Source organism: Haliotis rubra, unplaced genomic scaffold (assembly GCF_003918875.1).
Source record: "Haliotis rubra isolate DU_JTF1 unplaced genomic scaffold, ASM391887v1 Scf435, whole genome shotgun sequence".
NCBI lineage: Eukaryota > Metazoa > Mollusca > Gastropoda > Lepetellida > Haliotidae > Haliotis > Haliotis rubra.
Genome location: NW_025767119.1, coordinates 578828 through 867185, shown reverse-complemented (window position 1 = coordinate 867185; position 288358 = coordinate 578828). Strand labels below are relative to the sequence as shown.

Here is a 288358-nt window from a genome sequence, read left to right as displayed (position 1 = left end):
GTCCGTGTGTATATTGTATTGTTTCGTAACGAAATCACATTTTAGAGATAGATCCTTGTTTTCGATTCTGTTTCTGTGATATTCCAGTTGTATTTATTGTCTTTGGTCGACAGGTTTTTACAATTCAACTTTATTTACCATGATTTAGTAACTTGTTTTAGTCGCCATGTGGATGAAATACTGCCGATGTGACTATACAATTTTACCTCATTCACCCACCCACCCACACTCACTCACTAAAGAGCTACTGGCATCGGCAGCCCATGGTAATTTTAGTGATGTGATGGTGGTCGTCGAAATGCCTGTCCATTTTGAGATATTTAATGAAAATAGATACATCATTTTAATATTAATGATCAATTATAATCACACATTTTTCTGTGTCATGGTAGAATTACTGTTATTGTTATTGAGGAGACAGCCATATTGAGTGAGTGAGTATGGTTTGACGCCGCTTTTAGCAATATTCCAGCTACGTCACGGCGGGGTCACCAGAAATGGGCTTCACACATCGAACCCATATTATGCTTATGATCATCTACGTACATTATGTATATATATATATATATTCCTGTGAACTATAATACCTATCCATCATTGTACAAATGTCTGTATGTCTTTGATGTCTGTAGACAATTCCACTGTGCTAGGAAATCTAACTTTGCATCTATTTTACGCGAATAAGCTACGAACAAGCCATTTGTTGGCTGTATGAAATAACTGTACTACGGGCCGATGGCCTGGTTATCTCCCATTTGACAGACACCCAATTGACAGACACTGAACTAGAAGGTTAATGAGGGTAACACCTACGGGTATAATGGAACAGTCCACTGTCTAGTGAGTAGAGCAGGTGAGCCTGAAACAGGTTCGTTACTGAGAAGTTTGATTGTAGGTAAATAGGAATTTGTTGTGTTTAAATGATAAATGATTTCTCTTCTCAAAATTGTTTTTACCTTCAATTACTATCGAATATAAAACCAGGTTTGTCACTGAGAGGTTTGATTGTGTTTATTGTTAAACTGAAATGCTTGTGATAAACTGTTTTCATATTGCAGCAATACAAATTCAAATTACTGTCTTTTCGTCCATCTTTCAAAATAAATAATATAGCTTCAGTTTTAATACAAGACAAATCTTATGGATAACTACTTCTTGATTTTTGTTATCCATAAGATTTCAATCTTCATTCTACCAACTTCTAAATGCCTTTGAAGAATTTAGCTTCAGTTTGTTCCTGTGTTTTTATTGGACTATTCCATAATAATGTGTAGGTAACAGGTAGTAGATAATCTGTTCACTGAACCGTAAATGTTGTTGTTTTAAGGTGTCTGCGAACTGGCTGTCTGCGTAATGGGAGGACACCGATGGCCTACATACTCCAGAATAAAGAGAGAAAGGACAAACACATGCTTCAATCAGTTCATACCGTACCTGTTTTGTAGCCTCTCTGGTTGTTGCTACACATAATGTTAGCCAGTGATGGGCCAGGCAGGCCCTGTGTTGTCACACTGGGTTTTGATGGGCCTGGCAGGCGCTGTGTTGTCACATGGGGTTTTCATGGTCGGGGCAGGCTCTGTGTTGTCACATGGGGTTTTGATGGGCCTGGCAGGCGCTGTGTTGTCACATGGGGTTTTGATGGTCGGGGCAGGTGCTGTGTTGTCACATGGGGTTTTGATGGGCCTGGCAAGGCGCTGTGTTGTCACATGGGGTTTTGATGGTCGGGGCAGGCGCTGTGTTGTCACATGGGGTTTTGAAGGGCGGGGCAGGCGCTGTGTTGTCACATGGGGTTTTGAAGGGCGGGGCAGGCGTTGTGTTGTCACATGGGGTTTTAATGGCCGGGGCAGGCGCTGTGTTGTCACATGGCGTTTTGGGCACATGGGCGGCGCATAACCTTTAGTTGCAGGGGTCACTGTGGGTTTCCTCCATGGTTTTGTTTGTGTGATTCTGGTTGCGACGGTTTCCGTGGGTTTTACTAATTTTGACGATTTCGCAGATGTTGTGAATGACGCAGTTGATGATGGTGTCGATGATGTATCTGCTGCTGATGTATCTCGTGTTATTGGTGATGTTAGTGGTGTTGGTGATGTTGTCGCTGATGTTGTGAATGACGCAGTTGATGATGCTGTAGATGATGTATCTGCTGATGATGTATCTCGTGTTATTGGTGATGTTGTCGCTGATGTTGAAGTGGTTTCAACTTCCTCAGTAGTGTCCCGGAATAATGTAGGTATAGCAGGAATAGCCTGCAGAAGGTTATCATATATGTTTGACAAATACAAAAAATGTGAAACTAATGTCTAGATTCAGGTTGTGCTTGTTTGTTGCTTCACACCGTACTCAACAATATTTCAGGTACATGTGGCGTTCGATTACAAATCGTATCTAAGCCAGGCACTCCATACTCCAGCGACTGACATCATGAGCATTGATCTACACATTTGAGATATGCCCCGACATGTCAGCGAACCTGACTCAATGGTAAGTGACGTCACAATGGACTGCAAACATTTCGGTGCAATTATACCATCCGATTGACGGCGACGTAATGGTAATCAATGACATCACAAACGCTTTCAAGTCAATTTCACTGACGCGACGTTCTGATCTTAGCCTGGTGTCCCCCGCCGTGATGTTGCTGGGATATTGCTAAAAGCGGCGTAAAGCCAAACTAATTCAGTCAGTCAGTCTGATCTTATCATAGCCATATCTCCCGTTGAAGTCTGCTTTGATAGCTCGTGTTGATAGCTCACCAGGTACAGCAAACTGTAGAACCCTCTTCTTTTGACCACTGTAGCAGGAGCTGATGTCCCAGTCGAGGAGGTTGGGCCTGTAGTTGAAGATGTTGTACGTGTAGGTGGTGTTGGACTGAAACCACAAGAGTGACTGAGTGAGTTTACTTTACGCCGCTTTTCATCAATATAACGGCAGGGAACACAATAAATTGGGTATCGAACCTGGCGTGACGAACGCTTTAACCACTAGGCTACACCACCGCCCCGATACCACAAGACTTTTTCAGTCTGAGTAGGATGGTAGACCTCCACAGCAGCTTCTAAGTTGTAAGGGGAGAGATAATTGGTTCAGTTAACTGGTGGTGAGAATGTACCAGTGGCTGGACATTACTGATACAATATCAATGCCCGCAAGCAGGCAAGCAAGCGAGCGAGGGGACCTAGTTCGTACGATGTTTCGCCTGGCCTGAAACTTGCAAACAACATCCTTCTTCGAAATTGACCAGTTCAAGCGAATGCTAAAGACAAAGGTTTTTTACACTGAGTTTCCCTAAGCTACTTTGAGCAGTTTGTTGTAACAGGCGCTATATAAATATGAACTTTAATTATTTTCTTTATTTTTATTATGAATCCCAATATTTTGATATTGTCCCTATCGTTCTCCAGGTAGATTCTGTCATAAACTGTTCAGTCAATACGCCATTCGCCATACTAATATACTCTCCCAAAAATGAAACGTATCATGAAAACTGCAAGTTTATGTAGCAATGAATTAAAACGTGATTCATTTTACAAAAGGTTTTGCTCTGTTTATGAGTCCTATGGTGTTTATGTTTTGAAACATCACAACAAAACGCACCATCAGTAACATACCCGTATTTAACAGCATGATTTTCAATTTCGGCGTGTAGTGTCACAGAATACACAATTCACATTCAATGCACGTGAAAGTTGGGGATCAGATAGTCTCAATGATGGGTATAAAAGGTTGATCGCTGTCTGTCGATTATTCACTGTATTTGGAATATTGTTGACAAACGCAAAATGCCACGTCTAAGTGAAGCCAACCGTCAAATCGCCATTGGTTTGCTTGAAGCTGGCCAGTCTCAACGTGCAGTTGCCCGACGCATGAATTTTCACCAAAGCACCATTTCACGGCTCTGGGAAAGATATCGCCGGCAGAATTCGGTAGCAGATGCCCCTCGTAGTGGGCGACCTCGAGCGACCACTGCGGCGCAGGATCGCTACATCCGGGTACATCACCTGCGTCATCGAACAGCTATGGCAGTACCGCTCGACAAATACCCGGATTGAGGAGGTTTTCTGCACAGACCGTCAGGAACAGGTTGAGAGAGGCTGGATTACGTGCCAAAAAACTTAATTTGGCCCTGTGCTTCGACAACATCGTCGACATCGAGTTCAATGGTGCACCGACGTTCAGGCCTGGAACCTACCGAATTGCTTTCTTTGAGAGGCATTTTAGAAGTTGTGAAGATGAAGGAAAACTGATTTCTATGGATAGTCAACTTCTTTATTGCAATGAGTGCGACGTTTCGGTGTAGGTACTAACACCGTTATCAAGCAGGTGATACAACATGCGATGCGATGATTTGGAGTTTAACGTCGGCTTTTAGCTGAGCCAATGTCGCCGACGGGGTGATACAACAACTGAGGCAAGGAGAATATATATATAGCTGTATAGTAAGTATATACAATTAACAAGGTTGATGTACATTGGGTATTTGATAAGTGATTACAGCATAGGAGGTTGATGTACAGAGTGATTGGTTGTGATTAGAATAAAGTTTATACAGTTGATGAGTTGAGGTACAATAGTTGTGATTACAAGCACAAAGGAGGGAGCATGGAAGCCCGATGGACAAAGGAGGTAGGGGGGGATTACTGGTGGTGGTGTTTGATTAGGTGGTGATAGGCTGACGAGATGAAATAACCTTGATCTCGATTCATGGTGGGGTTGTGGCGTTGGATGTTTATGGCTTCAAGGAGTTTCCTGATTTTGTAGTCTTGTCTGTTGATTTCTAGGATATCGATGTTGTTCCATAGGATGGCATGGTCAGGGTTGGCTTGGGTGTGGTCAGCTATGGCGGATTTGGAGTCGTTTTTCTGGACTGAGGCTTTATGTTCCTTGATTCGTAGTGGGAGCGGGCGGGATGTTTCACCAATATAGAAGTCTCCACATTGACAATCACTTATCAAATACCAAATTTACATCAACCTTGTTAATTGTATAATCTTACTATACAGCTATATATATATTCTCCTTGCCTCAGTTGTTGTATCACCTGCTTGATAACGGTGTTAGTACCTACACCGAAACGTCGCACTCATTGCAATAAAGAAGTTGACTATCCATAGAAATCAGTTTTCCTACCGAATTGCTGTAGAATCTGGTTCAGTGATGAATCACGATTTCTATTGGAACGACGCGATGGAAGAATGCGAGTGTACAGATGTCGACGTGAACGTTTCGCCGACGCTTGCGTTCCCAAGGTGGACAGATTCGGCCGGGACAGTGTTATGATGTTTGGAGCGATCACCTGCTGTAGGAGAAGTGATTTGGTGATGATCCAGGGCAACCTGACAGCTCAACGGTACTGTGAAGAAATCCTACGCCCACACCTTCTTCCAATCATTGATCGTCAGAGGGAGTTGTTTCAACAGGACAATGCCAGGCCCCACACAGCACGTCACACTAGAGACTTCCTCAAGAACCACAACATCAATGTGCTCCCCTGGCCCCCAAGATAACCGAACTTAAACCCGATCGAACATCTGTGGGGTGCCCTGGACATACGGGTGCGACGCAGTAGCCCTCAGCCCTAGACATTTCAGCAACTCGCACAGGCACTACAGGCAGAGCGGGCTGCGATTGGGCAACACGAGATTCTGAGACTTATTCGTTCGATGCCGAGGCCATGCCGTGCAGTTCTGGATGCCCACGATGGTCACACGAGGTATTGACTTGAACCCCACCACACGTCTCCATGTGACACTCAAACTGACTTTCCTCGAGTTGGTGCCAAAGAGGGATAAGTCTGCATTCCCAGTGTGCAATTTCGCTATATTTCATTGACTCATAAAGCCTACAAGATGTTTCAAAATAAACATAAAATACAGTTGAAATTCCTATATGCGTTTCTTTTTTGGGAGAGTATATAATCATCGGGCCGAGCCGAAGATGCATCCATGGTATAGTGGAGATGTATTGTAACGTATACCCTGGAGATTAACGAGGATGTTGGTCGACGTGACAACATCCTCCTACATGTTATTCCGGATACTGACGGTTAGAAGTCATTGTCGTGTAAAGAGATTCCGTTGTCTACATTTGATAAATACTTGACCTTTAGACATGGCAATCGTCTGACGTGATTCGCGCACAACGCCTTGGAGCTAAACGTCAACAAGTAACTAAACCACGTCCCATTATTGTGAAACTCGCGCTGTCGGATGATAAGGTCCGAGCTCTGAAATTGAGACCAGTTCTCAAGGAGAACTTGGAACTTGGACTTGGGAGTTTGACGACACGACTGAGAAACAGATACAAGCCCGGGTTATTCTAATACGCCACACGTAGTCAGATTCAAACACGTCAACGTAAGCGGCAACCGGCGATCGACTCTTCACGTCGGAAGGCGCAAGACGCCTTCTCGTTCAGCACGCCATAGGGTAGCGGCCGAGGCCTGGTCACAAGAACCTATTGTCAATGACATTGCAAGTACTGACTCTGAGAGTGATCTCGTGACTGAAAACACCACTCTATCCCTTTTGTGCTGGAACGTTAACGGGTTGAGGGACAAAATAAACGACTGTGAATTCTTATTAGCTTCGGAAATTCAAAATAGTATGTCTTGTTGAGACATTTGTCGAATATGAATTGGGTGGACGGTTATGACGTTTTCTACAGCCCTGCAGTAAATCTATCTGGCTTTGTTAGACTTTCTGGTTGTGTAATTGTCTGTATCCACAATTCTATAAGCAATATGTCCATTTTACTGTCACCATCAGTTGACAGTTTGATTTTCTTGAAACTGCCAATAAAACTATTTTCATTTGCAAAAGATATCAACTTAATATGTACTTATAACCCACCCACTATTCTAACAGAGAACATGAATGTAACACTGAAAAAATCGAAAACAGTTTCTTATAGAAACCCTTCCATAAATCAGTGATTCATTTACAATTTTCTGTGGAGATATGAATGCTCACACAGGTGAGCAAAATAACCATTATGTTAGTTATAATGATGATATCGGAAATGAACAATCTACAATATAGTGAAGAAGGGGATACCCCACTCGATGACCGCAAATCTCATGACAAAGTTGTAAATAGCTTTGGTCGTACTTTACTATATATCATTTGTTCACAGGGTTTTGTTCATTATATTGAGATTTTTAGCATTGGAGAATGCATTGACTCAGACCATTTCCCACTGGAGTTGACTTGTAAATTTCCATATGCAGACAATCAAATGAACTAGCCGATGGGTGTTATGATAAGGAAAACTTGTTTGGAATGATTCTCTGTGTAAAAACTTTGCCGATAATTTATCTGATAAAATGTTGTCTTGAAGTCAAGGTTTACTTACAATGCTTGATTTTGACTTAGATGGCGCTATCGATGAATGTGTACATATACTTTTAACTTCGTCCGACTGTATGAAGAAAAAGGTTAATACTAAACATGTTAACAGTATAGGGGCGAGGGCGGGTCGTTATCCATAAATTAAAAGTGGGTACCCAAAAAACTACATCTTAAGATTAATAGTCACTATAAATATCTTGGTCTTTTGTTTACCCATGCAATAAACTTGTCTAAAAGTATAAATTATTTAGTATCAAGAACAAGGAAGCCATATTCAACGTTTTGTCTGTTTCATATAGAATTGGAATTACCTCACCGAAAATATTTTACTTTTGGCAAATATGAAGTTTAACATTTTCAGATAGCAGTATATCAAAGAATAATCACGTGCTAGCTGTGTCCTGCAGGTGCGCTTCCCGCTCTTCCAGTCTTGTGAGGAAAACACGGTTCATACCGACAAACAATCTCATTCTTCACGGCGATCCTTCGTAGCCTAGTGGAGTAGTAAGCGAAGGGTTGCGGGTTCGAAACCAGGTATCGGCACTATATGTTGCAAGTTTTTTAATAATGTGATATTTTAAGATCGCATTCAGTGATAGTAAGACAAAGTTATATCTATCTTCAAAACAAGTAATACATACTTGGGAAATCCTTGTCATTATATTCCGTTATATGTTCTCAGTAATAGACACCGATACACAGACATGATGTACCAGTCCATTGTTATGCAAATCAACGAGTAAAACTATGGCTTCTGACATCATGAGCTCATCACGTTTTACACAAAAAGCGTGGTATTTTTAGAAGATACAATGTGGTTCTGAAATGAACAAAATGTTTCATCAACGGCGATTGATCGTCGGTCAGTGCACACAATAAGTAAAACGAATCACGTTATTAAAACTTTCCTTACTTGTTGTTGATTTAATTTCCATAAGGCTAGAAAAGGCATGTTCTCGTTTTCCAATTTGGGTAAATCAGTACTCAAGACGTCAATAACTTTATTGCCCGTGCAATACTCGGGTATCTGCAGATCTCAGATCATCCCGAGTGCAGCTTTAGTAAACAACAAGAAGAAAAAGCAAGAAAGATTCTATAAAAACCAAAAACATATGGAAAAACCAAAGAAAACCAAAACCAAACTTAATTACCTGCATATATGAAGTTCAACATAAACAACCTCCATGTCCACACTAATTTATCAAATTAAGCAAAGTGTAAGTTTTGAGGGAAAAGCCATTCAGCTTGCTAGTTATCTTCCTGTACTAGGAATTTGCATGCTTCGCCTGGATCATTGTCGTGTATAGCACAGTAAGAAAGAAGTATATAACCAGCCGTATGAAAGCAGTATAATGACTTTACATGTTGGTGCAGATGGTTGTGAGCCAGCAATTAACTGGTTAATTTGTGTTTTAATTTGATATGCCTGACATAACTATATTAACTAAAACACAGTGATCACTCTAATCAGTAAATAATGATACCAGTGACGTTGTTCTTTAAGACTCTAAAAAAATAATAAAACTCGTAAATAAGTGTTCATATCATGCCAACTATCATTATGAATTCACAGTTTACATTCTAAAGTGACGCAAACCCCAGTGGACTATTGGGGTAGGAGAAGATTCGGGAAAATAGTAGAAGGTCTAAGGTACCCACCAGTAAACATTGACACTTTTATAATTATATTCAACAAAATTAGAAACTTGACACCGACATTGTTGGTAACAATTGAAAGGGTTAATTCTCTTTAGCTTTTTAGTATCTTGATACCATACACCATGCGCACAGCAGTGGCATGTAGGATATTTGAACATCGTCTTGGCGTCTGGCGTGAAAAGTGTGCTCACAATATTGTGCATATAGTGTAGGCAGCACACAATCTATGGACCGGTTAGCTTCTGACATCGTTGGAAATCACCCAAGACGTGGAGTGCCGCTTGTGAGTCACACCAAACAAACGAATAGATTCGTGACTGCATCCTTCACAAGCAGACAGTTCGTCGCCTGAAAACCAGAGTGTTTTAAGTCACAAAAACCTATTTTCGAGAAATTCGATCTTGAAGTTTAGGACAACAATATCTTCTTCACTTTTCAATCGAATTCTTTCAAATTTTGCACATGCATGTGACATGTTAAACAGGATCAGAAAATATCAAATTATATGCTCAATCTATTGAAATAAATAAGAAATTCACGAAAGATGATTGGAGATAGAACACTTGACCAAAGAAAATCGTGATTTTTCTCAAAACCAAAGTGTTCTAAGTGTCAAAAAACACAGCTAAAACTCAGCTTTATTATATTATATCGATATTTGATTGTTATTTCCTTTTTACCAGGTTGTATTTTTGTCGTTTAAACCTGTTTTTCTTTCATAAGAACTATATTTAATTAGATAAAGCAGAAATAAGAACAGAGTTAAAATGTTCCATCTCCATGATGACAATCACTTCAAAATTGGTAAATCTCGATGTCACGTGATCAAATTGTGCTTGCCCATTGGTCAATTGACAACTTAGAACACTCGAAAATTAACAACATGTGATTTTCATGGAGATAGAACAAAGTTTGTGTTTGAAAAACCACTTTTACAGCTAGATAGCACTGTAAAAAGTTGCTAGAGTAATAGATTACGCTCTAAAACCTACCCTGAGCATACTAACTCTAATTTTGTCAAAAGTGGACTTACAACACTCTGGTGTTCAGGCGACGAGTTGTTGTTCAGAGGTAGACTGTCAGAGGTAGACTGTCAGAACGCATTATGGTAACTACAGGTATCTGAGCTTGGAGACCCAATATAGTAGTTATCTTGACTAAGTTTAGTGCGCTCAACGTTGATGTTGGATCAGGAGATACGCCAGGATCTGTCGCAGGATGTCTGTGCTCGTGAGGTTGACTGATTTGGAGGGCATTTGTTTAGCCGGCATTTTCCAGCATTTCAAATGATTGTCGTCCACGAAAAACTAACTGCCATGTTGGATCATGTTTTAACCCCAGTCCTTCTGCCATTCAAGCAGGTACATATTATAGTGCAGTGGCCAAGGGTGAAAATAGATACTTGGCTGACTAAAGCCTGAAACTTTGCAAAGTGGTGGGCGAGCTGGCTAAGGCGCCAGGGTAGTGATCCAGCGAGGTTGAGGTGTCGCGATCGCGTCCACCTGTGACCGGGTGTAAAAAACCTTGGAGTCAACTTTGTGTGCAGACTCTTTCAGTGTTGTCACAACCCCTAGTGTACAGTACACAACCCTGTGCACTTAAAAGAACCCACGAATCCGTTGGTATATGACCAGATGGTGGCCACATGAATACGTGCAAACACCTAGTTGCAGGTACAGCAACGTGCAGTTAACTTGGACAAAGTACTGTGACTATGTGTCCGAGTCCACCCAACTGTGAATGGGTACCTCGTTAGGATGAGAAAGTTACAATAACTCGGTGCGCCTAGTGGCTGCAAGAGTTGTATACTCCCCAAGGAGTTGAGATTGATAATGCGATGTGCCGTTGAGACTGACATCCAATGATCGAGGGAAAAATACCAGCGCCTTGAGCATGCACTAGTGCGTGGATATGTGCGCTATATAAATATCCAATAATAATAATAATAAAGTGCTGGGGAATATCATGATAAAACATATTTTTGGGGTGTGCCCGATTTTTTGGGCCCATTTTCCCAAAAATCCAAGATGGCCTCCCAAAATCAAAGATTTCCTTTTCTATCACTATATGACTTTCACCGCTGGAATATAGCAGAAAACCTTGCACAGTGCTAAGGAACATCATGATAAAACCTATTTTTGGGGATGTGCCCGATTTGTTTGGCCTATTTTCCGAAAAATCCAAGATGGCCACCAGAAATGTGGGATTTCCAATTCCAACACCATGTGACGTTCCACTGGATTAAAGCAGAAAACCTTGCATAGTGCTAAGGAACATCATGATAAAACATATTTTTGGGGTGTCGTCGTTCAAAGGGCTATTTCTAATACTTTCAAGTAATATAACAAGTAGTAGTAAAAGATATAATTCATCATCCAATTTATGAACAAATTACTGTTTTGATGAGTCACGTGATATCGTTTTGTCAAACATCCATCTCTGTGACTCTGAAGTCTCCTTTAACAGTTCCAATTGCAGTTACAGAGCGATGTGCATAGAAGTTGAGATGATTTGCAAATGATCGGTCCGTGTGACTCTGCTGACAATATCTTAGCATGCACTTGCTTCAGAAATGCGTGCACATGAGGCATCTCCAGATTTAAACTAAAACTACAATTGTATAATCAAACAGTAATATCTCGAGGTAATCTAATGAGATGTTGATGGTTTCTTTTTCTGATATCTGGAATTTTCTGGACTCCAGATGTCAGTATCAGTCAAGATGTCAGTGTGGTACCTAGTGATACTGTTGAGAAAGAGTGAGTGAGTGAGTAAATGTTGCGTTTAGCTGCATCAGCAATTTTGCAGCTTTTCGCGGCTAGAAAACAACTATTTTAATAAAGAAACGATTACAGAATAAAAGTGACGAAGAAGATCACTAAAACTTCAGTCAACTATCATAGTTAAAGGTAAGGGACGGTGGGGTAGCCTAATGGTTAAAGCGTTCGCTATTCACGCTGAAGAACCGGGTTTGATTCCCCACATGGGTAAAATCAGTGAAACCCCTTTCTGGTGTCCCCCGCCGTGATATTGCTAAAATGTTGCTAAAAGTGGCGTAGAACCGTACTCACTCATTCTGTTAAAGGTAAAAACCGACATTCAGAATTTAAAATCTACATCTTATCATATAGTTTAATTTTTCTTCTAAAATTACATATTTAGAAACGGTATTGAAAAGTTCCAATAGTTTGAAGGGTATAACGCGGTAGCCGAATGAGCGGAAATTCAACACATTCCAACAAAAGGTGCTTGACAGTTAAAGGACTGTGACATGGAATATATTGAGGGGGATCCTCTCCCTTGAATAAGAATGAATGGCCATAAATTAGAGTGTCCCATATAACACTTCCGAATCACCACTTCATCTTGGCGATTTAGATCAGTGTGTTGAAAAAGATGTGACCGACACATAAGGGCGTCTGTCTTTAATTCTGTGTTTCTCATCTCCCGCCGCCCATAAAAATCCCAACTGCCCATACAATAACAAAAATATTTTTATTTCTAAACTTTGCGCCGACGAGTCTCAAATATACACGGCCCATTGAAACAAAAATGTTTCGCCACAAGAAAAAAATAAAATTTAGTTTAAAATGTATTAAATTCATCGAAAAACGAAAACGAAAAACGAATCTTCAGCAGGTATTTAAATGGAAGCAACTGTTTCATCTTTACTCCCTGTTACGGTTTTGGATTGGCATCCACTAATACACTAGCCACATACAGAAACTGTGCATTGTCAAAATATTATCCCAGTTGATAAGTACGATAACAATGTCAAAAGTACATAAAAACTTTAATGGAGGGATCACGAGACCATAACAAGTCGGGAGAATTTCAATTGAAAAGTCAATCACAATGACGTCACAAGTCCACAAGCGGGACAGGGTTCAAACGACCATGTCACAAGCTCAATAACGGGTATGTCCACCATTGGCATTGAGAACAGCAGTGCATCAACGACGCATAGAGCCTATCAAACGTGCAAGGAAGGCTTGTGGGATGTCACGCCAGATTCTCTAAAGTTCTGTTGCAAGGTCCATGACATTATCTGGCGGATGAGGCAGACGGCGTAGACGTCGATCCATCTCGTCCCAAACATGCTCTATCGGGGAGAGAGATCCGGTGAATCTGCAGGCCAAGGCAGTAAGCCAACGTTGTGGTGTTGCAAGAAATCCAACCCTTGCCGTATGAGGGCGGGCACTTGTCCTGTTGGAATGTTAACCCAGGGCCATGACGTTGAAGAAAAGGAATTGCCACAGGTCGAAGAATCTGATCCCTGTAGCCCACACCAGGTGAGTTGCCCTGAACAATCACCAAAGGAGTTCTTTGGCGTGCTGTTATTCCACCCCAAAACATCACGGAACACCACCAAAGCGTTTCCTCTCCAAGACACAGGCCTGTGTATAACGTTCTCCCCACGCGTCTATAGGCACGTTGACGTCCAGCACTATGGGAAATATTAAACCTGGACTCATCTGTAAAAACAACATTTCTCCACTAAAACAAGGGTCTGCGGACATGATTTCGGCACCACATTCGGCGAGCTTGTCGATGACGTTGTGTCAGGATAGGCCGTATGGCGGGACGTCGTGGTCTGATCCCGTGATGACGTAAACGTTGTCGAACTGTGTTAGGCAGGATACAGCGAAGTCCCGGGATGGTTCGGGCAGTCATCACTGCAGTCTGAAACCTACGGCGAAGATTGGTCACCCTTATCCATCTGTCCTGGCGTTGTTACACATGGACGTCCAGAAAGTGGCCGATCGATGACGTCATTTGTGTTCTGGTAGCGTTTCACCAGGGCAGAAATGGTGTTCCGGTGGCAGTGGAAATGTGCAACCACTTGTCGTTGAGACATTTCCCCACGGACCATCCCAATGGCCTCATGACGCTGTGCAGACGTGACCCTTGGCATGCTATGCGTTTCAATTATTTTTTGATCGATCGCAAGGGCAGAGGTTGAGCTTTCCAAAGTGACAGTATTGTGTAGCATTCATTTGCTCTGTTTCTCTTTCCCGGAATGCACGTGCAACAACGTATTGCACGTCTCAAGGACGAACCCATTGACGTCACGGAACGTGGCACGTGCATGCATGTTGGATACATGTCACTAATCTCTGAGTTTAAATCCTCATGTGTCTATACAGGATTGATAAATTTAGATTTTAAATTTTTGTATGCACAGTTTCTATATATGCCTAGTATATTTACGATCAGGCAATGTTAGGAGTTCACAATATCGTGTATCACTGGTAGGATACTTGGTTACAGTGAGAGTGGAGTCTTCTTTATGATTTCTGACAGATTCTTTGTAATTATAGCTTCTGCAAGGCGAGGGTAAGGTACAATAAATGTCCTGTAGGCGTCCAAAAACAACTTTATAAGGGAATTAATTCCACGTTTACCTCAATGCTATGTTCCTTCAGGAACGCATATAGCTATATTACTGTGAAAACGCTTGATATTCAGCTAAAGACATAAATTGTTCGGATTTTCATATTTGTTCTATAATGAATTGATATATTTGAAAAAAATGATTAAATAAATTATTGTAGCATGCAAAGTCACCATTTTGATTGGGTTTATCTGATTGGCCGACTGTTTAATCAGCCGAAATAAGACATATGGAATACTCGTAGCTCTATAGTGACAGAAAATTTGTGATTATGAAATTGATGTAACAGAAAATTCATTTTTGGTCACAGACATTCACAATCCCAAAAATGGAATAGACCGGACACAATATTTAAAATCTTGTTCATGAATAGGAATTTGACTTTTCTATTAATGTATCTGTGGTGTCTTAAGATCATCTGAATGTTTGAAGCTATAATTCGAGGTGATTTAAACTGAATATAAAACTTTCATATTTCATCGCTCAACTGTTCCATGTCAGGACAATGCTGACGAGAACATCATAAGTGGTCAAGTATAATGTAAGGATATTTGTCTCATGCTTGTAATTCCACAATGAAGCGTATGGATATTTCGTGAAGTACTTATGACAGAATTGTGCAGAATCTGTTCACTTTGGTTGAAAATCTCCTGGCATAAATATTGCTGTAAGACGGACCTGTCATTCCTTCCTTTTTGGCATATTTTTCTGCATGCTTAGATTTCCTTCAATATTCCGGAAATATATAGTTCAGTAAAAACCAATGTAATGAATTCACCGATGGGATTAAAATAGCCATGAATCGCCACTTGCTTGAACAGGGCTATAACACTACAGTCTGTAGTGTTTATTCACATATTGTGTTACATGAGACAACACTTTACATTTTGAAGCCTATTTAGAATTGTCAATTATCTACAACAATGTGTAGATCACAATCATCATCAAAATCATCATGAACATTGACTAAATTGTATTCTTCTGAAAATATTTTTTTTTGTACCGAGTATGTGAGTTAAGCATTGTGAATGTGACTTTGTACTCATGATGTACCATACTCTTGATGTTTTACTCATATTTATCATCAAAATGACTTTCATTGCAAATTATGATAAAAAGGATATCTATGCTATTGCTATATGTATTTAAGTAAATTATTAAGTTGCAAGATGATATTATGTGTTGATAAGGAAAATTATAGTCTTTAATACCACAAACTAAAGCTATAATTACCATTTTATCTTATAACACATATCACTGCAAAGACTCTGTGACAAATCACAAAGACTCTGTCAGAAATCATAAAGTTTCTGTTCACAAAGACTCCACTCTCGCTGTAACCAAGTTCCCTACCAGTGAACATACACACTGGTATGGAATTTAGGGGTAGCCTTCATTGTCTTTGCCGTGATTCCCGTGAGTATGCGTTCATACTTGAATATTAAATAGTATTTTTTTTTTCGCCCGCCCGGCCGCCCCATTCTTGGAACAGTCAGGCGATGAGAAACACAGAGTTAAATACGGACTCCCTAAGGTGCTTTAAATAAATTATTGTAGCATGCAAAGTCACCATTTTGATTGGGTTTATCTAAGATATTATTAGTTTGGAATTTGATTTAACACTGACCTTATATATTTATCAGATTCATTTACATAAATTCAGGTTCTATAGCTGTAGCTGAAGAGAGTTCTTTTCCAAAAAGAATATATTCAAAACAATCTTGTACTTTTAGTCCTCTGTAGATATATCATTCAATGGAACCTTGGAACAGTGCCAGAACACGTAAAACAGTTCATCTCGATTTTTTAGCTCTTTATTGTATACATACCAAGCTACAAACCATGATGTTTACTTTCAGAACAAATATTTCATTATCAAAGTACATTGCAAGAGGGTAGTCTATAGGAGTAGCCACGAAAGATATTGGTTGGTATGATAGAAAGAAGGAAAGAAAGTGTGAGAGAGAGAGAGACACCAGTGATGTCAATGTCAACCCATTTTTGTTATAGGATGACTAAGTGGATCGGGTGGCCGCTGACATGGTTCATGTATGTTTATGTAGATTGATACTTTGGTGTCAGTCTCCGAATTGTATGGTCCACACTCGATTATTCACAGGCTACAATATCATCTGGCAATATTGCCGAGTTAAACAAACAAACAAACAAGCAAGTAAAAAAGGTGTTCATTATAGCAATGAGCAAATCATGTCCCACTGCTGACACTTGTCACAAACACAAGCCAATGCAAGGCAATATTTCACCTGTTAAGTCAGGAATTTCAGGTCCAAATCAAAACAAGGAATGGCAGCACACATCGATTTTATCACAGATCCTTCAAAGGTCTTCCTTATTTCTACCAAGTCCGTTTCTTGGGTCCCCCGATGTGATATTTCTGGCTAAGGCTAAACTCGGTGTAAAACTTTGAAAGTCATATTCTTCACTGAACAACTTTTGTTGGGCGCAGTTTGAAGCCTACCGAAGAATCGCTCGTACCCAGAATAATATGAAATGGAAGACTAAAGAAGGATGGAGCGGAATATAAATAAGACATACAAACAGATTTTCCGTTAAAATTGAAAAGGTAAAAGCCAGAGCATAGTCAGTCAGGAGTATATGTACAAATACATTCCATCGGGCTTAAAAATATGGTCATTCCTAGGTGGATAAGTCACTGAAAATGAGTGATACTAAATTCTACATTCTATCTAATGCAGCTTTTAGGTTGCTGCTGCCATTCCCAACGTGAAGTTACGTAATTCTTTGGCTAGTGCCAACCAATGACCTGTTCTGCCCGTCATTTCTTGTCTTCTCGCTGACGTTTCTTTCTATCTTCTTTCTCTAGTACCAGTTGTAAGGCTTTCAGATGTTCATTCAACCGATCTTCTTCATCTCTTTCCCTTTCAAGTTGTTTCTCCATTTCTTGCATTTTTAGACGCTGACTCAGTAGCTGTTTTTCCAAGGCAGCAACTTCTTTTTTAAGTTTCTCTTCGAATTCCTTCTGCCTCCTCTCGTAGATTTTTTCCTTCTCAGCTTCTCGAAGATCAGCTTCACATCTCTCATACATCTCATTTCGGTAGCACTCGCCACCGTTTTCAACAACCATATTCTTTACCATGTCTATCAGATCTTTGGTAAAGGTTTCCTTTTCTTCATCTGTCCCTCTGTTGTTGACAGCAATAAAACGATGACTTGTATCAAACAGAAACTGCTTCAGTTTCGATGGAAGAACTCCAAGATAGTTGTCAATGGTGTCACCTGCCTCTTCCAAGTCATCTTTTCCAGTAAATACAACAATGACAAATCTTTTAGATTCTTCTCCAATGCATTGCAGGAAATATTCCAGTGTAATTTTGTCTTCATCAGTCATCCTGCCAAGTCTAACGATGAAAAGAATGGCGTGTACTCCAGGAGAAGACATCCTCACACATTTTATGATCTCATGCCTAATGTCTTCATGTGAACCCCTTTTGTCATAAAAACATGGGACATCAACAAGTCGCAAGTCGTACCCAAAGCGTTTGAAGGAATGTTGTTGACATGTTTTTGTAACAGACACCGCCATTGCCATTGCTTTGAATATCTGTTCCATCTTTCCAGCTCCAGCTATTGTTTTCCCTGTGGCACTTTTACCTACTCCAGTCTTTCCAACAAGTACCATTCGAATTTCACTGTCCAGAAAACATGTATGATTTCCTGTGAAGAGAATAATCGTAGTCTCACACACTCTTCTAAGCAATTATATCACGTTATACTGATAATTGACTTTTAACCATCTGCCATTAGAGAGTGATAAGATCAAATACTAGTTTATAAGTGTTGATTTTCATGCTACTAAATATTGTGCTCATAAATATGATCATAACCTAAAGATTTAATGACATGATTGTAATGTTCTCGTTTTGCTCAGTTCTGACTACATGCTAAGCTAATGACAAGGAATCACCCGAGTCCTAACTATCTGATCAATCAGCACAGTTTAAAATATCCATGAAAACCAGAGACTAATTCGTCTCAAATGTGCGTCAAAACAGATTTGGGCTAAAACTCAGGAATAACATCACCTAAAATCTAACATGACACCAGGTGTTTGCGAAGAAGGTAACCATGATCTGCTCTATGGGTTGCACCCATCACTATTTTCATAAATACTTTGTATGTTGTACAGAAACCAAAAGTGTTGGGCATATAATGTATTTTTAACGTGGTTCCCGACATTTGGCTTACAGATCCAATGCTGCTTTCTTGTACAACCAATGTTTGGATAGGAAAATACCTTTGTCAGCCATGGCAATAGGTGGGCCGTTAGATCAGTCTGAAATGAAGAGAATGTAGTATCAAGACAAGTGTGCATATTCCCATTGAATGGTCAATGTATAAATAGCTGTTATGTTATTCACAGTTACTGTTTCCCCGTTAGTATACTTTCTGCCGGTATTTTCTACTTTGTGTTTTCAAAACGTGTATCCGTGATTTGTTTCCGTTGCTTGTTGTTTAATGTGAAAATCAGCATTTTTCTGGGTATATGTAAATAATCGAGTTTGAACCAAACAACCCAGATGGAAACGATGCTATCAACCAAATACGTCCGATAATGTTAGTCGCCCTTAATAAATTTGCGATTTTAAAGATCTATTAATAAATTTGCAATTTGCAAATGTGAAGGTCGGTTCAAAGAAAGATAAAAAGACTTCACACTCTTTTAAACCAACAATGCGTACAATAGAAATGGCACTCTGGTAGCTTACTCACGCTTTTACTGGTTTTTAAATATTATATAATTTTCCCATCCATTTCTGTTAGTTCGATCACAATGTTTATGTTTGAAAAATCGTTTTGTTTGAAAAATATATTCACATGATAGAAAACATCTCATGCAGTGGTTAAACACAGATTTCATCATGTACAAAGAAGAAACAGAACATCAGCAGGAAAGGTGTCAGCTAAACTCACCCTTTGTGTGTACACCCTGCCTTTGTCAAAGTTCTAGCTGTAATGCAGCACTGTATGACATACAATCTGGTTATAAATAGTCACATGCCGAGACCGGGAGAGCCCATGTAATAACTTATGGAAATATCTCATATCTCGGCTATTGATCGCATTTTGAGTGTAATAAACTGGGCGCTAGTATACCTTCTGGACTTCTTGTGCGTGTGACTATAAAACCAGCTTAAGTCTGGGCTAGTACAAGTAGCCGCACATACACATACACACGCATTCACATCGTCATATGAGCGAAATATTCTCAAGCACGACGTTAAACCCAATTTCACCTCACCTCTTGTGCGTGTGAAGTTGGTACAGCTATGATAAGTACCGGGTCTACTGGATCTATGCAGCAGCAACACGGACAAGATACTGCTACATCATTAACGGCTACTACCCCTGCAAACCAATACCACAGTCACAACCACCACTACTACCACTATGAATCAATGCACCCTCAAAGAACCGTGTCGGAATTGGGCTATAGCAGCCCATGCTTTTAGTAAGAGGGGATCGATTTGACTGCTGCATATAATTGTATTCCAGTTGAGTAAATCTATAATCATGACGTCAACATGACGTTGATGTCGAGACAAAACCCGATTATTTGCAGATCGCAACCTTAAAGCTAGAAGGCTGCTCTTTGTGTCTGTAGAAACAACCAAAAAACTATATAAACCTGAACCGCAAGCCAAAACCAAATCTAATTACTTGATTATGTAAACATAACCTACACATATGTACACAACATTATATTGAGCAAAGTATATAACTTGTGGGAGAAAAGCCTTCCAGCTTCTGTCTGGACCAGCTTGGACACAAAGATTGCATCGCTATCATACGATGAAATCTATATAATTGCAATCTTAGGGCCTGTTCTATTATTGCGAAACTGGTTTTGGTTTTTGAAACTGGTTTCTCCTGTTATAAACGAGTGTCTAGTTTAGGATACATGGTTTCAAAGTGAAACTAGCTTCTAGTTTTATAAACGAGTGGATAGTTTCCCCATCCGGTTTTAAAATGGATACCCCAAAAATGTCTCAGCTACTGTATATGTGGAACGAATTGGTTCACAGCACATGCTTTTCATTTTATCAGTGAATTAACAAATAATGAATAGATGAGATGCTTTTGTAGGTAAATATTTGCGTACATGTAATTATATATATACAAGTTACTTAAAATGTTCAATAGACTTGTTTTCAATAATATTTTCCTAGTTCTCAGTTGATTTTTATCATTAATTGGGTTCCAAATACTGCTACTCTATTTTGCCACCAAGATCCGCTGAACTTGGCGCTTTCGTTTCCGCCCTGTTTGTTGTGTGAGAATGCGAAACCGAAACTTCGAAACCTGCCTCGGGGATGGTTTTGAAGTCTCAGAACCCAGTTTTAGGTTTCGACATAATCGAGTGCATGGTTTTCCCGAAACCTAAACCGGTTTAGCATAATCGAATACTTCTACTTGTAGAAAAACATCTTCAGGCTTCGCCTCAAGCATTGTTGTAAGAAGTCCAGTGAGAAAGAAATACATATCCATCCTTAGTCTTGATGAAACCATTATGATGATGCGTCTGCTGTTGCAGATGGTTATGAACCAGCAATTAACTGGTCATTTTGTATTTTAATCTGGTAAGGCTGACGCAACTATACTAATTACAACACACGTAAGTGGCACCAATGAAGCTGCTCTGTACAGTCTGTGAAAAAGTTCAGGTAACTGTGTGCAAAATATTTTAACTGTCATTCATCTCATTTTTAAGTGTTCATTTCATTCCACCTACAATGACAATTGACATTCTAAAGTGACGTAATTCTGATTAAACCAAGGGGATTCCTGTGGGATTCCCGTGGTAGGATAAGCCTCAGGATAACCTGCCTACAGTAGAAGGTTTAAGGTACCACTCAGTAAACACTGACATGACATTCTTATAACTCAACATAAATCTGACACCCACATTGTTTGTAATAATTGTAAGGGTTGATTCTTTTGAGTTCTTGTGCCATACACGAGACAATGACATGCAGGAAATTGAGTATGGTCTTGGCGACTGACGTGAAAAATGTAGTCACAGATCGTGCAAAGAGCGTGAAACACAACAATCACGTGCAGCGAGCTACTATTTACTTTTGTGATTGCACGTGTCTGGGGATTGCACTTGCATGGGTCCTGCCAGCTGAATAAAAAAGCAAGTTTGCCGTCTTTCAACAAATTAGCAACGGAAGAGTGTGATGGGTAGTCTTAAGGCTGGAAAATGCAGCAGCCCTGGATTGTAGTCGTTAGACAGATTACAATCTGTGGACCTGTGAGCTTCAGCTGCAGATCGCCCTAGGTCCGAGGCGCTGCGTGTGTCGTCACATCAAAATGACGTACAAATCGGGTTACAACTGATTTGTGGCTGCAAATTCTACTAGTAGTTGATGCTCATACGTTGAGCGTCCACTCAGACCAAGGGGCATCCACTGCGAACTGCAGGTATCCATGCTTTGCGACGGAATATAGGGCCTATCTTGAGTGTGCTCAGCGTTTACGATGGATCCGGAGAGACACGCCAGTGTATCGCAAGGGTGTTATGTTCGTGAGGCCGATTGATTTGGAGGTCATTTGCTTGACCAGCATTTTGAGACAATCTCAAATGATCATCGTCCAGGAAAATCTAATTGAGCCTGACTAGTTAAATTGGGGTAATTAATTTACTATTAAGTGATGCACACACTACTTGTATTGTGGATCTCAATGTAACAATATCAAGTTATTAATTTGGTTACGTATATAATCTGACACGCAATATACCAAAATTGGCATTAAGCAAAATCGGTCGCAAAATAACATGTGAGCTTTACATGTCTTGTTAAAGTTCATTATGACCTGAGTGTGATGTGAACCTGCATGTATAGTTACTGTATTCCCTCTCGATGTGTTTTGACAGTTTTTGTTTACGTCGCGTCAATAGGTAATACCTGACAACCACCTTGTCGACAATACCACACTACTGGCAGCGTATAAACTGCATTCCCGAGGAATTGGTTTTACTCGCATGCAATCAATGTTATGACTGTATTCATTCTCGAAGAATGGATTTTTATCAATAATGTGAGTGCATCATTGTCTGTAACTTGACTGGGTATGGCTGTGTTCGGGTGTCTTACAAGGGCTGTCAAGAGGTACATGTGGGTCTAAATTTTATACCAGATTGTAATGGCTATGTAGATTTAAAGGTTTATGTTGGTCTATATTGGAGTTTTACACCAGGTTGTAATGGCTATGTAGGTTTAAAGGTTTATGTGGGACTATATTGGATTTTACACCAGGTTGTAATGTCTATGTGGATTTAAAGGTTTATGTGGGTCTATTTTGGAGTTTTACACCAGGTAGTAATGGCAATGTAGATTTAAAGGTTTATGTGGGACTATGTTGGAGTTTTACTCCAGGTTGTAAGGGCTAAGTAGATTTAAAGGTTTATCGGGGTCTATGTTTGCGTTTTATACCAGGTTGTAATGGCTATGTAGATTTAAAGGTTTATGTGGGTCTTTACTTGAGTTTTACACCAGTGTTACGAGAGTGTTTTTTCTTAATTTGTAATAACATTGGTTAGGTGATAATAATTATGAGGCACAATGTTTAAAGTTTTGAGTGTTGGTTGTGGGTCACATTTCGAGTCGTATATGTTCAGTGGCAACAATATCTTAGCGCCACTCCTTTATGATAGCGCTCCAGAGTTACCTCCCTTGACCGGATGTTTGTGTGTTGACATCGCCGTGTCGTATGTTCAACATGTTTCGAGAAAGATCTAAGTGTTTAATGATACAGCCATGCTTTGCTGGAAAGTTCGAGAATCTGTGTCAGTACATGTAAAGGCTGTCTGTTGTGTGGTGCGACACAAAAGACTGACACACGGACTAACATACGGAATTACATGGATCTTTTACTGGAGTTGCCCATAGTTGTTTGCCTTGGTCACATCATCGTCTGACCCTGACACTTCGTGCCTGACTGCTTTCATTTGTAAACAAGCTCCATTTACAATATCTGATCTCACTGTGATTACCAAGACTCTGGTGAGTTAATATTTTATATATGCGGCCCATAACTTTAGATTTGTGACTCAATTGAATTGTATTAGAAATCTGTATTGTGATTCATTGTAGTTTGCTCATTGTTTGCTCAATATATTTTTGACTATTTTAGACTTGTCTGTGTTACATTTTGCTGGTTCAAAGGGGATTCTTAAACCTTTTGTCACGGCAATTATTTAACCGTAAAACCAGGTTGTAATGGCTATGTAGATTTAAAGGTTTATGTGTGTCTATGTTGGAGTTTTACACCAGGTTGTAATGGCTATGCAGATTTAAAGGTTTATGTTGATCTATTTTTGAGTTTTACACAAGGTTGTAATGGCTATGTAGACTTAAAGGTGTTACGAGAGTGTGTGTTTTTTAATTTGTAATAACATTGGTTAGGTGATAATATGGGTGTTGGTCCTAGGTGGATCAAGGTATATGAGGAACAATATGAGACATGTAGACCTGGCTGTAGGGACTGTGCCGATCAAGAGGTATGTGTAGTACTACACGGGACATGTTACCCTTGGTATGGGGACTGTGTGGATCAGTACTATAAGGGTAATGCTATTTTTGAGGGCATTATCATTTGCAGAAGCCTGAGGTTTTCCATTAACTGCCCGGACGAAGGAGGGCAGTTGAAAAAGACCGAGGGCTTCTGCAAATGATAATGCCCTCAAAAATAACATTACCGTTAATATTAACTAAATACACGGAATTGTGTTGAAAAGAAAAGGAAACAATGAAGGAATTTGACCGTAAGTTTACCCAAATCAACTTCTGACAGGATTGACTGCCCGAATGCAATTGCGTCATCGAACAATTCGAAAGTGACGTCACAACAGAAAGTGACGATATTCGACCTTGTCCTTTGACAAGACCATAGCCTGCAACATGTCAAACTATGGCAGTGTTCGGTTTTGGTCCATCAACAGTCTTAATAGTGCAATTGTTAAGGTTAGCACCAACAAGAAAGCCAATATTACCGCTATTTAAAGCGGGAATTTGGGTTGCTTTGACTTGTTTGACCCAGAATATCTGCCAGTCGAAAGCCAATTAATGTCGAACTATGACGTCACTTGACAACAGAACTGATAGTGGCCCGTCGTTAAGGTTGAGTGGTCCAATATCATTTGCAGCGGACCGCAAATGTCTGATAATGGGAGGGCCGTTTCGTGATAATTCCATGTATTTTAGCTATAATACTTGGGATAGACTGGCCTGGGTGTAGGGACTGTGTGGATCAAGGGGAAGGTGTAGGACTACATGGGACATATATACCTGGGTGTAGGGGTGGGTCGACCAAGGGGAAGGGGTAGGACTGCATGGGACATATACACCTAGGTGTAGGGGTGGGTCGATCAAGGGGAAGGTGCAGGACTTCATGGGACATATACACCTTGGTGTAGGGCTGCGTCGATTAAGGGGAAGTTGTAGGACTACATGTGACATATAGACCTGGGTGTAGGGCTGGGTCGTTCAAGGGGAAGGTGCAGGACTACATTGGACATACAGACCTGGGTGTAGGGCTGGGTCGATCAAGGGGAAGGTGTAGGACTACATGGGACATATAGACCTGGTTGTAGGGCTGGGTCGATCAATGGGAAGGTGTAGGACTACATGGGACGTATACCCCTTGGTGTAAGGGTAGGTCGATCAAGGGGAAGGTGCAGGACTTCATGGGACATATACACCTTGGTGTAGGGCTGCGTCGATCAAGGGGAAGGTGTGGGACTATATGGGTCATATAGGCCTGGGTGTAAATCTGGGTCGATCAAGGGGAAGGTGTAGGACAATATGGGACATATAGACCTGGGTGTAGGCCTGGGTCGATCAAGAGGAAGGTGTAGTAATACATTGGACATACAGAGATGGGTGTAGCGATGGGTCGATCAAGGGGAAGGTGTGGGTCTACATGGGACATTTATACGTGGTTGTAGTGCTGGGTAGATCAAATGGGAAGGTGTGGGAATATATAGGACATATAGACCTGGATGTAGGGCTGGGTCCATGAAGGGGAATGTGTTCATAGCGAACGGTAGAGTGTATGGAGACCTGCAAGGCGAATATACATTTCATGGCCAACAGGGATCAAGTGTCAATGACTATTTTATTGGTTCACCAGACTTCTTCCAATTTGTTAACCTGTTGAATATTGGAGACCGGTAGACCGAGACCGTTAGAAATGACTTGTCAATTTCCAAATATAAACAACTCAAGTGATAAAATCCATATTGATGATTATAAAGAAAAGATTGTTTGGAACGACGCCTCTTGCGAAAGTAAGATTTTATTTTATGATGACTGTCTCTTATCAAAACTTGAGCCTGATCTAAACGGAGCTTTAGATGAGTTTGTCCATGTTATATTAGATTCAGCAGATTGTATGAAGAAAAAGACTAAGCCGTTTAAGCAAGCTATTGTTATAAGGTTAAAAAAGGCATCTGTGATACAAGAAACGTATCACAAATTCGTTAGTGAGGATTACGGTGATTGCATCAGAAAAGCAATGCTATTACGGCTTAGTAATAAAGTAAGGGATCAAACAACAGGATAAATCTTATTGACAGAACAGGAAAGTTCTTTTAGGTATTAATGAACAATGAATCATAGATGAGAGGTTTTAGTAATTTCCGATCACGAGGCAAGACATGAGACCATGGAATGATGTAATTTTTAACAAATCAGAGGGATTGTATAGGGTCATGTGACAAGGGTGGAGCAGGCTCGAACACCTTAAAAAGATACCGTCAGCACTAGAAAGTGGTGCGGGTAACAAAGTCAGCAGAACGTTCGCATCGCGATCGATATCCATATCTGGTGAAGAGATTGCCCCATCCTGTCCAGACCAGGCACCTTGCAATGAAGAGAGGGATCGAGTAAATCTATATGAGTATAAAACCTGGTGTTGAGTTATTCATTGTATGCCAGAGTGCCAGCACATGAATGAAATGTGTTCATTGAGGAGTTACAGTCGTCTGACCTCTCACTCCTGGACTTAACATCCCCATGGACCAAGCGAGCGTGTAACTTGAGCATACATCACGCCTGACAATGTGGAACGACCATAATTAATAGGTAACTGGGGTAGGGTTTACTAACACCCAAATCCCAGTTACGACATGGTGGAGATTGCGGGTTCTTCTTGAACAAAATGTTTAAGACGATGATCCTTTCGTTGTTTTCCTTATGGTCGTTCCTACCCTTTGTTCCCTTCATTGACGTTTGACGGTAGGTTCCCTTTTCGCGGCTGGGATATGTTATCTGCGGTTTTCCCTCCGGATATTTGGAATTTTTGTAATGCCTCGTGGAAATGATTCAGATTCATCCACGTCCTATGACAGTCCGGTCCAATCTCGTCCCATCACTTCTAACATTTTTACTAATCCAACCCGACTTGGCATCATACAACAACCCACGTCAACGGCTCACCCTCCATCTGCTCCCTATGACCTCTCTCTATCTCTTTCTCAGGAAGATTTAGAATTCTCATTTTCCTCTTTAGATTTGTCATCTACCAATAGTTCCTATTCTGCCCCTTACTTCAATATGGGCGATTCCACTTTAATGCCAGAACATTTCACAGGTAGGGACACGTCTCATGCTGCCGAGCCGAGTGGCTTGACCGTTTCCTTTATTTTAGTAACTTGAAAAGGTGAATTAATTCGCAGAAATTGAAGTTTTCCCACTTGTTTTAAAGGACGCAGCGTATCTATGGTACAAAGATTTAATAGAGGCAGAGGAAGAAATTGTTCGTTTTGATGAGATTGAGACATTGTTCAAGGACAAGTATGTCCATCCTACTGACCGTTGGAAACTTTTGTGAGTCCCCTAAGGAAGCTATAGATACCTAATTGGCGGACTTGACGGAAACGGCTAGTTTGTTAGGAAAATCTGACACACATTTAATGGACGCTTTTGTTCGGGGATTAGATGACAATACTAGGAGACATGTTTTAATGAAACAGCCACAGGTGCTTAAGGAGGCAGTTTCATGTGCACGATTGGCGAGGTCAGTTATTCCACAGTCTGCAGAAAGTACGACTATGACGCTGGCAATCGATACTCAGAAAGAGCAAATTGCTTCGCTCGCGAGGAAACTAACTCAACCAACATTACCGGTCAGTACTTTTCAGTATCGCCAGAATCAACGTTCTCAATTCCCCTGACGCACTTCTAGGCAAACAGCTCGTCCGTGGCAGCCGCCACAACCTCAGTTTCAGCAACAGTCGTATCCGGACCAACAGAACCAGCAGCGACGTCCACCCCAGTCTACTAGGCCAGACTACACCCCAGGAAGGACCATGTCAAGGGCACGCCAGTGTTATCGCTGTGGAGGTGAGTATGATTTTTCTCATTCTGATAGGTGTCCCGCACGGAATGTTCAGTGCCATTTCTGTCAAAAGATTGGACATTTACAAAGAGTATGCAGGGCTAGGTATCAGTCAAGTATCCCAACTGGCAGATAGCAATTACAGTCAAGACCACGCAGGAAATTTTCCCACTGTGCTGAACAATCTTTTGACCATACTTATTTGAAGTCACAAATTTGTAATTCTCCTTGTTACAACCAGCCTAAATCTACATCTAAAAGTGACAAAAGGCTAAGAATTCATGTTGTTTTGAGAGAAAAGTTTCATCAGTTGTAGATTCAGGCGCTGGTTCTAGTGTTTTAAGCCTAGAAGTTTTCAATGATTCAGGCTTATGGAAAGAAATCCCTATTCAAAAGTCAGATGTGCCATCTATTCAAGGGACAAATCAAAATATAATGCCAGTATTAGGACAAGTTGTACTTCCCATCACTATTGGTGATTTTCAAACAGAATAATGTTTTCTAGTTGTTGCAAATTTTGAGTCTCCCGTGATTTTAGGCTAAGATTTCTTGATACGTCAAAATGCTGTGATGAATTTTCAATCTTATACTTTGGCTATTCAAAATGGTTCAACAGTTGTTCCAATGAGGGGGAGTGGTACTTTATTACCACCTGTTGCTGGTAAACAATCAATCCCCACGAAGTCAGAACACATTCCTGCTCGCTCGCGGCAAAATGTCACAATTGCTCCCCTATCAAATAAGGAACATTGCCAAGGTTTCACAGTTCAATATCGACCAGGAAAACATCTGCATACAGTAGATATTCTGTCATGTTTTCCGTGCGCAGCAAATTCAGACAATGGTCTCCCCCAGTCGGATAACTACGACAAGATATCGATTCCAATTGCAACAGATATATCATCAGATTTGTATGATGATAGCTCACTTTGAGTAAGCTCTGTCCCCACAGGAGATTACTCCGAAGCTTAACGGCAATATGACGTCTCCAAGCAATTGACACATCGTACGTGCAAACGACGACGTTATGACAAGCGTACAGGACTGAAAGTTCCTGGCCACGCTAAACGGCATAAAATGGTTGTCAGCCACAAACATAGGCCAACTAACCCATTTCCAGTTGTCGGTCGGTCCAATTACATTCATAAACTACTGAAATATGATAAGGATACGGATTTGATGAGCCCCAATGCTCAAAGATTAACCACGAACAGGCATAACATGTTACCTTGGATTTACAAGAATGTTTTGTATAGCAAAATGCATTAGAGCGCGTAGAATATTCAGTGGAAAGAAATTCTACAGGATTCATTTGGAGACCTGAACTGTATATGAGGTTACAGATGAACATGAATACAAATTCCCTGAAGGAGATCTATGATTACATGATATTGAAGTCGTTTAATAAGAAATTATAGCGTTAGAATTATATTGTTTCAGACAAATTGTTATTCTTAGTTTCCTTTTCAGTTTACGCACTGCAATATCGAGTTGGAGAGCGCCCCTCTAATATTGATTTTTGCATGTGTTTTATTTCAGGAACTAGTTGATACTATATGCATGGAGCACAGCTCATATCGGTACATGCTATAGATCATTCTTTACAATGTTACATGATTCAATCTTCACATGGTTACAAGGATGTAGAATCGTGCATAGATGTTGATATGTGTATTGTTTATTGTCAAATGTCCAGTTGTGTATATTCAGAATACTTCGACTGCATACAGTCATGTGTTGGTTGATATTGAAAAATACATTCATATACACGGGTTAGTGACCAAACGCTGCGAAGGTTTGGGTCACGTTGCATACTACTACTTGATGAATTCATTCCCGAGTTACTGACCACAATGTTTAGGTCAGGTTGCATATATTCCTATTACTTCTACGGGAAGGTTACAGGTCGCGCTGTCCAAAAGGGACGTTGTACATATTTCGCGGACCATTACAAAGCGTTTCGCTATGCGTGTATATACGAGACAAAGAAATGAACTACGATCCAAAGAGATCTGACGATAGTGCGTCACGTGATGATACAATATACTTACAAACACGATGATGTTCGATGAGATACTATGATGTGCAATGAACTACAAGTACATGACTCGAAAGGCAGTCAAGAGAATTCAGTGTTCAATGGTTATATCGTACCGATACAAATATGTTCCGTGATGAGAAATCTTCTGATGAAAGAGGTTGATCTGAATTTACTACTATTGATGTATGCTGCTTATTCGCACGGTTACTTGTGTGAGATTACCATTATCTACTTGTGACAATTGGTAACATATATTTCAGATCCAATCAATTTCTATTTACAGGAAACGTTTCGAGATGAATGAATTTTCACCATTGCTCGGTTTCAGAATGCATGGAAACCTTTCGTACGAAATGTTGATGAGATATATATTACTTATTTTCAAGTTTATATTTATGTTCATAATCCCATTCTTTATATTTTAGCATTCGGGAGTCTCCTTCGATCAGTATGGCGATTGTTTGCATTCAGAATAAAATATATTTTTTGTGTATACGAAATTATTCAATTTTGACATCTTTCAAAACAAATGAATGCATGTATTCCAATACAAAAATGACAGATTTATCCAGAATGCGCGATAGGACACATTACCAAAACGTTTGGTACGTCCTCATTACCTCATTACAATGGTTATTCAGTCGATGTTAATAGATGGTTGCATAAAACAGGCGGAAGAAAAGTTCCCCGCCTACTGAACAGTGGTAGCTAATGACACTGGAATATTAATTCTGTACATTCATGTTCTATATACGGATTCTCCTACAAAACGAGAAATTCTTTCAATTATTGGATCAATTGGTCGTTCACCTTTTGGCACTGCTAGAGTCGAATATTCAGAACGACTGGTGCAGTTTATGAGACAATTATAGTAGTATGTAACTAATATTTTTCGTGTTTTTTTTAAAGTTTGTCAGATGTCGACAGACATGTACATGTCTAAAACAAATGCTTGTATTTCATCAGCTCCTATAGACACATTAAGGAATTTGCTGGACACACACAAGATGTGAAGAAAGTATGTTCATTTCTATGACAATTTTGTTAGATCGCCCTACATTCTTAACAACTATTCGACAAGAAATGTAAATGTATTTGGTAATTAAGCAGTTAAGTCATCACCATTTGAGTCCATCTTTGTTCCCAGTTAAGGAAGTAAAGAATGCTTTAACATGATTCAGAAACGTCTTAATGTGCAATATCCGTTGTTTCACGTTGCTCATTAATTCCAAGTTATAATTACATGTATAGTTAACGCTGTTCATTGTTCTCGGACTGGAGAGTCAATTTTAATTTCGCATATTGTTCCTATTCAAACTCATTCCACTCTCATCGATGAACATGTATATCGAATTAGCTCATTCGGCTTACCTATTAATCAATCAAGTACGCATGTCACTCAGGTTATGAATTTGCCGGATTTCTTAGCCATTTCGGAAGCGAAAGACCAGTATATTGAATTCTCTTCAAAGGAGTTTCAAACGTGCTATTGTGAACATGAAAAACACTGTCCAATTTTCCACAGTCCGAAACGTAAAACGTCTCTTACATGCGCACTTGCTTTGTTTACTCAAAACACACAAGAAATAAAATCCTTGTGTGATATGAAATTTAGATTGAATGGACTGCGATCGATGGCTCTTGAAATCGAACCAGGCCTTAGTATTTTCAATTGCATAAAATTATTATATTAACTTGCAATTGTCGTATTGAGAAGCGTCCAGCTTGTCAGATTTGTATATTTAAAATTCCTTGCCATTTTGCGTTGAAACTTGATGAATTCGATATGGACATTAGCATTTATAATTGTCTGAAAACACAACTTCAAAATTATAACCAATTAACTTTTTACTCATATTGGATTTTTTTTAAGCTTTCCAAAACTAATATAACTTACCTTTGAAAATTATGCTTTTAAAAATTACACAATTATGACTTGATAATAACGTGACCATCCAAAAAAGGACAAGAAATTTCACGCTGATTTGCATCTTACTTCCCAGTGTATGAAAGAGCTTATAATGTTTCATAATTGAGATGATGGTCTCACTATTCTAATTTCCCGAGACTTGACATTGTCAGCCGGAAATCCTCTCACTGATTTTCATATTCAACCGGAATTCCATTCTTAATACTTACATTTTGATTTTTCTTCTTTGCAAATTCCCACCCATCACAGTCTACATATTTTTGTAAAGATTTATATCAGTGGTTTAAAAGCTTTTCTTCCCACTAGACAATATAATTGATAGGCCTCTAACAGTGTGGGGCAGCTTTCTCGTTACCTTTGACATAATCCATATGGCAGACAGCATCCTGTCCATCATATTAAAGCTACCTTAGCCTCGGAGTCTTTGCCATCTGGTATGATGTAGACAAATGCGACATTATATTTGTCCTAGTTAATATTTTTATACGTTATTTTTCATACTGTGATCAAGTGCAACAAGCAACTAACACTTGTCAGTACGGTACATTGAACACTTGAGATTATACAATGGTTTAGAATTTCATAGGTAATGGTATCCGATAAATACCCCAAGTTTTAAAGTCATATTAAGTTCTGTTTTCATATGAAATACATTCTGGTTCTTGTCTCTATTCTAACTACCTAGTCATCAGAGGCATATTCAGTCATATAGTAATACTCATTCTTACAACAATATTGTAACATATAAACATTGCCATAGAGATACTAATTGTATTCGGACTGTGTATCTCACATATTATGGGTAGCCGGTAGTTACATACTATACATTATTCTCCAGTTGCTTCTCCTTAATATTACTTGATAGAGTCAAGTTTCATCAGTGTTTCAATGTATTCCCTCAATCCCTCACATATTTATTTATGTTGCTCGTTGTCGTCTTTTACACCACAAAGCATTTCTTGAATGTTGAACCTTAATTGTTCATAGTCATATCGACGATTATAGATTACGTCCATACTTTCTATGACTGCGATCTTGTATCTCTTTATGTCTTTTCCATATTATGAATATGACCAGTAGGAACTGGATTACTGGAATTCAATTCGTATTAGTAGGCTACGTCAGTATCGTGGTTTGTCTTAATAAGCGTATTGTAGTTTGATCTTTTACCTCCATGGCCTTCTGTCCAGAAAAGATCGTTGTATTCCATGTTGATATATATATCCATATTTCACTATACTCTTTCCATTCACTTCCGGTTACAAATATGTTGGTTGTGGCTTAACACTGTTTTTCAAGTGTTGCAACTCCATCTCCGGCTCACGTTCTGTTAGGACGGAAGTCAAGCACTTCCTCCACTATCGTCGGTTCCCCTCCACCATCAATCATCTGACTCCACACGTGGTGACAACCACTATACGCCAGGCACAGTCGATCCACACGCCACACGCCATAAGACAGAGGGTTTCTATCATCGCCTTGTACACCTTCTTCTGACACCATCGTTCGACACGGTCGGTTGTTCGCAACATAAACGACGTCTACCAGTCTACTTGGGTGCGAACATTTTTCAACTTCCCACGAGGCTCCATCCCAAGATCATCATATGAGATCTTGCCAGGCTGTGTGCTACATCACTAACTCTTCGCTGTGTGTTCCATCTGACATTTCGTTGTGGAGTTCGGTACAAAATCCCGGAGAGCTCATGCTGAAACTTTTCCTGCCCAAGACAGTGCCAGTGAATTCGTTTGGGGACCGATGACAAGTGAATTTAGTGAATGATCAGACCAGATATGGTCATACGAAGTGACATTTAATCGTCTTTATTACCTTTATGAACTTTAACGGAATAGGATTGTATTGTATTGTATTGTGTTTTGTTGTGTTCATGCTTTGTGGTATTACGAAGTAACATAGGAGCCATTTTCTTCCCATTAACGTAAGTTAGTGTACCTTGGACATGTTTGCCAGTTTCGCGTTTTGTCCAGATTTCTCTCAAAATTCTCCTCATATCCAAGTCGAGTTCTGTGGTCCTGTATTGCTTCGCGTGTAGATTTGGTTGTCTTTATACACATCGCCTCCATGTACTCATGTTTACTTATTCAGAGCTGTGGGCAGCTCTTGTCCACATGCGGAGGATGTTATAAGGTTAAAATAGGCATCTGTGATACAAGAAACGTATCACAAATTCGTTAGTGAGGATTACGGTGATTGCATCAGAAAAGCAATGCTATTACGGCTTAGTAATAAAGTAAGGGATCAAACAACAGGATAAATCTTATTGACAGAACAGAGAGTCATTTTAGGTATTAATGAACAATGAATCATAGATGAGAGGTTTCAGTAATTTTCCGATCACGAGGCAAGACATGAGACCATGGAATGATGTAATTTTTAACAAATCAGAGGGATTGTATAGGGTCATGTGACAAGGGTGGAGCAGGCTCGAACACCTTAAAAAGATACCGTCAGCACTAGAAAGTGGTGCGGGTTACAAAGTCAGCAGAACGTTCGCATCGCGATCGATATCCATATCTGGTGAAGAGCTTGCCCCATCCTGTCCAGACCAAATGAAGAGAGGGATCGAGTAAATCTATGTGAGTATAAAACCTGGTGTTGAGTTATTCATTGTATGCCAGAGTGCCAGCACATGAATGAAATGTGTTCATTGAGGAGTTACTGTCGTCTGACCTCTCACTCCTGGACTTAACATCCCCATGGACCAAGCGAGCGTGTAACTTGAGCATACATCACGCCTGACAATGTGGAACGATCATAATTAATAGGTAACTGGGGTAGGGTTTACTAACACCCAAATCCCAGTTACGACACTATAAAGCACCCTTATGTGACGAGCGTAAAACTGCACGACGAGACGCGCGCAAAGCACTTAGAAGTTTTCGGTGTAGACGCTCGGAGAGAAACAGAAATTATTTTTGTAAAATGAGAAACAAATACAAAGCTTCATTTAGAAAATTCAAATCTAGCCTGCGTAATCAACGATTGAACAGATTGAATGATTCTATCCAGAATCCTGCTTGGTTCTGGAAACAAATTCGTTCATTTAGAAAGAGATCAAATCCTAAAAGTAATATTTCAAAATGTGAATGGATGACACATTTTAAGACAGTTTTTTTCTAATGATTTTGTTTTTCCAAGTGATGGCTGTTCCTTCGATGATGACATTATTTCTTCGAATGACCATGACACTGTTGATCAAATGATTTAGGAAACACAAATTTCAGTAGATAAGATAAAGAATGCTATACATAACTTAAAGAGCGGAAAAACAGCTGGTCCCGATAATATTATGATCGAAATGATTAAATGTTCTCAAGTCGAGTTAATGCCCTTCTTCCATAAGTGTTTTAATACTATATTTGAAAGTGGTTCGTTTCCAGAAAGCTGGTCCCGTTCAATTATCGTCCCTATACATAAAAAACGGGGCTCAAGACAATCCAGATAATTATAGAGGCATATCTTTAATGTGTGTTATTGGGAAAATATTTACAACTGTTTTAAACAATAGAATCTCAAACTGGTCAAATCTAAGAAACTTAATTCCTGAGTGCTAGGCGGCTTTTGGAAAAGATTATTCAACTACTGACCATATCTTTACACTATATGCAATAATGCAAAAGTGTCTATCGCGTAATAAACACAAACTTTATGTCTTTAAGAAAGCTTTTGACTCTGTGGATAATTGTAAAATTATGACACTGCTTACGAAAGTCTGGTTTACAAGGGAAAATGTATTCTTTTTTAAAATCTATGTACTTGAATATTAAATCATGTGTGTTGTGGTGATGATGTCACTGATTTTTTCGACTGTCCCATGGGAGTTCGACAAGGGTGTATTTTAAGCCCTATATTCTTTTCCTTCTTTATAACGGTGTGCAAATGTTCCCAGGTATGATTGAATTTTTTATTCTCATTTTTGCCGATGATGTAATTTTAGTGTCAGATACTATCTTCGGTCTACAAGACCAACCGAATACTTTGGAACGCTATACATATGAATGGAAATTATTTGTTAATTTTGAAAAAAACAAATATAGTTATCTTTAGAAGAGGTGGAACTGTCTCCTCTAAAGAAAAATGTTTTTTGAATGGGAAAATATTATTTACTGGTAATCACTATACCTATCTCGGACCAGTGGGAATGTGTGGGACTACATGGGACATATAGACCTGGGTGTAGAGCTGCGCCGATCAACGGGAAGGTGTAGGACTGCATGGGACATACAGACCTGGGTGTAGGGCTGGGCCGATCAATGGGAAGGTAGGACTACATGAGACATATACACCTGGGTGTAGGGCTGGGTAAATCAAATGGTGAGGTGTGAGAATACATAGGACATATAGTCCTGGGTGTAGCACTGGGTGGATCAAGGTGAAGGTGCAGGACTTCATGGGACATATATACAGGGTGTAGGGCTGGGTGGATGAAGGCGAAGGTGTAGGACTACATTGAACATATAGACCTGGGTGTAGCGCTGGGTCGAACAAGGGGAAGGTGTAGCAATACATGGGACATATAGACCTGGGTGTAGGGCTGGGTGGATGAAGGTGAAGGTGTAGGACTACATTGAACATATAGAGTGGGTGTAGGGCTGGGTCGAACAAGGGGAAGGTGTAGCACTAAATGGGACATATAGACCTGGGTGTAGGGCTGTGTCGATCAAGGGGAAGGTGTAGGAATACATGGGACATATAGGCCTGGGTGTAAGGCTAGGTCGATCAAGGGGGTGGTGTAGGACTACATGGGACATATAGACCATGGTGTATGGCTGGGACGATCAAGGGGAAGATGTAGGACTAGATGGGACATGTAGACCTGGGTGTAGGGCTGGGTCGATGAAGCTGAAGGTCTAGGACTGGGCAAATATATGGAGTAAAGTTCCCGAAACACAAGCAGGCTTTAGACAAGGGTACTCTACGATTCATCATATTTTTACTTTGCATGGTGTTATAGAAAAATGTCTAATTAAGAAAAGGAAAAAGTTATATGTTGCTTTTATTGATTTTAGAAAAGCCTTTGATTCAATTGACCGTTCTAAGTTATATACGCGCTTATTCAAATGTCGTTTACATGGGAAAATGCTAACAGCTATCATGAGTATTTACAGCTCGGTAACAGCTTGTGTTAGAAGTGATAACGGATATACTGAGTATTTTGACTGTCCAATTGGTTTAAAGCAAGGTTGTGTTCTTAGTCCTTTATTGTTTTCCTTTTGCATTTGTGAATTATCAGACGACATATCTAGATATGGTAAATATGGATTGCAGTTATTTCCAGACTTACTAGAAATCATGTTACTTATGTTTGCAGATGATGTTGTTCTTATGTCTGATACAATTCCAGGCTTACAGAATGAACTTAATATTCCACATAATTACACTGAAGACAAATATTATTGTTTTTAGAAGGGGAGGGCGCTTAGCAAGAAATGAAAAGTGGTTTCTAAATGCCTTACCAATAACAACATTAAATACTTATAAATATTTTGGAGTAATGATTTTATCAACATTTAAGATGAGAAATTGCATCAATGATTTAGCACTGAGGGGTAAGCGGGCTTTAATGGAAGTAATAACTAATTTAAATGGAATCGGAATAGTAGACCCCAGTGTGTATTTTAAGATATTTGATGCGCAGATACAGCCGATATTACTGTATGGGGCAGAAATCTGGGGAATACATAAATTGTATGAAATAGAAAAGGTTCATCTAACAGCTTGCAAATGTTTCTTGAATGTCAGCCCTCAAACACCTACTGCTATTGTACATGGCGAGTGTGGAAGATATCCTCTCATTATAAACCCTTTGTGTAAAACTTTAGAATATTGGTTAAAGGATATTCATATGCATCAAGAGAGAACTCCTTTGAAAGTGTAAAACATGCAAATGCATAACGATAACTGTGGATATAAGACATATGCTTCATATATACTGTGCATACAAAAATTTATAATCGAAATTTATCAAACCTGTGTAGACACATAAGGATTTAAACTCAGAGATTAGTGACATGTATCCAACATGCATGCACGTGCTACGTTCCGTGACGTCAGTGGGTTCGCCCTTGAGACGTGCAATACATTTTTGCACGTGCATTCCGGGAAAGAAAAACAGAGCAAATGAATGGCACACAATACTGACACTTTGGGAAGCTCAACTCCTGACCTTGCGATCGTTCAAAAAATTAAACGGCTATTGAAACGCATAGCATGCCAAGGGTCACGTCTGCACAACGTCATGAGGCCACTGGGATGGTCTGTGGGGGAATGTCTCAACGACAAGTGGCTGCACATTTTCACTGCCACCGGGACACCATTTCTGCACTGGTGAGACGCTACCAGAACACAAATGACGTCATCGATCGGCCACTTTCTGGACGTCCACGTGTAACAACGCCAAGACAGGACAGATGGATAAGGGTGACCCATCTTCGCCACGGGTTTCAGACTGCAGTGATGACTGCCCGAACCATCCCAGGACTTCGCTGTATCCACCCCAACACAGTTCGACAACGTTTACGTCATCACGGGATCAGACCACGACGTCACGACATACGGCCTATCCTGACACAACGTCATCGACAAGCTCGCCGAATGTGGTGCCGAAATCATGTCCGCAGACCCTTGTTTTAGTGGAGAAATGTTGTGTTTACAGATGGGTCCAGGTTTAACATTTCCCATAGTGATGGACGTCAACGTGCCTATAGACGCATGGGAGAACGTTATGCACAGGCCTGTGTCTTGGAGAGGAATCGCTTTGGTGATTGTTCAGGGCAACTTAACTGGTGTGGGCTACAGGGATCAGATTCTTCGACCTGTGGCAATTCCTTTTCTGCAACGTCATGGCCCTGGATTAACATTCCAACAGGACAATGCCCGCCCTCATACGTCAAGGGTTGCTATGGATTTCTTGTTCTCATACCCATTATTGGTCGTTTGACCCCTGTCCCGCTTGTGGACTCGTGACGTCATTGTGATAGACTTTTCAACTGAAATTCTCCCGACTTGTTATGGTCTCATGATCCCTCCATTAAAGTTTATATGTACCTTTGACATTGTTATCGTACTGTTATCAACTGGGATAATATTTTGACAATGCACAGTTTCTTTATGTGGCTAGTTTATTAGGGAAATACTTTTTTGACATGGATTTGGTTACGTCTGGATGTCTAAGTCAGTTGGTGATGCAGCTTCGTTTGTAAATAGATTCAAGACTGTTGCAATAAATATGTTTTTTCAATCATGGAATTGTACATTGAATAACAGTTCACGATACCGTATTTACCGAGAGTTTAAAAGTCTGTTAACTCCAGACAAATATTTATCATGTATCTTGGACAAAAAGTTTCGAAATATTTTGATCAAATTTAGATGTGGGTTATTAAGGTTAAAGTATAATGAGGGACGATGGTTAAATGTTGAGGTTGCAGAACGTAATTATCCATTTTGTAAGCTGGGTGTAGAAGATGATGACCATTTTATTTTTATATGTACTGAATATAACTCCTTTAGATTAAAATACTCACCATATGTATATCAGAAATAACCAAACTACTATAAATTTAAGTCCCTGTTATCAACAAATAAAGAAACACTTTTAAGAAATGTATATAAATATATCTTTCATGATTATAAAATCAGAGCAATAAAACTCTAATAAATTGTCTCTAAACCACACATTTTTCCAATATACATGTTTATCAAAGTGTGTATATATGTTTATATTAAATATTATATTCATACTGACAAGAAATGCATTTGAACAAATAACACGTGATTATTGATATGTACACCCTTTAAAGTGTATCCATATTTGTAAACAAATGTATGTATGTTGTATATGGGACTGTGGTCTGCATACGGAATAAAAAATACTTGACTTGACTTGACTACATGGGACATATACACCTGGGTGTAAATCTGGGTCGATCAAGCGGAATGGGGAGGACTACATGGGACATATAGACCTAGGTGTAGGGCCTGGTAGACCTGGGTGTAGGGTTAGGTCTATCATGGGGTTGGTGTGAGAATACATAGGACATATAGACGTGGGTTTGCAGCTGGGTAGAACAAGGAGGAGGTGTAGAACAAGCAGGGACATATAAACATGGGTGTAGGGCTGGGTCGATCAAGGGGAAGGTGTAGGACTACATGGGAAATATAGATCTGGGTGTAGGGCTTGATAGGCCTGGGTGTAGGGCTGGGTCGAACAAGTGGAAGGTGTAGCACTACATGGAAGATATAAACCTGGGTATAGGGCTGGGTCGATCAAGGGGAAGGTGTATGACTACATAGGACACATAGACCTGGTTGAAGCGCAGGGTCGAACAAGGGGAAGATGTAGCACTACATAAAACATATATACCCGGGTGTAGGGATGGGTCGACTAAGGGGAAGGTGTAGGACTACATGGGACATATAGACCTGGGTGTAGGGTGGGTTAGATCAAATGGGAAGGTGTGAAAATACATAGGACATATAGATAAACCTGGGTGTAAATCTGCGTTGATCAAGGAAAAGCTGTATGACTACATGGGACATGTAGCACTACATGAATTATATACACCTGGGTGTAGGGCTTGGTCGATCAAGTGGAAGTTGTAGGACTACATTTGACATTTAGACCTGGGTGTAGGGCAGGGTAGATCAAGGGGTAGGTGTAGGACTACATAGGTCAGATAAACCTGGGTATAGGGCTAGGTCGATCAAGGGCAGGGTGTGTGACTACATGCGACATATAGACCTGGGTGTAGGGCTGGATAGATCAAATGGGAAGGTATGAGAATACATATGTCATATAGACCTGAGGGTAGGGCAGGGTCGATTAAGTGGAATGTGTAGAATTACATAGCACATATAGACTTGAAGGTGTAGCACTACATTGACATATAGACCTGGGTGTAGGAGTGGGTAGATTAAGGGGAAGGTGTGGGACTACATGGAACATATAGACCTGGGTGTAGGGCTGGATCGATAAAGGGGAAGGTGAAGGACTACATGGGACATACAGATCTAGGTGTAGGGCTTGGTCGATCATGGGGAAGGTGTAGGACTACATTGGACATTGAGACCTGGCTGTAGGGTTGGGTCGAGCAAGGGGAAGGTGTAGGACTACATGGGACAAATAGACCTTGGTGTACTTCTATGTTGACCTGGATTGTAGGGCTGGGTCGATAAAGGGGAAGGTGTAGAACTACATAGGACACATAGACCTGTGTGAAGCACTGGGTCGATCAAGGGGAAAATGTAGGACTACATTTGACATTTAGACCTGGGTGTAGGGCTTGGTAGATCAAGGGGAAGGTGTAGGACTACAGAGAACATATAGACCTTGGTGTAACGCAGGGTCGAATAAGGGGAAGGTGTAGCACTACATAGGACAAATCAACCTTAGTTTACGGCTGGGTCGATCAAGGGGAAGGTGTAAGATTACATAGGACACATACACCTGGGTGAAGCGCTGGGTCGACCAAGGGGATGGTGTAGGACTGGATGTGACATAAAGACCTGAGTGTAGGGATGGGTTGATTGAGGGGAAGGTGTAGGACTTCATGGGACTCATAGACTTGGATGTCGAGCTAGGTCGACCAAAGGGAAGTTGTACGACTACATGGGACTATAGACCTGTGTGTACGTTTGGGTAGACCTGGATGTAGGGCTGGGTCGATCAAAGGGAAGGTGTGAGAATACATAGGACATATAGACCTGGGTGTAAATCTGGATAGATCAGGGAAAGGGTTTCGAACTACATGCGTCTTACACACGTGGGTGTAGGGCTGGGTCTATGAACGGGAAGTGTAGGACTACTTGGGACATGTAGACCTGGGTGTAGTAATGGGTCGAACAAGTGGAAGGTGTAGCACTACATGAATTATATACACCTGGGTGTAGGGCTGGGTCGATCAAGGGGTAGGTATAGGACTACATAGGTCAGATAAACCTGAGAATAGGGCTGGGTCGATCAAGGGCAGGGTCGAACAAGGGCAGGGTTTGTGACTACATGCGACATATAGACCTGGGTATAGGGCTGGGTAGATCAAGGGGTAGGTGTAGGACTACATAGGACATATAGACCTGGTTGAAGCGCAGGGTCGAACAAGGGGTAGATGTAGCACTACATAAAACATATATACCCGGGTGTAGGGATGGGTCGACCAAGAGAAAGGTGTAGGACTACATGGGACATATAGACCTGGGTGTAGGGTGGGTAAGATCAAATGGGAAGGTGTGAGAATACATAGGACATATAGATAGACCTGGGTGTAAATCTGCGTAGATCAAGGAAGAGGTGTAGGACTACATGGGACATATAGACCTGGTGTAGGGCTCGGTTGATCAACGGGAAGGTTTGGGACTACATTGGAAATTTAGACCTGGGTGTAGGCTGGGTCGATCAAGGGGACCGTGTAAGACTACATGGCACATACAGACCTGGGTGAAGGGCGGGTTAGATCAAATGGGAAGGTGTGAAAATACATAGGACATATAGATAGACCTGGGTGTTAATCTGCGTAGATCAAGGAAGAGGTGTTGGACTACATGGGACATTCAGACCTGCGGGTATGGCAGGGTCGAACAAGGGGAAGGTGTAGGACTACAGAGAACATATAGACCTTGGTGTAACGCAGGGTCGAATAAGGGGAAGGTGTAGCACTACATAGGACAAATCAACCTTAGTTTACGGCTGGGTCGATCAAGGGGAAGGTGTAAGATTACATAGGACACATACACCTGGGTGAAGCGCTGGGTCAACCAAGGGGATGGTGTAGGACTGGATGTGACATAAAGACCTGAGTGTAGGGATGGGTTGATTGAGGGGGAAGGTGTAGGACTTCATGGGACACATAGACTTGGATGTCGAGCTAGGTCGACCAAAGGGAAGTTGTACGACTACATGGGACTATAGACCTGTGTGTACGTTTGGGTAGACCTGGATGTAGGGCTGGGTCGATCAAAGGGAAGGTGTGAGAATACATAGGACATATAGACCTGGGTGTAAATCTGGATAGATCAGGGAAAGGGTTTCGAACTACATGCGTCTTACACACGTGGGTGTAGGGCTGGGTCTATGAACGGGAAGTGTAGGACTACTTGGGACATGTAGACCTGGGTGTAGTAATGGGTCGAACAAGTGGAAGGTGTAGCACTACATGAATTATATACACCTGGGTGTAGGGCTGGGTCGATCAAGGGGTAGGTATAGGACTACATAGGTCAGATAAACCTGAGAATAGGGCTGGGTCGATCAAGGGCAGGGTCGAACAAGGGCAGGGTTTGTGACTACATGCGACATATAGACCTGGGTATAGGGCTGGGTAGATCAAGGGGTAGGTGTAGGACTACATAGGACATATAGACCTGGTTGAAGCGCAGGGTCGAACAAGGGGTAGATGTAGCACTACATAAAACATATATACCCGGGTGTAGGGATGGGTCGACCAAGAGAAAGGTGTAGGACTACATGGGACATATAGACCTGGGTGTAGGGTGGGTAAGATCAAATGGGAAGGTGTGAGAATACATAGGACATATAGATAGACCTGGGTGTAAATCTGCGTAGATCAAGGAAGAGGTGTAGGACTACATGGGACATATAGACCTGGGTGTAGGGCTCGGTTGATCAACGGGAAGGTTTGGGACTACATTGGAAATTTAGACCTGGGTGTAGGCTGGGTCGATCAAGGGGACCGTGTAAGACTACATGGCACATACAGACCTGGGTGAAGGGCGGGTTAGATCAAATGGGAAGGTGTGAAAATACATAGGACATATAGATAGACCTGGGTGTTAATCTACGTAGATCAAGGAAGAGGTGTTGGACTACATGGGACATTCAGACCTGCGGGTATGGCAGGGTCGAACAAGGGGAAGGTGTAGGACTACAGAGAACATATAGACCTTGGTGTAACGCAGGGTCGAATAAGGGGAAGGTGTAGCACTACATAGGACAAATCAACCTCAGTTTACGGCTGGGTCGATCAAGGGGAAGGTGTAAGATTACATAGGACACATACACCTGGGTGAAGCGCTGGGTCAACCAAGGGGATGGTGTAGGACTGGATGTGACATAAAGACCTGAGTGTAGGGATGGGTTGATTGAGGGGAAGGTGTAGGACTTCATGGGACACATAGACTTGGATGTCGAGCTAGGTCGACCAAAGAGAAGTTGTACGACTACATGGGACTATAGACCTGTGTGTACGTTTGGGTAGACCTGGATGTAGGGCTGGGTCGATCAAAGGGAAGGTGTGAGAATACATAGGACATATAGACCTGGGTGTAAATCTGGATAGATCAGGGAAAGGGTTTCGAACTACATGCGTCTTACACACGTGGGTGTAGGGCTGGGTCTATGAACGGGAAGTGTAGGACTACTTGGGACATGTAGACCTGGGTGTAGTAATGGGTCGAACAAGTGGAAGGTGTAGCAGTACATTGAAGATATAAACCTGTGTGTAGGGCTGGGTCGATCAAGGGGAAGATGTAGGAGTATATAGGACACATAGACCTGGGTGAAGAGCTGGGTCGAACAAGGGGAAGATGTAGCACTACATGAATTATATACACCTGGGTGTAGGGCTGGGTCGATCAAGGGGTAGGTATAGGACTACATAGGTCAGATAAACCTGAGAATAGGGCTGGATCGATCAAGGGCAGGGTCGATCAAGGGCAGGGTCGAACAAGGGGAAGATGTAGCACTACATAAAACATATATACCCGGGTGTAGGGATGGGTCGACCAAGGGAAAGGTGTAGGACTACATGGGACATATAAACCTGGGTGTAGGGTGGGTAAGATCAAATGGGAAGGTGTGAGAATACATAGGACATATAGATAGACCTGGGTGTAAATCTGCGTAGATCAAGGAAGAGGTGTAGGTCTACATGGGACATATAGACCTGGGTGTAGGGCTCGGTTGATCAACTTAGAGGAAGGTTTGGGACTACATTGGAAATTTAGACCTGGGTGTAGGCTGGGTCGATCAAGGGGACCGTGTAAGACTACATGGCACACACAGACCTGGGTGAAGGGCGGGTAGGAAGAGGTGTTGGACTACATGGGACATTCAGACCTGCGGGTATGGCAGGGTCGAACAAGGGGAAGGTGTAGGACTACAGAGAACATATAGACCTTGGTGTAACGCAGGGTCGAATAAGGGGAAGGTGTAGCACTACATAGAACAAATCAACCTTAGTTTACGGCTGGGTCGATCAAGGGGAAGGTGTAAGATTACATAGGACACATACACCTGGGTGAAGCGCTGGGTCAACCAAGGGGATGGTGTAGGACTGGATGTGACATAAAGACCTGAGTGTAGGGATGGGTTGATTGAGGGGAAGGTGTAGGACTTCATGGGACACATAGACTTGGATGTCGAGCTAGGTCGACCAAAGGAAGTTGTACGACTACATGGGACTATAGACCTGTGTGTACGTTTGAAATTGTAGACCTGGATGTAGGGCTGGGTCGATCAAAGGGAAGGTGTGAGAATACATAGGACATATAGACCTGGTGGTAAATCTGGATACATCAACAGGAAAGGGTTTCCAAGAACTACATGCGTCTCTACACACGTGGGTGTAGGGCTGGGTCTATGAACGTGAAGTTTGGGTTTGGGACTACATTGAAATTTAGACCTGGGTGTAGGCTGCAACATCAAAGGGAAGTTTGGGAGCCTTGGTGTAGGGCAGAACTAGATCAAATGGGACCGTGTGGCATAGAAAATACATAGGCAACTTGGTGAAGGGCAGGGTTAGATCAGGACCGTGTAAAGACTACATGACACATACAGACAGCTTGGTGAGAACATATAGATAGACCTGGGTGTTAATCTGCGTAGATGAAGATCAGGAAAGAGGTGTTGGACTACATGGGACATTCAGACCTGCCGGGTATCGCAGGAGTCGGGCAAAAAGGGAAGGTGTAGGACTACAGAGAACTATATAGACCTTGGTGTGGCACGCAGGGTCGAATAAGGGGAAGGTGTAGCACTACATAGGACAAATCAACAATGGTTTACGGCTGGGTCAAATCAAGGGGAAGGTGTAAGATTACATGGGACACATACACCTGGGTGAAACTGCTGCCTGGGTCAACCAAGGGGATGGTGTGCTAGGACTGGATGTGACATAAAGACCTGAGTGCAAGGGATAGGTTGATTGAAGGAAGATTGTAGGACTTCATGGGACTCATAGGCTTGGATGTCCCGAAACTAGGTCGACCAAAGGGAAGTTGTACGACTACATGGGACGGCTAGAACCTGTGTGTACGTTTTGGGTAGACACCTGGATGTAGGGCTGGGTCGATCAAAGGGAAAGGTGTGAGAATACATAGGACATATAGACCTGGGTGTAAATCTGGATAGATCAGGGAAAGGGTTTTTTGAACTACACTTCCCGTCTTACACACACGTGGGTGTAGGGCTGGAGTCTATGAACAGGGAAGTGTGCAGGACTACTTGGGACATGTGGAGCCTGGGTGTAATAATGCAGGTCGAAGACAAGTGGAAAGGTGTAGCAGTACATTGAAGATATAGAAAACCTGTGTGTATTGGGGCTGGGGTCCTAGATCAAGGAGAAGATGTAGGAGTATATAGGACACATAGACCTGGGTGAAAGAGCTGGGGTCGAACAAGGGGAAGATGCCAGCACACATGTGAATTATATACACACCTGGGTGTGTAGGGCTGGGCCCGTCCAAGGGGGGTAGGTATAGGACTACATAGGTCAGATAAACATGAGAATAGGGCTGGGTCGATCAAGGGCAGAAGGGTCGATCAAGGGGCAGGGTTTTGTGACTACATGCGACCGCATATAGACCTGGGTATAGGGCTGGAGTAGATCAAGGGGTAAGGTGTAGGACTACATAGGACATATAGACACCTGAGGTTGAAGCGCAGGGTCGAACAAAGGGAAGATGTAGCACTACATAAAACATATATACCCAGGGTGTAGGGATGGGTCTCGACCAAAGGGAAAGGTGTCCAGGGACTACATGGGACTTTATAAAGCCTGGGTGTAGGGCTGGGTTAGATCAAATGGGAAGGTGTGAGAATACATAGGACCATATAGATGGAACCTGGGTATAGGGCTGGGTAGATCAAGGGGGTAGGTGTAGGACTACATATGGGACATATAGACCTGAAAAGTTTGAAGCGCAGAGGAGGGTCAACACACTACATGGCTCTCTGCTCTGGGTGTAGGATGGGTCGACCAAAGGAAAAGGTGTGGGACTACATGGGACACATATAGACCTGAGTTGTGGGGTGGGTTAGATCAAATGGGAAGGTGTGAGAATACATGGGACATATAGATAGACCTGGGTGTAAGAAATCTGCGTAGATCAAAAGGAAGAGGTGTAGGACTACATGGGACATTCAGACCTGCAGGGACATGGCAGGGGTCGAGGAACAAAGAGGGAAGGTGTAGGACTACAGAGAACACTCCTATAGACCTTGGTGTAACGCAGGGTCGAGGCGAATAAAAAGGAAGGTGTAGCACTACATAGGACAAATCAACCTTAGTTTACGGCTGGGTCGATCAAGGGAAGGTGTAAGATTACATAGGACACATACACCTGGGTGAAGCGCTGGGTCAATCAGGGGATGGTGTAGGACTGGATGTGACATAAAGGCCTGAGTGTAGGGATGGGTTGATTGAGAAGGTGTAGGACTTCATGGGACACATAGAGCTTGGATGTCGAGAGCTAGGTCGACCAAAAGGAAGTTGTACGACTACATGGGACTATAGACCTGTGTGTACGTTTTAGAAGGTGAACCTGGATGTAGGGGCTGGGTCGATCAATGGGAGAAGGTGTGAGAATACATAGGACATATAGACCTGGGTGTAAATCCGGATAGATCAAGGAAAAGGGTTTCGAACTACATGCGTCCTTTACACACGTGGGTGTAGGAGCTGGAGTCTATGAACAGGGAGGTGTAGGACTACTTGGAGACATGTAGACCTGGGTGTAGTAATGGGTCGAACAAGTGGAAGGTGTAGCAGTACATTGAAGATATAAACCTGTGTGTAGGGCTGGGTCGATCTAGGGGAAGATGTAGGAGTATATAGGACACATAGACCTGGGTGAAGAGCTGGGTCGAACAAGGGGAAGATGTAGCACTACATGAATTATATACACCTGGGTGTAGGGCTGGGTCGATCAAGGGGTAGGTATAGGACTACATAGGTCAGATAAACCTGAGAATAGGGCTGGGTCGATCAAGGGCAGGGTCGATCAAGGGCAGGGTTTGTGACTACATGCAACATATAGACCTGGGTGTAGGGCAGGGTAGATCAAGGGGTAGGTGTAGGACTACATAGGTCAGATAAACCTGGGTATAGGGCTGGGTCGATCAAGGGCAGGATGTGTGACTACATGCGACATATGGACCTGGGTGTAGGGTTGGATAGATCAAATGGGAAGGTGTGAGAATACATATGTCATATAGACCTGAGGGTAGGGCAGGGTCGATTAACTGGAATGTGTAGAACTACATACCACATATAGACTTGAAGGTGTAGCACTACATTGACATATAGACCTGGGTGTAGGGCTGGATCGATCAAGGGGAAGGTGTGGGACTACATGGGGCAAATAGACCTTGGTATAGGGCTGGATGGATCAAGGGGAAGGTGTAGGACTACATGGGACATGTAGACCTGGGTGTAGTGCTGGATGTAAGAAATGGGAAGGTGTTATAATACATAGGACATATTGACCTGAATATAAATCTGGGTCGATCAAGGGGAATGTGTGGAACAATATGGGACATAGAGAATTGGGTGTAGGGCTGGGTCGATGAAGGGGAATGTGCAGGACTACATGGGACATATAGACCTGGGTGTATGGTCGACTGGCAAGGTGTATGACCACATAGGATTACGGCAGACCTGGTTGAAGCAGGGTCGAACAAGGAAGATGGCACCAAGCATAAAGAAAACATATATACCCGGTGTAGATCATGGGTCGATATAGCGTGGTGGGACTACATGGGACATATAGACCTGGGTGGTGGGTGGGTTAGATCAAAATGGGAAGGTGTGAAATACATAGGACATAGATAAACCTAAATCAGTTGATCATAAAGCTGGCGATCTGATATACGTGCACTGTTTACGAATTATATGACCTGGGTGTAGGCTCGGTCGATCAATAAGGAAGTTGTAATCACGACGACCTGAAGGCAGGGTGATTGGCAAGTGGTAATTACAGGGTCAGATAAACCTGGTATATTAGTCGATCGGTAGGTGTGGACTACGCGATATAGACCTGGGTGGGCTGGATAGATCACCGGGAAGGTATGAGAATACATATGTCATATAGACCTGAGGTGGGCGGTAATGATCAAGGAAATGCAGAATCAATACAAGCAGAAGGTGCAGCACCACGGACATACAGACCCGGTGAGTGGTAGATTGAAGGGGCGTGGACCAAGCATGAACATATGACCTGGCGGTAGGCCGATCGACAAAGGGAAGGTGAAGGACTGCATTACACAGATCTAGGTGTAGTTTGGTCGATCATGGGGAAAGCGCAGGGACTATCGCCAATATAAAATCTGGCTGTAGTTGGGTCATAAGGGACCAAGGGACAAATAGACCTTGTGCAATTTGCCGGACCTGACTGTAATGGCAGTCGATAAAGGAAGGTGAACCACATAGACACATAGATACCATCGACTGGCGTGACCACACATTTGACATTTAGACCCGGGTAATGGCAGATCAAGGGAAGGCGTAGGACCGAGAACATATAGACCCTGGTGCAACGCAGGGTCGAATAAGGGGAATACAAGTGGCACCACATAGACAAATCAACCTTAGTTTACGGCCGGGTCGATCAAGGTAGTTGCAAGATTACAGACACAATCTGGTGAAGCGCTACCGACCAAGGGACGCGGTGGACTGATGTGACATAAAGACCGAGGTAGGATGGGCTGATTGAGGAAGGTGCAGGATCCTCATGGGACCTCATAACCTTGATGTCGAGCTAGGTCAGACCAAAAGCGGAAGTTGTACGACCACATGGACCCGCAACTGTGTACGTTTGCAGACCCGGGATGCAGGGCTGGGTCGATCAAAAGGGAAGGAATGGTATTACATAGACTCAAAAAATCTGACAGATCAGGAAAGGGTTCGAACTACATGCGTCTTACACAATAATGTAAGTGGTGGGTCATTCATGAACGGGAAGCGTATTCACTTTGGGACATGCAGACCCGGGTGCAGTAAATGGGTCGAACAAGTGGGAAGGTGTAGCACCACATGAACTATACACATAATCCGGGTGTAGGCCAATGACCGAAGGCAGGGTATAGGACTGCCATAGTATCGATAAACCCGGAGAACAGGGCTGGCCGACTACAAGCAGGGTCGAAACAAGGGCAGGGTTTCAGACTACGCACAGACCCGGGCATAGGGCTGGGCGACCAAGGCAGGTGCAGGACCCAAGCATAGGACATACAGACCCGGTCATGGGCCTGGGAAACAAGGGGGCAGATGTAGCACCACAAAACATACATACCCGGGTGGACACACCAGCGTGCAGGACCACATGTATTACATAGACCCGGCAGTGGTGATCAAACGGGAAGGTGTGAGAACACATAGGACACATGACAGACCTGCAACCATGCAGATCAAGGAAGAGGTGTGGACCATACAGACCCGGGTGTGGTCAGCCGATCAACGGGAAGGCTTCAGACCACATTAAAATTTAGACCCGTGTAGGTTGGTCACCAAGGGGACCGTGGTAAGACTACATGGGACATATAGACCTGGGTGTAGTGGTGGGTTAGATCAAGTGGGAAGGTGTGAGAAGGTACATGGGAGCATATAGATGAACCTGGGTGTAAAATCTGCGTAGATCAAAGGAAAGAGGTGTGGGACTCACATGGGGACATTCAGGGACCTGCAGGTATGGCATAGGTCGAACAAGGGAAGGTGTGGGACTACAGAGAAAGATACATATAGACCAGGGGTGTAACACAGGGTCGAATAAGGGGAAGGTGTAGCACTACATGGGACAAATCAACCTTGGTTTACGGCTGGGTCGATCAAGGGGGAAGGTGTAAGATTGCATAGGACACATACACACCTGGGTGAAGCCTTTGGGTCAATCAAAGGGGATGGTGTAGGACTGGGATGTGACATAAAGACACGAGTGTAGGGATGGGTTGATTGAGGGGAAGGTGTGAGACTTCATGGGACATTACATAGGACTTGGATGTCGAGAGCTAGGGGTCGACCAAAGCGAGAAGTTGTACGACTATGATGGGACTATGAACCTGTGTGTACGTTTGGGTAGACCTGGATGTAGGGCTGGGTCGATCCAATGGGAAGGTGTGAGAATACATAGGACATTATAGACCTGGGTGTAAATCCCGGATAGATCCAGGAAAGGGTTCGAACTACATGCGTCTTACACGTGGGTGTAGGGCTGGGTCTATGAACGGGAAGTGTAGGACTACTTGGGACATGTAGACCTGGGTGTATCAATAAGGTCGAACAAGTGGAAGGTGTAGCAGTACATTGAAAGATATAAACACAAGCGGCGGGGGCTGGAGTCGATCTAGGGGAAAGATGCTTGGGAGTATATAGGACACATAGACCTGGGTGAAGCTGGATGAGGCAGGGAAGATGTAGCACTACTGTGAATTATATACACACACCTGGGTGTAGCCAGGGCTGGGTCGATCAAGGGAGGTAGGTATAGGACTACATAGGTCAGATAAACCTGAGAATAGGGCTGGGTCCCGACTCCAGGGCAGAGGGTCAGTCAAGCAGGCAGGGCATTTGTGACTACATGCAACATATAGACCTGGGTGTGAGGCAGGGTGAATCCAAGGGGTAGGTGTGGTGACTACATAGGTCAAGATTACAGACCTGGGTATAGGGCTGGGTCGATCAAGGGCAGGATGCATGTGACTACATGCGACATATGGACACTGGGTGTAGGGTTGGATAGATCAAATGGGAAGGCTGTGAGAAATACATATGTGTCATATAGACCTGGGAGCAGGTAGGTGATCAGGAAGCTGCGTGATTACACATGGACATGGCAGACAGACCCTACATGCACATATGGCAGATCAAGGCGAAGAGGTGTAGCACTACATTGACATATAGACCTGGGTGTGAGGGCTGGATCGATCAAGGGGAAGGTGTGGGACTACATGGGAATCGAAATAGACTTGGTATAGGGCTGGATGGACTCAAAGGGAAGGTGTAGGACTACTATGGGACATACAAGACCTGAGTGTGAATGCTGGATGTAGAAATCTGGAAGGTGTTATAATACATAGGACATATTGACCTGAATATAAATCTGGGTCGATCAAAGGGGAATGTGTGGAGACTGGATGCTCATGGACATGAAATTGGGTGTAGGGCTGGGTCGATGAAGAGGGGAATGTGCAGGACTACATGGGACATATAGACCTGAAACGTATGAATAAAGGATAGATCAAATGCAAAGGTGTGAGAAACTACATAAGTCATACAGGGCCTGGTTCGATCAAGGGGAAAGATTGGCACGCTGACCGGCAAGCGCCAACGTTCAAGGGTGTAGACCGATGTACATAAAAGACCTTGAGTGGATGGGCTGGATTGAGGGGAAGGTAGGGACTCCATGGGGAATGGTTATAGACTTGATCGAGCTAGGGTCGACCAAAGGGAAGTTAAAAATGACCATGGGACTATAGACCTGTGTGCAATGTTTGGGTGACCCACGAAGCCATCGATCAAAGGGAAGGTGTGGAGAATACATAGGATTATAGACCAATGCAACTGGATAGATCAGGGAAAGGGTTCCTTGAACTAGTCCAATGTGGGTGTAGGGTCAACTATGAACGGGGAAGTAGGACCAATTTGGGACATGTAGACCTGGGTAATCAATCGAACAAGGAAGGTGTAGCAGCAATAATTGAAGATGATAAACCCAGGGTCATCGATCAAGGGGAAGACGTAGGAGCATATAGGACATAGACCCAAGGGAAGAGCCAATCGAACAAGGGAAGACAACCATATCGAACGAATCCATCGACCGGACCACACACCGGACAAACCCGGAGGCCGGACGACCAGGCCGACTGGCCGGAACAAGGAAGATGGATGGCCGACCAAAGGAGGACCGAACACCGGCCCACATGGACAGACCCAGACCACCGACACGACACAGACTGGGACACACATGACCAACAGGAACGACCCGGAACAGAACACAGACCACAACCCAACCCATGGACCGGATGGACAGGCGACCCCACACACAGGACCGACCAAGGACCACATGGACCAGGACCCAGACCGGACAGTGGAGACATATAGACCCGGAATCTGGATACACAGGAAAGGACCATACGTGTCTTACACACGTGGCTGGCCCAAGGAACGACCCAGGAAGGACCAAGGACCACACACACAGACCGGAAGGACCGGAAAACACATGGACACACATGGAGGACCCAAACACCCAGGAAGGAAGAGGCATGGACCACATGGACATTCAGGACCCAGTGGCACATGGACCAGAGAACAGACCACAGGACAACCAACCTGAACATGGCCGATCAAGGACATATAGGGACACACACACCTGGGGTGGAACAGTGGATGGGACTGGATGCATATAAAGACCTGGAGTGGACATGGAGGTGGACCCAGGACTTGGATGGAGTGGCCGACCACATGGACCATAGACCCAGACCCGGACACACGACCAAATATGGAGAACACAGACACACAGGACCCAACCTGGACAGATCAGGAAGAACCACACACACACACAAAATAGTCTTATGGAAGTGGACCACGGGACATGTGGACCCACAAACACAGACAATGACCAAGACAGGACACACAGAAGACACACGAACCCAAGAACACAGTGGACCCCAGGACAACCCGGAGGAATAGCCAATGGACCGACCAAGGACCACACATATAACCCAGCAGGTATACAGACTGGACCATACAGGACCCACAGAACGGAACAAGGAAGATGAAGAAACATATAACCCAAGGACACGACCATGGAAAGGTGGACCACATGGACATATAGACCCAAAGACCGGGAAGGTGAGAACACATAGACATAAGGATAGACCCAAAATCTGGTGACCAAGGAAGAGGTGGACTGACATGGACATTCAGACCTGGTGGGTATGGTAGGGAATGGAACAGTGGAAGGTGGACACAGAGGAACATAGGACCTTGTAACAAAATAAATAAGGAAGGTGACCACATAGGAATGGACATAATGGACATGGGAAGGACAAGGACACATAATGGGTAGTGAATGGATGGTAGGGACTGGACATAAAAGACCTGAGTGGATGGATGGGGTGGACTTATGGACAGAGACTTGACAAAGGAAAGGACTAAAGGAAGAAGGACATGGACAGGAATGGAAGGAATGGATGGAAGGAATGGAATGGAAGGAGAATATAGACATATGGATCTGGATAGGAAAGGGAAGAATATGGAAGGGGACCAATACGTAGACCTGGGGGTAGTAAATCGGGTCGAACGGGGTGGAAGGTGAAGAATAAAGATATAAACGTGGCCGGGGTCGACGAAGATGGACATGACCCAGGAAGAGCCGAACGAACCCGTACAATCAAGACGGCCGGATAAACGGGCTGGCCGACCGGCACGACTGGCCGGATAAACCTGGCCGACTGGACATGGACCAAACGGATAACCCGGAACGAACTGGCGACACCACAACACGACAGACCCACGGACGACTGGACCAAGGATGGACATACGGACCCACGAATAATACCGGATGGATAGACCAAATACAGACCATGGATAACGGATGGACACGCACAGACCTGGCCGACAAGGAAGGACCCGGTGGCCGAACAAATGAAGGCACATTGAAGACAAGGACCGGTGGCTGGCCGACCAACAAGGAAGGAAAGGGACACATAACGGAAGAGCCGGAACAGCGACACGGAAGGACTATGGACAGACGCACAGCCAAGGAAGGACCAGCATGAAATATGGAAGGATGGACACAATGGAGAACACACGACCCGGAATACGGACAGTGAAGAAATATGAAGGACCAATCGGAAGGACACATGGAACTACAACGGTGGAACAACGGCATGGAAAACGGGCCAATCGACAGACCCGTGGAATAGATCACAGCGGCATGGAACGACCGGACGAAGGAAAGGACCATATGGACATAGACCGGCCGGCCGATGGAACACATAGACCCAGTGGACCAAGTAGATCACGGACCCACCCAGGACATAGACGAGTGGCCGGGCCGACAAGGAAAGGACCATAGACCCAGGAAGGACCGACCACATGAGAAGAACCACATGTGGCCACAGACCCAAGGCCGATGAAGGAAAGGACCATATGGACAGACCCATCATCGATCAACGGACCCGACCGACAAGGACCCAAATACGGACCAAACGGAAAGGAGAACGGACCCAATCCATGGACCGGACCAGACCAGACACACAGACCCAGCCAAGGACCAAGGACAGCGTGGACCACATCGTGGACATACGGACCAAGGACCCACACCAAGGTGGACCATTGACAGACCGAATGGACACAATGACAGGTGTGGAGAAAAGACACAGAAATACCGACAACCAGACCGACTGACCACATGGACCACACACAGACCCGACCGGTGGACCAGTGGCCGGACCAGCATGGACTACACATGGACAGGACCGACCTGGCCGGACTACATGGACAGGACCACGACGGTGGACGACACAGGACCTGACTGGAAGGTGGACCAGTGGACCACATGGGACAGAAGGAATGGAATGGAACATGGCCACGACGGAAGGACACAAGGAACATGGAATAGACAAGATGGAGGACCCTGCATGGCCGGACCAAGGAAGATGGAGAAGCACATAGACGTGGGGTGGATGAAGACTCAAGGAAGGACCACACAGACACATAGAACATGGAGAATGGACCAGCATGGAACAGGAACGGCCAATGGACATGGAAGGACCACATGGACATATAGACTTGGTATGGCTGGGTCGATCCAGGGGAAGATGTGGACCGGCATGGATCTGGGGTGCCCAAGGACAATGGAAAGTGAAAATACATGGAAATATCGACCAGGGAAGATGTAACTACATGGCCAAATAGACCTGGGTGGCACAATGGGAAGTGGTAGGGACCATAGGAAATAAACTGGACTGGAGTGGGAAGGGACTACATGGAATGAAGGACTGGGTAGACCAAGGGAAGGTGGACTACATGGGGATATATGGAATGGAGTGAAGGAAGGTAGATGGAATGGAATGTGGCTTGTGGATCATGGAAGGAATATGGTGGAATGGACATGGTAGAATATGGAAGGACTGGAAGGACAGCATGGAAGGGATAATGACAGTGGACCATGGACCATAGAATGGAATGTGGATGGAAGGGACCAATGAAGAAGGAACAAGGAGAAGGAATGAAGGAAATATGGAATGGACAAGGAAGGTGGACCACGGAAGGACGGGGCTGGGTCGGACAGTGGAAGGAATGGAAGGAATAACTAATGGAGGGGAAGGGACAGTAGAGCTGGAATGGATCAAATGGAAGGGAGGGACTACATTTATATATAATGGGCCAATAAGGGGAAGGTGTAGGCCTACATGGGCAGTGATATAGACCTCGGTATAGGGCTGGGTCGATCAAGGGGAAGGTGTAGGACAACATGGGTGATATAGACCTCGGTATAGGGCTGGGTCGATCAAGGGGAAGATGTGGGAGTACCTGGTACATATAGACCTGAGTGTAGGGATGGGTAGATCAAGGGGAAGGTGTAGGACTACATAGGACTCATAGAGCTTGGTGAATCCCTGTGTCGAACAAGGGGAGAATGTAGCACTACATGAAAGATATAGACCTGGGTGTACGGCTCGGTCGATCAAGGGGAACGTGTAGGACTACATGGGACATGTAGACCTGGGTGTAAAGCTGGATCGAACATGGGGAAGGTGTAGGACTACACTGCACATACAGATCTGAGTGTAGGCCTTGGTCGATGAATTGGAAGGTGTGGGGCTACGTGAGACATACAGACCTGGGTGTAGGGCTGGGTACATCAAATGTGAAGATGTGGGAATACATAGGACATATGAACATTGGTCTATATCTTGGTCGGTCAAGTGGACTCTATGGGATATATAGACTTGGGTGTAGGGCTGGGTCGATCAAGGGGAAGGTGTAGGACTACATGTGACATATAGAACTGGATGTATTGCTGGGTAGATCAAGAGGAAGGGGTAGGACTACATTGTATATATAGATCTGGGTGTAGGACTGGGTAGATAAAGGGGACCTTGTGGGACTACATGGGACATATAGATCTGGGTGTAGGGCTGGGTCGATGAAGGGGAAGGTGTGGAAATGCATAGGACAAATAGACCTTGGTTTAAATCTGGGTCGATCTTGAGGAAGGTTGTAGAACTCTATGAGACATATACACCAGGCCGTAGGGCTGGGTAGATCAAGGGAAAGATGTAAGACTACATGGGACATATAGACCTGGGTGTAGGGTTGGGGCGATCAAGGGGAAGGTGTAGGACCAGATGGGACATATAGATCTGAGTGTAGGGCTCGAGCGATCAACTGGAAGATGTAGGACTACGTTGGACATGTAAGGACAGTCAGGGGGAAGGTGTAGTGGAAGTTGGGGCATATAGACCTGGCTGTATGCCTTGGTAGATCAAGGGGAAGGCTAGGACTACATGGGACATATAGACCTGGGTGTAGGGCTAACACCCATACCCATCCCCGCACTAAAAAAAAACAAGCACACACTGAAATACCCACGCGCACACACACACACACACACTAAGCACATTTCCTAAAAAGTGTACTCGAAAGCACTTGCACTTGGACGTTAAACCCAAAAACCTCGTCCAGTGTACGGTTCAGCCCTCAGAGAGAGAGAGCGAGAGAGAGAGAGGGAGAGTGTGTGTGAGAGAGAGAGAGAGACAGAGATAGAGAGACATAGACACGATGTGTGACAGAAAGACAGACAGAGAGACAGACAGAGAGACAGACAGAGAGAGAGACAGAGAGAGAGGGCAGTGGCATGCAGATAGAGAGGGCAGATAGAGAGGAGGGGTAAACAGAAAGAGAGAGAGAAAGAGACAGAGAGAGACAGTGAGCCAGAGAGAGAGATGGACAGAGAGAGAGAGAGAGACATAGACAGAGAGACAGAGATAGATGCAGACCTTTGTACATATTTAATGTGTACTTACCGGCTGTGACTAGACCAAATGAGTTGTTCTTTACTTGCCTTGACATTGTCGATGACATATATGCTGCCTACTCAGAACTTGGTGAAGTAATTATCATGGGGGATCTCAATACAAAAGTCAAATGTGCTTATTACAGATTCACAGAAGATGTCCGATCAAGAAGAATGAACGAGACAATTCAAAGGTCAGGCCTTACTTCAGTGAACACTCTGGATCTCTCTTCAGGTCCAACTTGGACCTTCTGCTCTTATCAGCATGGACCACGCACTATGATTGACCATATCTGTTGCCTGAGACGACCCTGAGTGATGTTTTATGTGCCCGTATCTTAGACGATGCCCCCTTCAATGTGTTTGACCACAACCCGGTCATCTGCACCTTGTCTCTGCCATCACCTCTACCAACACCTCACGCGAGAGGACGAGGGATTGTCTCATGGGAAAAGCGCGAAGTCAGGACATGTTGAAGGATTAACCTTGCTGTTTCCCCATCTGCTGTGGAGTATTAAACCTCCCACGGAGGATGTAGGAATTGACTGATATTGATGAATATTATTCAGCAACAATATGTACTATTTTACATGCCAGCAGGAGACACTACCAATGAAATCATTCAGGTCATTCCTGAAACCATACTGGAACACAAAGTTGTGAATGATTATCATAATCACATGACTGCTAAGCGTCGTGTTTGGCTTTGCTGATTGCAAACCTCGTGGGCCTGCACAACACGTCCCACAGAGAATACAAGGCAACAAAATCTGACTTCAGGAAGCACATGAGGCAAGCAAGTGATAACCATAATCTCACAGACTTTTCAAGAACTCGAACAATCCCATGACCTTGATATCCGGACCTTCTGGAATTGTGTGCGGTCAATCAGAGGGGGACACAAGTCAGCACTTTCCCCGATATTGTATCAAGGAGCTGTGCACAGTGATCCAGAGGCTATATTTGATGCTTGGGCTAATCATTTTCAGGATGTATATGCTGCCAAAGACCGAGACAATTTCAACTCTTCCTTCTGTGAGCAGATAGAATCCCTAGTTGAGGAGATCCGTGTTAAATGCAAGGAAGAACTTGATCCACAGCCAATGAAAATCACAGAGTTGGAAGTCGCTGAGTGCTGTGCCAAGCTGAAGAACAATAAAGCTGGTGGTGCTGACAAGATCGTGTACGAACACCTAAAGTATGGTGGCAGAACCTTGATGTTTCACTTGGCAACCCTCTACAACATCATTCTTGAATCCGGACATATCCCGACAGCTTGGCGCGAGAGCATCCTGGTGCCTCTGTACAAAGGTGGGAATAAATCAAAGAAAGACCCGAACTCTTACCGTGGCATATCACTCTCCCCTGTGTTGTCCAATATTATTTCTATCGTTTGAAGTATGAATTAGAGGGAAATTATTTTCTCCTAGCGGTATGAAGTGTTCACATGGGTTATCTGCCCGGTAGGTGGCGTGTTATGGGAGTATATAAGGGTGTAGATATTTGAATTTGGCATTCTCGATTAGTGCACTCCCGGCCTTTCAGCATTTAACATGAATTCTGACGAAAAATTGGACGCCATTTTGTCACAACTAGAGAGAAATAAAGCCACGTTTGAATCGGCCCTCGACGAACGGATTGGGGCTTTGAGGGGAAGAATTCGTTCAAACATCTAAAGACATTAAGAGGCTGAAAGCAGAAAAAGATTACACTTGGCGACGTGAAGGTAATAAGATTCAGTTCAATTTTAATGAAGAAACTGCGGATGCTTAAAAAGAAGTGTTGGCCGCCATTCAGGGCAAACGTTTTGAGGAAAGTGAAACGTTAGTAGCGTCAGAGTTGGAAAGAATCCTTAAAAGAAACAAACTCATCAAAATAGCTGACTCGTCTGAAGGTGGGTGGGAGACAGTGCGGAATTACGTGGCAAACGATTTAGCGGACGATTCCGATGATGACCGGAAAATCACGAGGGCAGACAACAAAGCGTTGCGTAAATTACGCCAGAAGCGTGGAAGAGGTGCTCCATACCCGAGTAGGTCAAACCGGAGACAGGCAACGATGTCTCAGCCCATGCAAAGTGTCCTTCACCAAACTACTCCTGTGCTTCACCAGCCTAGCACTAGCCATCTTTTTCGCGGGAAAAGCGGGAAGCCTGGATCATGTTTCACGTGGAGACTTCGGCCACTTCAGGAGAGTGTCCCTTTAATTCGAGTTTGTCAGCCGGAGCGTCAACTTCCAACACCCAGGGAAACCAGTAGTGCTGGTCAAGACTTGTCAGTTGAGTATTTCTCTCATGATGGTTATGATGATGTATGTTCTATAAAGCTCACTGATGACTATTATGAATATGAACAAGGCACGTCTGAAATTGTTGTAAGGGCCGTCTCAAAAAAGCAATGTTAAATTTTGGAGATATCAAAGCTTCTCAATTTGTCATTGATCTTATACAACATGGTTACAAGATTCCATTGGTCAATTGTCCACCTCCTATGTCAACATCTAACAACCAGTCAGCATTAAAACATAGTGATTTTGTTACGCAGGCTATTGACGATCTATTGAAGAAGCAACTTATTTGTGAATGTGCAACCCCGCCATATGTGGTCAGTCCACTCTCGGTATCGGTACAATCCTCCAGGAAGAAAAGATTGATTCTGGATCTTCATAGAATTAACTCTTATGTGCATAAACTAAGCGTCAAATACGAAGATTGGAAATGTGCTTTAAATTATATCAACGAAGGAGACTGGTTGATTAAGTTCGACATTCATTCCGCTTATCATCATATTGATATCTTCCCCCCACATACTCGCTTTCTCGGGTTTTCATGGAAAGACAATTCTGAATTTGTACATTATTACAATTTTTTTGTTTTACCGTTTGGGCTTACATCTGCTCCTTACGTTTTCACTAAGGTCACTAGACAACTTGTAAAGAAATGGAGGTACGAGGGTAAGAGAATTGTAACATTTTTAGATGATGGAATTCTTGCGGGATCTTCTAAACATGAAACAAGTTCGTTTGGATCAGCAGTAAAGTTAGATTTGATCAGTTCTGGGTTCGTTCCTAAGGTGGAGAAATCTCTGGTGTCCATCACAGTCGTTAGAATGGCTTGGATTTCATATCAACACTTCTTCCATGATGTTAACTATTCCTGATAGAAAAATTGAGAAAGTGTTGACAGCAATAAGGTTGTTGTTGTCAAGTCAGACACAGAGGATTCCTGTAAAAAGTGTTTCTTCCATTGTTGGTCAAATTGTGTCAATGAAACTTGTTATTGGATCCGTTTCACAGCTTATGACTAGATCCCTTAGTATTGATGTTGTTGCCGCTGCAACCTGGAACAGTAATATTTACATTTCTGCAGGAAGTGTTACACAGCTCACGTTTTGGGCTAACAACATACAGAAGTATAAAAGCAGAGAGTTGATCCCATCTACAGTCATCAAGAGATTAGTCTATACTGACGCTAGTAACACTGGGTTCGGCGGATATTGTGTGGAGATAGACGGTTTATTTTCTCATGGTCAGTGGTCCAGACTCGAGTCTATGCAAAGTTCTACATGGAGAGAATTAAAAGCGGTGCATATGGTGCTCAAAAGTTTTGTGCCTCAATTAACTAAACAGAGTGTCAAGTGGTTCACTGACAATCAGAATGTGGCAGCTATAATTGAGAAAGGAAGTATGAAAGTTCACCTGCAGTCAATAGTTCTTGAGATTTTTGAGTTGTGTACGCAACACTGTGTTGATCTTCATTCGCAATGGATTCCGAGGAATGAGAATCAAGAGGCGGATTTCCTAAGTCGTTTGATTGACTATGATGACTGGGGGATTTCTAAGGCCACTTTTCAATGTGTTGACAAAAGATGGGGACCGCATGAAGTTGATAGGTTTGCTTCCTATTACAACGCAAAAACTGAAAAATTTAACTCTATGTTCAGTAATCCAGGATCTACAGCTGTGGACTGCTTTACCGTCGACTGGAGGGACTATGAACTGGGTTGTCCCCCCTATCCAGCTTATTCCTAGGGCAGTGAAACATTTGTCTGTGTGCAGAGCTAAGGGAACCCTGGTAGTGCCTGAATGGCATTCAGCATGTTTTTGGCCTTTGATATGTTGCAACTCAGTGTTTATTCCACAAGTCAAGGACGGTATGTATCTACCATCGTCAAAACAATGTTATGTACCAAGTAGGATACCAGGTGGCATGTTTGAACATGATTTACATTTTAATATGTTGGCACTGCTAGTAGATTTTTCCTGATTGTTTTCTATATGTTGCAGATGTGTTCAAATCCTTGTATAAGGAAGACTTGGAAGAGTTGCCAGTCAATGTTAGGGAGCTGGCGGGAGCTTTACCAGAGTTGATATCGCACGCTAGAGCTGAGTCAACTAATAAGAAGTACCAGAATGGTTTTGCTGCGTGGAAAAGGTGGGCAGAGTTGAATGATATGCCGTGTCAGCTACCAGTGTCTCATCTACACTGTGCTATATATTTGTTGTCGGTAGTACAGCAAAGTGACACTATATCGCCTGTTATGTCAGCTTATTATAGCTTGAGATATGCTCATTATAGCATGGGGATGGATAGTCCCACTGATAATGGTTTGGTAAAGAATGTCTTAGAAGCAGCCAAACGTAAATTAGCTAAGCCTGTAACGAAGAAGGAGCCTGTTGATATTGATATTCTGCATAAAGTGTACGATTCCAGGAGTAAAAATGCATCATTAGCGGATTTTAGAATATTAGCTGTATGTTTACTGGCTTATTCTGGGTTTATGAGATCAGCAGAACTTTTAAATATAACAAGATCAGATATTGTCTTTTTTCATTCTCATATGACTGTTTTTATTGAGACGTCGAAGACAGATGTATATAGAGATGGGGCATGGCTTGTAATAAGTCGGACCCATTCTAAGTTGTGTCCGGTGGAATGTCTCGACAGATACCTGACAGCAGCGGAGATTTCACCAGAGTCTCAAGAATACATTTTCAGAAGTTTGACTAAAACTGGTAATGGTTATAAATTAAGAAAAACTAACGCTCCTTTATCCTATACTAGATTAAGGGAAATTTTCTTGGATGCTTTGTCACCTTTCGTGGTTAATATTAAGAGCTATGGTTTGCATAGTCTGCGCGGTGGTGGTGCTTCGGCAGCCGCAAATAACGGGATACCGGACAGAATGTTTAAACGACATGGGCGCTGGAAGAGCGAAAATGCTAAGGATGGTTACATCAAAGACAGCGTTAATAGTAGAATGAAAGTCTCCTTATCCCTGGTCCTTTAACTTTCTTTGCTAGTCTCTGCTGCGGAACGCACGTCGGTTCCTGTTGTTCAGTGTGTGCTTGTTGTGTTTTATGTACACGGGAATGGGGGCGACTAGGAGAAATATTATTTCTATCGTTTGAAGTATGAATTAGAGGGAAATTATTTTCTCCTAGCGGTATGAAGTGTTCACATGGGTTATCTGCCCGGTAGGTGGCGTGTTATGGGAGTATATAAGGGTGTAGATATTTGAATTTGGCATTCTCGATTAGTGCACTCCCGGCCTTTCAGCATTTAACATGTTTGTATTCTAATATTGTATTTCTGTATGTTTCAGATGCTCATGATCATCGTCCGTGTGATGTGGCATGAGTGATTTAACCATGGTGGTTTATGGCTGTCGAGCCGTTATAATACGGTAATATGGTATTGTATGCCATATGTCGGCTGTCGAGCCGTTATAATACTGTAATACTGGAATGTATACCATATGTCGGCTGTCGAGCCTTTATAATACTGTAATACTGGTATGTATACCATATGTCGGCTGTCCAGCTGTTATAATACGGTAATGTTGGAAGGTATACCATATGTTGGCTGTCGAGCTGTTATAATACGATGATTTTGGAATGTCGAGCGGTTATACTACGGTAATATGAGAATAATGTATTGGTGGCTACGATATTGTCCATCGAATACCTCCTGTGTTTTGATGACAGAAATTGTCAGCATACTGTATATTATGAATCTCAGGTGTATGCTTGAATGTTGTGTAAATAATGCTTATATTTATGTAATTTATGCTGCTGTTGTCAGTTGTGCATATGCTCACATCAACCTACATAAACGTATCGCTGGATTGCAGCTATGTCCATGTTTAAGGTTAACGATACTGTAAACCCTCCAGTTTTTTGGTGCTGCTGCTGCATTCGTTGAGGGAACACGGTTCCAGAGTTTTTTTCTCTACGGGAGTTGTTATCTCTGGTTTACGTGTCGGGCTTCAGCATGCATTTCGTTATTCACGTATCATATTGTTGAATGTAGGTTTTGTGATGAAACAATGTAAATAAATTGGCTGCGGAACGCACGTCGGTTCCTGTTGTTCAGTGTGTGCTTGTTGTGTTTTATGTACACGGGAATGGGGGCGACTAGGAGAAAAGTGTTTGAGATGGTGCTCCTGTCCCGACTGGACGGACTAAATCAATCTGATACCTTCCCCTCACCCACAACAAATGGCATACCAATCACAGTTATCTGCCCTTCACACATCCTTCAACTTGCAAGAGACGATACGCCATTACCACGAGCGCAAGGAGGATACCCATGTTGTGTTCCTGGATACATCAAAGGCCTTTGATACAGTATGGCACAGTGGTCTCAAATACAAGTTATTCGAGTGTGGAGTTAAAGGCTCCTTGTGGACTGTTCTTGACGACATGTACACGGGAATGATGTGTCGAGTTTTCCTTGACTCAATGTGCTCTAGGCCTATCCCCATGATGCAGGGTATCAGACAAGGCGGTGTGCTGTCAGGGAAGTTGTACCTGCTGTACATAAACTCCCTACTCCAGAAACTCTCTGAGTCGAATCTCAGCGCTGTCGTGATGGACTTAAGCGTGTGTTCTCCCACTCAAGCAGATGATGTAGCACTCATTTCATCAAGGCTCTCTGCCCTTAGAGTGATGGTGAGGATTTCGGAGGAATACAGCAACGGCTGGAGATACGTACTGTCCTCCTCCAAGAGTGAAATTGTCACTTTTCCATGCCGGCCGAGATCTCAGCAGCTAGAGCAGGTTGAAGTCAGGTTGTATGACCAACCTCTCCCGTGGAAGGAATCAATCCGCCATGTTGGAATAGTCTTGTCAGGAAACATGTTAAGCATAGAGCATGTGACGCTAGCTGCAGTTTCCTTGCGGTACGGTGTGAGATCACTGACAGCTTGTGGGTTTCACCCACGGTTTACAAACCCAATCATCAGCCTGACAGTTGTTAACCATGTGTTTCTTCCCAAAGCCCTGTACGGGTCGGAACTGTGGACTAACCTTTCCAAAGTTGAGATCTTAATTCTGGAGAGATCTTACAGACACGCCATTAAATCAATCCAAGACCTGCCTCGTACCACTCGAACTGATAGTTGTCTTTGACTCCTTGGAGTGTTGCCTCTAGAGGCAGTTATAGACCAGTGGAAGTTGTGTTTCCTGGGTGGTCTCTTGAATATGGACCACAGATATCTACCTCACAAGCTGTTCATATCCCGGTTGATGGGCTACTTGCACAACGTCTCATCGTCATCGTTTGGATATGTGCCTGATGTAGTCCGGTTGCTTAAGAAGTACCTACTCTATTGTCACTTAGAAAAATTCCTAGAATCAGGGTCCTTCCTAGGGCGTTCGAAGTGGAGGAGAATAGTGAAGACTTCAGTCAGAGAGTATCATGTAGCACAATGGAACAGTCGGTTGGCAGATGACTCTGATCTTCACAAGTTCCAGCGGATACATCGCCAGCTTGAAGTCCACCCTGCGTGGAAGGTGTCATTGCTTGATGCATCACTCAGACGGCAAGCTAACTTTGTCATCAAAGCCTGTGCTACAGTGAGAGACCTATGTGAAGCAGGGCTGTGTCATCGGTGTGGGATGATGTACGATGACCCCCTCACGCACGCCATAGTTGTGTGTGGATACACAGATGCAACTCGGGACGAACTGTGGACAGGCCTAATAAATGTTGGCCAATCGAATTCAGCGTAAAACTTCACAACATGAACCCAAATGAACCTACAGAGTGCTTGTTGTCGTGTACAACCGACTTTCCTCTGATCAAAGAGGACTTGATTGAGTCTTTCACTCTGTGCATAAAATACATCACCATGATGTACAAAGCTGTTTTCCAGTGACTCATTGTGACTCTTGCATTTGACTGATTAAGAAAACGTGGTATTGGCTCAAATGCGCATGAAAATCCTGAAATAAGTGCATAAATATTGTCTCTCTCTGTACTCTTCACTTTTGAGGAATAAAAGATTATATATAGACACAGAGAGAGACATAGACAGAGAGACAGGGAGAGAGATAGACAAATAGAGAGAGAGCACAGAGAGAGAGAGAGAGAGACAGAGATACAGAGATGGAGAAACATAGACGAAGAGACAGAGACAGAGAGAGAGACATAGACACAGAGAGACAGAGAGAGATAAAGAGAGGGAGACATAGACATAGAGAGACATAGACATAGAGACACAGAAAGAGATAGACAAATAGAGAGAGAGCAGAGAGAGAGACAGAGAGATACCGAGAGAACGAGACAGAGACAGAGAGAGACAGAGAGAGACAGAGCGACAGAGAGAGACAGAGAGAGACACGGAGAAAGAGGGGAAGACAGAGAGAGACACAGAGGAAGATACAGAGAGAGACAGAGAGAGTGACAGAGAGAGGGGAAAGAGAGAGACACAGAAAGAGCGACAGAGAGAGACACAGAGAGAGAGGGGAAGACAGAGGGGACAGAGAGAAAGAGACAGAGAGAGACGAAAGAAAGAGACAGAGAGAGAGACAAAGAGAGACAGAGACACAGAGAGAGACAGAGAGAGACAGAGATACAGAGAGACAAAGATAGACAGAGAGAGAGAGAGAGAGAGAGAGAGAGAGAGATACCTTCTCGCGTATCTGTTTATGAGCCTCTTTAAGTCTCAATTCTTCTATCTTTTGCTCATATTTTTCAGTCTGTTACCGAAAATCTTTCATCATCTTAAGCTCTCTTCTCATGTTTTTCTCTGTCTCCATTTGTCCTGCCTGTCGTTTCTTCTCTTCTTCTTCCCGGCGTTTATTTTCCTCTTCGATCTTTACTCTGAGTTCAAAGGCCTTGGGACGTTCTTATAGTTGGTCTTCTTGATCTTTTTCCCTTGACATTCGTTCTTTTTCAAGTTCTTTCTCCATTTTTTGAATTTTATGACACTGGCTCTGCAACTGTTCTTCAAAGGCAGCAGCTTCTTGTTCAAGTGTCTTCTCGAATTCCTCCTGCCTCTTCCCTTCAAGTTTTTCCTTCTTCGCAGCTTCACGAAGGTCAACTTCACATTTCTCGTACATATCATTTGTGTAGCACTTGCCGTTTTTTTCATTAACCATCTTCTTTACCTTGTCGATCAGGTAAATTTCTCTTTTTCTTCACCCGTCCCTCTATTGTTGACAGCAATAAAACGAAGACTTGTTTAACATAGAAACTGCTTCAGTTCCATTGGGCAATCGCCTATGTAGTTTTCAAGAGTGTCACCTCCCACGTCCAAGTCATCTTTTCCAGTAAATACAACAATGACGAACCGTTTAGCATCTTTTCCAAAGCACTGCAGGAACTTTCCAGTGTATCTGTGTCTTCTTCAGTGATTCTTCCAATTCTAATGATGAAAAGAATGGCGTGTATTGCAGGAGATGACATCGCCATACATTTCATGACTTCTTTCTTGATGTCTTCGTCTGATCTGCTTGTGTCACAAAAACCTCGAACATCAATAAGTTGCAAGTCGTGCCCAAAACGATTAAAGGAATGTTGTTGACATGTCTTTGTAAAAGATATTGCCCTTGCCTTTGCTTTGAATATCTGTCTCTCTTCCCGGCTCAGAATATTGTATTCCCTGTTTAACTTTTACCTACTCCAGTCTTTACCATTCGAATTTCCCCCTTCAGAAAACTCGTAGGATTTTCTGTGGAGGAGAATAATCATCGTCTCACACACTCTTCAAAACAATTATATCCCAATATATTGACACTTGACCTTTAACCAAATACAATTAGAAAGTGGTAAGATCAAATACTAGTTTGTAAGTGTTGATCTTCACCCTTCTTATTTATTGTGCATAAATATGATCACAGACTAGATTTACTGACATGATTGTAATGCTCTCGTTTTACTCAGTTCTGCTAAGCTAATGACAAGGAACCACCCGAGTCCTAATTATCTGATTAATCAGCTCAGTTTAAAATATTAACGAATGCCAGAGAATAATTCGCCTCAAATGTGCACCAAGGCAGGTTCCGTATGGGCTATAAGTCCAGACAGGATTAACATCTCTGAAAATCTGACATGAAACCATGTGTTGAAGGAGGTAACCATGACCTGCTCTACGGGCAGCACCCATCACTATTTTGATAAAATGTAAGTTTTTCTGTGTTTGTTGTACAACATTAAAAGAATGGTGGGCATATGTTACAGTTTGACACAGTTCAACACGTGCGCTTATGCAGATTCCAAGCAGTTTTCTCGTACAACTTAAACATATTTTTAGCTAGTAAACAAATTCCTTTGCCAGCCATTGCGAAATGATTTGCCCTTGCGCAGACTGTAATTAAAAGAAAATAGTATCAAAAACACTGTGTATATTCGTGTCCAATATTGAAATAGTAGACACTGTTGGCCTGTTGAAAGCAGGACTGTTGTGCAACTTTGTAAACATAGAGCGCTTTTCTTGTTACGTCTGCTTACAGGGCGAGGTAAATTGAATTTATTGTGAATCTTTACATTAAATGATATATTTTGGTTCATAATAGACACGAAAACAGAGATATATTTTATAATCTATTTAGTAAACCAGGCACGTCGATAACACAAGGTTAACACCTCACAATGCAATCCTGAAAACCCATTTGTCCAGAAATCCTCCGCGTTGGGCCAATCTCCGACAAAGGATTTCATCCAAACAAACCAACATCTTCATAGATACATACTCAGGATTGGCAAAATGAAACAATATTTTCGGAAATTTAATACAGTTCACCCATTTCTTTACCTTGTGTCTTCAGGTATCATAACACGTGATTCAGTTTTTTTTAACACATTCGTTTACAGGAGGACGGGGCTATCCAATGTCGAAATAACAGACATTGTTGGTCTGCTGGTCGGTTGTTCTTCATCTCTGTAAACATATATTTTATTCAACACATATCAAGCGGTTCGTATTTTCAGGTCCTTCTGCGTCTATCAGTTTATGTTTACAGGACGAGGCATATTTAATTATTGTGAATCTCTACATTTAATTATATATTTATTTCAATAATAGACACCAAAAACAGAGATAGGTTATACTATAACATTTACCATACGAAGCACGGCGATAAAATACCGTCAGCACATCACAATGCAATTCTGGAACCCCATTGTCCAGAAATCATCCGCGTTGTACCAGTCTCTGGCGAAGGATTTCACAAAATGCCACATGCCATCTTCATGATGATGGGCAAAATGAAACAATATTTTCGAAAACTCTAAGAGTTCACCCATTTCTTTTCCTTCTGTCTTCAGGTATCATAACACGTGATTCAGTTTTTTTAATACATTCTTTTACAGGAGGACGGGGCTATTTAAAAACGTCAGTGTCTGTTTAGTACGTCTTCAGCACCCGATTGTTTACCGATCTGGGCATCTCTACGAAACTCGAAACTTTAAAATCTGAAAAGAGCAAGTCTAGAATTGAGAAATTTCCTCAGTCTACATTGAGTTTATTTGGAAAACGAGGCCTGTAATCGGCATACGGTGCGACCGCTAAGCATCTTTTTATTTGGGAAAGGGGTCTAAATGATTAGGATAAGCTTGGAAGTAACCTAATGTGGCCCTAATACAACTAACCTCTAAAATTTAAGAATCATGCGAGATCTGTGAAGCGACATCTGGAATCAGCGGTCGGAAACAAGTAGCGCTACAGTAAGCACCGACCGGCAAATTGCACTCTTGTCGAAGTCTCTTCCTCTTCAAACGATCCTCCATTCTATATCTTTTGCGATGAAAGAATCACGGCCTTATCTAGTACTCCGAATCATTCGTTCAGGTCGCAACTGTCGTTCGGAAAGGGTCAGTACATCGAAGTACGTTCAGTGTTCTGAAGCACTGTTGCTGAGTAACAGTCAAGTAACACGGCACTGTCCGCCTTTTGTACTGCCTTTATTGTCAAAATATTGGAATGTGTGTGCCAGTCGTTCTTGTTTTGTCATAAAATGACTTTGGCGGAAAGAAATTTTGTAGGTTCATTTTGTCTGCATATGGGTTAAAATGGTGAACCCATGGTCAAGCTATTGAAATTAGCTAGAAATTTGTTGGATTTAATCACGATAAGTTGAATTATGTATCATGATACATCTAGACTCAATGTCAAAGACATGAATGAATACACATGCATCGTTTAACATGTAGCTGACTTCTTCTCCAAACATCTAACAGTAAATCAGCACTGACAGTATCAGCAATACTCACCCGCTGTATGCTCGCCCTCCCCTAGTCAGGTTCCAGCTGTGTGCTCGCCCTACCCCAGTCAGGTTCCAGCTGTATGCTCTCTCTCCCCCAGTCAGGTCCCGGCTGTAATGCAGCGTATCACGACCGTCCCTGGTTTTATACTCATGAATCTAGAGTGCAGTTAGTCACGTCACCAGGCCAGTTCATTCCAACACACTACCTCGGTCTGGCGAGAGCCTCGTCAAATGTCTGTGCAGGCAAACAGACATACGTGGGACATGTGACCATGTACTGGCGGCAGGTAGAGAGAACGTTAACGGCTTGTTTAAAGAAGAAAACGGCAACCATGTTGATTTTTAGTCCCACTAGGCAAAATCACGTGTCTCCAGTAGAAGAAGAAGGAGGAGGAGAAGGAGATCATTATTTTAGTATTGTGTCACATATAACGGTGACAGTAGAGAGATTGAAACTGTAAAACATACAATGTTCTGTCAAGCTGCCTATGAGACACTCGTACACCATATACATATCAATGAAAAGTTCAGATAAACACGTCAGAGATATTATATCTACAATTTTTATATACGACATAGTAAAGACAACTGAAAGAACATGACGCTCCGAAAATGACCATCAAAGTCACCAGACTACCATACAAATGTACGAACTGTTTAAATAGTCAACAGCATGAGTATCGATCTACGTAGCTGAGATACGATGACATGTGTCAGCCAAGTCGGCGAGCCTGACCACCTGATCGCGTTTGTCGCCTCTTACGACAAGCATGGGTTCCTGAAAATCGATTTTAACCCGGTTTATCACAGGTAATATTCCATAATGTGACACAATATGTCATTATGAACAGTTGTAGGGAAGTAATATCGGCTCGTAGAATATGATCGTAATGATACTAGTCAATGTACTGTTAATAGTCGTTTTGCCAAGTTACTTTAACTGTCTACAAATGAACTTATGTGTCTTTTATCTCTGGGCTGGGCTTCGCTCATAGCACATGCGCAGTGAAATAGGTTCGCGCAGCTTGGAAGCGGGATGTCCGGATTTAATATAGGGTCGTGAGCAGGAGTAGTCTATTCAAAACAAATAGTAAATAATCTACTCATTACATAAAAGAACCTTGTATGGATCTAGATCTACTCAGCTATGTGTCAACTAGTGAGGCGTTCGACATTTCAAGACGGAACACCTTCTCTGGCGGTGAATACTCGGTGAAGGCTTTGATGTGAGCTATTTTTCTAATGTTTTGTTGATATCTCAATGGCGCGAGTTTTTTTTATATGTTATGACATCAGTTTACCGATTTAACTGTTTATATAATTTCATTTGTCTATTTCACCATACGTTCTTCTTACCGAGTCGCTTCCTCAGTTCGATACTTAAAAGCAATGTCATTTTTTATCGTTGACAGATTTTCTAACTGTGATATAGATGTCGTTGTCACAGACAAAACTCAATGTCTGTTTTATTGACACCTATGCGTCTGCCTGCCAGTCTGCTAATTACAATATTCAATACACAACTTCGATCACTGACCACATGCAATTTGAACTTAACACCTATTAGGCGTATACACCATAAACAAAACGCATTGATTTATTGCCTGAGTTCGGTGTCTGTCACATTATGTAATTACACAGACAGGCAGGTGTGATACTTGTACACATGACACGTTATGATGCCTGTTGATTGCAAAATGCTGTACACCAAAACAATGAACATGTATTTACAAAACCCAACATCTCTATATACACACACACACAATGAGTCGTGAGGGCATCGGCAAGTGAACCAGCCAATGAAAGGCCTCGTTACACTTCAGTGCACGCCGACCCGCTGTTTCGAGGTAAGTTAACCCAAGTACAAAATATTGTACTTTTGATTTGCGATTGGACGCTTATAATTTTGTTTATATGTTTTTTCATAATCAGCAATGTATATTATATGTCATGAATAAGTGATAATTTTGTTTTAATGATGTTTGATTTTTTGGTTGCATGTGACCTTTAACAGTATATCCCAAACAAGTGTTAACTCAGATCCCTCGCACTTCGATGTTAATGTTGTAGTTTGACATACTATTCATGCTAAAAAAGTTGCAGCTTTAGACGCTCGTAGACCGCCACACGACAAATGATCGAAGATGCCATAATGCTGGCCCTTTGTTAACACAGTGCATCGCACAGGTCTTAGTTTATCATATTTCGACTTAACACTGGATTCCCGAGGAATGGGTTTTACCCGCATGTGATTGAATGTACATGCTTTATAACAGGTCAGTAGACTAATCGTCAATAGAGTAGTTGTCCTTAGCGTGACGGTTTGAAGGTTGCAGTTCAACTAACCGTGGTGTTCTGACATATACTCCCAGTCGTTGGTTGGCTGGTTGTTGTTAAACGCCGCACTCAGCAATATTCCATCTATATGTCGGGGGTCTTTAAATAATCGATTCTGGACCAGACAATCCAGTGATCAACAACACGAATATCGATCTATCAATTGGGATACGGTGATATGTAATCAACCAAATCGGCGAGCCTGACCACCCGATCCTTGTCACTCATGCATGTCGCTCTGTACGCGCTACGCGAAAGGCCGATCTATTGCCACTATTTTATAAACTTTGACAGTGCACAAAGCAGCATGGACAAAAAAAATACTCCTTACTTTTCCGACTGTTACCATATAGCTTCGACAATAGTACCTACCCTGCTGTCCCCACATGGGTACAATGTGTGAAGCAAGTTTGTGGTGACCTCACCGTGATATAGCTGGTTAGTGAGCTTTACACCCAGGGTCAGATGACCTGGTTCAACATGAAAGTAAGCTTAAATATCAGTATTGTGTAGCTTATGACCCGCATAGGCAGCAGTACCATGATCAGTTTACTTACGGGATCACGGGTACAGATATACTCTAACCCAAAAGAAACGCAAATACGATATTGATAAATGAAATGTCAATTATCTTTCAAAATTAGTGTTTGATTGTTTGCCATTACAATGCTGGTTTGTGTACATGAACCAACGCACAGAGCAAAAACGGATCTTCGGTAATTTTAATGCACGCTTACGTTTGAAAGTATCAACATGCATGAAAACGTCATGGAGAAAAAGTGGTTCGCAATATGCACGTGCAGTTCTGATCACCACTGCAGTCGTCTCAAACCGTTCGTAATCGGTTACGAGGAGACCCTGTTTCGGCCTTGTGCCGCGACGACCCAATCGACGTCGACGGGTTCAGTGGTGCAATAACGTTCGATTCTGGAATGTACAAAACTGGATGACGTGCATGCTTTACTGACGAATCATGCAATTCAACTGCTATTCGGTACAGAGACGAAATGTTAAGGAGTCACATCATCCCGATCATTGAGGGAAGTGTTTCAGCAAGATAATGCCACACACACAGCACATGTCAGTATTCAATCTTCAGAATAACATTACAGTGCTTCCATGACCTTCGAAATCACCATCAACTCCATCGAGCAGATGTTAGATCGACTGTCCCAGGCATTGCAAGAGGAATGGACCAGAATTCCATGAGTTCGAATTCAAAGACTTATTCAGTCCATTCAAAGTCAGTTTAGGGGGCACATGGTGGCCACAACAGACACTGAAAAAAATGCAAAACTAGGAACGGGTGCGTTCACATACGGGACTCTTTGTAAGCTATACGTATTAACACACATCTGACCTTTTATACATAGACATTTGGCTGCAACAGATACAGAATTTTATTATCCACGTGGTCAACGTATGGGTAGTTGCATACCAATCTCGTACGTCACACGAGTGTCGTATCGCGTTGACCTGTGTCGTAACGACTTGACCTGAGATTCTAACGATTTGATTGGATAACTGGTGACCTCTCAATTTGGTCACGTTGTGACGGAACTACTTTTTCATTCATACCAAACACGTAAAATCATTCATTCATTCTAAAACGTATATGCATTGTGGGAATGTAAACACTGAGAACGTTGCCGTATCTCTGTTTAATTGTGAGTCGAACTGAGACATTATATGCTTCGAAAAACATAAATGCAAAGTTTCCACCAGTGAGGTTAGCCGAGTGAAGCAACTGCAAACTAAGAAACGGGGTGCTACGGAGTAGTTTAATGCTGGAGGCTGTACGAGGCGATGACAACTGGCATGCATCGTGATGTCGGTTACCAAGGGAGCAGACGAGCAAGTCGTAGTGACGTCAATACAGTGTGACCTCATGCAAAGTGAACAACAGAACAAAATTCTTCCGCAACCTCTTTATGAAACCGATTTCGGTTTGAAACCATAACAATAACAAAAATACGCTGTTTTGTCAATTTAATGCATGTAAGACGTTGGGTAATAAATAAAATACCACACTCGGTCTCATAACATACGAATTATACGAAACTCGTACCTTCCAATGGTTTCTGACCTCGCTTTCGCTCGGTCAGATACCATAGGAAGGACACTCGTTTCGTATAATTCGTATGTAATGAGATATCGTGTAGTATTTTCTATATATGTGTTATCTCGCTTTAAAGATACCAGATTAGATTAGTGGAAATACACATGTAAGTACACGTGTTTTGATATTGCCTCCAGGTGTATTCCCACTGTCGCATGTCTATCTTACAGTATTGGAGGTACGACAATCGTAGCGCTATGATAGCTCTGTGAAACGGGGCCCCGGGTTTTGCGCCTGCCAGCAAATTGCATCATGAGTCACAGACGCAAATAGCATTCAGACGCTGGCCCAACATTGGCAATGGTTTTGCCAACATTGCCAACGTTGGGCCAACGTCCGAATGCTATCTGGGAAGTCAGGGTTTGACAGTTGGAGTGCTGTTGCCGGTCAAGTCACCTCTTGCGACCAGCATTAATTACTGAAGATTAATGTCCAAACATCGTGTCCCCTCCATCATGCTAATGTATCTGTAATTGTGGCTTTGAGTGTATTACAACTGAAACTGATGCAACATCGCTTTTCCTAACACAGTCTGCCCTTGTCTTGTGTAGTTATATTACAACTGACGCTGATATTAAGATGATAAAATGTCGAATCTTTTAGTTCCTCATGTGCTGTTTCTGTTGTAGATACATCGGGGCTCGCTGATCCATCCAATAATAATGCAGCGCTCCGAGCAAAAGTAAATTTCTGCACTTTAAAAGCTGACTACTACTTACACCTGCTACTGTGCTATGGAGCTCTGTTCCCCTTGACCCCAGGTGTGCCCTTGCCTTGACTACTTATTATAAATCTGGCCTAATATTAATCATTGATAATGACTGCCAGTTGTTCATTAGTTCCTCGTCATATCAGTGTCCTTATCATTCTTCCTATTATTATTGCATTCATGTGTCATTCGGAAAGCCAATGTTACCCAACATGGGTACAACGTGAGAAGATCTTATTGTGCTCTGACGATGTGGAGTTAAACCCGGGACCCTTTACACTTGAAGAAGTTTAATAAGATTCCATTATGGCCAAATTAGAAGACAACAAGTCCGAGCTGAGTGAACAAATCACATCGTTGAAAGAAGACGTGAAGTCGATTCCTTGTGATATACTTGATAAAACAGTTAACCTTATCAAATCGGATAGAGAGAACCGGAAACAAACCACTGAGACTATGTATACGGATTTTGACGCCATTTCGGAAAAGATAGAAGTCGCAGCCGCGAAGGTTTATTCGCAGTGTCAAATCATACAGACAAACTGACAGGTGTGAAATATATGCAAGAACTCCTTCTACAGAGTACCTAAAAAACAATCGTGTTGACAAGTTTAATCGATTAGATAAAAGGAGCGAAAGTGTGTTGTGATTGGTACGCTCAGCTTCCCAGCGTAGACACCTGATTGGGTAAAACGCCAGCCAAGGGGGTTAATAAAATCATCGAACCGAGCGGAATATGCATCCAGGCTAGAGTGCTATCAAATATGTTATTTATGCATGAAGACATGAACAGAAAATTTCAAGATGTGTGTAAAATCATTGACGTCTTTCAAGCCATGTATAGCAATGTCATGCTTAACCTCATCTATGCGATATACGTACTGTGTTATGGTAGAATTGGGATAAACATACTGTGTTTGGAAATTAGATGAATGTTAGACCGAATTGATAGTCTCTAAGCCGAACTCATTGTGTGTAAAGACCAACAGTGTCTCATGCCAGTGTTTCATATGATTTTATAAGGCCCACTCGTTTTGTGACTTTTAAAAAAGGATCTATCAATAAATGTGCGATTTCCAAATATACATTATATAATTATCTTCACAATTTTTATTAGGTCGATGACAATGTTAATGTTTGTAAAACATCTCATGCAGTGGCTAAACACTTACTAGTATAATCTAGTAACAATACATCAGCAGGAAACGTGTCAGTGATACTCACCCGCTGTGTGCACACCCTGCCCTAGTCCAGCTGTTATGCAGTACTGTAAGAAACGCATAGGGGATTGAGATTTTACAATAATAATTGCATTTTCATATAATCGTTCCGAGGAGGTGTCGGGCAGTGATACAGACCATAACACCCCCTGGGTCCACACCTTGTGCAGTGACTGGTATGACAACGCAATGACACTATTCACAATACAGTTGTCAATCTGTGGACGCAGTTTTGGCTCACTAGGTTCATTCTGCTATGAGATATGCTCGTTTGAATAAACACATTATATACCCTGATTTCTTCCTTTTTCTTGGCTATCTTACATAACGGGATATACAGGGCGATCGATTTAACTGCTGCATATTCTCGTTTTCCAATGGGTAAATCAATACTGACGACGTCAATAAATGGATTGTTCGGGCAATACTCGGCTATCTGCAGATCTCAGATCATCAAAAGGTAGAATACTGCTGAGTGCAGCTTTAGTAAACGACAAAAAGCAAGAAATAAACTATAAACAAACGTATCGAAAAACGAAAGAAACTAAACCAGTACCAAACTGCAAACTGCATATATGAACATAAACTAACCCGATGTACACACTATTTCATTAAATTTAGTTTTTTAAGGCAAAGCCTTTCAGCTTGCTAGTTATATTCTTGTACAAGGTATTAGCAAGCTTTGCCTATATCATTGTCGTGTATAGCACGGCAAGAAAGAAGTATATAAGCAGTTTGATGACTTTACATGTTGTTGCAGATGGGTGTGAGCCAGCAATTAATTGGTTAATTTGTATTTTAATGTGGTATTACTGACACAGTTACATTAACTAAAACACAGGTTTATATGGGAGAAAGCACTCTAATCAGTAAAATAATGATACCACTGAATTTGCTCTTAGTCTCTAAGTAAGTTAATGTTACTGTCATTCAACTCATATATAAGTGTTCATACCGTGCCAACTATCATTATGAATTAACAATTTACATTCTAAAGAGACAGAATTATTTTAAACCCCAGAAGACTCCTGGGGTAGGATAAGCTTTGGGATAGTGTGCCTGCAGAATAAGGTGGGAGGTACGACTCAGTTAACACTTACACTATTATTATACACAACAGAGTTACGAACTTGACACCAACATTGTTTGTAATAATTGAAAGGGTTAATTCTCTTTAGTTTCTTGACGTGCCAAACACACGACAATGAGACATAGAATATTTGAACATGGTCTTAGCGACTGACGTGAAAAATGTGCTCACAAATCGTGCGAAAGTGTGGACGATAACAATTACGTGCAGAGAGTTACTGGCCACCTTTTGTGATTGCACGTGTATTGGAATTGCACTATGGGCTGCTGCAGTGGGTAGACAGTTCACAATCTGTGAACCGGCTAGCTTCTGACATTGTTGGAGATCACACTAGACCTGGAGTGCCGCTGGTGACGTCACACCAAACTAACGAATAGATTCGGCAGAGGCCCAGATAAGCTGCGTATCCGGGTAAAATACACATAGAAAATTTCCAATTACGCATTGAAAAATAATTGTTGCGTACCAATTACGCATTTAAAATGTTAGATACACAACAAGTTTAAAACAAATGCGTACGGAATATATTTATATAAATCGCTTGCGTAGTGAAAAAGACATCGATTGATATCAAGTCGTACTGTTAGTATAGTTGAGCTGAGTTGAGTTGGGCTTTATGTCACATCGGCATTATTCCAGCCATATAGTGACGAGAACAAGTCTGCATTAGTAAACATTGTAAGTACAAACACGGAATGAGTTTTATTTCAAAGACATTTATTGATTACATTGTCATTCAAAAGCATGTTAGTATAGGACAAGTGTTGTACTGTCAGTATAGGATGAGTGATTTTTTATGAAATCATTTCCATTATATTTAAGTTGGTTTTGATTAGGTATGACATAACTCAGAACATACCTGCTGAGTAAACTTACTCAATGACATAATACTTAGGTGAGTAAAATGACTGAAATACGCACTTATTTGAAAGCAGTGGATAACGGAAAATGAAATACCCACTCAATATTCATAATACCCACTCCAAAAAAATACAGTGGGTACAGTACCCACATGAGCTAAATCTTATCTGGAGCTCTGGATTCGTGACTGCATCCTTCACAAGCAGACCGATGTTAGCACACATCATGGTAACTGCAGGTATCCGAGCTTGACGACCAAATGTATGAACTATCTTGACTCATTTTAGTGCGCTCAACGTTGATGTTGGACCAGGAGATACGCCAGGATCTGTCGCAGGATGGCTGCGCACGTGAGGTTGACTGATTTGGAGGGTATTTGTTTAGCAAGCATTTCCAACATTTCAAATGATTGTCGTCCACGAGAATCTAACTGCCACATCGGGATCACATATTCATCGTGTGATTCTGTTGTTCAAGCAGTTACATTTTCCTGTCTTGGCATTTCAACATGTGAATGCTACGTTCCACACTGCAGTACTGACGCGCACCATATTATGCCATGGACTGGCCTTCCAACTCCAAAGACGAGAACCTGATCCAGTTAAATTGACGGCCACGGACGTCATGTCATATTTTGCTACATAGTGATGTCCAAACTTATTCAGTTGTTGGACTCCATGTAACCATGGCAAATTATAATTTAGTGAAGTGCATAATCTAATGCAATGTTCCAATAATGGCATTTACCAAGTCACTCGAAAACATAGAATGCGAGCTTCATAAGTCTTGTTGTCAAAGTTCACTTTGACCTGAGTGTGATTTGAACCTGTATGCATAGTTACTGTATTCCCTCTCCATGTGTTTTGAAAGTCTTTGTTCACGTCCAACATATTAACACAGCAAAACCCTTGCGGGGATGACTGCACTACTGCTTTTGAACAATCAGTATTGCTGTAAACTGAATTCCTGAAGAATGGATATTATTCACGTGTCATCGATATACGATTGATTTGACCCTGTAGGCATAGCTACTGTAATCCCATCCTTGTCCTTGAAGGTCTTTGTTCACGTCGTGTCAACTACTTACCATAACAAACACCTTGCGAGGAGGACTGCACATACGCAGACTTAGATCGAGTTTACGATTATATTAATTCTCTCTATGTCCTTGTGACTTGGGTTTGCTGCCAATATTTTAGTTGCACTTGCTTCAGAAAAGTGTGCACATGAAACATTTTCCGATTTAAACAGCTATTATTTAATCAAACAGTAATATCTCGAGGTAATCTAATGTTGATGCACTCTTGTTGACTGGAGTTTGATGGACTCAGATGTCACTTTAAGTCAGGATGTCAGTGTACCAAGGGATACTGTTGGACAAAAGTGAGTGAGAGTATAAATGTTGCTTTAAGCTGCATGAGCAATTTTGCAGCTATTCGTGGCTAGAATAACAATGATCTCTTATTGCAAAGGATATTGTTTGAACAGTATAAAATCGCAGGCGAATGAGCGAAAAATCTAAAATGCACACATTCCAACTAAAGGTGCTTGACAGTCGAATGATTGTGACACGGAATACATTGAGGTGGATCTCTCCACTCAATAAAAGTATATAACTATAATTAGAATGTCTCGTGAGACACGTATGGATCAAAGTTTGCAATACCTCTCTGACGGTATTGTTTATTGTGTGTAGCCGTGATTGGTTTCCTCTGCTTGTTGTTTAGTGTGACATTCAACATTTCTCAGGGCATAAGGCGGCGATCTGTAAAATCGAGTTTGGAGCAGACAACCCATTTGGAAACGATGACATCAACCAAATCTGTCAGATCCTGTTAGTCGCCTGTTATGACTAAAATGGTTTGTGGAAGACTAATTATAACCCGATGTTCATGGGTGATATGTTTACGAATTGTTTTCGATTGACACTTGGAAAATCCTCATTATATACCTTACCGCATAAGTAACGCCACACCGATAGAGGTTTCTTAAACCACACACTATAATTTGCTCTAATTTATATCCAATACGGAGGAGTTGAAACCTGACTATTATGGTTAACACATTTTCGGGAATCACGATGACCAAATCCTGATCCACTGCTGACACCTGTCACAAACACATGCAAATGCTAGTGAATATTGCATCTGTAAAAACACAGGAATTTCTGGTACAAATCAAAACAAGGAATGACAATAGACACCAGCTTTATCACAGATCCTTCAAAGGACCTCCTCATTTCTACCGAAGCGGTGGGGTTGATCAGTGGTTTAAGCGATCAGTGTGTGAAGCGCAATTCTGGTGTCGCCCGATGTAATATTGCCTATTATTGCAAAACGCGGCGTAAAACTAAAACTCACTCTCTCCTCAGTTCTCATTTTTTAAACAATTCCTGAGGCTTTGAAAGCCACATTCTTCACTGAACACAGTTACACTGGACACAGTCTGAAGTCTTCAGCAGACCAAAATACATATGAACTAGACTCATCGACCATGAGGAATCGACCACGTACGGAATGCCAAATTCATTACTTATCTTGAAACAAATGTATCACGTTCAACGCTTACGATGGGTAAACTTGTCAGAGTGAAGTGCAGGAATGTCGTGATCATGAGGAGGACAGATTTTGAAACCCTTTCTTTGGCCAGCATTTTGTGTCAACGGTGAGTCTCAAATGATTGCCGTCTGAAGGAATCAAACTGCCAGACACTATCAGGATCTAAAATGGATAGAATTATCATTAAAACGCCAACACGTTATCAGAAATGAGCAGGCCAATGTAACTTGATAATGCCCCCAAACTTCTTGACGACGGGCCATTATCAAGCCTGTTGTAAGTTGACGTCATAAGTATCTCATCTCTTGATGTTCATTCACATACGGCTCGTTTGAACTTGGGTTCAATATTGACGAAATGGCTGACTCACACTCGTCACGTGTACCTGTGCCATTATGCACTTTCTTGCCGGTGCCAACCTCAACAATTGTAGCATAAATAACAACATGCAGCAATGAACACATCCACTGGTACTCTAACGTTGTTGAGCATTGAAAAAAATAACCGCTGGTTGTATGGGCAAAGGTTAAGGTCGGATGTCGTCATGCTCAATAGTGTTTTGTTCTATGACGTTTCCATATTTGTAAAAGTAAATGCTTCAAAACCGATACCATTGTTTGTGTAAATTAATAATCCTCTCCATTTTAGCTATAATAACGGTAACGCTATTTTTCAGGGCCCCGTTCCTCAAAGCGATCGTAGCGCTACGACAGTCGTAAGTCTATGTTAAAGTATGGGAGTTACGATCATCTTAGCGCTACGATCGCTTTGAGGAACGGGGCCCAAGGCATTATCATTTGCAGAAGCCCCCGGTCTTTTCAACTGCCTTCCTTCGTCGGGCAGTTAATGAAAGACCTCGGGTTTTTGCAAATGATAATGCCCTGATAAATTGCGTTACCGTCATAATAATTTGACCCCAGTCTTGCCATAGACAGCTACATGGTCCTGGACTGACATGTCAAAGCTTCGCCCTACACTTTGATTCTGACCGCGCAACTTCCTACGCCTGTGTTGATGTCAAGAACCTACCTTCCAGTTTCCAGGCATGAACCTGATCGAAACTATTTGCGATAAGCTGTGAACACAAGCGCGACAGCAGATGATCACCTGACCTTGCACGAACTTGACCAAATACTCTTTGACCAACGGCGACGACGTCCATTTCATGAGGAGACGGTGTGGTGCCGACACAGACGTCATAATCGAAACTAATACTGATTTGTTCCGTTTCAGCTGTCTTACTAGAGTTGGGAACTGGGGTAGACCAGTGGTTAAAGCGTTCGCTTGTCACGCCGAAGACCCGGCTTATATTCCCCACATGAGGTACACTGTGTGAAGCCCATTTATGGAGTCTCCCGCAGTAATATTGGTGGAATATTGCTAAAAGAGGTGTAAAACCATAGTCACTCACTCACTAAGACGTTGATCGTCCGCTCAGACTATAAGGGATCGATTGCCTACTGCATACATCCGAGCTTGTCGACCAGCGAAAGGACCTGTCTTGACTCATTTTAGTGTGCTCAGCGTTTACAATTGATCCAGAGACACGCCAGCGTGTGTCGCAAGAGTATTATGTTCGCGAGGCCGACTGACACGTGGAGGATACTTGTTTAACTAGCATTTGAAGACAATCTCAAATGGCTGTCGTCAAGGAAAATATGACTGCCACATCGTATCATGTTTTGACCCCTGTCCGTCTGCCATTCATGCAGTTACATTTTCCTGGACAGACATTTTAACATGACAACGCTACGTTCACGAAGAATGTATTTGATCAATAACGTGAGTGCATCATTGTTTATAATTTGACTGGCTGCGGGTGCGTGGTGGCAGTGGCGGTGGTGGTGGTGGTGTGAGATGGGTAGATAGATAGATAGATAACTGGAAAAAATCCACATTTACAAGCTTGGAAAGATGATGTTTGCAAGACATTTCCAATTTTGGAAAGATGATGTTTCCAAAAATGTCCAATTTTGGAAATATGAGATTTCCAATTTTTGGAAATATCCGCAAGGGGAGATAACTGGTGGGTGATGGTAAATGATTGTTCTCCATGGGCTAATTGCTATAATGGCATGGGGGCGCCATGAACCTGGATACCATTCTTAAGGGAAACAAAGAACTTACTCCCTGTGTAAACCAGAAAATAGTTGAATCCGTCGAAGATTATATAACCAAGACCCAACGCTTTAAATTTTCTCAGGAAAATAAGTAAATTTACTCAACAACCTTCTCATGATTGATTTATATTTCTACAATGGCTTGTGAGACACATTTTAAAAATATTTTATTTATGCAATGGTCAGTATCGATGACGTCAAATCTTCCATTTTCATGTTGTATTATATGTTGCATGGGAGCGGTGTTAATATAAGCAGTAATGCTTGTTCACCAATCCCAATTCATCTTCATGAATAAAAATCTGTTTAAATCAATTTAATTTCACATGGATTATTTATGTAGTATTGTGGGAGCAGGCTGTTTCTCAGATCACAGTAAAATGAACATTCAATAAAGAATTGGTACTCTGATTCAATGGTAAGTACAATACACAGAGAGGCAGAATCGCTCATGTTGTTTTATATTTACTTTTGGCCCTTATTCCAACATTTAAGGATGGTCTGAACAACGAAACTTACTCAAAGCAAAACGAATCGTTGCGTTGCCGTCAATCGTTGCGTTGCCCTCCTAAGGGGTCGAGTGATGGTGTCACCATGCACTTATTTCCACCGAACCCCGTAGTTCGTGCTAAATGGGTTTTGTTTGTGAGTGCGAAGCGAGCGTTGTGGAAGCTTGGAACGATATCTTAAATGTGTGCAGATCGCTTCGCAGAAGTAAAAGAATCAAAACTACTTACTAGTTGTAGTACAATATATATATGATTGATGACCAAAACGATTTTCCATAACACAACTTGAAGCATAACGATTTCTTTCTTGGAAGCGAGGTTGTCGTGGAAGTGACAATAATATTGTAAGTAGTGTTATATGGTTTAAACATATTTATTTCCAAAAGAGGATTGGTAAATACAGCAGTATGGTGCTTATCTGAATACCGCTCCAGAAGACAGATATATTATAGATATAATAATCGTGCGGAGAAAAACATGATATTAACAAACGATAAACAATAGCTTTCTGGAAATGTAACAATCATAAACTGTAATATAGCCGCTTTTAACGTTAGAACCTTTAGTGTCGGAAAATACTTAATAGTAAGTGCAATTTCGTTTTTTATATTACAACACAAATCTGCCTGACAGTACAATGAAAGAATGGATAGATTCTAATAATTCAAGATTACCTTTAGTAGATCCATTAGAGTGGCCGTATAGTATTGATTTGTTGTCGTATCCTTTAGCATAGAAGTGCATTTTATGTCTTATGTCAGTGTAATTAACGCACGAAAAGAAATAGTGAATTGGATCTTCGTAACAGTAGCCACAAGAGCAAGAGGGATTTGAAGATATAAATCGTTGATATTTATGTGCGTTTAAATCGCTGCAACCGAGCCTGAGGCGTGAATGGATAATCTGACAGAATCTTGTTCCAAAGCTTAAATTGAAGTAATTTTGACTATTATTATTATTTGACCCATTAATCTGTTTCTTACAACTAGACAAACAATTCCACAATCTTACTGTATCTGGGATAAATGACTTAGCATAACTTGCACTTTTACTATCGATAGTTTGGAGCTTCAAACGGTTTCGGAAAATGCAGCTTGTTGTGTCAGATACCTTAGGAGGGACGAGATCGCTCAGATATTTTGGAGTTAAATTATTAACCATCTTATAGAAAAAACGTTAGTTTTTGGATGTATCTTCGAGTACATAGTGGTTGGAAATTTGTCTCATCATAAATTTTGTTGTGACTCGTGCCGCAAACAGCACCGCAAATAGTTCTAAGTGCATCAAGATTAAGTTTTTCCAGTGTTAGTGCTTGCTGTTTGGTACAATTGTCCCAGATGTGACAGCAATAGTCGAAAATAGGTAAGATAAATTGTTTGTACATTGTTTGTAAAGTTCTACGTGAGAGACGATATTTAAAACCTCTAAGACAGTTTACCATGGGTGCAACCTTTTTGCGATACAGTTAACATGGTCAGTCCAGGAACAATCGTGCTGTAAAGTAAGTCCCAAATGTTTATGGCTATTAACGTCATTAAAATTACCATCCTTCATTGTAAAGTTTCGTTTTGGGCTGGGTTGAACTTTACGAGAGAATTGTATAGAATCTGTTTTATTAGGATTAAATGTAACTTGCCATTTGTCAGCCCAATCAGAAATTTTACGTAGATCATTATTAAGAGACAGAGCAGTTTCATCAGGATCATTTATTATAGCATAAAGTGATGTGTCATCTGCGAAGAGACGGATATTGCTGTTTATTCCTTCAATGATGTCGTTGATATAAACTATAAACAATAATGGTCCTAAGACAGAGCCTTGGGGAACCCCGGCTAAGATTGATCTTTGATCAGACGCGTAACCATTAATAACAACTCGCTGAACTCTATTGTCTAGATAACTCTCAAACCATTTCAACAAGTTACCCCCGATACCATAACGTCTTAGCTTATGTATAATACCTTTATGCCAGACCTTGTATAGTGTTATATTGACACCCACCTCGCTTCCACGAGAGACATTGTTATGTTATAAGATATGTCACGCAAAATCCTATTGGACATCAATCAAATACATATTTTACTACCAGTAGAAAGTAGTTTTGATTTTGTAACTCGGTGAAAACAAACCTAAATAGCATTTATTAAAAAACTGGCGGATGTTCTAGCGACAAAGGGCGCTGCCAGGTTTTTAATAATCAACTGAAGGTACATCACCATAGTAGGGACCATGGGGAAGTACATTTGTTAAAGAATGGAATGAGATTATTTACACCATCTTTCATCAATGTTAGATAAATCAAAACGAACATATATTCTACGATTAAAATAGTAGTAGGTTTAAATTTACTATGAATATTTTGGGATTTGACCCTCAGGAGGACAATAACAGTACTTCAACCCCTTCGAGGGCCATTTATTCTCAGACTGGCGGATGCTGTAACATAACGATTTTAATAATCGTAACATCACGGGCTAAAGTCTGTTAAAGAATTAATGAGATTATGGTTTGTTTTTATCAAGTTAGAAAATCAAAACTACTTTCTACTCGTAGTTATGTATTTGAATCATGGCCAACAGGATTTGGCATGACACAACTTGTAACATAACGATTTCTTCCTCGGAAGCGAGTGACAATACTGCGCAATAAATTTCTTACTACATTCACGTGGTTAACGTCCACTCACCAGTATGTAGATACTAGTCAACGTGCGTCTTTATATTTGGTCTTATAATCCTAATTAGTTTATTATCATACTTGTATGCATTTTGAAACTAAATAAAAATCAGGCGATCTGCCTATACTTATAACTTGAATATCAGACATTTTATAGTTTGCCAAAGTAAATCATAATTCGCAACACACGCTCTAGTGTATGTTATCTGTCTCATTACTTCACGACGAAAACAATGATTCTGTGGAATGCTACGACAAATGAATAAAAACAAAATGCAATTATTAAAATTAAAACAGATTAGAGTTATAAGAACAATGTCAGGCTATTACTTTGTTCGAGGAATGTATCCATCAATATCCACAAAAACGAGTGATATGCCATTCACCTGCAGCTGTTCCAAATGATGTGTCTTTTTACAGTCTAATACATGTTTACGAAAAGTGATATATCGTTTCAGGTATTTCACATTGGTATATAGTCTCATTGGGCATCCAAGATAGCACACCTGGGAACTAATTGCATAATGTCCGCCATTCTTTACAAAAAAAGTAATTTAGTTAGCCAATAATGAGCAATCAATCACTGTCTTGGCGGTTAATCCTTTGAAAGAAGGACGTTGTTTTACGCAGACACAGACACGACAGAGTGTATTCAGTATAGAAAATCTACATACATAAACACTACCTTTTGACAAATCCGCTGTGTAAGATACAAGTAATTAATCAATCAGTTATCGGTTAATTCTTTGATCGATGTTTATAATGTTGAGTATTTACTTCAGACACAAGAAATGCAAAATGGGAACCTTTGTTATGTAAGTGGTGTTACCACTAATTATACCTGTTTTAAATTCATTAACTGACAATCAAGTGAATGATGACAAATAACATGTGTAGGTTTATACCACCTACTAACACGGGTTACAACAAGGGAGTATTAATTGCTGTATTGCATGCAATTTTAATTGCATGTGAAAACCTATGGGCCGAGTCTTCTATTTTGAGAATACGGTATTGCATGCAATTTTAATTGCATGTGAAAACCTATGGGCCGAGTCTTCTAGCAATGGCAAAGTGGGGTTGTTTAGTTTACGGATTCAAATAGATCAAATGTCATTTTTTAATATTATACGTCATACTTGTACATGACGTGAATAAATATCGAGGTAAAAAACCCCACATCTGATGGGCATCCACCCTTCCTCATGTCGCACTGTTTAGGTTGAAGAAATTAACCGTAACCGAGATGAGCGAGGCTGATCATAGTTTTCACTATCACTAGCGGCTGGCTCGAACAAATAAGGCCCAGCGACACCAGGCAACTACGACAGAATCGTCTATGAAAACAAGTTGTAACTCGGAAGGGGAGCAGGACAAAAGCCACCTTGACAAATGCCACTCAGTTATTTTACCGTTACAGAGAGGACAATTACCACCCATATTGATTTTAATGTTGATTTTGTTGTAAAATCATGTAGACTTTGATCAATAATTTGGTTTCTTAAAAAATATATTCACTTTGATAAAAAAGTTGATTTTCATGTAAAATTTTGATTTCATAGTAATGTTGACTTTTAAAAAATGTTATTGTGTTGGTGGTTTTTATTTTTATTTGGGTGGCATTTGTCCCAGGTGGCATATGTGCGGGGGGCTTTTGTCTAGGTGGCATTTGTACCAGGCCCACTCGGAGGCTAGGCAAAGCAGGTGACAAAATTAAATGACAGCAGATTGTGAGAACATATAGCTTTCATTTTTCACAACAATTGTCACGATTTCTGTTCCTGCTGAGCTGTAGGCTCGTTCGATATCGCGATAATGCACCGAGGAGATCATCAAAGGAGTGGATTGCTTAAAGGTCACATGCAACCAAAAAATCAAACACAGTTATCACTTATTTATGACATATTATATACATTCTGATTATGAAAAAACATATAAACAAAATTAAAAGCGTACAATAGCAAATCAAAAGTGCAATATTTTGTACTTGGGGTTACTTCCCTAGAAACGAAGCAGCCGGGATACCGAACCCAGTCAGAGCGGGTGGGTGTGCACTCAAGTGTAACGGCTGGTTCATTTGCCGATGACCTCACGGCTCATTGTGTGTGTATAGACAGACAGACAAGACAGACAAAATAGTTTATTTATGTGTTACGTTTATTTATGTGTCAAAAAATGGCAACGGTAAAAAGACATAGAAAAATACAAACACCAGGCCAGATGGCCAATGAGGCACACTAGACAATATGTGCATAAAATGTATAAAATATAAGATTAAAACATTAAGGAGTATCACACATATGAAAGACTTAAGGAAAAAGAAAGAAATTTATAGGGATGATAGCTTATGCCGAGGATTGTAGCTTGTTCAGTGTTTGATAACTGAGCAAAATTTGGGTATAAGATACTAGTTTTTTCTAAACAAATCATACCGAAGATCAGAATAATCCATCTCGTAAACTTCCGAAAAATTGCCTATGTGGAAAATTCCAAAGTCAGCGTCAAAATCCACGGAGTTGTTGTTGTTATGATCCGCCATCATTGTGGTCAAACGGAAGTAGTTTTCTCAATAAGATTTGTTAATGCGCGGTGAAGCGGCCTTACAATCAGATGAGCGTCAATCCACAATTGATGCCGTCTGATTTTTCTGAACAACCAATCAGAATCAAGTATTTTCTTGATTCATGGTGGAATTGGGTATAAGATACTAGTTTTTCTAAACAAATCATACCGAAGATCAGAATAATAAGGACAGCTAACTAAGAAATGGACTTTGTCTTCGACAGCCTGACTACTACAGTGGCGACAAAGCCTGTCTGCAAGTGGCGTCGCAGGACGAGAAAATCTACCACGTTCTATTTCTAATGGAAGTGTACCACAGTTTACCTAGAGCGCTACGGTGCCATCTGGGCAGTATAGCAGTAATGTATGGTTCTGGTGTAACAGTGTACTTAAACTGTCTATATGTGCGTAGCTTATTACCGTTGGGATTACCCTGGTCATTCCACAATTCCCGTAGCAACTCCTGATGATCTAACAACTGTATATGTTGAAATGACAAAGTCAATTCACTACTAGACATGTGTAGCAAGTCTTGCACTGGGAGTTGCAACGATTGTAATAAAGATGACACTGTGTTATCCCATGATTTGGCTAAACGCCGTGACCAGCTGCTAATAACAGAAGGCAATCTATCAGATGCCATAACTCAACCCAAAAGCGTAATACTTCTGTTCTTTGTTTTGACAAAGTACTAGTCCATCCCATATCACCCCTTACTGCCAAATTAGGGGTTTTGCTATTTACACCAATGAAAAATCGACAAGCACGGTTCTGTACTGCACTTATACAATTAAAATCCTTAGTTCCATGAGACATATAGAACTTGGTGTAGGGCTGGGTGCATCAACGGGACGGTGTGTGACTACATGGGACATATAGACCTGGGTGTAGGGCTGGGTGCATCAACGGGACGGTGTGTGACTACATGGGACATATAGACCTGGGTGTAGGGCTGGGTCGATCAAGGGGACGGTGTGTGACTACATGGGACATATAGACCTGGGTGTAGGGCTGGGTCGATCAAGGGACGGTGTGTGACTACATGGGATATATAGACCTGGGTGTAGGGCTGGGTCGATCAAGCGGACGGTGTGTGACTACATGGGATATATAGAACTGGGTGTAGGGCTGGGTCGATTAAGGGGACTTTGTGTGACTACACGGGATATATAGAACTGGGTGTAGGGCTGGGTCGATCGAAGGGACGGTGTGTGACTACATGGGATATATAGAACTGGGTGTAGGGCTGGGTCGATTAACGGGACTTTGTGTGACTACACGGGATATATAGAACTGGGTGTAGGGCTGGGTCGATCAAGGGGACGGTGTGTGACTACATGGGATATATAGAACTGGGTGTAGGGCTGGGTCGATCAAGGCGACGGTGTGTGACTACATGGGATATATAGAACTGGGTGTAGGGCTGGGTCGATCAAGGGGACGGTGTGTGACTACATGGGGCATATAGACCTGGGTGTAGGGCTGGGTCGATCAAGGGGATGGTGTGTGACTACATGGGACATATAGACCTGGGTGTAGGGCTGGGTCGATCAAGGGGACGGTGTGTGACTACATGGGACATATAGACCTGGATGTAGGGCTGGGTCGATCAAAGGGACGGTGTGTGACTACATGGGACATACAGACCTGGGTGTAGGGCTGGGTCGATCAAGGGGACGGTGTGTGACTACATGGGATATATAGAACTGGGTGTAGGGCTGGGTCGAGTAAGGGGTCGGTGTGTGACTACATGGGACAAATAGACATGGGTGTAGGGCTGGGTCGATCAAGGGGACTTTGTGTGACTACATGGGACATATAGACCTGGGTGTAGGGCTGGGTCAGTCAAGTGGAAGGTTTGGGACTATATGGGGCATATAGACCTGGGTGTAGTCCTGGGTGAATCAAAGGGATGGCGTGTGACTACATGGGATATATAGAACTGGGTGTAGGGCTGGGTCGATCAAGGGGACGGTGTGTGACTACATGGGACATATAGACCTGGGTGTAGGGCTAGGTCGATCAAGGGGACGGTGTGTGACTACATAGAAATATAGACCTGGGTGTAGGGCTGGGTCGATGAAGTGGAAGGTTTGGGACTACATGGGACATATAGACCTGGGTGTTGGGGCTGTGTGGATCAAGGGGTGCATGTGCAATACAGTATCAAGGGGAGGTGGGGAGCAATGTCGGATTTAAGGTATGGGACTATAAAGGACATACAGGGGCTGTGTGGATGAAGAGGTATATGTGAGACAACATGGAATATGAAAATCAGAATGTAGGGGCCGTGTGGGGCTATATGTACTTGTGTGAATATATACTCAATAACAACAATTTAGCAACACCCAGTGAAACAGTCCAATAAACAGAAAGAAATGAGGATAAGAATCGCTGCAAACTTTACTTTGACTATTTTCGATTACAAAACTAAAACAAACAGTTGTGAAGTCATTACAAAATGGAAGCAGGTGCACTACACAGTGAGAGGGTTGGATCAGTGAAATTCACACACACAAACGAGAAGAGGTCAGTAACGAGTGTGTCGGCCCTCAGCTTGCTGTACCACCACACAACGTTTTCTCATGCTTATGATGAGATGCCGAACCTGATGAAAGGGGATGTTTCCCCATTCCAGTTGAAGGACATTGCCAAGGTCGTTGACATTCTGGATGTTAGGGTGGTTCTTCTGCAAGCTTCTCTCGACAATGTCCCAGGCATGTTCGATTGGGGCAAGGTCTGGTGACCTTGCTGGCCACGCTAAGACGTCAATGTTGTTGTGCTGGAGCAGATTTTGAGTCAGGCGAGCTGTATGTGGACGTGCATTGTCCTGTTGGAAAAGGTGTCCGGGACGTTGCCTAAGGAAGGGTATGACCAGTGGCGTTATGACGAGATCACAATCTCACTGAGCTGTAAGGGTGCCGTTTATCACAATAAGATCAGTTTATCAGCAGAACGGAGACGATTACGGACGAGCTGTGGATGCACTCGTGTTCCTGTAGTCCGCTGAAGACTTTGAGCAAGATCTGGTGCACTGGCAAATCTGTTGCGGCGTGATGACGTCACAAGATGACGATCTTCACGTGGCGTCGTTTTCCGAGGTCTGCCACTGCGTGGGCGGTCTTTCACTGTTCCAGTTTGTGCATGGCGTGACTGGAGACGTGAAATGGTACTGTGGTGGATCTGAAAATGTTTGGCAACCTGTCGTAAGCTCATCCCGGCTCTCAGCATTCCAGTGGCTTCATGTCTGGCATTTTCGGGCGTTCCTCTGTGACGCCCCATTGAGTTACAACCTTGTGATGTGGTGGTTTTTTTTTGTCTGACAGTTAGCAGTTCTGACGTGTGCAATTGTTTTCAAAATGATTTTAAAGACTGAATTACAGTGGGACCCACATTCAGTTAAATCACGTGCATTGTAGCCCACAGGATGCACGTGCGCTTGTTATAGCCCAATTCGGTGTGTTTGTGCGAAGTGACATGTCAGTTCTTACCAGACATTACTGACTTCATAATTACATTTCTGGAGTTTACAATTGGCAAGATTTGGGTGTTGTTAAAACTTTTGTATTGGTGTAGGGGTTTTGTGAATCATGGTGTATATGAGGCTCTCCATGGAAATTGCAAGCCAAGCAAGAATGAACAATATACATTTTTTCCGAATTTATTCATTAAAGGAAAAGCGAAAAAATGTTTCTAGAACTAAATGCGATAATGTATGATTCAATCTGTTAATGCCAAATATCTCAAATACACCTTTTTAACTGAAATATCGGTCCAACCTGCCAATTTTAACTATGAAAAGAATGGCGTGTATTCCAGGGGAAGGTATCCCCACACATTTTATAACCATGCTTGATGTCTTCGTCTGATCTGCTTGTGTCACAAACACCCGGAACATCAACAAGTTGCAAGTCGTACCCAAAGCGAGTAAAGCAATTCTGCTTACATTTTTCTGTAACAGATTTTGCACTTGATACTGCTTCGAATATCTTTGTAATACATATTGTATTCCCTGTTTCACTTTTACCTACTCCAGTCTTTCCAACAAGCCCCATTCGAATTTCCCTGTCCAGAAAACGGATATGATTTCCTGTGAAGGAGAATAATTGTGATCTCACACACTCTTTCAAACAGTTATATCACATGATATTCACTCTTTATTTTTTAACCAACTGTCATTAGAAAGTGGTAAGATCTAATACTAGTTTGCAAGTACTGATTTTCAGCTTGCTTATTATTGTGCTCATGGGTATGATCACAACCTAAGATTTATTGACATGACTGTAATACTCTCATTTTACTCAGTTCTGGCCACATGCTAAGCTAATGACAAGGAACCACCCGAGTCCTAACTATCTGATCAATCAGCTCAGTTTAAAATATCAACGCCCTAGAACAATATATTTTTATCCGTGTCTAACGTGCGCCAAAACAGATTCCGTATGTCCTTAAAGTCCTAACAGGAATAACATCACTGAAAATCTGACATGACACCAATTGTTTGTGAAGAAGATAACCATGTCCGCTCTGCGAGTAGAACTCATCACTATTTCCGTAAAAGGTAAGCATTTCATTGTGTGTTGTACAATATTAAAAGAATGGTGAGAATATATTTTAGTTTGACACAGTTCCACACAAGCGCGTTTGCAGCTCCAAAGCAGTTTTCTGAACTTGAACACATTTTATAATAGTAAACAAATACCTTTGTCAGCCATTGCGAAGTGTTTTGCCCTTTGCACAGTCTGTAATGAACAGAAAATAGTATCAAGGCATTGTGTACATCCCTGTCCAATGTCGAAATAATAGACACTGTTGGTCTGTTGTTCGGTTGTTCTTCATCTCTCTAAACATATATTTTATTCAACACACTTTTCAGGTCCTTCTGCTTCTATGAGTTTGTTCGTCACGATATGGCTGAAATATTGCCGATGTGACGTTAAATATTACCTCACTCACTCTATGAGTTTGTGTTTACAGGACGAGGCATATTTAATAATTGTGAATCCCTACATGGAATTATATATTTATTTCAATAATAGACACCAAAAACAGAGACATGTTATACTATCATATTTACAATACGAAGCACGGCGATAAAATACCGTCAGCACATCACAATGCAATTCTAGAACCCCATTGTCCAGAAATCCTCCGCGTCGTACCAGTCTCTGACAAGGGATTTCACAAAATGCCATATGCCATCTTCATGATACATACTAAGAATGCAAAATGAAAACAATATTTCCTAAAACTTACAACAATTCACCCATTTCATTTCCTTGTGTCTTCAGGTATCATGATACGATTCAGCATATCGTAAAGCATTCTTTTACAGGACAACGGATTTATTTGAAAACGTCAGTGCTCGATTGTTTACCATTTTGGGCATGCATGGTATCCGTTACGAAACTCGGAACAAGAACTCCTGTAAAAGGGCCAGTCTACAATTGGTCTTCAGTAACCCCATGCTTGGCGACTAACGGGGTCGCGTAGTCAGGTCCGCTGACAAATAGATGCATGCCATAGTATCCCAGCTGCGTAAATCGATGTACATCATGCCAATCTCTTGATTGTCTGTTCAAGATTTTCACACTATATTTGTTGAATGAAGGCAAAATATGTTGAATTATGTGCCATGATACTTGCATCTGAAAATAGTCTCGCCCACAGGCCAAACAGTATTTTGATAATGCTACTAGACATTTGCTAGAATTTCGCTGATTTAAGTCACAATAAGTTGAATTATGTATCAAGATACATGTAGACACAATGTCAAAGACATGAATGAATACACATGCATCGTTTAACATGTAGCTGACTTCTTGTCCAAACATGTAGCAGTGAATCAGCACTAAAAGTATCAGCAGTACTCACCCGCTGTGTGCTCGCAGTCAGGTTCCTGCTGTAATTCAGCATAGCAGGGCCGTCGCTGGTTTATACCAGTGTTTAAAACTCCCAAAATTCCAAGCCAGACAGCCGGACTGGTAATTTAAAAAAATTACGTCCGGATACAAACGTGCCTGTCCGATCTTCAACAACAACAAAAAAAAAAGAAAGAAAAAAAAGGTTTCTGAATACTTTACTGTTTGTAGGCATCGCAATGAACAACACAGCATTAACAGGCAATGCACCGAGTTTAGGTAAACAGAAAGTACATGTGTTGTGATTGGTTATTGTAAAATTAAGTGTCCAATCGTAAATACTTTAACATAATTATCATGATGCTTTAAACACCTCAAACCGACGACGAGAGAACCTGTCTGATATTATGAAATATTAACTGTTAAGGGTAGACACATCTACCAGACCACCGGACAGGCTACTTTTGAAAGTTGACCGTCCGAGATGAAAATAGACCGTTCCGAACAGTCGGGCAGGCAGGAATTTTAAACGCTGTCTATACTCATACATTTCAGGTACAGTTAGTCACATGCCAAGACCAATTCAACCGAACACACCATCCGGGCCGGGTGAGAGCCTCGTCAAATGTGGGACATCATGTGGCGTTCTACTCGTGTCAGGCGTTGTTTCCAGGCGAAAATGGCAACCACGTTGCTTTATGGTCCCACTAGGCAAAATCTCGAGAAGCAGAAGGAGAAGAATCAGAAGATAAAGAAGAAGTAGAAGAAACAGAAGGAGGGAAAGAAGATCATTATATATACTCTCCCAAAAAAGAAACGTATAATGAAAATAGCAATTGCATGTAGCAATGAATTAAAACGTGACTCATTTTACAAAAGGTTTTGCTCTGTTTATGAGTCCTATGGTGTTTATGATTTGAAACATCACAACAAAACGCACTATCCGTAAAATACAAAATTTAACAGCATGATTTTCAATTTCTGCGTGTAGTGTCACAGAATACACAATTCACATGCAATGCACGTGAAAGTTGGGGATCAGATAGTCTCAATGATGGGTATAAAAGGTTGATCGCTGTCTGTCGATTATTCACTGTATTTGGAATATTGTTGACGAACGCAAAATGCCACGCCTGAGTGAAGCCAACCGTCATATCGCCATTGGTTTGCTTGAAGCCAAAAACCTACCGAATTGGCGTAGAATCTGGTTCAATGATGAATCACGATTTCTATTGGAACGACGCGATGGAAGAATGCGGGTGTACAGACGTCGACGTGAACGTTTCGCCGACGCTTGCGTTCCCCAGGTGGACAGATTCGGCCGGAACAGTGTTATGATGTGGGAGGATATAACCTGCCGTAGGAGAAGTGATTTGGTGATGATCAACGGTACGGTTCCCAATCATTGATCGCCAGAGGGAGTTGTTTCAACAGGACAATGCCAGGCCCCACACAGCACGTCACACTCGAGACTTCCTCCAGAACCACAACATCAATGTGCTCCCCTGGCCCTCAAGATCACCGGGTTTAATTTAATTTAAACCCGATCGAACATCTGTGGGATGCCCTGGACAGACGGGTGTGACGCCGTAACCCTCAGCCCCAGACACTTCAGCAACTCGCACAGGCACTACAGGCGGAGTGGGCTGCGATTGGGCAACACGAGATTCTGAGACTTATTCGTTCGATGAAGGCGATGCCGTGCAGTTCTGGATGCCCACTGTGGTCACACGAGGTATTGACTTCAGCGCCACCACACGTCTCCATGTGACACTCAAACTGACTTTCCTCGAGTTGGTGCAAAAGACGGATATGTCTGCATTCCCAGTGTGCAATTTCGCTATATTTCATTGACTCATAAAGTCTACAAGATGTTTCAAAATAAACATAAAAATACAGTTGAAATTCCTATATGCGTTTCTTTTTGGGGAGAGCATATTAGTATTGTGTCACACATACAAAGGTGACAGCAAATATATTCAATCTGTAAAACATACAATGTGCTGCCAAGCGACCTATAAGAAACTCAAGCACCATATACATATCAATGAACAGTTCAGATAAACACATCAGATATATACACAGCATCTATAGACGGCATAGTAACATATAGGAACACCGGTAAATGAAGGAACAACATCCAAATTTAAACAATATTAATTAATATAATTCCGGCTCGCCAAGTTGACGTATCAATGCAAATGCCCTAGTGGAAGGAGAACTAAAAGAAAATAACGCAAAGAAAAAAATTAATTGACCATCAAAGTCGTCAAACTATTATACAAATGTATGAACTGTTAAAAAAGTCAACATCATGAGTATCGATCTACGCGATTGGGAACCGATGACATGTGCCAAATCATGTTAGCGAGCCTGACCACCTGATCCCGTTAGTCGCCTCTTACGACAAGCATGGATTACTGAAGACCAATTATAACCCGGATTATCAGGGGTAATGTTATCGTATGTGGCACGATATGCTATTATAAACATTTTGGGAAATAATATCAGCCAATAAAATATGATCGTGATACCAGTGATGTTACCATCAATAGTCTTTTTGCCAAGTTAATTGAACTGTCTACAAATGAACTAATTATAAAGTGTCTTTTAACTATCTATAAGTGTTCATGAATTGTTATATCTTTGGAAATTGTTACTGTTTACATATACTAACGCAATTCAGTTTGAACGCATACGGTTCCTTGGGTAGAATACGGTATCGCCTGGCTGCTGTAAAAAGCTGTTAGTTGCAGACACTGTCTTGCTGTTATTATCTAACACGCAGTATATCCCAAACTGGCGTCAACTCAATTCCCTCGCACAATCAACTTTGATTTTAATGTTTTATTTTGACAACGGCCTCTGAGGAGCATTCATGCTTGAAATGTGTCAGTAAATAGCGTCTGAACTCGAACCCTACCTCGTCTGGTGGAGTACATCGCTAACTATTATCTAACCTGCAGTTACACGTCTTCTCGGATTTCAGCTTATCACTGGATTCCCGAGGAATGGGTTTTACCAGCATGTGATTGCTTGTACACGCTTTATAAACAGGGTGAAAGAAGACACTGATCGTCATAGAAGCAGTTGTCCTCAGCGTGTCAGTGTAAAGGTATTTTAGTTTCAAGGTTATGTTTGCAGTTGCTTGTCTGGTACCTGTATTATATACATTTCAGGTTGGAGCAGAGATTGGTGATTAGCGTTAAGCAGACTGACTCACCACACTGAGATAAATGTCAAATGAAGGAACCTGACGTAACAGATATGTAAAAATAATACAAAAGTAGGTGAATGTTTTTGCAAATACTCCTTGTCGTTGGATGGCTGGTTTGTTGTTTAACGCCGCACTCAGCAATATTCCAGCTATATGGCGGCGGTCTGTAAATAATCGAGTCTGGACCGGACAATACAGTGATCAACAATATCGATTCACGCAAATCGGATACGTTGATCAATATGTGCACAAGATGTCGGCGAGCTTGACCACCAATCTACTTCCGTCCAAGATGTACCCAAGGAAACATATACAGTTTGTTTTCTGTTATACATATATTAGGAAATATCAAGGTGAATCAACTTTTGTTTATGTGATTGTGAATTAATTGAAAGTGATTATGTGGCATTTGATTGATAAATCTAAACTAGCGACCTACTTGCGAGACATTCCGGTGTCCAGTCTCCATCAGGCTTTGGCAACAAACTACAAGTTGATCTCCAGTCACTTTCACTTGATTCAATCTTGCCATGATCCCGCATGTACTGGACCTCCTTCAAGGTTTCAAGCTTGATTGGATTCAACCTGTAAGGATGTTCTCATATGGTTACACTGTGTGAAGCAAATTTGTGGTGTCCCCTGCAGTGATATTGCTGGAATAATGCTAAAAGCGGCGTAAAACCATACTCACTGTAGGGATGTCCCGACATAGGCACAATGTGTGAAGCCGTTTCTGGTTTTCCCCGCCCTGATATTGCTGAAATATTACTAAATGCGGCGTAAAACCCAACTCACTCACTTACCTCAGATGGGTACAATGATTGACAGCACGTCTGCAGTGTCCCCTGCCGTGAATTTGCTGGAATATTGCTCATTTTAAGCGGCGTAAAACCTCACTTACTCACTGTAAGGATGTCCCAACATGGGCACAATGTGTGAAGCCCATTTCTCGTGTCCCCGCCGTGATAAACTCACTCACTAACTGTAAGGATGACGTAAATCTGCATCATGACACAATAAATCTCTACATCTTGAAACAAGTGAGTGAGCTGGTTCCAACACGAAAGTGAAATGATTGATCACAATTGTGTAGCTTATGGCAAGCATAGTCAGCAATACCATGGTTATTTTACTAACGGGATCACAGGTGCAGATATACACTCTCCACAAAGAAACGCAAAGGCGATATTGATAGATGAAATTTCAAATATTTTTCAAACTTAGTGTTTGATTGTTATAATTTCGGCATCAGAATGTTGGTTTGTGTACATGGAACGAACGCACAGCGCAAAAACGCATAATTCGGTAACTTTAATGCACGCTTACGGTTGATAGTGTCAACTTGCATGAAAATGCCATGGAGAAAAAGTGATTCGCAACGTGCACGTCCAGTTCTGAGGAACCGTGAACAGGGACATTGCCTATATAAGGCCGGATTACCACTGCAGTCGTCTCAAACCGTTTGTAATCGTTACGAGAAGCTGGACTTCGAGCCAGACCCAGAGGTGCAATAAAGTTCGATCCTGAAATCTACACAACTTGCAGCGTGTATATTTCAGTGACAAATCATGCTTTCTGCTTCAAAGTCTTGACGAAAGATTACGAGCTATTGACGTCGAAATGAACGTTTTGCACGGAATTCTGTCCCCCAGGTTGACCAATATAGTCGTGGTAGTGTCATGATATGGGGAGCCATATCCTACATGCAGAAATCTAACTTGTGCCCCTTCAGGGCAGTTTAACTGATATTCAATACAGAGATGAAACATTAAGGATTCACATGGTTCCGATCATTGAGGGAGTTGTTTCAGCAAGATAGTGCCACACACACAACACATGCCACTATTCAGCATCTTCAGAATGAGGACATTACAGTGCTTCCTTGGACTTCCAAATCGCCCGACCTCCACCCTTCGAGCACACGTTAGATCAGCTGTCGCAGGCATTGCAAGAGGAATGGGCCAGAATTCGAATTCAAAGACTTACTCAGTCTATTCCAAGACGGCGAAGAGCAATTTTTGGGGCACATAGTAACCACAACAGATGTTTAAGAAAATACAAAACTGGGAACGGACGCCTTCACTTTTTGGACTTTGTAAACTATACGTGTTAACAGACATTTGATGTTTGATAAGTTTACATTTGGCCGCAACTGATACAGAATTACATGTGTTTTCCGACTTTAAAGTTAGCAGATTAATTTCGTGAAAATACACCTATGTGTTTCTTTTTGGGAGAGTTTATGTGTTTTGATATTACCTCGTTGAAGACAATACCCATTGGTCCCGTGTCAAAGAACTGTCGTAGTGCTTTCGACTTTCAGTATAGGAGGTACGACAGTCGTAGCGCTACGATAGCTTTGTGAAACGGGGCCCTGGATTTTGCGTCAGCCAGCAGATTGCATCATGCGTCAGTGGTCAGGGTTTGACAGTTTGAGTGCTGTTTCCGGTAAAGTCACCTCTTGCGATCAACATAATTGACTATTGATTAATGTCCAAATATCGTGTCCCCTCGTTTAAATGTATTACAACTGAAAAGGGGCGATGGGGTAGCCTAGTGGTTAAAGCGCTCGCTCGTCACGCCGAAGACCCGGCGTCGATTCCCCACATGATCACAACGTGTGCAGCCAATGCCTGGTGTTCCCCGCCGCGATATTACTGGAATATCGCCAAAAGCGGCGTAAAACCAAACTCGCTCACTCACTCACTCACGGACTCGCTCGTTACAATTGAAAATTACACAATATCGCCTTTTGTAGTTGTATTGTGTAGTTATGTAACAGTTGTGATGCTGACATTAAGATGGTTAAATGTCGAGTCTTTTATGGCCTCATCTGCTGCTTCTATTGTATATAAATCGGGGCTCGCTGATCCATCCATTAATAATGCAGCGGTCCCATACATTATTATAGCAATACATTATTGCAGAGATACATAACTGCAGCAGTGTATGCTACAGAGATGTATTATTGCAGCAGTTAATTTTGGCAGAGATCCATTATTGTAGCAGTGTAGTATTGCAGAGATGCATTATTGTAGCAGTGTAGTATTGCAGAGATACATTATTGTAGCAGTGTAGTATTGCAGAGATACATTATTGTAGCAGTGTAGTATTGCAGAGATACATTATTGTAGCAGTCTAGTACAGCAGACATAGATTATTGCAACAATGAATTTTTGCAGAGATGCATTATTGTATTAGAGTAGTATGTCAGACATTTACTATTGTAGCAGTGTAGTATTGGAGAGATGCATTGTTATAGCAGTGAGCTGTTGCAGAGGTACATAATTGTAGCAGTGTAGTATTGCACAGATACATTACTGAATTAGAGTAGTATTGCAGAGATGCATTATTGAAGGAGTGTAGTGTTGCAGAGATACATTATTGCAGCAATGATTTACTGCAGAATTTACTGCATTATTGTAGCAGTATTATATTGTAGAAATACATTATTGTAGCAGTGTAGTATTGCAGACATACATAATTGTAGTAGTGTAGTATTGCAGAGATACATAATTGTAGCAGTGCAGTATTGCAGAGATGCATTATTCTAGCAATGAAGTTTTGCAGATATGCATTATTTTATTAGAGTAGTATGGCGGACATTTACTATTGTAGCAGTGTAGTATTGGAGAGATGCATTGTTATAGCAGTGAATATTTGCACAGATACAGTATTGTAGCAGTGTAGTATTGCAGAAATACATAATTGTAGCAGTGTAGTATTGCAGAGATACATTATTGTACCAGTGTAGTATTACAGAGATGCATTATTGTAGCAATGATTTACTGGAGAAATTACTGCATTATTGAAGCAATATTATACTGCAGAGATACGTTATTGTAATAATGTAGCATTGCAGAGATACATAATTGCATTAGAGTAGTATTGCAGCGATACATTATTATAGCAGTGAATAATGTTGGAGCGATACATAATTGTAGCAGTGAACTATTGCAGATATACATTGTACATAATTGTAGAAGTGTAGCATTGTAGAAATACATAATTGTAGCAGTGTAGTATTGCAGAGATACATTATTGCATCAGTGCAGTATTGCAGAGATGCATTATTGTAGCAGTGAATTTTTGCAGAGATTCATTATTGTAGTAGAGTAGTATTGCAGAGATACAGGATGGTAGCAGTAAATGTTTGCACAGATACATTATTGTGGCAGTAGCATATTGCAGAGATACATTATTGCAGCAGTGTAGTATTGTATTTGAGTAGTATTGCAGCGATACATTATTGTAGGAATGAATTATTGCACAGATAAATTATTGTGGCAGTATCATATTGCAGAGATACATTATTGCAGCAGTGTAGTATTGTATTTGAGTAGTATTGCAGCGATACATTATTGTAGGAATGAATTATTGCACAGATACATTATTGTGGCAGTATCATATTGCAGAGATCCATTATTGCAGCAGTGTAGTATTGTATTTGAGTAGTATTGCAGCGATACATTATTGTAGGAATGAATTATTGCAGAGATGCATTATTGTAGCAGTGTAATATTACAGAGATACATTGTTGTAGCACTGTAATATTTCTTTTGTGTATTATAGGAAAAACATACTGTTGTAGCAAGCGTGTTATTGCACCAGTGTGTTATCCAGAATTCCTTATCGCCGATGTCAGGGTGACGTCAGAGTCTGTCCAGTCACAGACAACTCCTCCTCCTGCCAAGAGACCTGCACATCACCGGGGAGGAGACGCAGCATAACACACAGAGGGAAGAACAGAGCTAGGATGGGTCCTGTCTAAATGGAGGACCCCATGTCAACTGAGACTGCTGTCAACGTGTGTCGATTTAGACCAGAGAATGTATACATGTTGTTTGCTAATAAATAGCAGTATACTTGAAATGTTTCATTTTAATATATACTTGTTGTACACCACTTTACCACTGTTATTGCCTGCCCAGTATAGAAGTGGTGTGATAACTGGACACTGTGGCTTATTCTACAACGATATTTGACATAAATTATTCTAACTGGGAGTCTGAAATCCCAACCCCCGAAGCAGGTCAGTGTGCGCACGTAAAATCTCAAAATATTTCGCAGATGCCTAATCGGGTGGGTAAATTTGAAAACACTGCATGGAACGACGACATTTGACATACTTCATTCTGATTGGCCAACCTCTGAAGCAGCTCATGTGTGCGCACCTAAAATATTCAAAATAATCAGCAGGACCCGAATCGGGTGGGTAAATTTGAACCCACTGCGTGGAAACAGAGGGCGTTTTGAGCAGTCAGAATGACGGAATTACTGCCAATGCCAGAACTTTGATGGAGCAAACGTTTTAGGTGTAACTAATGTAAAGCTTTCGCGAGTACTGAATGAGTGAGTGAGTGAGTTGGATTTAACTTGGATTTGAGTAGTTTTCCACGGTGCATCGACGACTGTGGTGTCTGTGTAACATTCAAAGAGATGATACTCAATGACCATGCTTATAAAATAGAAATCTATAAGTATTCCTGAGCACATAAATATATAATATTTCACACTTGCCTCGTAATAACCTAAAGTGACATCTTTCGTGAATTAAGGAAATACCTAATTATACATAGAGGATTGACTGTACGTTGTTTTTCTTGATTTATACCGTGTTACTTTCAGAAAACAAGCTATCAACAAATATTTCTCTTAGATAGAAAGGAAGAGAGACGAAACATGGGTCATATGTTATTCCCTAGTCCGGTGGAGTGCCTGCCAGTAGAGAAGAAGGTCGATCCCAAGGCTGTATTGAACCAGAAGTTGTTGCCCTTCCAGGCGCTAGTTAGATTATAAAACGTGCATTGGTTAGCACAAAGGTAGTATGCTGTGTCTGTTTGTCCGAGGCTAGCAACACAATACCAACATCAACACGGACGAGCACAAGCAATCACACACACACACATACGCACAGACACGCACACATACAAACACAATCACTCTCACACACGCGCGCGCACGTGCGTACACAGACACAACACACAAAACCACCCACACAGACACACACGCATGCGCAGTCAGATACACTCACACCCAATCACACACACAAACACACATGGGCGTACACAAACACAACAACACACACAAAAGTCCACACACACAAACACACGCATGCACACTCAGATACAAACACGCACATCTCTCAGTCTCTCACACACACAAGGCAGTATTATTGCAGTTGTGCTCATACATAGTCCTCTTATAATGCTTTTCCAAACAGAGGAAGAAGACGTTCACGAGCAATGAAAATTCAGGTGTCAGGTAGTGATATATCAATGTCTAAGAAAAATTACTACTGTTGTGCCATTACATCCATGGTACTGTATAGATACAAAGAGAAGATAAGTCACATTGCAAAAATTATCACACATGACAAGTAATAGTGATAGATAATCAATGGTTTCAAAAGTTAATATAGTATTGGTTATTTATTTATGGTACTTTTCAAGTGCAAAAAAAGATGGTCAGATAGGAGCAAACATCTCATAAGACAACAGGCAATGCAATAACACCTATACACAATACATGGTAGAAATCACATTGTAGTGAATATCAAGTTGTAATAATACTGGCAATAATGATATTAGTGAGGAAAATACTTTAAGTATGTATCGTAAGTTCAGTTAATGGTAGCTGGCCTACATATGAAAGTATTGGCTTTCAGATTAAAATTTGCAATATATTTTTCAATATTCACTGTATACACAAAATAATACTGTTATTACTGAAATCACTTGATTCTGATTGTAAAAATAATCAAAGCATCTGGGTAGTCCTAAAAAGACAATCTCCTTTGATAGTTCACATCTGCTAGTGCATCTTCTGTTCATAAATTCTGCTACCTGCTTCCAGAAATATTAACATGTGTACATTCATAATAAACATGATGAATATCTTCATTTGCTACTTCACAAAAACAGCATGTATTTTTGTTTATTAATTTCATTTTTAAGAGTTCTTTTCTTGTGTACATTGCTCTTTGTAACAATTTATGTTGAAAATCACACAATTTACTGTCTTTGGTACAGCTCCTTGTTTGTGTATTTATAAGTTTCCAATTCATAACATTATTAAACTCATTTTAGACAAGAATGAGGTGGATTGACATTCTTGTGCAGGTTGTCGTAGTATATTCTGCATCCTTTAGATTCAGAGAGCAAGTCCATTGAAGGTTTAGATAAGCTTAGGTTGTAGAATAGTATGTTGTTATTTTTTTATTTTCCCTCTCCATTCTGCAGAAATATTATTGATTAAACTTTCAAAGTCAAGAAACCTACCTTTAATGTTGTGCGCTTTTTTAATGATATCAAATGAAACAAAGCCTTCATTACCACATACATCCCAAAACATTTTTGGGGTTTGTTCTGATGGTTAAGCCATAGAGGTTCATTCAGGATATTCTGGATATCGTACGGGGTACCATGAATTTGCAAATAATAGTGTTTCCAAGCTGAAAAAGTATCTTTCCAGAAAGGATTGTCAGTTAGCACCTACTTAGAATAGATTTGAGAACGGAAAATTCAGGAGTCTATTCTCTGTTTTTAATACATGTATATCGTCGCAGAAATGATATTGTTAGTGCTGAGATATAGTTATTAATGTCTACCATCCTTAATTTTCCATCCTCATAGTCTCTTATCAAAGATGTTCTCTTGAGTTTATCCTGCTTACCATCCAAAATAGAATTGAAAAGGATCTTATTGAGGTTGTTTACAAATTCTTTTGGTGGATGTGGTAAGGATGAGAATATATGAACTAATGTAGATAGTATCAATGATTTTATTACAATAATCTTACCTACTAAGGTCAGCTTTCTTCTCCTCCAGTTTGCCAGTAGTTTATTTATTGCTGCTAGTCTTTTTCTAGTATTTATGACCCAGAGATTGCCCAGCTTTGAATTTAAAATAATTCCCAATACTTCGAAATTTATCCAAATTAATTTTCTATCTTCACATAATGTTACCTTCGAGTCTGCCTTGGATCCTAGCCATATTGCGTTAGTCTTCTCAACATTCACATGAAGTCCAGAAATTTTGTGAAAAGTGTTTAGTTTATGTAGAGCACTCTTTAAGCATTTCTCAGGTCCATCGAGGGAAAGTTCTGTGTCATCAGCATATTGATCTAGTTTATGTTCTTTGTTATTTATTGCTATTCCTTGTATGTGGACACTATTTCTAATCATAATTCCGATTACCTCTGCAACAAAAAGAAAGAGATATGGGGACACTGGGTCGCCCTGACGACAACCCCGTCCGTTTTGAATTACACATGAGTTAACGTTGTTGGTGAGGATTCTAATCCATTTTGTCATTTTTGGTCCAAAAACCGAATTTCTTTAACACTTTGAGTATGAGTTTTGAAACACTATCAAATGATTTTACAAAGAAGTAACAAGCCTGGTATATCCTCATTTCTCAGCTCATATATTATGTCATACAGGTTTCTAATAGTATCAGTGATACTTCACGCAGTGATATTAAAGGGTGTTTAATTTCGAGATAGGGCAGCAATTTTTTAAGTATTGTCTATCTTTATTAGCGTTTGGTAAGCAAGTAATAACACCTCTGTTTACAGTGTCCGATAGCTTTTCTTCCACAAAGTGAGTGAGTGAGTGAGTTAAGATTTTAAGTCACATCGGCAATATTTCAGCCATATCGTGACTAAAGCAAGTTATAAATATATCAACAATTTAAGTATAATTATAAAATTCTGCCAACGAAGGACAGTACAATAACTAGATTATCACAGATATATATGTAAAACTAGTAATTGAATCTAAAACATTTTAACTATAGGGGACAACACAATATAAAAATGGGCTATAGATCGCTAACAACTGAAGGTAGATCACCATACTAGGGACCATGGGGACTTACAGTACATTTGCTTCCTGCATGGGCCCTAGCTGGATTTACATCATCCCCCCAGCTGTTAGTAATTGAGATATATCTAGCCATACATTAAAATTACACATATTCTACGAATAAAAAACGGAAAGTTGAAATGTACGTTGAATGTTTTGGGACTTACGTACCCTCTCAGGAGGACAATAATTTTACAGTACTTTAACCCCCCTCGAGGATACAGCCACTAACAATCTGTGCTACTAATTCAAACTTCCAATAATAAAATATATATCTATTTACAAATCACTTAACAGATCTAATTCTTTTAAAAATGCAATAATTAAATGAGAACTAACATTATTAAAAAGATCCTTCATAGTGTTTACTTTGAAATAGTTATCCCTTGTGATGGAATATTCAATGCAGTCAAGCAAGACATGTTTGACTGTGATCCTTTCATCACAAGGGATACAAAACGGAGGATCTTTGCCTTTCAATAAATATTCATGAGTATATCTGGTATGGCCAATGCAACATCGTCGAATAATGACCTCTTCAAATCTGGACTGACAACCCAAGTAGGTGTAACCAATGTAGGGTTTTATTGCATGTAATTTATTAATACCTACTTGGGTGTCCCACTTCTTTTGCATTAGATCGCGGATGTATGTTCTAATGATGGCTTTATAATCAGAGTATGGGATTCTTCCACAAAGACTTCTGAAATAAACCTAAAAATCCATTTTCCTATATCTTTAAAAAAAACCTTTAAAAACTCTACTGGAAATCCATCAATTCATGGGCTCTTATCATTGTTCATGCTTTTTACGGCTGTCGCAGTTTCTTTAAGTGTATTTGGCTCTTCAAGTCTGTCAAATACATCTTCCTTCATTTCCTGACTATCTATTGTTTCTAATATGTTTTCTGCCATCTCATGGTCGGTTTCAGTTTACTCTGCATATAGTGTCTCATAAAAAAAATCTCAGTTCATTTCTTTTTTCTTTTCCATCAATTATTATACAGTTATTACTATTTATCACTTGATTGATTAGTTTATTTGTATAATCTCTATTCTCCAAATTGCAAAAATAATTTGAAGGTTTTTCTCCTTCTTCATACAACCTAAGACGTGTTCTTATAAGGTGTCCCCTGGATTCTTCTTCTTTCATATTTTCAAATTCTTTTTTAAGTCTTGAGAGGTCTCCAAGTGTCTTTTCATTTATACTTTGATAATCGTTTCTAATGTCATCTTCAATTTCAGCTACTTTGTTTTCTAGGTTCTGGAGTTTGTTACATTTATCTTTTTTTATAAATGATGAAAATGATATACAGTAGCCTCGTATTTCCATAAGTAATGTCTCTGAGAATAAACCGTTAGAGATTTTTAACTTAAGATCCAAGTCATCAATATCTTCAGCATTGTTGTCGATTTGGTCATTATCTGCATATTCAATTTTTGTTTCTCGTAAGATCCTCTGAACATTGGACATAAATTCCCTATGGTATAACAGCGAAGCATTAAATTTCCAGTATCCTTTTCCTCTTTGTTTGCTAAGGTTATTTGAGAGTGATAGTGTGATGGCGGAATGGTCGGATTTGTATCCAGGGATGATAATAGACTCCAGAGTTATATTAAAGCTATTTTCTGATGCTAAGAAATAATCGAGACGAGCCTGTTGTCTAAGATTCTTCCGCTATCGTGTATATTTTTCTTACCATGTATTTGCCGCCAAGCATCACTTAGGTTATATTTTTCTATTTTTTCTAAGACATACTTCCGTGCATTGGGGTTATTGATATTCTTATAGTTTTCCAGGTCCAGGTTAGGATCAAGGTTCCTCCATACTGGGATGTTACTCGCGCTCCTGCATTCAACATTTTCCAAAGATAGTTTTACAGCCTCTATTAAACAATGTGTAAGAAACCTTACAAAGAATTAGTACTGTAGTATAGCAATACTGCCTATCCACTGAATTAGTTTTACACAATTTTTATCCGTCAACGGAACATCTGGATTATACCATGCAAAAACCTATGGTCTGAATTACACGGTATGAAGCAGCTGTATGCACTGCTGGTAGCATGATATAATACAAACTGTGTCATGAAACAAGGGAGATAATACTTCTTAACTATACCATTAGTTTGGTGATGCATATACTACGCAGTATGAAGCAGCGCTATAGAACCAAGAGAAAGATGTTTTTTAGCAACAAGAATTCCTTTACGAAATGACATAGAAGGTTGTATCATGGCTCGATGTATCGACTGGCTTGTATAAGACAGTGCATCAAGTTTATATTGAGCACTATGAAGCAACTTTACACTCTAATGGTGTGCTGATATAATACAAGCTACTTATATCATGAAACAAAAAGGTAATATTTCCCAACGACGAAAGGATTATTTACGAGAGGTATGGAAAGTTTTAGTTATCCGGCTTCATCTGAACATCAGAATAGTGTAGCACATTCCTTTGGTCTGTATTAAACAGTATTAGGCTACTTTATACACTATTGATATCATCATACTGTGCTAACTGAATAATAAAATCGAGAGAAATAAAGCTTCTTGTCCACGGAATTAGCTTTAAGACGTACATATAAATTTGTAGGGTTATGAATTGACGGAACATCTGGCTTGTATCATACAATAAACTGATACCCATTTCTATTAGATAAAATAGTGGTGTACATTACAGCCTAAAAGTGTTAGAGATATACTTACTGGTCAGGGCGTACACAGTTAGGCATTATTTTCATGATTTACAAGAGTGTAGAAAGTTGGTATATTTACCAACGCTTCCATGAGGTAAATCCGTGTTGAGTGTTCACATTTAGGTCCGCAATACAAACACAAGTTCTTCTTGTGTTTTTTTGCTGTTCGTGTCACATTATTTCCAGTTTGATCCTTGTCATGAGTTGGTCACACTTCCTGGTTTCACATCGATCCTGGAAATTTATATTGTTAATTTTAGTTTGTCATGTCTCCAAGAATGCTCTGTGATCACAGGGAAAAAAGAGGAAAAAAGAGCACAGTTTTGAATGCGCAGCAGATTATTTTCTTTCAGTTGCACACCGAGTCTGACCGTCTGAAGTCCCATATCCCTCGTAAGTCTTCCACTGGTAATGCGGTGATTTTCTAGTCTGTAGTGTTATGTCCGTCCCTTTCTCATATTGTTTCTAGGACAAGAGCCTATCATGAGACACAAAAATCAAGAAGATAGTATATCACATCTTCTACAGATCTAGCTACAACTGAGCTACGTCTAATGCAAAGCCTTGGCAAAAGGGCTAAAAGGCAGACGACACAGACGAAAAGGTAAATTTTACCAAGGAACAGTTGCAGAACATGTCAAACGGTTATTGATAACGACACTTGTCTGCTCCAGAAGGTTTTGTGTACACACCAAGCTACACAAAATTCACATTAGCCAAGTACTAAACAAATGTAAGGTCTTTCAGGACAATGAAACGCCCAGCTATACCCAGATAATTCACACACACGCACGCACGCACAAACTAGCAAACAAGTGCACACACACACGCAACGATCTACTCAATATGCGTCAGCGCAGTCATTGAGCTTGTCAGTCGGCTCGTGCACCAAGCATGGGTTGCTGAAGACCAAGTCTAACCCGGATCTTCACTGCTTCATGGTGCAGACATAAAATGTCTGATTTTACACGATTATGTACATACTATAATCACCTGGTGATATTACCGAGTGCGACACTACACAAACAAACAAAACATACAAATAAACAAGAACACGTGTTCACGAAAACCGTGTGCGAATTCTGTATCACAATGCTCCAGTCGCGAACACAAGCAAAGGCTAAAACACCTTAACCTGTAAAGACAGGAATATCTGGTACAAGTTAAAGTAGGGAACTGTAGCAGTCACTTATGTTTCAACTCAGTTCCTCATTTCTGAGACTAAACATTTCCTGCAGCTTCAGACCCTAAAATGGTAAAATAGAGCGAATGAACCGCTAACAGATTGTTTTGCTGAACAATAGGAAAGGTTAACTACCGTCAGAGAAAAGACAGCACAGGGGTTCGAATCACTGTTTGGACGATAATTTCTTTATAATACAAATATATACTTTTTCACTCACATAATGCTTGTATTGTTATGATTAATATACATTTCAAAATTGAACAAAATCGGTGAAGAAATAAAGATTTTAGGAAATTCTACCGCTACACTAATTAATTGCATACACAAGGGGTGACACTCCCGATGCTAAAAAAATGATCGAAAACAGGACAGCCCGACTATCTTAACGTGCGGTTCAATCAAACCTTACGTTTCACAAGAACATTGTGTTGAGCCTATAGGTAATTCTTTTGACCAAACGTCTGGCCTCTCCTCGGTAAACATCGACAGTTTCCGTAATTCTCTGATTGACTCGGTGACAGCTCTCATGGGTCAATTTCCACATAGACGGGAAAACACATTTTTCATATCTCCCGCAATAATGGCACACGTGGAAATTGACCAATGAGATACTTGATATATCTTGCTGTTCTTTCAGACATGGCTGTCATTACCAAAGTGAAGACACAACATTCTTTACTGCTTGCCAAGCAGTTCGTATGAAACCCATGTTGCCTTATTCTAACTTATCTCGCATTTGTTTACGGATCTCTTCAAGACGCAGTTCTTCTTTCCTACGCTCAAAGTCTTCCATCTGTCTTCTCTGGTCATCTTTTATTCTCTCAAGCTCTCTTCTCGTGTTTTCCTGAGCTTCCTTTTGTTCTGCCTGTCGTTTCTTTTCTTCTTACAAACATTTCTTTTCCTCTTCTTCCTTTTGCCTCAGTTCTATGGCTTTAAGACGTTCTTTCAACTGCTCATCATCTTTTTGTTCCCTTGATTTTCGTTCTTGTTCAAGTTTTTTCTCCATTTCTTGCATTTGAAGACGCTGGCTCTGTAACTGTTTTTCAAAAGCAGCAGCTTCTTGTTTGAGTTTATCCTCGAATTCTTTCTGCCTCTTCCCTTTAAGTTTTTCCTTTTTCTCAGCTTCTTGAAGATCACCTTCACATCTCTCGTACATCTCATTTGTGTAGCACTGGCCGCCATTTGCATCAAACATGCGTCTGACCTTGTCTATTAATTCTCGGGTAAATTTCTCCTTTTCTTCATTCGTCCCTCTGTTGTTGACAGCCATAAAACGAAGACTTGTTTCATATAGAAACTGCTTCAGTGTCGTTGGAATATCTCTAACATAGTTGTCAATGGAGTCACCTGCCTCTTCCAAGTCATCCTTCCCAGTAAATACAACAATGACGAATCTTTTAGCTTCTTTTCCAAAGCATCGCAGGAACCTTTCCATTGTATTTTTGTCGTCTTCACCCATTCTACCAAGTCTAATGATGAAAAGAATGGCGTGTATTCCAGGAGATGACATACCCATACATTTCATTACCTCTTTCTTGATGTCTTCATGTGATCTGTTTGTGTCACACAATCCTGGGACGTCAACAAGTTGCAAGTCGTACCCAAAGCGTTTAAAGCAATGCTGTTTGCATGTCGTTGTATTAGACATTGCCTTTAATCCTGATTTGAATACCATTGCTGCCTTTCCAGTTCCAATTATTGTATTCCCTGTTGCACTTTTACCAGCTCCAGTCCTTCCAACAAGTACCATTCGAATTTCCCTGTGCAGAAAGCTCATAGGATTTCCTGTGAAGAAGATAATCATGGTTTCACACACCATAAACAATTATTATATCACATGACTGACACTTAACTTTTAACCAACTGTCATTAGAATGTGGTAAGGTCGAATGCTAGTTTGTAAGTGTTGATTTCCAGGCTACTAATGATTGTTCTCATAAATATGATCACAACCAGCTAGAGATTTATTGACATAATTTAATGCTCCTGCTTCGCTCTGTTGTAACAACATGCTAAGCTAATGACAATGAATCACGTAAGTATCTGGTCAATCAGCTCAGTTTAAACGCCTGTGAATAACAGTCGTCTTAAATGTGAACCAAATGTGCGCATAGACTCTGTTCAACCTGAAAGTCCGATATGTATTACAGTTTGACACACTTCCATGCAATTTCAATGAAATTTCAATGCAGTTGTCTCGCGAAACAATAGCTAAAAGAAAAAAACATCTTTTTTTCAAAATAACCCTGTGTGAAACCAACAAACAGGTAAGGAAGGTTATGCAAATAACAGTTGTACTGTAACATTAACTAGGTTTAAAAACTAACTCACACTACTCCAGTTTCAGAACACTGGCAGTACACTATAGGGTAGCAGTCGAAAATTCAATAGCACTAGATCTGCATTGGTGGTGTAGAAACGGCAGTGACAAAATCATTGGTGGTGTTAATTATTGAACAACAACACTTCACAAATAGGGCTTGGATATCTTGTGTGGAATATTGATGTACACAACCACTTGCCATGTTGAAATGTGTGAAAACTGAGGTATGATCTAGCCCCATTAATGATTTCAAGAATATTCCATATCATGCTGAACTATTCTGTGCTGTCTTGGGGGTCTGAGGTAACACATAATCCCAATATAAACTACGCATTATTGTCAAAACCAAACGAAATGAATCTCTAACATTCGCCGTAACATAGAATTATTAAAGAACTCTGATTATTTAATCTGTCAAAACCTTTTGGGTTATGACTGAATGAGGTGATGTACAGTATCCTCAGTTTTTCACCATATTGGTGGTCGATTTAATTTTACACAGCCGTTTTACCAGAAATTAACGTGACGTTTTTTTCAAGTAACGCTATTTGCTGTTATCGAGCGGTTGTGCCAGCACCAACCGTACGAAAGAGTAGGGTGTGTTTACATGTTGCTTAATGTATAAGTATAACTTGCTGAAGACCAATTCTAACCCCGATGTTCACGGGTGAAGCTGAAGTGGGAGGGTGGGATATGTAAATATATATTTTGTATGCAGAAAAACGCAGTTTTGTACAAAATATGAATAAAGACATTGTAATTTCAATGAAAATATCGAATGGGTACATAAAGTTAGCAATCGTTTGTTGACACAAACGAACCAGTCAGAACGGTGTGTTCATTTTAACATGTCAATGTTATGGTTTATCAATACAGCGGAAGGTCGCGGGTTCGATCCCCGACCGCGTCATACCAAAAGACGTTAAAATATGGTACTTGTTGGTCTCTGCCTGGCGCTCGGTATTAATGGGTACAACAAGGAATGGTCGGCTCGGAGTCAGTATACTGTGTCTGAGTGGGGTATTCATGCTTCACTGCGGCATGGTATCTCAGTGGGCTAGCACTATAAAACCAGCTTCAGTCTGGGCTAGTACAAGCAGCCGCACATACGTCATTTCGTGATATGAGCGAAATATGCTCAAGCACGACGTTAAACCCAATTTCACCTCACCTCACCTTTTATCAATACAGGTTAGTCCATAAGATGAATGCACACTCTTAACTGTATTATTGTCTTCTTCATATATCCTCGTAAATAGTTGAAATATACTAATACATACAAAATCAGACACCCGTGTGAACCAAGAGGAGAGGTGTTGATACTCTCCACAAAACCTCTTACAAGCGATAGCTCATAGTGGTAGCTCGTTTGGTATATCTAGCCACAACAGGTCAAGTGTCTTTTTAGAACTATACATGTTACACATTTGCTTAGCTTAAGACATTGGGACATCTATTTGTGAAAGTATGTTTCATAATATATCGCATAAATGAATTAGTAACAGTTACTTTTCTTGTGTAAAGTATCAGGCCTATGTTGTTGATCATGTCGCAACAAATTACCTGTTGAAAAACTAAAGGATCGCACATATTCAGTCAGTGATTCGTAAGGTAAAATCGGACTCCCATCCTTCAGTGTAACAGAATTTACTTGGAGTTACGGGGACACCTTTGGGGTCAATAATGTGATCTACATGACGATATACACGCTAAATCAGACATAGGAGTTTAGTGGCAATCTATTTTGTTCGATGTTACTTTGACAGTCACAAACACTTTGTTATAGTCTCCTCCTTATCTGCATATCTAAGTATTTACATGTAAATAGGCATTCCTAACACAGCAATGGAAGCATGCTCGTACAACCTTGGTCAGAGGCGAAGTGTCAAGACCATTTGAAACACATAAGTTTTAAAGGTCCCCTATTGCAGACCAAGAGATACATCACATATTCCAATGATTACCATCCTATGCGATCAATGTTTAATCATCTTTTGCGACTCAGTAGAATAATGTACCATCTGCTCATTTTGGTTGATCTCAGCAACAGCTTGTTCGGATTTGAAAAGATTAACCTCGTAAAACGTGAAAAGGTAACACAGTACAAACGACAAAGACGGCAGCACACAGGCCTTTCAACATTCCCCAAATCCAGTTTCTGCTAAAAATGTCAGTAGTCGCACCCACCGATAATTCAATGGGTGCTTTTGGCCAGGGTTTCCTAGATATCATTCTTCTAGTTGACATCAAAGCCAATTTTCTGACTCTACCAATTTTGTGTATTGATGATCACTAATACTTTTACATATTTTCCCTCTTATCTTATAAACTAGTTACATTTACATATGTATTCCCAGTGCAGCAGTCGAAGCTTGTTAGTGGGACATTGTTCAAAGGTAACCTACAACCCTTTTTAAGTCCCAAAGACATCTGCAACACATATTCTTTTAAGTCCCCTTTTTGGACCCACAGTTATGTTACATATTCCCATGATTACCAACTAATCTCAACGATGTTTAAAAAATCATCTTATGAGACTAGATTAAAATATTGAATATGATGTACTGAAATAACAGTATCTGTTGATTACAATTACAGCAGAATTCTTGGCAGATATTAAATAAGCCTCTCTAATCGTGCCAACAAAGTATGACATACTGGGTATTCATATCATCTACAAACACGGATAATGGCACCTGAACCTTACCAATTAGGAAACTGGAAGGTTCTGCAATATGTAGAAAACATGGTCAATGTATATCGACTTTTCATATTTACATAGAAATAAATGACAGGTTCATATAAATGTATTTTCAAAACCTCTTGCCAACTAAAAAGCCGGTCAGTCATCAACTAATTTGTGATTTCATTCTGTTGCAATTGTTGTACACTGGCAGTTGATTAAGTCGTAATAGTTTCATATTCGGTAGGTTACGGGCCGATTACAGTACACTAAATAGCTCGGCTATGTTTGAGGTGAAGATTGTGAAAAGCACGAATTGAAATAGGCTTCTGAAGGAAATTATATGAATGATTATGCACAACAATTTGTGTGTTTAAGACATGTCTTTTACTTAATTTGTATGTATACGTTGTGTATATACCTATTAACATTTAATGAATTACGCAACTGAGTTTAGAGGTAGTAACCCAAGCATATTCATATTCATTGTCACTTACATGACATAATGCTCTCTCGAGACATGAAAGTGTGCTCAGTTCTATATAATAGCTATATCCCCTATATAGCTTCTCCTTTAGTTTGTATATATTTCACGCAATCTTATTATCGTCATTATACATGTGATATATTGCTGTTTATGATTTATAAACTGAGGGGCAAAAGAAACGTCCCCAAAGTAAAATTGTAAAAAACATTTCTTCTGTTTTCGTTATGACGGAAATTTATTTAGGAACACATCTCCCGAACGCATCCCCACGTCTCACAGAAAGAAAATCCACGTGGAGTTTTTTGTAAGCATGAAAATTGCTTTTATTCACGTTTTTTGCATGCTTCTGTGGAAACATACCCGTATGAAAGTACAGTATAAAAATTATGCTCGACTGTTCGAATTCATCACTTCAATACGTCAGGTTAAGCAACGTCAACATCCCCCACAGACAAGAAACGCTTTGGCTCAAGCTCTACAGGAAGAATGGCGTCGCATCCCAGATCACGTGATCAGACGTCTTGTGCACTCTGCACGACGTCGTGTGGCAGCATGTATCGCTGCAAGAGGTGGACACACTCGCTACTGAGGAGTTGGACACTCAAAGACACTCTGTCAGTACTGATGTGCATGTGTTGTCATGATCGAAAACCGGACATTTGAACCTCCTGTGAAAAACGTCACAAAAACTCTACTTACAGCAAATTGTTTCAATTGTTCTGTAATGACAGTCTGCATAATATGTTCAAAAATTATATCAAACATTTCAACATTGAATTGCACGTGTTTGTATCATTTTATGATAAAAAAATGATCGGGGACGTTTCTTTTGCCCCTCAGTTTAGTCAATATTGTAGGCACGACCACTGACAGTAAACTGCTTGAATGTATTGTCTTCTGATTAAGTGTATTATCAAGTTGCCAAAAATAAGGAAAAGACCTTGATTATGATAGTCTCGTTATGGTAAGTACATGCTGATTCATTCGGCAGTGACAATTGTCCTATTATTCTCCAAACTGTTACTGCCTTAGCTAGCTAAATTCACTTTCTTCCTAATTGAAATTTAATTGGGATATACTCAGTTCTTAACATAAACATGTTTATGTTGATAAAACTGACCCTATTCGTTGGTTTCACATTAATTTTAGACTCGCTGTGCACATGCGCAGAGCGTGTAAAAATATCCTCAGGCCATATCCGGTTTGGTCGTAAGATTACCGATAGTGTAAACGCACTCTAAAGGAAGCAAAATTAAAACAAATATATGGTTTTATGTCGAATTTAACTAATCTCAATTTATTTATGAATGGAAGGGACCGGAATCAGTTAAATAAATAGCTTAACGTTTGTTAACAAGCTCTTGTATAAACACATCTCACCACCACCCGTCCACCGTCCTTCCTGCACATCCCCTTTCTCTAGCCGAGAGCCGCCGGCTACCCCTTCTCACAAGTAAAAAAACACATCTCTGATGCAATGCCACCAAAATAGGACATCAAATATTGAAAAGCATAGGCAAATTGCTGTATGTACTCAACTATGAACAGTTGTCACGCGTAAATAATTTTTATACAGCATTTATTTAGAGCGTGTTTACAATATCGCTAATACGACCAAACCGGATATGGCCGGAGGATATTTTTTACACGCTCTACGCATGCGCACAGCGAGTCGAAAATTAATGTGAAACCAACGAATAAAATCATTTTAGATGGATTAAATTATATTCCTGCAAAGTCTGTCCCTCCACCCCGACAATGTGTACATATATACGCAATGGTATAGTGATGTCTGTAGAAAGGCTAGAAATGCTAGGAAAAGATACTAGTATTTAATAAATACCAAACTCAGGGCAGTTTACAATAGCTACGAAAAGTATCATTTATGGAACCATCTCCCAGTACCTTCTCATATTGCTGTATTATATGCATTGTACAACATTTGAGAACCGGGTAATCCCCACCCCCCTCCTTTCACGATCACCTGTACCCAACCCCTCCCGTTAGAAGCTATGGCTATCCCATTAGCATTGCTACTTATCAAAGCAGAATTATATTTCCAGATAGTTTATCCCACCTACACGCATCCACTAACCATATAATGGACCAACCGTTTTAGTTGATATTTTGAAGTGGCGTTTTTCGACTGATTGAGTTTGGTTTTACGCCGCTTTTAGCAATATTCCAGAAACATCACGGCGGGGGAAACGAGAAATGGGCTTCACACATTGTGCCCATGTGGGGGGCGTTTTTCGAAAGATAGGCTGTTACATATTTAAATGCGATTAAAACACACAAAATCGTGTTGTTAAAAATGTTCATATAACTTGAATTATAATGTCTAGAGTTGAAGCAATATACGCCAGAAAATAATCTGCTCATTTTAGTGTGAAGTAATTATGTTCCAGTTACCCTTTTTGCAATATCTGTGTTCATATTAAAGTTAGAAAACGAATGTTGATGATGCATTGATAGAGATTTAGCTTTCATACACATGATCTCCAGAGAGAAAAATACATACTGACTGTATAAAAACAACTAATAATAGTAAACGTTCAACATTAACGAATCGGAGATATATGTACAGTAGATATTTATGGCATATTTAATGATACTAAGATACAATACTCCTAATATGAGGAGCATGCTGAATGAAGTCAGGACGTGTTGAAATTATCCAACCTCTTTAAAGCGCCTTTTGCTGAAATTAATCATGCAGGTTAGGCTATGGTGCGTGAAGACCATTCAGCATTTATACTCGGGACCTTGATTCTACACATGGAAAATCTTCATTAATATTCCCCCATTTCAATAGTTAAAAGACTTTTAGAAAATTAATTACCTTTGACCAACACTTTCGGTTGTGCATGAGTTCTTTTTGTGTCTGAGGATCTTGGTGATAACATTCTGAAAAGAGCATGGCATTTCTAGAGCTGTCAGATAAGAGTAAGTATATAATGCACCTCATAATATCATTCTTCGTTCGAAAACAAAGGAAGTGACCGTTTTCGAAGAATATCATACAAAGGCGTAATTTTGACTCCAGTTAACAAAATGAAAATTTCACTGGTCATACTGGATGTTCATGACAAACACTGTTGCTGCTCCTTCCCGAAAATAACTTGTTTGTGTTGAGGCAGTTACAGAAGTAGTTTTAGCTAAAAAGGTCAACGAAGATTTACTTTACCCTTTAAAATGTTCGCTTTTCATTCATTCTCCATCTAACAGGCGCCAATGCCGTGTGTCGCACTTTCGTTTAACTGTTGAAATAGCCATATACACTAATAGATTTAATATGTAAAAGTGTAAGATCTGTTTTAAAATACAAAAACAGTTTTAATGTTTCTATGTTTGTTTGTTTTTCAGTTTACATGTAATCTCAAGTGTGATAAATGTATCAAATCCTGGTGTCGCTAAATTTGGCCTGGCTAAAATCGTATCTTTGATTTGCTACCAAGGAACAAAACTAGAGGGATATACGTCACAGTGGCAGCTGATGATTTCGTGAAAATATGCACGTTTCGGTTCTGAAGGTTTAAAATGAATACATTTCAAACTGCAAGGGAAATGTACTTATATAACAACTTGACCTCAAACTGACATTCTAGATATAACGTTTCTGTCACGTGACAATCAATTATTTGTTTGTGAGTGTATGCAAATACCTAGGACTGCTGAAGTGTTGCCTATTTAACATCATATGAAGGCACTATCCAATTTAAGTTAAGACACAAAAGTGGATTGACGCCTGTTAAAATGAACGTTATATCTTCTGCTTACCTCGGATGAGCCTCTTAGAATGCGTATAGCTTATCTGACTGACTGACTGAGTTTAGTTTTACGCCGCTTTTAGCAATGTTCCAGCAATATCACGGCGGGGGACACCAGAAATGGGCTTAACACATTGTGCCCACGTGGGGAATCGAACCCGGGCCTTCGGCGTGACGAGCCAACGCTTTAACCACTAGGCTACCCCACCGCCCCGTATAGCTTATCTAGTGCTTCCAGAAAATTGTAAGTATATTACTTGTAACCAAATGACACTTTCGGTTCGAAAAAAACACGAATCGTTGGAAACAACATGTTTGCTTTCCGACTACCAGAAAACCTATATCAAGTGAAAATTCAATTGTTGTGCAGTGTCAGTTGTTGAACTTACAAACTTGATTCTGAATCCGAAGTTGATGTTTTTATGGGTCGCGTGCCCTCTGGATTGAGACCAATCCTTTCTTTCGCTTTCGCATCGTCAGTCAGAGATGTTGAAGGCAGATTGGCAGCTACCATTTCGACTGTTGCATCACTGATGAAAGAACAATACTTTTTTAATGCACTCAGAAAGGAGTAAATATAAAAGTTATATCACAATAACACTTTCCTTTCGAAAATAAACAAGCGACCTTCCGTTCCAGAATGTTTTAGTAAATAATATTTTGCTCTGAGCCACTTAATAGATATCTTATAAACATGAATACGTTCTACGGTACGACTACATTCACTGAACATTGGTAGGCTGTGCAGCATCAACTATCAAGTAATCAACTCACAAAAATGAACCTGAATCCGAATCTGATGTATTTGTAAATTTTGTGTCTCTTGGATTTGCACCAATAATCTTTTTCGCATCTTCAACACGGATGTTGACAGTTGCCGGCTCACTGCAAACGTTTAAACTGCAGCTAGGACTATCTTTCCCTATACCATGCAAGAACTCCATGAACATCGTCTTCACATTTTCTTGATCTTGCATCATTCTGTCTCTATCTTCCTCAGTATCATGTAGAAATTCCACAACTAGACATGACTTGTTGTGCATCTTCTCGAATTTACTGCGATACAGTTTCTCCAATTCATCAGTGAGCTTGAAGTAAGTAGGACACTCCTTCATAATGAATTTAATCAGTCCGTGTGGAACATTCTCAAAAGTCCATATGGACCTGAAAGGCCGTTCCCGTCCATCATAGTGTCTATAGCAACAGGAAGACAGCTCGTTCTTGGTACATTCAACTGTTAAAATTAAACATAGGAAGTGACATGAGAATAAGACCGAAAGCATTAATTCTAGTGTTTGTGATCACATATGGCTTGAAGTGGATAATAAACTTCACTACCCTTCGTGGGGTACATCCTTTGCGTTAATCGTTACACATGTTGCATGTTTGTTTCGGGAAGCTTTATCCTCAACAAGCTTGAAATTGCCACATTGATCAAGGCATAATCCATTAATGTATTTTCATTCTGTTTTTGTCATTCAACACATCCGTCCCATTTCCTCTTTGAGTGAGTGAGAGAGTTTAGTTTTACGCCGCGCTCAGCAATATTCCAGCTATATGGCGGCGGTCTGTAAATAATCGAGTCTGGACCAGACAATCCAGTGATCAACAGCATGAGCATCGATCTGCGCAATTGGGAACCGATGATATGTGTCAACCAAGTCAGCGAGCCTGACCATCCGATCCCATAATTTGCGTCTTACAACAAGCACAGGTTACTGAACGCCAAAAGTCTAACCCGGACCTTCACGGGTATTTCCTCTTTGAAACAACTATAGATAATATACTGCCATTTGGCCATCAATGATTTTGATAAGCTTTAAGCACAGGAAAGGTGATGCTTACCATGTATGATTGTTTGACCTTCTTTAGCTGGAACTGAAAATAGATCACAGTTATATTTCCTGATGCAGTTGTTCGATCATATCATATGATAATGTTTGAAATATCTATGCAACTGAAAATTACCTTTGGGGCAAAATATGTTTCTTATAACAGGCGATGGTTCTAGAAACACTGGTAATTTTATCGGAAGTGTCTCTAACTGTCATGACAACTATTACTCACCTGAAATGTCTATTTTTGGCTCTGCACCTTGAACATAATCTATTGTGACGTCATTCCGCAGTTCTTCTGAAACAAAACAACATATTATCAAACTGAGCCCTTTTACACGTTGATATTAGGAAGATGTGTCCAGATTTAGGGACATGAAATCATGAGATTATTATTCAAAATATTTCCTGATAATATAGCACCTAACTGTATCATCCACCCATGGTTGTCATTGAGACATTATTACACAACTGTTCGGGACATTTGTAAAATCCCAATATATCCCTAGAAGTATTGGCTTTGTACAAGTGGATAGCCAAACACCTAAGATCACGATCTTAAGGATTTACAATTACTGCAGCGCTAAGATTGTTGTGTGCAGGTGGGTCCTCGGCGGTAAAATACCATACTATGTGTCCTACCTTCCTGCACTAGATAGTGTACTGTTCAGTGTAAAGAGATGGAAACCAGGGCAATTAAGTGTATCTTTAGGGGGACATGTCTGACACATCCTCGAAAATAAAAGTTCTGTACGTTGTTGAATTACTTTGTAACGTTAAGAGATAAGTTACATTCTGCAACAGTATCGATATTATATTTTGCGTCCCTGGAAACATGATTTGAAAACTATTATTCATAAAGCGTGAGAACTCTTAAAACAGCGTTGTCTAGAATAACAAAAACAGGTTTACCTTTGCAAATTAAAACCTAGTTCACCTACATCTGGATGGGAAATTCATTTGGTCAATGTGAGGAAATATGAAAACATCAGAATTTGTAACTCTAAAGGTGAAGAATAAATGCTGAGAGCTGTTCTGTGTGCTCCATCTCCGTCTGTTCTATAGCTCGTGAGTGAGTGAGTTTAACTTGGCGCCGCACACTACAATATTTCAGTTATATGGCGGCTGTCTCTAAATAATCGATTCGGGACCAGACAGCCCAATACTCAACAGTATGAGCATAGATCTACGCAACTAGGATACGATGGCATGTGTCATCCAAGTCAGCAAGCCTGACCATCCGATTCCGTTAGTCGCCTCTTACGAGATTTGGGTTACTGGACCCGTGACGATCCGGGTCTTAATTGATTTTTCAGTAACCCATGCTTGTGATCACTGGATTGTCTGGTCCACACTCGATAATTTACAGACCGCCGCCATATAGCTGGAATATTGCTGAGTGCGGCGTAAAACTAAACTCACTCGCTCATGAGTTACTGAAGATCAATTGTAACCCGGATATTCACCGGTCTCCATAGAACGATGATGTTACCACTACATGTGGAGTGCCTTCTACAGTGTTGTGTTGTGTGTTCAAAGATCATGCTGATATTATTATTTATGGATTCTCCTCCGAATGAAATGGTGTGTTGAGTTGCATTATTGCGTGTGATACAGCATGGTATATTTACATGTACAATGTATTTGATCTGTTCGTCTGTGGTATACGCTCATGTGCTGTATCGGACTGAATTAGAAAGTGTTGTACTGAACGAATAAATGCATCAGTGTGCTTTAATGTAATGTGATGTGCTCATATGTGCAATAATGAGAAATGACACAGACAGATTAGTATAGGGCAACGCTTATTTAGTAACAGCACTTGACGTGTATTTCATACCTTTGTGCACGTGCAGTTGCCCGATAGTGTAGTTATTTTTCACATCGCTATGTACGGCCCCTTTCACATCCATGTTTAAGGAAGCTTCTGAAAAACACAAGTACATCACCATAGTATGTTAAGGGAAATGCAGTTTATGGTGATGGTGAAGGAAAGTACCGAAACACTTACTAAACTAATTTCAACCTTTGTGTTTTTCTTCATATACAGAACCTAAATATGGCGGACGGTTGTGCAGTCCGGTTGTACGCCAACTGACATTTGAAATGATTTTGTTCACATAATTAAACATAATTTGAAGATTATATCAGAGGGCGTACACCATGTACTTCGACAATACACGACATTATTAGGCAGCACGATATCTTACTCTGCTGGTCTACTGGAGGCGTGCATGCTTCTTCTGTACCGTCACGCTGAGGACAATCATTGTTGTCAATGTCGTCGGTGCTGCCACCACACGTGTCTGCGTCCATCTTCTTTGTCGGCGACAGCATCTAGACGACACGAGTTGCTCATGTAGACCACCACAGGTATACGGAGACACAAGTAATGTTTATTTTAAGTGTATTTTATTGATAATTCAGGCCTCCGTTACACGTGACACCAACCCACTTATAGCTTGCTCGCTTACTTACCCACTACTCAATATGTAAATAACGATTGTCTAATAAATCTTCTTCAAACTGCCAAACCTAAATCTATCCCTCTTTATGCAAACTGTACCAAAAAGCTTTCATGTTACGTTGCTCATTACCATAAATGTATATATACACATATCTTCAACACAGAAGCTAAGCACTTGTTTGTATAATATATGCACTCATGTTGTACTTGGGCCTGTGGTCTTTCTACTGAATAAATTATTCAATAGTTACCCTCTCGTACACCCACCTACCTTTTTTAATGCCTTTATCATGATCCCAGGCATCTAAATCTGGAACACAAGAAATGAATGGCCATGTATTCAGTCAGATACAACTACACATGCATACACACCTACACGCTTGTGGGCGGTTTAACGTTAACAATACTATGAATGCATGTATGCATGAATGCTATAAATAGTATGTACTCTGTCTCCATTTAAGTGTAGCCATAATTATCGCCCTCGCGTGTCAAACTAATGATTCTCAGCATATTCACTTGCTGCACATTTACATTACATTTAGATAACAATCATATCCCTAAGATGAGCTTGGATCGTTCACTTTATGCATGGGTACTGTGTTATATGGGTTCAATATCTACAGTCAACAATGTTACTGGTGCACCGGGTAGGGGGAAACCGAAACTAGGGGATTCCCCTCTTTTATTATAATTGGACATTTGCTAACAACAGAACGATCAAAATTAACTCTGACACTTGAGGAAACTGTCACCGGAAATATTGAACATGAACCGTAGTATGGTATGAGAGGGTAAGAGTTGCATGGCCAGGATTGACAGATATATACATGCAATGCACATATAGTAATCTACTTCCGCATAATACACATTATCTATTTCTTTTCAAAGCAGATCAAGCCTACCCCTGACGATTTACTCACCCAAGTGTTGTCAAATTATTCCCTCAAATCATTCCAGGATATGTAACACGTCTACAAATACAGAACTCTGTATTACGACATGGTAGGAGATATACAAATACAGATCTCTGTATTACGACATGGTAGGAGATATACAAATACAGAACTCTGTATTAAGACATGGTAGGAGATATACAAATACAGATCTCTGTATTACGACATGGTAGGAGATATACAAATACAGAACTCTGTATTAAGACATGGTAGGAGATATACAAATACAGATCTCTGTATTAAGACATTGTAGGAGATAAACACTGGGAGTCGCTCTTCGCCGAGACGCCTACAGTTGCGGGTATGTTGATGACGTCATACAACCGGTGTTGTATAACAAAACGTGCCCTGCACCGATATGTACAACAATACTGTTTGCATGTTGTGTGGGTAAATGAGAGAATATGCTACGGCGGTGTACACTAGAAATGGGACTCGATGTATGTATGTGGAGAAACGGTCTTTGCCGTGAACCTGTCTGTCTGTCTATCTGTCTGTCTGCATATCTGTCTGTCTGTCTGTCTGCATGCCTGCCTGCCTGCCTGCATGCATGCATGCCTGCTGTATGTCTGTATGTAAACTCTCTCAAAAAAGAAACGCAACCCCTGTTTTTTTTGGTAATGTTTATATCAATTTTAACTGGTTATTACATTTGTATTTTTAAAGATAATGCCATGAAATTTGACATGGTGAACCTTAGGTCAGCACGGTATAAGGTAACAGTTAATGCAGGTCAGTATCGAACTCTCAATTTACGCTAGGGGGCGTTGTCTTCAGTATCTCGTTGTAGAGCCACGAGCTCTAATCACAGCAGTGCACCTCCTCGGAACAGAACGAATCAGACGGCGGATGTTTTCCTGGGGGATTGCTCTCCACTCTTCCTGGAGTGCTGCGGCCAGTTCAACCAACGTGTGTGGTTGTGGTGTACGTGCACGAACACGACGATCCAGCTGGTCCCACAGATGTTCGATAGGATTGATGTCTGGCGATCTGGAGGGCCACGGCATCACGTTGACGTTTGAATTCTGTAGGAATGCCACTGTTGCACGAGCTGTATGAGGGCGGGCATTGTCATGTTGAAACAACTCCCTCTGTTGGTCGATTATCGGCAGAAGATGTGGCTGTAAGACCTCATCAATGTACCGTTGTGCCGTCAAATTGCCACGAATGATGACCAAGTCTGACCGTTGGTTATAAGACATGGCTCCCCATACCATGATGCTTCCTCCTCCAAATCTGTCGACCTGTCGAACGCAGTTCGGTGCAAAACGTTCATTTGCTCGTCTATAGACACGTTGTCTACCGTCACGTCGTTGAAGAAGAAAACGAGACTCGTCACTAAACCAGACTCTTCTCCAGTTTCTTAGGGTCCATCTCCTTACGTTAGTACACCACCTGAGACGTTGGCGTCGATGTTGGCGTTTCAAGACGGGCCCAACAACTGGTCTTCTTGCACGTAAATTTGCCTCATGTTAACGGTTCCTGATGGTTTGGGCCGATACTCTCCTCAAACCTGGCACCTGTGTTGCAGTGATAGTGGGTGTGGCATGCCGATTACGTAGGTGGCTGAGTCGAATAAAGCGATCCTGAGCCGGTGTGGTGATCCTAGGTCTACCGCTCCTGGGACGATCTTCAATTGCATGGAACTGTGTGTAACGATTCCAAAGTCGTGAGATTGTTGTTTTGTGTACGTTTAGATGACGGGCAACTGTTCCAAAGCTTTCCCCGGCCTCAATGCGACCAATGGCAATATTTCGATTTGCTGTACTCAAACGGGGGCATTTTTCGAACTTGATTTGCAGAGCAAATTATGAGAGAAAAAATTACAAACTACGCGTGCTTTTAAAACCCTCTACATGAACTGTGTTTTCAACGATTTGCACGTGCAACAGGCTTTTAGAATTTTGTACATGACAATTTCGCACTTTCTCAAATAACACGGATACAAAGGTCATCATGTGTGAAAATGGTTCCGTTTGGGAGCTTATACTGATCAGATGGGAACGTATTAACAGTATTTTGAAGAAAATTCTCATTTACATTCACCATCTTTATTCTAGAAATGATGTCAGATATTTAGATAGGGGTTGCGTTTCTTTTTTGAGAGAGTATATGTTTGATGTATGTCTGTATGTATGTATGTATGTATGTATGTATGTATGTATGTATGTATGTATGTATGTATGTATGTATGTATGTATGTATGTATGTATGTATGTATGTATGTATGTATGTATGTATGTATATATGTATGGCTGGAATCATGCAGAAAGCCAAGCTCCTCAAGACGTGAAACACTGAATGAAAATATGGAGAAACTGGGCGTGAACACATAACCGGTGACACGAACACATGTGCTGTCAGGTAAAAAAACAACATTCAACCTCTCACTCCGCTCATATTTATATGCACTGAAGGCAAGAATAACTTTTGACATTGTAATTTAATGTTTACTGTCATACATGGTTAGACCACAAAGAGCGTCACAGTATTGTTTGCGGTCAGGACTTGTATCCGTGAACGGGACTGGTATCCGTGATCGAGATTTGTATCCGTGATCGGGACTTGTATGTAGACTTGTACAAACCCTCGGGTGTTCGTCGAGGACATAGTACAGTGGTCACGTGGGGTCACGTTCTCATAGGTAAGATTAAATTCGTTATATTTCAAGGTACTGAATGAGGTGGATTTGGGGCGCTGTTAGTAACATTCCTGCGGTGGACAGCAGGCATGGGCTTCACATACTGTACCCAGTGGTTGAAGGTACGTGGGTGTTTGTTTGGAACAGGTACATGGCGTTCTTACTGAAGTCACACCAGGCATATATGATACACCTCAAGCGGTTTTAATACTTTAAGCGCAAGTGGTACCGTTTGAATATGCTGTTATATCCCAAAAAACGTTATGCCATTTTGTGTGAATACTCTGCACACCACTAATATTACGAAAGAAAATATTACCTCATTCAAATCACCAGCTCTCGGTTACCTATTGTATTCAGTTCAGTACATTGTACATTCCGACATTCAAAAACGTCTCACCGCGGCGTAAACATGTTTGTTAACAGCTGCATAAAAGGCCTGAATGGGATCACGTGTGAAAAGATATGGGTACGTTGCTTGTAATCACTCGGGTGTAGTGTGTTGATTCGTTGTTGTGATGTCAAGGTCAAAGTCAGTAGTGTGGAGTATCCCATCATAGCGTATGGTTTAGACAGGCAAACTGTAGAGCAGCTAAGGTTGCGCAACAGAGAAAAACTACCAGTCTTTCTATATGCGAGCAAGGCGAGCACAGGCTGGCAACGTACATCCCTCACTTTGGTTCGAAAAATATTTTTAATGTCAAAATATAATATCGCCACCATGAAAGGTAGACACCCAACCACCCCACCCACACCCACCCCCCCCCTCCAGCTGACATGGCGTTTCGTGGTACAAAGAGTGAGTGAGTGATTGAGTTTAATTTAATTTACTTTTAGCAATATTACATCAATATCTCGACAGGGGACGCCCGGCATGGGCTTCACACATTGGGGAATCGAACACGGATCTTCGGTGTGACGAACGAACGCTTTAACCACTAGGCTTCCCCATCGCCCCATGGTACAAAGAGGCGGTACACCCAGCACTCTGCCCAAAAGCATTCGAAAGTCTAGGATTTATTGACTTATGAATGCTTATGGCACCAGTAGACAACTGAGGTTGGGTAAGTTCTACATAAACTGTAATTGAACACGCGACTGACTATCAGAGATCTATAAAAAACGGTCAGTGAGGATTCAATGAATTATGAACAAATCAGTGATGTAATGATTGATAAGTAATCTCTCAATGAACAATCAAGGACTTATTTAACAATGTATGAACATAGTGTCACTGAGATTTCCACTCAAGTGCCTTCGTTTTAACGATGTCTCGAAATACCTTCGTTTTAACGAATGATCGATATTTTTGCTTTACCGAATGATCAATATATGTTTGCTTTACCGAATGATCAATATATATTCGTTCTAAAGATGGTTCAATATACCTTCCTTTTACCGAAGGATTAAATTGTCATAAGAAATAGCAAAGTCTGAGGAAACTTTAGGACGGAGCAGTGTTAGGCCATCTCTTATGTACTCTGATAAGGGGCAATGGTTTGTTCAAAGTTTGCGAGCGATCAGAGCGGTTTGACACTGGACCGAGAGTCCACGCCATACACTTGTATCTCCTGACAGGTCAGTCATTAACTGGGTTTTATTTCATTAGTATTTGACGTTATTGCAGATACTGGTTCGGTTTGGTTGTTCTTTAAGACCGCATTTCAATATTCCATCTTTATGGTGGCGGGCTGTAAGTAATCAAATCGGGACCAGACAATCCAGTGATCAACATCATGAGCACCGAAGTACGCAATTCTGATACGATGACATGTGTCAACCAAGTCAGCGAGTCTGACCATCCGTTTGTCGCCCGTTACGACAAGCATGGGTTGCTGATGACCACTTCTAGCCTGATGTTCAGACAATGACTACTTCCCCTAAAACAGTTCTGTGTTAAGACGGAAGCGAAGCTGATAATACCTGTACAACGATGGGTTTTCATTTTCAGGGTGTTAATTGTAAAAGTTTATAACTCCTAAGAACTGAGGAATGAAATTTGACCTAACAGTAAGTTGTTGTAAAGTTTTTTATACGTTTTAAGCTACAAACATTAATTTCACTCATTCACTGATATCCTATCAGGAACTATATGTAATGGAACACCATGAAAATCAGTAATTTCATGAAATCTCTTTAAATTTTAGGGAATAAATGAAATCCCTGGGGGTGGGGGACACACCGATTTACCGAAACCACTGCCAAACCCCGAAGATATGTCATGTGTGTAGGGACCCGTGAAGATCCGGGTTAGAATTGGTCCATAGCAGAGCATGCTCGTCGTAAATTAAGTGGCGACTATCGGGATGGGGTGGTCACTCTCGCTGACTTGGTCATCGTATCCCATTTTCGTAGATCGATGCTCATGTTGTTGATCTCTGGATTGTCTGTGCTAGACTCGATTATATACAGACCGCCGTCATATTGATGGAGTATTGCTGGGTGTGACGCTAAACAAGCAAACAAAATCTGTGTGGGCCATCTGAGCGAAACAAAAAAAAATTCATTCCTTTCCGGCTTTTTTTAGGTATCGATGGTGGTTTGTAGGGCTGCGCAATATAACCGGTTTACCGGCATTTACCGGTTCAGACATGAAAACGATACGTATTGCGATACGCTGATCGAAAACCGGTATTTTATCAAGCATTCGGAAAACTTCGTAACACACGGAAATCTTCGGATATTTCCGTTTTTTGAATTGTTCTTTTCCCTGTTTCATTAGTGCCAAATGTTACTTACATTTTTATTTTGTCATGATTAAAAGTTTTTAGAAAAGGTTAATCAATCATAGTGATTTTGTTGTGCTTTTGCTTTATAATCAAGCATTAATTCGATTATAAGTAGTTTTTGTTAAAAAAATAATCCTTGCAATATATTGCAATACATATCGCAATATATGTTTCTGCATCGCAATATATCGCAATATGAAAATTCTCTGCAATAACCACCCCTAGTGGTTTGCGTGATCCTAAACATATTTGAACATAGCTAAAATGTCTTGTGCATGAATGACACGTGTAAACAGAAGGCAATTCCCACGCGAGTAAATGGGATACTCCGGGAAACGTGGTGAAAGTAGCGTCGATAGGGATGGCATATGATTTTCACATTCCTTGGGAAATGAATCCAATAACACGTGACCAATTCAACCAATCAGAATGCATGATTACAATGAACATGTAATTATTCACGTGTTTGAATATGGTTTCCTGTGTAAACTTAGACTGTAAGCTTGCTTGTTTCTTTCCTTGGTGTTTAACCCAGCACTCAGCAATACCCGAGCTATATGGCGACGGTCTGTAAATAACAGATACTCCAATATTATGAGCGTCGATCTTCGAAACTGGATACCTTGAGATGCATCAGCGAGTCTGACGACTCCTACGACAAGCACGGGTTTATATTGTGTATATATTAACCAAAAAGACTGACATGTTTCAGTGTAACAATGTATTTAATTTCCTCCTCTGTCGGTCGTTGGTTGCTTGTTCAGACTGAGAACAGGCGGCAACTTTGGACAATTTTGGAATTAATGAGAAATATATTTCATCAAAGTACCAATGGGAATTCAGGATAACAAGTATTAAAATTTAGCAGCTTAATTGAACAACTCGTCAGACTCTTGTCTGTAGAAGTGATGACTCTTGTCATTAGAACTGATGTTTAAGTCAAGGACACACTGTGTATACAGTTAGTGAAGTATGTACAATGTCACTTGGACAATAGCATCAATGTATACCAATCCTCTGTCGTCAGCACGAGGAACTGTCTGACCTCAACGTGTGGTCAGACTCTGCGACCCCAGAGCAGGTCGGTGTACATGATACCAAGGAACACACTGGACAGGTGAAGTTTGTACAGGTATTAAAATGATGCCAACTCGTGATAAGTCAATAAACGATTCACGAGTTTACATTCATCAGTGGTATCGAGGGAATCCAGGTTAGACTGTGTGACATTATAGAGGATCCCAGGGGGTGTTCAGTGGTCTATGAGAAGGATCCAAGGGATGGTCAATGGTCTGTCAGAAGGATCAAGGTTATGTTCAGTGATCTGTCAGAGCGATCCAGGGATGTTAAGTGTTCTGTTAGGGGCATCCAAGGGTTGGTCAGTGGTCTGTCAGAAGATCAAGGTGATGTTCAGTGGTCTGTTAGAGGGATCCAAGGGATGTTCAATGTTCTGTTAGAGGGATACACGGGTTGGTCAGTGATTTGTTAGAGGGATCCAGGGATGTTCAGTGTTCTGTTAGAGGGATCCACGGGTTGGTCAGTGATCTGTGAGAGAGGATCCAAGGGTTGGTCAGTGATATGTTAGAGGGATCCAAGGGTTGGTCAGTGTTCTGTCAGAGGGATCCAGGGGTTAGTCAGTGGTCTGTCAGAGGGATCCAGGGGATGTTCAGTTTTCTCTAAGAGGGATCCTGTTGATGATGATGTTCAGTGGTAGGTCATAGGGATCCAGATGATGTTCAGTGGTCTGTCATAGGGATCCAGATGATGTCCAGTGTTTTGTTAGAGGGATCCAAGGGTTGGTCAGTGTTCTGTTAGAGGGATCCAGATGATGTTCAGTGTTCTGTCAGAGGGATCCAGATGATGTTTACTGTTTTGTCAGGGGATCCAGATGATGTTCGATGGTCTGTCAGAGGGATCCATATAATGTTGACTGTTTTGTCACAGGGCTCCAGATGATGTTCAGTGTTCTGAAAGAGGATCCAGGGTTTGGTCAGTGGTCTGTCAGAGGCATCCAGATGATGTTCATTGTTCTGTCAGAGGGATCCAGGGGAAGTTCAGTGGTCTATCAGAGGCATCCAGGGGATGTTCAGTGGTCTGTCAGAGGGATCCAGGGATGTTCAGTGGTCTGTCAGAGGGATCCAGGGGATATCCAGTGGTCTGTCAGAGGCATCCAGGGGATGTTCAGCGGTCTGTCAGAGGGATCCAGGGGATGATCAGTGGTCTTTCAGAGGGATCCAGGGTATGTTCAGTAGTCTGTCAGAGGGGATCCAAATAATGTCCAGTGATCTGTCAGAGGGATCCAGGAGATGTTCTGTGGTCTGTAAGAGGGATCCAGGGGATGTTGAGTGGTCTGTCAGAGGCATCTAGGGGATGTTCAGTGGTCTGTCAGTGGGTTCCAGGGGATGGTCAATGGTCTGTAAGAGGGATCCAGGACATGTTCAGTGGTCTCTCAGAGGGATCCAGAGGGTTTCCAAGTCATAACAGTAGTGTGTAAGAGGTGCCCAGGGTTTTTTAATGATCTGTTAAAGATATCCAGGTGAATCCACCGGTCTGTCTGAAGCATCCAGGGTTAATCTTAATTTTACCTTCAGAGGGGGATCCAAATGTGTTCCAGTGGTGTGCAAGATTCTGCTGTCTATCTAAAGAGATCCAGTGGTGCCCCACTGTTATACAAGGTCAAAACCAGCTGATCACCCGAACCTATGAAATCCTATAGTCCCCGTTCGAATCCCGTATTCGCCCTTCCCTGAAATTTATCTGTGGCCTGATCAGTTCAAAGCCCGTGCTCGGCTACGTGACAAAATCCGGCATGATTTTGGATCTTCTCAAGGGCAAAGGTAATGACGATATGAACTGTAGAATGTGTGTGTAAATGGGTACCCGATAGGACTGACTGACTGACTAAGTATGGTTTTACGCCGTTTTAGCAGTATTCCAGCAATATCACGGCGGGGGACACATGGGCTTCACAAATTGTACCCACGTGGGGAATCGAACCCTGGCCTTCGGCGTGACGAGCGAACGCTGTAACCACTAGGCTACCCCCACCGCCCCGTACCCGATAAGAGGATAGTAATCTCTGCGATAACCTCCCGGCACCTCACATGCTACATGGGCTATATTTTCCCAAGGGACTTGAAAATGAATATTGAGAGCTAACTCATTAGCGACAGGGATCATTATAAGAAATAATATGTGTCCGGAAGCTGGAAAAAATATTAACGTCAGTGAGTAATAAAATAGTGCTTAAAGCCGCATCATTTCGCAGCTACACCGTCAGTTATAGAAATAATCACCCAGCAGTCCGGGTTTCTCCATGATGCGATATCATATACGGCTAGCATATTCATTGAAACAAAATTCGAACGGACCAATTTGTAGCAGTCGGCTAAAATGAACATGTCTGATGATTGTTTCTTACTCGACACCATATTCGCCAGTTTAGGCCATAAAATATTAATTAATATAGTAGTAGATAAAAAGACAGTCCTGGATCACTTCCAACAAAAGCCTCTGCAAAGCCTTATTTGGGGAATAAGGCTTTGGTCGGACCCTTAGCTCTTGCTACCATTACCCCTACTGCTTACCCAACCTATAAAAATTTCAAGCAAAATGTCCCCCTATGCCGTGTTGACAGGAGGTAACACTGTACCGTACGGTACGATCAATAATTCTTCTCTTACAAAACCCCTCCCTGGCCCATCCCTCAAGTAGTACAAGTTAGGCTCGTCTGCTTTGATGTCAACTTTATCTATGTTGTAAGTTTTGACTGACCATATAGGATCGGTGGCTCGCTTACGGCTATCACCCTCGTGTTCCCCCGGCTGGTATAGGTACCTCACTAGGGCCCTGTCTGGTATCTGTTTCTCCTTCCCACGCAATGGAGCGGCCGACTCTGACGCTATTGATTTTAATTTGATAGCGTCTGCAGGTTTCTTACCGGTGAGACGGGTGACTTCATGGTTTATTGCCGACACCACCTTAGGTAACCTCGTGACCCATTCAGTCGATCGTTTTCCTGGGGTGGCCATCTCCCTCGCATACTGATGCCCGAATAAGCGCTCAGCCAAAGTCCTATTAAATCTCTCAACTATGGCTTGGCTGCGATGGGCTCCGGCCGTGCCACGCCTGACCTTTGTATCGTGTTTGGCTAGCAGTTGTGACACGGCACCCATGAACTCCCGCCCGGGGTCAACTTGCAGCTCTGTTGGCCACGTCAGCGGACTGCGTTTGTATATGCGTTCGAATCCTCTGGCTACCTGGACAGAATCTTTCGCGGTCAAGGGTTCGGCTTCCTTGTAGCGACTGGCTACGTCCACTACGGTTAATGCATACTTGTACCTCTTGTCGTGGGGTAGGAACAGTAGGTCTGCCTGGTGAACGCTATTAGGTATGTTAATACCAAACTTCCTTCTAGGCACGTAGCGTGGTGGCGGCAAATAGATCTGCCACAGGGCTTGTTTTTCAAGCCATGCTTTGGCTTCCTCCGGGGGTACTCGCGCCATTTTAGCCAGCTTATCTACAGCGCTAGCTCCTTTCCAGTACCCACGCGGGCTATAGTAAATAGCCTCAAACTTTTTCTGGTTCCGTTCTTGGTTCAATTTTCTCATGTCCATACGCGTACGTGTTGATCCCATCAATAGCTATCCAACGTTTAGTGTCCATAGGCGACAGAGACGTCTTGTTTATAGTCAGCCCGTATATCCTATGGCCATCACTTCTAAGTGTGTTCATTTTATGTCTAAAGGTACGGGTCTTGAACAGAGCTTCCTTGAATCTGGCGTGTTTGATGTGTTGTTTCACCACGTACTTCTTAACACCCTTAGCCTTCCGGATCTCACTATTGTCGGCTTTCAGTATGGAGTACATCTTAGGCCTCAACCCTATGTACTCGGCTATGGGCGTGCCAGCACACTCGTCCTTCATCTTACCTAGGACCTTTTTTATTCACCGTGCTGTGTATGGCATGGTCCTTGGGGTAGTCGCTGGTGTCGTACAAATCGAGGTGTTTTTTTCATGTCCTCGTACACGTCCTCGGTTCGAATCTCCATCAGCAGGGAATCCGTGTCAGTGTACAGCACTTCACACCTGTCGTCGTACTGTTTCTTAAGCTCGTTGTAGTAAAAGTCGTACATCAGGTGTTTGGATAAATCGAGGATGCTCATCCCCACGTAAACAGGCCGGTTGAATTTTATGTGGCTTTTCTTCATGTGTAGGGCAACTAGATCATCGGTGAATATCTTGCTACGGTTGAATGCCGGACTGGCTATCAGTCTCCTGAGCTTGTCTTCTTCATTCGACCGAACCAGCTTCACGGTCACGCGTTTCCTCAGGTTCTCCATAGTCTTACCGAACACCGAGTTGTTCATGAGCTTGTAGAGATTTTTCTCAAAGTCACTGGTGGCAAGCTTTCGGAGGTCTGTGTTCATTCTGATGTAAGGCTCCATCCAGGGGCTCTGATCGAACACGAGCACCCTGTGTATTTTGGTCAGTTTCATACCCAACGACAGGTACAGCTGCAGGTTGCGATAGTGTACGATGTATTTGGTCTTATTCATTAAGTTAGGCACGAGTTTTTCAACGTCCGTCACCCTCCCACCTAATAAGTTATGTTGGTACTCAGACATCCAGTCCAGGTTAACCCTCATACGTTCTGGGGCCAGGGGGTAACTGTTGTGTGATTCGTGTAATGTTTTGGGATACTCCAAGTCAACCTCGAGGATATAACCTTTGTTCGAATCCGGCGCGATGCTCATAACATCAACCTCATGTGACACCCATTCGAATCCCCCTGTGGGTAGATACTGGCTCATGGCCCAGCCGTACAGGTTGTTGGCGTCGAGGTAGAGAATGTGATTGGTTGGCTTGCTAGGGTCGTAGCCCTTCACGTATTGATTATTTGCTTTCGCGTATCGTTTGGCTGCCATGGAGATCCCACCTCGCAAGCCTTTCTCAATGAATAGGTGCATGTCATAATCCGTAAGCAATTCCAACTTAACTCCGGTCTTTTTAAGCAAGGCATCCCACGACAGACCTGGGCTGGTGTAATACCATGCGGGTCTAGTTTATACTGCTTGAAACACGTCCGCCTAAACGTCTCAAACACGTCGGCTAACAGCAGTACATCCATCCTCAAGTACAGATCGTGATAATCCCCAGGTTCTTACAACCCAGTTTATTCCATACATTAATCGCGCGCGAGTAATCGTCTTGGGATATTTCCGAGTCGGTCAGATTGCTGTAAAATTCTCTGATGGGGGTAGTCTGGTCTCGGCGAACTTGGTCCAACTATCCATGTACTCATAGGGATACACACCCTTCCTCATAAGCAGGGTCTAGTCTCGGCGTCGGTGTATCGATCGGTGATAGGGAAGGTATCGTTGGCCTTGACCAGACTGCCTAATGAAGACAATAGAAATTGTACTGAATCTATGAACCTAAGACCGTTTAAGCTGAAGGAGATGTATCTCTCCATGTTGTTGGGAATGCACGTTATATTACCATCGATTTTCGCGATGGCCTGCATGATTAAGTGAGAGTCGTACCCTCTCAAGTTGTGAAAGACAACGGGGATGTTTATTGTCTTAGGGGTGATTTTAAGCTTGAGGTTACACGCGTTATGAGCGGCGCCTCTATACTTACCGGTTACGTGACAGTGATCTCTCACGAATCACCGTTAAGTGGTGAGTCGCACACGTGACAGTTAGTGCTACAGGCGTGAGCTAACCTGTCGGCTCGGGTCATACGCATGGGAGCGACTCTATACAACGCGTTCCTAATAATTTTTTCTTCCTCCTGCAAACACTTAAGAAACCTTTCAGCCGCGTCAGGACCCCTATACACTACCGGAGCTTTCGTTTCCCCGTCACATCGGACGACAACGTATCCAAACCCACAGGCTTCATGCTCCTGTGTTTTATGTGTGGTGGGAGTATCCCCAACAACCTTAATAGGTTTGACCAAGGCTTCAAAGTCGGCGTATATGATATAAGGCACGGACATTTGGTTCTTGTGATTGTCGAATTTTAGGATATTGTCACCTTCCTCGGGCATGTCAACCCGTATGGCCGTCTGCCCCACACCTTGGCAATCCTCCCGGTGGGATTCTAATAAATCAGCTCGACTGAAACCGTGTAGGCATCGCACACAAAAGTGTTTTTTCCCATCGTGTTTCGACTGGTCGTGCAACAACCGGCTGAGATGTTTTATCCACGTGTAGTGATACTTTTCACCTCGTTGGATCATGAATATATTGATAACGCGAGGGGGGTTTCCCCCCACTGGGCTGACCCTGTGTACCATTGTTGTGTTACCTTCGTGCCCAAAGACATTTATAGCTAGATTATTCTGTTTTTCTACTTTAGTGATCTGGGATATGGGGGTTGGTTCATCTATACCATCCCAGTTGAGCCCATCATCTTGGGGATAGCTAGAAAGCCTGTTCGAATTAGTGTCAGCTGGAAACAAGGCTGACCTGATAGCTACCCTCAGGCAATCATCTCCTCTATTCCTGACGTTTACTATGGCATGTTTTTTCTTATAGTAGGGAGGCAAGTCTAGGTATGACCCGCCTCTGAACGGCACGTAGTTAGCTATGTCTAGATAGACATTATCGATTTTATCTACAGCCCACCCGGACCCCAAGTGTGTGTAGCGTTCTAGGTATTCCCGTATCTGTTGAAAACTGGTATCGATCGATGCGTCTATGGTCTCTGTATGCGTGACGACCTCTTGCCTACCTCTGAAGTAAGGTTGAACGTACTCAGTGACCCCTCCCCCAACTTGCTTATCGAGCGACATTTTAACCGTGATTTGAAATTTGATACTTCCCAGACTGGTTAGTTCCTGATTTATTTTGTCAGCTATCAGTGGCTTAATATCTGTAATGTCTATGTTCCTATCAACGTGCATGCGCCAGCCTCTTAAATAATTACCTACAGCACGCTTCAGTGGGTATGAACTGTAGGTCAATAGCTCTATTCTGCCTTAATAGTTCTACAAGCTGTGGTTTACTCATACGGGAATACCCACCTAACCCCAAATCACGTGCCTGAACTTTCAGTTCTTTTACAGTGGGGAGCTGACGGTTACCGTTCAGCGCTCCGGGGGCATGTGATAACAATGCGTTTAACCCGGTTCTCCCCAGGTTTGAATAACCCGTGAGCCCAAGCTGTTTTGCTTGAGCTTTTAATTGTTTTACAGTAGGAGGGGCTTCTAAACCTAGTAATCTCAACAATGCTGGTTTGGTCATTCGAGAATACCCGATCACACCACGGCTTCTGGCGATATTCTTAAGCTCGCGTATAGTAGCCATAATTGTATACACACCTAAGAGAATTAATGTCTAATTGGACCACCGTAAGGTAAAAAATCAAGATCACTGGCAAAGGGAGGTAACTCCTCCCACCTTACACTGCTATCTTGAGAAGCCGCCTACGTTCTTTTATGTAGGCCTTTTTATTCTCGTAGATGAGGTGATGTCTGACTACGTTCGCTCCGTGAGCTTTACATAGACAGTAGTGCCCTTTGACCCCGATACCACACACAGAACACGTGTAGTTAGGGCTTCCCATGTGGAAACAACAGTACCCCTCATTCCTACATTTCTTACCGCAGGGATCTGTCTTCCCCATAAGAATGTATTCGCATCGGTATGGAGCAGGTCTCATGTTTAGCATACTTATATGAGTACTTAGTCTAATTGTTTTATAGAACCAACGCAGTCGCCGCTATACCCAGCGCTATGAAGGTCAGTTCACGGTCCATTTGCCCCTTGGATGGTGTGTAGTACTGAGCGAGTGTGGGTTTATTCAGTGGCTCCAATCGTTTACCAGTTAATAAGTAGTATTGTCTCGCTACGTCGTCGACATCGTGGAATGTTTGAACGGCATGGTTTTCACGCCTGAGTTGTTCGTTAATGTAATCGATCCTCTGGAGGCGTTGTTTAGCGTACTCGGCCTGTGCTGTTTGTAATTTCTCAATAGCGAGATCGTGCCGCTTCCTCTCCGCCTGTATTTCAGCCGCGTGTGACTCTCGTAGTTTCGAAAAGAGGAAATTACTCCCGGAAAATGCCAGGGCATTCACTAACGCACCACCGACCATCATAGCAATAGTGGCCATCCTTATATTTACTTCATAATATCTTCAGGTATTATCCCTTGTTTTACTAGGATGTCTTTTGTGGCCATCGCCATACCAAGGTTCATTATTAGCATACCCATATCCTGCAGGTTGAAATCTAGCTTGATAGTTGGTTGTTTAAGCACCATTTTGGTCAACCGAGCGTATCCTACGGCTAGACTGGCGACCACTGTGGCGTGGTATGCGTCGTTGACGAACGTTTTCCCTCAGACATTATGTATATGATATAAAAATATATATTTTATTGCATGATATGCGGTTGACCTTTAATTCGGTGAGGGGACTCACTGCGTCGTGTATATAACCATGAGATAGCCACGGCAGCAGTTGGCGCATACAACTAACAAGAGTCGCCCGGTGAGTCACCCTGATAATTTTATGTTGGTTACACCACCGTTTTTTACCGGCAGCTACTCTCTTAGGATTCTTCTGCCTGGTCACTGTAGGAACCTCCAGTTGTTGGGGTGGGGTCTCCTCTGAAGAGGTCTCCTCCCTGGGGGTCTCCGCCAGTTGTGGGGTCTGTGCAGCATCCATCTATACTATTATTATTATTTTTCCTCTCAAATTGACAATGCTTTGCCGTGATAATCGCCGCCGTAACCGGGGCTAACAACATACCGTATTTGTGGTACAGCTCGCAGCTAATAGAGCTCAAGGCCTGTTCGATAAAAGGGTCTTTCTCGAGGTCTTCCCACAGGTAAAGTCGGCGCTCCGGGGGGATGGGAAGGAAGTATGACGCAATACCAGTGTATATCTGGGTCATAGCCGATCCTATTGTTTTGTCATTTCTGAACCTAGTCTAGCCTCGTATTTAGCGTACAGTTTATCGATTTCTTCGGCTGACATTTTGTGAATTTTATCCGAGTGTACTCCCCAAAGTAATGTTTGGCTTTGCCACCAACAGCCAACGCCACCAGTTTCTCTCGCTTATCATCATCGCCCACCTGTGGTGATTGGGGTACCAACAGTTGCTCTAGCAATTCCTCACACTCCATCTTATAATGTAACAAGTAAGTTTTAGTTTTAACAATATAATATACGATATAAGCGAAACACAGAGAAATAAAGGTTAAGTTGCACACGACGAGCACTTCAAATACCATAGCTATACTAAGCATTGCTAAGCTTTTACTTAGCTTTGCTAAGCATTTGCTAAGCATTTACTAAGCATTGCTAAGCATTGCTAAGCATTGCTAAGCTAAAACACACTATAGGCTACTGGTTGGTCTGTCTTAAGCACGAGCTTAGCGTGTTTAGTTTCAGCTAGCTGTTTCTTCACCCGTTCCCGTTCTAATTTGCTCATCACATCGTTCTCTCTCAAACACTCTTCGAACGAATCCCTGTCCTTGCAGTGAAATAAGGCCACCCATCGCGTCTGCTCCCTGAGGTCTTTCAACACCGAGTTGAACTTCTGCGTTAGTACCCAGACGCTGTGCTTTGCGTGTCGGCCTGAAAATGCCAGGTACGATAGCATATCTCTCTTTTTTGTTATCTCGCGATTAGCGCTGCAGTCGTCCAGTATGAACAGCGTCGACTCCCCTTTAAATTTCATATGGTAAGCTTTCAACCAGTCCTGTACACGTGGCCCCGGATCGACTCTGTGTACGTCAGGGTCCGTCATCACCCAAGGTCTTTCCGTGTACGTTTTATTCATGCTCAGAGTAGGGCACATGATAACGATGTGATCGAACACATCCCTGTAGTACCCCTCCAACATATCCAACACGAAAACGGTCTTTACCACAGCCAGTCTGCCCCACACTATGGCGCAGTGTGGGTCAGCGGGCAAATCAATAGGACGCCAGGCAGTAAATGGCTTGGCACGAATCTCCCATTGTCTATATTAAGTTGCGCCGTCCATAATAACGCATACAGATATAATTTCAACTTGCCAGCGGGTTGAGCCTTCTTAGTAATCTGGATAGTAATCCCTTCGCTACCATTGTCTATTCTACGGCCGCTACCGTGCAGTTTATCGTCATCCGTGGATCGCATGTCCAACTACAGCGCGTACTTATTGGTTAAGTATTCGCCGATTTGCACGGAGGATAGGTCCAGGTCTTTGGCTATATATGGATGTTTGCTCGGCATCTTTTTTATCTCATCCCACTGTTGGTACGCACGCATACCATGACTAAACAGCTGGTTGGGTACGCCCTCTATAGTCACTTCCACCTTTTCGATCTCGGATTGAAAAACTTCGCTATCCCTCCGAACGCTCGTAATCCTCAACAGGGACTACCAGGATGCCTTTCATCGATCGCTACCGCACGCTCAGGTTGATATTCCACACAGTGTCGCTCTTATCCCGCGACGATAGATCTATGCCTTAGTACGCGATCGCATTACAGGATGGCTACATTACCCGAAAGTACTGGCTTCAACCTGCCTTGCCAGCTCGGACTAGTGACCATGTCGAACTCCAGAGAGATGTTGTCTATGGTATAACTGGCCTCATCGCCGTTCGGCGCGGCGCACTACTTTGCTGTAGTCATTAAACTTGAGCTCGTATTCAAGCCTATCACCCAGCGGCTTGGTAAAGCGGCGTGTTCCGTGAGCAACTCGAAGTCGAGCGGCACGCAGAACCTGTTTCCGTACGCTTGAGCGATGGCTTTTTCACCGTCCGATAGCTTGTCTAGCTGATCTTGCGTGAAGCCATACCCAATGCGCGATCTGGTCGATTTACTGATACCTTGGTACACGTCGTTGACACGTTCTCCCTCGCTTTTCCAGAGGTCCTTGTAGCAGTGAAAGACGTCGCTGTCGTCGATGCTCAGCACCTCGTTACCGGTGATCTTGATGGTCGTTTTCTTGATAATGACTCGACCTACGTTCCGCACTAGCTCGCGTTTGTCGTTGGTGGAGGTCAACGTGATGTTGAACGCCTATCGAACAGTGCCTGGTACAATGAGGTCATTCGCGCCAAGGTTTGGAAATCTAACCAGCAGCGTTTGATTCTGATCTATCTTGCTGGGATTGTTGGTGATGGTCACAGACTGACGCACGGCTTTGACATGGGGCTCTCTCGATCTCCTGAAAGGATCTAGTTTTCTACCGTACATTGTTATATAAATGAAATATATAAGTTTTAATACTAAATAATGGCCGAGTATATCCCTATCGAGGATATGTGGGATGATAGTGCCTAGGCATTCGGGGATGACACCACCTCATTAAGTGCTGAACTCGTACAGCCAACTGTCAACGATTATTACAACGCAGTTGAAAATAGAGAAGACATCAAACCGTTGGGGAGGGACTATTCCAAGTTTACAGTCGATAATAAGGGCACGTTGCGATTGAAGGCTTACCCGAGATCGATCTCATGAATCCGCGAGAGAACCGCTTTGCCTTATCAACACTCACCAGTCGTCATGGTAGTAACTTTATCCGTGATGAACTAGGCCGTAGATTACGGCGCCGGCGATCTAAACTTCCTCCGAAGACCGCCCAAGATCTACAAGCAGCCAGAGCCAATACTAGGAACAGCGTGCTAAAGAAACGTCGGACAGTATCGAAAAATATTGGCTACGTATCATGACAAACCCTTGCCGGGTCTCGAATTTCCTCTGAGAGAACTGCGCGAGGCCTAGACGAAGCCTTGAAACATGTACGCCGGAGAACTCGCTAACAACATGGGTAAACTGAACGAAGTCGACGCGCGCATCGCCGAGAGAAAATAAAACTCACCGAAACTGAAGACGATGATATGAAACGGCGTATCGAGGAGAGAATAAAAAACTTGGAAGACGAGAGACGGACTCGGTTGGAGTCCGCTTCCTCGAACCGGGAAGTCCTACGATCTCAGATCAGTCGTGTGCGAGAAACCATCGATCGAGTCCTCCACCAAGACACCACGCTAGCTGACAGGATCCGAATCCTGTTCCGTGAACAAGGCATCACCATCGCCAGCATTTTGACTGCATTGGGCTTCATCATATCAACCCTGGTAGTGTCACTGATGCCTGCCGGCGGCGGTGGGGGTACACCCACGCCTGCACCAAGTGGTGGGGGTGTCAGAGCCTGGATAAAAAAAACTAGGGGAAACCCTGGCTAAACTGGCTGGTAAGGCCGCCGAAGCCCTGCCTGGCATCCTGGGTAGCATCGTCTCGTGGTTGCTGAGTGTTTTAGCTAAAATTGCTACGTGGCTCAGTCAAAACTTGTGGGCAGCTATCGTCGCCGTAGCTGGTTTGGTGTACGTAGCGGCTAAGAAATTTTTAACCAAATAATACCCAAAGCCACCCCTCCAACCACCATTGCTGTTTTATTATCGATGTGCTGCTCCAGAACGTGTGCAGGCTGTGTGTGTGGTGGTGTTGGTTGAACCCTAGGCTCCGGGGGTGGTGCTACTATACCCATTTCACCGGTCGTGGATGGCTTGTCGTGTGGGATGTTAACATCGAGGTTGACGCCCAACTTTTGGTCCGCCGTGGCTACAATTATTTCGTTGTTGTAGCCCACCACTTTCTTTATTCTCAGTTGCATATCGCTCGGAGCCATGTACAGTCCCACGTCGAACACGTAGTCGACTTTCGACCTGGCATATTCCAACACGTCTTGGTAGCGTTTGATGGCACTCGGTAGATCAACTGGAGCATTGATAGCATCCTCTACGTTGACAACGAATTGTTTCTGTGCGTCGTAAGCAGTCCCTTTGCCTAGGATATTTGAACGCGTTTGCGTCTGCGCACCCAACAGTGCCCACACGTACGTTCGAATCGAGTCATTCAAGCGTTCGGTGCCGGCACGAGTATATCCTCACCACCCTGCTCGAACCTCCAAACTCGGTAATCCTTGCTATCGTCGAATGCCATATAACGGTCATCCCACTCGTTGGTCGTGATATGATGATACGACTTGTATCCCCAATCTTGCAACTTCTCGCTGGCTTCCACGAGAGGCATGTTGTGAACGATAGGAATACCCAATCCGTGGTTCGGTCCCGGCAAACGCCAATCCGTTTTAGTGTCGATTCCGAATTCGTTGCAAATACGTTCGTAGGCCCGTCTATCGTACTGGTTGTTTACTGCATTCCACGCTTTTTCCTGTGAGAGCGGAGCGCTGATCTCTTTAAGGATACGCCTGACCTGGTAGTACACGTGAAACGTGAACACAGACTGACTCAGCGGTCCACGCCGAGTGTCGGTCAATGTCACACCACACCCCGTTGTAGCGCACCACACTGCGAAGTTCAGTTGATTCTGCCAGAACTGCATCGGATTGTTGAACCAAGCGTGCACTGTCTTAGTGTTAGTCACCGAAAACTTATACTTATCGAATACATCTATGAACTGGGCGTCGAAATACAGCCCATCAGCGACCACGATCTTCATGTTTTAAAACTATTATATAATGAGTTTATATATCATGTACATAACACTTCCAGGAATAACTAGCGGCGAGGCCGTTCAGCTGACGCACCTGTCGATAACACGTCGGGTCAACTCGAAGTAGCCCTGTGCGATATAACCTACCTACCGCGATGGACTAACATCAACGCTAGCAACAATAAACTGTACGTCGGTGGCAATCGCAACCAGATAATTGACGGTTACTACAGCGTGTGCTCTCTAAGCGACGAGGTATTTAAACCACTGGGAGCCGAACTCAAGATGAACGACTCAAACGGCACAGTGGTGTTAATCAACAACGGAAGAAACTCCTTGAAGCTCGGCCGACCATTGGCGAGAACACTCGGTATGCCACCTGACGAGGTAAAACCAACGACTACAGTCACAGGCGCGAAGTTACCCGACCTAGTACCGTACCGAGAGCTGTGCATTCATCTCAACCAGGTTAGCACAACGGACAATATTCAAGGAGGCCACCCTTCCACTATACTTAGAGCAGTGCCGGTTAAAACGGAGAAATACAACGACGGCAGAACCGAGTCGTTTTCAACGTGGCAATATAAGAGGTTAACCCAAGGTAATATCCCTGAATTGATAATATCGGTGTTAGATATAAATCATAATCTCGTGAATATAGGATACCTCAGCGTAACACTGCACATAAAATGACCAGCGCACAAGGTCCCGGAATGAAGTTGAAAAAATGCATCAATGTGGGGATCTCCGACCTCGGAGACACACGCGGATTCGACGACCCCGGAGTGGATGGTAAAGTGTACGCCTTGCAACTAAAAAACAGCATTTACAAACGCGTTGAAGTTCCCTCCGGTGGTACAAGAGCGGCAATCAACACTAAGTATACCCTTGTCAACACCGGCGATGCCTGGATAATATACCCATCGTTCGGTGGCAAACTGCTCGACTTAGACGATGTTGAGAGCAACGTGACGGCTATCACAAAAAATAAACCATATACACTCGTCTTCACCGACGATGACAAGTGGGTGTTATTACCCGATAAAGCTGACTGGATTCTCAATATTAAGCTCGGCTCCCCCTACGTGTTCACGGATAATAAAGACAACTACCTAAACAAAGTCGTTAACAACGGAACCCTGCTAGTGTCTTACATTCCGGCTCAGAGGCGTAGCGTAATCATCAGTCCAGTCGCCAGTACACCATCCCACATGCTATCGAGTAAACCGAGCATGCAAAACGTTGTATTGCAGTTGGTGTCTGAATTCGAAGGCGTGATCAAGATCCTGGAGAGTATACCGGCGAACTCAACACTGGTCATTCAAGTATACCTAGGAGAACCATCGCGGAATGATGTAGAGATCGTGAAAGGGGTAAAACTCCGGTGGGGGAAACAACAACAGTATCACGTTTGTAACGTTTACGTTCGGGTTGGTGTCGTCTCCAAAACCAGTCTGCAGGGAGTCAACGTGATCGTGGAAGACGTGATATCACTAACCAAGATATTCCTACCCGACAATATACATTTTATGGGGTTGTACTTCACTCCTGAACTATTATCAGAAAAACAGTTGGAAATTATATCGTAATAGTATTATAGCAATGTCTTGGCTTCGTCCCAACACTACGTTTAACGATTTAGGGGATACGGAGGGATTCGATCAGCCTGGTGAGGAAGACACCTTGTACATCCTGCACTTCAAATACAATGTGTATAGGCGGGTGTCGTTATCAGATTTTAAAGAACCTGAATGGTTAGTCAACTTAACCCTCACCTCACCTTATATCACATTAAAGGAACAAAGTCATATCTCTGAAATTAAGAACAGCGGTATCTTGCCTAATACAAGAATTATTCTGGGCTTTAGTTTACCCAATAAGTTACAGTCATTCCACGAGGGTGAGTTAAGGTATGACTGCTACGGGCACATAGGGATTCCGTCTATGGTACCAGGCTCCACACTTATCATAGAAGTCTATATCGAAAGAGTTAATAGTAATAATACAGTACAACAACTTTTACCTGGGGTGACAGTACACTGGAATCCCCATAACTATGGGCATTACCGTATCATCGTACAGACGGACCCCTCAACGAGTTCTATAACCTCCTCAATAACCCCCTCCCGTGGGTGTCGTGTGGATGCAAAATTACCTATTGTATTCTCACCTGTTCTCCTACATGAGGATTTATACCTTATAAGCCTCAAGTACGTTGATCAACTATTAACTGAACCCCAATTAAAATATCTTTTGTAATATATATTATAGGATGGGACTGTATCCAGGCATAGATGAAGTAGCGAAGACCCTGGAAACCGTAGACGGGTTTCGCTTGAGGCAGTTATGCGATGTAAAACGTCAATTAGAACAAGACCGCGATAAGCGGAAAGCACTTTATAAGAAGTACCATAGAGCTTTCAACATCGTGGATGGGACTGATACTACCCTTATGGCAACTAGCATGGGACTAGGGGCAGTAGGTGTTGGGTTGTTGACAACCATCGTAGCTGCACCCATAGTGTTGGGACTCGAAATAACGGCTGGGGTGTCAGGGTTGGCTGGATTGGTATTTAAATTTGTATCCGGTAGACTGCATCGTAAAGCATTGAAACACGATGAGATCAGGGTTCTGGCTGAAGCAAAGCTTAACACAATAGATGATCATATTTCCACCGCGCTCACAGACTCTAAAATCTCTGAGGAAGAGTTTCGTTTGGTGCTATCAGAAATCACAAAATATAACAACATGAAACAAGAGATTCGATCCAAGTCTCGTAAAAGTACTACTATCAGTGAATCCGAGAAAAAAAAGTACATAGAACAGGGAGTACAAAAAGCCCGGCAAGCCTTTATAACGAACACCAAAAATATAACAGACGATTTACATTAAACTGTTTCATTGAGGCCAACGTGACATAGCGGCACGTGGAGCCATACAACATAGATAAAGTTGACATCAAAGCAGACGAGCCTAACTTGTACTACTTGAGGGATGGACCAGGTAGGGGGTTTGTAAGAGAAGAATTATTGATCGTACCGTACGGTACAGTGTTACCTCCTGTCAACACGGCATAGGGGGACATTTTGCTTGAAATTTTTATAGGTTGAGAAAGCAGTAGGGGTAATGGTAGCAAGAGCTAAGGGTCCGACCAAAGCCTTATTTGGGGAATAAGGCTTTGCAGAGGCTTTTGTTGGAAGTGATCCAGGACTGTCTTTTTATCTACTACTAATATATTTTCTTCCGCTCCCGCTTAACTACAAAACACCTTATCGTACATGATTCTTTCGTCTTCAAGTTCCAAGAAATAAAATTGCATTTGCAGCAATAATATTTGTGTTCCTCTGGCAGACATGACATAGTGGAGTTCCAATGTGTTATTAACCACAGACTACGGGTTATGAGTGAGATATCTGTTTATTTCCATATCGTGGTGGAAGAAGACACCCCGTAATAACAATAATATACACGATATATACAACATAAAATCACATCTGATGAACATGTCATCATAATAAATATAGCGCATAAATGTGCCTATCAACAATCACATACAGGTATTACGCGATGCAATATAACACATGTGACTTACGTGATCACATGTTTACAGTGATATACAAAATGAGTGTTGGCATAAAGACTTATAATAATACATGGTATAATAATGAAATAGGCAATAGATACTGTACAAAGAAACCTATCCTGTGGGTTACACGAGAGTGTATCTGCACATCCAGCAGCCGGACAGTCAACGCATGCAATAATCCCATATAGGTACCACACATTGATCACATGTAATCTTTGTCAAGTACATACAATATACATGATCGATGAGATATATCAATCTTACATGATACAGAAAATAGTTATCAAACAACAACTACTAGCCAGCACTAGATATCCACTAGACAGATAGAAAACAAACCATAAGCACATTCATACAAAGTAAAAACGTATATTGTGTATTGACTTTTATTTTGTTATCCTGACCCGCATGTATAGTTACTGTATCGCCTCTCGATGTGTTTTGAAAACCATTATTTACGCTGCGCTAATAGGCTATCTGACAAACACGGTAGGAAGAATACCGCACTACCGTCGTCGAGCAAATAATGACGCAATCAACTGGATTCCCGAGGACTTGGTATTACACACATTCGATTGATTGTATGACTGTTTTCATTCTCGGAGAATTTACAAAGAAAACAGTATGTGATAACGTCTTTGTAAAATTTAGGGGTAAAACATTTCGACAAGAAGTGGGCATCCCCATGGGCACCAATTGTGCTCCCCTCCTTGCGGGTCTGTTTCTTTATGCATCAGAATTTCTGCATGGGTTGGCAAAATCAAAACAAAGCGATTTGACCAAGAAGTTTAACTTAAGCTTCAGTTATTTCAATGATATAATATTGTTCAATCACCATCAAATCGCCAATTGCCTTCCACTGATTTGCCCACTTAAACTTCAAATTAAGGAGACAAGTGAGTCTGCCTCAACTGTTTCAATCATATTTAGATCTATGCATAAAGTTCCCCTGAAGGTTCTGGTTAGAATTGATCTTCAGTAACCCATGCTTGTCGTAAGAGGCGACTAACGGGTTCGAGTGGTCAGGCTCGCTGACTTGGTTGACACATGTCATCGGTTCCCAATTGCGCAGATCGATGCCGCTCATGCTGTTGATCATTGGATTGTCTGGTTCAGACTCCATTATTTACAGACCGCCACCATTTAGCTGGAACATTGCTGAGTGCGGCATAAAACTAAACTCACTCATTCTGTGCATACAAATTCATTGTGACCAAAAAAACCCACTCTCCACAAGGATATATGACAAACGGAAACCAATATTCCTTCCTTTGGTGTTTACATTTCACAACTTTGGATCTGTAATCGAGCGTGCCTTTTTATCAGGGCGTCATGTCAGTCTTGCTCAGAAGTTGTTTGATCAAGGTTACAACATTCAAGGCCTCAGTAAAGCTTTCAAGACGTTTTATGTCGGAAATTTCTAAAATTGATCCATCAATTACAAAAATGTGTGCGTGTCCGGTGCAGTTATCTATTTTGACTTACAGCACAGGTTACCGAATTATTTCAGGTGAACAGTTAACATAATATGTTTATGACGGGTGTCACCGGTGGGGCAGGATACGCTCACCTTTTCGCGAACACCTGGCCCCGGGGTCATGAAAGTGACTTAAGTCTAAAATTTGCTTAAGTCTGTCATTTTGATCTTAAGTCCAAAAATTGTATTTAATCGGGGATCACGTACATTTTTTAGTCTTAAAAGTTAAGACTGAGATCATTTTTTGTCTTAAATCCTGAGACTGCTACCTACCAGTCTTAAGCCCTTTTTGATGCAGAGTTTTTTTCAGGCGCACAATTTCATAAGGTTTGAAAAGTGAACGTTTTGCGAGATTTGCGCTCGCGTGGTCCTGGATCTGCGTACAGCTATAAAATTACACGGAAATGTGGAATATTAAATTTCCTATCCGTTGGTATAAATATAAATGCAAAAACCTCGGTTTGAGAAGTAAACACTGCTAAATGATGTCCAATATTTTGCTATGCATTCAAAAACAGTAAATTTCTCCGGTTTTGATCGTCCACCGGTAAAAGCACTGTGCTACGATTTTTTTAATTTGGCATCTTTACAGAAAGTGTGAGCGAATAAATTACAGCCTGCTATCTGGACGACATAAGTATTTATGAAATGGGTTTATTTGCTTATGCATAACGTTATACGCTCAACATTAAAAATGACTCTAAAAAAATGTCAAAAATGGATTTTCTTCTATGACGTCAAAGGACGACAGAGAGGTCATATGCGTATAAAGATAAGGGGGCATAACTCCGCTATGCTTAACACTAGGTCAATGTAACCCAGATCACATGGAGAGAATTCGTTGTGGATACGGACGCTATATTTTCCTTATGTTTTGTTTACCGTGAACCAAACTACATGTATTCCAATACAAAGTTCCCCAATGTGAGCGGATATTTTAGTAGTTTCACAAGTTATAAGAAAAGATGACAATGTACTATACATGAGAAAGCACGTAAAAGCGATTTGGATGGCCCCATCCGATATTTAAATTAGTTCTTAAATTTACATATTCTCCTGTTTGTGTAGATGTATTTTGACTGATTTTGCATCATTATTTACTGAGTACTAGCAATATCTTCAAATATAATGAAATTACTGAAAAGATTACAAAATTGTAGTTGACGTCATTGCTTGTTTTATGTATTTTGCGACGTCGGAAAAAAACGACACCGGTGTGCTGATCAGTATATATCACATAATTTCCATGAATTGTGTAAAAGGTTTCGGTTTCTATGTCAGAATTTAACACTCTTGTGAAAGAACTTAAAATGACTGATTTTACCATTTAAATAATGTCCTGAATAGATCCATAATTAGACGGTTTGACTTTGTATCTTAATATGAACAACACACGCACCTGTTTGGCATCAATTTGACGTAAATTAAAAAGAATATTTCACAACCCCTGGCCCCGGGGTCATGAAAGTTAAATCGCTATTCATAACCTGTTCATATGCAACAGTAATATTGGTCCCAATGGCAAATATAGCACATGATACATGAACTATTTAAGTACATGTTGCAGTTACACCTTCGTTTGTTCTTCTAATACTTGTTTAAGGGTTTAAAATATGGTCTACTACACTCAGTATATCAATTTCTTATGTAAATATTATTCAAACAAACAAACCCCTTGAAAGAATGAAAACCGTATACCCTATATCCAAGGATATGATATAGAACAAGGCTAAATGTAGATAATGAAAGATACTCAAAATATACACTGAAAGTGTAATTAGTGGAACATGGCGATTGTGTCTACTCTTATTCAACCGACCTTCACCTCAAAGAAATTGCCAAATATGTAACAACAATGTTGATGTATATGACATCACGACCGTTGACCGATTTCTTACAAAATGGCGGCTTCGGTGACATGGGTATACAGGATTTTGCGAGGACCTTTCCTTTGATTCGGGGATCGTTTGTACATAAATGTGTGATGTGAGTAATCGAGATGATTCTGACTATCTGTGTATTGTTACATGTTTTATCGTTTTCATTGTAAGTAAGAGAAGAAGCCAGATATGCCGATCATTACCGTTGTTGTTATGCGTTACGCTGCATAGAAACTTTGACAATTTCCTTTAAACATATCACATTACTGTATTGTATCTATTATTAATTTGCTATTTTTTGCTACGATACTATTTCCATGTATGTTCTAAAAGTATTGAACCTATGCATGCTACGAATAGACGAATGGGTGTCTGAAAGTAGAGAAAATGCAGTACACAGTGTAAAGTCTCAATGTTTCTTTGTTTACATTTCAACAAGTGCTGTCTTTCGCGCACAGCGTTCGTTTCATATCACCTAGACACTTGGTATTAGTGACAAAGACCATTTCTTATTTGATACTAAAACGTATGAGGAATTCAGTGATGTATTTGTCACAGCTGAATAGAAAATATACGTGATGTGATAGGCGTCTCAATACCGGCCTTCGCGAAACGTGATTTTGAAAACACTATCCAATGCAATGGCAGAAAGCGCATTTAGGCGTTCGTGTTGGTGTATTTCGAAAACATCCCAACCTTAAAGACACTAAAATTCACCGCGGCAGGGATAAAAGAGTCAGTTGACTTGTTTGGAACAAATTTAAGAGTGACCGGACATGATTACATCATTCTAAAATTACCATGGTAACTGTCTTAGTCTTAGTCGTAGCTAAGATTTGGCTGAGACAGTTTCATGATCCAGTCTTATGTAAAATCCTAGCTAAGCAAAAGATTTTAGACTTAAGATTTTTTTGTGTTAAGCAAATTTTAGACTTGAGATGTTTTCATGATCCCGGGGCCTGGTATCATCGGTATTTGATAGTGATTCATAAACACATGCTCTGTCATCATATCGCATGGTGACAATCACTGGATTGTCTGGTTCAGACCTGATTTGTTTACAAACAACATCATACAGCTGTAATACTGTTGAAACAAATATCTGTTCACGATATCGTCACAATTGTACAATCGAGAGATTTCTTAATATGAATGTCGAAAGGGTTTTTGTTGCTTCTATTGTTCATTTTAGTTTCGTGTGCCATACACACGACAATGACATGTAGGATGTTTGAACATAGTCTTGGCGACTGTCGAGAAAAATGTGGTCACAAATCGTGCTAAAAGCGTGCAACACAACAGCCATGTGCAGCGTCTTACTAGATCACCTTTGTGATGGCACCAGTATTGGAATTGCACTTGCATTGAAACTGCAAGTTGAATAAAAAAGCGAGTTTGACTTCATCCACACATTAGCAACGTAAGAGGGTGATGGATAGGCTGAAGGCTGAAAAATCCTTTGCGGCAGCCCTGGTTTTAGAACTTATTCTGGAGACCTGTAAGCTTCCGACGGGCATAGGTGCAGATCACCCTAGGCCCGAGGCACTAGGTGTATCGTCACACCAACATGACGTACAAATAGGTTACAAAAGATGTTTTCACTTTTCCACTAGCTGACAGCTGTTGTTCAGACGTTAAGAAGGGGCTGTGGGGTATCCTAGTGGTTAAAGAGTCCGCTCGTCACGCTGGAGACCCTTTTCCGATTCCCCACATGAGTACGATATGTGAAGCCCATTTCTGGTGTCCCCCAACGTGATATTGCTGGAATATTGCTAGAAGCAGCGCCAAACCATACTCACTAACTCACTCGTTGATCGTTACCTCAGACCATGAAGGATCGATTGCTAACTGCATGTATCCGACCAACCAAAGGATCTTGACTCATTGTAGTGTGCTCAGCGTTTACGATGGATCCAGAGATACGCCAGGGTGTGTCGTAAGAGTGTTGTGTTCGTGAGGTTGACTGATTTGGAGGGCATTTGTTTGACCATCATTATGAGGCAATCTCAAATTATTGTTGTCATGGAAAATCTAACTATCGGGACCATGTTTTGACCCCAGTCTGTCTGCCATCCGTGCAGTTACAGTTTCCTGGACTGCCATTAAAACATGACAACGCTACGTTCTCTAAAAAAAGTATTCGATCAATAACGTGAGAGCATCATTGACTATGATATGACTGGCCGGAGGTGCGCGGTGCGTGTGTGTGTGTGCGTGTGCGTGTGTGAGAGAGAGAGTGTGGTCTTACAAGGGGTATTTAGACCTTGGTGTTGGTCCTGTTTTGATCAAGAGGTATTTCTGGAGTTATAGGGAATATGTAGTCCTGTGTGGAGGGGGTGGTTGGATCGCTAGGTTTGTGTGGAACAACATTGGGCTTTTACACCACGTTGTAAGGGCTATGTGGATTAAGAGGTTTATGTGGGACTATATGTGATATTTTGACCTGGGTGTTAGTCCTGGGTGGGTCAAAAGGTTTATGTGGGACAATATGGGACATGTAAACCTGGGTGTAGGGGCTGTTTGGGGTATCAAGTATTTGTGGGACTATGTGGGACCTGTAGATCTGGGCGTGGGCGTTGTGTGGATCAACGGATACTTGCAGGAAAATAGTATCTACTTTGGTTTAGGGGTTTTGTGGGTCATTTGTGTATTTGAGGGACACCAAACAATAAGAAACATTAAGCAAGCAGTTTTTCCGAATTTCTTCATCAAAGCAACCTGAGAAGAAAAACGTAAGGATGTATCACATTTCTTTTGATATAGAGCTAATTTTGATATATATACATATGGAACACCTAGTTCAAAAGCATGGCATTTTCATGAATGATTTATTAATGTGTTATATCTTGCTGTACAACATGATATATAGTTTGTGGAGATATTGAGACTTACGCAACGGTATTACGTAAGACACGGGTGTAAGTGGGAGTGCAATTTGATTGTAACGATACCAATGACGTTACTCTATTACAAAGTCAAGGTAACTCTTATAACCCTAAGAAAATAGATGCTCGAATCTGACCGCCATACAATATCGGATCATATTTTGACTCCAGAAGCTACATTGTTCTGTACTGATATATCAATATGACAATGCTATCTCCTACACTGCCCTTCTGATGCAGTACTTTAATCAGTACAGTATGATGCTACCAATGAAGTCACTCTTGACAGTCTATTACCAAGTTAAGGTTACACGTCTATATACTTGTTTGATGGGCATTTTAGAAGCTGATATAAAGAAGATAGACCCCGACCTCAACAGAGATGAAGGATACTACATTCCTAATGCCTACCATCACTTGATAAAGTATCACTTGCTTGACAACTAAAGTAGAATCTATGTTGAAAATGGGAAATGACGCCTTTCACAGAAGAAAATGACGCCTTTCAATCCTATCTCAAAGAACCTATCTCCCCTTACTCACCTCAGCGGAATCTCAGATCATCCAGTGACTCTCTCTTGACTCAACCAAAATTACTGAATGGATCTTTTGAACGCACCTTCTCTTTCGTCAGCCTACAACTCAGGAATTCACGTCCCCAAAACCTCAGAAATACAACTACTGAAGACACTTTTAAATCAGAGCTTAAGAATCCCCAATTTCTATTTGTGTACCAGTAGATAATCATTCTCTGTTTTATGTATATACTAGTATGCTCCAGTTTTGTCAATGTATTAGCGGCACTGAGTGTATGTAGGGTTGATATTAGACGCTTTACAAATTATTATTTTTTTACAGATTAAAGATAATATGTAGCAGAGAGGGTTCGGGTGATCCGGGCACAGTCAGGCTGGTAAGGCTCATCATCAGCTCAGGGCCCTTGCCCCCTCTACACGCAGCCCAGACAGCGAATGGGACTTCTCCCAGGAAACACTGCCTAGTCGAACCCACCAAGAACTTTCCGGAGACTATGAAGGCTCCCCAACACTGCAGCCTTCTGCATTACCCAGAGTGTCAGAAGGGCTGTACTCCCGGTGGAGAACCCCGGGCACTCTCCTGATCTGCGCCAAGAGATCAGGAGGTACCAAACCAAGGGCACCGAGAACAATGGGGAGCCTGGCGACAGTGTACTTGGGATGCAAGCGACACATTTCAAAGGCGAGGTCCGCATATTTATCATGCTTTTCCTGAATCTTGCCAATCACATTGGTGTCAAAAGGGACAGAAAATTCAATGATATAAATATATTCATTGGCTTTATAGAAAAGGACAAGATCAGGTTTGTTGGCTGGAATTCTTCTGAGGCTGTATATGGGCCTATTCCAGAGAAGTTTGAAAGCATCATTTTCCATGACGCCCTGGACATGTTCAGGGTCGTACCATGGATGGACCTCGGAGTCAAAGCCACAGGCATGTTGGAGACGGTAGTAAAAGCAACGAGCCATGCCATCATGTCGTTTAAGATATGCTGTTTGTGCCAAGGAAGGGCATCCACTGACAAGGTGGTGGACAGTCTCCGTGAATTCATTGCAAAGTCGACATTTCATATTGATATTTTCTTTAAGAATCACATTTAGGCGATTGCGAATGGGAAGTGACTGGTCCTGAGCAGCAAAAAGGAAGCCCTCAGTTTCACATTTAAGACCAGCCGACTTCATCCAGGCGAAGGAGTCGGAGGGATTGCTATTCTGTTCAACACACTGCATGTACACACGATGCAATGGCTTCTCAGAAAGCTTCTCCACAAAAGACCGACTCTGGGCAGACTTGGTGAAAGACTTCACCTGGTTTACTCCCATCACTGTACCGTCCAGCAGTACATCGCCATCAACAAAATCAACCTCAAATTTCAGATTCTGTCCAACAACCTTGGCACGCTTAAAATAGCTGTGGAATTCCTTACTTTCATCATGAGTCTTCGCATGCATCACCAGAGGATCATCTGATAAACAAATATGTGCAAAAGTACACAATAAAATTCTATTATTATTATTATTATTATTAATAAACGAAGTTGTATATCCGTAAAAATGTCATCATTCTTCACTTATATACTCGTCCATAAGTTTTCATCACATATCACCTATCATTATGACGTAACAATTCACATTCTAAAGTGTTTAACCCCAAGAGAATAGATGCCGGAATCGGACCGCCATACAATATCGGGATTATATCTTGACTCCCGTCCTTATGCCATTCATGAAACTACATTGTCCTGTATGGTCATTTCAACTTGACAGCGTTATATCTCATCCTGCCTTGCTCGTGCAGGACTTCTTACCTAACTCAGATGTTGACTACCATTAGTCTGAACTACCAGTTGTCCGACTTCCATGTTTGTGGAAGTCCCGGTGGCTGAGCTGGTCAGGCGGCTGACTTTGTGTGCTGGCGATTAGGTGCCTGGCTCTGAGGTTGTGGACTCAACCCAACAAAAGTACTAGATTCTGTAGTTGACTAAAAAGTGTAATCGCAAATATTACATATGTTACATTTGACCACTTTCCAAATGGTGCTATGTATTCATTCCCCCTGGGAAGACGAGAGCGACAGCAGATGAATCGGAGCGTCGCTGTGGTGCCGTCATTGGAGGTCACACTCTTAATTGTCTATTCTAACATTCTTATCAGTGTAGATTTGAGGGGTCACGGAACAACACGCATAACGTCTCTAACAGGGTGATACCGCTACAAACTTTCCTCGTCCTTATTGCCACCACATTCATGATAGTGTATGATGCACATCTATTTTCATGATAATGTAAACACTACATTCATTGTGGGACTCAATGCAACAATTTAATGTCAATGACTGAGTGAGTGTGTTGGGGTTTACGCCGCTTTTAGCAATATTCCAGCAATATCGCGTCGGGGGACACCAGAAAAGGGCTTCACACATTGTACCCATGTGGAGAATCGAATCCGGGTCTTCGGCGTGACGAGCGAACGAATTATCCACTAGGCTACCACACTGCCCCCTCAGTGTAAGAAGTGTCAAGAACACATTTACCTGAGTGTGATTTGAACCTGCATGCAAAGTAACTATATTGCCTTTCGATGCGTTTTGAAAGTCTTTGTCATGTCGCGTAACATAACCTTGCAAAGAACAATGCAAGAGTGTGATCGAAAAATCAATAACGCTGTAAAGTGGATTCCCGAGGAATTGGCATTTCTCAGAAGGGAAGGTAACGTGAGGTCTTCCATTACATAGGACCTATAAACCTGGGTTTCGGGCTGGGTACATCAGTGAGAAGGTTTCGGACTACATGAGACATACAGACCTGGCTGTAGCGCTGGGTAGATCAAGGGGAAGGTGTGGAACTACATGGGACATAGACCTGGGTGTAGGGCTTGGTCAATCAAGAGGTAGGTGTGTGACTACATGGGACATATAGACCTGGGGGTCGTACTGGGTCAATCAAGGGGAAGGTGTGGGACTCCACGGGACATATAGACTTGAGTGTATGTAGCAGAGACATTTTTCATGTTTTTAATAAGTCAGTTTGGTTTGTTTGTATAGAACTATTTTACAATTATTGAATATAAAATGGTGTTATAGTGTTTTATTGTTTACAAGTAAAATAAGAATAAAAAGATTATATAAGTCATAAAAAGGTCACTAAAAATATTGAAGGTTGGTGGTAGTGTTCTAAAGTTTGTGGTTTTATGCATATGTCAATCATATTGATATTTGGTTGTATTTGTCAAGTATTTCAGATGAATTTCATTCATCTGAAACGTTCTTATTATGTTTAGGATTCACAAGATATGCTGGATCTAGAGTATGGTCTCATTCTGGATTATTGTTTATCACATGACCCTAATTTCTAGCTTTTAAGTGGCTGATTTCAAATTCCCATAATTCCCAAGCACCAATATGAGCACCCCAGTAGAAACACTTTAGCACAGCACAGCACCCAGGCAACAAGGCAACAAGGTCTACTACACAGCATCAAACAGGTCACATATGTATCAGCGCAACACGGTCTAATCAATAAGGCTCTATTCCACAAATGGGGCTTGAAGTATGATATATAGTATCTGAATAAACCGCACCTCACCCCTACAGCGAGTCATGTGATCCTTTGACATTACTTGGCGTTTAACCAGCTGTAACATTTGGAGCCCCCAGTGAGGAACGTGAATCCTTGATGGCAAGATTCTATAGTGCTAAACAGATGGCAGAAGAGGATGTTTCTTCTTGGGGTTGCAGACTTGAAGATCTATATGCTAAGGCTAGACAGAGTAGCAAGTCATCACCAAGTGAGACTAACCAAGCCCTTAGAAGTGTTTTCTGGCAAGGTCTTAAACCAACTTTGAAGGATGTGTCTGGTCACAAGTATGATGCTATTGAGGACTTTGATGAGTTACGTGTAGCAATTAGGAGGATTGAGTTTGAGTTGAATGAGAGGAAACCCCAAGAATGTTCCAAGAAGCCCATCCCCCTCTAAAATGGCTGCTCGTTCTTCTGACAAAGATTACCAGGAATTGAAAGGCATGGTACAGCAATTAACGTCAGAGTTTGGTGCCATTAAAAAAGCAACTAGCTGACATTCCTACCCTTACTCATAGTCCATCTCCTTCCGGATTTAGAGGAAGAGGCATACCTAATCGAGGCTCAATTTGTAGTCATGGCAGATCTAATAACTTGTCATATTGGAACCATGTAGGACGAGGTCAAGTTAGTACAAGAGGTCAACCCAGATACAGTCCTATATACTTACCTTACAAGGGAACTGTTCCTCATGATGGCAGCCAGAGCGTTGTTTGTTGGAAATGTGGACAAATAGGACATTTGTGGCGTGGATGTAGGGTTATTATGGACCATAACTGGACTTTAAACGCAGGCAGGCCCATGGAGACTGGCAACACATGGGCCAACCCACAAGCACGCCAGGAACGACGTCCAGGCCACCTCCAGAAGGATTGATTGGAAAAGCAAATGAAGCCAGTGTCACAGTATGTGGTACAGTATGCACAGCTTTACTTGATACAGGATCCACAGTATCTACTGTAAATGAATCTTTCTACAGGAATCACCTTTCTCATCTTTCATTGCATCAACTTGAACGTATTTTGGACATTGAATGTGCAGATGGTGGAACATTGCCCTACTTAGGATATGTTGAGAGTGAATTGTTTGTCCCAGACCTTGATTTACCGGACACTTTACCTTGCTTACTACTAGTTGTAGCAGACAGCAGATATAACTTGTCAGTGCCAGTATTGTTGGGTACCAATGTCTTGTCAACCTTGATGGAAAGATGCAAGTCAACAATGGGTCCTAGGTTTCTACAGAAAGCATCAGTTCACACTCCTTGGTATTTGTCATTCAGGAATATGGTCATTTATGAGAAGAAACTAGCAAAGAATGATTGGAGATTGGGACTTGTCAAGAGTGCCGAACATAGGAACATAGTTATTCCAGCAAACTCACAAGTTGTTGTCCAGGGTTATGTTGATAAGGAACTCAATTATCCTCAAGCTCTTGCCACACTACAGCAAAGTCAGAGTGCAACTATTCCATCAGACATAGATGTTTCCCCAACACTCATGTTGTACAAATATAAGAAGCAGGATCCTATCCAGGTACACTTGTCAAATGTTACCACTCGTACTGTTGTTATCCCGCCAAGGTCTGTACTTTGTGAACTTCAGCCAGTATCAGTAGAAGAGACAGAGCTTAATCAGTCATCCAATACCGAGTCAATTTTAAACCTTATTGATATCAATGACAAAGGACTTACCCCAGAGGAGTTGGATAAAGGTGTTAAGCTCATTTCAAAGTACATTGATGTCTTTTCAAGTGGAGAATTAGATCTTGGTCATTCAACTGCTGTACAGCATCGTATTGAGTTAGTGGATGAAACTCCTTTCAAACAGAGGCATCGACGTATTCCTCCATCAATGTTTCAGGAGGTGAAAGATCATCTTAAACAGTTGCTAGCATGTGGAGTTATACGTAGATCTCATAGTCCTTGGGCTTCCAATATAGTTCTTTGTAGAAAGAAGAATGGAAAACTTAGAATGTGCGTGGACTTTAGACAGTTAAACAATTCCACTATCAAAGACAGTTTTGCTCTACCAAGGATAGAGGAAACGTTAGATTGTCTCGCGGGCAGTAAGTTTTTCACCAAGTTGGATTTAAAATCTGGATATTACCAAGTTGAACTTGCAGAAGAACATAAGGAGCGTACTGCTTTTACAGTTGGCCCCCTGGGTTTCTTTGAGTATAATAGGCTCCCGTTTGGTCTATGTAACAGTCCTGCAACATTTCAACGTCTCATGCAAGATTGTCTTGGAGATTTGCATTTGTCGATTTGTGTGATATATATTGATGATCTAATCATATTTGCTGATAGCTATGAGGAACACTTGGATCGTCTTGCCAAAGTTTTGGACCGCTTACGACAATGCAATTTGAAATTGTCACCTGACAAGTGTGAATTCTTCAAAGAGAAAGTTGCCTATGTTGGACATGTCATTTCCAAGGATGGAGTTGAACCAGATCCTACAAAAGTGGAAGCCATCAAAAAACTGGCCACGACCTACAAACCCTTTTGAGGTAAGGAAGTTTCTAGGTTTTGCAGGATACTACAGACGATTTGTAGAGAATTTCTCCAAGATATCTAAGCCTTTGTCACAATTAATGCCTAGTCCAAAAGACAAGAAAGGAAAATCTACCGTGGAATGGATCTGGGGAGATTCTCAGGAAGCAGCATTTCAGGAGCTGAAAGATAGACTTTCATCACCGCCAGTGTTAGGTTACTGTGATTATTCTATCCCATTTGAGCTCCATACTGATGCCAGCCAACGAGGTTTGGGTGCTGTCCTATATCAATGTCAAGGTGCCAAACAGAGGGTCATTGCCTATGCCAGCCGTGGATTGTCAAGGTCAGAGCAAAATTATTCAGCCCACAAATTGGAATTTCTTGCACTGAAATGGTCAATTACCGAGAAGTTCCACGATTACCTTTTTTGGGAACCAATTCACAGTATACACAGATAACAACCCGTTGACCTACATTCTGACAACTGCCAAGCTCGATGCAACTGGTCACAGATGGCTCGCTGCCTTGTCAGCTTACAATTTTGATGTGAAATACAGACCTGGAAAATCTAACATAGATGCGGATGTGTTGTCACGAATTCCAGATAAAACAACAGAACCTGAAGTTAGTCAGATTTCTTCTGAATCTGTTAAGGCTATCTGTAACTCTGTTTCTGCATCCAATTATGTTGAGTGTCTAAGCATGTCCCCCGAGTCAGTTGATGTTGGTGATATAGGTCATGATCTGAAGAGCATGTCACCTAAGGATTGGAGACGTGAACAGTTCCATGATCCAGCCCTTGCAGATATCATCAAATGGATCCGAACAGCACAAAAGCCAAGACATGACTACATGCACTCCAGTGAATTTACAGCCCTATCTCGAAGCTTTGACAACCTGAAACTGAAGCAAGGTGTATTATACAGAGTAACTGCTACAGATGATGAACTTACTGAACAGTTGGTAATACCTTATCATCTCCGTCCACAAGTTCTCAGAAGTCTTCATGATGATATGGGTCATTTAGGACGAGACAGAACTTTGGTTTTGGTAAGAGAGCGATTCTTTTGGCCTGGAATGGCAAGCCAAGTTGAGAAGTGGGTCAAGGACTGTCCGAGATGTTTACGCCGAAAGTCAGCAACTAATACAAGAGCTCCCTTAGTAAACATTGAGACTACATATCCACTGGAACTAGTTGCTATGGATTTTCTCACTTTGGAACCTTCAAAGGGAAACTATCAGCACATCCTTGTGATCACTGATCACTTTACCAAGTATTCTCAAGCCATTCCCACTAGAAATATGACTGCTCGTACAACAGCTGAAGCATTTCTGAACCATTTCGTTGTACATTATGGTTTACCAGCAAGAATCCATTCAGATCAAGGTGCCAACTTTGAAAGTCGTCTTATAGAAGAACTTTGTACAATTACCGGAATGAAAAAGTCAAGAACAACGCCGTACCATCCCATGGGTAATGGTCAGACTGAGCGCTTCAACCGAACACTTTTGAACATGCTTGGAACTCTTCAACCTGACCAAAAGAAGGATTGGAAAATGCATGTGTCTCCTCTAGTTCATGCCTACAATTGTACCAAACATGAAACTACTGGGTATTCTCCGTTTTATTTGATGTTTGGACGTCATCCACGATTGCCGATAGACCTTGCATTTGGAATTGACCGGGATCACACCAGCCAGTCATTACAATCCTACACAACGTCTCTTCGTGATAGACTGAAGAAATCTTATGAACTAGCCACTAATATCACTCAAAAGTCTAAAGGAAAACAAAAACAGAACTATGATCAAAGAGCAAGAGGAGCAGCTGTACATGTTGGTGATAGAGTGCTAGTGAGAACTCTTGCCTTTGAAGGTAAACATAAGCTAGCAGACAGATGGGAAGTGAATGCTTATGTTGTCAAAGGACACCCAAACCCTACTATACCTGTATTTGTTGTGGAACCTGAGTGTGGGGAGGGTCGAGTAAGAACTTTGCATCGGAATCACCTTCTCCCCATTGGAAGCGTGGATACAGGACCAGGAAAACCACAGCCAAAACCACGAAAAAGAACCAAGATTCAAACTGTACCAAGTAACATGAATGGCATACAGCAACAGGATGATGATGACGAAGTCATTTTGTCTGTTTCAGCCAGTGATACTCCCACAGGTAACATGACTGGTGCTGAGGTTACACAGATGGAAACAAAGAAACAGGATGAAGGTAGTTTAGTCCTTGTTGATGACGTTATGCCAGATGAAACTGAGCAAGTAACTGGAACAGTGGAATATATCAGTGGTGATTCCCCACCCGAATCAGAGTCCACATTATTGATTGAAGATCAGGATACCACAGATCATGTTGATGTCACTTCTGTTACAGATAAAACTGTCATTAATGATTCTGACGTCACAGAGCTTGCTGTTGCCCCTGACGTAGACAACGTCACAGATGTTGCAACTAGTATTGACAGTGTTTCGGATGATATTGACACAGAGACTAATAGTAGTCACGAGAATGCACCAGTGAATGATACAAGGATTCAAACTCCTGCTCAAGACATTCCACATGCTCAGATCAGACGATCAGAAAGAGCTAGACGGAAACCTGCATGGCAAACTAGTGGTGAATTTGTAATGTCACAAGCAGGTCGACCACCAGATTGGTTGGAGAAAGCAAGATTTTTGGAACATCTTGCAACCAGTGGAACTTACAACACATTACCTTCGAAAGTATCAGATGTTCTCTTGTCGGTTGTCAAGGATAACTGAGTGATAACTGACTGAGTGATGACGGGGACGTCATTTTTTGATAGGGGGTAGTGTGTAGCAGAGACATTTTTCATGTCAGTTTGGTTTGTTTGTATAGAACTATTTTACAATTATTGAATATAAAATGGTGTTATAGTGTTTTATTGTTTACAAGTAAAATAAGAATAAAAAGATTATATAAGTCATAAAAAGGTCACTAAAAATATTGAAGGTTGGTGGTAGTGTTCTAAAGTTTGTGGTTTTATGCATATGTCAATCATATTGATATTTGGTTGTATTTGTCAAGTATTTCAGATGAATTTCATTCATCTGAAACGTTCTTATTATGTTTAGGATTCACAAAATATGCTGGATCTAGAGTATGTTCTCATTCTGGATGATTGTTCATCACATGACCCTAATTCCTAGCTTTTAATTGGCTAATTTCAAATTCCCATAATTCCCAAGCACCAATATAAGCACACCAGTAGAAACACTTTAGCACAGCACAGCACCCAGGCAACAAGGCAACAAGGTCTACTACACAGCATCAAACAGGTCACATATGTATCAGCACAACACGGTCTAATCAATAAGGCTCTATTCCACAAATGGGGCTTGAAGTATGATATATAGTATCTGAATAAACCGCACCTCACCCCTACAGCGAGTCATGTGATCCTTTGACATTACTTGGCGTTTAACCAGCTGTGGACTAAATGGGACATATAGACCTGGGTTAAGGGCTGGGTAGATCAAGGGGAAGGTGTGGGACTAAATGGGACAAATAGACCTGGGTGTAGGGCTGGGTCAATCAAGGAGAAGGTGTGGGACTAAATGGGACATACAGACCTGGGTGTAGGGCTCGGTCGATCATGGGGAAGGTGTAGGACTACAAGGGACATATAGACCTGGTTGTAGCACTGGGTCGATCACAGGGAAGGTGTAGGACTACATGTGACATATAGACCTGGGTGTAGGACTGGGTCGATCACGGGGTAGGTGTGGGACTACATTGGGCATACGGGCCTGGGTGTAGTGTTGGGTAGAGTAAGGGGAAGGTGTGGGACTACATGGGACATATAGAACTGGGTGTAGAGCTGGGTCGATCACAGGGAAGGTGTAGGACTACATGGGCCATATAGACCTGGATGTAGCGCTGGGTCGATCACGGGGAAGGTGTGGCACTAAATGGGGCATACAGGCCTGCGTGCAGGGCTGGGTAGATCAAGCGGAAGATTTGAGACTACATGGGACACATAGACCTGAGTGTAGGGCTGGGAAGATCAAGGGGAAAGTGTTGGACTACATGGGACACTGAGACGTGGGTGTAGGGCTGGGTAGATCAAGGGGGAGGTTTGAGACTACATGGGACACAAAGACAGGAGTGTAGGGCTGGGTAGATCAAGGGTAAAGTGTGTGACTACATGGGACATATAGACCTGGGTGTAGGGCTGGGTCGATCACGGGGAAGATGTGGTTCTACATGGGACATATAGACCTGGGTTTAGGACAGGGTAGATCAAGGGGAATGTTTGAGACTACATGGGACACATTGACCTGGGTGTAGGGCTGGTAGATCAAGGGGAAGGTGTAGGACTAAATGGGACATATAGACCTCGGTGTAGGGCTGGGTCAATCAAGGGGAATTTGTGGGACTAAATGGGACATATAGACCTGGGTGTAGGGCTCGGTCAATCAAGGGGAAGGTGTAGGACTACATGGGACATATAGACCTGCGTGTAGGGCTGCGTAGATCAAGGGGAAGTTATGGGACTACATGGGACATACAGACCTCTGTGTAGGGCTCGGTCGATCATGGGGAAGGTGTAGGACTACATGGGACTTATAGACCTGGGTGTAGGACTGGGTCGATCACGGGGTATGTGTGGGACTACATTGGGCATACGGGCCTTGGTGTAGTGCTGGGTAGATTAATGGGAAGGAGTGGGACACACAGAACTGGGTGTAGAGCTGGGTCGATCACGGGGTAGGTGTGGGACTACATAGGGCATACAGGCCTGGGTGAAGGGCTGGGTAGATCAAGGGGAAGGCTTGAGACTACATGGGACACCTAGACCTGGGTGTAGGGTTTGGAAAATCAAATGGGAATTGTTGGACTAAATGGGACACATAGACGTGGGTGTAGGGCTGGGTAGATCAAGGGGAAGGTTTGAGACTACATGGGACACATAGACCTGGGTGTAGGGCTCGGTAGATCAAGGGGTAGGTGGTCGACTACATGGGGCATATAGGTCCTGATATAGGGCTGGGTCGATCAAGGGGATGGATTGAGACTACATGGGACATATAGACTTGGGTGTAGGGCTGGGTAGATGAAGGGGTAGGTGTGTTGCTACATGGGACATATAGACTTGTGTTTAGGGATGGGTAGATGAAGGGGTAGGTGTGTGACTACATGGGACATATAGAACTGGTTGTGGGCTGGGTCAATCAAGGGGAAGGTCTGGGACTTAATGGGACATATAGATCTGGGTGTAGGGCTGGGAAGATCAAGGGGAAGGTGTGTGACTACATGGGACATACAGACCTGGGTGTACGTCTGGCCCAATCAAGGGGAAGGTGTAGGACTACATGGGACATATAAACCTTGGGGTCGTGCTGGGTCAATCAAGGGGAAGGTGTGGGGCTAAATGGGACACATAGACCTTCGTGTAGGGCTGGGTCAATCAAGGGTAGGATGTGAAGGACTAAATGGGACATATATGCCTGGGTGAAGGGCTGGGTAGATCAAGGGGAAGGCTTGAGACTACATGGGACACCTAGACCTGGGTGTAGGGTTTGGAAAATCAAATGGGAATTGTTGGACTAAATGGGACACATAGACGTGGGTGTAGGGCTGGGTAGATCAAGGGGAAGGTTTGAGACTACATGGGACACAAAGACAGGAGTGTAGGGCAGGGTCAATCAAGGGGAAGGTGTTGGACTACAAGGGGCATACAGGCCTAAGTGTAGGGCTGGGTCGATCAAGAGGAAGGTTTGAGACTACATGGGACACATAGACCTGGGTGTAGGGCTCGGTAGATCAAGGGGTAGGTGGTCGACTACATGGGGCATATAGGTCTGGATATAGGGCTGGGTCGATCAAGGGGATGGATTGAGACTACATGGGACATATAGACTTGGGTGTAGGGCTGGGTAGATGAAGGGGTAGGTGTGGGGCTACATGGGACATATAGACTTGTGTTTAGGGATGGGTAGATGAAGGGGTAGGTGTGTGACTACATGGGGCATACAGGCCTGGGTGTAGGGCTGGGTAGATCAAGGGGAAGGTGTGGGACTACATGGGACATATAGAACTGGTTGTGGGCTGGGTCAATCAAGGGGAAGGTCTGGGACTTAATGGGACATATAGATCTGGGTGTAGGGCTGGGAAGATCAAGGGGAAGGTGTGTGACTACATGGGACATACAGACCTGGGTGTGCGTCTGGCCCAATCAAGGGGAAGGTGTAGGACTACATGGGACATATAAACCTCGGGGTCGTGCTGGGTCAATCAAGGGGAAGGTGTGGGACTAAATGGGACATATAGGCCTGGGTGTAGGGCTGGGTCGATGACGGAGTAGGTGTGGGACTACATTGGGCATACGGGCCTGGGTGTAGTGTTGGGTAGAATAAGGGGAAGGTGTGAGACTACATGGGACATATAGAACTGGGTGTAGAGCTGGATCGATCACAGGGAAGGTGTAGGACTACATGGGCCATATAGACCTGGATGTAGCGCTGGGTCGATCACGGGGAAGGTGTGGCACTACATGGGGCATACAGGCCTGCGTGCAGGGCTGGGTAGATCAAGCGGAAGATTTGAGACTACATGGGACACATAGACCTGGGTGTAGGGTTTGGAAAATCAAGGGGGAATTGTTGTACTAAATGGGACACATAGACCTGGGTGTAGGTCTGGGTAGATCAAGGGGAAGGTTTGAGACTACATGGGACACAAAGACAGGAGTGTAGGGCAGGGTCTATCAAGGGGAAGGTGTTGGACTACAAGGGGCATACAGGCCTGAGTGTAGGGCTGGGTCGATCAAGAGGAAGGTTTGAGACTACATGGGACACATAGACCTGGGTGTTGGGCTCGGTAGATCAAGGGGTAGGTGGTCGACTACATGAGGCATACAGGTCTGGATATAGGGTTGGGTCGATCAAGGGGATGGATTGAGACTAGATGGGACATATAGACTTGGGTGTAGGGCTGGGTAGATGAAGGGGTAGGTGTGTGACTACATGGGGCATACAGGCCCGGGTGTAGGGCTGGGTAGATCAAGGGGAAGGTGTGGGACTACATGGGACATATAGAACTGGTTGTAGGGCTGGGTCAATCAAGGGGAAGGTCTGGGACTAAATGGGACATATAGACCTCGGTGTAGAGCTGGGTAGATCAAGGGAAAGGTGTGTGACTAAATGGGACATACAGACCTGGATGTAGGGCTGGGTAGATCATGGGGAAGGTGTAGGACTACATAAAACATATAGATCCTGGTTTTAGCGCCGGATCGATCACAGGGAAGGTGTAGGACTAAATGTGACTTATAGACCATGGTGTAGGTCTGGAGTAATCAAAGGGGAAAAGTGTGTGACTACAGACCTGGGTGTAGGGACTGGTAGTCGATCAAAGGCAGAGGTGTGGGACTACAATGGGCAAAGGACATACGGGCCTGGGTATAGGGCTGGGTCGATCAAGGGGCAGGTGTGGGACTACATTGGGCATACGGGCCTGGGTGTAGTGCTGGGTAGATTAATGGGAAGGAGTGGGACACATAGAACTGGGTGTAGAGCTGGGTCAATCAAGGGTAGGTGTGTTGGACTACATAGGGCATACAGGCCTGGGTGAAGGGCTGGGTAGATCAAGGGGAAGGTTTGAGACTACATGGGACATACAGACCTGGATGTAGGGCTGGGTCGATCACGGGGAAGGTGTAGGACTAATTGGACATATAGATCCTCGTTTTAGCGACGGGTCGATCACAGGGAAGGTGTAGGACTACATGTGACTTATAGACCTGGGTGTAGGACTGGGTCGATCAAGGGGCAGGTGTGGGACTACAATGGGCATACGGGCCTGGGTGTAGGGCTGGGTAGATCAAAGGTGAAGGTGTGGGACTACATGGGACATATAAAACTCGGTGTAGAGGTGGGTCGATCAAGGGGAAGGTGTAGAACTACATGTCACATATAGAGCGTGGTGTAGCGCTCGGTCGATCACGGGGTAGGTGTTGGACTACATGGGACACATACTACATGGGACACACAGACCTGGGTGTAGGGCAGGGTCAGTCAAGGTGAAGGTTTGAGACTACAGAGTACACATAGACCTGGGTGTAGGGCAGGGTCAATCAAGGGGGAAGGTGTGGGACTACAAGGGGCATACAGGCCTGGGTGTAGGGCTGGGTCGATGAAGAGGAAGGTTTGAGACTACATGGGACACATAGACCTGGGTGTAGGGCTCGGTAGATCAAGGGGAAGGTGTCGGACTACAAGGGACACATAGACCTTGGTGTAGGTCTGAGTAAATCAAGGGAAAAGTGTGTGACTACATGGGACATATAGACCTGGGTGTAGGGCTGGGTCGATCAAGGGGAAGGTGTGGTTCTAAATGGGACACCTAGACCTGGGTTTAAGGCTGGGTAGATCAAGGGGAAAGTGTGTGACTACATGGGACATATAGACCTGGGTGTAGAGCTGGGTCGATCAAGGGAAGGTGTGGTTCTACATGGGACACCTAGACCTGGGTTTAAGGCTGGGTAGATTAAGGGGTAGGTGTGTGACTACATGGGACATACAGGCCTGGGTGTAGGGCTGGGTAGATCAGGGGAAAGGTGTGGGACTACATGGGACATATAGAACTGGTTGTAGGGCTGGGTCAATCAAGGGGAAGGTCTGGGACTAAATGGGACATACAGACCTCTGTGTAGGGCTCAGTCGATCACGGGGAAGGTGTGGGACTACATGGGACATATAGACCTGAGTGTAGGACTGGGTCGATCACGGGGTAGGTGTGGGACTACATTGGGCATACGGGCCTGGGTGTAGTGCTGGGTAGATTAATGGGAAGGAGTGGGACACATAGAACTGGGTGCAGAGCTGGGTCCATCACGGGGTAGGTGTGGGACTACATAGGGCATACAGGCCTGGGTGAAGGGCTGGGTAGATCAAGAGGAAGGTTTGAGACTACATGGGACATACAGACCTGGATGTAGGGCTGGGTCGATCACGGGGAAGGTGTAGGACTAATTGGACATATAGATCCTGGTTTTAGCGCCGGGTCGATCACAGGGAAGATGTGGGACTACATGTGACATATAGAACTGGGTGTAGGACTGGGTCGATCAAGGGGCAGGTGTGGGACTTCAATGGGCATTCGGGCCTGGGTGTAGCATGTAGGCTGGGTAGATCAATCGGAAGGTGTGGAACTACATGGGACATATAGAACTGGGTGTAGAGGTGGGTCGATCAAGGGGAAGGTGTAGAACTACATGTCACATATAGAGCGTGGTGTAGCGCTCGGTCGATCACGGGGTAGGTGTTGGACTACATGGGACACATAGACCTGAGTTTAGGGGTGGGTAGATCAAGGGGAAGGTTTGAGACTACAGGGTACACATAGACCTGGGTGTAGGGCAGGGTCAATCAAGGGGGAAGGTGTAGGACTACAAGGGGCATACAGGCCTTGGTGTAGGGCTGGGTCGATGAAGAGGAAGGTTTGAGACTACATGGGACACATAGACCTGGGTGTAGGGCTGGGTAGATCAAGGGAAGGTGTGTGACTACATGAGACACATAGACCTGGGTTTAGGGCAGCGTAGATCAAGGGGTAGGTGGTCGACTACATGGGGCATACAGGTCTGGATATAGGGCTGGGTCGATCAAGGGGATGGATTGAGACTACATGGGACACATAGACCTGGGTGTAGGGCTGGGTAGATGAAGGGGTAAGTTTGGGGCTACATGGGACATATAGACTTGTGTTTAGGGATGGGTAGATCAAGGGGAAGGTGTGGGACTACATGGGACATATAGAACTGGTTGTAGGGCTGGGTCAATCAAGGGGAAGGTCTGGGACTAAATGGGACATATAGACCTGGGTGTAGGGCTGGGTAGATCAAGAGGAAGGTGTGTGACTTCATGGAACATACAGACCTGGATGTAGGGCTGGGTCGATCACGGGGAAGGTGTAGGACTAAATAGGACATATAGATCCTGGTTTTAGCGCCGGGTCGATCACAGGGAAGGTGTAGGACTACATGTGACATATAGACCTGGGTGTAGGACTGGGTCGATCAAGGGGCAGGTGTGGGACTACAATGCGCATACGGGCCTGGGTGTAGGGCTGGGTAGATGAAGTGGAAGGTGTGGGACTACATGGGACATAGATCGGGTGTAGAGGTGGGTCGATCAAGGGGAAGGTGTAGAACTACATGTCACATATAGAGCGTGGTGTAGCGCTCGGTCGATCACGGGGTAGGTGTTGGACTACATGGGACACATACTACATGGGACACATAGACCTGGGTGTAGGGCAGGGTCAATCAAGGGGGAAGGTGTAGGACTACAAGGGGCATACAGACCTGGGTGCAGGGCTGGGTAGATGAAGTGGATGGTGTGGAACTACATGGGACACATAGACCGGGTTGTAGGGCTGGGTAGATTAAGGGAAGGTGTGGGACTACATGGTACACCTAGACTTGGGTGTAGGTCTGGGTCGATCAAGGGAAGGTTTGAGACTACATGGTACACACAGACCTGGGTGTAGAGCTGGGTAGATCAAGGGGAAGGTGTGTGACTTCATGGGACATATAAACCGGGGTGTAGGGGTGGGTAGATTAAGGGGTAGGGGTGGGACTACAAGGGGCATATAGCCTGGGTGTAGGGCTGGGTAGATTAAGGGGAAAGTTTAAGACTACATGGGACACCTAGACCGGGGTGTAGGGCTGGGACGATCAAGCGAAAGGTGTGGGATTACATGGGAGATATAGACCTGGGTTTTAGGGGTGGGTAGATCAAGGGGTAGGTGTGGGACTATATGGGGCATACTGGCATGGGTGTAGCGCTGGGTAGATCAAGGGAAAGGTTTGGGACTACATTGGACACATAGACCGGGTTGTAGGGCTGGGTAGATCAAAGGGAAGGTGTGTGACTACATGAGACACATAGACCGGGGTGTAGGGCTGGGTAGATCAAGGGGAAGGTGTGGGATTACATGGGACACATAGACCTGAGTTTAGGGGTGGGTAGATCAAGGGGAAGGTGTGGGTCTATATGGGGATACTGGCCTGAGTGTAGGGCTGGTTAGACCATGGGGAAGGTGTGGGACTACATTGGACACATATACCTTAGGTGTAGGGCTGGGTCAATCAAGGGGAAAGTGTGGGAATACATTGGCCATACAGACCTTGGTGTACTGCTGGGTAGATCAGGGGAAAGGTATGTGACTACATGGGTCACATAGACCTGGGTGTAGGGTTGGGTCGATCAAGGGGAAGGTGTGGGACTACATGGGACACATAGACCGGGTTGTAGGTCTGGTTAGAACAAGGGAAAGGTTTGAGACTACATGGGACACATGGACCAGGGTGTAGGGCTGGGTAGATCAAGGGGAAGGTGTGGGGTTATATGGGACACATAGACGTGGCTCTAGGGCTTTGTCGATCACGTTGAAGGTGTTGGACTACATGTGACATATAGAACTGGGTGTAGGACTGGGTCGATAAAGGGGCAGGTGTGGGACTTCAATGGGCATTCGGGCCTGGGTGTAGGGCTGGGTAGATCAATCGGAAGGTGTGGAACTACATGGGACATATAGAACTGGGTGTAGAGGTGGGTCGATCAAGGGGAAGGTGTAGAACTACATGTCACATATAGGAGTGGTGTAGCGCTCGGTCGATCACGGGCTAGGTGTTGGACTACATGGGACACATAGACCTGAGTTTAGGGGTGGGTAGATCAAGGGGAAGGTTTGAGACTACAGGGTACACATAGACCTGGGTGTAGGGCAGGGTCAATCAAGGGGGAAGGTGTAGGACTACAAGGGGCATACAGACCTGGGTGTAGGGCTGGGTCGATGAAGAGGAAGGTTTGAGACTACATGGGACACATAGACTTGGGTGTAGGGCTGGGTAGATCAAGGGGAAGGTGTGTGACTACATGGGACATATAGACCTAGGTATGCGGGTGGGTCGATGATGGGGAAGGTGTGGGACTACATGGGACACATATACCTGGGTGTATGGCTCGGTCGATAACGGTGATGGTATGGGACTACATGGGACATATAGACCTGGGCGTAGGGCTGGGTCGATTAAGGGTAAGGTTTCGGACTACATGTGTAGAACTGGGTCGATCAAGGGGAAGGTGTGGGACTACATGGGACATATTGACCTGGGTGTTGGGAAGGGGGTGATAAAGAGGAATGTGTGGACATATAGAGCTGGGTGTAAGGAGTAGTGTAGGGAATGACAGTTCTGTTGCGGATACCCTTGTGAGTATTATTTATGGCTAATTCGGCTCCCAACGGTTCCCTAAAAATCATATCATGATACATGAGTAGGCTTTATGGGGAATAAGAGGTATATGTTGGACAACACGAGATGTTTATATTGAGATATTTAGACCTTTACAGCTCAAGAGGTACTTGTACAAATATGGTATATACCTCGGTTAAGGGATTTTGTGGATCATGGTGTATTTGAAGTACTTCATGGAAATTGCAATCAAAAAGAAACTATGTACAATTTTTCCAAATTTATGTATTAAAGCAAAAGTGTTGAAATATTTCACATTTCTTTGTTTCTAAAACTAATTGTTGATGTCAAACATCTCAAATAAACCTTGGTTCTAGTTAACTGAAAAAGTAGATAGCAGTCACCATAAATATTGTTTCTATGACAAAAGTCTTTCGTGAGACATAAACAGAAAAGATTACATCACACATATATCCCACAGCAGATCTTGCTTCAACTGAGCTACGCCTCATGTAAGGCACGGCAAAAGGACTAAAATACGGAGCGCACAAACAAAAGGGTAAGTTTTGACGTGGGACAGTTCCAGAACAACATCCATCACCTTCAGAAGTTGTTTGTGTACATAGAAGCTGCAAAGCATGACTGATTATTTCAAAACAAAACACAACTTAGCCAAGCATTAAACATATGCTTCATTAGGATTTACACTTGCTTAGTTAAGTACAGATTCTAGTACTGTTTTGGGGTGAAGTCCCATCCGGGATTAAGGGTTAAAAAATTATCTGCGCAAACAGCTGATAATATATTTTCTGTCTTTGAAAGTTTGTTTGATAAATTATCATGAAAACCAAGAAGCACACCATTGCCATGCTCTTTCCAAGATACCAGTGTCGCCTTGTTCAACCTTCTCTCGTATCTGTTTACGAGCCTCTTCAAGTCGAATTTCTTCTTTCCTATGCTCAAATTCTTCCCTTTGTTTTCTCTGAATATCTTTCAATTTCTCGACCTCTCTTCTCAGGTTTTCCGCTGCCTCATTTTGTTCTGCCTGTCTTTTCTTTTCTTCTTCAAGGCGTGTCTTTTCCTCTTCTTCCCTTTGTCTCAGTTCTACGGCTTTTTGACGTTCTTTCAACTGCTCTTCTTCTTTTTGTTCTCTTTGTTTTCGTTCTTTTTCCATTTGTTTCTCCATTTCTTCCATTTTAAGACGTTGGTTCTGTAGCTGTTCTTCAAAGGCAGCAGTTTCTTGTTTAAGTCTATCCTCGAATTCCTGCTGCCTCTTCCCTTCAAGTTTTTCCTTCTTCTCAGCTTCTTGAAGATCAGCTTCACATCTCTCGTACATCTCATTTGTGTAGCACTCGCCACCATTTTCATTAACCATGCGTTTTACCATGCTTATCAGGTCTTTGGTAAATTTCTCCTTCTCTTCGTCCCCCTGTTGTTGACAGAAATAAAGCGAAGACTTGAATCAAATAAAAATTCTTCAGTTTCACTGGGCAATCAGATATGTAGTTTTCAATAGTGTCACCCCCAGCTTGCAAGTCATCTTTTCCAGTAAATACAACAATGACGAATCTTTTAGCTTCTTTTCCAAAGCACTGCAGGAACCTTTCCAATGTATTTTTGTCGTCTTCACCCAACCTGCCAATTCTGACGATGAAAAGAATGGCGTGTATTCCAGGAGAAGACATCCCGACACATTTCATGACCTCTTGCCTGATGTCTTCATGTGTTCTGTTTGTGTCACAAAAACCTGGGACATCAACAAGTTGCAAGTCGTATCCAAAGCGGTTGAAGGAATGCTGCTTACATTTCTTTGTAACAGACACTGCCCTTGCAAATGCTTCAAATATCTTTGTCATCGTTCCGGCTCCACATATTGTATTCCCTGTTTCACTTTTACCTGCTCCAGTCTTTCCAACAAGTACCATTCGTATTTCCTTCTCCAGAAAACGTGTACGAGTTCCTGTGAAGGAGAATAATCATAATCTCACACACTGTTTTAAACAATTATATCACATTATATTGACACATTACTTTTAACCAACTGCTATTAGAAAGTGGTAAGATACTAGTTTGTAAGTGTTGCTTTTCAGGCTTCTCATTATTGTGCGCATACACATGATCACAACCTAGAGATTCAATAACATGATTCTAATGCTTTTGTTTTACCCAGTTCTGACTACATCAGTGTTCGCTTTAATGCAGAAACCTGCGCCTTTCACGCAAAAAAACCGCCAACAATATTTGCGTGTGTGTTTTGGACGCATAGATTCTGATCTACTTATTTTTTAAAAGTACCTTAAAACAGCAAAATATAAAAAAAAAATGGAAATGATTCAGGATTGTAATGAAAATTTCACGCGCAAAAGATTTATGCTACGTATTTATAAGTTTATTTCTGCACACACCCATACAAAACCTACCGCGAACACTGCTACATGCTGAGCTAATGACAAGGAATTACCAGAGTCCGAACTATCTGATCAATCAGCTCAGTCTAAAATATCAACGAATATCAGAGAATAATCCGTCTCAAATGTGCGACAAAACAGTTTTCGAACAGGAATAACATATTGAATATCTGACATGACACCAGGTGTTCACGAAAAAGGTAATTATATTCTTCTCTACGGTTAGCGCACATCACTATTTCCATAAATGTAAGTACTTTGTGTGTTGTACAACACAAAAGAATGCGGTGCATGTATTACAGTTTGACATAGTTCCATACATGCACTTATGCAGTTTCAAAACAGTTTTTTCGTACAATCTGAACACATTTTAAAATAGTAAACAAATACCTTTGCCAGCCATTACGGAGGTTTTTGCACTTAGCGCAGTCTGTAATGAAAAGAAAATAGCATAAATTATCGGTCTGTTTGAAAGCAGAATGGTTGTTGTGTAACTTTGTTAACGCACATCAAGCGCTTTCTTGTTACGCCTTTCTGCTCCATGAGTTTGTGTTCACAGGGCGAGGCATATATAATTGATTACATTAAATGATATACACTGAATCAAACTAGAAACTTCACAATCATATATCAAATATAGAGGTTATCATGTATTTGTAAGGTCGACAGGGTGAACTGAGAATAATCACAATGCCAAAAATCGGTTCCATGTGGTAACAGAATTTATCAATAAAGTATCAAGTCACAAGAAACTTAATCTGATGTTTCAAACGTTCAGTAGCGTGTATGGCGACCCGGTGCGTTCACAACTGCCAAGCAACGCCTCATCATGGACTGTCTAATGCGTGTAAATACTTTATTGGGGAGTTGGTGACATTGTTCCTGCAAAGTAGTACCAAGATCCTGCAAATTCTGGGGTTTGTTCCTGAGAGCGTGCAGACCTCTGACAAGAGCATCCCAGATTTGCTCGATTGGACGGAGATCAGGTGACCTTGACGGCTAGTCAAGAACCTTGATTCCTTCGTTCTTTAGGTAATTCCTGGTCAAGTTGGCTGTATGAGGTCTGGCATTGTCATGTTGAAAGTGCACACACATGGACCATGTGCTGCCATGAATGGAATAAGTTCGGGGCTAGCACCTGGTCGCGGTAACCTGCAGCATTAAGGTTCCCAGGGATAACCAGAACCGGCAATGCCACAGAAAGCACCCCAACCCATGACACTTCCGCTCCCAAATCTGTCAACGTCCTGTACACAGTGCTGAGCAGCACACTCCACACGTACAGTAGCGTGAATGGCTACGCGGTGCGTTCACGCTACTCATCCTACCACCAGCGAATCAGAGGGTAAATCTTGATTGATCATTGAAGACAACTCTATTCCAGACGGTGAGCCAATCGTAGGCGTCGGGCCGACAGCAAACGCTGACGACAATGTAATGGCGTCAAAATGGTTCCGCGATATGGTCGTCGAACACGAAGGTGAGCAGCTCGCAGCCAGTTTCGGATGGTTTGTGCCGACAATCGACCCCCTAAACAGCTCCTTTCCGGTTACTGAAGCTGTCAAGAAACGTAACACACTTTGACGGTCCTTCGCCTGTGACGTCACACGTGGTCGACCTGGCCTAGCGCGATCAGCATTGGCGCCAGTTTGTTGCAGTCGAGTCTGTAAATCATAAACAGTCCGACGGCTGCAGTCCCATTGTCCTGGCACGTTCACATTTGAGAGGCGTGACATGAGAATTGGATGTTCTTGTTAGTGCTTTAAAGTGTTTTTTCACTTTGTACAGTTGATGGGATCATGTGCGATCGAATGCACGTGCAATGATAAGATCACGTGACCAGTAGCACTATCGTGGGGTGCACGATGTTTGGACTGCCTTCAATGTGCTGTGGTGACATTTTTTAGACGATTCTTCTGGATTAATATAATGATACCCGAAAACTGTCTACTATAACAATTCACATGTTTATTCGCAAAATATAAATTGTGAAGTTGTTGTTGTTATTTACTCAGCAAAACAGAGACATGCTATACTATTTATATTCTATTTAGTAAACGAGGCACGGCGATAACATATCGTTAATACATCACAATGCAATCCTGTCTTCAGGTACCATAACACATGATTCAGCATATTTTAACACATTCTTTAACAGGACTATTAAAAACGTCAGTGCCGGTTTAACACGTCCTCAGCAGCAGTTTACCAATCTGGGTATGCATGGTATGTGTTTATTTCTACGAACTTGAAAACCTGTAAAGAGCCAATTTCGAACTGATCTCCAGTAACCCATGCTTGTCGTGAGAGGCAACTAACAGGATCGGGTGGTCCGGCTCGCAGCCTTTGTTGACACATGTTATCGTATATCAATTGCGTAGCTCGTGCTCATGCTGTTGATCACTGTAATGTCTGGTCCAGGTTCGATTATTAATAGACATCCGCCATATAGCTGGAATATTGCTGAGTGCGGGGTTAAACATGCATATATACGTACATACACACATACATACATGCATGCCTACATACATACATACATAAATACACATACATACACACATACATACATACATACATACATACATACATACATACATACATACATACATACATACATACATACATACATACATACATACATACATACATACATACATACATACATACATACATACATACATACATACATACATACATACGCGTGCATGCATTTATACATGCATACATACACACACATACATACACACCCACACATACATACATACACACACATACATACACACACATACATACATACAAACTCACACATACATACACACCCACACATACATACATTCGCACACATACATACACACACATACATACATACATACAAACTCACACATACATGTATACACACATACACACATACATACGCACATACACAAACATACATACATGCATGCATACATACATACATACACACATACATACATACATACGCGTGCATGCATTTATACATGCATACATACACACACATACATACACACCCACACATACATACATACACACACATACATACACACATACACACACATACACACACATACATACATACGCACACATACATACACACACATACATACATACAAACTCACACATACATACATACACACATACACACACATACATACGCACATACACAAACATACATACATGCATGCATGCATACATACATACATACATACATACATACATACATACATACATACATACATACACATACATACACACAAACATACATACATACATACATACATACAATCAGACCGACAAACAGACTGACATACATACACACCCACACATACATACATATGCACACATACATACACACACATACATACATACAAACTCACACATACATATATACACACATACACACACATACATACGCACATACACAAACATACATACATGCATGCATGCATGCATACATACATACACACACACATACATACATACATACATACATACATACATACATACAAGTAACACACTGTCCGCCTATTTTACTGCCTTTATTGTCAAAATATTGGAAATGTGTGTGCCAATCGTTTTTGTTTTGTCATGCAATGAGTTTTGAGGAAAAAAAGTTTGTTGGCCGAATGGGCTAAAATGGTGAACCCATGGTCGAGCTATTGAAATTAGGTAGAAGTTCGCTGGATTGAATCACGATAAGTTGAATTATGTATCATGATACATGTAGACACAATGTCAAAGACATGAATGAATACACATGTATCGGTTAACATGTGGCTGACTTCTTGTCCAAACATCTAACAGTAAATCAGCTCTAGAAGTATCAGCAATACTCACCCGCTGTGTGCTCGCCCTACCCAAGTCAGGTTCCAGCTGTAATGCAACCCCCTTACGCCCGTCCCTGGTTTTGTACTCATACATTTCAGATGCAGTTAGTCACATGACCAGACCAGTTCAACCAACACACCACCTTGGTTAGGTGAGAGCCTCGTCAAATGTCTGTGCTGACAAACAGACATGCGTGGAGCAACACTGGCGTCAGGTAGAGAGAAAAACAAACACAACGTTAACGGCTTTGTACAAAGAAGAAAATGGCAGCAATGTTCATTCATGATCTCACTTGGCAATACCAAGGAAAATCACATGTCTCGAGAAGAAGAAGAAAAAGAAGAAGGAGGTGATGAAGGAGAATGAGACGAAGTAGAAGGGGATGAATAATAATAATAATAATAATAATAATAATAATAATAATAATAATAATAATGATAATAATAATAATAATAAAAGCTTTCTGAGAAGCCATTGCATCGTGTGTACATGCAGTGTGTGGAACAGAATAGCAATCCCTCCGACTCCTTCGCCTGGATGAAGTCGGCTGGTCTTAAATGTGAAACTGAGGGCTTCCTTTTTGCTGCTCAGGACCAGTCACTTCCCACTCGTAATCGCCTAAATGTGATTCTTAAAGAGAATATTAACATGAAATGTCGACTTTGCAATGAATTCACAGAGACCGTCCAACACCTTGTTAGTGGATGCCCTTCCTTGGCACAAACAGCATATCTTAAACGACATGATGGCATGGCTCGCTGCTTTTACTACCGTCTCCGCCATGCCTGTGGCTTTGACTCCGAGGTCCATCCATGGTACGACCCTGAACATGTCCAGGGCGTCATGGAAAATGATGCTTTCAAACTTCTGTGGAATAGGCCCATATACAGCCTCAGAAGAATTCCTGCCAACAAACCTGATCTTGTCCTTTTGATAAAGCCAATGAATTTATATATATCATTGAATTTTCTGTCCCTTTGACAGGAATGTGATTGACAAGATCAAGGAAAAGCATGATAAATATGCGGACCTCGCCTTTGAAATGTCTCGCTTGCATCCCAAGTACACTGTCGTCAGGCTCCCCATTGTTCTCGGGTGCCCTTGGTTTGGTACCTCCTGATCTTTTGGCGCAGATCAGGAGAGTGCCCGGATTCTCCACCGGGAGTACAGCCCCTTCTGACACTCTGGGTAATGCAGAAGGCTGCAGTGTTGGGGAGCCTTCATATTCTCCGGAAAGTTCTTGGTGGGTTCGACTAGGCAGTGTTTCCTGGGAGAAGTCCCATTCGCTGTCTGGGCTGGGCGTGTAGAGGGGCAAGGGCCCTGAGCTGATGATGAGCCTTACCAGCCTGACTGTGCCAGGATCACCCGAACCCTCTCTGCTGCATATTATCTTTAATCTGTAAAACATAATAATAATAAGGGCCTGATGGTGTACGCCTCTCCGTGGTGGGCCTAGATAGGGGAATTTTATTCCCTGAACTAAACGTACATCACCCAGTTAGGGCTGACTCCGAAGCTGGTTTTACACTGTTACCGAAAGCCAAGGAGAATATCATCATTCAACTCCGCAGCCCAGTCAGCCTTCCTCCGGTAGTCAAACAAACCTTACTGGAGATGGGACTTGCCCCAGGGGAAGGCACAGCACCCGATCAAGAATATCTTGGTCAAACCATCTGAAAACCACACTACTAGAGTGTGCAAGAGCGACAGCATGGCCTGCAAATCCGCGAATAAACGGCAAGTCGCTTAAGCTGCATTGGGACAATGCCATGCCCATGTATGCTTACCTGACGGAGCAAAATCTCCGAGATCAATTCCGGCGCCTCAAAAATCTCTTGCCCCGTGAGCCAGTTCAACCCATAACTGATGCCCGTCATGAACCTTTGCATGAGCAGAATGCTCAAGTGGCAGCAGACCCAAAACTTATGATGGACGTCCGTGTTAACCTCTCTCCTCTTCATGATGGAAACTCTTCCGGCACTGAGCCAGTTGACCCCGAAATTTCGGATCCTCACTCTTCCTCTTCCTCAGTTACAGATCTTTCCGAAAATCCTGTGTATATTTTGTTTCATTCTATTTATGATGAAATTTCTGATTTACCTTTAGAAAATCGGAGGCCAATTAAACAAACAAATGAATCTTTTCCCAAAAATGAAATTAATTTATTAAATGACATTATTTCTATGAAACTTTCTGTGGACTGTTCATTACATGAAGTTAATTGCTGTGTCTATGCTGCCGCTCGAACCTTGGAGGAACTTCACACAGTTTCCGCAGATAACACATCCAGTACTAAGAAAAATACACCAAAGAAAAACCGGTTTCAAGTGAAACTAACCGAAACTAGAAAATACATTTCCTGGATAGAACTTTGCCTGAAGTTAAGATCATCAGGGAATCCTATGTCTAAACGACAGAAGGCAATTTGGAGAAAATTAAAACTGAAATACAAAACAACGAAAGAAAAGATATTTCTCCAAATTGTCGATTCCCTTAAGGCAAAATAAAAGTTTGGACTGAAAGAAAGAAAAAATGGGAAAAGAAAAATAAATTCATCAAACAAAATAAACTTTTTAGAAATAATGAAAAACACTTCTACAGGCAACTTAAAACAAACGGTAATGGTGAGCATGATAAACGGCCTCCCATGGATGCCAATGAAAGGTTCTGGAAACAGTTGTGGTCTGTACCCGGCAATTGTAACCTTGAGGCACCATGGGTCCGTGATTATGACCATGCAATGCATGAGAGAGTAACTAGGTCGTTTGTCTGTTACATCTCACCAGATTGCCTGAAAAGTGTCATCAAAAAGTCCAAATCTAATACAGCTCCAGGGCCTGATGGCATTCGAAACCGGTATTGGAAACTGTTCCCCTGTGTCCAAACACCATTACTTCACTGTTTCAATTCTCTTGTGGACACAGGTGATGTTCCTCCATGGTTCTGCAAAGGTCGCACAATACTCCTTCCCAAAAAAGGAGACTTGACTGATCCCAAAAAACTTCCGCCCTATCACATGTTTGAATACACAATACAAAATATTCACAGGGTGTTTGACAAACCTCGTGTCATCTTACTGCTCTTCCAATGATATAATTTACATAGAGCAGAAGGGGGCAAGAAAGGGATGTTGGGGGTGCAAGGATCAACTTCTTGTACAGAAAATGATTTTGGAAGAGGCAAAAAGTATCACCGCAACCTCTCCATGTGTTGGATTGACTACAAAAAGCATACGACTCTGTCCCTCACGAATGGATTCTGAAGTCTCTTCATTGTATTGACCTCCCTGAGCCGACTGCTTGATTTACTCAAGTCTTTAATGAGTTGCTGGTCGACTCAACTTGAGATGTACTCATATAAGGGCAGGTGCAGACTTCGGAATCTATTCCTATCAGAAGGGGAATATTTCAGGGGATTCCTTTAGTCCTTTGCTTTTCTGTCTGTCTCTAAATCCTTTGAGCTTTTGCTCAATAAAGAGGAGGGTTACCATCCCGGACCTCCTCAGCACAGATCCCCAACACCTCTTACTCATCTCCTTTACATGGATGATATCGAGCTCCTTGCCAAGGGAGATACCAATTTGAAAGAGCAGGTTCTCCTTGTCGAGTCCTTTTCGAATGATATTGGAATGACATTTGGACTCGACAAATGTAATACTCTTCATTTGAAACGTGGCAAGGTTGTTAACGATGGATCGGTCAAGTTACAAGGGGGAGGAGTTATTGAGCATCTTGTGGAAGATCAGGCCTACACCTATCTTGGAATGCAAGTTCGAGACAAGCTCCAGAATGCCCAGATTCAAGACAAACTTCGGGCCGAGTACAAATCTCGTTTAAAGAAAATCTGGAGCTCAGAGCTAAATGCTCGAAACAAGGTCAAAGCCACCAATACTTTTGCTGTGCCAGTCCTCTCCTATTCCTTTGAGAAGTTGATTGACAAAACAAGACATCGAGAGTCTGGACCGTCTGACCAGAAGGATCATGTCTGATAACAGAGCCCACCACCCTCGTTCCTCTCTTAACCGTTTATACATGCCAATCAATTCTGGAGGTCGGGTTTGATTAATGTGGAGGCTCTTCATGACAGAATTTTATTGTGTACTTTTGCACATATTTATTTGTCAGATGATCCTCTGGTGATGCATGTGAAGACTCATGATGAAAGCAAGGAATTCCACAGCTATTTTAAGCGTGCCAAGGTTGTTGGACAGAATCTGCAATTTGAGGTTGACTTTGCTGATGCATGATGTACTGCTGGGCGGTACAGCGATGGGGAGTAAACCAGGTGAAGTCCTTCACCAAGTCTGCCCAGAGTCGGTCTTTGTGGAGAAGCTTTTGAGAAGCCATTGCATCGTGTACATGCAGTGTGTTGAACAGAATAGCAATCCAACCTGACTCCTTCGCCTGGATGAAGTCGGCTGGTCTTAAATGTGAAACTGAGGGCTTCCTTTTTGCTGCTCAGGACCAGTCACTTCCCACTCGTAATCGCCTAAATGTGATTCTTAAAGAGAATATTAATATGAAATGTCGACTTTGCAATGAATTTACAGAGACTGTCCAACACCTTGTCAGTGGATGCCCTTCCTTGGCACAAACAGCATATCTTAAACGACATGATGGCATGGCTCGTTGCTTTTACTACCGCCTCCGCCATGCCTGTGGCTTTGACTCCGAGGTCCATCCATGGTACGACCCTGAACATGTCCAGGGCGTCATGGAAAATGATGCTTTCAAACTTCTGTGGAATAGGCCCATATACAGCCTGCGGAGAATTCCTGCCAACAAACCTGATCTTGTCCTTTTTGATAAAGCCAATGAATTTATATATATCATTGAATTTTCTGTCCCTTTTGACAGGAATGTGATTGACAAGATTAAGGAAAAGCATGATAAATATGCGGACCTCGCCTTTGAAATGTCTCGCTTGCATCCCAAGTACACTGTCGTCAGGCTCCCCATTGTTCTCGGTGCCCTTGGTTTGGTACCTCCTGATCTCTTGGCGCAGATCAAGAGAGTGCCCGGGTTCTCCACCGGGAGCACAGCTCTTCTGACACTCTGGGTAATGCAGAAGGCTGCAGTGTTGGGGAGCCTTCATATTCTCCGGAAAGTTCTTGGTGGGTTCGACTAGGCAGCGTTTCCTGGGAGAAGTCCCATTCGCTGTCTGGGCTGCGTGTAGAGGGGGCAAGGGCCCTGAGCTGATGATGAGCCTTACCAGCCTGACTGTGCCGGGATCACCCGAACCCTCTTTGCTGCATACTATCTTTAATCTGTAAAACATAATAATAATAATAATAATAAGATGATGATGATGATGATGATGATGATGATGACGAGGACGGAGGAGGAGAGTGGGTAAGTGAGTACGGGTATTCCGGCAACATCACTGCCGGGGGCACCAGAATTGGGCTTTACACATTGTACCAAGTTGAGAATCGAATCCGGACCTCCGGCCTGACAAGTAAACGCTTACACCACTAGGCTTCCCCATCGGCCCGGAGGAGAAGAAGAAGTAGAAAGAAGAACAGGGGGAAGAAGAAGGACAGCAAAAGGTGACAGCAAAGATATTCAATCTGTGAAATATATAATGTGCTGCCAAGCGGCCTATAAGAGATTCAAACACCATAATTATACATATCAATGACGAGTTCAGATAAACACATCAGGTTATATACAGCATTTATAGACGGCATAAGTAATAAATTGGAACACAGGGAAATTCAGGAAGAACATCCACATTATAACAATATCAATTAATATAATTCACTACGTTAACGTATCAATGCAAATGCCCCAGTGGAAAGAGAACTTTGACCATCAAAGTCACCAGACTATCATACATGAAGGGTTAAAGACAAAGTAGCAACAGCTTGAGCATCGATCTACACAACTGAGATACGATGACATGTGCCAACCAAGTCAGCGAGCCTGACCACCCGATCTCGTTAGTCTCTCACGACAAGCATGGGTTACTGAAGACCAATTCTAGCCCGGGTCTTCACGGGTGCGAATTTTGTCCCACAATGGGATTATCAGGGGTAATATTCCACATGAGAACAGTTGTATGGAAGTAACATCAGCCAGTAACATATGATCGTAATGATACTAGCGATGTTACTGTTAATAGTCTTTTTGCCAAGTTAATTGAACTGTCTACAAATGTGTCATTTAACTTATCTATAAGTGTTCATGGATTGTTATATCTTTGGAAATTGTCACTGTTTACATAATAGTAACACAATTCAGTTTGAGCGCATACAGTTCCTTGGGTAGAATAGGGCCAAGGAGTGGCCTGGCTGATATAAAAGGCTATTAGTAGTAGACATTGACATGCCGTTAAATATCTAACACGCAATATATCCCAAACTGGCTTCAATTCAAATCCCTCGCACAATCACCTCTGATCTCAATGTTTTGTTTTGACTACAATCTTAGAGTAGCGCTCATGCTGCAAACGTGCCAGCTTTAGCTTCTCGAAGAATATCACGCTAACTATTATCGAACATACTGTAACACAATGTATTGCACACGTCTTCCTTATTCATATTTCAGCTGATCCTGATTCCCGAGGAACGGGTTTTACCCGCAGCAAGCGATCGATTACGATCGATAAAACACAGGTTGAAAGCAGACACTGATCAATAGAAGTAGTTGTCCTTAGCGTGGAGGTTTGAGGGTATTTTTATTTCCAAGGCTACAGTTGTTTGTCTGGTACGTTGCTACAGGTGGAGCCTGACTTATCACACTGAGATAACTGGCAAATAAAAGAACCTAATTTAAACATAATACAAAAGACTTTGATACAAACTGTCGTGTCCTGCCTTGTCGCTGGCTGGTTGTTGTTTAGCAATATGCCAACTATATGGCGGCCGTTTGTACATAATCGAGTCTAGACCAGACAACACAGTAATCAATAATATCGATCTATGCAATTGGGATACGACGCTATGTGCACAAGATGTCGTCGAGCCTGACCACCAATCTACTTCCTTCCAAGATGTACCCAAGGAAACATACAATTTGTTTTCTGTTATGCATATAAAGAACTATCAAGGTGAATCAACTATTGTTTATGTGGACATAAATAAATTGAAAGGAATCACGGTACAGATATACTCTAACCTTAAAGAAACGCAACGGCGATATAGAGAAATGAATGTCAGTTAGTTTTCAAAATTAGTGTTGTTCGCCAGTTTTATGCTCGCCATTATAATGCTGGTTACTTTAAAGTACGGTTACGTTTGGAAGTGTCAACTTGCATGGAAATGTCATAGAGAAAAAGTAGTTCGCAATATGCACGTGCAGTTCTGAGGAACCTTGAGCAGGGACAATTGCTATGTGAGGCCGGATTATCCCTGCAGCGCGGGATAGGTAGGTCTGGGTAGGTCATGTGCTGGATCTAGTGGTAGCTGGAAGTGCAGTGCTTGTATGGAGATAATGTCGGCGCAAACCGTTCGTAATCGTTTACGTGAAACTGGACTTCGAGCCAGAAGACTCTATTTCGGCTCTGTGCTGCGACAACTATATTGACGTTGACGTGTTCAGTGGTGCAATAACGTTCGATTCTGAAATCTACACAACTTGCAAGCTTCAGCGACAAATCACGCTTTCTGCTTTATAGCCATGACGAAGGAGTAAGTGTCTATTGACGTCGAAATGAACGTTTTGCCCGGAAGTGTGTCCACCAGGTTGACCGATATGGTGGTGCTAGTGTCATGGTATGGGGAGCCATATCCTACATGCTGAGATCTAACTCTGTGCGATTTCAAGGCAGTTTAACTGCTGTTCGGTACAGAGATGAAATCTTAAGGTTTCACCTGGTTCCGATCATTGAGGGGGTTGTTTCAGCAAGATAGTGTCACACACACACACACACACACACACACACGAACATGCCACTATTCAGCATCTTCAGAATGAGGACATTACAGCACTTCCTTGGACTTCCAAATCGCCCGACCTCAACCCTTCGAGCACACGTTAGATCAGCTGTCGCAGGCATTGCAAGAGGAATGGGCCAGAATTCCATAAGTTTGAATTCAAAGATTTATTCAGTCCATTCCAAGACGGCGCAGAGCAGTTTTGGTGGCACATGGTGGCCACAACAGATGTTGAAGAAAATGCAAAACTAGGAACGGACGCCTTCACATATAGGGTTTTGTATAAGCTATCCGTGTTAACAGACATTTGGTCTTTCATAAGTTGACATTTGGTTGCAACTGATACAGAATAACATGTGTTTTCCGAATTTTAAAGTGAACAGATTAAATTCGTGAAAATACACCTATGTGTTTCTTTTTGGGAGAGTTTATGTTTTTATATTGCCTCGAAGGTATAGCCCAGATCCCGTGTCAAAGAGCTACCCTAGTGCTTTGACTGTCGTAAGTCTATGCTACAGTATAGGAGGTACGACAGTCGTAGCGCTATGACAGCTTTGTGAAACGTGGCCCTGGGTTTCGCGTCAGCCAGCAAATTGTTTCATGAGTCACAGTGGCCAGAGTTTGACAGTTGGAGTGCTGTTTTCGTTCAAGTCACCTCTTGCGACCTGCATTAGTTACTGTTGATTAATGTCGAACATCGTATTCCGTCAGTCTCGCTAATACATCTGTAATCGTGGCTTTAAGTGCATTACAACTGAAAAGGGGTGGTTGGGTAGCCTTGTGGTTGAAGCGTTCGCTCGTCACGCCGAAGACCCAGGTTCGATTCCCCACATGAACACAATGTGTGCAGCCCATTCCTGGTGCCCCCGACGCGATATTGCTGGAATATTGCGTAAAGCGGCGAAAAACCATACTCACTCACTACATCTGCCTTCCCTAACACATTCTGTCTTTCTGTTGTGTAGTTATGTTACAGCTGATACTGACATTAAAAATGTCGAGTCTTTTAAATCCTCATGTGCTGCTTCTGTTGTATATAAATTGGGTGCTCGCTGATCCGTCCATTAATAATGCAGCGCTCCGAGCAAATTGAGCGTAAATTTATGCACTTTAAAAGCTGATTACTACTTATATCTGCTGCTGTGCTATGGGACTCTGTTCCCCCTCACCCTTGGTGTGCCTTTTCCTTGAGTACTTTTAAATCTGGCATGAAGACCCATCTGTTTCATAATCACTGACAATTGTTCGTCCATTCTTTTGTATGCGCTTAGACCCTTCCTTGTGCGGTGTGGAGTTCAGCGTGACATAAATGTCCTACTTCTTATTATTGTTATAGCATGCATGTGTCACCCAGAAGGCCGAGGTTGAATACCCCACACGGGTACAACGTGAGAGGATTACGGCTGTGTCCCTTACATTGCTAGGGTATTGTTAAATGAGGCGGAAACCCCACGGACTGACTTGTGTTTCAAGAGACGAGGTCTCAAACAAAGATATATCTCACTTTATGGAGGTCTATGTTGTAGCGGGACATGCACCAGGTGAACGTTTCGAGTTTCATATTTATTGGAGGAACGTCAAAGATCATAGACAGCTATTTGCAACATGTAAGGAGACCTGTAAATGTTCGTGTGTCGAGCCACATCAACAGAATCCAAAGTTCCTTCTTCTGGACATAAAGATGGCGGCCCCAGTTCCCAGGACTCCCCCAACAACGACCATGGCGACACTCACACCAACCACAGCACCTGGAACAAATAAATACACAACTTATTAATGTCACTCGTGCAGACTATAATACCAGTTACTCTTACGTTATAGGGCGGTGGGGTAGCCTAGTGGTCAGAGCGTTCGCTCGTCACGCCGAAGATCCGGGTTCGATTCCCCACATGGGTACAATGTGTGAAGCCCATTTCTGGTGTTCCCCGCAGTGATATTCCAGGAATATTGCTTAAAGCGGCGTAAAATCATACTCATTCACTTACGTTATATATCCCTAAGTTGTGTTTCAGTTTAAATAAAACCAGTAAATGCACTAGTGTGATTTTCTGGATAATCGATCACATTACTGATAAGGACAAACTGTATGGATGAACAACTTGAGTACAGTTCAACTTCAGACAAAATTCCTGGCGATCTGCAGCCCGTCATTCACTTCCCACAGAGGTTACTCCTGTCATATCTTCCTACGTAACCTCTGTTCTAATACGGCCATATTTCCCGGTTCTCGTAAAATCCCCCTAGCGGCAAAAGATCGCAACACGAATTATCTCCCTTCTTTCTATCCAATCAGAACACCTGTTACATCGACTTAGATTCAACTTGACTAACACAAGCAAATGTGGGGCCACAAATATCCCCCATCTGCCGGGGACTTGTGTTGATGTTACACACAAGACGTTTAATGGCTAGCTTGTCTGTTGTCAACGAGGGCGATGGAGACGCCACTGATCCGCCATAACATAACTGAGTTCTGTCTAGAAGAAACGTTTGCGCATCGCGCAGGGGAAGAAGTTTAGTTTTCTCGAAGCATACGGAAATTACCGAAGCCTTGCGAATGATCACTTTTGAAACAACGTCGCTGATTGCACAACTAAATCTGATTGTCTCCAATCACGAGTCTTGAACGCTCACACCATGAAAGGGCCGTATTAGAACAGAGGTTACGTAGGAAGATATGACAGGAGTAACCTCTGTGGGAAGAGAATGACAGCCCGTGTGTATATTGTATTGTTTCGTAACGAAATCAAATTTTAGAGATAGATCCTTGTTTTCGATTCTGTGTCTGTGATATTCCAGCTGTATTTATTGTCTTTGGTCGACAGGTTCTTACAATTCAACTTTATTTACCATGATTTAGTAACTTGTTTTAGTCGCCATGTGGATGAAATACTGCCGATGTGACTATACAATTTTACCTCATTCATTCACCCACCTACCCACCCACTCACTCACTCACTAAAGAGCTACTGGCATCGGCAGCCAATGGTAATTGTAATGATATGATGGTGGTCGTGGAAATGCCTGTCCATTTTGAGATATTTAATGAAAATAGATACATCATTAATGATCAATTATAATCACGCATGTTTCGGTGTCATGGTAGAATTACTTCTATTGTTATTGAGGAGACAGCCATATTGAGTGAGTGAGTATGGTTTGACGCCGCTTTTAGCAATATTCCAGCTACATCACGGCCGGGTCACCAGAAATGGGCTTCACACATCGAACCCATGTGGGAAATCGAACCCGGGTATTCGGCGTGACGAGAAAACACTGTAACGACTAGGCTACCCCACCGTCCCGGAGATACATGTTCAGGACCTGTTCAGTGTGAAAAAATCCGCTCTCATCAATTAATTATTGAGACGGGTAGATATATCAATAAGACGAGGAATCTCAGATTATGTTATATGTGTTCGGGTGCTGACATTGAAAATGAATATCATATTATGCTTATGATCATATACGTACATTATATATATATATATTCCTGTGAACTATTATACCTTTCCATCATTGTACAAATGTCTGTATGTCTTCGATGTCTGTAGACAATTCCACTGGGCTACGAAATCTAGCTATGCATCTATTTTACGCGAATGAGCTACGAACAAGCCATTTGTTGGCTGTATGAAATAACTGTACTACGGGCCGATGGCCTGGTTATCTCCCATTTGACAGACACCCATTTGACAGACACCCAATTGACAGACACTGAACTAGAAGGTTAATTAGGGTAACACCTACGGGTATAATGGAACAGTCCACTGTCTAGTGAGTAGAGCAGGATGAGCCTGAAACAGGTTCGTTACTGAGAAGTTTGATTGTAGGTAAATAGAACTTTGTTGTGTTTAAATGATAAATGATTTCTCTTCTCAAAATTGTTTTTACCTTCAATTACTATCGAATATTAAACCAGGTTTGTCACTGAGAGGTTTGATTGTGTTTATTGTTAAACCGAAATGTTTGTGAAAAACTGTTTTCATATTGCAGCAATAAATATTCAAATTACTGTCTTTTCGTCCATCTTTCAAAATAAATAATATAGCTTCAGTTTTAATACAAGACAAATCTTATGGATAACAACTTCTTGATTTATGTTATCCATAAGATTTGTCTTGTATTACTACACCAACTTCTAAATGCCTTTGAAGAATTTAGCTTCAGTTTGTTCCTGTGGTTTTATTGGACTATTCCATAATAATGTGTAGGTAACAGGTAGTAGATAATCTGTTCACTGAACCGTAAATGTTGTTGTTTTAAGGTGTCTGCGAACTGGCTGTCTGCGTAATGGGAGGACACCGATGGCCTACATACTCCAGAATAAAGATAGAAAGGACAAACACATGCTTCAATCAGTTCATACCGTACCTGTTTTGTAGCCTCTCTGGTTGTTGCTACACATAATGTTAGCCAGTGATGGGCCAGGCAGGCGCTGTGTTGTCACACTGGGTGTTGATGGGCGGGACAGGCGCTGTGTTGTCACATGGGGTTTTGATGGGCGGGGCAGACGCTGTGTTGTCATATGGGGTTTTGATTGGCGGGGCAGGCGCTGTGTCGTCACATGGGGTTTTGATGGGCGGGGCACATGGGTCGCATAACCTTTAGTTGCAGGGGTCACTGTGGGTTTCCTCCATGGTTTTGTTTGTGTGATTCTGGTTGCGACAGTTTCCGTGGGTTTTACTAATTTTGACGATTCCGCAGATGTTGTGAATGACGCAGTTGATGATGCTGTCGATGATGTATCTGATGATGATGTATCTGATGATGATGTATCTCGTGTTATTGGTGATGTTGGTGGTGTTGGTGATGTTGTCGCTGATGTTGAAGTGGTTTCACCTTCCTCAGTAGTGTCCCGGAATGATGTAGGTATAGCAGGAATAGCCTGCAGAAGGTAATCATATATGTTTGACAAATACAAAAAATGTGAAACTAATGTCTAGATTCAGGTTGTGCTTGTTTGTTGCTTCACACCGGACTCAACAATATTTCAGGTCCATGACGGCGTTCGATTACAAATCGTATCTAAGCCAGGCACTCCAATCATTCGCAGCATGAGCACCTAACTACGCAACTGGGATACGATGCCATGGCAGCGAACGTATCAATTCCTTGGTCCCTTCTTGCAACAGGACGATAGTCATTTTATCAGGGATTGTCTGGTTCTTTTCAGCATCTTCTTCTGGTGTCCCCCGCCTTGATATTGCTGGAATGTTGCTAAACCATACTCACTCACTCACTCACTCACTCAGCTGTTCGTAAGAAGACAACGTATCACACACCCAAACAAATTTTAAAAATAAATAAAAAAATAAATAAATAAATAAATAAAAAAAAAAATTAAAATAATGAAAAAAAACCCACCAAACAAAACAAACAAAAACCCAACAACAACAAAAAGACAACAACAACAGTTAGCATTTACGTAAACCTCTCGAGATAATATCTCTATTCACTTTACATGCCAGGTCTTAGAGTTTTGTTTGAGTTTGTTTGCACTCAGTCATATTCCAGCTGTATGGCGGCGGTCTGTAAATAATCAAGTATGTACCAGACAATCCAGTGATCAACTTCATGAGCATCGATTTACGCTGTTGGGATACGATGACATGTGTCAACCAAGTCAGCGATTCTGTTAGTCGACTCTTTCGACAAGCATGAGTTTCTTATCGCACAGGGTTTTGGAACCTACAGCCTGGGCAATGGAATTACCTTTCTTTTTCACGGGACAGAGAGGAGAACACGACTGGGCTCAGAGCCTTTACTGGGCTACATACCTCAAACTGACTGCCAAATACTGCTGGTATCAGGAAAGCATGATCCTTGACCAGGTTTGCAAGTGTTGCTACAGCACTGTCCAGCGACGTCTCTGTGATGTTGACTTTCACGTCACCCCTGACGGGAGCAGTGTCCAGCAAGGTGAACGTCACACTCACGTTGTTGGTGACATCCAACTGAACATTCAAGTAAAACAGCTTGAATTAAACAGGAAGAGTGAAGATCTCATGGCCGATCCACATGTGCTCAATTTTAGAATGGAAATATATTTTTGGAGGACATTTGAAACACATGAGGAAAAATAATATAGCAAGACTTGTAGTCAGTGATTTTAAACAGGCCTTAAACATGCAAACTTCCCTGAATGTGAAAGTCAGTAATATGGAGAGGTGAAACAAGCAAAAACACTTGCCTGTAATATGTGAATGTGATTAATATGGAGAGGTGAATCAAGGAACAATACTTACCTGTATGTGAATGTAATTTACACGGAGAGGTGAATCAAGGATCAATACTTAGCTGAATGTGAATGTCATTAATATGGAGAGGTGAATCAAGAAACAATACTTACCTGTATGTGAATGTAATTAATATGGAGAGGTGAATCAAGAAACAATACTTACCTGTATGTGAATGTAATTAATATGGAGAGGTGAATCAAGGAACAATACTTACCTGGTTGTGAATGTAATTAACACGGAGAGGTGAATCAAGGATCAATACTTAGCTGAATGTGAATGTAATTAATATGGAGAGGTGAATCAATGAACAATACTTACCTGTATGTGAATGTAATTTACACGGAGAGGTGAATCAAGGATCAATACTTAGCTGAATGTGAATGTAATTAATATGGATAGGTGAATCAAGGAACAATACTTACCTGTATGTGAATGTTATTAACATGGAGAGGTGAATCAAGGATCAATACTTACCTGAATGTGAATGTAATTAATATGGAGAGGTGAATCAAGGAACAATACTTACCTGTATGTGAATGTAATTAATATGGAGAGGTGAATCAAGGAACAATACTTACCTGGTTGTGAATGTAATTAACACGGAGAGGTGAATCAAGGATCAATACTTAGCTGAATGTGAATGTAATTAGCACGGAGAGGTGAATCAAGGATCAATACTTACCTGTATTTGAATGTAATTAATATGGAGAGGTGAATCAAGGAACAATACTTACCTGTATGTGAATGTATTTAATATGGAGAGGTGAAACAAGGAACAATACTTACCTGTATGTGAATGTAATTAATATGGAGAGGTGAAACAAGGAACAATACTTACCTGGTTGTGAATGTCCTTGATATGGACAGTTTAAAAAAGGAAACTTAAAGGTCACATGCAACGTAAAACGCATTTTGCAGATTCTGATACCTTTCAGTACGGACTTACCGAAACAAATCGTCAAAAATGCAAACTCAGCTTATAAAGTTGAAAAATAACGCGATGAAAAAAAACGCGCGAAATCGGAGTTCAAACGATTCACTAATTTTCCCCCGTCTTTTCCGGGGAAAACGGGTTTCAACAGCTGGGCTGCGCTCATAGCACGTGCGCACTGAAATAGGTTAGCGGAGCTTGGAAGCGGGTTGTCCGGTGAATACTCGGTGAAGGCTTTGGTGTGAGCTATTTTTCTAATGTTTTGTTGATATCTCACAGGCGCGAGCTTTTTATATGTTATGACAGTAGATTAACTGTTTATATAATTTCATTTGTCTATTTCACCACACGTTCTTCTTACCGAGTCACTTTCTCATTTCGATACTTAAAAGCGATGTCATTATTTAGCGTTGACAGCATTTCTAACTGTGATACAGATATGTCGTTGTCACAGACAAAACTCAATGTCTTGTTTTATTGACACCTGTGTGTCTGCCTGCCTGTCTGCTAATGACAATATTCAATACACAGCTGCTATCACTGACCACATGCAATTTGAACTTAACACCAATCAGGCTATACACCATAAACAAACTGCACTGATTTATGGCCCGAGTTCGGTCTGTCACATTATGTAATTACACAGACAGGCAGGTGTGATACTTGATCACATGACATGTTATGATGTCTGTTGATTGCAAAATGTTATACACAAAAAATGAGCATGTATTTACAAAACCCAATATCTATATATATACACACACAATGAGCAGTGAGGGCATCTGCAAATGAACCAGCCGTTACACTTGAGTGCACACCCACCCGCTTTCACTGGGTTCGGTATCCCGGCTGCTTCGTTTCTTGGGAAGTAAACCCAAGTACACAATATTGCACTTTTGATTTGCAATTGTACGCTTATAATTTTGTTTATATGTTTTTTCATAACCAGCAATGTATATTATATGTCATGAATAAGTGATAATTGTGTTTTAGTTATGTTTGATTTTTTGGTTGCATGTGACCTTTAAGCTTTTTGTGAAAACTATAAGGAAGACGTACTAAGATTACATCTTATAAAGGGAACAAAGGAAATTACCAAGAACACTTACCTTAAGGTTAATGTCATTTATCCGGAGTGGTGATATTTGGAGGGAGGAAGCTAAGACTGAGAGTGTATCATGTTTGAACGTCTCTCTGTTGGAAGATATCTGAGATCTGTAGGAACCTGTGGAGAGTCAGTATTCCGTTGTATTTATCAACACTGTAAATGTATTTCAGCTATCATACGGTCTCGTGTTACAACCGCGTGGTGTTAGTTCCCGTAACAAGATGTGGCCACAATGAATGTGCTAATGTTCCGTATTGCTTGTTGTAGTCAGCAGCATCCCAGCTGTGTGACTAAGGTCTGTAGATAATCGAATCTGGACCAGACAATCCAGTGATCAACAGCAGCAGCATCGTTCTATGCATTTGGGACACGATGACGTGTGTAAACCAAGTCAGCGTGCCTGACTACCCGATACCATTAGTCGCCTCTTACGACAAGCGGGGCGGTGGGGTAGCCTAGTGGTTAAGGCGTTCGCTCATCACGCCGAAGACCCGGGTTCGATTCCCCACATGGGTACAATGTGTTAAGCCCATTTCTAGTGTTCCCCGCCGTGATATTGCTGGAATATTGCTAAAAGCGGCGTAAAACCAAACTCACTCACTCACTCACTCTTACGACAAGCATGGGTTACTGAAGACAAATTATAATCAAGATCTTCACGTGTACGTCACGTCTTTAAAACGAGACTATGATAGCGAATGAATCCCTTCATGTTTGTTGGCGTTTGTTTTGTTTTACCTCGCAATGTTTAATTTTCCAGATATGCTATTCCTGTTTGTAAGTAACGTGGACCACATACTCCAGCGACTGACATCATGAGCATCGATCTACACATATGAGATATGCCCCGACATGTCAGCGAACCTGACCCAATGGTCAGTGACGTCACAATGGACTGCAAACATTGCGGTGCAATTATATCATCCGATTGACGGCCACGTAATGGTAATCAGTGACGTCACAAACGCCTTCAAGTCAATTTCACTGACGCGACGTTCTGATCTTATCATAGCCATATCTCCCGTTGAAGTCCATCCTCGATATCTCCAGGGTATACGTTACGATCACTCTGCACTATACCCTGGATGCATCCACGGCTTTTTATGTTGATTTTATTACCTCCCTTGCCTGGTTTTTTATCCAATCAGGTGTCTACGCTGTGAAGTTGAGCGAACCAGTCACAACTCACTTTCACTTCTTAAATTATCTAACCGTTTAAACTTGGCAACACAATAGATGCAGAGGGCACTCTGAAGATGTGGAAGGAGTTCTTTTACATGTTTTTAAAGTTTCAGATCTGTCAATTTGTTTATATTATTTCTCAAATCTGAGTGGTACTGCGAACAAACCTTCGCGACTGCGACCACTGTCAAGCTGTTGACACTGGCAAGCTCTGATGTAACGGCGGCTTAGCTGATTGGCTACTGTGAGAATGAGGAGTCAGCAAAGGGAGGTAATATAATTATCGGGCCAAGGCGTGGATGCATCCAGGGTATAGTGGAGAGTGATCGTAACGTATACCCTGGAGATATCGAGGATGGCTGAAGTCTGCTATGGTCAATAGCTCACCAGGTACAGCAAACTGTAGAACCCTCTTCTTTTTGACCACTGTAGCAGGAGCTGATGTCCCAGTCGAGGAGGTTGGGCCTGGCCTGGATGTAGTTGTAGATGTTGTACGTGTAGGTGGTGTTGGACTGAAACCACAAGAGTGACTGAGTGAGTTTACTTTACGCCGCTTTTCATCAATATACGGCAGGGAACACAATAAATGGGAATCGAACTTGAGTCTCTGGCGTGACGAGAGAACGCTTTAACCACTAGGCTACACCAACGCCCCGATACCACAAGAATGTTTCAGTCAGAGTAGGACAGTAGAACTCCACAGCAACTTCTACGTTGGAAAGGTAATTGACATGATAAGGTTCAGTGAATTGGTGGTGAGAATGTACCACTGGCTGGATATTACTGATAAAATAACAATGCTTGCAAGCAAGCATGCGAGCGAGAAACCTAGTTCGTACGATGTTTCGCCAGGCCTGAATCTCGCAAATAACATCCATATGCGAACTCGACCAGTTCAAGCGAATGCTAAAGACACAGGTTTCCTTTACACTGACTTTCCCTGAGCTACTCTGATCAATTTGCTGTAACAGGCGCTATATAAATATTAACTTTAATTATTTACTTTATTATTATTATGAATCCCAACATTTTAATATTGTCCCTATCGTTCTCCAGGTAAATTCTGTCATAAACTCTTCAGTCAATACGCCATTCGCCATACTAATATTATCATACACATTTCAAGAAACGTACACACATTTCAAGAAACGGCTACACGTTGTACAGCTTCAAAAGAATTCTCTACTGAACCGAGGAATTGGTACATCGCCACATGAAGCCTTGTTTGGCATGTCTGCAACGGTTCATCGCCGGGAAGGCTAAACTCGAGACGCTTCTCGGTTCAATGAGCGTTGCCTTCGCGGTACTTGTCTTTTAGAATAAATAAGTATGTATTTATATGGTCGGAGAGTTGTGCGTGTGGATGTGTGAGAAATAAGTATTGAATGGGGCCTTCAGTGGCAACAAAGATTACCCGACAAAGCGTGGCAGTGATTAAACTCGATAACACGCTATTTTATGCTTTATTATCAAAAAGGTAGTGTTTATGTATGTAGACTAATCTATACTGAATACACTCTGTCGTGTCGGTGTCTGCGTAAAAACAAGCTGATGTTAATGTTAAACGGGTATGCGAGAAGGTGCGAGATATTTGTATGCAGAAGTATGTGAATGATTGGTATGAGTTATTACACACTATAAGTATCAGCAGATCGCCAAGTTTCGGTAGAACGGGAGGTAATAAATTACGAACGTATCGAATGTTTAAGGATGTGTATGGCTGTGAAAGTTATGTGAGTATGAGTATGCCCCTTTACAATATTATTGTTCTTACCGCTCTGCCTTCTCCAAATTCAGATCAGGTACTGCTCCTCTGCATTTGGAAACCGGCAGATATACAAATGTGAATGTGAATGAGAGGGTATGTTTTCAGTGCAGTGAGAGTGTTGAGGATGAAAGACACGTTCTGTTGTATTGCCCTATGTATGATGATTTGCGTGAACGTTTATATGAAAATGTCTGTTTTAGCTATCCCAACTTCTTAGATCTTTGTGATGATGATAAATTAGTTTTACTTTTTAAACACCATGTATATTTCAGTGCCAAAACCTGCTTTTATATCTTGCAAAGAAGAAAACATATTTTATATGGATAGATTTTACACTGTATGTACCTATATAATTATTTAGTATTTAGTATTTATAATGTATTAATACATTAGTCTCTCATAACCCTTAAAGGGTGGCTCACTTATATGCTATATTTTATAAATATATTTATTTATGTATTTTATGTGAGGTGAGACTGAAATAAAATATCTGTCTGTCTGTCTGCAATGCAATGTTATGGCTGAATGAACACGGCGCACCTCACCCGGAGGCTTTGACAAATTACAAAGAAAACAGGATTTACGGGGACGCTCTTTAATTTGGGCACATGTAAAAATATAAATAAAGTTATTTACACATTTTTACGTCTGTTCTTCCTTACACATTTTCTTTAATTCGACATTAGATAGTTCATTTTGAGGAGTCTTTCCTTAAAGATAAATGTGTACTTTACGAGTTTAAATCTTTACATATGTTTCTGCTTATGTATGCTCGTGATCTTGTCATATTTTCTGAATCTGTTGAAAGGTTGCAAACACAGTTGAATTCGCTGTCAGCTTATTCCAGACGGTGGGAACTTCCAGTAAATATTGCTAAAACAAAGACAATGGTCTTCAGAAGAGTTGGTAAAGTTAAATCGTCAGAACATTGGTTATATATAATGGTTGTGTCCTGAGGTTGGCGATACGTTTATATATTTCGGAATAGTTTTTAATTATAATAACCGATTCTCAAAGGCAGAGCTGCAGTTGTCTGACCAGGGTAGGAAGAGCCTTCTTTTAATTTACAGTAATATCAGGTCGCTCTCTCTCAACCTGCAATCTCTTTTATTTGTCTTTGATTGTTATGTTGGTAGTATACTATCTTATGAGTCTGAGATATGAGGATATATACAGGCTTAAATATTGAAAGGTTGCATTTGGATGTTTGTAAGAGGTTATTAGGAGTTAAGAAATCAACATGTAATTCCATGGTTAATGCCGAGTTAGGCCGTTATCCGCTCGTATTTAAAAGGCAATATAGCATGATTAAATATTGGTGTAAGCTTCTTGTGTCTGAAAATAACATTTGACGGGGGTTGTTATGAGTATTTGTATGAGGAAGTGGAGACCCCTGGTGTCAAAAATTTGACGTATCAGGTTAAAATTATTTTGTCAAACACTGGATTAAGTGAAATATGGTTAAGGCAGGATTACTTCTAGATTATGAAACAAAGAAAAAATGATCAGGCTATTCAGTTTATCTTTATTGAGCTGTCCAACTCATCAAAATGTGCAATTTATAAAAATATTATTAACCAGTGTACAGATAACGGTAATACTATAACAATGTTATGAAGAGAAATCTATCTACTCCCGACATGGATTATGCTTCCCGGCACCGTATCTTAGCTTTGGCGGTACTCCCCTACTTCCTTGGAAATTAGCTCTCCCGGGGGGTTATCTCCCAATTGACAGACACCCAGTTGACAGAAACTGAACTAGAAGGTTAATTAGGGTAACACCTACGGGTATAATGGAACAATCCACTGTGTAGTGAGTAGGGCAGGGTGAGCAGGTTCGTTACTGAGAAGTTTGATTGTGGGTAAATAGAACATTATTGTGATTAAATGATAAATGATTTGTCTTCTCAAATTGATTTTACTATCAATTACTATCAAATATAAAAACAGCTTTGTCATTGAGAGGTTTGATTGTGTTTATTGATAGAAAAGACCCCTCCCAATAATAGCATATGTACAACAGAAGTTAACTGAGAAAACGTTTTGTTGGAGAGATAAATGATACACCTGCATTGCCATGTAAGATACGATTAATACCAATCAGTGTTCTAATTTTAACAATACTTTCTAAAGACTGTAACAGTTTATGTCTTTGAGAAGTATGCAATGACCATTCAAAGAAGTAATGAAAAACATTCTCACATCCATGGCCACATTCACATGATGCGTCTTTTTTCAAATATTTATTCTAAATAAATCGTAATTAAGTGCACTTGTCATGTATCATAATATTGTGTGCAAAACATATAACTTCTTTATTTCATATGAATAATATTTAGGTTTACATTTGTCTATTTAATTTATATGATACAACAGTGTCGCAATTTCTAACAGCTAAGCTAATGTTTTCAATATGATGATGCCGACTCCCGTTAGACTAGAAGATTAAACCGAAATGTTTAATTAAAAAAAAACTGTTTTAATATTGCAGCAATAAAAAATCAAATTACTGTCTTTTCGTCCATCTTTCAAAATAAATAATATAGCTTCAGTTTGTTCCTGTGTTTTTATTTGGACTATTCCATTATAACGTGTAGGTAACAGGTAGTAGATACTCTGTTCACTGAACCGTAAATGTTGTTGTTTTAAGGTGTCTGCAAACTGGCTGTCTGCGTAATGGGAGGAAACCCTCCCGGGAAATACGAAATATACATTTTAGCCTTCCCAGGAAATCTGAAAAATACATTTTAGCCTTCCCGGCAAGATATGCGACAGTTGGTCTTTCTACAGAAGTTTCCATACCAACAGACGTTCTGAAGTTATTTGACACAGAAGAAGAATTGCAGAAGGCTTTAGATACAGGCAGTGAATCCAGTTCAGTATCAGATGTTGTTGACGCAGACAAAGATGGCGAGGCTGGTGTGGATGCTGATACAGATACGGGTACAGATATGTGATATGGGCACAGACTGTGGTACGGGTTTAGATTGTGATATGGGCACAGACTGTGATACGGGTTTAGAATCATCTCCTGTTACATACGGGATGATGGTGATTACCTTTTCTATAGAGAGTTCGCTCGTCACACCGAAGACCCGGGTTCCATTCCCCACATGGGCAAATTGTGTGAAGCCCATTTTTGATGTTCCCCGCCGTGATTTGCTGGAATATTGCAAAAGCGGCGTAAAACTCAACTCACTCATTCACTCCTATTACATACTGCGTGAAGCAATGTAAACGTGTATTATTAGCTATATGCGCCATGGAGTCATGGAGCTACAGCAATAGACTGTGCAGAGTTGTGTCCCCTGGACAGTGCTCAAGGCTGTATGACAACTGCAGTCAACACCCTTCACCCCTCCTCCATCGTCCCCAGTAAGACACCAAATACAGACCATATGCCTGTTAAACATATGCGACGGTAGTCCACTCACTGACCCACCAGGGAACACCAGGGAGTTGAAGGACTACAACTCTATGAAGCACCAGGGACTGTAGGGGAACTGAAGGACTACAACTCACTGAAACACCAGGGGAACTGAAGGACTACAACTCACTGAAGCACCAGGGACTATAGGGGAACTGAAGGACTACAACTCACTGAAGCACCAGGGACTGTATAAGGGAACTGCAAGGACTACAAACTCACTGAAGCACCAGGGACTGAAGCACCAGGGACTGTAGGGGAACTGAAGGACTACAACTCACTGAAGCACCAGGGACTGTAGGGGAACTGAAGGACTACAACTCACTGAAGCACCAGGGACTGTACGGGAACTGAAGGTCTACAATTCACTGAAGCACCAGGGACTGTAGGGGAACTCAAGGACTACAACTCATGAAGCACCAGGGACTGTACGGGAACTCAAGGACTACAACTCACTGAAGCACCAGGGACTGTACGGGAACTGAAGGACTACAACTCACTGAAACACCAGGGGAACTGAAGGACTACAACTCACTGAAGCACCAGGGACTATAGGGGAACTCAAGGACTACAACTCACTGAAGCACCAGGGACTGTATGGGAACTCAAGGACTACAACTCACTGAAGCACCAGGGACTCTACGGGAACTGAAGGACTACAACTCACTGCGAGCGCTCTCTGCTTTATCTGGACCGGAACTCCACCACTGAAGGTCCCTTGACTCTGCTGAACTCGGGCATATTGAGTCTGAAACACACTGCGTTCGTCAGACCTCTGGAGGTAGCACAAGAAGTGTTCATTTGATGAACACAAAAACACATTTGCGATAAAGCGTTTTAGTATTTGATTGATTGATTGGTTGGTTTGTTGGTTGGTTGGATGAATGGTTGGTTGAGTGAGTGGATGAATGGATGTTTGCTTGTTTGCTTGTTTGAATGGTTGGATGGATGGTTGGTTGGGTGGGTGGGAGGGTGGTTGGATGGGTAGATGGATGGATTGATGGTTTATTGGTTGGTTGGTTGTTGGAAGGTGGGTGAGTGGATGGATGGGAGGAGGGATGGGTTGGGCTGGATGGGATGGGATTTGTGGGTGGATGGATGGATTGTTGATTGGATGGTTAGCTGCTCGGTTGGTGGGTGGGTGATTGGCTGTTCGGATGGATGGATGGTGGGTTGGTTGATGGATGGATAGTTGATTGCTAAGCTGGTTGGTTGTTTTGATGGATGGTGGTTTGGTGGGTGTGTGGGTGGATGGATGGATGGTCGGTCGATTGGTTGGTTGTTGGAAACGTGGGTGGATGGATGGGAAGAACGATGGATGGTTGGTTGGATGGATGGACGGATGGATGTTGGTCGGTTGTTTGTTTGAACGGTGTGTGGGTTGGTCGATCGATGGATGGTTGATTCATTGGCTGATTAGGGTGGGTGGATAGATGGATGGATGGATAGATGGATGGATGGATGGGTGGATGGTTGGTGGATGGGTGGGTGGTTTGGTTGGTTGGGCTTGTGGGTGGGTGGATGGATTGATTGGTTTGATGGATGGATGGATGGATGGATGGATGGATGGATGGATGGATGGATGGATGGATGGATGGATGGTTGGTTGGTTGGTTGGTTGGTTGGTTGGTTCATTCATTCATCCATAGGTTAGTAATGATAAAGAATTTCGCATTGACCACGAGTTTCGTTTGCGGCGCGTTGGGGTGGAAAGATGATGGTGCGGAGACCATCCACGGTACACCTACGTCCCTGTTTAGAAGTAAGGGATCATGAGTTCACTCAGGAAAAAGGGGATAGTTGTAGTTTTTTCAGTCACTGAAACGCTAGTTTACTCACCGTGGCGAACCGCCACTCATACGTGGACTTCTGTGGAGACTCTACTGACGTGCCCATCCGGATGGCCACAAACCTGTCTGTGGGGATGTCTCGCGTCATCACCTGTCAACATCAGGTAATGGGATGCAGTAACAGATTGTAGTCTGTGCAGTTGGTACACGCGTGCGTCTTCAATTCAGTCCTGCACCTGTTGCCCATGTAACCCAGAAAACTTACTGCCACTACTACTACAACAACTACTACTATTACTACTACTACTACTACTACTACCACTACTACTACTGGTGCTTTGCTGTTACCACCACTGCCGCTACTGCTGCCACTGCTGCTGCTACTACAACCTGCTGCTGCTACTACTACTACTGCTGCTACGACTACTACTATTCCTACTGTTGTTTCTACTAACTGTACTACTACTGCCCTGCTGTTGTTTCAAATGTAACTGTTGCTGCTGTTGTTGTTACTGCCACTACTGCTGCAACTACTACTGCTGCTTTTACTACTACGACTACTACTACTATCACTACTGGTGCTGCTGTTGATGCTACTGCTGCTGCTACTAGTACTCCTATTGTTGTTGCAATTGTTACTGCTGCTCCTGTTGTTGCTACTACCACTACGGCTGCTACGGCTGTCTTCCTGTTGTTGCTGTTACTAATGCTACTCCTACTGCCACAATACATAATACAGTTACCACTACTAACACTGCTGCTGCCCCGACCCTTGCTACAACCACTAGCGTTATTACTGCTGCTGCTACTGCTACCACTAGTACTACTGCTTCTGACTAAAGCAACATCTACTACAACAGAAGTAGCTTTTGCTACTACTTCTGCTGCTGCTACTAACACAGCCGCTACTACGTAACGATATCTGATAAAACAGACTCACTCACTCACTCACAGGACCGCCTCCGTGGTGTAGTGGTTAGAGCGTCCGCCCGGAGAGCGGAAGGTAGCGGGTTCCATCCCCGACCGCGTCATACCAAAAGAGGTTAAAGTATGGTACTTGTTGGTCCCTGTCTGGCGCTCGGCATCAATGGGTACAACAAGGACTGGTCGGCTCGGAGTCAGTATAATGTGTCTGATTGGGATATTCATGCTTCACTGCGGCATGGTATCTCAGTGGGCTAGCACTATAAAACCAGCTTCAGTCTGGGCTAGTACAAGCAGTCGCACATACACATACACACGCATGCACGTCGTCATATCAGCGAAATATTCGAAAGCACGACGTAAAACCCAATTTCACCTCACTTCACCTTCTGATAAACAGGTCCCGCTTAACCACTGTTAATGGATAACACCAAACCGTGTCTCGTTAATCCCATCCACAGTCTAAATTAATTAATTCTCCCAAAACTGTTGCAACACAACGAAAGACACAAACACTTGGCCGCTTCCACCTCTCAAACAAACATACTTTACAGCCACACACAGCCACACATTAACAGGCACACACATCGCCGTCCCTCTTTACAACAAACAATCACTTTATCATTTTAAAAGTAGGGGTAATTATATGTATTATATGTTTCAGCGAAAGCCAGGAATTCAGCTCTCTCAGAAGGTGATGTTTCATCCGTAATAAAACTACCTGTCCTTCGTATGAATAGTCTTTGGTATCTGTAGAGAAAATCTCTGATGCTGTCTTCATTCGAATATAGTTGTGATTTTTGCTGAAGTCATCCAAATCGTTTTTTTCTATGAGCTGACAAGTGCAGTTCCCGGTTTCTGGGTTCATGACGTAAGCAACTCCTGAACAAAACATAACATGCAGTCTTTATGAAGTTGATTAAAACAGTACATAATTATTTCTCTCACATATCTAAACTAGTGCTCAAAAGAAACGATACCGCAAAATATCACATAAAATTCACAAAATTTAGCCATGTCACACATGTAGAGTCATCCTTTCGGGGGACTAACGGTGCAACAAGTTAACGAATCGCCTAAACGTCGCAAAGATCTGATTTAACACGAAATGCACGTGCATACTGACGGTATAAAACAGCTCACCGGACACGTGAACAACACAGTAGTAAAAGAACACAACAAATATGCCACGTTTGCTGCAAATCAAAAGAGAGAGAGATGTCGCAATGGCTTAACAAGGAACTATCTACTCCGTCACTGCCAGGACGTTCGGCTGCACCTGAGCAACTGTCATCAGACTGATGCAACGACAAAGACAATCAGGCAATACGTCAGACAGGTCTAGGAGTGGTCGACCACGTGTTACAACGCCCGGTGATGATCGCCACATCCGGACATCATTTTGTAAAGGCGACGTCAACGGGCATTAGGACACCGTATCAGTCGCATTATAACGGCGACTAAGAGCACTACGTCGATCCAACCGCGCATCATTTTCAGTCGGCATACGTTGGCAGATATAGACGGCGGTGATGTTCACTGACGAAGAGAACAGGGTATTCGAGCAGGTCGATCCAAGTCCGCAGAGTGCATTTGATTTTTAGAACCTGTGGATTATTCATGGACGTCAGGGCCAGGCGAGTTTGACGCATTGGAAGAACTCATACACCCAGACTGATAATCGACTTTTGGCATAACGCTAACATCGTTGTCTTGCCGTGGCCAGCATGTTCTCCCGACATAAAAATAACACTTATGGGAAGACTACCAGCGCCACCTGTCACCGCTAAGCAACTAGAACAATGTCTCCAGCAGGAATGGCAACGGATCGCGCCTAACGTCATCTTACGTCATCAATGCGTCCGACGTGTTTTGGCGTGTATTGAAGCCATTTGTGATCACACAGATGTCCTCCCTTTAGTCAAACACCCCAGATGTCAGACAGTACAATACATAAAATGATTTTGTTGAGTGGACACAAAAGCAAAGGTTGTTACCCATTATGATAATGGACTAGCCCAACTGATAGTCCTGTAGTCAGACACTTTGAAAGAATAAGGTGAAATGTTTAGTGTTGCATAGATACATTTTTTGTTTTTACATATTTGCAAATAAGGCACACATGTTTTAACAATAAAGCACTAAAACTAAATAAAGCACTGAAAGTCAGATATATTTTAGTTATTACTTTATGAAATATTATATCAGCAGAAATAATATAGCAGCACTAGAAATCAACACGTTATATGCATTGATATTGTCAGTTTAATACAGCTTCACTAGCCTCTCCACAGCATCCAGGTATGGGATGGGAGTCTTCATCTCTCCCTCTAGCTGTTCCTGCAACCTCCCCAGTCGGCTGTTTATTTCTCTACACACTCTCTGCCGTGCTGGAGATGTCCAACTGGACAATCTCCAGACGGTCTGCCACCTCGATTTTCTTCAAAATATGGATCAGGCCAAACACGTTAGTGTGTCGACATGATAGGCTGGCATTCAGTTGGCTGTTGAACCCTTCAAGGCACCTGTTAGGTTTTGAGCCGAACTGATGATTCCACATGGGCGATGGAAATAGGGAGTCATCGTCCCTCACGATCGTCACTATGTAGTCGTTGAATGGAACAGCTACTGGCACATCAGGACGGGTTTCCATAGCAACCATCCAAACATCTTGGATGTGGGCCAACGGAAGAAGAGGCAAGGCGGATGCCCGTCAAATCCATTTCTCCACTTCATGGTCTTCACGGTAGGGGGCGGTGGGGTAGTCTAGTGGTTAAAGTGTTGGCTCGTCACGCCGAAGACCCGGGTTCGAATCCCCACATGGGTACAACGTGTGAAGCCCATTTCTGGTGTCCCCCCGCCGTGATGTTGCTGAAATATTGCTAAAAGCGACGTAAAACCAAACTCAGTCAGTCAGTCTTCATGGTAGCTTTCGAAACAGTCGCCTCTTACAAGCATTGGTTGCTGAAGACAAATTCTAATCTGGATCTTCACGGGGCTTTTTTGTATATGCGTTTTTGTGTGGCTAGAGTCACCTACAGTGGCGCTAAAATCAATTCGTGAAGGTAAATCATCTCCATCTCATCTGCGGAAACGCATTGATTACCTGAAGAAGCTAAGATCGTGTTGTAGAGTCAAGGCGAACTTCGCCGACCTACCTGTATTAAAATCATGTACTTCAGTCAGACGGGGTCCATCATCGGCCCCGTGCATGGTTTGTTCAGGTGTGTAGGAAAATTTCGTTACCTGAAGCTTCGTGTCATAACTCTCCTGCAATCAAACGAGTTCGTGATTAATACACACTCTATTTTAAAAAAAATAACATTGTATATTACCAGCGTCATAGCAACATTAGACATACATGCAAGGGAAATATACTCTTAAAAAAGTGGGGGAACTGAACAAAATGGGAGTCAATCAATGTTATGATAATAATGAATGTTTTGTGAGAGCATCTCCACTTGCACTTCCTTATGACATAGTTGTTTGTACAGTAATCACCCCTGAAAGATGACTGGTACATGACGTGAAATTTGCATGTGTACGATTTTCATTTCCAAACGAAAAGACACCGGCCAGAAACAAACACTAACAGGTGTGTGATGCAAGACGATTGTCAAAATTAATGGTCTACAGTGATTTATCGACCTTCTTGAAAACCGACAAAATCAAGAATGACACCCCATGAACGTGCATAGGGCTACTGTGTTGTGCACGTGCATCCCATGCATTCTGTTTAGGGGCAGTGATAAAGAGAAATGGTGGTGTGTTTATGTGATGTCTGTCTTAAAAGTGTGTTAACGCTTTTACTTCCAATACAAGTTGAAAGTTCGGGTTCCCCTACTTTTTTAGAGTGAACATGCCTTTTGCGGTTGAAATAGCTAAACTCATGTGGTGATACGGATTCGAACATGCTTCATTATAAATGATTTGTATTAAAGGTTCACAATGCTTGAGAAAATCCGTATACCTGAGGCTGATATTGCAAATAGACACTGTAACTCTGTCAAGTTTTACACCTCTTACATCCTTTCACGCTTTATTTATTTAATTTGATGGGGAAAAACAACCATCCAGTAATCTTGATTAAAGGCAGACATAACGGGACTAGTACACTAGAGATATTTTTTTAAAGTACTGTACCATAATACATGAAACACAGACTGGATTCTATGCTGAATTTATGACATGTATAAAGTGTTATTATTAAACAATGTCCCGATTTTATCAAAGTTAAGATTCAAATTGGGCAAATAGTATGAATGGCATGTTGAAGTGAACACCTTGTCGTCATCACTGACATAGTGCACGCTCACACGCACGCACGTTATACTGTTCCTCAATTTGGAAACGGTCTCTTGAGTAACTCAATGGCCGCCTTTAGGTGTAAAACAGGTTCAGGAAACATGTATGTCTAGACGTTGTGTTGTCAAGACGGAGCTGATTTACACAGAGCGCACCAAACGCGACTATGTATTGAAGTTAATTAGTATGAAAGATTAATCAAAAAGATTTAAATACTTTTTAGCATAAACGCACATCAAATTAGACACAGCAATAGGAGTGAGTGAGTGAGTTTAATTTTACGCCGCACTCAGCAGTATTCCAGCGATATGGCGGCGGTCTGTAAATAATCGAGTCTGGACCAGACAATCCAGTGCCACCCGATCCCGTTAGTCGCCTCTTACGACAAGCATGGGTCACTGAAGATCAATATTCTAACCCGGAGTTTCACGGGTAGACAGGGATAGGAAATCGAAATACAAGCGAGTCTACACTGCCAAGCAGACAGAAACAATTGTCCGACACTGGGGGTAGCTTATTGTTTGGGAAAATAGCTTTCGCTGCTGAGAAACCAATTACTTGAACCTCCTGCCTTGTCGATCCTCCTGCGTGTGATATGTCCTACACACATTTCACAAGGTATGAACACTGCCTGCCTTGCTAGCTCAGCTTTAAAGTGACGTTTCATTTAGCATTCTCGGCTATGACTTTATTTACTGAAACCTAGTTTGTAGACTCACCTTGTAGTAGGTGATGTGTCGATGAACGTTGCCCCATGTTTCTGCTGTAAATGATGCTGCAGGTGCTAAAGCTGGGAACGATTTCTTTGGCGTTCTACCGGGGCAGGTGATCATATCAGGTGTCTGTGACAGACGTAAAAACTTTCAGACATACCTTTCGTTGAAACCGACAAAAAAGATGACTTAAATATTTTCACGAGACTTAGATGTACTTCATTAGACTCCCTCCTTCATGCTGACCACCCACCCCCCACCCCCCCCAACATTATACACCCCAGTCCGTTTTCTAAAGGGTCGGTGGGGTAGCCTAGTGGTTAAACCGTACGCTCGTCGCGCCGATGACCCGAGTTCGATTCCGCTCATGGGTACATTGTGTGAAGCCCATTTCTAGTGTTCCCCACCGTGATATTTCTGGAATATTGCTAAAAGCGGCGTATAACTCAAAACTCACTCGCTTACCTGAGATGACTGACTGAGTTTGGTTTTACGCCGCTTTTAGCAATATTCAAGCAACATCACAGCGGGGGACACCAGAAACGGGCTTCACACATTGTACCCATGTGGGGATTCGAACCCGGGTCTTCGGCGTGACGAATCAACGCTTTAACCACGGGGCTACCCCGCCGCCCTTTACCTGAAATGCGTCCTCGAACTGTATGAAGTTCTTGAAGTGGAAGAAGTTGTAGACATTCTCGTAGTACAGAGGGTCCGTCACGCTGATGTCCTCCCCAACAACGGTGGCCCGGACGGGGGTGTAGGGCCAGTTCAGGGCGGTGTCCCAGGCGTTAGCGTCTGAGGGACAAGAAAAGATGTTCTCAGTTTGAAAAAAATATGAAATAATCATTGATTGGGAATTTTAGTTTTGTCATTAACAGCTGAACCGCTAGAATGGGAAAACGTCGTGTTTATTTCTCGCAGGAATGAAAATCTAGGTTGAGCGGGAGATGGGAACACAAAATGAAAAACGGACAGCCTGAAGACACCTCCCCACCCCACCCCACCCCCAACGGCATGTCCCTCCTGCACCAAATGATACGCGTCTTTCCTATTACGCCCAATGAATGATACGCCCCTTCCCTCCTACATCCAAATGATAGGCTGCCTTCCCTTTTATACCCAATGATACCACTGTATGAAACTCCCCCAAAATTCTGGCAGACTACAGGGCTGGCTACATGTACAATATGCCAGCCCTGGCCAAAACTTATCTGCCCGCAAATAATTTAGGTTTGACAAGAGACGTAGTTCATCATCCATTTCATCATTTATTTTTACGAGTGTATTAATAATGATTTATTATCCTGAAATATGATGAATATCTTCATATACATGTTAAAATTTTAACCCAGCCGTTGGGCAGGTGAATTTGAGCATCTGGCAGTCCGTGTTGAAAGTAACCTGTCCCGGGCAGTCGGGCAGGCAGGTATTTCGAACGCTGATGATACGCCTCTTCGCTCTTACACCCAAGGATACGCCCCTTTCCCTCTTACACCCAATGACACGCCCTTTCCCTCCTACACCCAAATGATACGTCCCTTTGCTCCTACACCCAATGATACGCCCCCTTCCCTCCTACACCCAATGATACGCTCCCTACCCTCCTACACCCAACGATACGCCCCCTACACCCAATGATACGCTCCCTACCCTCTTACACCTATTGATACGCCCCCTTCCCTCCATCACCCAACGATACGCTCCCCTCCAAGATATTTGTGGTGTCATTAGAAATCATCGTGGTTACCATGAACGAAAACTGATTGGCTCCAAACCCCACTAAGACTGTAGCTAAGTAAGAAACACGCTCCACCCACCTGAGAAATACCACATGACGATGATGTTCTTGTTGTTGTCGCCGCCGATAATGACGTGGGTGACAGACCACTTCCTGACCGGGATGCCCCTGATGATGTCACTGCCCATGTAGGAGTAGTTGTGGCTTTTGTCGTACACGAATATGCCCGCGAGGGAGGATATCTTCCCTTTCCCCAGAGCGTCCGCCGTGTAGCCGATTAGATCCGACAAGTGTCCCGCACCAAGTCCAGATACATTACAGGTTCCTGGAGTGTTGAACGAAATGCGCAGATTTAAGATACGTTGTATCCCGTCAACATCACTACACTATTATCCAGTTTGTGGTTAAACGCCACGCTCAGCACTTTTCCAGCGACAGGATGTCGTTCAGTAAATAAGCAAGTATGAACCATTATAAATTATAATAATAAGAATTGTTAACATAAATCAGTGCAATCGACAGGCATCAAGGAAATATGCGAGGCTGACCCCGATCCCGACAGTCGTCTCTTTCGACGAGCATGGATTGCTGAAGACATCCGGGTCTTCACGGATGGAAATGATTCAGTGTAAAGTCTACACTATCGTATCTGATGCTGGGTTATTGTGAACAGAGGCTTGTTTCCAACAAAGTTTCCTACATTGGAATGGAATAGGATAGGACTAAAGGCTAGAAACTAAAGATAGGATAGGACTAAAGGCTAGAAACTAAAGGTAGGATAGGACTAAAGGCTAGAAACTAAAGATAGGATAGGACTAAAGGCTAGAAACTAAAGGTAGGACAGGACTAAAGGCTAGAACCTAAAGATAGGACAGGACTAAAGGCTAGAAACTAAAGGTAGGATAGGACTAAAGGCTAGAAACTAAAGATAGGGCAGGACTAAAGGCTAGAAACTAAAGGTAGGATAGGACTAAAGGCTAGAAACTAAAGATAGGATAGGACTAAAGGCTAGAAACTAAAGGTAGGACAGGACTAAAGGCTGGAAACTAAAGATAGGATAGGACTAAAGGCTAGAAACTAAAGGTAGGATAGGACTAAAGGCTAGAAACTAAAGGTAGGATAGGACTAAAGGCTAGAAACTAAAGATAGGATAGGACTAAAGGCTAGAAACTAAAGGTAGGATAGGACTAAAGGCTAGAAACTAAAGATAGGATAGGACTAAAGGCTAGAAACTAAAGGTAGGATAGGACTAAAGGCTAGAAACTAAAGATAGGATAGGACTAACGGCTAGAAACTAAAGATAGGATAGCACTAAAGGCTAGAAACTAAAGATAGGATAGGACTAAAGGCTAGAAACTAAAGATAGGATAGCACTAAAGGCTAGAAACTAAAGATAGGATAGCACTAAAAGCACTAAAGGCTAGAAACTAAAGATAGGATAGCACTAAAGGCTAGAAACTAAAGATAGGATAGGACTAAAGGCTAGAAACTAAAGGTAGGATAGCAATAAAGGCTAGAAACTAAAGATAGGATAGGACTAAAGGCTAGAAACTTAAGGTAGGATAGGACTAAAGGCTAGAAACTAAAGATAGGATAGGACTAAAGGCTAGAAACTAAAGAGATAGGACTAAAGAATGGGGCAGGCACTAAAGGCTAGAAACTAAAGATAGGATAGCACTAAAGGCTAGAAACTAAAGATAGGGCAGGACTAAAGGCAAGAAACAAAAGTTTTATCAGAGGCCACGCTGCCGAAAGCTGTTAGCAATCAATGGACTCTCTCGACAGAAATATTATGGACACTTCACTGACTGATCGGGGGATATTATCTACTCGTTTTTTTCCTTTTTAACAATTCTCACACTAACATTTGTGACTGGTATTCCTAGTCGAAAACGCAACTACAACGTTAAATATCGGTAAGAGTTGATTATTGATACTGGCCCAGTCCATCCAGCTGTGAATGGCTACCTCGTAAGGATGGGAAAGCAGCAAAAATTTGGTCTAGTGGCTGCAAGATTTGAGACTGATAATACGATGTCCCGTTGAAATTGATATCCAATGACCGAGGTAATAACATACCGTCGCCTCGAGCATGTACTATAATTTTATTATTGCGATATATTGCGATGCGAATGCATATATTGCGATATGTATTGCAATATATTGCAAGAAGTTTTTTCAACAAAAACAAAACAAAATCATCATTTATGATTAAGCTTTAATAAAAACTTTTAATCCTGACAAAATAAAAATGTAAATAATATTTGGCATGAATGAAACAAGGCAATATCCGAAGATTTCCGAGTGTTACGAAGTTTTCCGAATGCATGTCAAGATACCGGTTTTCGATCAGCGTATTGCAATACGTATCGTTTTCATGTCTGAACCGGTAAATACCGGTAAACCGGTTATATTGCGGAGCCCTAGCATGCACTAGTTGCCCGGATCGCTGTACCAATATCTTATGATAATAATATATTACCTTACAAGTCAAAACATTGAATACACAACAGTCTCGTTTCCTGCTGACTGGGTTCCGTTCTATTGCGCACCCTTGTAGAATAACCAGTCCAGAATTTTGAGACCAATTCATTCAACAGGATACATAAATATTAATCAGGTTTATTTGCTACATCTAAGCACTTGTATATTGCAACACTACGCAACTTCTAATGCTTGTAAAAACGTCGTGCAGCGTGCTCTGTCGTACAGCGTGCTCTGACAAACGGTAATCTGGAAATCGTGGAAATCACAAAACGAGGCTCTGCCGCTAGATAAATTTGTCGGTCTGGTACGGACTTGATATTTTATCAATCACATTGTGCGTTACAAAACTACACTGAATAAGAGCTAAGAACTAGAAATAACTGGTGTAACCAGTAAGACAGATGAATTGTGAATCATTTTACGACCTCATCAAACAGGGGCAGTCTGTGGCGTCTTAGATAAGGTCATGCTGCCTAAACCTCGCCATAAAATATAGAAAAACGAAGTTATTAAAGTTTAAATTTAAATTAATTTGTAAATACCATTTTCTTATGAAACAAGGAATTGGAATTCAGTGTAACCATAGTTGTTTGTGGTGTCTCTTTTCAAATTTACACGAGTAAATTCGGATCGGCTGAAAAGTAGGTCATTGTCAGAATAGGTCAATGAGACTCATGTTTCGGTTTGGTGTGCTTAGCTTTATGCTAGAAAAAAAAACAACAACAACAACAACACACACACACACACACACACACACACACACACACATCGGAACAAAGCAAAACAATACAAACCGCTGTGGTATTGCTGGAGTATGGCGTAAACCTAACTGACTCACTCACAAAGGGCACTAAGCACCTGCTACTTCCTAAGTCAACACAGTCAAATAGCTGGAATACTGCTTAGTGCGGCGTAAAACTAAACTCACTCACTCCCGTGACGGCAGTGGACGTACTCACTTTCCTGCATGTTGATTGTGTGGACTTCCCTGTTGCTGACATTGATGATTGTCTTCGTGACAGCGCCCTCTACCTTGTGACGTAACGACAGCTGATTGGTCGTGTTGTCGAAAGCCTCGTATGTTTCCGTTGACATGTTGAGTTCCGGCATTACTTTCTGGATGTAGACCTCATACACGAAGGGGAATTTAGGCAAGGGGAGGTAACCTGTAACATCATCATCATTTACAGATTAAAATCGTTAAAATCAGCTAGGACGGTTCAGGTGAACGTACCAACAACTTTTCGAAATTTTTTTTGAGTCCCCAACACTGACGCCTTTTGCATTACACGGGGAGTCAGACGGGCAGCAAACCCGGGCAGCATTGAGCGAGTGAGTGAGTGAGTTGAGCATGGTTTTACGCAATAGAAACGGAAGCGGGCTTCAGACGTGGTATCCACGTGGGGAATCGAACCTTGGTCTTTGGCGTGAGGAACGAACGCTTTAACCACAGGGCTACCCCAACGTCAGTCAAAAACATGATATACTATTCCAAACCTGAAGCACCATGAACAATGTTGAGTGTGACAGCTTGGTGCCTGGGATGCAAGCGAGACATTTCAGTGATGCCATTGTGTGCCCCGTGTTTTCCCCCAATCTTGTCAAGCATATTATTGACATGGTACAGAATTTAATGATATACAACTTTTAATTAGTTTTATCAATAACGGCATGATCAAATGTACTGGTGTGTAAACGTCTGAGGTATACGTCTATGTTTGGGACCATCTGAAATATGTCACACATCGGTTACCATGGCGACATATCTGGGCGTACTATGGGGCGGTTGGGTTCGATTTCCCACATTGTTAAAATGGTTCATTCTCAGGACGAGGACAACCTGAAATTTTGCATTCGCAGGACGTGGACAGACGGTGTAACTTTGATGTCGTGTGTTGTTTTTGTAAGGGATTAACTGGGAGGGAAATGCTAAAATGTGAACTGTTATCCGGAATTGTTGAAGTTTCATGAACTCTGTTCACTCTGGTACGCATGTGATAGGTGAGTGAGTTCACTCAGAAATTGTTTTCAGTGTTGATTGATTTCATAAAATATGTTCACTCTGAGTATACACCGATGGGTGAGTAAATGTACTCAAACGTTTAATCAGTGTCAAGAAATTGTACCAGATAATTCTGGCAAAATGAGGTAATCATGTATCACTTTCGCTATGGCAAACATACAGTTGGATTACAAATTCCTTCCCACACCCTGAAGTGGAAGATACATCTGCGAGAATGGACACACTTACAGAATCCTGAAGAGATGACGAAATGACTGGTGTTCTTGGCAACGTGCCATCAAGGAATGTAAATCAATTGTATGATTTGTATCTAACGTCAACGATATCCTCACCGAGCCGCCCAGTGCACACAATCACCCCGCTGTTCCGAATAATAATAATTGGTTTATTCAATAAAGGGGCCACAGGCCCATTATACAGTTATATGTCATATTCTACGGTCAGTCCCTCACTTCATTATTACATCAAAACGATTGGATCAACTAGCCACGAAACAAAACCACGTTAAATTGTTGATATCCAATATTGTTATTATTCAGAGATAACTTGTTATAACTGTTATAAAAATGTACAACATTACGCATAAATGTGAACCTTCACATGTATTATGGAGCGGCATTAATATACTCATGCCAATAATGGTTCTGCTAGTCTATATTGATAAAGATACGCATTTGATAAGATTATATTATCATTCTGTTGAATCAACCGTACCAAAAAACTGATAATTCTTACAAATTGATTTACTTTCAGTGAATAACGACGCAATTCACCACGAGCTAAAATATTTGGAACTGCCCTTGGAAGATGCAACATTTCCTTTAAGAATTTATCATGTACATTAAGAATATCTTGAGAAGGATGAAAACCCCAAATTTCCGTAGCATACATCAATATAGGTAATATCGAAAAGTTTTAATAGCACAACTAATGACAAATTTATAAACATATCGATTCCACTTCTTAAATAGAACAAGGCTTTCATATCCCAGCGGATAAGTGATCAAATTGTGCTCTTTGTGTTACAAGCCGTCAATCAATTTTCGGGTAGTCATGATTATTTTTTTTTCTCACTTTTTTCCCCAAAATTCTCTCATTCTGCTATAGATGGACCTCGAGAATGAAACCTCACTGACCAATAGTCGTTGTTGGCGTCGTCACGGAAGGTGTAGTGCGCACAGTTGTTGGTGTCGTCACTAAAGGTGTCGTGTGCACAGTTGTTGGTGTCGTCGCGGTTGGTGGAGTGGATGCGGTTGTTGATTCGTCCACAGATATTTCTCTAAGGGAATTCGGAACTGGACTGATGACGGTGGGCTGGCAACACAAGAGTATTTATATATATCTACAGGGTGCACCATTCCGGCTTTAGGAAGTCAATGCAGGGTTACGATATACGGGATGAAGGTTATACAAGGTGAGGGTATTTTCTAGGTGCAGTTTTGAAATCTCAGTTATCCAGGGTGCAAATGTACTGGGTTTGATTACTAAACTGAATCACTCACTGTCTCACTGATTGACTGACTGACTGTCTCACTGATTGACTGACTGTCTCACTGATTGACTGACTGACTGTCTCACTGATTGACTGACTGACTGTCTCACTGATTGACTGACTGACTGTCTCACTGATTGACTGACTGACTGTCTCACTGATTGACTGACTGACTGTCTCACTGATTGACTGACTGACTGTCTCACTGACTGACTGACTGACTTACTCACTGTCTCACTCACTGACTCACTCACTGTCCCACTGCCTGGCTCACTCACTGCCTCACTGACTCACTGTCTCACTGTTTCATTGTCTCACTGACTCACTGTCTCACTGACTCACTGTCTCACTCACTCACTGACTCACTGTCTCACTCACTCACTGTCTCACTCACTCACTGTCTCACTCACTCACTGTCTCACTCACTCACTGTCTCACTCACGCACTGTCTCACTCACGCACTGACTCACTGTCTCACCCATCTCACTCTCACTGTCTCACTGACTCACTGTCTCACTGACTCACTGTCTCACTCACTCACTCACTCCTCACTCACTCACTGTCTCATTGATTCACTGTCTCACTGACTGACTGACTCACTGTCTCACTGTCTCACTCACGCACCGTCTCACTCACTCACTGTCTCACTCACTCACTGCTTCACTGACTGACTCACTCACTGTCCCACTGTCTCACTCACTCACTCACTGACTGACTAAGGTGATCCTGTCCAGATACACTCACCTCGGGCTCGTTAGGAAGGTAGACGAAGAACCGATTCTGGTGGAACGTTCGCTGTAACATATCTCCCGCGACATCTAGCGGTGTCTGTGTCACATTTACGCTGACGGGGACGGGTGCCACTCCCAGCATGTCAAAACTGACCAATACATTCTTCTTGTACTCCATCTGCAATACATTAATAGTGACCATTATTCCACCCTCCCGTATCAGCTGATGGTCGTAGACAGTCAATATTTAGAGCATAGTGGACAAATGGGTTAAGGGTCATGAGTGTTGACGGGGTATCATTTTGAAGTGAATGCTGGGGACGATTTCGTAATACTATCACCAAAGTATCCATGTTCCCTTTCTTTTTGGATACGTCTATAAAATCTGTTACACGATATATCAACCAATGAATGCATTGATCTTCAGCAGCCCATGCTTGCCGTAAAAGGTGAGACCCGTGAAGATCCGGGTTATATTTGATCTTCAACAACCCATGCTTGTCGTAAGAGGCGACTAACGGGATCGGGTGGTCAGGCTCGTTGACTTGGTTGACACATGTCATCGTATCCCAAATGCGTAGATCGATACTCATGCTGTTGATCACTCGATTGTCTGGTACAGGTTCGATTATTTAGAGATCGCCGCAGTGTAGCTGGAATACTGCTGAGCGTGGCGTTAAACAACACCAACCAACCAACTGAAGTCGAGATTACGAGTGGTCAGTTGATCATACCTACTGGTATTACAGCTTCAGCAAGCGTACAATCACCTCTTAGATGCTTGATTGGCCTTTTTTGATGAACATAGAGATTTTTCTGGCTTACATCTTCTCTTTATTCTTGAGTACGGCGTAACTCACGTACTCACTCACTCACTCGATGCTCGTGCTGTTGATCACTGGATTGTCTGGTCCAGACTAGATTATTTACAGACCGGCGCCATATAGCTAAAATATTGCGTAAAATAGGGCGGCGTAAAACTAAACTCACTCACTCACTCACTCACTCACTCACTCACATGCACCTGACATTCAATCCATGATTCACAGAGAATAATCATTTCCATTATTTCACGGAGCTGATTCCACATTACGTAAAAGCAATTTACTATTTCTTAGACAAAATCATATTTTCCAACCTTTCCCCTGTTTTCCTCCACAATTTCATGACCTACGCTCATAAGCAATCCCTGAGATGTTGTGAGATATTACTGTACCTCAAAGTTGGCAACCCTTAGTGGTGATACTCCCGTTAGGCCAATGACAGTCATGATGACACTGTACTTAAACAACTCAGAATGAGTCTGTATCATATCACTGTAGGTACCTGGAACAAACAGAAACAGTTTATCTCGTCTGAGTCACAATAGAAATGATATGCTGCAATACGACACGTACATCTGACCAACGCATCGCCATAGATTCATTGGAACGGGAGTTCGGGATCTGTTTAACTCTACATTTCTCTTACATATGAGAGTCATTCTGAGAGTCAAAGAGAGAGGGAGAGAGAGGGAGAGAGGGAGACAAACAGACAGAGAGACAAAGAGAGACAGGGAGAGAGGGGGGAGGTGGAGAGAGAGACAGAGAGAGAGAGGGACTGACTGACTGAGTTTGGTTTTACGTCGCTTTTAGCAATATTCCAGCAACATCACGACGGGGGACACCAGAAATGGGCTTCACACATTGTACCCATGTGGGGATTCGAACCCGGGTCTTCGGCGTGACGAGCCAACGCTTTAACCATTAGGCTACCCCACCGCCCCAGAGAGAGAGGGAGACAAAGAGGCAGAGAGAGAGACAGGGAGAGAGAGGGGTAGAGAGAGAGGGAGAGAGACGGAGAGAGAGAGAGACAGAGAGAAGAGGGTAGAGAGAGAGGGAGAGAGAGATAGGAGATAGAGAGGGAGAGAGAGACAAAGAGAGACAGGGAGGAGGTGGAGAGAGAGAGCGAGAGGGATACAAAGAGACAGAGAGGAAGACACAGAGAAACAGGGTGAGAGGGAGGAGGGGGAGAGAGTAGACAGAGAGAGAGGGAGACAGAGACACAAAGAGACAGAGAGACAAAGAGAGACAGGGAGAGAGGGAGGAGAGAAGAGAGAGAGAGAGAGAGAGAGATGGAGATTAGAAACGTATTTATACATTATAGTGAAGCTGCTTAGTTGAGATGTGATATTAAGTACCGGCCACGGCGAACTGGAACAAGCGTCTAGGGAGGTTCTGATAGCAGGAGCTCACGTCCCACGTCGACAGGTCCGTGTTGTAGGGGATCAGATCAAACATGTTGTACACCAGCTCCTCCGTCAGCTGCAACCACATGTAAATGACTCTGTATCCAGTGAAGAATGTACCTCCAGGGGGTGCTTAAATCGTTATCATCATCATCGTCATCATCATCATTATCATTATCATCATCATCATCATCATTGCTTTTATCATCAATACCATGGAACTCAGTTGGCCCAGTCGAGGCCCAAGGGAGAAAGGGATACCCTCAAACCTATGGTTTTGGGTTCGAAGCCTGCTTCGTTCCGATTTTAGTCCTAGATCATTCAGAACCTTTTATGTGTCCATGGGTTTTACAGATTGACAAAGGTGAATGCAGCAAAGTTAAGCCTGTACGCGCAGGCAAGAAAGCAAATGGGACGTCTCCAAGAAGCACTACTTAGTCGAACCAACCAAGATCTTCCTGGGGAATGTGATGGTTCCCCAACACTGCTGCCTTCCGCATTACCTTGAGTGTCAGAAGGGCTGTGTTCCCGATTGAGAGCTCAACACGCTCCCGATCTGCGCCAAGACATCAGGAGATACAAAACCATCCACTCACATTGCTGGCCAGTGCCATTAAATTCATTACACAGTCTTTCTTTCCCATTTAAATCTTGACGTAAAATCACACATCGACTGAGTGGAAGTGAGCGGTAGTCCTGCGCAGCAAACAGAAAGCCTTCCGTTGCAATTGTCAGTCCAGCCGACTTTCTCCGCGCGAAGAACTTAACAGGGAGACTACTCACCTCAACACACTGCACGTGAACTGCAGTGGTTCAGAGAGCCTTCGCTTGAGTCTGTGGTGATTTGATATGGCGCTCTCCTTTCTTTACACACATGTTCCAGCAGTACAGAACCGTCCACAAAATCAACATATTCGAGTGATCCTGGCACACACTGACGTTTATGTTTATTATCATGTTTTACAGATTAAAGATTGTATGCAGCAGAGAGGGTTCGGGTGATCCTGGCACAGTCAGGCTGGTAAGGCTCATCATCAGCTCAGGGCCCTTGCCCCCTCTACACGCAGCCCAGACAGCGAATGGGACTTATCCCAGGAAACGCTGCCTAGTCGAACCCACCAAGAACTTTCCGGAGAATATGAAGGCTCCCCAACACTGCAGCCTTCTGCATTACCCAGAGTGTCTGAAGGGCTGTGCTCCCAGTGGAGAACCCGGGCACTCTCCTGATCTGCGCCAAGAGATCAGGAGGTACCAAACCAAGGGCACCGAGCACAATGGGGAGCCTGGCGACAGTGTACTTGGGATGCAAGCGAGACATTTCAAAGGCGAGGTCCGCATATTTATCATGCTTTTCCTGAATCTTGCCAATCACATTGGTGTCAAAAGGGACAGAAAATTCAATGATATAAATAAATTCATTGGCTTTATCAAAGAGGACAAGATCAGGTTTGTTGGCAGGAATTCTTCTGAGGCTGTACATGGGCCTTATTATTATTATTAGTATTATTATTATTATTATTATTACTTGCGGCATATCAATCTTCATCTGGACCAGGGTCCCCGCTGTTAGTGACGACTCTTTTTCCTGTCACATGCAACAACACGTCATTACAGAAAAACATGGCTTTTAACTTAGGGGAACCTGAACTTTTAATTTGGATAGGAAATACAAGCGTTAACAAACCTATCAAAGACAGAATCTTATGAACGCCCTACCATTCTCTTTATCACCACACCTAAACATAACGCATGGGATGCAGTGCACAACGCAGTAGCCCCATACACGTGCATGGGGTGTTATTCTTAATTTTAACGGTTTTTAAAGAGGTCGATAAATCACTGTAGATTACTAATTATGACAATCATCTTGCATCACTCAGATGTTAGTGTTTGTTTCTGGCCGTTTTTTGTTGTTGTTTTTAAATGAAAATCGTACACATTCAAATTTCACGTCATCCACCAATCATCTTTCAAGAGCGATTACTGTACAAATACCTATGGTCATATGGAAGTGCAAGTGGTCATGCACTCTCAAAATATTAATTATTCTCATATCAACATTGCTTGGCTCCAATTATTTCAATTTGTAAAATTTATAATGAAGTTCCACTACCTTTCTTGAAGAGCACATTTTCAAATGTCCCGTTATTGTGTGCAAGACTTTATCGGAAGTAGCTCGACACACACAACTCTGCTTTGTGGACTTGAGTTCGTATGGTTCAAGTATAGATGTTGATTGAAGTCAGGATTTACCTTGGAAAAGTACCACTCTATGATGGTGTTCACGGGCATTTCGGGAGGGAAGTCCGTACGGGTTGCCACGAATACATCGGTCGGTATGTTTCGAATAATTTTCTGAAACAAGGCCTTTTACATTAAAACGAGAGGGCGAAAGAAAGTGAGAGAGAGAGGGGGCAGAGAGAGGGAGAATGTGTGAGGGTGTGTGTGTGTGTGTGAGAGAGAGAGAGAGAGAGAGAGAGAGAGAGAGAGAGAGAGTGTGAAATAGACGGAGATAGAGTGTGTGTATGCGTGTGTATGAGCGAGACAGAGAGAAGTGAGAGAGAGTGAGAGAGTATGTGAGATAAATAGATAGATAGAGATGAATACGTGTACAGGGGGAAGGGAGCAGAGAGGGAGAAAGTGGATTAAGGGGGAAACTTAAGGACATTGTTTCAGTCCATAACTTACAACATGTTATGCCACATAGTAGTACGTTTATGTAAATGTTATAACAGGTATTGTGCCCACTAAATTATCACTATGCATCATTAGCTACCATGCGCGTGAAAGTGTAAACAAGCGGCCATTAGGCAAGTTCGTTTTTGCGCCCCACGTAATGTATAAAACCGCCTCCGTGGTTAGAACGTCCGCCCGGAGAGCGGAAGGTCACGGTTTCGATCCCCGGGCGCGTCATACCAAAAGACGTTAACATATGGTACTTGTTGGTCCCTGCCTGGCGCTCGGCATTAATGGGTACAGCAAGAACTGGTCGGTTCCGAGTCAGTATACTGTGTCTGAGTGGGGTATTCATGCTTAACTGCGGCATGGTATCTCAGTTAGCTAGCACTATAAAACCAGCTTAAGTCTGGGCTAATACAAGCAGCCGCACATACACATACAAACGCATGCACGTCGTCATATGAGCTAAATATTCTCAAGTACGACGTTAAACCCCATCTCATCTCACCTCATGTAATGTATGTAGGTCAAATAGTGTGTGTTGCAGATTAAACAGAGGCGGCTAACGTCTTCAACGTTGCCACCCACACCAACGTCAACCTAAACCTTACTGTTCCTCTGTAGTCGGTGTCAGTAACGTCCATGAGAAACATTTCCGCCGCAGTCTGAATCATCCCGTTATGCGTAGTAACGTCAGTTTTGCCTATGTGTGAAACGCTGCAGTTCCCTCTTGCCAAGTCCATGACGTAAGAAACGCCTACAAAGGAACGCCACGAAAGCATTTACAATTCACTTTACAGCGTTAACAATCATCCAAGCTGAACCTGTAAACTCAGGCAAACAAAAAATACCAGTGTTAGAATAAACTGCATCTCTGTTGTCTGGACACTCACCTGTATTGAAATCCTGTATGTGACTGTTTTCGTCGTATATGTGTTTAGCTAGTTTCATCTTTGCGTCCAGCCATATCTGCAAACAAAATGAACACATCTGCTTGCATTCTGCTCTTATATTGACAACAAATATGACGACTAGAATACTCCAATATAGTGAGTGAGTGAGTATGCTTTAACGTCGTTTTCAGCACTATTCCAGCAATAAATGAAACATACAACTTTATGGATGACAACTTCTGGTTAATTTGCGTTGAGCGATATTCCAGCAATATCACTTCGGGAACACCAGAAATGGGCTTAACACATTGTATAGCTAAAATGGATAGAATTATCATTAAAACGCCCGCACGTTATCAGAAATGAGCGCGCCACTGTAATTTGATAATGCCCGCAAAATGCTTGACGACGGGCCATTATCAAGGCGGTTGTTACGTGACGTCATAAGTAGCTCGGCTCTTGATGTTCAATCACCTACGGTTCATTATTGACTTACATTCGCCACATGTAACAGTGCCTTTATGCACTTTCTTGCCGGTGTCAACCTTAACAATTGTACCATAAATTACAACATACAGCAATGAAAACATCGACTGGAACTCTAACGTTGTTGAGCACTGAAAAGAATTTGCTGCTGGTAGTATGGGCAAAGGTCAAGGTCGAACGTCGTCACTCTCAATAGTGACGTCATCTGTTTTGTTCTATGACGTTTCCATATTTGTAAAAGGTGTGTCAGTGACCTCCGTCGTTTGTTGTTAGCAATAAATGCTTCAAAACCGATGCCGTTGTTTTTATTCTTATGTTATTAGAAATTCTATCCATTTTAGCTATAACAACGGTAATGCTATTTTTCAGGGCATTATCATTTGCAGAAGCCCTCGGTCTTTTCAACTGCTCTCCTTCGTCAGGCAGTTAATGAACGACCTCGGGATTCTGCAAATGATAATGGTCTGAAAAATAGCGTTACCTTTATACTATATCTAAAATACATGGAATTATCATGAAACGCCCTCCTATTATCAGAAATGTGCGGGCCGCTGCAAATGATATTGGACCGCTCAACCTTAACGACGGGCCACTATGAGTTCTGATGTCAAGTGACGTCATAGTGGGTGCGTGGGCTTTGAACTTTGGACAGACAGATAAATAGCGGTAATATTGGCATTCTTGCTGGTGCTAACCTTAACAATTGCACTATTAATGTTGTTGTTGGACAAAAACCGAACACTGACATAGTCTGACATGTTGCAGGCCAAGGTCGAATATCGTCACGTTCTGTTGTGACGTCACTTGAACTGTTCGATGACGTAATTGCACTCGGTCAGTCAACCCCGTCAGAAGTTGGTTTTGAGTAAACTTACAGACACATTCTTTCATTGTTTCCTATTACTTTTCAACACAAACTCAATGTATTTTAGCAATAATAACGGTAATGCTATTTTGGAGGGCATTATCATTTGCAGACGCCCTTCGTCGGGCAGTTAATGGAAGACCTAAAGCTTCTGCAAATGATAATGCCCTCAAAATAGCATTACCCGTATAGTATCCACGATGTTAGTAAGTACACAATCTAAATACCTTGGTATAATATTTACTAGACCATCATGGCCACGTGCTTGTGAAACTATTGCCTTGCAAATCAGGAAAGCATGTTTTCCTATATTTAGTTTATTCAGTAAATATTCTGATATATCACTTAAAACATTTGCTAAAATGATTGACACTAAAATATTACCGATTCTGTTATATGGTTGTGAAATCTGGTGTTTTATCATATACCCATGTAAACATAGGACAGTAAGACAGGGGTGCAATACGGATGACGTCATCATGTCCCGTATTGCACCCCAGATTCCGTATTGGACCCCTGCCGGTTCTACATTGCTACGCTATGATTTGTTTTATTAAGTAACAGATCAATGCCAGATAAGAGGGTATATAATAAATATAGAACGTCACACTAGTGCATTTTGATGTTTTTATTGAACTTGAAGACGTCATGGGAGCAGATAAAACAACTCGTCCTTCGAACTTGTTGTTTCTCTGTTCCCATGACATCTTCTCTTTCAATACAAAACATCCAAATGCACTAATGCGTTCTATATATATATATATATATATATATATATATATATATATATATATATATATATATATATCGAGATATATATATATATATTATGATATACGTTCAAAGTGCCTCCTTTAAAAGATGCCTCCTTTAAAAGATACCTTGGTATATACCTTGCTCATCCAGCGCAGTACTGGGAGGTATTGGGCGGCATAACGTAAGTGCGAATTGTTTTTGTAAATGCGCTCACTGTTGGTGCAGACTGATCTGTATGAATGCGAATAGATACAAGCACGATTGTTATACCTTGACAGAAGATCAAGATGACCACTGCAGTACTGACTGACTGAGTCAGTCAGTCAGCCAGTCAGTCAGTTTAGATTTACGCCGCACTCAACAATATTCCAGCAATATGGTCGCGGTCTGTAAATAATCGAGTCTGGACCAGACAATCCAGTGATCAACAGCATGAGCTGTGCAGTTGGGAACCAATGACATGACTGTGCAAAGCAAGTCAGCGAGCCTGACCACCCAATCCGGTTATTCTACTCTTAGAAAAGCATGGGTTACTGAAGATCAATTCCAACCCGGACCTTCACGGGTCGAGCACGGCAGTACAGACTGGGTGTCCCACATCAGATTTTTTTTTAAACTGGATTCTCATATACCCATATAACCCAAAATTGTGGAGATATGAAATATATTCTAAGATTGTTTAAATAGCGATGTACAGATTTAAAATCCAGATTTGGTGTAAAAATCAGTAGTAGAACATTTTATTTGTCACTACAGTTCTTATAAAACACTATTGATTACAGAAGTTTAGTTATTATCAAAATCTATAGTTTGGTATACTTCCTCATTACTTGAGGATTCAGAAACAACGTTATAAGCAAAGTAAAGAAAACGATGATCTATCTGCCTTAATATGTGTGACAATATGGCTGTCGAAATTTCACTTCATTTTGAGTTGTCCATTTCAACATATTTTCATCACTCTCCTACAAAAACTACAACAACATATTTCATCAACAATTAATGTTAATATATTGAACCGATTCGCATTGTATTTGAAAAGAAATCTTTATATGAAATGATTCATATATTGTGCAATAAGGTTTTCATGTGTTATATAAACTGAATTATCATTTCTTGTACAATGCAAATATTCTACAAATGAGAACATTGTACATATCAGAAAAAAAATCAGGTACATTTCAGTGAGCATTCCACACAAAAATGTGTATTTCAAAACACTTTGTAATCTTGGCCACGAGGCCTCCAATACTGTGTTATGAGAGTGTGGTTTTGTTAATTAAGATTTCACATTGATTCACTGTTTTCATCAATATGGGTCACAAAAGTTTAAAGCGCTGACTCTGATTTGAACTCTCATCTTGTTTAGGGTATGTTATTCCGCCTGTTGAGAGAGTCGGCTGGGGAGCTGCGATTAGAGTTACCTGCCCTTTTCTTGATGCTTGTTCATAGTCTGCTTCCGGAAGAGTGATTGAGTTTGGTTTTACGCCGCTTTTAGCAATATTCCATCAATACCACGGCGGGGGACACCAGAAATGAGCTTAACACATTGTACCCATGTGGGGAATCGAACCCGGGTCTTCGGCGTGACGAGCGAACGCTTTAACCATCAGGCTACCCCACCGCCCCCGCTTCCGGAAGAGTCAAGAATCGATTCGAACTTTGTGTTCTGCCGTCGTTTTTGCTGGATTTCTCCAGAACTGAATGAAGGATATAAACGCGGTTGTTTCTGATATGTACGGATAACTAACACACGACTTTGACACGACTGTTTTGAATGCTTGATTGGCATTTTAGAAGATGCTATTTGATGAACAGAAATAATTTTTTGGATTTCATCTTTTTCTCTTTATTCTTTGATACAACGTTTCAGGGCTTGTTCTGGCCCCATCATCAGGTAAACCTAATGAACAGTAACTGTTACCTGTGCCAGTGACGCCATAAAGGTGATATATGAATATATAAAATATTGTTTACAAGCAAGCGTCCTCGTACTTTAACTATAATAGTTCAGGGCGAAAGTGTGGTTTATTACTCTCTACATGGTGGTAGAGCGAACTGTATTTCTTTTCTAAGATGCCAAATTGAAGACTTTCTAAGGATAATTACGATTAGTCTAAGGCAGAAAACAAACGACGGTGTCGGTGACCTAAATTAAGAATCCTCGCACAGGGGCTAACTGACGCCCTATTGACGTGTCAGCTGACCTCGCCAACTCAACCTTCAATCAGTACATATATTACAAGAATCAAGACTACGTGCGGTAATTATAGACATTTAGTTGATATTTTAGATTTGTGACCCAATAGTTTAGGTTTGTGAATCCATAATATTGTATTAGAAATCTGTACTGATATTCAATTGTACCCTGCTCATTGTTTATTCAATATATTATTGGATATTTTAGACTTGTCTGTGTTTTATTTTGCTGGTTCAAAATGGGACTCACAAACCTTTTGTCACGGCAAATTCTTAACTGTAACTGAATAAAGACTTTGACTTTGAGATGTGGGAATCGAACCAGAGTCTTGAGTGTGACGAGCGGACGCTTAAACCACTAGACGAGCCCACCGCCACCGCCCCATATGTTATGTAGTTGCTACGTCATAGTGTACTACACTAGATTATTAATTGTTGGATACTATTTGATTAACACGGTGGTAAGTTCACAACAAACAACAAGTTCGTGTTGTTTCAATTACTTGAAGTTGTTGCTGGGACATTTCCAAACATTCCGACAAATTTGTTTATATTTTGAAAAACAAAAAACAACAACAAAAAACAATAAAACAAAACAAACCCAAACAAACCCAAAACAATAAAAAAACAAAAACCCCAAACAATTATGCCACCACACCCATTCCCAAGCTCCTGTCTCCAGGCCTGGCGATACGAGAATGTGTTGGATTATTGCATTGAACGATGTCAAATACTTCATATCGATCACAATATTTTTTTGTGGGTTTAGATATTTAATATAAACCGTGAAATAAGTATTATTCATGACGTATTTTGTATGCAAAACCTGACTTCATCATAAATTTTAGTATAATGAGGTATAAGAGAAAGCTCAGTCGCACTTCCTGTGTAAACCTTGAAACGTCAATTCAAATGATTTTAACATGTGAAAGAATTAATTGTTCTTTCTGAGAGTACATTGCAACGTAGACTACCTCAACTACAGATCATTGTGCAAAATCATTGAATAATGTACTCAACCAACACATAATCTAAGTCGAAGGAATCACTGGAATCATTTGACATTCTCAGATTCTATTTCCTGAATGAACAGATTCTCTCGCTTGCTGCGTGATGTCAAAACAAATGAAGTTTGTGTTCACCCCTACCTGGACATTACTGAGTAAATCAGCATTTGTCTGTACCATTTCAGACTGGACAGTAAAAGATGACGGCACGGTAGGCATCGTCTTGCTTCCTCTGTGATTGGGACAGTAGATGAGATCGGGCACCTGCCAAAAAATGGTAATTTCTTGAGCTGGGTGTTAAATAAACTGGAAAAACCCAACCTGGACAATGTTTTAGATATGAATGTTCAGAGAGATTGACCTATGTTTCACTTCGCTATTGGAGAACCAGAAATGGAACTACACATTGTACCCATGTGGGAAATCGAACCCGGTGCTTCAGCGTGACGAGCGAACCACTAGGCCCTTATGTTAATCGCCCGAGGCTTTAAACAATAGGCAACCACACAGCCCCGTGTGTGTAAAGAAACTGCCTATATTATCACCATATCTTTCTTTGTTTGGTAACTTCTCTGAGTGACATTTTAGAGTGAGTGGGTGAGTTTAGTTTCACGCCGCATTTTACAATATTCCAGCAATATCACAGCGGGGGACAAGAGAAATTGGCTTCACACATTGTACCAATGAGGGGGCGTTTTGGAGTGAGTGAGTTTAGTTTTACGCCGTACTCAGCAATATTCCAGCTATATGGCAGTGGTCTGTAAATAATCGAGTCTGGACCAGACAATCCAGTGACCAACTGTATGAGCATCGATCTACATAACTGGGATACGATGACATGTGTCAACCAAGCCAGCGAGCCTGACCACCCGATCCCGTTAGTCACCTCTAACGACAAGCATGAGTAACTGAAGACTAATTCTAACCCGGATCTTCACGGATGTGCATTTTAGAAGTTTGGAAGTACAATATTAGCAAACTTTACAGAAAACAACTTCTTTTATTTCGTACATGAGACGTTTCATTACAGATCCTTGTTCCGTTGTCAAGAAGGAATGTAACATGAAGTGGAGGGGATGTATGGATGCTGAAAGTGACAGCATATTACCCAGCCTATTGTGTCAATTATTTAATTACGAAATAAAAGAAGTTATCCATGAAGTTTGTCAGCATTGTTTGTTGTTAACAGTATTCTAAAATTTATGGCGTTGGTCTGTAGGTAATGGAATCTGGACCAGACAATCCAGTGACCAACTGAATAAGCATCGATGGGCATACGATGACAATCAAAGCAGCGAGCCTGACCACCCGACCCCGTTTGTCGTCTCTTACGACAAGCTTCATCCTTAACGGAACAAAATTCACAAACACATTCTTTTCTTGAAAGGTTTCCCGGTGGTTTCTGAATCGGAGACACAACGTTTCGATCGATGTATTCAACGAATACATCGGGTAAACTGGGATACAGTTTACCACATTCCTAACATTCACAATGAGCAAACTCTGTGTGGTTTTATCACCTGTAAAGCGTCTTTGGTGGAAATAGAGGCACTGAAGTGAAACATGTCGTAGATATGATCGAAGTATTTATTGCCACCGACCGGACCAGAGTGGCCTTGAACCCAGGCTCGAACAGGAACCTCCATGAGACCACACCCAGTATCCCACTTGTCCGGATCTGTCACAAGCAAGGCAACAATTTGGTTATATAATACAGTGATTATCCCCATTACTGTCCATAAACATTATCATCATCATCGCCATTACTGTCACTGACATTATCAGCACTATCCCCATTACTGTCACTAACATTATCATCACTATCCCCATTACTGTCACTAACATTATCATCATTATCCCCATTACTGTCACTAACATTATCATCATTGTCCCCATTATTGTCACTAACATTATCATCATTATTCCCATTACTGTCACTAACATTATCATCATTATCCCCATTACCGTCAATTACATTATCATCATTATCCTCATTACTGTCACTAACATTATCATCATTGTCCCCATTACTGTCACTAACATCATCATCATTATCCCAATTACTGTCACTAACATCATAATCATTATTCCTATTACTGTCACTAACATAATCATTACTATCCCCATTACTGTCACTAACATTATCACCATTATCCCCATTACTGTCACTAACATTATCATCGTTATCCCCATTACTGTCACTAACATTATCATCATTATCCCCATTACTGTCACTAGCATTATGATCGTTATCCCAATTACTGTCACTAACATTATCATCACTATCCCCCATTACCGTCACTAACATTGTCATTAATATCCCCAATACCGTCACTAACATTATCATTACTATCCCCATTACTGTCACTAACATTATCATCATCATCCCCATTACTGTTACTAACATTATCATCATCATCGCCATTACTGTCACTAACATTATCATCATTATCCCCATTACTGACGCTTACATCATCATTATTATCCCCATTACTGTCACCAACATTATCATCACTATCCCCATTACTGTCACTAACATTATCATCACTATCCCCATTACTGTCACTAACATTATCATCTATTCCCCATTACCGTCACTAACATTGTCATTAATATCCCCAATACCGTCACTAACATTATCATTACTATCCCCATTACTGTCACTAACATCATCATTACTGTCACTAACATTATCATCATTATCCCCATTACTGTCACTAACATTATCATCATCATCGCCATTACTGTCACTAACATTATCATCATTATCCCCATTACTGACGCTTACATCATCATTATTATCCCCATTACTGTCACCAACATTATCATCACTATCCCCATTACTGTCACTAACATTATCATCACTATCCCCATTACTGTCACTAACATTATCATCTATTCCCCATTACTGTCACTAACATTGTCATTAATATCCCCAATACCGTCACTAACATTATCATTACTATCCCCATTACTGTCACTAACATCATCATTACTGTCGCTAACATTATCATCATTATCCCCATTACTGTCACTAACATTATCATCATTATCCCCATTACTGTCACTAACATTATCATCGTTATCCCCATTACTGTCCCCAAGATTATCATTAGCGTGTCGACGCGCTGTCATAGTTTCAGCAAGGTATCGAAATGATGACCTTTGAACTGTTTAGTCTCACCTGTATAATACCATGTCACGTTCATGGTTGCATTAACAGTCTGCCAGGTGTGGCAGGATGTCCACTTTCGGACTCGGATTCCCCTCACGGTATCGGATCCCTGAAACACCTGGGTCCTGTCTCGGCCCAGCTGGAGAATACTGGACACGTTGCCATAGTAACCGAATAGTTGGCTCAACGCGGATGTCGGTAGATCCGTCACATTGCACGTTCCTAAAGAAAAAGAGTGAATCCAGCACAGTCATATTGCAAGATTCATACCCTTGGAATTATATTAGGTTTGTTCCAGTAATAATAGGACTGTCTGTAAATAATCGCATTTGAACAGGACAACCCAGTGATTGACAGCATGAGCACGATCCACGAATGTTATGCCGTGCTTGTGTCAACCAAGTCAGCGAGACTGACCACCTGAGACCGTCCGTGGCCTCTCAAGACAAACATTGCTTTCCTATGACCAATTCTGCCCCGGGTATTGGTAGGTTACACAGGCATACTCCCCAGCGAGTTGAGAATCAAAATCAAGTGCATACTGACCAATTGACCAGGATTAAAATATACTTGAGAAAAATAGTTAGGGATATATGTAAATTTGAAATTATCAATAACGATCTATTTATTCATTGACACACTGATAAAATCAATCATAAAAATCCCCATATCCCTAACTTATTTTGTCAAGTATAATAGCGTTTAGAGTATGACTGCCTTGTTTGGCATCTGGCAACATATAACTACACAGAGCATGATGATATCGACACTGGTATGGGGAAAGCCAGTTCCGTATTACCTGACCAACAGTCAACTCTGGTGTGGTATTGTCTCATGGACGTGTCTTAAGCTATTTAGAATCTATGAACGTATGTGGATCGTAAATGGCGACAACATTAACAGGTTTGTCAAACATGGAGCATGTTTGTTAGTTTGCTTCATGTTTAATACGATAGCAATATGGCAGCTGTATGACAGCCGTCAAAGGTCAGTGGTCATTCGTCAGTGGTCATACGTCAGTGGTCATACGTCAGCTGTCATACGTCAGTGGTCATACATCGAATGTCATGCGTCAGTGGTCATACGTCAGCAGTCATGTCAGTGGTCATACGTCAGCAGTCATACATCAACAGTCATATGTCAGTAGTCATACGTCAGCAGTCATACATCAGTGGTCATACCTCAGCAGTGTTCGTACGTCTATGGTCATACGTCAGCGGTCTTATGTCAGCAGTCATCCATCAGTGGTCATACGTCAGCAGTCATATCTCAGCGGTCATACGTCAGCAGTCATACATCAGCAGTCATACGACAGCAGTCATATGTCTGTGGTCATACATCAGCAGTCATACGTCAGTGGTCATACTTCAGTGGTCATAAGTCAGTGGTCATCCGTCAGGGGTCATACATCAGTGTTTATACGTCAGTGGTCATACGTCAGCAGTCATACATCAGCAGTCATACGACAGCAGTCATATGTCTGTGGTCATACATCAGCAGTCATACGTCAGTGGTCATACTTCAGTGGTCATAAGTCAGTGGTCATCCGTCAGGGGTCATACATCAGTGTTTATACGTCAGTGGTCATATGTCAGCGGTCATACGTCAGTAGTCATATGTCAGTAGTCATACGTCAGCAGTCTTACGTCAGCAGTCATATGTCAGCGGTCATACATCAGCTGTCATTTGTCAGTGGTAATTTGTCACCGGTCATACATGAGTGGTTATACGTCAGTGGTCATACCTCAGTGAACATAAGTCTACAGTTATAGTTGTCAGTGGTCATATTGCAGCGGAAATATGTCAGCGGTCATGTGTCTGCGGTCCGACATCAGTGGTAAAACGTCATTGGTCATATGTAGGTGCACGTGCATCAGCGGTCATACATCAGTGACGATACATCAGTGGTCATACATCAGTGACGATACATCAGTGGTCATATGTTAGTGGTGATACATCATCAGTGATACGTCTGCGGTTATACATCAGTGGTTATACGTCAGTGGTCATACGCCAATGGTCCTATGTCAGTGGACATACGTCTACAGTCATACATCTGTGGACATACGTCTACAGTCGCAAATTAGTGTCATACGTCAGTGGTCATACATAAGTATTACGCGTCAGTGGACATACGTCAACATCGATCCATACATCTGTGGACATACATCAGTGGACATACGTCTACATTCATACATCTGTGGACATACGTCAGTGGACATGAGGATGTACGTACCTGTCTTGGGAGACACTGTCAGCAGCTCATTCAGGGCGTGGTGAAAGTAGTAGTGTCTCGAAACACCAAGTATCTTCACACGCACAGCTGATTGTTGTGTTGTTCCATTAAAATACTCCTCGATACCTATGGTCCTTTTCTCTCTGGCTGACGTCATCTCAATGTGTACCTCGTATGTGTTTCGTAATGGAGGTAGTTGGGGATGATCTGTAGACAAAGCTCTAGGAAGGTCAGGGGTCTCAAAACCAACAATACACATACATTAACATATAAAAAATAATACCCTCATTTAGTTCTCACTTCACCACGTAACTCCACAAAAAAAAGGCGTTTACCACTTCCACATTCACAGTCAACCACTTTTACCACTTACGTGCATATTGTCCTTCTCCACTATCAACCACTTTACCATTTACGTGCATATCGTCCACCTCCACTGTCAACAACTTTTACCACTCACGTACATATTGTCCTTCTCCACTGTCAACCACTTTTACCATTTACGTGCCTATTGTCCATCTCCAGTGCCAACCAATTTTACCATTTTCGTGCTATCGTCCACCTCCACTGACAACCACTTTTACCATTTATGTACATATCATCCACCTCCACTGTTAACCACTTTCACCACTCACGTATATTTATTATCCACCTCCACTGTCAACCACTTTTACCATTTACGTGCATATCGTCCACCTCCAATATCAACCACTTTTACCATCTACATGCATAACGTCCACCTCCACTGTCAATCACTTTTACCATTTACATGCAAATCGCCCATCTCCACTATCAACCACTTTACCATTTACGTGCATATCGTCCACCTCCACTGTCAACCACTTTTACCATTTACGTGCGTATCGTCCACCTCCACTATCAACCACTTTACCATTTACATGCATATCGTCCACCTCCACTGTCAATCACTTTTACCATTTACGTGCATATCACCACCTCCACTATCAACCACTTTATCATTTACGTGCATATCGTCCACCTCCACTGTCAACCACTTTACCATTTACTTGCGTATAGTCCACCTCCACTATCAACCATTTTCACCATTTACGTGCATATCGTCCACCTCCAATATCAACCACTTTACCATTTACGTGCAAATCGCCCATCTCCACTATCAACCACTTTACCATTTACATGCATATCGTCCACCTCCACTGTCAATCACTTTTACCATTTACGTGCATATCACCACCTCCACTATCAACCACTTTATCATTTACGCGCATATCTCCCACCTCCACTGTCAACCACTTTACCATTTACGTGGATATCGTCCACCTCCACTGTCAATCACTTTTACCATTTACGTGCATATCACCACCTCCACTATCAACCACTTTATCATTTACGTGCATGTCGTCCACCACCACTATCAACCACTTTTACCATTTACGTGCATATCGTCCACCTCCACTGTCAACCACTTTTACCATTTACGTGCATATCGCCCATCTCCACTATCAACCACTTCACCATTTACGTGCATATCGTTCACCTTCACTGTCAACCACTTTTACCATTTACGTGCATATCGCCCATCTCCACTATCAACCACTTTACCATTTACATGTATATCGTCCACCTCCACTGTCAACCACTTTTACCATTTACGTGCATATCGCCCATCTCCACTATCAACCACTTCACCATTTACGTGCATATCGTTCACCTTCACTGTCAACCACTTTTACCATTTACGTGTATATCGTCCACCTCCACTATCAACCACTTTACCATTTACATGTATATCGTCCACCTCCACTGTCAATCACTTTTACCATTTACGTGCATATCACCACCTCCACTATCCACCACTTTATCATTTACGTGTATATCGTCCACCTCCACTATCAACCACTTTACCATTTACATGCATATCGTCCACCTCCACTGTCAACCACTTTTACAACTTACGTGCATATCGTCCACCTCCACTATCAACTAATTTTACCATTTACGTGCTTTTGTCCACCTCCACTGTCAACCACTCTTACCATTTACATGCATATCGTCCACCTCCGCTGTCAACCACTTTTACCATTTACGTGCGTATTGTCCACCACCACTATCAACCACTCTTACCATTTACGTGTCTATCGTCCACCTCCACTGACAACCACTTTTACCATTTACATGCTATCGTCCACTTCCACTATAAACCACTTTTACCATTTATATGCATATCTTTCACCTCCACTATCAACCACTTTTACCATTTACATGCTATCGTCCACTTCCACTATCAACCACTTTTACCATTTACATGCACATCGTCCACCTCCACTATTCAACCACTTTTACCATTTACATGCTATCGTCCACTTCCACTATCAACCACTTTTACCATTTACATGCATATCTTTCACCTCCACTATCAACCACTTTTACCATTTACATGCATATCGTCCACTTCCACTATCAACCACTTTTACCATTTACATGCATATCGTCCACCTCCACTATCAACCACTTTTACCATTTACGTGCATATCATCCACCTCCACTGTCAACCACTTTTACCATTAACGTGCATATCGTCCACCTCCACTGTCAACCACTTTTACCACTTACTTGCATATCGTCCATCTCCGCTGTCAACCACTTTTACCACTTACGTGCATATTGTCCACCTCCACTGTCAACCACCTTCAATAAACGTGCACTTGCACAGTGTCAACTCCTGTGCTGTTTCTGTGGGTTACTCACCTTTAGCATCCACTGATAAGGGAGGCAAGGCAGCTAATAATATCAGAAACCACATTTTCCTGAAAGATATGAAAGTACCAGTCAATCAAAAGATTACAAGTAAAGAATGAGTGAGTTTAGTTAGTTTTACGCCGTTTTTAGCAATATTCAGGCAATATCACGGCAGGGGGACACCCGAAATGGGCCTCACACTTGGAACGCAAGTGCGGAATCGAATCCGGGTCTTGGGCGTGACGACTGAAAGCTTTAACCACTAGGCTACCCACCGCTCCAGTAGAGGATGAAGTTCAAGTGATGATCGCGGTAGGGATGAAATACTATTCCATCTGATCGATGTTCCTATAGTGTTTATGCTAACATTATCTTAAAGGTTACTTTTCAGTCATAAGAGGTTAAGAATGTACGAGCCTTGTTTCAGTGAATGTTAGGCACAGAAGCGACAAATGGTAACATTTAGAGTACACTTGTCGATTTCATTCCTTTCAAGGTTAGATTGGACTTTGCGAGGTGAAATAACCAGTGTATCATTATCGTGGTAGTTCTAGCAAACACCTCACATATTGTGGTAGTTCTACCAAATACCTCACATATTGTGGTAGTTCTACCAAACACATCACATATTGTGGTCAACGTTTCTAGTATATTTCCGACTAACAGACATATAACTTGTACTTTAAGCAGAACGCTTGTACAGACAACGTACATCTTTAGCTGAAAATGGCCCAATTGTGCAATGCATTGTTTACAAAAGAATCACAGTTGGATTACTTTCCAAACTAAACTATATCATTACAGTCAGCTATCTGAAGCTAAACAGGGTTTTCGATAAACTCCCTTCAAAAAAATAAGAAAAGCATAGGGGGATTGAGATTTATATATTGCATTTTCATATCGGCAATCAATCTAAAGACTATGTTTATGTTTGAATGATGTGATGTATGGGATTTTTAATGCTTATGTCGCGCAAACACAACAAAACATAATATTACCGTTGTCAGCAATTGTAAAACAAATACATGAAATTCGCTTGCAACGCACATGTTGATGACAATGCACGTGAAATGAGTGGAATTCGTCAGTAGAGACAATGACTATAAAAGCCCGATACATTTACTCCGTTGTATCACAAATATTGATGAGGAATGATCGACGCAAAACGCCAAGACTGAATCCCGCTGACTGGAACATTGCTGTTGGACGTCTGGAAGCTGGAGAAAGCCAGGCTGCCGTTGCACGTCATAATAACGTCCACCAAAGCACAGTATCTCGTCTGTGGGCCCGTTATACAGCATTCAATTCGACGCGAGATCGCCCAAGAAGTGGTGTTCCACCTACATCATCGGCAAGCCACATAGACGATACAGAAGATCATGTGCCAGGTGTACGTCGAGTATCCGATCAAACGATCCGAAATGTCTGACACACAGCCGTACAGCCTTGGAATCTGGCTAACTGAAGGAGAATCTGACTCAGTGATGAATCACGTGTTCTCCTGCAACGCCATGATTGAAGACAATGTGTGTACCGACGTAGGATTGAACGTTACGCACCCATCTACGTACGACAGGTCGATCGCTGTGGAATGCCATATCATACACTGGTGGTACCGACTTCAGGTTCAGGGGAATCTGGCGGCAAACCGTAGACTTAGGCTTAGTCTCTGAATATATATAATTTTGATAGTAACAAACAAACCCATTTATATTGAAAAGGAGCCCTAGGGAGACCAGAGACTCAGAACCTGAGGAAATCTAGACTTGCTTTATTTAGGGCTTTAGCACTGCAGAGAGGGCTTGGCAGTAGGAAAATTAATGTGGTTCAGGGACTGTGAGACAGACTAGGCAAACCGGTACATCACCCAAATTCTTCGTCCACACGTCCGTCCCATTATCAACCGCCAGCGTGAGATCTTACAGCAAGATAACGCCCGACCCAATACGGCACGAGTGACAATGGCCTACCTAGCCAATGAGAACATTAATGTCTTGCCATGGCCGTCCAGGTCCCCAGACTTTAAACCCAAAGAGCATCTTTGGGATCAGCTGGATCGACGTGTACGTCAACGTCAACGGGTCCCGCAGACGCCTGGAGAACTTGCAGTGGCGTTACAGGAGGAATGGCGGAGGTTTGTATATATGGCTACATTGAAGACTGATTTCCCCACTAACTTGGGGGATCCAACTGCAAACCTAACACAGATGTATTGCACGAGGATCATGCATCAAATTGCTGAAAAGCATTTGCAAATATCTTGCATGTGAACAGCTGCGTTTGGGTGTAAAGTTTTGTTAAGAATTCGCCAACTTTCACTGATGTTTACCATTTATTGAACTCATGACACTAATCATTTCAACGTTACGAATTTGTTTAACAGTACATCAGTTCATGTGTTAACGGTAACCTTTAAGTAGTGTGGAATCTTTTGCAAAATCTAGTTTCGAACAGCTGCCTGAAGTAAGTGGCTATATTTGCACTAGTGAGTCTAAACTTTTGAAAGGAAGTATATAGTAGCACCTTGTTTAGATACTGTTATAGTGACCAATTCAGGACAGCCATCGTCCAAATAGTTAAAAAGTCCAAAACTATGTTGTCAAGACATGTGAGACTTTATTGTAATATATATATGACGCTAAGCTGTATTTTTAATCACTACTGTACATCCTTATCACTACCGCATTGTACATTGACTTGTCAGCCCATTAATTATTGTATAAGACATTTATAACCTTCATTGGTAATCCCCCTTGGTCGTGTCTGCCATCACATCAACTGGTCAAGGAAGTGCTATTGTTTTTCTGTCTGTCCATTGATGAGTCGTCGCCTGTCCAATGTTGTCAAAAACTGTATTTATACTTAGTATGGTCACATCTAGACAGTGAAGGAGTACGAGTTCGGTATTCCGACTGTCTGTAGGGACGACCACGAGCAGGAGAATGCGGCTCGTAGGAAACGCCCTGGGGTTGAGCAGGTACTCCGCTCACCTCTTATATGTCTTGTGTATTTGTTTGTCATGTACTGAAGACATTTGAACTCAACTATGCCTTCGTCTTCTTCAACGCACACTTCATCTTAATTATGAGCTAATTCCCCACTCGACACGTATCCACGCGTTGACAATACTTTCAGAACATCTATGACAAACCATTCCACCGGAGAGAGGTATTTGCACATGCTAGGCCACTCACCTGATCTTGATAGTGATAGAGCCTTGTTTAAGTTGATACCTGTAGCTTTATACACAGACTTTCTGATCAGTTGTCGTTGTCAAATACTTGTATCATCACGCGTAGACTTCGGTCAAAGGATGCATTCATTTTCCAGGACAAGTTACACCATATGTGGGAAATATTTGGCAATATGTATAATATTTGTACAGCGCGGTGATTTAGTTTTCATAGCGTTATCATATTCCACACAGATAACACAGGGTACATAGCACGGGCCTATTGTCACTGGCCGAGATAATGTAGACGGTCGATAACACACATATATATATTTAGCTTTGTAGTCACTGTTCAAATATAACATTATAAGATTATTCACGTTCACATTCGAAATGTTGTCCATTATTATTCATGTGGCAATATCTAATTATGATAATAATATATAGTAATAAAACTGCATATTTTATAATGCGCATATGGAAGAAGAAGGTAATTTCAGTTTATAGGCCATCGACCTATGTACAAAAATGACATTATGTATAATGGCAATAGGCAGACATTTGTGTTGTCAATATATAGAAGATCAACATTTAAGAGATAATTTGATAAATTTAGCACAATTCAATAAAAATGCCATGTCATTTGAAGTTATTAACTTTATGAATTTACACGCATTTGTTAAATTGTTCCATAGAGGTAAATACGGTTTTCGTAGTGTTAAATATTTATCACATTCAAATAGGAGGTGGACTTCATCTTCATTTCTATTACTTTTACATACCTTACATATTACATCTGTGTTCATAGTGTCCTCCCATCTAATATTACATCGTAATGGTAATGCATTGAATCTTAACAAACATAAATAGCTTCTTAAGTGTCTTACATTAATTCTTAAAATGTGATTATCAAGCGGCAATTATTATAAGATACTTATATAGCGGACATATCCAGGCAACTTGTGCATGCCCAAGGCGCTGGTAATGTTTTTGCCTCAAACATTGGATGTCAATCTCAACGGTACATCGTATTATCAATCTTAACTCCATGGGGAGTATGCAACTCCGAGTTTTTATGGCTTTCTCATCCTAACGAGGTACCCATTCCCAGTTTGGTGGACTGGGACACATAGTCACAGTACTTTGTCCAAGTTCACGTTGCTGTACCCGCAACGAGGTGTTTGCACGCATACATGTGGCCCTCATCTGGTCATATACCAACGGATTGGTGGGTTTGCTTTAAGTGCACAGGGTAGTGTACTGTACACTAGAGGTTGTGACAACACTGAAAGAGTCTGCACACAAAGTTGACTCCAAGTTTTTACACCCGGTCACAGGTGGACTCGATCCCGGCACCTCATGCTCTCGGGATCACTAGCCTGGCGCCTTAGCCAGCTTCACCGCCGCCCCCCCCCTTCTCCCCCCTCCTGAGCCCCATGATGATGATATAATACTTTTAAAATGTACAAGACTGGATAATTCCATGATATTGCTACTGATATTTTGTTTTGAACAATCAACTAACCTCTGCTTAAATAATGATAAAAATAATGACACCTTTTCAATGTCTTGGGAAAGCCAAACATAACCAAATCCATACTCATTTAAGAGACTACGTATTTTTGGAACCCAAGTAATCTTACCAACAGAATCTAGTCTAAGTACATAATTATGACATTGTTTGGGATAACGATCATTAGACATTCTTAATAATTTACACCAAAACAGGCTCGTAACCAGGAAAATACAGAGTGTAGGCACAAATGATGAAACATTTTGAAATCAGGGAGAGTATGCTACATCTAAAAGTAAAGCGTTCTTCTGAACACGTGATAAGGTTAAGGCAAACATCAATAACATGGTAAAACATTCAAAATATAAAAAAATAGCACAAAACTAGTGGACCCTAACCACGTTAATATTTTAAATAGTTTAGTACCAAAACAACTCTAAAACTCGGTAAATGAAACATTTCAACTTCGAGGATAAGGTGGATCTCATGACGACTGAGAGAATTCAACAAACTATCAGAGCAACAACAGGTCATCACAGATGTTAGTCAAAGCGAAGAGAAGAGCCAGTCTTCTACTTTCACCTGGTGCGAATATGTCAATGACTTTGTCAATGTCTACCACGAAATCACAATGTACGTGAACCAGTCTTAATATTTGTCAATTCTACCGCCTCAACAGTACATGGTTTCTGGGTGTCAGATTTAACAATTGGCGAGGAATCAGTACATGACTCAGATAGTGCTATTGTATCAGAACGTGTTTGGGAACACTGGGCACTATTGGGACTCAACCCAAAAAGTACTAGAATGTGTACTTTACTAAGAAGGTGTAATCCCAAATATAACATATGCTACATTGACCACTTTCTAAAATGGCATTGTGCATTTCACTGGGTACTATTGTTAGTTAAAATGGGCGTTTCAGTCAATTTGGGTGATTTAACGAAGTAACAATCAATTGTAGATGAACGTTTTGCAGATTTTTCTCATTTCTGCACATAACAAACGATACAATACTTAAGGGGTAAAACAATTTCAAAGAACAGATCAACGATATCGTCTATAGAACAAACGATTTCGGCCTGTTTCCAGACATAATTTATTGCATAGTGTAGACAAAACATGTTTGTCTATAAATGATCCGCGAGGCAAGTTGCGTTCGGTTACCACGTACTATACCAGAAACCACCCAGAAAACATAAAAACAAATTAAATGCTAATTTTCAATAGCATCTTGAATCACAACATTTTTATTTCAATTTTAAATTGTAAGCACGTGCTTTTTGTGCAACGCTGTAGCTACGCCACTGCAAAATGTAACACATTTAAGATGATAATCTACATTCATACTTTATCTTCCACATTCAGCTTATGCTGCATTACTTGATATACAGCGGCGTGACAAAAGTATTCGCGATTTGGCAAATAAGGCCGTTCGGCTTTGATTGAAACGTCTCGTATTTTGTCTCTTGCTTCGCAAATACTGAACAGATTTTCATGTTTGATACGTCGCTTGTGAGCTTGATATACGATTAGTGCGCATGTGCAACGACGTCATATGTTGTCTGTTTGGAATGCAGAAATCGTCTGCTGTAGACGATGGGCCGAAGATCAAAGGAACTCAACATCAGTACTAAAGAACTAATTGTGGATTTGAAACGGAATGGAAAAGAAAACTTCTGACATTGTGAAATTATTAGGTGTACATGAATCAACAATTCGGTATGTTTGGCAAAAATATTTGAATCGTGGTAATGTTGAAAACAGCAGACGAAGTGGTAGACCGAGAAAAGTGAGTATTCGTAGTGAACATGTTTTGTTGAGGAGTGTCCGCAAGAATAGATTTAACATTCTAAGAGACATTACCCATGATTATAATGTTGGTCAACATCAACAAGTAAACAGTAGAACAATTCAAAGAGTTTTGCATCGGAATGGTGTTTTTCGTCGGCGTTTTAGAACATTTCCTTCACAACAAGGAAGCGAACAGAAGGAAACGACTTCACTGGTGTTTGGAAAGGAGAATTTTGACAGTACAATATCAGTGGAAACAGGTGATATTCAGTGATGAATCGCAGGTAGTTATTGGTCAGAATGGAAGAGGTTTCGTTTGGAGAAGTGCGCATGAAGCCTATCGTCCCGAATGCATGATTCACTCGAAACAGGGCAGGTTATCAGTTATGATCTGGGGTTCTTTAACTTGGCACGGTGTTGGCACCTTGTGTCGTGTTAATGGTAATATTAATGCTGTCAAGTATCGTGAAATACTTGAAGACAACTTCTGGCCCGTTATAGCTCGGCACTTCAACAACAAACCATATCGGTTTCAAGATAACAATGCTCCAGTGCATCGGGCACGAATTATTCAGGAATACAAGCGTGACAATGCTGTAAATTGCATGACTTTGCCTGCACAGTCTCCCGATATCAATATTATTGAAAATGTATGGCTACACATCAAAAGAACACTACAGCGACGAACACAAACTATGCTGACCACTGACGAACTGTATGACGCCATCCACGATGTCTGGACAAATATCACACTACACTATGTTAGAAACTTATATGAATCAATTCCACGACTGATTATGGCCTGCATACGCTCCAAGGGGAACTTGACCAAGTACTGAGCTATGACATAATTCTTTTTTTTAAATATCGCTGTTTATAGTTTTCATACGGTCTTGTGTTTGTTTACTTCCGCCATTTTGAAAAGCCGCGAATTCTTTTGTCATGACGCTGTATATTTACCTACCTCTAAAACAAATTTACACAAATTATTATGAAATGCATCATCAACACTTGTGGCCATATTAAATGATGATAATGATAGTAATAATATTGTATATTTATAATGCGCATGCACACATTCTTAAGGATGTTCTTGGCATTTAACATATGTGATGTGAAATTGGGTTAACGTCGTGCTTGAGAATATTTCGCTCATATGACGGCGTGCATGCGTGTGTATGTGTATGTGTGTGTACTAGCCCAGACTTAAGCTGGTTTTATAGTGCTAACTCACTGAGATACCATGCCGCAGTGAAGCATGAATACCCCACTCAGACACATTATACTGACTCCGAGCCGACCAGTTCTTGTTGTGCCCATTAATGCCGAGCGCCATACAGGGACAAACAAGTACCATATTTTAACGACTTTTGGTATGACGCGGCCGGGGATCGAACCCGCGACCTTCCGCTCTCTCCGGGCGGACGCTCTAACCTCTACACCACGGAGGCGGTCTTTTAACACATTATTACTTAGATGTGAATTATTGAATTCATTTATGTTGAATATGCTGTACAGAAACTCGCGTAGAACAGGCGAATCGTCGGATACATAAGCCCCTGATTAAGGTTTCTTTAACATCTGTTAGGTGTTATTGTGGGTTCAATGAATAACATCAACTATATTTCTCCTGTGTGAGTGAGTGAGTGAGTATGGTTTTACGTCGCTTTTAGCAATATGCCTGCATTATCATGGCGGGGGGGACACCAGAAATGGGCTTCTTGCGAGCAATCGAACCCGGACCCTCGACGGGACTCTTTAATCACTAGGATACCTACCGGCCCCATTCTCAGGTGAAGCCGAGGTGATATACTTCATTTATTGTTTGACATCGGACATTTGTCAGTTCCTGTTTCAGCTGAAGTTACGAATGTACTATGTGACGCAAACATCGAAGTAGCCATTTCATCTTATATGACGTCATACGTCTGTCTATCCCCGACTATTGATATATTTATGGTATGACGTCACAGATTTGTCATTCACCATTACAATTGGGTGCCTATTCTGGAAAGTGTCCCAGCTAGGACAGATCCTAACTAGTTAGGACAGGAGTTAGGACATCCTACCGTTAGGATAAGACCCATTCTCGAAACGATCCTATCCCTTTCCCAACTTGGGCTATCGATCCTAGCTAGGATAGCGAGCCCTTCAGTAGGCGAGATAGAAAATACAACATTCATTAAGTTGGGGATTCCCCTAAATATTACCCATGATTCATTCCATAAATAACACATATAAAAATGTATAAGGGCAACTACAATCTCGTCTACAAGATAAATGGTAAGACTAGAAATCTAAGTAATATGCTTGAAAGTGGTGAAATTCCGCTTTTGGTTGACTTGGGAGATCTAGAAGAAATTATAATTAATTATATCTTGCAACCAGAAAAATAGAGTGAATTAGAACTTGAATAGATTTAAAATATTTAGTGAGCTTCTTGATATCTATTTGTTCGAATGACCATACTTCCAGAAAAAAAGTATTGTTATAATATATTATGTTAATATATTCGATATTTTTATCACATTATGGTAGTTTTGAAGTAGTTAGTTAGTTAGTGAAAATTCATTTATTTGACAAGGAAATAACATTTTTACTTCAGAGTTTGAAAGTCTGCCAAAAAAGCAATGAGATATGTGCAAAACATATTTTCATTTTATTTGTTTTTTTTGGTGCAAAATCATGTCTTGAACTCTCATTATACGTGATCTCACAAACTGAAAATCCACTTAGGAAATAAACAGGAGTTACTTCCCCTATCAAGCTGGCCTTGACATTGACATGTCACGGAAATGAGACAGAAAAGAGTAATGTTGTCATTAAAAAGGCCGAGAATAGGTAGGAATTGAACAAATCTCTTTTGTAGATCTAAAGGGTGTGTGCATTGCAACAAGCATTTCTACTCATTACCAACAAATTGATAATATAAATACAAAAAAACACTTCTCAACTCATCAAAACTGTGTCCTGTTGTAAATTCAAATGTAATTTAGGCTAGTTATTTTGTTTGACAACGTCAAAATTGGTGAACAAACAAGAACCACACCACGTTGACTTCCACTAAGATAGACTTAGGACAAGTCAGAACCTATCCTAGCATTTGTCCTAAGTTAGGAAATCCTAGCGCTACGATACTTTTCGAGAATAAGGTAGGGCACGTATCCTAGACATTGACCCTAGGATCAAAGTTAGGATATCCTAGCGCTAGGATCCTTAAGATAATAGGGGCCGTGTAGTTGTGATATGCTGTATGACGTCACACATTGATCAATACCCATCACAGCGGCAGCTATTGCTATACTGTAACGGGTGTTGTCCTTTAGGCAACATTAAATAATGTTCACACTTTTGATGACGATGTTTTAAATGTATGTTTTTTGTCTGTTTAATCACTTAAGTTTTTTTTAAATTAGCTTTTTATTGTTATTTGCCTTAAAATGCTTCCATTTCGGGTCACGGGTAGCTCATTTTTATGAACCGCGACTATCCGTTATGCAGAGGTAGTGGCCCTTAGACACGCCAGGATTCGGTGGTGGTAGGGAGGTCCCCGGTTATGTTGCTCGTTTTTGTCAACACCATACCTGACCTCGTAGGTTTCAGTAAATTGTTTTAAGTCACTGGCTTGCCTCACTTGGGCCTCTGCTGTCACGGGCGGTGGGGTAGCATGGTGGTTAAATCGTTCGTTCGTCATGCCGAAGCACCGGGTTCGATTCCTCACATGGGTACAATGTGTGAGGGCCCATACACTTAGCTCGAGGTGGCGTTGATATCACTTCACTCTCTCGCTCACTATACTCTAACAATTTAATGATAACACTGCAAAGTATGTTGTCACAATCAATTGTGTCTACTTTAACCAGAACGTACCAAGCACAGAGTATCCCTTGACGTGCCCGATATATGTGGCATCCAGTGCACAATTATTTCCATAGTAACAACGGTGTTATTATTATTATCATGGTTTACAGGTTGTATGCAGCGGAGAGGGTTCGGGTGATCCTGGCACAGTCAGGCTGGTAAGGCTCATCATCAGCTCAGGGCCCTTGCCCCCTCTACACGCAGCCCAGACAGCGAATGGGACTTCTCCCAGGAAACGCTGCCTAGTCGAATCCACCAAGAACTTTCCGGAGAATATGAAGGCTCCCCAACACTGCAGCCTTCTGCATTACCCAGAGTGTCAGAAGGGCTGTACTCCCGGTGGAGAACCCGGGCACTATCCTGATCTGCGCCAAGAGATCAGGAGGTACCAAACCAAGGGCACCGAGAACAATGGGGAGCCTGGCGACAGTGTACTTGGGATGCAAGCGAGACATTTCAAAGGCGAGGTCCGCATATTTATCATGCTTTTCCTGAATCTTGCCAATCACATTGCTGTCAAAAGGGACAGAAAATTCAATGATATAAATAAATTCATTGGCTTTATCAAAAGGACAAGATCAGGTTTGTTGGCAGGCATTCTTCTGAGGCTGTATATGGGCCTATTCCACAGAAGTTTGAAAGCATCATTTTCCATGACGCCCTGGACATGTTCAGGGTCGTACCATGGATGGACCTCGGAGTCAAAGCCACAGGCATGCCTGAGACGGTAGTAAAGCAACGAGCCATGCCATCATGTCGTTTAAGATATGCTGTCTGTGCCAAGGAAGGGCATCCACTGACAAGGTGTTGGACAGTCTCTGTGAATTCATTGCAAAGTCGACATTTCATATTGATATTTTCTTTAAGAATCACATTTAGGCGATTGCGAGTGGGAAGTGACTGGTCCTGAGCAGCAAAAGGAAGCCCTCAGTTTCACATTTAAGACCAGCCGACTTCATCCAGGCGAAGGAGTCGTTGGGATTGTATTATTATTATTATAGGATATTTATATAGCGCACATATCCAACCAACTAGTGCATGCTCAAGGCGCTGGTATTTTTCCCTCGATCATTGGATGTCAATCTCAACGGCACATCGTATTATCAATCTCAACTCCCTGGGGAGTATACAACTCTTGCAGCCACTAGGCGCACCGAGTTATTGTGGCTTTCTCATCCTAACGAGGTACCCATTCACAGCTGGGTGGACTGGGACACATAGTCACAGTACTTTGTCCAAGTTCACTGCACGTTGCTGTACCCGCAACTAGGTGTTTGCACGTATTCATGTGGCCACCATCTGGTCATATACCAACGGATTCGTGGTTTCTTTTTAAGTGTTCCTTTAAGTGCACGGGGTGGTGTACTGTACACTAGGGGTTGTGACAACACTGAAAGAGTCTGCACACAAAGTTGACACAAAGGTTTTTACACCCGGTCACAGGTGGGCTCGATCCCGACACCTCAACCTCGCTGGATCACTAGCCTGGCGCCTTAGCCAGCTCGCCCACCGCGCGTTGTATTGCAACACAAGAACATTGAACTTCTAACACCTGTCTTATCGAACATGTTGCCAAAGTCCAACTTTCCTAAACTTCAGAAAATAAAACCATGAAGATTAAAAATCGGTCTCCAACACCCCATGCTTGTCGTAAGAGGCGACAAATGGGATCGGGTGGCCAGGTTTGCTGACTTGGTTGACATAATTATGTCATCGTATCCCAATTGCGTTTCTATCGGTGCTCATCATGTTGATCTCTGGATTGTCTGACCCAGACTCGATTATTTACAAACCGCCGCCATATACCTGGAATATTGCTGAGTGCGGCGTTAAACAATAACCAACTAATCGGTAGACGAGGAATGTCGTCATTCGTCACCCCGAGCATTTTCCAGTTAGCTAAGGTATATACCCTAAACGCCAAAAGAAACGTTAGCCTCCAACCTTTATGAATTACTGAAAACTTTCAAAGATATGTACGAAGGTATTAGTTAAGCTTAACAATACAGCTTAAAGCGAATCGCGAAAGAAAATTATCAAATGCATTCATTTTTAGGTGAAATGCATCTTTTTCAGAAGAGTTAAATTGTCCTCTTTTCGACCATGCCGAGATGAACCAATAACAGTGATTTAGATGTCAAAAAGAAAGGTTGAAAATGTAATTCTGCTTCGAGACAAATATAAACCATTTAAAGTCACCATTTTTGAACTATTAAAGCAAGAAACAACTGTTGTAGAGTTTGAAAAATGTAAATGAATAATTTCTCTGGTTTCAGTCTTTTAAAACATTTTCTGTAAATTTGCATTAGTGAAAACAAATAAAACGTGTCTTTGATATTGTGAAAAAGTGTTTAGGAGCATCTATTAAATTACATTTGTGACGTCATTCCATTGTCTGCTCGCTCCATTACTTTTCATGAATGGAGCGATGTGTACCAGTTTCAAATTAAAGCCTTCATTTTGTCATTTTGACATTTAATTTTGATAACAGAAATATTCCCAATACTTTGAATGTAATTTAAGTGGGATAATATCCGAGTAACTCTCCAATTGATTGGTGGGAAATAGGATCTTTCCTGATGAATGACAAAAAAACACAAATGTAAACACAATTTGTACGACATAATACGCTAAATCTATATAGCGTTGCCGGTTGACGTCATTTTGTCGTGGATGTATTGGCACAAATTCACACACACACACACACACACACACACACACACACACACACACACACACACACACACACACACACACACATACACACACATATACACACACATATATATATACACACACACACACACACACACCTACCCCCAACCCCCCTCTGGATCCGCCTCTGGTATGATGCCAATGGCCTAGTCTGTTCAACTACAAATGTCGTTTGGGAGAACACGGGAACCTACATGCCTCGTTGTAATAGGGGAGGAACTCTCCAAGAAGCTCGATTCCCAGGAAGCGTGGAAGAGTGCCAAAACCTACCCATTTGTAGAAATAGTGGGAGAACCCCTACTGTCTCACAGGAGAACGAGCCAACCTACCATATCGTAGGACTACTGATACGCACGCACGCACGCACGCACACACGCACACACACATACACACACATATACACACATATACACACAACACACAAACACACACACATACACATGTATAGGCACACATACAGTCGCAAAAACATCCTAACAAACACACTCACATGTCCATACAGACACACTCACACAGACATACACACATATTCAGGCACACACTTACAGACACACACAAACGCAAAACAACAACTAACAAACACACACGCGTCCATACAGACACGCACCTGCAGACACGCACACAGACATACACACATAATGAGGCACACACATACAGACACAAACAAAACAACAATATGGTAAATATAGACTTATTGTGCTGGCGTCAGCACTTTTACAGTTTTAGCATTTCCGTCTGAAAGATAGGAATTGGGATTACCATAATATAACGTGATTTCGTATTGTTTACGTGAAGTATATTCTCTCATTTAACATCCCCGGTAATAACTAGAAGGAGTTAGTAAGGATGATAATATGTAAGAAATATTACGGTGGTGAACAGCAGAAATGGGTTTCATACATTATACCCATGTGGGGAATCGAACCCGGAATGTCAGCATAACTTTATCCACCGAGCTACCTTACCATGCCAGTACTACCGGCTTAATGCTCTTACTTTCGTTTTAAAAATTTTATGATCGGAAAGCAGGTTTTGAATGGGAAAACAATATGCCTACAAATCTAAGCCATGCATTCTTTGAAAGACTCACAGATCAAATGACCACTGACAAATTCTTTTGTGATATGTTCAATGCTTGGGATAACTCTCAACAATAAAATGTCACATACATTTGTACTTTTAATGAAATATTTCTAAGAAGAAAAAATTGGACATTTAGGTTGTGAGGTTAAGTGAAATGAGTAGGGTTCATCAGTATTACACTTCCATTGCAGAGTGAGTGAGTGAGTGAGTGGGTGGGTGGGTGAGTGAGTGAGTTAGTGGGTGAATGGGTGGGTGAGTGGCTGGGTTTGTGTGAGTGGGTATGTGAATGAGTGGGTGGGTGAGTGAGTGGATGGGTGGGCGGGTGAGTGAGGAGTGAGTGAGTGAGTGAGTGAGTGAGTGAGTGAGTGGGTGGATGGGTGAGTGAGTGGGTGAGTGAGTGAGTGAGTGAGTGAGTGGTGGATGAGTGGGTGGGTGAGTGGGTGGATGAGTTAGTGGGTGAATCAGTCAGTGGGTGAGTGAGTCAGTGGGTGAGTGAGTCAGTGAGAGAGAGAAAGAAGGAAAGAGATACTCCGGGTTTATAGCGTCTGTCAATTGAGACAACTTGCTGCCGTTTAGCTTGAATACTCAACCAGGACACAGCCATGCATGGTAATATTAAGTACTAGCTTCCATGTCGTTAACGTCTTTAATGTCCCTAACGTCATTACGTGGCCGGGTAAACGCTCCATACAGGTGACCTCAGAGACTGTCTGCTCGAGACATAGTCACAGATCTGTGACGTCATACAGCATGTCAATAGCTTCAGCCGTAATTGTTTTTGACACATGAAAGTACAAGTGTTCTTTTATTTATTTACAGAATTTCACGCACAGTACAATACATACCTTTAGAAGAAACTCGGAAACTAATAAAGGAACACTTGAACTTTCATGTGTTCCCTTATTCGTTTTCACGAGTATATGTACTGAACACCATCAGAAACGCACCACACTAAAATGCACCCACGATGCTCAGATATTATGGGTACATGCCAGTCTGACGGGGATATTTCGTATAATATTATATGGGTGGTGCGTTTGTAATGGTGTTCAGTATATAAAAATTGAAGAGACATGTCCAATTGAACGCAGAAAATATACACAAAGAATTTAGTTGATCACCCCCTGGCATATCTCACGATTGAATGAGCCCCGGTCTTAACTCTTCTGAGCATATCGGGGACATGATTGGTCGTCGTGTGCAACAAAGGGATTCTCCTGTACTGTGAGTGAATGAGTAGATCTTATGCAGTACGACAATGAAGGTTTGTGCCTAATATAGTCTAGACATTGAAAAGATTGATTTCAAATCAATAAAGTTCTGTAAGATTTAGTTAAAAGGCTGTAAGGCCTGGTAGTCTAGTTGACAGAGTGACTGCCAGAATGGTGGAAGGTGGCTGGTTCAACCCCCGAAGTAAATGGAACACCAAATCACGAACCCTTCAGTTCAGAGTGAGTAAGTGAGTGAGTTTAGTTTTACACCGCACTCAGCAATATTCCAGCTTTAAGGCGGCGGTTTGTAAATAATCGAGTCTGGTCCAGACAATCCAGTGATCAACAACATGAGCATCGATCTGCGCAATTGGGGACCGATGACATATGTCAACCAAGTCAGCGATCCTGACCACCCGATGCCGTTAGTCGCCTCTTACGACAAGCATGGGTTACGGAAGGCACATTCTAACCCAGACCTTCGCGGGCTCTCCTGTTCAGAACCTGACCCAATTGGAAGCTGCTTTACACGAGGAATGGCGTAGACTGCCCCTTCAGAGGATCAGGAGGCTGGCAGGGGGTAGGAGGAGGAGAGTGATGGCAGTCATACAGTCATATGGAGGTTACACTCGGTATTGACCTTGAATCGTGTAAGAAACGCAAACTTACAGTTTATATATTCAACATTAAACATCCCAGTGTTTTGTTTAAAATGGAGTCCAATCATTTTGTCGTTTTTTATGAATCAAAGCATCATACGGGTTAGAAAAACCTGTGTTTTTCCATCGTTTTGTGTACGTGTGTTGAAAATCTATCATTGCAGAAATACACAGGGGGGGCTTAATTAAGTTATTTCTGCATATATTAATCTGACAATAAACCAGAGGTTATATTCGCTTGGACCAGAATACCCTGTGTCACCAATATTGTTGTAAAATTTTATATGGGGATGTTGTGTGGGACTTAGTTGAACAATGCGAGTGTAAAATGAGGTTGAATATTTATACCCGTTATGTATACGTACATTTATAAGGACATAACAAATATATGATGAATTGCATTCACGTGAATAACATTGGCAGGCCATTCAGACACAATACTCAGAGACACAGTTCCTGTTTTATTCCATTGGCACTATGGTCCAGCCAGGGTAACAACAAGCAACCTTTAGCGTATTTTCGTAAGCCGCTGCCGAGACGACTCTCCACCCTTGATACCACGTATGTGGCCCACTCCTTTACAGTACAGAAGTAATTAGAGACGGCAATGCCGTGATCGGCAATACCGTGATGGTTTCAAATACCGTTTTTAGAATTCCAAGCATGAAAGGGCAAATTCACTGATATGGAAGTCAACCTGTATGAGCATAACAATCAAGGTTAATATTGATGCAGCAGCTGGAGTCCACTGAAGGATGGTGTCTCGCTCTCTGTGTGGATGTGTGTGTATGTGTGGACTTTAAGGCTGACGCTCACCGAGACGACGTTCAAGCTCCACGCTGAACCATTTGGCTTCAAGATGTGTGTCCTACTCTGTGATGACTTTGTCACGTGTCCATATGTGTATTTCTCCAGGTCAGATCTCACGTGTGTGTTCAACGCGTCCAGGCCACAGGTGAGGGAGCACATCATTTGCGGACAACATCTCAGTGTTGGCCATTGTTGCTAAAATGGATGGAATGATCATGAAACCGTCCCCTAGTTATCAGAAATGAAAGGGTCGCTGCAAATGACAATGGCCCGCTGATTCCTTACGAAAGGCCATTATCAGTTCTTTTGTCAAATGACGTCACCCGCCGTGACGTCACGCTCCATATATTATGACGTCATAAATCTTGTTCCATGACCTAACAGTGTTTGGTCAACAGCCCGTTGCGAGTTGTTTGAAGTAGACTTACAATTAAATTTATGATACTGTTTTGTAGATTTTTAACACAAAATCCATCCATTTTAGCTATGATAGGGGGAAATTTTCAGGTCATTATCATTTGGAGATGCCCACGGTCTTTTCAACTGCCATCCTTTGTGGGGCAGTTAATTGAACACCTAGGGCTTCAGCAAGTGATTATGCCCTGAAAAACAGCGTTACCCCTATAGTAACTGGGGAAGAAAATTATGTTTGTTTGTTGGTTCAGTCCACATTCAGCAATATTCCAGCTACCAGACTGTGGGTTATCGTGTATATATTGTGATTTGTTCGTTTGATAGTGTTTTGTTTAACGCAATAGTCCAGTTATATGGCTACGATCTGCTAATAATCGAGCCTTGACTAAACGACCAAGTGATCGACAGCATGAACATCGATCTACGCAATTTGGATACGTATACACGTGTCAACCAAATCAGCTGACGGCGCACTTTGCAATATACCAGCAGAATGATGTAAATGTTTGTAAATAATGGAGTAGAGACGGGAATAGTATTCAGTCCAGTGATTGACATGATGAGCATCAATCTATGCAGTCGGGACACGATGACATGTGTCAACCAAGTCAGCTAGTCTGACTACCCCATCCTGTTAGTCGCCTTTATGACAAGCATGGGTTGCTGCAAAAAAAACATTCATATATTATGAGCAATTTCTGCCAGGATATGACGTCATGCAACCAACCCGGTTGCCGAACCTGATCAACCGATCCACTAAATCGTCTCTTATAGCCAGAATAGTTTGCTGTAGGAGACCATTCCTGGCCGGAGTCCCCAAGGTGTGTTTGAACGTGAGTCCGGGTTGGTTGTAGTAGTAACAAGCACCTGCACGTATTGCGGCACGATGACATGCAGTTCTAAAGTCACACATAACATTCTTGTAATACACTTACGGCTGCTCTGAGTGAGTGAGTGAATGGGTTAATACATCGGCAATATCGCAGCCATATCGTGACTGAAACAATTTATACAATAAAAAGTGAAATGAGAACATTTGACATTGAAATGGAATATATGTACGTTATAAAAACATGTCCACGAAGGACAGTAAAACAACTAGAATATCAAACTAAACTACAACTAAAACTATTGAGAGTTCAAACTGATACCACTATTTGGACAATACAATATAAAAACAAGCTATAGATCGCCAACACCAGAAGGTAGATCACCATACCAGGGACCATGGGGACTTACACTATCTTGGTTACCTGCATGGACCCTAGTTGGATTTACACCATCCCTTCAGCTGCTGGCGATTGTAAGAAATGTTTGCCAAAATTAAAATGACAAGAATGCTACGTTCAAAAATCCTGTCATGTATAAATTGACTTTTAACATTTTGGAGGACAATAATTTTACGGTAACGGCTGCTCTGACAGCACTGTGTTGGTCATGATAATCATTGCCAGGATTTCTGTCCCGAAGACCTGACACAATTTGTTTCCCAGTTAACTAAGTTTAATTTTCGACAAGTTGTCCTGAATCTTTGAAGGTAGAGATCATATACTTGTCCTCATGGTTAAGTGATGCTCTTCAAATAGGAAATACGGTCTTTTTTTTTGTTTCTCGTGCTGTGTAATGGTGTACAAGGCTGAACTATTTTTTTGTAAAATATATGCATTAATTCCTTTTTCTGAGGCTGAAACAATCCTATCAGCTTTTGGCAAACCAAACCTATCATTTCCATTAGTATTGAAATACATACACAGTCTTCTCCCTTGAACGTATATCTCTCTATGACTCATCTTTGACAGGTATTTCTTTTTATGGATATTATGGTTCATTGGAATCCAATACCAAAGGACAAAAGGATATATCGTAAGGTTTTAAATTTAAGTAGTAGTCTGGTTGTATTGTTAAGCGAATTTCTCTTCCTCAAGGCTCAGCTCGTTCTTAATTATAAAGCATTGAACACAAATGGGCCTGTAACCGGCATAATTTTTTGTTTGTGCGCCGTTTGTATGTTTTTCAAAAAGCAGATTCTTTGACATACACAACTGTTTTTGTTTGTTGACAAGGATTATGTCAGTGAGAAGGCAGATGAAATGGGATGCTGTTCTGGGTGTGAGAGAATCATTCGTACCAAGACAAAAGGATACAAGTGTGTGCCAAGTAAGATACATGGTATTTCGTTATGGTCATCACCTACACGAGGGGATATCAAAACCTTCTAACTATCGCTATGACTTTATTGAGAGTGAGTGTAGTTTTACGCCGCTTTTAGCAATATTCCAGCAATATCACGGCGGGGGATATAAGAAATAGTCTTCACATATTGTACCCATGTGGGTAAATTTATTGAGAAATTATGATGAAAAGTTGAAGCTGTGATCAGTGATCCTTATCTAGGTAATGGACAAAAAACTAGTTACTTCTCTATATTCAGTCTTGTGCTGGTTGATCCTAAACACGAGTAATCCCAAGTATGGAGAAGACTGAGACAAATAAGATGAGTAAACAATGGAAGCACGCCACGTCACCACCTCCGAAAAAGGCCAGGCCGCAAAAAATCTGCATTGTGTCAGTGTATTTGGGACTGTCGTGGGGTCATTCTAACACACTACCTTGAAAAATGTCAGACCGTCACCAGACCTTCCTATTGCTACCGGGGCGGTGGGGTAGCCTAGTGGTTAAAGCGTTGGCTCGTCACGCCGAAGACCCGGGTTCGATTCCCCACATTTGCACAATGTGTTAAGCCCATTTCTGGTGTCCCCCGCCGTGATATTGCTACACGACCAAGTGATCGACAGCATGAACATAGATCTACTCAATTTGGATACATATACACGTGCCAACCAAACCAACTAACGGCGCACTTTGCAATATACCAGCAGAATGATGGAGGTTTGAAAATACCTGAGTCTAAACCAGGATAGTATTCAATCCTGTGATTGACATCATGAGCATCGATCTACGTAATTGGGAACCGATGACATGTGTGAACCAAGTCAGCGCGCCTGACCACCAGATCCTGTTAGTCGCCTCTTATGAGATGCATGGGTTACTGAAAACAAGTTCTAGCCCTGATGTTCATGGATCTATGCATATATTATGAGCAATTCCCGTCAGGATATGACGTCATGAAATCAACCTGGTTGCCGAGCCTGACCAACCGATCCACTATATCGCCTCTTACAGCCTGAATAGTTTGCTGTAGGAGATCCTGCCCGGAGTCCCTAAGCTGTGTTTGTACGTGAGTCCGGGTTGGATAGACTTGTAGTAACAAGCACGTGCACGTAATGCGGCACGATGCAGTTCTAAAGTCACACATGACATTCTTTTGAATTACATTTGTGCCCTCATTCCATTGTCTGCTCGCTCCATTACTTTTCAGGAATGGAGCGATGTGTACCAGTTTCAAATTAAAGCTTTCATTTTGAAATTTTGTCATTAAATTTTGATAACAGAAATATTCCCAATCCCATCAGATTTTGACAAACCAGACCTATCATTTCCATTTGTAATCAAATACATATTCAGTAATTCTTCCTTGAACGTATATCTCTCTGTGACTCATCATTGACAGGTATTTCTTTGTATGGATATTATGGTTCTTTGGAATCCAATACCAAAGGACAAAAGGATATATCTGAAGGTTTTAGATTTAAGTAGTAGTCTGGTTGTATTGTTTTAGCGAATTTCTCTTCCTCAAGGCTCAGCTCGTTCTTAATTATAAGGCATTGAACACAAATGACGTATTGGGTCTGTAACCGGCATAGTATACTCAGCAGCAAAGAAAACGTCAGTACGAATTCAAAATAAGATAGGCACTGTAATCAAATCATTGCAGAAATGGACATAATAAGCGGATCAAAAACATTGTTTGTGTACAATATTCTGACACATCAATGAATAACTCAGCACAATTCCAAGTCATTACGTGAACGTTTGCAATCCATTCAGACTATTGACTTCAGTATCTAGTGTGACCACCACGAGCGGCACAACTCCAGCACAGCGTCTATGCATGGAGTGCACCAATCGATTGATGGAGGCCATTGGCACCTGGAACCACACTCCGAGAAAGGCCTGGCGCAATAAATCGGCTGTGTTCGGCCTCGGTATGACATTATTCAGTCTCCTGAATTTCATCCCAAAGATGTTTAATTGGGTTTAAAGGCCTGGCCACTGCATAATGTTGACACTGTTCTGCTGTAGGAAGTCCCGTGTAGCTCTGACAGTGTGCATGGGCCTGGGCGTTATCATGCTGGAAACTGTTGTTCCGGTGACGTGCGAAATGTGGTATGACGTGGGGTCTGAGAGCTTGGTCGATGTAGTGCACCGCTGTGATGCCGCCTTCTCTCCCTGGACCAAGGTTCTGGAACACCATAGGACCCACTCTCTGGTTCAGGCCTATTCCACCTCCCCATGAGTCTATTTCCATAACACATTGGTCTGAGTAATGCTGGCAACGTCGTCGCCATATTCTTGTTCTGCCATCTGCAGTTGATACGCAGTAGACCGACTCTCATCTGTGAACAGAACAGTTCTCCATTGCCTGTATCGCCAGTTTGGGTGTTGTAGGGCAAACTGTAGACGTTCACGCCGATGACGAGAGGCGAGGATAGGTCCAAGGTAAGGTTTACGGCAATGGAGGTTCCCGCTGTTAAGACGTCGGCATACTGTATCAGTACTGATTGGTCTTCCGTGTGTTCCCACTGTCTGGCGTGTTGTTTCGGATGCCTGCATGAAGGGATTCTGTACATGCTGCCGCAAAACATGGCGGTCTTGTCGTCTTGTGGTCACCCTTGGTCTGCCAGTACGGGGACGATCATTTGTGGTGGCCTGTAGATGCTCTGAACGTTGACCTGGAAGTGATTGGCTTAACGGCTTGTGCAGTGTGGCCAGCTTCAAGTCTTCCTAGCGCCTGGTTCCCCTGAGCTGTCTTGAGTTGAGGCATCCTGCTGACGTTGTAATGTGAATGTTTCAACCAGGTTTTGGAGTGCATTTTATAGGGCTGGTTCTTGTGAACAGCACATGCAGCATGAGTACCATCTCCGAGTTCAGGTTGCGTTTTTGAGACCATGTCCTGGGAAGGAATGTCTTTGCTCAGGTAAAGTTGGAGATGTTGTCAAAATTATACAATCAAAACATTACATGAGTTTACAGTTATCCGTTTCTATGGCTAAGGAAAATTCCAAACTGACGTTTCTTTTGCTGCTTAGTCTATATTGTTTGTGCGCCTATTGGGTTTTTCAACAGCAGATTCTTTGACATACACAACTGTTTTTGTTTGTTGACAAGGATTATGTCAGTGAGAAGGCAGATGAAATGGGATGCTGTTCTGGGTGTGAGAGAATCATTCGTACCAAGACCAAAGGATACAAGTGTGTGCCAAGTAAGATACATGGTATTTCGTCATGGTCATCACCTACACGAGGGGATATCAAAACCTTCTAACTATCGCTATGAATTTATTGAGAGTGAGTGTAGTTTTACGCCGCTTTTAGCAATATTCCAGCAATATCACTGCGGGGGACATAAGAAATAGTCTTCACATATTGTACCCATGTGGGTAAATTTATTGAGAAATTATGATGAAAAGTTGAAGCTGTGATCAGTGATCCTTATCTAGGTAATGGACAAAAAACTAGTTACTTCTCTATATTCAGTCTTGTGCTGGTTGATCCTAAACACGAGTAATCCAAAGTATGGAGAAGACTGAGACAAATAAGATGATTAAGCAATGGAAGTACGCCACGTGACCACCTCCGAAAAAGGCCAGGCCTCAAAAAATCTGCAGACAAGGTCTCTGTCAGTGTATTTGGGAGACAAGGTAACACACTACCTTGTGTCAGAGTGTATTTGGGACTGTCGTTGGTCGTCACGCCGAAGTCATTCACAACACACTATTTCTGGTGTCCCCCGCCGTGATATTGCTTGAATAAAAATGTCAGACCTTCACCAGAGCTTCCTATTGCTACCTTCTGAGCATGTTGCCTTTAAACAGAAACGTCGCGGAATGCTCACAAAGGGGGTACTCCTGTTGGGTGACAATGCGCCAGCCAACAAGCAGCTGCCGTGGAGGCGAGACGATGTGACCAAGTGCACCAAGTGATTTCTTCTTATTCCCAGAGATGAAGAATCCACTTCTACCCATCATACGTCTTGGTGATGATTAGAAATGTTTCATATCCCCTCGTACGATGCTCTAAACACTTCCCCTCCAGATCCAAGACCACTTTTAACCTGTTAAAAGGAGCATCCTTCACCTATATTCTACTTGGGATTTTCAGATGGGATTTTTGTGAACGATGTAATTGCACATGTCCCAACACTGTTTTCCTGGCGAATGTGTTCTAGGGTCAGTTACTCACGAGTTACCTGGCAATGACACAATGGGGTGAGGTGAAGGTCACGTTTACGAGCTTTGAATTTCGATAGCAACGTGTGTGTATGTCTGCTAATAGTTGTGTTTATATAACTGTATGAACTACGAGGGCAAATATATTTTGGTTAATATTTTTCATACGATGCCCTAGGGCAAAATATCACTTTACGATGAAGTGTTCCACATTTTTCATTCATGAAGTTTACTTATGCTTTACTACGTTCATTCACAGATTGGTATTTCGGAGATAACGTCACCTTGAGATTCACTTGAAATATTATTTGTTTGAGTGGCATTTTAGAAGTTGAGACGTACAATATGGAACAAGTTGCTTGACAACGGTACAAGAATCTGTATCGAAACGTCGCACTCACGAAATAAAGAAGTTGTTATCCATAAAAAAAACTTGTTCCATATTGAAATATTATTGTTGTTAAACACGGTTGTTCAATCGAGTATATTTTTCAATAAAGTGCATAAAAAATAAAATTAATTAAATGTTTACCTACTGTTACATCGATTGATTTACCTGCAGACGAGAAGGTAAACAAACAATATGGCTGCCCGATCGTTTTACCGCTGTCAGTCAAACTCAATGATGTTGTCAAGATCGATGGCAGATTAGCTGGAAAAGAAGAAAGTGTCATCCAACCGCTTGTGACATTTCATGTGTATATATACTAGCATTTCGGCACTCGTGGCTTAAACATAGTATGACATGGACGCTCGTATGATATCCTCTATCTATCCCACTGAGATGAACTAATGTTTCCTTAACATGGACGCCCCAACTCAGATATAACTGGGCTCACTCTGGTCCCATCTGTCTAAATATACTCATGCCAATAATGGTTGTCACCCCCTTCAATTTTTTTAATTCGAGTGGGTGTGGTGTGGGGTGTGTGTGGTGTGTGTGGGGTTGGGGTGGGGAGGGGGTGACAACCATTATTGGCATGAGTATATATAATCACATAACTGAAGTTTTAAACTCTGTTGCTGCACCTCAAGGGATAGAACCTAAATCTCTGTCCTTTTGTTTCACAATGGAAAGCTGGGAAATTGATAACGAAGCAGAAGTATGAAGCCTACCGAAATCTTTAATGTCCCTGTGAACCAATATTTGAGATTTGTGTTGATTTGCTTCTAATTATCATAAAAGCTTTGTGAAATGATTTGTTACAAAACAAACGACTATTGACAATGCATTCATGTGTTTCGTTTATTGTTTGATTCAGTATAGGGAGTTTCCCCATGGCGAATACAAGTCCCGAAGCTGTGTGTTGAAATACAAGGAACAACCAGCCAGTGCTGAGTGGCAGGAACCCGCTTACCCTGTGTTAAATGACAAGAAAACTGTTTTGGTTTTCGGCAAATCAATTTGTATAGATTCTCGGTTGAAAGTAAAACTTTATCCTGACCTATTTTCTTTGTTTTATTTGCGTGCTCTGGAGGAGTGAGTGAGTGAGTGTGGTTGTTGAGAAACAACAAAACAATACAAGTCCCACCTGTCCTATTTTCAGCCAATCAGGAAATCCTTGTCAGCCAGTGGGCGTGGCCGAAATGAAGTTTTTTGAATCGTTAACGCTGAGCAATATTACCAGGCCAGACAAGTATTTACCATGGGATCATAAAAACATATACTGTATATTATAGAAGGCATTGCACATACAAGAGAAATCCATGTTATGGACAAACTAGGTGTATGTATTATCGTAAGCCAGTTAGATATTTCCACATATTTATCTTGTTTCGACTCCCGGGTATCTGTAGCTGTTATCAGTATCGCTGGTGACAATAAACCGATATGTGCTATCAGTTCACGAAGCGCTCGTCTCACACGAGGTGGCAGGACAATATACTGTAGCTGTAGTCTACATTTAAACTTTTCAATTTCATCTGAAGGTTCAGTATCCAGGACCTCGTAAGACCAGAATCTTCATATTCCGGACATTCAATTTCAGAACGATACTCGTATTCAGGTACAACAATTAGATTCGTAAATCACAGTTACATCCTAGTTACTGCATCTGCTTCATCTGCCCGGATTAACGAGGTGAAAGGTAAGTGATAAGTAACGAACATTTATAACAAACAATGACATGAGTTGCATTTCGTCAGAAGTATTCCATAGTGGATTATTTCCCCTTGACCACAGAAATTTGTTGACTGACAGACTGAGTTTGGTTTTACGCCGCTTTTAACAATATTCCAGCAACATCACGGCGGGGGACACCAGAAATGGGCTTCACACATTGTACTCATGTCGGGATTCGAACCCGGGTCTTCGGCGTGACGAGCCAAAGCTTTAACCACCAGGCTACCGCCCAGAAATTGGTTGAAGACTACGACGTTATGAATAACAACTCTAGTTGTTTTTCGTTGCTTTCATTATTTTCTCGAAAATTCAAGTATATTTTAAACACTGGAAATTACGTGAAAATTGAGATAATGTAATGAGTCTGTGTTGAGCAATCTCTTTGAACACTGCATGAAACTTTAGGTTTCCATTTTCAAAAAAAGTTGAAAAAAAATATTTCGGAAACGTTCTACTTTGAATTCGGCCCACAAAACATTGACAATTGTTTGAGGTATCCAGACTCAGATTGCCCCAATGATCTGTTTGCTGTGATGACACTAGTACAACATATATCTGTATTAATATCTGTGCCGCATTAATAATAAATATCCCCAGAAACCTCAGGTCGCTGGAAATGTACTATTAATTCGAGAAAGAACATTTGGAGCAATGATGTTTTCATTTTCATTTATTGATGTTGAAAGCTAACTTAAAGACAAATGCAAGTTATATTATAATACCTTTTTTACCCTTAATTTATTGCTAATATTTTCTGTTTGATCTGAGAAAAATGAAAGTCATGACACCGTGTTAGAATTGGTCTTCAGTAACTCAAGCAACTAACGGGATCGGACGGTCAGGTTCGCTGACCTGGTTGACACATGTCATCACATCCCAATTGCGTAGATCGATGTTCATGATGTTGATCACTGGATTAAGGAAGGTTAACAATATATGGATGAATATCTTCTTTATTGCTGAAATGTTTCTAGATGGTAGCTCTCACATCAGGTTATTCATCCATGTATTGTTATCCTTCCTTTCTGCTCCAACTTCTAAATGTCTCTCAAAGAAGTGATCACTGGATTGTCTAGTCCCGACTCGAATATTTACAGACCGCCATCATATATAAACAACAGACAATTAAAAAATAACATAAAAAAGCATGAAAAAAGGCTCCATGTTGCAGATGTCCATTATGGTACTTCACGCTGTCTGTGTTGTTCTGTGTGTCACGGTCGTCGCTGCAAGTTTTGGACCAGATTACACAGTTTGTAATCTTACCGACTTCCTTCAAAAGGCCAAACAGCACCCCGGTAAGTTGTGGAACCTGATCCCTGTCAGAATACATGTAATGGTCTCCCAGTATGCACTGCATGTCCTATCGTCCGTGAACCATACCAGGATCCACTGCCGTTGATTTGAATATCAGATTCACCACGATTTTGACCCTTGATCGGTCAGTCCAAATGCATCTAGTTGCTTTCATCAAAAGACACGTGTAACATATCTACAGACAGGGTTCGCTTCCAGGTAGACTAGGGCGCCCCGCGGATATTTCTCTGAGCCGAAAATGTTTGGCTGCTTCACTATCATTTCTAGGAATAGTATAAATTGGTAGATTAGGGTGTCCCCCAATTATTTCTAAACGAAGTTTAGGAGTCATTACTCTACTTCTACGAAGCTTTCACTTTTTCTACTAACCTGGCGTCGTATCAGTAGTTCTACGATCTGGTAGGTTGGGTCGTTCTCCTGTGAGACAGTGGGGGTTCTCTCGCTATTTCTACAAATGGGTAGGTTTGGCACTCTTCCACGCTTCCTGGGAATCGAGCTTTTGTCGAGTTCCTTCCCTATTGCAACGAGGCATGTAGGTTCCTGTGTTCTCCCAGTCGACGTTTGTAGTTGAACAGACTAGGCCATTGGCATCATACCATAGGCGGATCCAGAGGGGGGTTGGGGGTAGGTGTGTGTGGTGTGTGTGTGTGTGCTTTTTTCCTGAACGTTTATAGAAACTCTCGTGAAAATGAAGTGTGCACTTCCCCTTTCTCAAGAGTGTGTACCCCCCTTTCTGAAAAAGCTGTCGCCGCCCCTGTTATACTGAGTGTTCAATGCTGTACTCACCCCTACAACAAGCTATAACATTCAGGTCAAGGGTCCAAGCGGCCGGATCTGCCTGACCAGTGGAGCGTTAGAATCGAGGCCAACAACCTCGACAACAACTACACCATGGACATGTTGGAATACTACGACTACGTTGGCAACCGCGCCGCCGTCACATACTGGATGGAAAGCGTTCAGACGAAGATGATCTTCTTGTATGACAGCAATGAGTTGATCGTTGTGCAGTACGATAATAAAGGTTTGTGCCTTATATAGTCTTAGACATTGAAAAGACGTAGAGATTTCAAATCATTAAAGTTCTGTAAGATTTAGTTAAAATGCTTTAAGGTCTTGTAGATGAGTGGATAGAGTTCCTGCCACAATGGTGGAAGGTGGCTGGTTCAACCCCGGAAGTAAAGGGAAGACCAAATCACAGTCCCTGCTGTCCAGAGTGAGTGAGTGAGTTAGTTTAGTTTTAGGCCTCACTCAGCAATAGTCCAAGCTATATGGCTGCGGTCTGTAAATAATCGAGTCTGGACTAGACAATTCAGTGATCAACAGCATGAGCATTGATCTACGCAATTGGGATACGATGACATGTGTCAACCAAGTCAGCGAGCCTGGCCACCCGATCCCGTTACGACAAGCATGGGTTACTGAAGATCAATTCTAGCCCTGATCTTCACGGGTCCCTTCAGTCCCGAGGTTAACATGGCCTTTCAATGTTAATTAAGCCCGACAAACATAATACCTGAACAGTATAGTTAAAAGATTAGTCTGAACATTAGTACGTGTTATTTTCTTTGAGATTATTTTCAACCTTTACACTTCCTTAAAAGGAATATTTTAGGCAAAGATACAAAATTGCATCCTCGATTAGTGAGTTCTTCAATTTTGTCATCCTCGATAATCTCTAGGGTACATGTTCCGATATATCTCCACTATATCCTGGATGCATCTATGGCTCGGCCCGATAATCTTATCACCTCCCTTTGCTGGCTCCGCATTCTCACAGTAGCCAGTCAGCTAAGCTACCGTTACAACAGAGCTTGCCAGTGTCAACAAAGATAGCGGTTGCAGCCGTGACGTTTTGTTCGCCACTCCTTCTACCTTCTAAGTTTAATCGGTTAGATAATTCAAGAAGCGAAAGTGAGTTATGATTGGTACGCTCAACTTCCCAGCGTAGACACCTGATTGGATAAAAAGCCAGCGAAGGGAGGTAATAAAATCACGACCGAGCCGTAGATGCATCCAGGGGAAAATGGAGATTTATCGGAACATATACCCCAGAGATTATCGATGATGACAAAATTGAAGAACTCGCTAATCATTGAGCAAATATCCTGTGGAGTTAAACTAAGACAGACATTGCTCTTTCAAGTACTTATGAACAAAAATCCCAGAATGTACCTCTCCTTGGAAGTATCACGTGGTCACCCTTACGACGCGACCCTTACTACGCGTCCCTTAAGGAAGAATAACAATATATGGATGAACAACTTCTTTATTGCTGTGAGAGCGACGTTTCGGTGTAGGTTCTAACACCGTTATCAAGCAAGTGATGAATAGCATAAGGATGAAGGGGTATATATACAAGTTAGAGCAGATGTTTGTACAGTACAATGGGGATTAGGAAGCCAGACACAATAACAATACAAGGGCTGGAAGCCAGACACAATAACAACACAAGGGCTGGAAGCCAGACACAATAACAACACAAGGGCTGGAAGCCAGACACAATAACAACACAAGGGCTGGAAGCCAGACACAACAACAACACAAGGGCTGGAAGCCAGACACAATAACAACACAAGGGCTGGAAGCCAGACCAGACACAATGGAACACACACAAGGGCTGGAAGCCAGACACAACAACAACACAGGGCAAGACACAACAACAACACAAGGGCTGGAAGCCAGACACAATAACAACACAAGGGCTGGAAGCCAGACACAACAACAACACAAGGGCTGGAAGCCAGACACAATAACAACACAAGGGCTGGAAGCCAGACACAATAACAACACAAAGATGAACGACAATTAGCCATAACAACACAATTGAAGCCTGCAAAGTACACAATGGGAAGTGAAGCCTGTGATATACATACATAGGTGATTATGAGGACGATGCGATGTATACATAAATGGGGGATTATCGATGATGAGGATCTTTAATGAGCTGGTAGTACGCAGGAGGTATGTAGTAACCTTGGTCACGGTTGATTGATTGATGGAGTCTTTTGATGTAGATGGCTTCCTGAGTTTATAGTCTTTGAGGTTGGTCGTTAGGGTTTGTGTTTTGTCCCACTGTGTATTGTGGTCGAGATTGTCTTTGATGTGATCTGAAAGGGCTGATTTGAGTTTAGTTTGGATACTGAGGTCTGATGTTCTTTGATTCGGGTTATGAGGGGTCTTGATGTTTCACCTACGTAGGTCTGTCCACAGTCGCAGGAGACGTGGTAAACTGTTCCCTGTGGTTGGTGTTTCTAGCTGGTTGGTGGCTTGTCAGTCGCTTTGATGGTGTTGAGGATGGTATTACTTCTTTTGAAAACAACATCAATATTGGCGTGTTTATTTAGGAGTCTCTGGACTTTGTAGCTGACAATTCCGTTGTAGGGGAGGCTGATAACAAAGGGTGCAGATTGTTGATGGGTGGGTTTCTCTGTTTTATTATTGAAGTTCTGTATGGTTTGTTGCACAAGCTGTTCAGGGTAGTTGCTGTACTGTGTGAAGACTTGTTTTAGGTGCTGGAGTTCGGCGGTAAGGTGTTGCTTGGTGGAGCAGATGTTGTGGGCTCGACGTACTAGGGTGGAGATGATTCCTTTCTTGACTTGAGGTGGATGATTGGAAGCGTAGTGAAGGTACTGGTCTGTGTGGGTTGGTTTTCGGAATACTATAGTGCTAAGTGTATTGTTGGTGTCCTTGAGAGCAGTACATCAAGGAAGGGCAATTGACAGTTGGACTCTTCTTCCATGGTGAACTGGATACGTTCATCCATATATTGTTATCCTTCCTTACTGCTCCAACTTCTAAATACCTCTCAAAAGACGTAGAGATTTCAAATCATTACAGTTCTGTAAGATTTAGTTAAAATGCTTTTTAAGGTCTTGTAGATGAGTGGATAGAGTTCCTGCCACAATGGTGGAAGGTGGCTGGTTCAACCCCGGAAGTAAAGGGAAGACCAAATCACAGTCCCTGCTGTCCAGAGTGAGTGAGTGAGTTAGTTTAGTTTTAGGCCTCACTCAGCAATAGTCAAGCTATATGGCTGCGGTCTGTAAATAATCGAGTCTGGACTAGACAATTCAGTGATCAACAGCATGAGCATTGATCTACGCAATTGGGATACGATGACATGTGTCAACCAAGTCAGCGAGCCTGGCCACCCGATCCCGCTACGACAAGACTGGGTTACTGAACACCAATTCTAGCCCTGATCTTCACGGGTCCCTTCAGTCCCGAGGTTAACATGGCCTTTCAATGTTAATTAAGCCCGACAAACATAATACCTGAACAGTATAGTTAAAAGATTAGTCTGAACATTAGTACGTGTTATTTTCTTTGAGATTATTTTCAACCTTTACACTTCCTTAAAAGGAATATTTTAGGTAAAGATACAAAATTGCATCCTCGATTAGTGAGTTCTTCAATTTTGTCACCCTCGATAATCTCTAGGGTACATGTTCCGATATATCTCCACTATATCCTGGATGCATCTATGGCTCGGCCCGATAATCTTATCACCTCCTTTGCTGGCTCCGCATTCTCACAGTAGCCAATCAGCTAAGCTACCGTTACAACAGAGCTTGCCAGTGTCAACAAAGATAGCGGTTGCAGCCGTGACGTTTTGTTCGCCACTCCTTCTACCTTCTAAGTTTAATCGGTTAGATAATTCAAGAAGCGAAAGTGAGTTATGATTGGTACGCTCAACTTCCCAGCGTAGACACCTGATTGGATAAAAAGCCAGCGAAGGGAGGTAATAAAATCATCGGACCGAGCCGTAGATGCATCCAGGGGGTAATGGAGATTTATCGGAACATATACCCCAGAGATTATCGATGATGACAAAATTGAAGAACTCGCTAATCATTGAGCAAATATCCTGTGGAGTTAAACTAAGACAGACATTGCTCTTTCAAGTACTTATGAACACAAATCCCAGAATGTACCTCTCCGTGGAAGTATCACGTGGTCAACCCCTTACGACACCCTTAATTCGTAACTACGCGTCCCTTAAGGAAGAATAACAATATATGGATGAACAACTTCTTTATTGCTGTGAGAGCGACGTTTCGGTGTAGGTTCTAACACCGTTATCAAGCAAGTGATGAATAGCATAAGGATGAAGGGGTATATATACAAGTTAGAGCAGATGTTTGTACAGTACAATGGGGATAGGAAGACACAACAACAATACAAGGGCTGGAAGCCAGACACAATAACAACACAAGGGCTGGAAGCCAGACACAACAACACAAGGGCTGGAAGCCAGACACAACAACAACACAAGGGCTGGAAGCCAGACACAATAACAACACAAGGGCTGGAAGCCAGACACAACAACAACACAAAGGCTGGAAGCCAGACACAACAACAACACAAGGGCTGGAAGCCAGACACAACAACAACACAAGGGCTGGAAGCCAGACACAATAACAACACAAGGGCTGGAAGCCAGACACAATAACAACACAAGGGCTGGAAGCCACACACAACAACAACACAAGGGCTGGAAGCCAGACACAACAACAACACAAGGGCTGGAAGCCAGACACAATAACAACACAAGGGCTTAGATGAACGAATTAACAATTGAAGCCTGCAAAGTACACAATGGGAAGTGAAGCCTGTGATATACATACATAGGTGATTATGAGGACGATGCGATGTATACATAAATGGGGGATTATCGATGATGAGGATCTTTAATGAGCTGGTAGTACGCAGGAGGTATGTAGTAACCTTGGTCACGGTTGATTGATTGATGGAGTCTTTTGATGTAGATGGCTTCCTGAGTTTATAGTCTTTGAGGTTGGTCGTTAGGGTTTGTGTTTTGTCCCACTGTGTATTGTGGTCGAGATTGTCTTTGATGTGATCTGAAAGGGCTGATTTGAGTTTAGTTTGGATACTGAGGTCTGATGTTCTTTGATTCGGGTTATGAGGGGTCTTGATGTTTCACCTACGTAGGTCTGTCCACAGTCGCAGGAGACGTGGTAAACTGTTCCCTGTGGTTGGTGTTTCTAGCTGGTTGGTGGCTTGTCAGTCGCTTTGATGGTGTTGAGGATGGTATTACTTTGAAAACAACATCAATATTGGCGTGTTTATTTAGGAGTCTCTGGACTTTGTAGCTGACAATTCCGTTGTAGGGGAGGCTGATAACAAAGGGTGCAGATTGTTGATGGGTGGGTTTCTCTGTTTTATTATTGAAGTTCTGTATGGTTTGTTGCACAAGCTGTTCAGGGTAGTTGCTGTACTGTGTGAAGACTTGTTTTAGGTGCTGGAGTTCGGCGGTAAGGTGTTGCTTGGTGGAGCAGATGTTGTGGGCTCGACGTACTAGGGTGGAGATGATTCCTTTCTTGACTTGAGGTGGATGATTGGAAGCGTAGTGAAGGTACTGGTCTGTGTGGGTTGGTTTTCGGAATACTATAGTGCTAAGTGTATTGTTGGTGTCCTTGAGAGCAGTACATCAAGGAAGGGCAATTGACAGTTGGACTCTTCTTCCATGGTGAACTGGATACGTTCATCCATATATTGTTATCCTTCCTTACTGCTCCAACTTCTAAATACCTCTCAAAGAAGTTATCCGTCCCTTTCCGTAACGTGAAAGTAGACTCGTACCCCTCTCGTAGCCATTTTATTGAACGTGGCTCTATCTGAGCGCAAAATCGCAGAGAGAAAGATATAATCTAGTCTCCGAACTATTTTCAAGGCTCTAGTTTACTTGGAAAACACTCATGGCGTCCACGTCAAGGAAATTACCTCAAAGGGTATGTTTAACATGCTTAAATACTTCCCTAGGCCATAACGTTAAAATATCCTCGTTATAAAAATTCAGGAAACCCAGGAGGACTATGCAATAATTAGAATATACTTGAAGTGTCTGGGAAAAAACATGCACACCGAAATATAAAAATAAAATAAAGACCTATTTTGGCCCAACGTCTTCTCTAAATACGCGCATTCTGATTGGCTGGGGGATATTTCTCCCGGACATGGCTACGAGAGGGATACGAGTCTGATTTCAGGTTACGGAAAGGGACGAGTAGTTAAGAATGCGACACCCTTGCTACGTTCCACCCAGACTCGTCACCACGCTGTCACGTCAACGACCTGGCTAAGAGCTCTGACAACACCATGTTTGGAATGACTTCATACGCCAATGGTACGGAGCGAATGTTTCCTGCCCATCGATCTTTGCGATTCGGTGGGGATGCACCGGAAGTGCCTCACAGTCAGGTTGTGACCACAGACGGGATAACGGTAGATTCCTGGAAATCCTGTTCCTATCTCCCCGGCAGAGACAGCACCCTGCTGATTGAACGGCAGTTTAGTAAGTTGTAATGTATCTTTTATTTGGTTCACCCTGTATTGTCTGTTGCAGCAAACAAAACATTGTTTGTTTGTTTATCTGTTTGTTTAATGCCGTACCCAACAATAAGCTACATGGTCTGTAAATGCTCGAGTATGGACCAGACAACCCATGAGGGGATACACCCGAACCGGCCCCTGGATATTTAACCCAAACCGGCCCCTGGATATTTAACCCAAACCGGCCCCTGGATATTTAACCCAAACCGGCCCCGCACCCGAACCGGCCCCAGGGTTAATTAACGATAATCAGACAGACAATTAATCAGACAGACATGAAGATTTCAGTTAATTAATTTATTATATATATACAGACATGAAGATTTCAAGTAATTTATTATATAGGCACTGTTGTCTTTCGCGGCATCTCAATGAGCAGTAAACGCAAGAATCCGTCACGTTATCCATGATGAACAAATTATGAATCAAGTCCTTCAGATAATGTGTTTTATATGATTATACACAAGGTGAAGATAACAGTATACGGTGCAGTTGACATTGAGTGAACGCAATCAGTGTCAAGTAAGAGCATACGCTTAAGACAACATGTACATTAATTCGCTCACGATAATCCGTTCAAAGAAATATTAAAACAACACATTCACGTTAATCGCTCACTGAGACGTGCGTAAAATAACAGTTTAATTTTGGAGCTGAAGAATGTTTTAGTTTTCATAATGTTAGCAGAATTCACTCGGTGAAAGGTGGTTAATGTGTGTTGAAAATCTTAACAAATGTTCCACACATGGAAACATGCGAAAAGGTGAAGGACAACATTATTTTTCGTTACTGGAAACTTGGGCATAACAAAGGTGAAACGTGAATTCATTATATTGGATTTATGTGATATTCTTGTATTGAATTAATGTGTCAGTTCTGTTGATACGATACAACGAAATGTAAGTACACGCTTTACTTTAGTATTGTTTTGCAATTGATCTTTTAGATTCTTAAAAGAATTACATAAAATGTCCTCTACCACGGGATCACGTGATCAGCAGCACTTGCATGTTCACTTGCCTCTCATCGACACTAATATTCTCTAATATATTTTCCAAAATCGATATTACATGTAAAGACATATGAGTAAGGTGTTTTCGTCATTTATGTTAAAGGAACTTTAATTCATATGTCAATGTAGAAATATTTACTTCTCGGGGCCGGTTTGGGTCAAATATCAGGAACCGGTTCGGGTTAAATATCAGGGGCCGGTTCGGTTTGGGGCCGGTTCGGGGGTAATTCCCCATGAGCATCGGTCTTCGCAATTGGGAGTCAGTGACATCAGTCGTCATTCGTGACCAGCTCGTGTTATTCCGGGACAAGCCGAATAGGTTACGGAAAGGGGCGAGTGGTGACGAATGCAGTGGCATGTGTCAACCCATTCAGCAAACGTGACTACCCGATCCCGTTAGTCGTCTCTTTACGTCTTGTGACGAGCGGATACTTTACCCACTGGGCTACCACACCGCCCTAATGTATTGTGGGGAAGAAAGAAGAACTATGAAAGCACTTCCGTCAGTCAAATGTAATATATAGAGCTGAGATATTATGCTAGTAGTCAAACTATCATCATCAAATCATCTCTCGCAGTCGAACAGTATATTTCGTTGGTATAAATGTTCCAATATTCAAAAGAGGTTACCGACGATTTACAGATATAACGCCCGTATTTCAGAATTTGGTTGCCGTTAAAATTGTGTTTTACGTGGGGGATATATAACTTGACCCGCGGGCTTTATTGAAAAGTAAGCCCGAGGGTAGACTAACAACTAGTCTCTGAAATGATCATATTTTACTGAAAAAAAGTTCATAGTAAAAAAATATGTATATATATAATGAAAAGGAGCCCTGAGATTTTCTTCATTTTCAGCCTGAAGCTGAGGAAATCTAGACTTGCCACATTTTCTAGACTTGCGTGGGCTTTCTTGGACATATTTACTTCAGGGTCTGTACGACAGACTAGCCCGAGGGCAGAGGGCTTACTTTTCAATAATGCCCTCGGGTCATGTTTTATCCAACTTATAGACCGACCGAAGATACACTTTAGATATAATTTCAATATTTGGTATTTACTGTTGAAATCAACTGGGATGAGACTGGCAGCCGACGCCTCGCAATGCACGTGCTCCGCACGCGTTATCCGTGCCCTGCACGTGTGCTGCCCGCACTACCCGTCTTGCGAGGAACACACGGTTCATACCGACAAACAATCTCATTGTTCACAGCGATCATTCGAAGCCTAGTGGATAAAACCGCCAAGCTAGTAAGCGAAGGGTAGTGGGTTCGAAACCGGGTGTCGGCACTACATGTTGGAAATTGTCAATTATGTTATATTTTAAGATAGCATTCAGTGATGGCAAGACAAAGTCGTATCAATGTTCAAAACAAGTAATAATTCAAAGTCAAGGGCTATTCCTCCCCATGCAGAGGGACGTTAATAAGATAATGCCCGGGACAGAGGGACATCATTTAGATCACTACCCAAGGAAGCGAGATTGTATCAGATTTGAGGTATATTACGAGAAAAATAGAGTGGCGTCACTGTCGGTTAATAAATTCGTTTGAAACATTGTACCAATGAACAGTAACCAATAATTATGTTCTTTTGTAGTATTATTGGACAGTTTTCATAATGAAACATAAGATTCCGATGATATCAAACATTGGTATTTCTCTCACCTTACTTGATGTCCTTACCTCCAGTATTGCTAAAACTCGTTGTTATAATTTATCTTAACAGGTGGTTAAGCAAAAGTATCTTCATTGCTGTTGTCCATTTGTGTTGTTGCCTTGTGGTTAAGCATTCGCATTCTTGCCGAAGATCGATGTTGGATTCCGGGAATAATGTGTGACAAATATTTCTGGTACCACCACTGTGATATTGCAAGAATATTGTTACAGATGCAGTAAAATCTTTACTTAGACATCACAGCCACTCACTCACTCACTCATTGTTCATGTTGCCTGACGCAGGTGCCTCTACTGGCTGGATATCAGCAGACAATGCCGTCGTGCCCGTCAAGGTCACTGTAAAGGGTGTCGTCCACGTCAACGCTACTTACACGTATCACATCAATAACGACTATACCTTCACCGACTTCCAAACCACAATACCTGTTGACGCTTTCACGGTGAGCTTTATAATAATACTATTGTTTTTGTGACTGTATAGTCCAATTGATTTGATTGGTGTGCTGGGTTGTTGTTTAACGCCGCACTCAGCAATATTCCACTTATATGCCGGCGGTTCGTTAATAATCGAGTCTGGACCAGACAATCTAGTGGTCAACAGCATGAGCATCGATCTATATAATTGGGATACGATGACATATGTCATGGGTTGCTGAAAATCCATTCTAACCCGGATCTTCACGGGTCTTATCCGAGTGAGGAATATTAGTAAGGAAATCGTAAATTTTTCGTTTTTTGGTTGGTTTTCTGGTGTCTTTTTGTATTGAATTTTGGGCTTTGTTTTTTCGTCGGGTGTCTATAGATAGTCGAGCCTGAAGCAGGCCCTCTGGTGATTAACATCATGAGCATCAAACTGTGTGGAATACATCCATAACGTCAGCACGTATATCAAAACTTATTCTGTTATCAACATATGTATCTCATGTTCACAATGTTCCCAAGTCTAACGTGTAAAAGATAATGGCAAAACGTTATGGATGAACAAATTCATCTATAAAGCTTTGTCCTTTTCTGATTCTCCAACTTCTAAACATGCCACTCAAAGAGTTTATCTAACGTGTAAGTCTAAATCTAAATTCACCCTATTGGTTGCTTCAGACGCCTTCGAGCGTGTATTGTTTGGACCGAGCGTCGACCGTGAGCTATCCTACACCCCCGAGCTCCTTGTCTGTGTCCAGCGAGATAGTCATGCCTCAACGCCAAACCGTGCAATGGAGACGGGTAAGTTCAACGACGTTGGTCATTCCACCACTTACAGTTGTAAAGAGCAATATGAAATGAAATCAAAACGAATTTTATGAAGGGCTGGTTATATAAATCCCATGTTTGCACATGTGCGTTTTGCCGATAATTGATCACGATCTTCGAATGTCGAGGAGAAATGTGGCTGGTTCTTGAAAGAAAGGGACATGCATATGACCTATTCATCAGAAAGGCGCGCTATGACGTCAACCATTTGTTTGTAAAACCTACTTTGTTAAGCACAAACAGTGATACTTTAGTTGTAAACTTTTAATAAAATTTGAAACAAAAATACACCTGCAATACATCCAGCCATGATCTCGCGCTACAGATCAACTCAAAGTATGGTTATATGAATCTGTATAGCTAAAAACATTACAATGAAATGAATGAACCAAAGTAGGAGTTATGATTTTCCGTTTCGTATCTTTAGTTTTGTATCGCTGGGCTGCGCCCCTAACTACTGTTCACGACGTAATATAATTATAAAATGTTCTCGTCACGATATGGCTGAAATATTGCCGATGTGACGATAAATATTAACTCACTCACTCACTCACTGTTCACGACGTCACAATTGCAGTGCACGTCCTCAGAAGCGTGGCCTTCTGTTGTAGGTTGATTGTAAGATTTATGTTGTCTTGAGCGGAGTTGTTGGTTTGTTGGTATATGTTTTCCGCTATTGTCTGCACGTTGTATTTTTTCCAAGTCATTATTGTCATACAAGAACATCATCTTTGCCTGAACGTGTTGGTGACGTGGAGGTGTTTTCTTGCGTCGCTCCTGTGTAATTAGCTTATAGACGTTGCCTGTGTATTATATGACGTCGACAATATTATGTTTTCTGTATGTTAATGTACAAGGTTAGGTTCTGTTCTCCGGCCTCGTGATACTAAAACACGTTCCCGTGTTATCATTACAAGTGCCCGTGAAGATCCGGGTTAGAATTGATCTTCAGTAACCCATGCTTGTCGTAAAAGGCAACCAGTGAAGATCCAGGTTAGAATTGGTTTTCAGTAACCCATGCTTGTCGTAAGAGGCGACTAACGGGATCGGGTGGTCAGGCTCGCTAACTTGGTTGACACATGTCATCGGTTCCCAAATGCGTAGATTGATGCTCATGATGTTGATTACTGGATTGTCTGGTCCAGACTCGATTATTTACATACCGCCCCTATATAGCTGGAATATTGCTGAGTGCGGCGTTAAACTAAACTCACTCACTCGATGCAAGTGGGTGAAATACACATGGAGTCTAGAAACATTCTAGTGGGTGTCAGTGTTAAACTGCGTTGACTAGATTCCTAAAGACACAGTTCGGCGCCAGCAGCAACATGCATGTGCATGGACTACGCCTTAAAACAGAAACGAGACATATAATCTCATTTGTCTCACCTTACTTGATGTCATAACCCCCAGTATTGCTAAAAGTCGTTGTTATAATCTATATAGGTCACCCACTCACCCTTACACTCACTCACCCAGCCTCTAACTCACTGCCTCACTGACTGATTCATCTACTGACTCACTCACTGACTCACATATTCACTCACTAACCGACTCAGTCACTCACCGACACATTCGCTGACTCACTCACTCAGTGGCTCCCCCCACTCACTCTCCTACCCACTCACTCACCCACTCACCCACTCACTCACTCACTCTCCCACTCACTCACCCACTCACTCACTCATTTAATAACTCAATCACTCACAGATTCACTCAGTCACAGATTCACTCACTCACCCACCCACTCACTCACTCCCAATAACCGTTCTCCCACTCTACCACACGCTATCCCACTCACTCACTCACTCACTCACTCAATCGTCACGGTGTTACAGTTCTCCTACGACGACGACCTGAACGTGATGCGAATCTACTACACCCCTGACGTCACCAAGCCGTCCCCGTACGGTCACAACCAACTGATGTATGTCCGTGACTTTAATACAGGTATTCATCTAGACAATGAAAATTTAAAAACAACAAGGAAACATAGTAACACACGCGGTAATGAGTTTCCTTTGGTGTTTAGCTCGTTATCGCGCATTTTAAAGCTGGTTTACACATTATAGCTGGGGCGACAATGCGACAACGCGACTTATTTTGACCTTGAAAATTGTCTCTATCTCTCACTGTCGCGTTTTGGATGAATAAAAATATAGTATTTAAAGTGCGACAATGCCACATTACGACAAATGGCCAAAATGTCGCGTCGGCAATTTTTAAGCTACACTTAGACGTCCAAGATATTTGTATGGATTAAACTTCTTTTTTTAATTTCTCTCACGACGTTTCGAGACCATTCCAGGTCCCTTCATCAGGTGAACTGGTGAAGGGACCTGGAATGGTCTCGAAACGTCGTGAGAGAAATTGAAAAAGAAGTTTAATCCATACAAATATCTTGGACATCAATGTACAACTTCTAAATGCCACTGAAAGACATCATACACTGAGACGGTCAGTAAATACTGAAGTCTGGACTAGACACTATGTTTTATGTCCACTGTCTAAAGGGATTCGGCGCCATTCGGAAATTCCCGTCTTATCAGAAGACAGCCGAACAGCATATCATCCTTCTTTAGAAACATGTGTTGATGCAATGGCGTTCAAAATCGTCAGGTTGTATAAAATAAGCACAATATGATAACGAGGCCCTAGTTCTGCTTTCGGAACTTCCCGATTGAATTTGTTCTTCCATCATACATGTTTGTCTGAACTCTTCGCTCACTCGTTCCAGGAATGTGGAAATTAAATTAAATTTAAACAGAATTCAAACACAATGAGCAAAACAAACTCAATATTCGCATACACAAGATTGGTGAGTGAAAGACATATTCTGTTAATTAAAACCACACATGATAATTGTGTTTACTTTATAAGCGGAACGTTTTTGGATGATTTCGATACACTTTTACCGTCTGATCTTTTTTGGGTGTAGTCCTTTGGGCAAACTAGCTCTTAAAGATATCTGAATATGATACGTTGTAATCGGTTAAACATCACTTCTGCAGACACATTTCGGCACATCTCCAAGGAGATATAGTTTGATCCCATAAAGCAATATCTCCTGTGGAACACAGTTTTTGATGATAAAATCCAATGACGAGACGAATCTCAAGATTTCAAAAACATGTACACGTGATTGAAACAGAAAGAAATTACGATTTAAAATAGGTTATTAATGTTTCCGCGATGAGACGTATGTTAGTAATAAAATGTGTGAATTAATCTTGTCATTCCACCAATATCACGTTCAAGACAAAAGATGCTGAGTTTTTGTTTAAAGTGGCAGTTATGGGATGTTTCCATTACACTTTTTGAAATGAGCTCTTCAAAGGCATGTATAAGTTGGTGTAGTAATGCAAGACAAATCTTATGGATAACAACTTCTTGATTCATCAACATCAGCAAGTGGCGCAAAAGAAAACTGTGTGAGTCAGTCAACATAAGATTAGTGCCTGAGATCAACAGAGATCAAGGGGTTCACCTCCCCAGCGCCTGTAGTGCCTGAGATCAACAGAGATCAAGGGGTCCACCTCCCCAGCGCCTGTAGTGCCTGAGATCAACAGAGATCGAAGGGTTCACCTCCCCAGCGCCTGTAGTGCCTGAGATCAACAGAGATCAAGGGGTTCATCTCCCCAGCGCCTGTAGTGCCTGAGATCAACAGAGATCAAGGGGTTTACCTCCCCAGCGCCTGTAGTGCCTGAGATCAACAGAGATCAAGGGGTTCACCTCCCCAGCGCCTGTAGTGCCTGAGATCAACAGAGATCAAGGGGTTCACCTCCCCAGCGCCTGTAGTGCCTGAGATCAACAGAGATCAAGGGGTTCACCTCCCCAGCGCCTGTAGTGCCTGAGATCAACAGAGATCAAGGGGTTCACCTCCCCAGCGCCTGTAGTGCCTGAGATCAACAGAGATCAAGGGGTTCACCTCCCCAGCGCCTGTAGTGCCTGAGATCAACAGAGATCAAGGGGTTCACCTCCCCAGCGCCTGTAGTGCCTGAGATCAACAGAGATCAAGGGGTTCACCTCCCAGCGCCTGTAGTGCCTGAGATCAACAGAGATCAAGGGGTTCACCTCCCCAGCGCCTGTAGTGCCTGAGATCAACAGAGATCAAGGGGTTCACCTCCCCAGCGCCTGTAGTGCCTGAGATCAACAGAGATCAAGGGGTTTCACCTCCCCAGCGCCTGTAGTGCCTGAGATCAACAGAGATCAAGGGGTTCACCTCCCCAGCGCCTGTAGTGCCTGAGATCAACAGAGATCAAGGGGTTCACCTCCCCAGCGCCTGTAGTGCCTGAGATCAACAGAGATCAAGGGGTTCACCTCCCCAGCGCCTGTAGTGCCTGAGATCAACAGAGATCAAGGGGTTCACCTCCCCAGCGCCTGTAGTGCCTGAGATCAACAGAGATCAAGGGGTTCACCTCCCCAGCGCCTGTAGTGCCTGAGATCAACAGAGATCAAGGGGTTCACCTCCCCAGCGCCTGTAGTGCCTGAGATCAACAGAGATCAAGGGGTTCATCTCCCCAGCGCATGAGATCAACAGAGATCAAGGGGTTCACCTCCCCAGCGCCTGTAGTGCCTGAGATCAACAGAGATCAAGGGGTTCACCTCCCCAGCGCCTGTAGTGCCTGAGATCAACAGAGATCAAGGGGTTCACCTCCCCAGCGCCTGTAGTGCCTGAGATCAACAGAGATCAAGGGGTTCATCTCCCCAGCGCCTGTAGTGCCTGAGATCAACAGAGATCAAGGGTTCACCTCTCCCAGCGCCTGTAGTGCCTGAGATCAACAGAGATCAAGGGGTTCACCTCCCCAGCGCCTGTAGTGCCTGAGATCAACAGAGATCAAGGGGTTCATCTCCCCAGCGCCTGTAGTGCCTGAGATCAACAGAGATCAAGGGGTTCACCTCCCCAGCGCCTGTAGTGCCTGAGATCAACAGAGATCAAGGGGTTCACCTCCCCAGCGCCTGTAGTGCCTGAGATCAACAGAGATCAAGGGGTTCACCTCCCCAGCGCCTGTAGTGCCTGAGATCAACAGAGATCAAGGGGTTCATCTCCCCAGCGCCTGTAGTGCCTGAGATCAACAGAGATCAAGGGGTTCACCTCCCCAGCGCCTGTAGTGCCTGAGATCAACAGAGATCAAGGGGTTCACCTCCCCAGCGCCTGTAGTGCCTGAGATCAACAGAGATCAAGGGGTTCACCTCCCCAGCGCCTGTAGTGCCTGAGATCAACAGAGATCAAGGGTGCACCTCCCCAGCGCCTGTAATGCCTGAGGTCAACAGAGATCAAGGGGTTCATCTCTCCAGCGCCTGGTTCATCACCCAGAAATCATAGACTCTCAACTCAATCTGCTTTAACCACTCTGCTATGTAAACACACCCTTGCCCTTATTGTAAAACATACTCTATCATTGTATTCTGCCCTTTGATCTCACTGCATTGTTTGTACATACTTAATTATACCTCCTTCTTCCCTTGGATATACTCAGCTTACATATCTGGCTTCCTGTACATCTATATATAAACTGTACTGTACACTATCACCATTATCCCAGAAACGTTGTGAAAAATAAATCAAGAAGTTAGTGTAAACATAGTTTATTCAAAATAAATTGAACTAGGATTGGTAAACAAGCCGTAATGACTTATTTGAATACCTCTCAATATCATTGATACATTAATATAACAAATATTGAATAATATGCAGCATGAATTGGCCTGTGGTTTCAATATCGTACATATTCTCAGGCAAATCATTCCATTGTCGTATTGTATCAGGTAATGACGAGTTGCTATACAAATCACTACGACATCATATAGTTTGAATGTTATTACTGTTTCTTAATCTATGGTCACTTAACTGTGGTACCTTTTCGGGCAGTAGATCAGTTAAATAAACTGGTGTAATATGATGAACCATTTTGTCAAGAAGTTGTTATCCATAAGATTTGTCTTGTATTACTTTTTGAATTGAATCCCAGGGTGTATGAAATATGAATGAGTTATGATCATTGTTTAGTCTTTGCTACAGTACATATAAAAGGCAAAATATTTGGAGGCCAATTTCTTTATTGTAGATGTTAGTAGTTCACACAAGTCTAATTAATTTATCTCTATACTTAATGTACCGAAATATTTCAGCTGCTACGATATACGTGAGTATATGTATGGGAATAGACTAACCCTTAGTATCTAAATATTTTTTATTTTTTTTAGTCTCTAAATATATATATACTTTTGATGGAAACAAATTATTCTTTTTAACTTCTTTGATTGGCATTTTAGAAGTTGGGAAGTACAATATAGACAAACTTTATGGATAACAACTTTTTTCCTTTGTAAGTTTCACGTTTCGATATGATGAGATCAAGCGGACAACGCTACTCCCATAAAGAAGTTGTTATCAATAAACCTTTTCTAAATTGTGATTCCATTTAAATTAAAAAGCAGACAACGCTACAAGAGAAATGCTTCGGCGGAAGTGAAAATGTTTAGGAACTGGGAAACAGACCAGCATGTCGCCGCATGTAGAACGCAACGTCACAGAAAAAACGTGACGTCATAGAATTGTCACAATGACAAAGTGATATTTTGCCCTTGGGCATTTTATGAAAAGCATGAACCCCGATATTTTCGCCCTCGTAGGTAATAAAATGAAATATCAGCCTCTTGCCGTACGTGCTGATAGTTTGCTTGCTTGCTTTCTCCTTTAAATGCCACTGAAACGTTGGTATACTGATCAAGGGAGATAATCATATGCACAGATAGCTTCTGTACTCTTACAAAACGAAGGGAACCTGAACAATCAATTTGGGTAGGATGTATAAGCGTTAACACACTTTTCAAAAACAGACATCTTATGAACGCACCACCATTTCTCTTTTTTGTTTTCAAGAAGGTCGATAAATCACTGTAGATCATTAATTTGGACAATCAACTTGCATCACATAGATGTTAGTGTGTTTTTTTTGGTTTTTTTAAACATGAACATGCAAATTTCACGCCATATACCAGTCATCTTTCAAGAGCGATCACTGTACAAACAACTATGGTCATAAGTTAAGTGCATGTCGTGATGCACTCTCAAAACATTCATTATTATCATATCAACATTGATTGACTCCGATATATTTCCCAAGCTTTTTTTTTAGTGTAAATTGAAAATGAAGTTCCACTGTTATTTAAAGAGTATATATTACTGGCAGTGAGACGTGTCGATGTAGATACAGAGACCATTGTCTTTCTTTGCTTTGTTTGTTGTCAACGAGCAATATTCCAGCTATATGCGGCGATGCGTAAACAGTGGAGGCTGGAGCACACAACCCAGTGAGTGATATCATGAGCATGTGACTTTTCTTTCTATTAGCCTGGACCTACACGGTTGACACTGAACAGGGCAACTGTACTGTGGAGCAAATGACCAATCAATACAATAAATATTATGATCAACCGGAAACATATCTGTACCTACGAAAAGGTGCCTTCACGTATACAGGACAGGTGAGTGACATTATCCCTTCTGGAATTCTATAGCTAACCCCTTTAGGAAAGAGTGAGTGTGGTTCTTACGCCGCATTTGACAATATTCCGGCAATATCCTTGTGAAATTGGCTTCACACATTGCACACAGGAAGGGAATCGAACCCGGGTCTTCTGCGAGTCGGGCTAACAGTATGTAGGTTGGTTGAAAGCGGCTTTATTGCTTGACGACCGGTCCATTTACAACTGGACTACCCTTGGTTGATGCTGCTTAGTGGAGTTCCCTCCCTTTGGATTTACAGAAACCTATGATTGAGGTGAGGTGAAATTGGGTTTAACGTCGTGCTTGAGAATATTTCGCTCATATGACGACGTGCACGCGTGTGTATGTGTATGTGCGACTGCCTGTACTAGCCCAGACTTAAGCTGGATTTATAGTGCTAGCCCACTGAGATACCATGCCGCAGTGAAGCATGAATACCCCACTCAGACACATTATACTGACTCCGAGCCGACCAGTCCTTGTTGTACCCATTAATGCCGAGCGCCAGGCAGGGACCAACAAGCACCATATTTTAACGTCTTTTGGTATGACGCGGTCGGGGATCGAACCCGCGACCTTCCGTTCTCCGGGCGGACGCTCTAACCACTAAACCACGGAGGCGGTCCCTATGATTGAGGCGTCAGTTCCAAAATCTGCCATTGATATTCTTCAATGTGTGTGGGCCCCTAACCCATGGCCGTGATTGGACCCAAATGGTCACGTGGTCAAATGGACAGGTCCTTCTTCACTCTAGATCGTCCTTGCTAACATGCTGTTTGTTTGTTTGAACATATTTTATTCAATTTGTTGAAAGGGATTGGGCACAAGTTATGTAACTCATTACCGCCCGCTCCCATCAGAAACATGAACAATTATGAATGGACGTAATGAATGGACATGATGTATACTATTCAAAAAAGAAACGCATAACGAGATATCTGTTGCCAAAATGCTGTATTTTCAAACATGAATAACTCGTCCACTAGAAAACTTTAGTACATGGATGTTTACATCAGTTTAGAGTAAGGAAATGTCTATACAAACAAGTGGATAATTTTAGATAAAGGAGACGTTGAGCGCGATAGTGACGACGTAGCCTGGTCCCGACGTCGGGTCTCCTGGCTCTCAGTTCAGTCTCTTTCAACCTGTTCCGTACAGTTTGACCGGATGTCTTCCGAAGTCCACCTTGTAGTACCCGGATGTATCGATCTTGGGCTGCAGTCGTGACTCGAGTTCTGCCTGCACGGGGAGGGTCATTTGTTATACCTGTTTGGTTGTAACCAGCTGCAAACTTGATATCGTGCTCAGATTAACTAACAGAAGATTGGTAATCTCCAGCGTGCATTCTTTCAATGGCGATGTTCCCTGTCGTAGCGTCAAGACGTGGCGTAGTGATTTGACCTTGAAACTCCTTCAAAACGGATGCCGATTTCCGAAAGTAATGTGGATTTTTATACCCAGACAGTGCATGCTCTTTGCTGCACAATTTCAACTGGATGGTGATTTCTGTTGCGTTGTGGCGATGCCTTTTTAATCCTTGTAAGATATCTCTTCAAAATCAACATTTTCAGGTAAAGTCGATTTTTTACTTGTGCAATTGCGTAAAATCATGTTATCAACACTTTTGTTACATATTTTGACGATTGTATGAACACAATAGGTATAATTAATGGATTCTAAAAATACAAAATGCCTCTGCGTTTCTTTTTTGGGATAGTATATTAACACATATTATTCATTAATCGAAGCGCTTACTTCGTACAATGTATTTATACACATGTCTAAAGATATGTTCATTAATAGTTCTTGGCAGAGCAGGGTTGCTGTAAAGAATGGTATCAATGTCTAAGTGAACTTTTGATAGTTCAAAGTCTTGCTTTAGATCAAAACGGCAGCAGACAAATTATTGACATTTTAAAAAGAAATGGTTAGCATCTTCCACCGGAGCACCACAAGTGCAAGCTTTACTCTCTGATAATTTAACACGAGAAAGATCTGCAAGTAATGAACTGCATGAATGTCTTAACTTCGTGTGAAGTATATTTGTCTTTCTTTCACCAAATAGAAAATATTTTGTAACTTTTTTTCGGATAACTTTGATTTAAACGTTGATGATCAATTTGTACAGTTTGTTGTAGAGGAGAGAGCATTCCATAAACTTGCAGAATCATAAATGACTTTTAAAGAATTGTGGTGAGGAATTTAGGAATAGCCAAATCTGATTAGTTACGCAAGTTGTATCCGGGAATGGTTTCAGTAAAAGGTGGAAGTAAATCTATCAGGTAATCATGAGCTTGCATATAACGATTTTGTAGAATGTACGGAATTTTATACAGACACGCTATTACAACCAGATTACCATTCAAATCTGCGTTTGGACATTGACTGACATTTAGCCACAGAAAGTATAGGTCATATTATCATTTATCAATTAAGATATTGTTAATTGAAAGGAAGTCCAGAACTGTGGCATCTTAGAAGGGACATTGTCGCCCTCACAAAAAAAACACAAAAAAAAAAAGCAAAAAGTGTCAAATTTAACAAAAGCGCGACAATGCGACAATGTCCCTTCTAGGATGCCATACAGAACAGAGGTGAGATCTATGGGATGAGATTACACATTCTCAGTAACGTACAGATTTGAGTACTTCTGGGAGGTTGCGCCTCTCACTCGGGGCAGGAATCCACGCTCAGACAAAGGCAACCTGTGACCAGTGACCAAATCAGCTATCTAACCGACTCAGCCAGCGCATTCCACAAATCTTGGATTAGATCGGTCCCCTCTCCCTTTATCTTATAAATTACCATCCTCCTCTCAAACCCCCTTGAAATAGAAGAAGACATACACTGAGAAAGTGTAATGCCCAATATAACATTTGTTTTAAGTTTCCTTTATCACTTTCTCAAAGACATCGTGTACTAGTCTTGGAAAAATATTTTACTAGACTTGATTTGGATGTTCAATATATTTTCTCCAGTCAAGGAAAAAGACTAGCGGTGCGCAACCCCAAATGTTTGTTACTTCATACTATGTCGCCTCCACCTGTCTTGACGTGTCACGTGTCTTCTCCTTCAGAATATGTCTCGTGGTATCAAATGCGACGTGTTCGAAGTCGTGCTGCCTAATCTCGTCCACCCCTCTCCACAGTAGAGATCTATGTGGCTGCGGTAAGACGAATCCTAGTTTCTAGTTCTAACCTAAACGGTACTTCGCGGGACCTTAGTACTTCCGGTGACAAACGTTTCATACCTTTTGAATGGTCTCAAGTTGACAGTGAGGAACCGATAATCCTTTCAGGAACAACAAATTTTGCCATCCCCAAATTAGCCAACAATTACGACTGTCAACAGCTGTGACAGCCAAGCATGGTTGTACACTTGGTCCGGCCTGGTAAAGTCATATTTGGCGCTAGCGCAATTTGGAACCAGAACTGGTTCTTGAATAATATACGCTTGTCACCGGAAATCTGGAACCGGAAGAAAGCCCCGTCTCGCATATCACGAGTTGGCGCGCGCAACGGGATCCGGGGATCAGCTTAGTATCGGAAGTAGCGCCTCGCGAGACTTGCAGGTCCAAGTTGAAGTCTCTGATCTACGTCGTTGTATACACAGGGGCGACAAGTGAGTATGATTGCCGATGGTTTTGGAGCAAATGTCTGCTTACTATCGAGGAAATGATTTGTAGATGTTGCAATAAGTTTTTAGACCCGTGGAATGGCGCTGTCGATCGAATCTAGCCCCACATAGGTGCTGTCAACGTGGCTGGAATTAATAAACGAATTTAATAGGTGAGTTTTCGCTGTCTTGGGTGATCCATGATTTTGGCTTGGAATTGCGGAGGAAGCTGTTTTCGGTGAGTCGTGGCGTTTTCGGGGTCTTAAAAATAGTGTGCGTGGTGCAATCTAACTTTGATTGAGGAGAGGGTGGTTCCGTCGTTACACCCCTTTCCTTTTATATAGTACTAGGGTAGGGTCTATATACCTATGTGTCTTTCTAACGCTGTTTCTAAGCGTGACACGCCCCCGTGGTTGTATAATGGACACAAGTCTAAGTATGTCTGACTGAACTAGAGCCATAGGCATGGTGATTGAGAAGATTTCTCTGACCGACGAGTAAATGAGACATCTATCACTTGTTAGAATTACAATGTC

At 42.1% G+C, this 288358-nt stretch overlaps 6 protein-coding genes, 8 long non-coding RNA genes and 1 pseudogene across 15 annotated transcripts in view; 3 read left to right on the top strand and 12 right to left on the bottom strand.

The window, feature by feature from the left end:
* LOC124289177 overlaps window positions 1-5073 on the bottom strand; it is a 14780-nt gene extending 9707 nt beyond the window's left edge. The window contains exon 1 of the long non-coding RNA XR_006901615.1: window positions 4940-5073. This is a non-coding gene — a long non-coding RNA (uncharacterized LOC124289177). The remainder of the gene's footprint in view (window positions 1-4939) is intronic.
* An 11755-nt stretch (window positions 5074-16828) lies between these two features.
* LOC124289176 (GTPase IMAP family member 4-like) lies at window positions 16829-18100 on the bottom strand. The gene has a single exon (XM_046725784.1). It carries the CDS (start codon window positions 18059-18061, stop codon window positions 17198-17200), a length of 864 nt encoding a protein of 287 aa, XP_046581740.1. The 5' UTR covers window positions 18062-18100; the 3' UTR covers window positions 16829-17197.
* Window positions 18101-35843: 17743 nt separating this feature from the next.
* LOC124289180 lies at window positions 35844-41141 on the bottom strand. Of its 2 annotated transcripts, none has more exons than XR_006901618.1 (3): window positions 41047-41141; window positions 39883-39941; window positions 35844-36004 (listed from the first exon to the last, which is right to left on the bottom strand). It is a non-coding gene; the product is annotated as an uncharacterized LOC124289180 (long non-coding RNA). The 2 variants fall into 2 exon arrangements; XR_006901619.1 differs by lacking the exon at window positions 41047-41141 and adding an exon at window positions 40342-40418.
* A 25875-nt stretch (window positions 41142-67016) lies between these two features.
* On the bottom strand, window positions 67017-93203 carry LOC124289182. Its single transcript, XR_006901621.1, has 2 exons — window positions 93168-93203; window positions 67017-67781 (listed from the first exon to the last, which is right to left on the bottom strand). It is a non-coding gene; the product is annotated as an uncharacterized LOC124289182 (long non-coding RNA).
* Window positions 93204-93276: 73 nt separating this feature from the next.
* LOC124289178 lies at window positions 93277-95182 on the bottom strand. Its single transcript, XR_006901616.1, has 3 exons — window positions 95153-95182; window positions 93981-94020; window positions 93277-93368 (listed from the first exon to the last, which is right to left on the bottom strand). It is a non-coding gene; the product is annotated as an uncharacterized LOC124289178 (long non-coding RNA).
* An 11689-nt stretch (window positions 95183-106871) lies between these two features.
* On the top strand, window positions 106872-107974 carry LOC124289179. The gene is made up of 2 exons (XR_006901617.1): window positions 106872-106958; window positions 107922-107974. It is a non-coding gene; the product is annotated as an uncharacterized LOC124289179 (long non-coding RNA).
* A 239-nt stretch (window positions 107975-108213) lies between these two features.
* Window positions 108214-120831, bottom strand: LOC124289175 (GTPase IMAP family member 4-like). Its single transcript, XM_046725783.1, has 4 exons — window positions 120761-120831; window positions 119444-119508; window positions 110907-112893; window positions 108214-110762 (listed from the first exon to the last, which is right to left on the bottom strand). The coding sequence occupies exons 2-3, from the start codon at window positions 119505-119507 to the stop codon at window positions 111992-111994; spliced, it is 966 nt and encodes a 321-aa protein (XP_046581739.1). The 5' UTR covers window position 119508; window positions 120761-120831; the 3' UTR covers window positions 108214-110762; window positions 110907-111991.
* On the bottom strand, window positions 120757-125686 carry LOC124289171. Its single transcript, XM_046725781.1, has 8 exons — window positions 125597-125686; window positions 124945-124983; window positions 124417-124543; window positions 124047-124133; window positions 122439-122504; window positions 122217-122249; window positions 121146-121605; window positions 120757-120901 (listed from the first exon to the last, which is right to left on the bottom strand). Exons 2-8 carry the CDS (start codon window positions 124975-124977, stop codon window positions 120757-120759), a joined length of 951 nt encoding a protein of 316 aa, XP_046581737.1. The 5' UTR covers window positions 124978-124983; window positions 125597-125686.
* A 6379-nt stretch (window positions 125687-132065) lies between these two features.
* LOC124289183 lies at window positions 132066-150466 on the top strand. Its single transcript, XR_006901622.1, has 4 exons — window positions 132066-132131; window positions 132983-132988; window positions 139712-139721; window positions 150455-150466. It is a non-coding gene; the product is annotated as an uncharacterized LOC124289183 (long non-coding RNA).
* Window positions 150467-167490: 17024 nt separating this feature from the next.
* Window positions 167491-167964, top strand: LOC124289181. The gene is made up of 3 exons (XR_006901620.1): window positions 167491-167540; window positions 167659-167717; window positions 167954-167964. It is a non-coding gene; the product is annotated as an uncharacterized LOC124289181 (long non-coding RNA).
* A 6446-nt stretch (window positions 167965-174410) lies between these two features.
* Window positions 174411-180504, bottom strand: LOC124289172 (annotated as a pseudogene).
* Window positions 180505-189826: 9322 nt separating this feature from the next.
* Window positions 189827-204870, bottom strand: LOC124289170 (flocculation protein FLO11-like). Its single transcript, XM_046725780.1, has 7 exons — window positions 204772-204870; window positions 203556-203707; window positions 198123-198247; window positions 196555-196670; window positions 194053-194229; window positions 192647-193160; window positions 189827-190020 (listed from the first exon to the last, which is right to left on the bottom strand). The coding sequence occupies exons 1-7, from the start codon at window positions 204868-204870 to the stop codon at window positions 189917-189919; spliced, it is 1287 nt and encodes a 428-aa protein (XP_046581736.1). The 3' UTR covers window positions 189827-189916.
* Window positions 204871-209985: 5115 nt separating this feature from the next.
* LOC124289168 lies at window positions 209986-216501 on the bottom strand. Its single transcript, XM_046725779.1, has 6 exons — window positions 216390-216501; window positions 215852-216058; window positions 212485-212730; window positions 211305-211462; window positions 210671-210793; window positions 209986-210024 (listed from the first exon to the last, which is right to left on the bottom strand). Exons 1-6 carry the CDS (start codon window positions 216499-216501, stop codon window positions 209986-209988), a joined length of 885 nt encoding a protein of 294 aa, XP_046581735.1.
* Window positions 216502-220345: 3844 nt separating this feature from the next.
* Window positions 220346-235481, bottom strand: LOC124289167. The gene is made up of 9 exons (XM_046725778.1): window positions 235466-235481; window positions 233435-233647; window positions 231771-231928; window positions 230392-230514; window positions 224938-225013; window positions 224656-224801; window positions 222891-222950; window positions 221318-221441; window positions 220346-220464 (listed from the first exon to the last, which is right to left on the bottom strand). Exons 1-9 carry the CDS (start codon window positions 235479-235481, stop codon window positions 220346-220348), a joined length of 1035 nt encoding a protein of 344 aa, XP_046581734.1.
* A 310-nt stretch (window positions 235482-235791) lies between these two features.
* Window positions 235792-241646, bottom strand: LOC124289192. The gene is made up of 3 exons (XR_006901625.1): window positions 241577-241646; window positions 238392-238450; window positions 235792-235868 (listed from the first exon to the last, which is right to left on the bottom strand). It is a non-coding gene; the product is annotated as an uncharacterized LOC124289192 (long non-coding RNA).
* Window positions 241647-288358: the final 46712 nt, after the last annotated feature.

Excerpts from the sequence above, each read along its gene's own strand:
- LOC124289170 (XM_046725780.1), bottom strand. The coding sequence starts at position 204,870 with ATGACGCGAGACATCCCCACAGACAGGTTTGTGGCCATCCGGATGGGC. Across the intron at positions 203,708-204,771 it reads ATGAGTGGCGGTTCGCCACG|AGGTCTGACGAACGCAGTGT; the intron begins GTGAGTAAACTA and ends TGCTACCTCCAG. Across the intron at positions 198,248-203,555 it reads GTAGAGTCCCTGGTGCTTCA|TCCAACACCACCTACACGTA; the intron begins GTGAGTTGTAGT and ends TTGTGGTTTCAG.
- LOC124289176 (XM_046725784.1), bottom strand. The coding sequence starts at position 18,061 with ATGGTACTTGTTGGAAAGACTGGAGTAGGTAAAAGTGCCACAGGGAAA.
- LOC124289171 (XM_046725781.1), bottom strand. The coding sequence starts at position 124,977 with ATGCCTGGGATCATGATAAAGGCATTAAAAAAG. Across the intron at positions 124,134-124,416 it reads GCCTCCAGTAGACCAGCAGA|AAGCTTCCTTAAACATGGAT; the intron begins GTAAGATATCGT and ends TGTGTTTTTCAG. Across the intron at positions 121,606-122,216 it reads AGGTCAAACAATCATACATG|TTGAATGTACCAAGAACGAG; the intron begins GTAAGCATCACC and ends TAATTTTAACAG.
- LOC124289168 (XM_046725779.1), bottom strand. The coding sequence starts at position 216,501 with ATGCTTGACAAGATTGGGGGAAAACACGGGGCACACAATGGCATCACT. Across the intron at positions 216,059-216,389 it reads CATTGTTCATGGTGCTTCAG|GTTACCTCCCCTTGCCTAAA; the intron begins GTTTGGAATAGT and ends ATGATGTTACAG. Across the intron at positions 210,025-210,670 it reads GACACATCACCTACTACAAG|GCGGCCATTGAGTTACTCAA; the intron begins GTGAGTCTACAA and ends TTACACCTAAAG.
- LOC124289167 (XM_046725778.1), bottom strand. Across the intron at positions 225,014-230,391 it reads ATTTACTCAGTAATGTCCAG|ATATGGCTGGACGCAAAGAT; the intron begins GTAGGGGTGAAC and ends TTTTGTTTGCAG. Across the intron at positions 222,951-224,655 it reads ACACCGACTACAGAGGAACA|GAAAAAGAGTCGTCACTAAC; the intron begins GTAAGGTTTAGG and ends TGCATGTGACAG.
- LOC124289175 (XM_046725783.1), bottom strand. The coding sequence starts at position 119,507 with ATGTTATCACCAAGATCCTCAGACACAAAAAGAACTCATGCACAACCG. Across the intron at positions 112,894-119,443 it reads ACCGAAAGTGTTGGTCAAAG|GAAATCCTATGAGCTTTCTG; the intron begins GTAATTAATTTT and ends TCTTCTTCACAG.